Source organism: Petromyzon marinus, chromosome 1, assembly GCF_048934315.1.
Source record: "Petromyzon marinus isolate PM22_M1 ecotype Great Lakes invasive population chromosome 1, UKy_Petmar_22M1.pri1.0, whole genome shotgun sequence".
Lineage (NCBI taxonomy): Eukaryota > Metazoa > Chordata > Hyperoartia > Petromyzontiformes > Petromyzontidae > Petromyzon > Petromyzon marinus.
This window is the reverse complement of record NC_133667.1, coordinates 8,448,538-8,736,895: the sequence shown is the minus strand read 5'-3', so window position 1 is coordinate 8,736,895 and position 288,358 is coordinate 8,448,538. Positions and strand designations below refer to the sequence as shown.

The following is a 288,358-nucleotide window of genomic DNA, read 5'->3' as shown; positions in this document are numbered from 1 at the left end:
AAGGTGTCCCTGGTAAAAAAAAAAAACCCCGCGACAACCCCCAAACAAGTTCATTGTCCAGTGGGCAAGAGGCTAGTGGCTTGGGTGGTGCAAGGGAGTCCAGAAATCCATGGGGATATCGTAGAAATAACAAACGATAAAAAAGTAGATGTTCAAGTGTTTTAGTTGAAGCCGGCGTGGGTTATTAAAATTAAATATATATTTTTTGCAGATTAAAATAGGCTGCCAAATGTAGTTCGTCTGTAGGGAAATTGATGGATTTACAGAAGTCGGTCCGATACTCCGTTGGCTGCCAACATGAAGAAGCTATGGAGATATGGTCTCACGCCACCAGGGCAACCACAGCATTGCCGTTCCCGTTAAAATGATCGACCTCGTGCCACAATGATGCAGGTTCGTTGAAGATTTAATGAAAAAAAATTAAGTGGAATCGATCAAATGTCTGCAGATATTTCTCGCAGTGAAGGTACAGAGAGAAACACCAAGTTAACATGAACTAGTAACCAGGCGACTCACTTGAGGGCTACTTTTCTCAGGACACCTCTCTCTTGTGAAAAAAATATAGACATATCTCCATATATATAAAAGGCAAAGTTGTGAATATGTGTGTCTGTTCAAAATGTTTTGCGTACTTCCCGACATGCAACAAACTTGAAATTTGATTCCCGCTCACGGTCGGCTCAGCATCAAACGAGTACCTGGTGTGGTGTGTGAACATCGCCACTGGGGAGACAAAGGCGGCAGGCGTGGTGAATCCAAGTCCCGGGCGAAGCCGGGTAGTACGGCTCGTTTTTAATAAGATTGCTTTTTTTACCCCTAAATATTGTTTGCAGAACATAGAAAATGAGACGCTTCGACAAGTTTTCCTTGCTTAACCAGGCGACAATGCCAGAGAGCAGGATAGAGTCCCATTTGCACGAGTGACCCGGGGGCATTAGTCCGCTGCCAGTAGAGGGCGGTGATCGGTGCATATGATCTCGATTGAGTCATCTGCGGTGTCATTGTCGAATTTTTGGCAAATACGGACCCTGACGCGGGCACACAACGTCCTGCTCTTGCGATTGATGTCCAGGGGATCTTCGTCGTCCACCGTGAGTGAAGACAAGAGGGTGCATGGTATGTTTATGAGAGCTACAAAATAGAATCTCCGGCCTATCTTAACCTCTGTAGTGCTAAAAGATAAAAACAAAATGCAAAGGTGCATCTCTGAAATTTCTCGCTCGTGCCACTGCTGCCAGAAAGGCCTCCACTAGAGGGGGCTCTAGAGAGAGCCTCCTTGAGAGTGTATTTGGCCTACTCTTCCACACCGACCAGACATGGGAGTACTCACTTTTTACCCCACTACACGCGACCTATCGGTGGACTGCTGGATGGACATAGGAGGTGGGGGGGGGGGACGATTAAAATAAATTTCCCCCATTGCATAAATTGCCACGCTGGGAGAAATTAACTGAACTGGTGAGCCTATGGAATTCAAGTCAGCGTTCTGCTCACCGTTGCATCACGGCAGTGTCCCTCTTCAGTATGAGTGCAGTATTCCCTTGTTATTCGCGAGGGATACGTTCAGGAGGTGCTCATGAATAGCAAATTTCGCGGATAATGATATTGGCCTACGGGAAACCCTATCTTTTGAATGAATTGCCTTAAATACATACGTAAATAAGCTACTGGATACATGATAATTGTCATAACACAAATAAATTGGTTACAATAAACATGAAGTAAATAAAATGATAATATTAAAGTAATATATAATATAAAATTATTGTTTCCCTTCTACGTGACTTTACCGAAAGAACCAAGAATATGAATCACTGCAGTCGCGAAAGCTTTAAATCAAAATTTAATATATAATAGTTTATAAATGAACTTGCATTCAATTACGATGATGTCGCATCATATTGTCTCTCATCACTTTATCTCTCATCACTTTATCTCTCATCACTTTATCTCTCATCACTTTATCTCTCATCACTTTATCTCTCGTCACTTTATCTCTCATCACTTTATCTCTCATCACTTTATCTCTCATCACTTTATCTCTCGTCACTTTATCTCTCATCACATTATCTCTCATCACATTATCTCTCATCACTTTATCTCTCATCACTTTATCTCTCATCACTTTATCTCTCATCACATTCTCTCTCATCACTTTATCTCTCATCACTTTATCTCTCATCACTTTATCTCTCATCACTTTATCTCTCATCACTTTATCTCTCATCACTTTGTCTCTCATCACTTTATCTCTCATCACTTTATCTCTCATCACTTTATCTCTCATCACTTTATCTCTCATCACTTTATCTCTCATCACTTTATCTCTCACCACATTATCTCTCGTAACTTTATCTCTCATCACTTTATCTCTCACCACTTTATCTCTCGTCACTGTATCTCTCATCACTTTATCTCTCATCACTTTATCTCTCATCACTTTATCTCTCATCACTTTATCTCTCGTCACTGTATCTCTCACCACTTTATCTCTCGTCACTTTATCTCTCATCACTTTATCTCTCGTCACTTTATCTCTCGTCACTGTATCTCTCACCACTTTATCTCTCGTCACTTTATCTCTCATCACTTTATCTCTCGTCACTTTATTCCATTACGTTATCTCTCATCACATTCTCTCTCGTCACTTTATCCCATCAGTTTATCTCTCATCACATTCTCTCTCATCACTTGATCCCATCAGTTTATCTCTCATCACATTCTTTATTTCTCTCTCTCGTAGGCAGTCGTGCAGAGTTCCAGATGCGATTGGCGGATATACAAAATCGCGGATAGCAAGTTAGTGAATCGTGAGGGAATGCTGTAGTCGCAGACTATACACTGCAGTTCGATAGGACAGCTCGCCGGTGTTCAAACACAAAAGCTACGGGGTTAGATGGAAACGTACGGTGATCACAATGACAAATACCCCCCCCCCCCAAAAAAAAAAGCACCGCCAATTTATTAGGCAGCGTGGAGAAGATTCAGGCCTCTAATTCAACGAACTTTGTACCCCTCCCGGGAGAACTCTGTTTAATGTTGTTGTTTTTTTAAATGGCGACCTTCCAATTTGGCTACCAATTCAGTGAGGGCCATTATAGCTGGGGCAGGCCAAATTAAGTAAAATATGTGGCATTAACCACCGTATAATTAATACTGGGTGGAGCAGTCGTGCAGTGGGCTAACTCGGTGCACCTCTGACGTTGGGTGGCCCGAGTTCAATTCCTGACCATGGGTAACATCAGCGGCGAGTGAAAACCAAACCGGTCCCTGGGCTGCCCCGTCCTTCACCAATCCCACACTGGCCAGTGCGGTGAAGTATAGTCAAATAACCCCTGTGGCAGAAAGAGCTTGGAGGCCTTCATACAGAAATGGATTGGCAAAGGCACGTACATTGTTGACAGTAATTATTCATGCAACACATGTACGAGTTCATATTTAGTTCCGTTTAATCTGCATAAGGGGTTTGGTCATAAACTCTTCCTCATTGAATCGCAATGACCTTTTTCGTACGTGAAACTTGCATCCATGCTTTACACTGATTATAATCAGACTTGATTGCTGATTACCTCCATGGCTGTCATGATGTCGTGCCGCCTACTTGAGGACCTGGATCAAGAAGGTATTTTACGTGAGAGCCTGACGATGCCTGTAGTGTAAATGTTTATGGTTTCGACGAAACCATAAACATTTCGCTTGCCCTCTGCGACATTGCGGTCTGCTGAAAAAACACAAATCAAACGGTATATTCGCCCACGTGACAACTTTTGATACATTTGGCTCTCTCGGGTTGTGGAGGGTTACAGTTAAAACATTCACATACTTTCGCAAATCTCACCCAAGATAAACCAATTATGAATTACACTAAGTAAGATTTGGCCCTTAAAACTGCTCGTGAAACCCAGCCAATCCATCATCCATTGTATAGCCACTGCTTAATAAAGCCTCCACCCACACTATTGCCTATTCCTTACAATTCGGTGGTGGTGCTAGGCAATTGGGGTGGGGGCTGAAGCAGAAAAAACTTTTTTTTGGGGGGGGGGGTGGGGGGCAGGAGGGGGAGTATCCCATTCGATGTATACAATCCTCGTGAGATGACAGAATAGATGTACTCAAGAAGCAGAGACGTAGTGAGAGGCAACACGCTAACAAAACGTATCGAGATAGAGCGAGATGACAGATGAGAGATACGGGCAGGATAGGGATGACCGAGTAATTGGCATTTTGTGTTCGTTATCTTGTCATGTTTATTAGCATTAAATATGTGGGTTCATGTTCGAGGCACCTCTATTGTGTTCATTAATCCCATCGGTCTCCCAAGCTCTTGCTTGGTTTTGCTTAGGCCTCGCGGCTGCCGCTTGCTGACGCTTCCGAGAAGCCACAATCCATGCCGCTCGTCAATCAAGAGTCGCAAACACGGCGCCCATTTTTATTTTGTCATCTTCTCATGCCTCGTGTCGGTGGAGCGGTGTGAACTCAAACAAAGGTCCATGCTACGTCCTTCCGTGAAGGCTGCACCTTCTGAACTCTCCGCACTTTTCGTCTTGCCAAAAGTCACTCGATGTGAAATATACTGACACACCCGATGGCGCCATCACAGTGTGATCCACCAACCCCCCCCCCCCCCACTCGACTACAAAATCACTCGGTGCGAAAAAAACCAGCACAACGTTGGCAGCCAATGTCGCTACATTCAGTGTTGTTGGGTTAGGGTTACTCTTCGAGATTAAACGAAGAGCGGCAGGGCAGATACCGAAAGAACCAAAGAAGATGAATCCTTGCAGTCACGAAAGCTTTAAATCGAAATTTAACCGCCTCTACGGAGAGGGATTCCACACAACCTTAAGATCATTCAACAGACTCCGGGATAAGAAAGCTCAACTAATCGAGTCTCTCACCTTTCTGAAGAGATGCCGCGACTCTAAGGTAATACCAACCGCATGTACACTAACCTCTAAATTCTATGCTAATTGCTTTGCCAAGGCGCTTTGTTTCTTCTCACACAGCTTAAAGGTCGTGATCTGAGCGTGGCTTTTTTCACTCCAGAGCTGTCCTCCAGACAGTCTCGTCCCTTTACCTGATGAAGGCCGCTTGAGTTGTGGCCGAAACGTCGTGAGAATATTATTGTGTTATTTTATTTTATCAATTTATTATTTTATTCTCATTCTACGTGACTTTACCGAAATAACCAAAGAATACAGATGTGAAGTGGTTTAGGGCACTACACTCTGATCTCGATTCCCCTTGCCAAGGCTAACGGCTATTTTATTTTACCATTTATAGTTTTTTTTTCCAGGTAAGGCCCACTGAGCTATGTAGCTCTTTTTCAGAAGCGACCTGGCCACAAATAGCAGCTCAACGAATTGTCTTATCACGTGCGCATTTATAGCAGCTAAACACTCTAAAGGCATGTTTCTAAATGTATAGGGAAAACCGGAGGACCCAGAGAAAAATCCACCCGACCACGGGGAGAATATGCAAACTCCAAATATACAATTCTAGATTTGAAGTTTTCGTGACTGCAGGGATCCATACTCTTTGGTTCTTTCGGTAAAGTCACGTGGTAGGTATACAATAAAATAAATTAAATCACGTGACGTTTCGGGCGCAACACAAGCGGTCCGTCATCAGGTGGGACAACCACAGCAAGAAACAATTGCTGAAGTGGGCAAGAGGGCTGCTGTGACAAGAGGCTATATAGGTAAGAGAGGGGGGAGGAGCAAGGGAGGAGAGATAGAGAGGGGGGTGGGGTAGGGGGAGTGGGGCGCTGCTAGAGGGATTAAAAGGGTCAGGATCGAACCCACGACCTCCTGTATACCAGGCGAGGTAGTTAACATCTCTTAACCACCATGGTATCTCACTCCTCACGTCAGTGGCGAGTGAGACACTAAGACCGGTCCGGGGATGCTCTCCCCTTGAGCAACCACAACACTTTTCGATTTAAAGCTTTCGTGACTGCAGGAATTCATATTCTTGGTTCTTTCGGTAAAGTCACCACGTAGAAGGGAAATAATAAAATAATAAAAATTAAACGAGAAAATTCTCACGACGTTTCGATTGCAACACAAGCAATCATCATCAGGTGCAAGAAAATGTTCTTGCTGTGGTTTTCACACCCGATGATGACTGCTTTCGTTGCAATCGAAACGTCGTGAGAATGTTATTGTTTTATTATTTCATTATTTCCCTTCTACGTGACTTCACCGAAAGAACCAAGGATATAAACCCCAACACTGAGCAGCACCGTGAAGAATGGACACAAAACCTGCCCACGATCAGATCACCCAAAATGCTGACCCCCCCCACGCCACCCCCCCCCCCTGCCCCCACCGGCGATCAGGTCAGATCTCGGAAGCCAAGCGGGGTCGCATGGCCAGCCACCGCGTTTATAAAACGTCCGAGGCAGGTTCCCGCCAGGCTCGGTTCGTCAGCAGGGAGCATCGACGATTCGCGTTGTGCCGCGCCGCGCCTTTTCGTCCGCCCGCACTGACCCCAGCGTGATGATGAGGTGTGGCCAAATGAGCCCCCGTCCCGCCTAGGATGATGCCAACCGTGCGGGGAAGGCCCTTGCCCAACAGCGGATTGGACAACGGGGGCTGCCACAGGTGCGCACGTCCCCCGCGCTGGGCGAACGAAGAGTTGAGCCGTGCCGCAACACCTCGGGGTGAAACGCTTCTCAGTCGGCAGAGCGTCACGTGGCAGGGAATGGATTGTGGAACACGAAGGTCGCGGGAGGTGGGGTCACTGCAGCACACCGCTGCGTCCCTCCGCTGGTTACGCGCAGCTGTTGTATGCGCATGTTGAACTTTTTTTCGCACCGTACATAGCCGACCGTGCTAATCGGAAGTCTGGGGGGGGGGGGGAAGGACAACAAAAATAAAACACAAAGAGCAGTTGTACAATAATAATAATAATAAAAAAAATCCGTTTTTACATCTAGATTTAAAAGTGCGCAGCTCCAGTGGTTTCCTAATATCGGAAGGAAGAACGTTCCAGACGGCCGCAGAAGCGCGTGTGAAAGCGCGCGATGCGGCATCGCCAGTGATGATGATGGTTTTGCACCCATTAGTTAACCTCACATTCATGTCACTGTTTGAAATTCCATTGGTCCCACGCTGATTTTTTCTGTTGACTCTTCACTTTCCTGTTTGATGTTTGTTGGATCTCGCCGAGTGCTCAAGACATTTGTTTTGTAAACAGAGCACGCTGTGTGGAAATTAACAGATAAGGGCTTCGTTATTACGATGGGCATCTTCATAGCCAGTGTTTTGGCGTAACGCTTTTTGAGTTATTGTAATGACATTACAAGCGCTGGCAATTGTAATCCTCACGACTGTAAGCGCTGTTTTCAGCTTGCAATGAGATTGTCGTGTTTGGCACGAATAAGTGCCTTGTTTGCTCATCCTTGTAACAAGAGCTGACTGGCTCAATGGTACCTCACCATTTAAAACAAAGCCCGAGTCTTAGATGAATACGTGTATATACTGTGTACTTTAAAAAAAAATCACTTTACTTTCATTAACAAAACAAAATCCTCCCCCCCACCACCACCCCTCACCAACTTGGGCGAAGCAGCAGCAGCAACCAATGCACACCCATCACAACACACACGCCAATTTGCACCTCCGATTAGCACGGTTGGCTACGTACGGTGCGCAATAAGTTCAACATACTTACTTTTTTCGCACCGTACATAGCCGACCGTGCTAATCGCATCCATTATTTTCGCCCCCCCCCTCCTCTTTACCGAACATAGATGGACTCGTCCATCTGAACAAACTGTCAAATCGCTCTCCGTGGTGCTAACGTTAAAAATTGCCGCCACGTTTTGTCAAATTTCATTGCTGTGGTTTTCACACCTGACGATGATTGCTTGCGTTGCAGTCGAAACGTCGTGAGAATTTTATTGTTTTATATTTTTGTTTTCCTTCTACATGACTTTACCGAAAGAGCCAATAATACGAATACCTACAGAGCTGACTCCCAGGTGTCTTTTATACAGGTAACGAGCTGAGATTAGGAGCACTCCCTTTAAGAGTGAGATTAGGAGCACTCCCTTTAAGAGTGTGCTCCTAATCTCAGCTCGTTACCTGTATAAAAGACACCTGGGAGCCAGAAATCTTTCTGATTGAGAGGGGGTCAAATACTTATTTCCCTCGTTAAAATGCAAATCAATTTATAACATTTTTGACATGCGTTTTTCTGGATTTTCTTGTTGTTATTCTGTCTCTCACTGTTCAAACAAACCTACCATTAAAATTATAGACTGATAATTTCTTTGTCAGTGGGCAAACGTACAAAATCAGCATGGGATCAAATACGTTTTTTTTTCCCTCGCTGTACATCGCAAGGTCTGCTCTCGCTGTCACGTAAGAACCGCAATATCTTGCCGATTTCGTCAAGGAGCAGAAACACGTCACGCGAATTCCGGTCGCCCGTGCAAAGCGGCGTCTTGTGGCTATACACCGAACAAAGGCGGTCACTTCTGCGGCCGCCCGGAACGCGCACTTCCTTTCGATGTTAGAAAGCCACTGCAGCCATGCACCTTGAAACCTCGATTGAAAACCCCACTTCTTCAGAACTGTTTTGTTGTGTTTAGTTCTCTGTCCTTCCCCCACACCGCACAGTTGGCGCGGCTGTCGACGTACGGTGCGAAAGAAGTCATTACGTGCATACGTACATACATGCAGAGGTCATCGGTTCAACCTCCCGGCGCGGCAGTTGAAACAATGGGCGCGGGTTTTTAGTAAATGCCCCCCCCCCCCACCCCACCCACCACCACTGTCCACCCAGCAGCGTCAATGGGTTCACGACAGTTGACCCGCAGGTCGTGCGTGGTGGGATCAAGTGTGGGCTACTGCCGCCACCTCTTCCAAGATAGCTGGGCCAGCGTGGAAGAGCGGGAGGACAATAAGCCCTGGAGGAGGACGCCTCTCGAGATAACTCACTCTCGTGGGCCAATTGCGTGGACCGCGGCTGCGACCGTCACTTTTAAAGTTTGACATTTAGGATGACGCAACTGTACTTTCTACGCCGACGCCGCTAATTGGAGGCCCGTAGCGCTACATAAACTTGCGGAGCCTCTCCCGTGCCTTCGCTGCACGCGGTCCTTCCCGCGCCGTGCTTAGTGTCGTGACCTTAGCCATTTGACCTTAGCCATTGGCCAAGGGGCAATTGAGTTCAGAGTGCAGCGCGCTAAACCACTTTGCACCTGCCCCGCCACCCTCACAGGCTAATTTCCCGAACGAAGAATAACCCTAACCCAACAACACTTTGAGCGTAGCGAAATCGGGCTGCCCAATGTCGCGCTCGTCTGTTTCACAGCGAGTGAAATTTTGGCAAAAAAGGAGAGAAAGGCGCGGAGGTCAGGAGGCGCGATCCTCACGCAAGGACAACGCACACGATGGAACTGCGTTTTGAGTTCACACTGCCCCAACGACACAGGATGAGCGGCATGGATCGCGGCTTCTCGGGACACGTGAGCAAGCGGCAGTGCTCGGCGTTATCAAAAGCAAGCAAAAGGCTTAGGCACCCTAAGAGCTTCACGAAATTAACAGGGGTGCATGAAACATAATCCCAAATGCCGAGCCCAATAAACGTTACGAGATAATTAACAACACCGAATGGAGCGAAATTGGCTGTGTATTTTATATATATTTTTTTGTTTACATGGAGCGACTTTGTAATCGAGTGGGGTTGTTGGATCACATCGTGACGGCACCAATGCATGCGTGTCATACGACCGACCTTGTTGTACGGCAACGGGGTGTAGCAATGCCTGGAGGATGCAGTGCAGCAAGTGGCTCACTGATAAGAGTCTATTTTTAACGCTGCCCCATCTCGTGTCGGGGTCATTTTTTTTCCTGGCTTGACGGTTTCCACCCATGTCTAGTGAACACGCTGCGCTTCAACGGGGGAGAAATTGGTCATCCCAAAAATACGTAGGAACCCACGGCGCGATAATTATCGTTTGAGCTTGAGTCATGTTAATGATGATGTACATACCTTTGTCAAACCACTGCTCGATGAAGGCTCTCACATCTCCATATATATAAAAGGCAACGTTGTGATTGTGTGTGTCTGTTCAAAATGTTTAGCGTACTTCCCGACATGCAACAAACTGCAAATTTGCCATGTGGGTACTTTCCAGACTGTACACCATGCAAAAATGATAAAAAAATACTCTTTTGGTTAAGGGGGGTCAATAATGCATTTATTTTTTGCACGGCAAGTGAGCTGTGACGTCAAATCTGTCACGTGACCCGCGCATGTGGAAGCGTAACGCATTGTAGTGTAGTGGTTAGCGCACCTCGCTACGAACCCGGCGACACGGCGAGCCGAGTTCGATTCCCGCTCACAGCCACCACCAGTGACGATTATTTGAGCTGGTCCTGGGCCTCCCCTTGGTCGACTCAGCCTCAAACGAGTAACAGCTGTGGTGTGTGAACATTGCCACTTGGGAGACAAAGGCGGCCGGGCATGCTGCTGCCACCCACCCCCTCGTACAATGTATAAAATAATTGCAAGGCTTGAGTTAATTTTTAAATGTATAAAGCTTTACGCACTGAGCTTGTGTTTTTTTTTTTTTATCAAACATCTATTATAACTCACGTGTCAAAATGTATATAGCTTAAACCGGCAAGTATCAACTTAAATCAATCATACAAAACTCACAAAACACATTATTGCTCAAATCTAAAGATTACTTTTGTAAGTAAAACAATGATATAGTCATAAAACCGGAACACACAAGAGAGTACGATCGAAATCAAAGAGGCGAATTTCACAGGTCTACAATGTGCACGTGCAACAGTCATGTTCTCAATCCGCTGCTGGATGAGGGCACCCCCAACCAGCTGTGGTGTAGCTGTGGTGTAGCTGTGGTGTAGCTGTTCACGGTAGTAGTGACGCTGTGCTCGCGGTGGTGGTGATGTGGTGATGGTGGAGTTCATTGTGATGGTGATGTGGTGATGGTGGAGTTCATTGTGATGGTGATGTGGTGATGGTGGAGTTCATTGTGATGGTAATGTGGTGATGGTAAAGTTCATTGTGATGGTGATGTGGTGATGGTGGAGTTCATTGTGATGGTGATGTGGTGATGGTGGAGTTCATTGTGATGGTGATGTGGTGATGGTGGAGTTCATTGTGATGGTGATGTGGTGATGGTGGAGTTCATTGTGATGGTGATGTGGTGATGGTGGAGTTCATTGTGATGGTGATGTGGTGATGGTGGAGTTCATTGTGATGGTGATGTGGAGATGATTGCATTGGTGGAGTTGACGGCGTTGTGGTAAGTGTGGATTTGATGGTGCTGGTTATCTGGTAATGGCAGTCAGTGGTGGTGGAGTTGTTGGTGATCTGGTGATGGTGGAGTTCATGGTGACGTGGTGATGATAGTGGTAGTGGATTTGATGGGTGATGTGGTGATTGTGGAATGTACAGTGACGGTAGTAGTTCATAGTGGAGTTGATGGTGAAGTTGATGGAGTTGATAGTGATGGTGAAGTTAATGGTGATGGTGCATTTGTTGGTGATGGCAGAGTTGATGATGAAGTTGATGGTGACGTCGGAGTTCACAGTGATGGTGCAGTTGATCGTGATGGTAGAGTTAATGGTGATCGTGATGTGGTAATGTTGGAATTGATGGGTGGTGCAACTGGGGAGAACCCAGAGAAACCCCATCCAGAACAGAGGATGAACATAAATACTCCACACAAAAAGGCGCCTGGGTCGGGAATCGAACCTACGGACCCTTTTTTTGCTGTGAGAGGCAAGTTTCACCACTGCCCTGCGGCCACCCTGTCACCCGAGTAGTCACAGAATTGGCAAGCAGAAGTGTGTGAACGACATAACAACACACCGGTGTGCTGAACTAGTAACTAACTGGCATGTTTGTGTCTACGTGACAAAACTTTATTATTGGTTGCATCGGGTGGTGGAGGGTTTAACGGCACGTATATTTACGCAATCTAACACCCCCCCCCCCCAAAAAAAAATATTATGGACTACACGGAAAAAAAATTGCATCAAATATCACGCCTTACAAACTCTCGTGAAAAAAAAGTCTTATGGACTCTGCCAGACTTGCGTGGGTAAACAAAGTCAACATGTTGATGAAAGGGACCACTGCCTACCAGGAGTCACGGTGCCCAAAGACGTGGGTCTTGGGGGGGGGGTCTTTCTCCTTCGGTTGAAATGACGCAAAGCACTCACAACATTCCTCCCTACGGGTCCAGCACAAGGGACATTCCAGTGCTTTCACGGCTGGCAGTGAAAGAGAGACGCGGGCGAGCGGGCGGGCAGACGTGGCCTAACTTAGACATTGTTCCGGGGGCGTTTTTAGATCACGATGGCGATCTATTGTAGATCGCGGAAGCGGTGCCAACGGTGGCGATGTTGATGCACGTTCGTACGTAACCAACCGCGCTAATCGGAGGTGCGGGGGCGGCGGGGGGGGACAGCAAATGAAACATAAAAGAATGGTTCACAACGGTGGTCAGAGGCTGAATAAACTCAAGGTGGGGGTGGGGGGGGAAGAGGAGTGGGGGGGGGAAGAGGAGTGGGGGGGGCGTTTTCTTCCCTACCCACCGAAATGTTTTTAGATGCCCGTTGAATGCCCTCAACCAATTTTTTTTTTACATTGTAACGAAAATCTCTCCATATGTGCCCACGTGTCCTTTCTAAAGGCCCACGTGGCCAACTTCTTTTTAGCTCTGTCATTGACATTGCTCAAGAAACGTTACATTGGATGGTCCCCGTTGCATTAACTTGTTTCAATTGTTTATTTAACTCAATTCACCGTCGTCCCCGTGTTTTTAAAAAAAAAATCTATAACGTTCCCAGTCGAACATCAATATTTCAGTATCTTGTTTACGCACTACAATTCCCAGAAATCTATCACTTGCCTTTCTCTAATCATTCTCATCAACGTTCTGTTTGTACCTGCTGCTATCCATGATACACGCATTACTCATCTTGGCTGTTTGCTACATTCGATAAATAAACACCGACAAGCAGCCGTGGGTAACGGCAGTGCTGATTAAGGTGGTAAACAGTGGTGTTTCTCGTCGAGGTTAATTTGATGTGCGGTGGCTTTTGTGATGGGGAGCGACAGCCTAGCGGTTCACAAGCTGCGCTATGAATCCGGCCACCCAGGTTTCGACTCCCAACAACAACAACAACAGCAGTGACGAATATCTGAACCGCTCCTGGGCCTTCTCGAGGTCGACTTAAATGAGTCACCTGGTGCGGTGTGTAGGAAAACATCGCCACTAGAGAGACAAAGTCGGGTCGGGCATGGTGCTGGCCACCCACCCCCTCGTGTACCGTTCCATCCTTCATAGGTGCTCTCAGCTTAACAGCACTTGCCACGACAGTCTGTTGAAGGCTGTGTGGGGATCTTTGTCTTTGTGATTGTGGTTAAGAGTGGATGCATTAGTTATGGTAGTGGTGATAGTAGCGGGGTGGTGTGGTAGTGACGATGGTGATGATAATGGTAGAGGTGGTTTATAGTATTGATGATTGTGGTGTTGGTATTGCCGTATTTATGGTAGTTCTAGTGGTGATAGTGGTGGTAAGGGAAATTATGTAGGTGGTTGATTCCATTACGTAGGTGGCAATCGCCGTTATGGTTATAATTGTGGTGACATTGGTAATGTTAGTAAAGGTGGTGGCGATGGTGGGAGATGGCAGTGGTGGCGATGTGATGATAATGTGCTATTATTGGTTTATATTGATGGTGATAATGGTGGTAATGTGGTTATGGTGGCAGTGGTGGAGATGATTTTACCGGCACTGGTGGTGATAAATTCGGTGGTGCCGGCAGGGTAATGGTGATGAAACTGATTTCACTGGTAATAGTTTTGGTAATGTTTATATTACAGTTGTTAGTGGTAATGGTGGTGATGACATGAGTGGCAATGGTGGTTGTTATAATATTAACACTGGTGGTGGTGTTCGTGGTAGTTGTGGTGGAGTTTGTGGTTGCTGTGGTGAAGTTTGTGGTAACTGTGGTGGAGTTTGTGGTAACTGTGGTGGAGCTCTTGGTAACTGTGGTGAAGTTTGTAGTAACTGTGGTGGAGTTCGTGGTAACTGTGGTGGAGTTTGTGGTAACTGTGGTGGAGTTTGTGGTAACTGTGGTGGAGTTCTTGGTAACTGTGGTGGAGTTCGTATTGACTGTGGTGGAGTTCGTGGTAACTGTGGTGAAGTTTGTGGTAACTGTGGTGGAGTTCGTGGTAACTGTGGTGGAGTTTGTGGTAACTGCGGTGGAGTTCGTATTGACTGTGGTGGAGTTCGTGGTAACTGTGGTGAAGTTTGTGGTAACTGTGGTGAAGTTTGTAGTAACTGTGGTGGAGTTTGTGGTAACTGGTGGAGTTTGTAGTAACTGTGGTGGAGTTCGTGTTAGCTGTGGTGGAGTTCGTGGTAACTGTGGTGGAGTTTGTAGTAACTGTGGTGGAGTTTGTGGTAACTGTGGTGGAGTTTGTAGTAACTGTGGTGGCGTTCGTGGTAACTGTGGTGGAGTTTGTGGTAACTGTGGTGAAGTTTGTGGTAACTGTGGTGAAGTTTGTGGTAACTGTGGTGGAGTTCGTGGTAACTGTGGTGGAGTTCGTGGTAACTGTGGTGAAGTTTGTGGTAACTGTGGTGGAGTTTGTGGTAACTGTGGTGAAGTTTGTGGTAACTGTGGTGGAGTTCGTGGTAACTGTGGTGGAGTTCGTGGTAACTGTGGTGGAGTTCGTGGTAACTGTGGTGGAGTTTGTAGTAACTGTGGTGGAGTTTGTGGTAACTGTGGTGGAGTTTGTTGTAACTGTGGTGGAGTTCGTTGTAACTGTGGTGGAGTTCTTGGTAACTGTGGTGGAGTTCGTATTGACTGTGGTGGAGTTCGTGGTAACTGTGGTGAAGTTTGTGGTAACTGTGGTGGAGTTCGTGGTCACTGTGGTGGAGTTCGTATTGACTGTGGTGGAGTTCGTATTGACTGTGGTGGAGTTCGTGGTCACTGCGGTGGAGTTTGTGGTTGCTGTGATGGAATCGTTGTAACTGTGATGGAGTTCGTATTGACGGTGGTGGAGTTCGTGGTAACTGTGGTGGAGTTTGTGGTAACTGTGGTAGAGTTCGTATTGACTGTGGTGGAGTTCGTGGTAACTGTGGTGGAGTTCGGTGTAACTTGCGGTGGAGTTCGTGGTAACTGTGGTGAAGTTCGTGGTAACTGTGGTGGAGTTTGTGGTAACTGTGGTGGAGTTCGTGGTAACTGTGGTGGAGTTCGTGGTAACTGTGGTGGAGTTTGTGGTAACTGTGGTGGAGTTTGTGGTACCTGCGGTGGAGTTCGTATTGACTGTGGTGGAGTTCGTGGTAACTGTGGTGGAGTTCATGGTAACTGTGGTGGAGTTTGTGGTAACTGTGGTGAAGTTTGTAGTAACTGTGGTGGCGTTCGTGATAACTGTGGTGGAGTTCATGGTAACTGTGGTGGAGTTCGTGTTAGCTGTGGCGGAGTTCATTGTAACTGTGGTGGCTGTGTTCGTGGTAGCTGTGGTGGAAGCTCGTGGTAACGCTGCCTGTGTTTGTGGTAGCTCTGGTAGACTTTGTGGTTATGCTGATGCTGGCGTCACTAATCGAGTCAGCGGTGGCTGAATGGCTGACGATGCGGCTATTTTCGACCGCCGGTTATTTCCAACGCTGCAAGGATGGAAGCAGCCGCGTCTAAACGTGGCTCAACGTGGAATGCTGTCTCTAAAGGGGACACGTAGCGCCTCTCGACTGCTCACCACTACTGTGTCTCCTACTGGACTCTTACTGCTCATCGCCAAGTCTCCACATTGCCTCAAGGTAATCATGTCTAAGGACGTGACACAAGTACTCGTACTGTTCCCTACAGATCTTGACCCAATCATAGATCAGATGTTTGTCCGGTGCGCTTCCTGGGATTTCAGTGCATGAAATATTGACGCGAGGTCGCTTCTTTACTTACGGTACAGGGCTAAAGCATTCTGGTTTTGGTTTCGGGGTTGCAGTTAGAGAATTAGGGGCGGGGGTTTATAGTTATAGCTGAGGTTTGGGGTTAAGGTTTAGGGTTAAAGTTTAGGATTATGGCTGAGGTTTAGGATTAGGTTTATGGTTGTTAATCGGGTTCATGGCTTAGGTTTGCGGGTTATGGTTTTGGCTGTCCTTCACTCGCACCTACGATAAGCATGGTTGGCTACATACAGTGAAAAATAAGTTCAAAATACACCGAGGGTTAGGGTGTATAGTTATTAGTGAGGTTCATATGTATGTATGTACTGTATTTTGAACCTCTTTCGCACCGTACGTAGCCAACCGTGCTACTCGTAGGCTCATGGCTTAAGTTTGGGGGTTAGGGTTAGGATTCATGGTTAGCGTTTAGGGTTTAGAGTTATGGTTAGGCACGGTAATATGTGAGAGTGATTTTTTTAGCACAAATATGCAGGGAGAAGCAGGAGCAGTCTCGGCCAAGGTTAAATTAGTCTGTGGTGCTGTGACTTGTATGCCTTCTGGGATCAATACAACATGTACAACTTTTTCGCAAGTCACCAGTGATTGTCATTTGTTAACTATGTGTGGCGGAGAGTCTGTCCCTCATCATAGGAATGTGGAATTTTCAACGATAGCCCAAGGTCGCTGACAGAAATTGATCACTTACCCCATGCGCTCTTTTATGCATTGACACACTTTGACCTTGGTACGTTCAGCAGAGACTGTTGTGTTTGGTCTACAGACTGCCATCAGACAGTTATGTCAATCTATTGTCTAGAGATCCTATCAGAGACTGCTGTGTCAGTCTATTGTCTAGAGACCCTTTCAGAGACTGCTGCGTCAGTCTATTGTCCAGAGACCCTATCAGAGACTGATGTGCCAGTCTATTGTCTAGAGACCCTATCATAGACTGCTGTGCCAGTCTATTGTCTAGAGACCCTTTCAGAGACTGCAGTGTCAGTCTATTGTCTAGAGACCTTATCAGAGACTGCTGTGCCAGTCTATTGTCTAGAGACCCTATCAGAGACTGCAGTGTCAGTCTATTGTCTCGAGACCCTATCAGAGACTGCTGTGCCAGTCTATTGTCTAGAGAACCTATCATAGACTGTTGTGTCAGTCTATTGTCTAGAGACCCTACCAGAGACTGCTGTGTCAGTCTATTGTCTAGAGACCCTATCATAGACTGCTGTGCCAGTCGAATGTCTCGAGACCCTATCAAAGACTGCTGCGTCAGTCTATTGTCTAGAGATCCTATCAGAGACTGTTGTGTCAGTCTATTGTCTAAAGATCCTATCAGAGACTGCTGTGTCAGTCTATTGTCTAGAGACCCTATCAGAGACTGCTGTGCCAGTCTATTGTCTAGAGACCCTATCAGAGACTGCTGTGCCAGTCTATTGTCTAGGGACCCTATTAGAGACGGCTGCGTCAGTCTATTGTCTAGAGACCCTATCAGAGACTGCTGTGTCAGTCTATTGTCTAGAGACCCTATCAGAGACTGCTGTGCCAGTCTATTGTCTAGAGACCCTTTCAGAGACTGCAGTGTCAGTCTATTGTCTAGAGACCCTATCAGAGACTGCTGTGTCAGTCTATTGTCTAGAGACCCTATCAGAGACTGCAGTGTCAGTCTATTGTCTAGAGACCCTATCAGAGACTGCTGTGCCAGTCTATTGTCTAGAGAACCTATCATAGACTGTTGTGTCAGTCTATTGTCTAGAGACCCTACCAGAGACTGCTGTGTCAGTCTATTGTCTAGAGACCCTATCATAGACTGCTGTGCCAGTCGAATGTCTCGAGACCCTATCAAAGACTGCTGCGTCAGTCTATTGTCTAGAGATCCTATCAGAGACTGTTGTGTCAGTCTATTGTCTAAAGATCCTATCAGAGACTGCTGTGTCAGTCTATTGTCTAGAGACCCTATCAGAGACTGCTGTGCCAATCTATTATCTAGAGACCCTATCAGAGACTGCTGTGCCAGTCTATTATCTAGAGACCCTATCAGAGACTGTTGTGTCAGTCTATTGTCTAGAGACCCTATCAGAGACTGCTGTGTCAGTCTATTATCTAGAGACCCTATCAGAGACTGCTGTGTCAGTTTATTATCTAGAGACGCTATCAGAGACTGCTGTGCCAATATATTGTCTAGAGACCCTATCAAAGACTGTTCTGTTGGTTTGTTTTCTAAAACCTCCAATGAATGATATCCCGATAAGGGCAAATGATGAGAATCTTCAGCTATGGTTAATCCACTTCTGGATGAAGGCCTCCCAGAGTGTTCTCATTTATACTTTTGTTCAGTGAATTAGCCTAAAATATGTAATCTGCATATCATTTGTGCCCAAACTGCATAAACCGTGAATGCATTAAGTGTGCAATTTGATTAATGTATCGTGAACATTCACAGCTGTAGAATGTAATTCCCGGGTATGTGACTTTCTGCAACTTGTAATATACAGGAGATTTTAACAACAAATCATGGACCGTACATACAACTCACAGTCAGTGGTGCGTTGTTAAATTCACGGAATATTGTAAGTTGCAGAAAATCACACATACTCAGGGTTCGAACTTTATCGGCATGTAAAGAAAACCTAGATGTATGTGGGCATGGATTAAAAAAAAATATCACAATGAAGTTGAATAGACCTGAAATAAATTAATGGTGCATGAAAACCGTTCTTCCTTACCCCTGTGAGTTCATGAATTGTCACGACTCGAGCACGACCTGATTCAAGAGCATGCTCTTTTGCTGTCTAAGGTTTACCTTCTCATTTTATATCCCTGTCTCGTTTGTTTGGCTACGTTGACTGCGTTGTAACATTCCCACATAATGTGCATGGAACCTTCGTAAGTCATACATGATCGTTGCACATGCAATTCGATGCATGTGCGTTGAACTTCTTTCGTACCGTACATAGCCAACTGTGCTAATCGGAGGTGCGGGGGGAAGGACAACAAACTGAACACAACAAGCAGCTGTAAAGAAATGAGTTTGCAATCTACATTTTAAAGTGCATAGCTCCAGTGGCTGCCTAATATTTGAAGAGCGTTCCAGATGGCCGCAGAAGCACTTTTGAAAGCGCGCGATGCAGTGACCGTTCTTGTTCGATGACGAGCCAACGGCCGCTGCGAGGAATGACCGGGGTTTTGCGTGCGACGTTACGTGTCAGGAGAATAAGACGTTTCATTAGATTATTGATGCATCATTACGTTGATGTGATCCACAAAGGAAGAGGCGGTGGCACAGTGGATAGCACGCTGCGTTATGAACCTGGTGACGTGCATTGGAATTCTGCTCATGGCGAACTCCATTGGCGAATGAAATGCGCATCAGTCCTGCCCCCCCCTTCCCCAATCTGCCTTGACCAGTGTGGTGAAGTATGGATTAAACAAACCCCAGACGTGATGAGCTCAAGTTCGGATGGCATCATAGCAAGCAGGCATTTGACAATCGGAATCTCTCATAGAGAAGTGCAACCCTTTGTGTTTGAGAACAGTTTGCGGAAGGATATACTACAGAACTACTTCCGAGATGCCCTCAAGTGACCTCTGCCCCAGACAGCACTTTTCTACCCGCTCTGACAACGAGAATAACTTCGATTTGAAGCTTTCGTAACTGCAGGGATTCATATTCTTGGTTCTTTCGGTAAAGTCACCACGTAAGAAGGGAAACAATAAAATAATAAAAATATAAAACATAAAAATTCTCACGACGTTTCGACTGCAACACAAGCAATCATCATGAGGTGTGAAAACCAATCGCATGACAATCAAATTCGATATTATTAATTCTCAACACTGGACTTCCACCAAATTAGGTACAGAGCAAAATTTTACATGGTTGTATTTTCCCGTAGTCATTGGTGACAAGGCTGATACTATCAACTGACCACATTTGAGAACATTGGCTTCATTACAGCTGACATCGTGAATTTGGACCCAGGATCTCGGGGGGGCTGTCGGCTCAACGCTCTGACCTGATCCGTCTGGTCACCTCAATTTGGCACGCACTCAAGAGCTGCAAGCGGCTGTGTGAATCAAGTCGCTCGTAATCCCTGCGGCCAAGCGATGAGCTGGCACTGCTGAGGTTCTGGATTTGAATTATGGAAGCCGGTCGGCCAAGATTAAATCATATTTTCAGGTGAAAGTATTTGCTGATTGTCTTTTGCAACAACAACAACAACAACAAAAACAACCCCCGTGTAACAATCCATTGGAGGAAGATGAATGGGACAATCTGACTTCATTGAGTCAACTCATAGGGGTATTTTATAAACTTTCCCTGTGGAAAATGACATCGAGTGCTTTGCATCTGAGGATACATAGTCCCCACCACTGTCGCCATCCGAAGGTTGATTTAGCAGTAAACAGTGATCAGCAAACCTGGTTACTGTGGATATGGTTACTGTTAACCGTAAATAGCAATTTACCCCGTGGGAAGTCAGGGTCCATGCCTCTAAACTATGGAGGGGAGAGAGGTTGGTGGATCATGTAGATCTGTGAAACTCCAAAAAACCTTCTTCTTTGGTTCTTTCGGTAAAGTCACGTAGAATGAGAATAAAATTATAAATTTATAAAATAAAATAACACAATGAAATTCTCACGACGTTTCGGCCACAACACAAGTGGCCTTCATCAGGTGAAGGGACGTGACTGTCTGGAGGACAGCGCTGGAGCCACTTGTGTTGAAGGCCACTTGTGTTGTGGCCGAAACGTCGTGAGAATTTTATTGTGTTATTTTATTTTATTAATTTATTATTTTATTCTCATTCTACGTGACTTTACCGAAAGAACCAAAGAAGATGAATCCTTGCAGTCACGAAAGCTTTAAATCGAAATTTAACCGCCTCTACGGGGAGGGATTTCACACAACCTTAAGATCATTCAACAGACTCCGGGATAAGAAGGCTCAACTAATCGAGTCTCTCACCTTTCTGAAGAGATGCCGCGACTCTAAGCTGTCTCTCTCCCCCTCCTCTGTTCCGACCATGGATGAACTCGTCCGTCTGAACGGGGCCCGTAGCTATCCGTGTTGCTAAAGTTGAGGCTTAAAGGTCGCGTTCTGAGCGTGGCTTTTTCACTCCAGCGCTGTCCTACCAGACAGTCTCGTCCCTTCACCTGATGAAGGCCGCTTGTGTTGTGGACCGAAACGTCGTGAGAATTTTATTGTGTTATTTTATTTTATTAATTTATTATTTTATTCTCATTCTACGTGGTGACTTTACCGAAAGAACCAAAGAAGATGAATCCTTGCAGTCACGAAAGCTTCAAATCCCAAAAAACCCGCTGGGGTATGAAGTGGCCTGGATATCCGCCGTGGTGACGATATGTTAACTACCTGGCCTGGTATACAAGAGGTTTGTGGGTTCGATCCTGACCCTGACGCCTCCTGTATATTTAGTGCTTGCCTGTTCTCCCCCGCGGTCGCGTGGATTTTCCTGTATTATGTAATTAACGTGTGATTGTCATTGTACTGTGGGGAGGCTTCAGTCCTCGTGACATAATTAGCTAATGAAGTCACACGCGGTCAACAAGTATTAATAAGCCCACACGTGCATTCCGTCGCAATAATTTATCTGCAGGGCCGTGATTCATGAGACATTTTTTTGGCTCAGATTGCCACATCAGATGAAATGCCAATGTCTGTCTTTCTCAATCTCTCGTGGCGTGCAAGACCACGTTTCCTTTCAGTGACGTCGTTTCGATGTGTGTTGACGTCGCGAGTTTTCAGCAATGCATCCCCGACGCAAACCGGGGCACGTACGTACGGGTACCTTGGACTTCTTTCGCACCGTACCTAGCCAACCGGGCCCATCGCAGGTGCGCTGTTCCTTGCAGTTGGCTTGCTTCAGATGGACCAAGGCGTACGACACGCAATCTACTTAGGGGCCGTCCATAAATGACGTCACGCGATTTTGGACGATTTTGGACCCCCTCCCCACTTCGTCACACGGCGTCACAAAAAGTCAGACCCCTCCCCCCCTCAAATATGACGTCACAAAGCTCTGCCCCACCCCAAAAAAAATATATAAAACATGCTTCAAATCGATTTAAACTGTTGTCATTGTAGTGCGTATTTAATGTGGCGCTGCACTCTGATGTTGTAGGAGAAAACATTTATGAAAAAGTCTATTTAATTAAGTAGAACGTGTTGTCTATATTTATTTAAAGTTGCGCATTTTGATGTGACGTCACATTTCTCAAACCCCCCCGTCACACATCGTCACAAATGTCTGACCCCTCCCCCCCCCACCTAGGTGCGTGACGTCATTTATGGACGGCCCCTTACAAGATCAGACCCCCCCCCTAACAAAAATATATTATATTATATACTTCACCACCTGCCAGCTTTAATCAATGACACGATTATAGTACGGGTTAATAATAATAATAATACATTGTCCCTTGTGAACTCCAAATGGGCTCAATTTGTACTCCTAATAGGATCTCAAACTGTTGGTTATTCACAGCACCGGCTACCGCTGCTGCTTATTAGCCACCCTCTGCTGTGTGTTTTTTTTGTATCGCTTAGGGAGTTCAGAGCAGCTGTTGGGCTCCGGTACAGTGGCAGTGAATGTTGTCCATGTAAAGCTCGAGCAATAATGTGAACCCATCCGGCCTCGTCTGTGTGCGTGTCCGTGTGTCTGGTTATATTTATGTGTGTGTGTCTGTGTGTGTCTCTGTGCGCTGGTGCGGTAGTGTAGCGGTTAGCGCGCTGCACTATGAACCCAGGGGTTCGATTCCCGCTCACGGCCAATACCGGTGACGATTATCTGAACCGGTCCTGGACCTCCCCTAGGTCGACTCTGCCTCAAATGCGTAACTGGTGTGGTGTGTCAACATTGCCACTAGGAAGACAAAGGTGGTCGGGCGTGGTGCTGGCCTACCCACCCCCCTCGTGTACCGTTCCGGCCTTCGTAGGTGCTCGCTAACAGCACTTGCCCCTACAGTCTGTTAAGGCTACACGGGGGAGCTTTGTCTTTATCTCTGTATTAATGTAGGTGGCTCGCTGTTCAGGCTATACTGGGGGTATCTTTGTTTTTGTTGTCTTCGTGTTCATGCGAACGGGCGCAACACGAGAAGAGATGGGTTGGTGTGGTGGTACAAGAGGATCTGGAACTGAGTGTACTTGCCAATGATTCAAAATCGGACTCTGTGGAGGAGGCTCGTGAAGGACGCTACTGGAGAGTTGGAGACAGTCGCCCTCCAGCAACAATGGAGGGCGGAGAAGCGACGCTCACAACAACAATGAGTGGAGCGCCGGGTGGTTAAAACGCAGCAAAGTTGGCATGGTAGAGGGCACAGCTGGTGCCTCTGCAGTCATCTCAGTGAGTTAACCCATGGCATTTGGGTCTGTCCCCGTGACCTTTTGTCAGCGAGCCTTCGACACTTCACTTGGACTCAAAAGTGCAGCTAGCCTGGCACAGGCTCTGTGATAACGTCACTGCGACTGAGGAGGGGCGTACGGGTTCGATTCCTAGCCATTGTTAACGTCAGTAGCGAGTGATATCTGAACCTGGCACGGTGTGGCTGTGTCGTTGTTTCTCAGGGATTGTTAGTTTAAGTGTATTTAGAGCTAGCTGTGTGTGTGTGTGGGCAAACTCATTGCTTGAGAACTGCTCTTTGTGTTTAGTTTGATGTCCTTCCCACCTTCGATTAGCACAGTTGACTACGTACGGTGTGAAAGAAGTTCAACATATATATGGCGCATTAGTAATCCGTGAATACGTGCTCCTGTCACTGCGCTCAAATTCTAGAGCGTCGGGGTTTTGCGAAACGGTTCAACGAGTGACAAGAGTGACGTGTTCGATAGAAGTTTCAATGAAAACGTTTCAGATAACCAATCAGGCTCGTCCTAAAAACTGTTCGCTGGCTCACTCACCCACCAATCTCAACACGAGCCCTGTGAACATTGCCGATAAACTGCCCCACCAAATTGAAGGGTATATTCAACACCCAGCACGGTGCACTAAATTAATCTCTCCACTTTCTCCATCATAGTTGAACCGTGACAAACAATCGTCTCTCTTCTTAATTCACTCAGCCACTACTGCCGACTTCGCGGCTGTTGCTACAGCCTCGCTAAGCGGTGCCCACTGCCTTGGAATTCACTGCGATGTTGGGGAGGTTGATGGCGACACTGAATGGACTTTGACAATCAATCAGGGGCGGAGCCAGGATTTTGACTTGGGGGGGCTGACTTCAATATTCTGAGATATCCAGTGTAATGTTTTCCAATGGGCGCCACAAATGTATGAAACAAGTTTTATTGGATTTGAGCGCGGAGTTTATTAATAGGTCGGAGCCGCTCATGTGGCTAATAAATTCGATAAGTTCGAAAGGCTACCGCTCAAGCAGCCTGCAGGGCAGCACAAGGTGGTAGCCTGCAGGGCAGCACACAAGGTGGCAGCCTGCAGGGCAGCACAAGGTGGCAGCCTGCAGGGCAGCACACAAGGTGGCAGCCTGCAGCATTTTGCAGCAGCCGGATATCCGGTTATCCCGATTACCGACTTTCCCAAAATTTCAGGGGGGGCTGAGCCCCCCCCCCAGCCCCCTGTGGCTCCGCCCCTGCAATCAATTGAGCTATCTCGGCCAGTAAATGTTTTCTCAAAAACATTTTTTCAAATTCAGTATTTTTGATTTAAAGCTTTCGTGACTGCAGTAATTCATATCCTTAGCTCTTTCGGTAAAGTCGAAACGTCGTGAGAATTTTTTTATTGTTTAATATATATTTTATTATTTTATTGTTTCCCTTCAACGTGACTTTACCGAAAGAGCTAAGAATATAATATTCAGTATTTTTCTCAAATTACGCTATATTCTGGAATGGCTCGTGAATTCTCGGAATTGGATTGAGAGAGATAAGACATCGATGAGGGAATACATGCACAGCAGCGAAGTCATATTGAGCGTTGAAGGAAAGATAGATCAGAATTGGATCAGAATATACTGCAGGAATCCGATGAGCTATAAAGCTCTTTTTCACAGACGTCCACGAAGTGAGCTTTGGCAGGACAACATCGCTAGACGGGATGATGGCCACATTGACGGAATGGTGGGCGCCACGGTGGCGAGATGTTATCTAACTTGTTGTGGTATACAGGACGGTCGTGGGTTCGATCCCGGTCCTGACGCCTGCTGTATATTTGGAGTTTCCTTGCCCTCCCCGTGGTCGTGTGGATTTCTCTCCGGGTCCTCCCGTTTTTCTCTCCACATTTAAAATCAACATGCGATTAGACTATTTGGCTGGTATACATTTCCACATGACATGCTACTTCCTCACGCTATCATTTGTGGCCAGGTTGCTTCTGAAAAAGAGCCATATAGCTCAGCGGGCCTTACCTGGTAAAATAAAAAAATACTTTATAGTTAAGTTTTTTTTATTTTATTTTGGCTATAGAATGACAGCTAAAGAAGAGAACACACCCGGGAGGTTGACCGCCACGGTGATGGAGCCAATGAGAACCCTTCATGTATACGAGTGAGATGGATCATCACATTGAAGACACAATCCATTCCTGTCGAATTTTACCAGTCTTTTATTGTACTCGCGTACCTGGTGATAACTATGAAGGGCAACTGGGGCATTCGACCCTACAGTCTCGGAGATAGATGCCGGCTCACTGCCCTCCCTCAAGCTTTAGAATAAACATTGTTCCCATTTTGAACCTGAACGTTCAGTGTCTTGCTGTATGGAATTACCATAGTGGACCGCATTCTCTAAGAAATGCTTAGTCCGTGGGCTTCAACCTCGGACATCGTAAGTGCTGGCTCAGTGCTCCGTCACAGACATCAGGCCAGATGTCGCTTCCCTTGAGAGAGACATTCAGCCACCTCCACTGAAACTAAACATCCGGTGGTGGCCATGTGACCCCGTGGCGCGCTACTACAGAGTCAGAGCACCGTGTTTTCGATGTGGCCGGGTGACCCGGAGGTCAGAACGCGGAGCTGTCACCGCTCGCTGAGATCCAGGGTTTGAATTCGAGCTTTGGCCACCTGTGATTAGACTGTGTTTTCAAGTGCCATGAGTTGATGGTCTCAAATTGGTCACCAATGATGGTGCTCCCCCCCCCATCCTCGTCATTTTAAATTTGGGTTTCCACTTGGCTAAATTACAGCTCTGAGAATTAAAACAAAAAAATATTGGGTGAATTTCCATGTGAGGAACAAAGTAGTTCTGTTGTATGTCCTTCCGCAGACCAATTTCGAACGTGGATCGATGCACTGGTATTACTGTTCCCTCCTGAGATGTGTGCAAACCTGGTGGCCAACTACAAGAAACGTCTGACCTCTGTGATTGCCAACAAGGGTTTTGCCACCAAGTACTAAGTCATGTTTTGCAGAGGGGGTCAAATACTTATTTCCCTCATTAAAATGCAAATCAATTTATAACATTTTTGACATGCGTTTTTCTGGGATTTTCTTGTTGTTATTCTGTCTCTCACTGTTCAAATAAACGTACCATTAAAATTATAAGACCGATCGTTTCTTTGTCAGTGGGGCAAACGTACAAAATCAGCAGGGGATCAAATACTTTTTTCCCCCTCACTGTATTCGTTTAACACGTAGGCTTTCGCGACCAATATCATCCCTCTATTATGGAGGATATATTCGTGCCAACGTGAGGAGTTTCACCCCCGTCGACCATTGGTGCTGCCCTGGCTTTCCCCTGAGGACTCGTTGACGTTGTTGGTGCTGGGCTCCAATTGCCTGGTCCCGGTGAGCTGTGAGGCGGTGTTTCTGTCCCTCCTCTCTCTCATGCGTTCCCTGCCCTGACCCACCCCCCCAACCTCACCTCTACCCTATTGTTGATTTATATCGTTACCAATAATGGTTGAGATTTTACTTCATTGAGACATTGACATTGCCGTTTCTTTTCTTCTTTTGCTCGCGTTTTCGCGTCGCTGGCAAAACCAAAAAGAAAGCAATTAGAAATAATTCACACTCTTTGGTTCCATTCGGTAAAGTCACGTAGGCAAAAAGATAAAACAACACAAATCACGACGTTTCAGCCACGACACAAAGTGGCCTTCATCAGGTGACCGTGCTGTCACGAAGACAGCGTTGGAATTAAGAAAGTCAAGCCCGGGTCGCGTCCTTTAAGCGGTGTGGGAGGAAACCCAAACGCTTTTGACAAAAGGAATTAGCATAAAGTACTGACAAGAGCACCTAACACGGGGGAGAGCATCGCCTCGTTATATTTGTGACCGGCGTTTTAAAATAAAACATTAGGCTGGGCGTAAACAATTTTCCCTTCTCCGATGTCAGCGGCCCACCGCTCTTAATCCCTCTGTTACTTGTCCCCAAGCCGTGTGTGCCGTTTCACCTCCTCGCCTCCATGACGCAGGTGGGCCCCCTGCCGCACACACGCCGATGAACTTTGACTCAGGAGACGTCCCTTACAGGCGTGTTCTCTCCCTCGGCAGCCTGCTCCCATTTGTTTGTCTTGCCCCGCAACTCCCATTGACCTTTCAAGCGTTGGTCTTTATTTGGAGAATATAAATTAGGGGCTTTTGAATCAGAGTCGTGGAAAACCCCCCGAAAACAGCATCGGTTTGAAATATGGCTGAATAAATGAAACAGCTTGGAAAAATGTTAAGTATCCTGCCCAGGCAAATTTCACTTTCCTTAACGATCAATAACTAAGCAGCCCACACTGGACATTTGTGAAAAAGAGCTTCATAGCTAGTCGAATTCCTCTAATCTGGTATCTAATCAATTTTTCTCACTGTCACTCTGTAAAATTTCAAGGATCCACTTCTCTCTGTGTCCTTTGTCCATCTTTTGGATAAGTATTGTTCGATTTTCTCAGTGTTCAGCGGGTCACAAAAATGTTCTTATCTAAGCACAGAGAAATTGTGTTTCTCACTATTAAGTTCGGCTTTCAAGAACCATTACAACCTACTCTCTGTCATCAATTCAATGCCAGTCCAGCTCCAGTAACTGCTCAAGCTCGGTATACTGTTCACATTCTGTGTGTGTTTGCCCTTGTGAGTGAGCATGCCTGTATGAGAGTGAGTGATTTGAGTGTGTGTGCGCCCATGTGAGTGGGCACGTTATAAAGTGAACGAGTGAGCGTGTGAGTGAGCGTACTGTGCTTGGTGGTCCTGGAATGATCCGTGCCCCGACCACGCGCCTCTGTGGGTTCTCCAGGGACCCGTGCAGCGACCATAGCACTTGGAGTTTTGCGGACAATATCAGCGTACAATTGCGATTGTCACATTGCAACCTCTCCTGTAGTGACACGCAACAACACATGCTAGTCAGTGCACGTACGTTCCCGTACCCCCGCACGCTACGACACACTCAAACCACGCCATGAATCACGCAGAGTACATGTGCAGGCCTTCTGTCAGTCCACTGCTGGTTAAGGGCCTGGCCACAGTGAACAAGTTGTTTGACCGTACTTCACCATGCAGTCTTTCAGGTTGGTGAAGGCGTGGAGAGAAGAGCATGGTACAGTACAACATTTAGCGGTGCTGCCCACAATTTAGCCCTGCAGAAACCTGTAACAAACTTAATAAATTTTGATTTAAAGCTTTCGTGACTGCAGTGATTCATATTCTTGGTTCTTTCGGTAAAGTCACGAAAGAACCAAGAAACTTAATAAAGTTTTTTTGGGATAGATCGCATAAATATAAATGTGTCGTTAACCCACAACTACCCAACAGCCAATTAGTAAGGTTTGCGACGTAAACAAAATGTGCCAATTAGTACTTCAGCACACCGGTGTGTTGAGAGTAAACCCACAACATTTATAATTTGAGTATGACGTTCCACTGGCGATTACAGCCAGCTTTATCAGGCGATTTTCCAATGGGAAAACGATCGCTTAACGAGTTTTCGCTTACCGAGCAATTTGCTCAACACGCCTCGCTCATTAAGCGAGAAGCGCCTGTAATTTCCTCTTGTTTTACGTCGTTGGTGGTTTTCACACCTCCAGTGGCTACAGGAGTTATGTGAACCGATTGCAGTGCAATGCACGGAATGAATCGCACCTCCGATTAGCACGCCTGGCTACATATGGTGCGAAAGAAGTTCAACACACATGAATCAAACATTCTTACACGTGTAATGCGATGCACGTGTTGTCAACAACAATCCCTGTCAAGCAATGACTCAATGAATTTTCACGTGTCTTGTAGCAATCCTTTAGTTTCCATGTGTTTGCATGACTATATATTGGAGCTGTGTTTTATTGGTTAGTGCAGTGCCAGCATCACAGTGAACAGGGTTCAACTCCCAAATATATACATCATTAGTGGCATAAAAACAACGTCCCGTAGCCTCCCCTAGGTCAACTCGGCCTGCATTGCAGTGTTCCAACATCAGCAATGGAGAGACAAAGGTCACTGGACATGATGCTAGCCCACACAACAGCCAGCCTTAATAGTTGCTCGCGAACAACAATTGCTCCAACAGTCTCCATAGGTAAAAAGGGGGAACATTGTTTAGTGTCTGAGCTTACCAAATTATCCAAAATTTTGGCCAATCCCACGATGGGTACAGAGGGTGCCTCCCTTTTCAGATCCATCGCGTCTCCCCACTCTGTCAGGTTCTCCGGATAACTTTGGTTTCCAGTACCGAGCCATGCGTTCAACACACGGCGCTGTATTTCCATGCAGTTCGTTATATTGTCCAGCCTGCGCACAATGGCACATCAGCAACACACACGACCATATCAGCATTATATACGTAGAAGAGACACCCTACACCAGGGCATGAACCCACACATAAGAGACACTGGTGCAGTATACCTGCATGGGCATTATGAACCCCCAAGTGACAAGGGATTAAAATCAAGATCTTAGTGGTGGTGATGATTCAACGCTTTGGAAGCAACATGAGGGTTTGAACCCAAGTGTTCAGTGGTGATGGCTGTGCCCTGACCAGGCCACTATGAACCTCCTGAAAGAGATATGCTTATGATCAAATCACGGCAACACACCAAACCTCTTCAGATATTGGAAGTGAAGCGGCATTGACTCTGGACAGTGCTTGCAAGAGTGACCACTATACAGTAGTCAGGTTATTAGAGGCTGCGGGATTATGTGGTCAACAGCGGAGGGAAGTGCAGCCCAATACATTGTTGTACTGTGATTTTATTATCCAATAACTAAGCTCAATGTTTACACCGACCCATACTGACGAGTGAGGTGAAGTATAGTCAAATAACTCTTCACATACGCAAAAAGAGCTGTACACATGTACATGAAAGAGAGATACTCAGACCAAGGGGCTGGATCTGACCTCTGCCATTGTTGATTTCCGGTTGCCGAACGAATACATTATAAGGTCGCACTGAATACACACAAAGTGCTTGCCACAAATGAACCACAAAACCTTGCTAATCTCGTCAAAGAAGCATAGACCATCACAGGAACTCCGTTCATCTTCACAGCGGCTTTTGGCTAGCCATCGAACAAAGACGGTCACTACGTTGTGCTTTCAGATGCGTTTCTGTGGCCGTCTGGAATGCTCTTCCGATATTAGGAAGCCATTGGAGCTGTGCACTTTAAAATCGAGATAAACAACTCATTTCTTTAAAACTACTTTTGGTGTTTAGTTTGTTGTCCCTTCCCCCGCACGTCCGATTAGCATGGTTGGCTACGTATGGTGCGAAATGGAGAGTTACACAGTCCCAGGGCTTGAATTTAGGCACACAGAATTAGGTATTCTTGACTTGGTTACTATTAACCCGATGTGTCATTCCCTGGGGGCTGTGGGGTGAGGGACAAACTTGAGGTTGCATCCAGCTAAGGTTTGCACTCCAAAGAGAGCCGGCCGGCGCAGAAGACCACAGTCTGTTTCAGCCGGGAGTTGAACTTGAATTCGCGTAGTGAGGGGGTGGTCAAGGAAGCAGGGAATCGACACGTACACGAGAGGTAATGCACGTGTAGGAAGGAATGTCTTCAATTTATCAATATACTGCTTGTTGAAGGCCTCCCCGTAAGCCATTGCCACCTCTCGCCATCTTGAGAGGTAATAATCCACCTCGCACATGCTGCACACGAGCCAATTTCATCGCTACCAGGATGTGTTTACACAGGATTTATCAGAGTGGATGTTTGAGGATCGTGCCTAAGCAATTAACCTCTGAAACCTCTGGATGTGTGCCGATATTTGCACCGCCAAAGTCACGATCTTTTACAATTTTATGTTACATATATGTGGGCCAAATTATACGAAAGTGTGCTAGGCATGCAATGGTTGCATTGGCTAAAAGGTTGAAAAATTAAGGTACATTTATTTTAGCTAATTTTCTACACTCGCGATCGAAAAGTCACGCGTGAGAATCCACTAGCTTTAGTTTGTAAATGTTGACGCGCCGAAAAATCTGAATTTTTACAAACCTGGAACTCGTCCCTTACGTGTACGTATGCCTTCCCATTTGTATGTATGTACAATCCCTCGCCGCCAATCGCAGACTCGCCAACCGTGGAATTTACGTATACACGGACTTCTTTTTTTTTTGGCATACCAATTGACCAAACACGGCCTGGAAATTTTGAGTTTCCACAGTTAAGCCTGGGTCCGCAACCCGCATTTACTAATTTCGCCTAGGGAGCACTTAAGACGAGCAACGACCATGCACGTCAGATTGCTACAAGCTGCTGTGTGGCTATGCGAACAGTGCAGCAAAATCCATTGTGGTTCTGTACTTTCTATGGTCCCACTGACCACTGTGGCAAATTATGGTCAACTCTCCCCCATGACACGCAAGGAGTGGGGGAAGGCCCCCATCTAACAGTGGCTTCACAGAAGGGGCTATACACGTATGTGTGTGTGTAAGTGAGTGTCGGTGAAGGATATGAAGTGTTGGTGATGCCAAGCAGTGGATGATCCCAAAGGTATCCTGGGTTCCCACTCCGCTTGGTAGGTATATTAGTCTCATTCTGCGCCCAGACACATACACAGGCGCACACACACACACACGCGTGCAGACTCCAATGCATGCACAACTATTTACACACATTTATGCTTTTATACAAGCACCAATGGTTTCAAAGATCATTGTGGACAACACGCACCATTGCATTTAACTGCTCTCTACAAACACACGTGCATATTTTGAGATCACATGAAGTGTCGAATGCTTGCTGGCAAGAAGTCACGAGACATCTAGGTTTTATGGGTCAACTGAGATGACTGGTAGATGCACCCTCTGTACTCCTCACTGTGCCAAGTTGTGTGCTCAGTCAGCACACACCACACACATACACTTCGTAAACAACTAGAGTCTCAACAGGCAACCTTTCCTCAAAATGTTACCCTAAAATTATAATCACCGTGGGAAAGACTGCCACTAACGTATAGGTCTTCAAGCCGCAGTCACACATACAAGTCATGTAACCGTTGGCAGCATCACATGCAGGCACAAAGGGGCCGTCCATAAATGACGTCATGCGATTTTGGACGATTTTGGCCCCCCCCCCCCAGTCACACGGCGTCACAAAAAGTCAGACCCCCCCCCCCTCAAATATGACGTCACAAAGCTCTGCCCCCCCCCAAAAAAATATATAAAACATGCTTCAAATCGCTTTAAACTATTGTCATTGTAGTGCGTATTTAATGTGGCGCTGCACACTGATGTTGTAGGAGAAAACATTTATTAAAAAGTCTATTTAATTAAGCAGAACGTGTTGTCTATATTTATTTAAAGTTGCGCATTTTGATGTGACGTCACATTTCTCAAACCCGCCCCCCCCCCCTCGTCACACATCGTCACAAATGTCTGACCCCCCCCCTAGGTGCGTGACGTCATTTATGAACGGCCCCAAAGGACAACAACAGCTGCCATATGCCCCTAAGTGGCGGTGACGTAGCACAATGCTTGTCAGGCTAGGTGCACTTTGAGGCCATGTGAAGTGTCGAAGGCTTGCTAAAAGGTCACGGCGTGCCATGGGTTGACTGAGATTACTGACAAGAAATACAAGAAGATCGGCCGTAGCACTTTAAAAGACTTGAGGGGCAAGCGCTGTTAGTGAGCACCCATTAAGGCCGGCACGGCACATGAGAAGGTGCTGTAGCCAGCACCATTCCCGGCTGCTTTTGTCCCCCCGGTAGTGTTGTTTACACATCCGCACCAGGTGCACGTATGAGGCTGAGTCGACCTACAACAAAGACACGCGCGCACAGTACCTGCACATCATACGTACCGAAACGAAGGAGACGGTGAACGTCTGAAGGAGGTAGGAGTTGGTGAGTGTCAAGTTCTCCTGGTCTATTATTGCCTTCACGTGATCAATGTAGCCTGAGGTAGCATTATACTGCACGATGAACTGAGCCTGATCGCAGCAAAAACACAGTACACAGCACACTTGTACACACTACACCTGTACAAGCTACACCATTCATGCACATCTATACACAGCTAACAATTCATGGCACATCTGAGCACACTACAGGACACACTTGCTCGCCATATCTCACTCGCACACACCACACAGACAATACTCATACACACCGTGGCTGTACATAACACACATGTACAAGCAACACGTGACACCAGAACAACAGCTATGCTGCACCTATAAGAAACGTGTTTGTCCACACAATACATACATGTGCAAAACCAACGTCCAATATACACCCGAATCACAAATACCACATCTGCATACAATACACCACTCCTAAACACACTGCACACCACATTACACCTGCATGCATGCATATTATTACATGTGTCCCTGCATTGTTGCAAGTGCGTAACATTTATTGAATCATCCCTGGGATGAAATAACATTGCACTCTTAATGCATACATTAGCGATTGTGCAAGCACACATTTTGTGCGGAATGTGTGCATTCATGCATGAACGTTGTACGCGAATGTGTGGGTGAACATGTATAGGCATTTATTTGTTACGTCTATGTGCATGTATGTGCATATGTGTATCAGAGCCATTCCCTTTTCACTTTGGGGTGCGACAGGGATGTCCTCTGGCACCTACATTATTTGACATCTTTTTCAACCACGTACTTCGAGGAGCCATGCTGTACTGGAGGATTTTCCATCTGGTACACATGTAGTGGCATAGTGCTGGCTGCTGGCGAAAAATGGGAACTGCGGTGTAGAGCAGTACTGACGTCAGCAGGCTATGATAGACACGAGAGGGGGATATCTAGGGGAAGGGTCACAGAGGGGGGCCCATAGGGAGGCCCATCGGGAAGCCTCGGGAACCCCGTTAGTAGGTTCCAGACAGGGGGCGTGGCCGGGGCGGAGCGAGGTCATGCTGAGAGTGTCAGAGGGGCCCCTGTTAGGGAACTCGGGGCTGTTGCTGGAGTGGGATCCCTGTCGTGCTGTTCAAGATCGTCGCCATCATCGATGTCGTCTTTACTCGATATTGCGCTGCTAGATAGTTGTTGGCTGTCTCGGTTCAGCGCTGTGTTAGACGGTTAGTGTTTTGTATAGGCTAACAACCCACGTAGAGTTGTGTATAGGCGAGCGACTTTAGAGTGTGAATTATACACACCCATGTCGGGTGTGTATAATCCGATGGTGCTCGTTAAATGAAAGTGCCTCCAAGTCTTATCGTCTCCGAGTTATTCACTACACTTCTATATAATGAGAAGCAGATCAATGCTTGGGTGTGGTCGAGGCATGGCTCCCTATTGTCCAACCATGTTATTATGTTGATGATCTCGCGATTACTGCTCACTCTGCAGAGGAGTTGGAGGCACTGCTGGAGCGTGCTACTAAAAGATGGGGCATTAGCCTCCAAAACTAAGCACCTGCCTGGGTATTTTGTATCATTCAACACTCCACCCCCTCAACTCCCCATTGGTGGGGTAGTTGTGGAGAGTGGAGAGGTTTCCATATCTGGGCAGTACGCTTATGACCAGCTTTTGTTTGACAGCAGAGGTCTCACTCTGAATCAGTCGAGCGGCAATATATTTTAATCGGCTGCGTAACACTGTGTATCACTCCACTTGAAGCTTCGGATCTTCTCGGCCACAGACATGCCCTCCCTTCTCTAAGCTTGCGAAACGTGGACCCCCCCTTAAGGAACATCTTTGCCGGTTAGAAAAATTCTGGCTAGCCTGCCAACAATCCAGCCTGGGTTTAACCAGGGGTGGGGGGGGGGGGCTAAACGGGCGCAGCACGGGCTAGAGAAGAGATAGAATAATGTGGTTTGAGAGGATATGGAGCTGATTTGACTTGCCAATAACTGGTACCAGCGGTGTCCAGATCGGCCTCTGTAGAGGAGGCTCGTGAAGGATGCTACTTGGCAGTTGGAGGCAGACGCCCTTCAGCAATAACAGAGGGCAGAGGAGCGACGCTCACAACAATGAGCAGAGCGCCGGGCGGCTAAAACACATCAAGTTGACACAGTAGGGGGCACAGGTGGTACATTGGCCAGTCATCTCAGTCAGTCAACCCATGGCACCTGGGTCTGTCTCGTGACCTGCCAGCGGGCGATCAACACTTCACGTGGCCTTAAAGTGAAAATAGCTTGGCACAAGCGCCATGGTGATGTCACCGCCACTTTGTGGCGAATTGCAGTTTTTGTTATTGGTAGCGTGCATGCATACGTACGTATGTTTTATACCTTTATCAATGCATTTTCACAGTGGCTCGAGTTCCAAATAATATTTTTGGGTGTATCTTGCAGCACGACGCTGACCAAATCACCATCTTGATATGAAGTAATTTCATTCAGAACCTGGGAGCAGAATTAATACAAGAAGCACAAGGCTCATCAAATGCATCAGTGTTCACTTGGCTCAGAACCCACAATTGACATGTGTTGGCTCAAATGTCCAACATGACCATTATGAATCTCATGACACTAATGAAACCTTTCCCATTCCAATGACATATGGGTATGTATGTGTATATCATCAAATTACTTTATTGGCGAATCTTTAGGTCAGAAGACGTATCGAGGCCCCCACAAGGCCATGCGGGAGGGTGTGTGGCAAAGTTTGGCGCCAGCCATCATAGAGTGTGGTCGTGTCGCTACAGTTCTCTGCTGCGAGTACAATGTATTTAAAAACAATGGCGCTATGCCTCTCTAAATAGAATTAACACAAACCACTTGCACGTTCCGAGATTCAGCAGTGAACGGGACCACACCCTGCGACTTGCAGACGTCTCGGAACGGGAAAGGGGTCAAGAGACATCCAGTCCTGGAGATTGAACCACGTATTTCCTAAATTCTGGCGCCGTGACCTGACATAGACATGATTAATTCCCTACGGAAGACAGATAGCTCTGTTCCACTCTACAACTGACCCATGCTGAGCCAGCTCAGCGTAGCTCAGAAGGCTCCCATGTTGTTTTTTTCAAATGCAGAACACAAGCTGGGCACTGACATCACACACATCGATAACAATTGTTAACTCTGCCCCTGGCTCTGCTTGGCCTAAAGTCAGATTCAGATGTCTTGACAGCACCACGCAGATGTCAGAATTAGAATATTGATTTATGCTGGAGGAATCTGATGAGCTATAAAGCTCTTTTTCACAGGTGTCCAGTCGGGGCAGGTCAGAACTCAACAATCTGATGCGGCTCAGATATGCCAATGGAAAAGCAGTAATAGAGAGACACCTAAGCACTTGTGCTGTGTTTGCATGACTACTCGGAATCGGGCCAAGCCAGCCTTGTTTGGTTCCAGTTTTGGGGCGAACACCCTAGAGTGCATGTCCCTGTCCCAACAATGCTTGCATGGTCCACGAGGCCTTGTGGGCTCAGCCCCTACCACTCGACCCTCAAGAAACTCCCTATCCCTACTCTCCATAGCTGTGAGGTGGAGGTGAGGACGTAATCTTTAAGTTTGTTTTTAAACAAAGTTCTAACAAACATTAAGTTCAAGTTTATATGTATATGATTTTATTCAGGTGAAAATTAAAGAGACCAGCAGTCTGATTTGCAGGGTCAACAAACTTCAAGCAAGCTTGGGTCATGCTGTGTATTTTAACAGTTTAATTTTTTTAAGTTTTCTGTTGTAAATTTTTGTAAGTTGAACTACAGGGCATCACGGAGTATGCATCCCGTTTAAGTGGTGACTCTGTGACCAGTAACATAGTTATCAAGTGTGCAGGTGGTGGAAATGCGCCATGGCTCACAGGCGGGAGGGGCCCGGGGACCGGGGTACGAGCAGGGGTTAATTTTTACAGAGGGCCGGCCCAATGACAATCATTCTCTGCCACTGCTTCTCATATCTCTACTGGTTCTGACGTCAAACAAGGTAATATAGTCTTGCCCCAGAGATCACTTGTATCACAGAACTCGAGAATGTACTCCTGTTGCGCCGCCGTGGCGAGATGTTAACTCCCTCGCCTGGTATGCAGGAGATCGTGGGTTCGATTTAGACCCTGACATCTGTATATTTTTAATTTGCATGTTCTCCCCGTGGCCGCGTGCATTTTTCTCCAGGTCCTCCAAGTTTTTTCCCTCCACATTTAGAAATATATGCTGAGAGTATATGGCTGCTATTAATTAACACGTGATAAGCCATTTCGTTGAGCTATCATTTGTGATAGCCAGGTTGCTTCTGAAAAACAGCTATTATAGCTTCGTGGGACTTACCTAGGAAAATATATTTTTTTTAATAAAAAAATTGCGTCAAAAATGTTGTTTCTCCCCCAATACTGAGTTGCTTATCTTAAGGCATTTTCCTATGTGATGGGGTTTTCTCATAATTTGCAGAACATTTGGACTTGAAATATAGTTTGCCATCATGGATTGGCTTGCCAATTTTCAGGCTAAAGCTCAAATTGTCCACATAGAAAACCTCACCAAACGTGTTGCAATAAAAACATTTTGGAGGAAGCAGGAAAGTTTTATTTAACTTGCAGGATAAAATGTCAGCAACGCAATATTGACCTCATACTCGCAAGTATTTCTGGCCAAGTGTTATTCGGACGTACTTCTGGGAAAGGCCTGCCAAACTCACATGGTAACTCAGGCAACTCAGAAAACAATGGAAACACTTATTTTAACAAATCGAGTTGTCCTTCAACTTGAGTTCAAACCAGATCAAATACACTTGAGTCAATGAGAAATGGCTGTCCATGGAAACCAGATAATGGTGTCGGGTCAGCCTGGGTAGGTTACATTGGGAACACGGGCTCATTGGCCCAGGCTGTTGGACAAACCGAGCCAGCACACTTCCCAGGAGTCATAAAAATATGGCACCAGAGAGAGAACCAGCCCCAGTGCTTGAAACCTTTAAACGAAACTAACCTTGAGGAATTTGATGGTGGTGTAGATTTTCACGTCAAGGAAAGAGTTTTCTGTGCATGCCTTTTCGAGGTTACTAATCAAACGCAGGCATGATACTGAACTGTCCATTCGAAACCCTGCACGCAAACCAACAAACAGACGCGAAGACATATAGTGCAATCCGACACTTCTACATTCATTGTCGTGATTATAGGACATTTTTCAAATCAAGAGTCTAATTTTTACTGACCCATTGGTATTATATGCCTTGCTTGTGTTGTCTCATTCATTCAGTTTCAAGGTATTTTAGCATTTCATTTGCATTGTGGATAATGATCACGTTCTACGCAAGATTCAATGTATGCAATGTGGATATGAATATGAATATCAATTTCAATTAATAAATCGTTCTATGGCTAGCTGGAAGAGTTCCCATGAAGAATGGAACACGCACACAGATGCATTATATACAGTGAAGCGTATCCATTACCAGACTGTGGTGCTTTTAATGATGTTGTTTATTCTGGTAGTGTTGCCAATATTGATTGTGATGATGATGGCAGAGATGATCATGTTGATTATTGTGGTGGTGGTGTTGATGACAATGTTGATTCTGATAGTTGATTGTAAAATTGCTCTAAAAGTTGACAGTGGTGTTGATGATAATAGTGACACATTTTTCCGGTAATGTTGCTTATTGTGGTGGTGGTCGTATTAACAATCACATTGAAATTGAGATAGATGTAGTGATATTCGTGATGTTGGCCATGATGTTTAATTGTGATGTTGGTAATAGTGTTGGTAATAATGAAGATGGTGATGATGTTGATGGCAATGTTGATGATTATGTTAATTATATTGACGATATTAGTTCTGATGATGATGTTGATTGTAGTAATGTTGTTAATGTAATGTTATTCATCTCCAATTAGCATGGTTGGCTCCATACGGTGTGAAAGAAGTTCAAGTTGGAAATTCAACATAATAGTACTGGTAATGACGCAGTTGATGGTGATGAGGATGTTAATATACAAGCGGTCCCTGCATTTACGAAACAATGCGTTCCTGCAAACCTCGTCATAAATCAAATCTTCTTTCCCATAGACAGTAGAACCTTCACTTGCCGATGTGTTTTTCCTTTTATCAGCTATATTTAACAATATTTCAATAGGTAGAAATACACATAAACAGTTGAGAATAACAAAAAGCTCCACACCAAGTCACATCGCAAAGCAGACTGACTGTTCATATGCGTTCGGAGTCATGTTGGAAGTTGCGTTGTAAATCAAGTTTCTGCGTCGTAAATCGATCCATGGTGGCATTTTATAAACATCATAAATGTGGATCGTGGTCAGTCGAATAAAACCGTAGACCACCTGTATGTTGAAGACATAATTTGTGGGGATGTCAATTGCCATCGTGTTGTTGATGATAGTGGTGGTAATGATGATGCATATGATTATGATGATTATGGTGATGAAGTCAATGCTGTTGATGGTGTTGGTGTCCTCACCCACAGGGCCACCACCCCCACAGATTCCGGTTGGAGAGACGGGGACAGGGACAGAGAAACGAGTTTGTACATTCAACTCGGACACAACCTCAATAGGGTCACCCACCTGGATGACACAAAAACAACAAAGAAAGTCAGCAACAGAGACACAGAGACCAGCCACCACCCAACACAGCCAATTAACAAGGTTTGTCACGTAAACAAAATATGCCAATTCGTTACTAGTACAGCACACCGGTGTGTTGGAGAGTAAACCCACAACATTTACAATTTGTAGTACAACGTTTTGCCAGTAATTATAACTATCATAATCAGGCAACGGCGATATTTGTGGAGAAATCCTCCTGTTTCGTTCTTAAATAGAGGGATAAATGTGATGTCGTCACTTGTGAACCAATCAGGTGCGGGGGGGGGGGGGGGGGATGAATGCATATACATTACAATGGATATCAATTACTGGTTGGGTTAATAATCTGGTAATCAACATACATTATGCATGCACATTAAGCATGAATATTGTGCTTGTACATCCTGCCGTTTTTTGCGTGCACGGAAATGAAAGCTATCAATAGAAGGTGTGTACCGGATTAATCGCTCTTGTGGCATGCTGTGCTACGAACCCGGCTAACCGGGTTCGATTCCCGCTCATGGTCGACACTAGCGACGATTATCTAAACCGGTCCTGGGTCTCTCCTAGGTCGACTCAGCCTTAAACGAGTACCTGGTGCTGTGTGTAAACATCGCCACTGGGAAGACAAAGGCGGTCAGGCATGGTGTTGGCCACCCACCCCCTCGTGTGCCGTTTTGGGCGTCATACAGTGAGGGGAAAAAACGTATTTGATCCCCTGCTGATTTTGTACGTTTGCCCACTGACAAAGAAATGATCAGTCTATAATTTTAATGGTAGGTTTATTTGAAGTGAGAGACAGAATAACAACAATAAAATCCAGAAAAACGCATGTCAAAAATTTTATCAATTGATTTGCATTTTAATGAGGGAAATAAGTATTTGACCCCCTCTCAATCAGAAAGATTTCTGGCTCCCAGGTGTCTTTTATACAGGTAACGAGCTGAGATTAGGAGCACACTCTTAAACGGAGTGCTCCTAATCTCAGCTTGTTACCTGTATAAAAGACACCTGTCCACATAAGCAATCAATCAATCAGATTTCAAACTTTCCACCATGGCCAAGACCAAAGAGCTCTCCAAGGATGTCAGGGACAAGATTGTAGACCTACACAAGGCTGGAATGGGCTACAAGACCATTTCCAAGCAGCTTGGTGAGAAGGTAACAACAGTTGGTGCGATTATTCGCAAATGGAAGAAACACAAAATAACTATCTCCCTCGGCCTGGGGCTCCATGCAAGATCTCACCTCGTGGAGTTGCAATGATCATGAGAACAGTGAGGAATCAGCCCAGAACTACACAGGAGGATCTTGTCAATGATCTCAAGGCAGCTGGGACCATAGTCACCAAGAAAACAATTGGTAACACACTACGCCGTGAAGGACTGAAATCCTGCAGCGCCCGCGAGGTCCCCCTGCTCAAGAAAGCACATATAATGCCCGTCTGAAGTTTGCCAATGAACATCTGAATGATTCAGAGGACAACTGGGTGAAAGTGCTGTGGTCAGATCTTGGGTGAGAACCTCCTTCCCTCATCCAGGTCATTGAAAATGGGTCGTGGATGGGTCTTCCAGCATGACAATGACCCAAAACACACGGCCAAGGCAACAAAGGAGTGGCTCAAGAAGAAGCACATTGAGGTCCTGGAGTGGCCTAGCCAGTCTCCAGACCTTAATCCCATAGAAAATCTGTGGAGGGAGCTGAAGGTTCGAGTTGACAAACGTCAGCCTTGAAACCTTAATGACTTGGAGAAGATCTGCAAAGAGGAGTGGGACAAAATCCCTCTTGAGATGTGTGCAAACCTGGTGGCCAACTACAAGAAATGTCTGACCTCTGTGATTGCCAACAAGGGTTTTGCCACCAAGTACTAAGGCATGTTTTGCAGAGGGGTCAAATACTTATTTCCCTCACTGTAGATGGTCGCTAACAGAACTTGTACTCTGCTGTCAAGCGGCATTATATTTTAATTAGCTGCATAACACTGTATGGAAGCTACCTGGTCTATTACTCAATACGAAGCTCCGGATCTTCTCAGCCACAGTTATGCCCTCCCTTCTCTATGCTTGTGAAATGTGGAGACCTTTAAATGAACATTTGTGCTTGTTTGAACCATTCAGGCTGGCCTGCCTATGTTCCATTCTGGATTTAACCAGATTTGATTGTGTGAGGAGCTCACAGATCCATGAAAGATTTGGCCACAATCCCATCAGTGAGCCCCAGCAGATGAAGCTGTGTTGGGTGGGTAATGTACCATAGCCTGCATGCCCCGCCACCGCATGCCTGGCTAAACGACCGCATCAGAGGATAGAGAAGAGATGGACTGATGTAAAAAAAAAAGATGTGGAGCTGATTGGACTTGCAGATAACTGGTACTGGTGGTGTCAAGATTGGCCTCTGTGGAAGAGGCTCATATGGAGGACGCTACCGGGCAGATGGAGGCAGTCACCCTCCAATAACATTTGAGGGCAGAGGAGCGATGCTCACAACAATGAGCAAAACGTCTGGTGGCTATAACGCAACAAGGAGGCACAGTGAGGAGCGCAGATGGTGCATCTGGCAGTCGTCTCACTCGGTCAAGTGGTAACACCTGGGTTTGTCCCATGACCTCCTGCCAGAGAACCTTCGACACTTTACTTGGCCTCAAGGTGCACCTAGCTTAGCACAAGCGCTTTGGTGATGTCACCGTCACTTAGTGAAAAATGGCGGTTATTATACCCTATGTGTGTACTGACCCCGAATGTGTATATATTTGTCTACTGACCCTGGGGGGTAGCAGTGGTTAGCACGCTGCGCCATGAACCCGGCGACCCAAGTTAGATTCCTGTTAACAGCCAACATCGGTGACGATTATCTGAACTGGTCCTGGGCCTTCTCTCGGTCGACTGAGCCTCAAATGAATAACTAGTGCAATGTGTTAATATCGCCACGATGGAGACAAAGGCGACTAGGCGTGGTCCTGGCAACCCACCCCTGGTGTGGCGTGCTGGCTTTCATAGGTGCTAACAGCACTTGCCCTAACAGTCTGTTAAGACCAAATGGGGGATCTTTATCTTAATACTCTAGGTGTGTGCACTGACCCTGTATGTGTATACACTCTAGGTGCGAGTGCTCTAGGTGTATTTGTTTTTGTACTTTGCGTTTGCACTGACCCTGTATGTGCATATATGTTGTATATACTGTATTTGCACTGACCCTGTATGGTCTTCTTGCTCTAGCTTCTGTTGTCTTCTCCACCAATGTGAACGCCATTCCCACTCCGCTCTGCAAGACTTCTTTGTCGAATTCCGTGATGTTCCGCATAATCAGGTAGAAGTTTCGACACAAAACTGGAACCAAAAAAACGTGCGTGCACATGCGAGAGTGAAAACCTTGCGAGAGTGAAAACCGTGCTCAATTGATTAAGCCTGAAATACACGGAACATTGAGTTTCCATTGACGTTATGCATGTGTATCATAGCGCAGGCCGCTGCACAGGAAAACCTTGCCCAACGTGGCTTTAACGAACACGTATCTAGGCTCTACACGGTTTACCTAATGAGGTCTGTTTTACGGAACACGGGGGTCATGTTTCGGCTATATGCGGTTTCATGCTGCTAAGATTCTCATCTCCGCATAAAAAAAAAGTGGCGTTAATAATTCTACATCTGTTGGAAGGTGGGAATTAATCGACCATGTATATGCGCAACACAACACGCACAATGGTACAACGCAAATGTTCCCACATTGCCGCATGCGACTGTCCATTTGCTGAGGATGTTAGTCATACGGACGCCTAGATGGCGAATCATTAACATTCAAGTGACAGTGTTAGGGGCAAGCGTCAGGCGTGAGTGCCACGGTGAGGTGAAATAAAAAATAAATAGGAGTCCGCATTACACACAAGAGTTGTAGCGCGACTCAGCACCCTTTTGTACAATAACAAGGATGGAAATCACGTAGAATTATTTAAACAAAGAGGGAGGGGGTGATCATTTCGAACCCAATGCAACCCTATTTTTCCCATCAGGACTATTATTCGTCCAACACAATTTTGTATGTATGAATGTAGAACTTCTTTCGCACCGTACATAACCAACCATGCTAATCGGAGGTGTGGGGGAAGGACAGGAAACAAAGCATAACATGCACGTAAAAAAATACATATCACGTGTACAAGAAAGATGTATTGTTGTAAGAAACTTTAATCAGCTTACCTGAATGAGCAAGCCATATTTAAGCCTTTGAAGAAAATCACGAAATAACTAAGCCATTACAGTGAGTATTCTTTGGGTCTTTCGGAAGAGTCACGTAGACAGGTTCAAAGAAAATAACAAAATAACAAATAATTACGAAGTTTCGATCGCAACACAAGCGCTCGTCATCAGAAAAAAGGTTTGAAATGGGCGTAGCCCAAATGTCAGCAGCCAATGACAATGTAAGTGGTGGGCAGCGACTGTGTCGGTGGTGCGTTTTCCACCAAAGGGCTGCCGGGTAAAAATTTGCATGTTAATGTAAGATCGCCGAGCATCCTCCACGGCGAGCGTACCAAGGTGGCAATGTTAATATTGCGATCGAAACGTCGTAGTTATTTGTTATTTTCTTTGAACCTATCTGTGTGACTTTACCGAAAGACCCAAAGAATATTAATTCCTGCAGTCATGAAAGCGTTAAGTCGAGAATTACAGTGAGGTTAATATTAGTGATGTTAAGAGTTCTGGGGGGTTGTGTATGATGCAAGTTGTTGCTAGCTGCTAGACCACCATGCACTAGCTGCATCTGCATCGGCGCGTACATAGGCGACGCTCGCTGCAGCTGGCAGGGCAAATGGCTCGTGCGATCGTGTGCTCGGAGTGCTCAGTGCTCCCTGTGTTTAAAATGCTGATGTTTATTTATCTTGCAGTAAATACTTTTGATAAATACAGTAATTATGTTTACTCAGGACGCAACTCTGCGTGCATTTTCCTATTTGTTTTGCTTCTCAATAACGTGTTTATCATATTTCGATTTAAAGCTTTCGTGACTGCAAGGATTCATCTTCTTTGGCTCTTTCGGTAAAGTCACGTAGTGCCAGGACCACTACGTGACTTTACCGAAAGAACCAAAGAAGGTGTTTATCATATATATTAAAGACACGTGACCGGCACACTTCACCTTTCCCTGCTCTCCCATTGGTTAAGATTCTCAGGAAAAGGTAGGCATTTCATGCAGCTGCACAAACGTATACACGAAGGGAGGGGGGTTGGGAATTGTGCTTTGATGCATGCAATGTGTGCAAGATAATTAAACGCGGTTTGATATACTGAGATGTGATGCATGCATTACAGCGCAGGGAGATTTGAGGATTATACAAGACAGTTTTGGAAAAAGGGCAAGCGTTTCACTGCATATGCGGCACATCAAAAGAGCAGACACGATACTCTGCTGTGTATTTGGGCCGAACCATCACAGGACCGGAGACATGGCGATGGCTTGGAGAAACCATCCTGTAAATCAGTGCCGATGATGACAACGATGATGGGGTGCTGTTGGCGGAGGACTTGGCGAGTAACTCACAGTCGTTCTGGGTGATGCAGGCCAGGCTGGGACGGCTGTAGTCGAGGCTGTAGGGGGTGTTGTGTTTGAAGAATGTGGAGTTCGGCACACACACACGCGCCCATCTGCACACGGACATGCATAAACTACCATTATCACACACCCGGGCCGGTACGCAATCTGAGTATGTTGTGTGCTTCGCGTATTCTGTTATTATGAGTTCTAATGCCCTGTGGTACTCATATTTTTAGGTACTTTCATTTTGTGTATACTTAAACGCCCTCTTCGTCAATCCACTGCTGGAAGAGGGTCTCCCCACACTGTGCAGTTCATGGGGGTTATTTGGCAATAACTCAGTATGCTGTTCAGTATAAGTTGGCAAATGCGGGGACTCAAACACAGGAGCATAGAACACTACAACAATTGATTTTGTGCACCACACCCTACTCATAACTCATGGACAACTGAAACCCAGTTTGAAACCCAGGTTGAAACCCACGATCTCGGTGATAACAAATTGGTGTTCTAACACCTGAGCCACCCAATCACCTTACCATCCGGTAATGTTCGTCATCTTGTCTTCCATTGTGTCTGCTTATGTCAGGTTTGCCGCTGCTCAACTCCTGACCCGCACCCGTAAACGAGAGCACGTCATTCCAAACCCCCCGATCACCTCACTGGCTCCCAATCCGATCTACCTCTCCCCTCTAATCTCAATCTACTCCTCTGCACGGACTCTCCGCTGAAGCTCCCAGTCAGCTGGAGGTTGCTCGTCCTCCTCTGCTGCCACCATAGTCTGGAAATCCCATCTGCCCAGTCATCCATACTATTTACTCCCTGCCCCTGTTCCAGTCCAGGTTCAAGTCGTTTCGTATTTCTTCTATAACTGCCTCTCTCTGTAAAATAAATAAACATAACCATTATTTCCGAATAGCGTCTTGAGATGCAGTCACCTTTACACGCTACGTAAATCCACATTGTATTTGTACACGAGTCGTTGGATCTCTATGTAATAAGTCTATAGATCTCTACGTAAACCTGTGGCTCTAAATATAATTGCATAGGTCTCCGCCCCTATAAAGTAAACATGCTCACTGTTTCTCTACAGCACCTTCAGATGCAATCACATTTAGACGTTCTGTAAATCCACGTTGTTTTGTATTGTGTGGTGTGCTTTTTGTCGTGCCCATCTCGTGTCGTGCTGTTTGTGTCACCGGTCCTGTGGACTTGATGTGAACACTTTGCGTTCAAAGGCTGTGCAGTCGTTGTCACAGCCGCAGCCGACATCACAGCCATCCTGACTCAAGTCGCAGATGCAGGGAACCATGTCTGCTCATGTACACGCAAACACACACACGTTAGGATTGCTGTGATACATTTTTTGCTTGCAATATGAAATTAATTTTCACGATATGATGATTCCACTGCGTTTGTTTTCACAGCTGTGCTGTATAGCTCTCCGATGTGTTTTTGGGTTGCACCGGGCATACAACCCAAAAACACATGGAACGATACGCTTATTGCGATATCCAATTTCCACAACTTTGTAATTCACAATTTAATTGTATAGTTTTGCACGTTGCTGTATTTACAGATTACTAATACGTTCAACTGCAGCTCACAAAATATAACTGTTGGAGAAAGTGCTGTTATCGATAACCAATTAAGGCTGGCACAAGTGCCTGTGAGAATTGTATGGACGACACTGTGCCTGGCCGACTTTGTCTTCCCAGTGCTGTTGTTTGACGCATCACACCATGTATTAATTTAAACTGAGTTGAACAAGTGGACGCCCGGGACTGGTTCTAATACCATTCGCCACCGATGTTAGCATGGGAATAGAACTCGTGTCTCCGGGTTTTTAGCACAGTGTGCTCACCAGTACGACCCCCCCCCCCCCACCACTTACCATGCACATATATACAGACAGACCTCGCTTAGCATGACCCTGTAGAACGCTGATTCGTTATAGCACTTTGTCCATGGGAAGTTTTTATAAAAAGATTAAGAAATCTACAAAGTTGCTTATGAGTGAGAACACGCAGCAGCTCTGACCGAGAAAATGTACCCACCCACTCTCAGACAACCAGGCCCCAGCCCCAGCGATTCTATTATGACGATTCGTGGTCACGATTACATTTAACAAAAAAAAATAGATTTCTTTAACCAGGCGAGAACTCACGAGACCAGGATAGGATCTCAGGCTACATTTAAAATAAACCTCGTCACATAAATTTAGACTGAGGGCATCAAGAAGATCACGGAGTTCCTGGAGCTCTTTTCTAATAGTGACTCACATGGGGAACGTCAGAGCTCCAACCTCATCTCCCACCGTTGCCTTGTAGTACATTAGAATGTAGTTGTGGGCACAGTACATAATACTTACTGATATTATCATAATCTATTTTTTTTTATTTATGAAATGTTTACCGCCTGTGTGATTTGTGTCATTACCAATACCCAAATGAAGCCCTCATATATTGCTCACAGGAAAAACATTACTCCGTTAGGAACGCATCCCCATATATACAATGGTATCATGACCCCTTTTACCACTAATTTGAATGTGCTCACTTTTCCAGGGGCGCTAAGCGAGGTCTGCCTGTATATCAGGACTCCAGAAATCCCAGGTGATGTGGGGGAAAGTGTCGCACAGCGTGTTATCCGTGGTCCACCAGGATATTACACGAAAAAAATCTGCACTGAAAATCATGGTTTGTAGGATTTTTTACAATGTAACTCGAATAATCTGTGAAGAATAATTCACACGTAACTCATCAATCCATGAGAAAAAATAGCTTTTGGAAGCCCAAAAGGAGCAAATATGCCACAGGGGGTCTGTATTTTTGATTTAAAGCTTTCGTGACTGCAGTAATTCATATTCTTAGCTCTTTCGGTAAAGTCACGTTAAAGGGAAACAATAAAATAATAAAATATACATAAAACAATAAAAATTCTCACGACGTTTCGACCATAACAAACGGTCGTCATCAGGTCTGTAGTCAATGATTTTTGTTACTTAAAATCCTAAAACGTAAAAATCCTGTATGACTCAACATATCATGTAGGCCAGTCTATGCAATGTAAACCAAATATATATTACCATTTGGAAATAAATTGAGACATCATGAGGGGATTTCTTTTTTTACATTGAAGCATGGTAGGGGTCGGCAACCTTTCAAAGAAGAGACGTTTGTTTTTATCTTTGACCAAAATAGTTCTATAGCCGCAACACACGCAGAGCTACTTGTCCACAGCAGATGACAAAACACATTCTGACTTAAATAAACAAAATAGGTGATGGAACAAACTGCGTCTCTTCAGTATTTCCCCCTTTAGTTATTCTTTAACAGCACAGTTTGACTGTACATTTTGTTGTCACCAAGCCATTACATGGTTTAAGATTTAGGCTTAAAAAAACGGCGGCCCGCAAAACAGGGCAGCCAAATAGCCGCATGCGGCTCCGGTGCAGCGGGTGCCGATACCTGATCTAGGAGCAATTATTTCCAGCAAGGGTTAGGCTCAAACATAGTTAAATAAAGAGGCGAACGAGGGCAGGTTGGAATGCTTTTGTAGAGTAGAATTGAATACGACAAATACCAACATTCTAAAAAAAAAATTTTGATCAACAAAAATCAGTGCATATCGCCTTCTGTATGGCATTATTCTGTGATAAGGACAACGAATACAAGTTTCTGTATTTACAGATTGCTGAAACGTTCATAAGGCTGGAATCCTTACAAACATGCAGCCACCGCCCAGCGCAGGCTGATTGTTGCCACACGCATAGCTGCAGAAACCCTTACCTTCTTACAGACCTATTCAGACCTTATTGGTCAGCCCGTGCCCTTACACATCTCAACCTCACTCTTTGGTTCTTTCGGTAAAGTCACGTAGGTATAAAGAGAAAACACGACGTTTCGGGCGCACACACAAGCGTCCATCGTCATCATCGTCAGTGTGTGCGTTGCGCCCGAAACGTCGTGATTTATTTCATTTCTAACTACGTTACTTTTACCGAAAAGAACCAAAGAGTGTGGATTCCTGCGGTCGCGAAAGCTTCAAATCAACATTGATCGCAACCTTACCTCAAAGAACTGTCCCATCGCAAGGGAGAAAAACGCAGACACACAGCCAAAAAAAAAGTTGCCCGTCTTGAAACGGCTGTACGCCGTATGGACCTGACCACTCTTAATTCCCTGGACAAGGACACGGCTAAACCCCCACGGGTTGACAGGCATGCACAAGGTCCCGTTGAATAGATCACGATCGATGATCGCAGTCGGACGGTGCTGTTGAATTGTAGCGGTCGCCATGGCGACGCGCGTCGCCTCTCCGCAAACCACCCCGCTCAGCGCGCCTCGCCTCACCCCTGATGACCGTGGCCTGGCTTCCCGCAACCTCCGTGGTCGTCGGCGTGGCTTGGGTCGTGGGGGTCGAGGGCGTCGTGGTGGACTGCGCGAGACCGCCGCGCCGGCAGAGAGACAACAGAGACAGCAGAGACAGCAGCAGCAGCGGCGCGGAGGCAGCCATGACTGATCGTGCGGTGGCACGTGACCACGGAGCCGGATCTCAACATCCGGGTAACTGTGGGTCTATGTTGTAAGTCGATGTGACCCGAATCTCAACATCCGGGTAACTGGGGGTCTGTGTGTAAGTCTATGTCACCTGCATCTCAACATCCGGGTAACTGGGGGTCTGTGTGTAAGTCGATGTGACCAGAATCTCAACATCCGGGTAACTGGGGGTCTGTGTGTACGTCTATGGCACCTCCATCTCAACATCCGGGTAACTGGGGGTCTGTGTGTAAGTCGATGTGACCCGAATCTCAACATCCGGGTAACTGGGGGTCTGTGTGTAAGTCGATGTGACCAGAATCTCAAAATCCGGGTAACTGGGGGTCTGTGTGTAAGTCTACGGCACCCGAATCTCAACATCCGGGTAACTGGGGGTCTGTGTGTAAGTCTATGTCACCTGCATCTCAACATCCGGGTAACTGGGGCTCTGTGTGTAAGTCTACGGGACCCGGATCTCAACATCCGGGTAACTTGGAGGAGGCTCGGTGTCAGTCGACGGCTTCCCGGATCTCATTGCCGGTTGCGCGGGAACCGGTTCCGCGATGGCCGCCCCGATGGCTCGTGTCGCGTGTGCCCGCTTCGTGTCCCCGCGTCTCGCGTCCCACCGCTTCGTGTCCCAGCTTCTTCTCGCCGCGGGCCGCCTCGCCGCGATACCACGTGCGTGTCACAGTGCGCGTACAGTGCGTGTGCAGCGTATTGTTTTGCACGAGCGCGCAGTCCCGCGTGTGTGCACGTGTCTGTACAGTGCGCGTCAGAGTGGGGGAGCGGTCGTGCAGCTGCGCCGCAAACCCGGCCAACAACCAGCGACGATTATGTGAACCTGCACTGGGGCTCGCCTTGGTCGACTCGGCCTCAAATACGTACCTGGTGCCATGTTTTAAAACATCATGACCGGGCAGAGAGGCGGTCGAGCGTGGTGTTAACCACTCGCTAACAGCACTAGCCCCGACAGTCCATGACAATCTTTTTAGCTGTTGTGCGCGCGCGTGTGTGCGTGTGTGTGCCGTCAGGGTGTGCCTGCTATGCTGTGCGGGCCGGAGCCAGCCGGGATGAGGAGGACAAGGTGAAGCTCTCTGTACTCGGCAGCGCCTTCCACGTGCCAGCACAGGGCAGCAGCCCTCTGGCAAATCCGCTGAGCATCAGCGCTTTACCAGGTCCACACGTGCGCGTTATACACGGTGCATGCAGAATACGCAACACACCCACAGTGGACATATAGCGCACATAAAGTATATCCTGAGCAAACATGCAGTTTACAAATACAGCACATTGTAGTTACTGTACGTAGGGTATATATGCTCATCATACTGTGTATGCTGGGACAGGACGTAATTTGATGCATGATTCGGCAGCCTTGCCGGCATTCCTCCGTGAATGTTAATTTTTGGTGGGGTTGTAAGCCACGAACACCATTCCTCAACTGTTGACGGGAAGCCTAGCCCAGAATAGCCTGGGATTCGAGGCTTTCTACAACTCATCACTATGTTCCCACATCCCCCTCAATTATTTAATTCAGAAGAATCACTCCTAGTTATTGCCGTTATCTTGCCCCGTGTAGATTAATGTCAAGTTCAGGTTCATTTTTGTTAACCAGGTGACTTCTCAAGAGATTAGGATGAACTCATTTGCAAGTGACCTGGGTCTCCAAATTGACAAAAGCAAAAGAAAGTACAGCCATAAAGTCAAAAGAAATCAGAGTACAAATTACGTCCAATGAGAAATATAAAATATTGCACGAACATATATTAATGTTATATCATTAATTCCTGGTAAGGCAAGTCAGCGCGGGCAGATTATTCTTTGACTCATCATAGTACAATTGCAATTCAGTGAAAGAAACTTAAAAAAGATGTAGGGTGATTTGTACTGTACTACTATGTAAACATACGGATATGTCAAATGCAATTGCAAATGAAGTTATCCTAAAAATCGGCAGCTTAGCATACCCGTCTTTAACGTAGTAGATGTGAGCGTGCCATGAGGGTAACCAGATGACTAAAGTCATTCTTTCCCCCCCCCCCCATGGCATCGCTCACATCCGTCTTCTACCACAAGCAAGTGAGTGTGGTTGATGCACCCAACTTCTTCGGGTCTTTTCGGCCACAGTTTTTGCCCTCTCATCTCGACGTTTGCATGAACCCCTTTACACCAGCTCCAGCTTGGAACATTCAGGCTAGCCTGTCAACAATCCATCTTGGTTTTACTTTGCTGGATGGTGTGAATAGCTCACGGATCCAAGATATATCTGGACATGGTCCTATCCGTGAGCTCCTCTGGCTGGAGAGGCTCCATTGAGTGTGGTTTTGTTGCCCTCAAACCCAGCAACTGCATGCGCAAGCAGTTTCAGTTTGGCCAGATAGAGCGGGTTGAATAGGCACGGCACGGTCTACAGCAGAGATAGCCTGATGTAGTACAGGAGAATTTGAGCTGATTGTATTTGCCGTATGACTGGCTCTATCGATATCAAGATAAGCCTCTGTGGGGGAGGCTCGTGAAAGACGCTACTGAGCAGTTGGAGACAACAACAATGGAGGCTGGAGGAGTAACGTTTATAGCAACGATCGGAGTGCCGGATGTCAAAAACGAAGCAAGTTGGCACAGTGGGAATCACAGGTGGTGCATCTGCCAGCCATCTTTGTCAGGTCCGTTAACCCATGACACCTGGGTCTGGTCCCATAACCTTTCAGCAAGCCTTGGACACGTCGGTGGCCTAAAGTGCACCTAGCATGGCACAAGCATTGTGTGACATCTTCACTTAGTGGCACATGAAGACTGTTATCAGCTGTGGTGTGTTTATATGTGTCGTATATATTGTTTGTGTCTACATTTATGCTGTATGCTGTGTATGCGCACGTGATTGTAGATGCTCACGCAGCTCAGTTGGCGCTGACCCCGGATCAGCCAAGCTGCCCTCGTCTTCTCCGCGTCGCCATCATAGGCGCCCCCAATGCTGGCAAATCCACACTTGCCAACCAAATCCTGGGCAGGAAGGTACACATATGTGTGGGTACCTGCTACCTATGTGTGCATCTCCATATATATAAAAGGCAAAGTTGTGATTATGTGTGTCTGTTCAAAATGTTTAGCGTACTTCCCGACATGCAGCAAACTTGAAATTTGCCATGTGGGTACTTTCCAGACTGTACACCATGCAAAAATTATAAAAAATACACTTTTTTTGGGGGGGGGGGGGGAGCCCACAATGCTTATAATTTTTGCACGGCAAGTGAGCTGTGACGTCAAATCTGTCACGTGACCCATGCATGTGGAAGCGCAACGCATTGTAGTGTAGTGGTTAGCGCGCTGCGCTACGAACCCGGCGACCCGAGTTCGATTCCCGCTCACGGCCAACACCAGTGACGATCATCTGAACCGGTCCTGGGCCCCTCTTCCCTTAGGTCGACTCAGCCTCAAATTAGTTTCTAATGCAGTGTGTAAACACTACCACTAGGAGACAAATTCGGCTGGGCATGGCGCTAGTCACCCACCCACTCTTGTGCCATGACAGCCTTTATAGGTGCTCACTAACAGCACTTGCCCCAAGCGTCTATTAAAGGCTATATGGGGGATATTTGTCTTGGGGAGTGGTAGTGTAGTGGTGCGCGCACTGCACTGCGAACCCGGCGACCCAAGTTTCATTCCCCATTCCCGCTCATGACCAATAACCGTGGCGAATATCACCACTGGGGAGACGAAGGCGACTGGGCATGGTGTTCGCCACTCATCCCCTCGTGGGTCGTGCCGACCTTCATAAGTGATTGCTAACAACACTTTCCCCAACAGCCTGTTAAAGGCTATACAGGGAGGTTTTGTCTTTGGGGAGCGTTTATGATGTGGTTCGTGCACTTCGGTGTAGCCAGGAATGAAATTTGGGTCGCTGGGTTAATTGCGTAGAGCATGAATGACTACCACTGTTTTATTCTTTGAGTGTGTACGCCGACATATTAATGCGTGTGTATTTGCGCGCGTGTGTATTTTGTGTGTGGGCGAATGTGTAGGTGTTTGGCGTGTCCAGAAAAGTTCACACGACTCGCTGTACGTCTGCTGGAGTCCTCACGGAAGATGATGCTCAGATCGTAAGAGCCAATCATTCATGCATGCTCATATACACTCAGAACACTAATTCATATACACAATCTCATATGCGCACACATGCAAATACAAAGATCCCCCGTATAGCCTCAATGGACTGTTGGGGCAAGTGCTGTTAGCGAACACCTATGAAGGCCTGCACGGTACATGAGGGTATGGGTAGCCAGCACCATGCCTGGCCGCATTTGTCTCCCGAGTGACGATGTTTACACACCGCACCAGGTACTCATTTGAGGCTGAGTCGACGGAGGGGAGGTGCAGGACCGGTTTAAGATAATCACCGATTTTGGCCGTGAGCGGGATTTGAACTCAGTTGGCCGGGTTCGTAGTGCAGCATGCTTACCGCTATGCTGTTGCTACGCTCCAAATTGGGACATTACCCACGTACACACACTCATCGTGTCAGCAGACTCGTATAAACAGACTCGTGCATTTATACTCATAAACGCACACTCTTACATGACCTCTCATTCGTGCACACACTGGTATAAACACGAGTATCACGTGTCACGATCACTCACCTGGCATTGCTTGGAACAGATTAAGACTATTCACAGAATGGTGAGACTTGGAACTGCGGATTGCCCCGTATTTTTTTGGGAGAATTGTCAAAGCGTGCAATCGAGTGGAGATACCTTAAATGACCACTAGACTCCCATTCATACGAATTAATACTGGAATCTCCATATACTTTTATGGGATTCTTCTGACAGCTTAGGAATTGGCCATATAATACAGTACATATGTTTGCACACATCATCAATATACACGTACTAAAACATATGCATGCAAACCCTTTCACCCGTGTTCGATTCCCGCTCACGATCAATAACAGAGGCTAATATTTGAAAGGGTCCTGGGCCTCACCTAGGTCGACTCAGCCTTAAAGTAGTACCTGAGTTTTTGGGTAATGTATGATTTTTTTATAGAAAAAACTGGGTTGTAAAATGCAATATTACCTTATCAGAATATTTATCTTGGATAAATCCTATGAGCTATAAAGCTCTTTATTCACAGATGTAAAGTGGGGGTGGGTCAGAAAGCTAAAAGCACAAACAATACAAAAAACCCTCAGAGTCCAAAGTATAGCAAATAAACCTTAAAAGCAAAAACCATTCCAGTCACAAGTAATTTTGATTAAACTATTATGTATTTTATGCTAACTCAGAGCCTTACAGTTTAATAGCAATTTAACCTTGAACTACTGTAGAAATATTTGATAAAATTGTATGAAATCGTACAAAAGATTATTTTTTCATAAACATATTAACCGTAGCTCAGCAATTAAACATTACCAAAGGACCCGCTCAATGGACCCCAACGGTCACATGACCACTCCTTCATCCGCACACGCTTCAGTTTATTTATATAATGCAAATATACATTTTAATTTCTTCTGTTCACTTTCCCAATCCAACAGTAAACATACTTTCAGGGGACAATGAGCTCCTTATTTACAGAGCTCATTGTTGGGATGCTCCAGGGTTGGCTGAACACTTATTAAAATAAATACGTGAGGGGTGTGGGTAAAATGAGGGGGGGGGGGGGGGTACGTGAAGTGGTTAACATGTGGGGGGGGGGGGTAGGACCTACACATGGTTGCTTGTGGTGGGGGGGGGGGTTACTATGTGTGCGTTCTGCTGACACTGGTCTCCGAGGGTCTTAAGACGTGAGGTGAACTATCTTGTGAATATAACCCTTCCCCATTCCCGTGACGTACATTTACGTCATCGGTTTTTCTCCCGATTCTGTTCAATAATACATGACATGAATGTACGTTATCGGAACGAAAACTAAAATAAAATCAATTTATATTGGTACGTCTTCATGTCGTAAAATGTACTCGGGCTCCCGCTTGCGTGTTCTGAGATTCAACGGGACCTACCCTGTAACTTGAAGACTTCTTGGAGCGGGAAAGGGTTAAGCCGTGCAGCAAACTGATCTGAACAGGTCATTACACTGTTTAATAAATATCTTACGTGATAGATCTATTTTAACGCATAAAACGCCCAGTACGCTGCTTATTTGGGGTCCTGCGTACGGACATGTACTCCACTACTCACGAAGGCCGTATATCTCAATGTGTTGCCGTCTTGTGTTCTGTGTATTAAGGTGCTCTTGGACACGCCTGGTCTGACAAGTCCCTCTCGTTCCAAACGGTAAAGCACAGTACACAACACGCACACAATGTATGACAGCACGTGCAATACTGTACGTCCAACACACATTGCAAAGCACAGCGCGTGTGGGGAGCGTTGACACTGGTTAGTGGACTGCGCTACGAACCCAGCAACCTTTGTTTGATTCCTGCTTACGGCCAACACCAGTGAATCTATCTGAACCGGTCTTGGGCCTCCCCTAGGTCGACTCGTATTAACTTGAAGCTCTGGTGCGGTGTGTAAACATCGCCACTTGGGAGACAAAGGCAGTCAGGCGTGGTGCTGGCCACCCACTCCCTCGTGTGCCGTGCCGGCCTTCATATGTGCTTGCTAACAGCACTTGCCTCAACAATCTGGTAAAGGCTACATGGATGGTCTTTGTATGTGTGTATATATGTACAATACGTATGTACACATGCAATAACGTAAATGTCATTTATCATGAAAAGTATCAATGTATTTTTTTTCATGAATGTGTTTGGCCATTTTCTACATTGATGTTTTGCATGCATACAAAACATCAATGCATACGTGTTTGTGTATGTGGGGAGCAGTGGAGCAGTGGTTCGTGCACTGTGCTACGAACCCAGCTACTTTAGTCCGAATCTCGGCTATCGCTAACATTAGTAGCAAGTGACATCATCGAAACGGCTGTGCTTTCTCGGCCTTAAATGGGCAAGTACCTGGTGTAGCATTTGAACATCATCCCTGGGAAAACGAAGGCCCCACCACCCCGTCGTGTGCCATCGAGGCCTTGCTGTTGTGCTAACGAACAACACTTGTCCCAACAGTCTATTAAAGGCTTCACTGAGAATCCTTAACGTTTCGTCCTTATCTTTTTGCAGACATGGCCTGGCTCCATCTTTCACCAAGGATCCTCAAGCATCGCTTGAGCAAGCGGATGTGGGTACGGACCAATGTGTATGCGCCACCGTGCACTCGCCGCGGTGTCCGTGTGCCAGCGCTAGGTTATGTATTTGATTGGAGAAGGGGTCTTCATTGGATAAAATTAACCTGCTACAGATTTAATGAGGGTTCAGTATCAACTGAGACGAATCTTCTTTAATGAATGAGGCAATCGCTCGGTTTCATATGGTTACTGCTGTGGCTGTGAGTTGGCCACATCGCGAATAGAAGAAGTTACCGTGGCTGGTCTTGGTGCTCACTAACAGCATTTGCCTCGGCAGTCTGTATGGCCATACAGCGGGGGCTATACAGGGGGTGTTTGACTTTGTGTGTGTGTGTGTGTATGGGAGGGGAGATTGACATAGTGGTTCGTGGACTATATCGAACCCACAGAGCTGAGTTTAATTTCTGTCCGAGGACAACAAAAATGGTAAATTATATCTAAACATATATTTGGCTTTTGCTACTTGGACTCAGTTTAACACATAGGCTTCCGCAATCAATATAATATAGGTTTTTGAGTTAGGTCGCTGTAAGTATAAATGTGTTGTAACCCTCCGCCACCTGACACAACCGGTAAGGTTTGTCACGTAAACAAAACATGTCAATTAGTAACGACTTCAGCACACCGGTGTGTTGGAGAGTAAATCCACAACATTTGATTTCGTTACAAACACTAGCAATACTTAGACTCAGCCTGAAATTAACCGCTAGCACACCGTGGTGTGTGTAAACATCAGCACTGTGGAGATAAAGGCAGCCAGGTGTGGTATTTGACCACACCACTTGTTCCAACAGTCTTAAGGCTACACGGGGACACGTATTTGTGTTCTCTTAGTGTTGGTGTGCGTGGACGTGTCGGACCCATGGTTGAAAACGCGATGTCAACTCGACGCCCAGACCCTAAACTGCCTCCGCAAAAACCCAGAGCTTCCCAGCCTTCTGGTGCTGAACAAGGTGAGTGTGTGCAAGAAAACGGAGACACGGCACTCGTTTGTGACCAGGCCACACGTAGCTGTGAACACGCCACACTCCATGTCATGCGATTATACCACCAACACGCCGCACGCGTACGTTAACCCTTTCCCATTCCGAGACATCTGCAATTTGAATGGGTGGGGTCCGGTTCACCGCTGAATCTCGGAACGCGCGAGCGGTTCAGCATTAATTTTATTTGGAGAGCCCTAGCGCGACTCTTTTTAAAGACATTGTACTCACCGCAGAGAACTGTAGCGACACGTCCGCACTCTATAATAACTTGCGCCAAACTGCCACACGCCCCTCTGCATGGCCTCTGAAGAAAAACTGATTGTAACGTACACGTACATACACATACGTCATTGGAACCGTAAAATGTTAATATCACCATTCTACCGTTAGTCCTCATTACTGAGCTAATTCGAAGTTGAGATGCCGTGCCTGGCTTGAAAGGTGCTCGCAAAACAGCACTTGCCCCAGTAGTCTGTTAATAGCTATAAGGGCAACTCTTTCTACCACCAACAAACCGAACCACTGTTGATGGCATCGTAGTTGACACGCTGGTGGCATAATCCAAGTTACCTGGGTTTGATACCTGGTCATGGAATATATATTGGTGGAAAGTGGTATCTCCTGGGGATCTCCCAGATTGGCTCAGCCATCGGTGTGAGTGAATACCCGTGCTCGGTAGATGAGGTGGCCAGCTGTGATATCGGCAACACCTCCCCTCCTGCACCTTGCGCGCAATGATTCCCCACCATTAAATGAGTGCTTTGCAACGTATTTCAGAATTTGACGGAAATGGTTGTTATATAACTGTGTGTGTGTGTGTGTTACTAGACAGCGGTCCCCAACCTTTTTGGCACCAGGGACCGGTTTTGTGGAAGACAATTTATTCACGGACCGGGGGAGGGGGGGGGGGTTCATCATTGGGTCTTTCCCCCTTTTCAAAGAAGCTCTCCAGTGACATTTGTTTTTTACTCATTGTGGCTACTAGGGGTTAGAGCTTGTGGGCTTACCAACACCACGTGACTGAGACAAGTGCGCAGTACGGGAAAGAGGCGCGGACGGAAGTACCGGTCCACGGCCCGGGGGTTGGGGACCCCTGATATAAGTGATATAGATTGTGAAATTGGAATGATTTATGGCTGGCTGAAGTTGATTGACCTGCAGTAAAAATAATAAATTCAGTTCCAACAGGCAATTTGCCATAAGCACCTGTTGAATCGCATGAGGAGGCTGGTTGTAATCACTAGCGAAACGTCATACTCAAATTGTAAATGTTGTGGGTTTACTCTCCTGCTGAAGTAGTGGACTACTTGGCACTTTTTGTTACGTGACAAACCTTACTTATTGGCTGTCGGGTGGTGGTGAGGTAAGGACATATTTACGCGATCTAACCCAAAACAAATCCCCTGTGTTATGGATAATATTGGTTGCGAAACGCTACGCGTTCAACTGAAATTCAGTTACAAAGTTATAGAACACACGTCGATATTGCAATAAACATTGTATCATGAAAATTGCTATTGTATGATGAAAAAACTTCGTCTCGACAACGCCGTTGTGTAGGTGGACATCCTCAAGGGTAAGAGCGATCTGCTGGAGATCACGGAGGCGCTGAGCTATGACGTCACCGCTGCCCTCGCCAGGGATAAACGTGTGGCTGCGGAAGAGGCGGGGTCTGAACCGGATGGGGCGGGGCCTCTGCATGAAGGGGCGGAGCCTCCCAAGGAAGTGACGAGGCCTCGGCGCCATGGCAGGGCGCCTCGGTCATTCTTCCACGATGTGTTCATGGTATCGGCGCTCAACGGCGACGAAGTTGAAACACTGAGGGTGAGCACGCGCGTGCATATGTGTGTGAGAACGGGGCCGAATAGGTGCTCGATGTCGCAACGTTTTGCTCCATGTGCTTGAGCGTGGAACGAAACATCGGACATCGTGACGAACAAATGGGAAAACACATCGGAGAACGTTAGCAAGTTTGTGTTATCTGTACCTTTCCTGGGCCTCCCCTAGGCCGACTCGGCCTCAAATGAGTGCCTGGCGCGGTGTGTAAAACTTCGCCACTGGGGAGACAAAGGCAGTCGGGCGTGGTGGCGGCCACCCACCCCCTCGCCTGCCTTGCTGGCCTCCATAGGCGCTCGCTTAACAGCACTTGCCCCAAGAGTCTGTCACGGGCTATATGGGGGACCTTTGTCTTTGTGTGTGCGCATGAATAGGGCTATCTGCTGTCGCGGGCCCGCGCGTCGCCATGGCGGTTCCACAGCTCCGTGCTCACCGATCAGACGCCCATGCAGCTGAGCCTCGATGCCGTGCGAGCGCGGCTGCTCGAGGTGCTCCCACAGGAGGTGCCCTACCTCATCAAGCAGGTTAAGTACACACAACACATACACACAAAGGTCCCCCGCATAGCCTCAACAGACTGTAGGGGGAAGTGTGCTGAAGGCTGGCACGGCATTTGAGGGGGTGAGTGTGCCAGCACCACACGATAGCCTTTGTATCTCTAACGGCGATGCTTTACACATCGCACCAGTTACTCGAGTGTGACTGAGTCGACCTTGGAAGGCCCAGGACCGGTTCAGATAATCGTCACTGGTGTTGGTGGCCGTGAGCGGGAATCGAACTCGGATTGTTGGGTTCATAGCACAGCACGCTAATCGCTGCACGACTCTCCACATATGCATAATCAGAATCTTTATTTATCCTGGAGGAAACCGATGAGCTATTAAGCTCCTTTTCATGAATATCAAGTAATGACAAGTCAGAAGGTTACAACAACAAGCAATACAAAAACACGATAGGAGTGCAAAGGATAGGAAAGGTAAGTAAATCACAAAAAACTAAACTTATTTTTTATTTTACCAGGTAAAGCCCACTGAGCCACACTCATTGTTTTTTTTTTTGGTAAAGTTACGTATGTAGAAATAAATTTAAAATAAATTGCGACGTTTCAAACGCAACACAAGCGCTCATCCTCGGGTGAAAATGGCGTTAACCACACAGAGAGACATCACACACAGATGGACATCACACACAGAGAGAGACATCGCACACAGAGAGACATCGTACACAGAGGGACATCACACACAGAGAAACATCACACAGAGGGACATCGCACACAGAGAGACATCGCACACAGAGAGACATCGCACAAAGAGAGACATCGCACACAGAGGGACATCACACACAGAGAGACATCACACACAGAGGGACATCACACACAGAGGGACATCACACACAGAGGGACATCACACACAGAGGGACATCGCACACAGAGAGACATCGCACACAGAGGGACATCACACACAGAGGGACATCACACAGAGGGACATCACACACAGAGGGACATCGCACACAGAGAGACATCGCACACAGAGGGACATCGCACACAGAGAGACATCGCACACAGAGAGACATCACACACAGAGGGACATCGCACACAGTGGGACATCACACACAGAGGGACATCACACAGAGGGACATCACACAGAGGGACATCACACAGAGGGACATCACACAGAGGGACATCACACACAGAGAGACATCGCACACAGAGGGACATCGCACACAGAGGGACATCGCACACAGAGGGACATCGCACACAGAGACATCACACACAGAGGGACATCGCACACAGAGGGACATCACACACAGAGGGACATCGCACACAGAGGGACATCGCACACAGAGGGACATCACACACAGAGAGACATCACACACAGAGGGACATCGCACACAGCATACAGAGAACGGCAAACTGCACGGAGGCAAATACATCAAGAAGATGGGAGACGCGAACTCGGCAAACCTTAGAAACATAATGTGATGCAATCCCAGTCGGCCAACAACACAGTTAGACACTAAACCTGGTTGACCACGCATTTCAAAAGGCTGCTAAATCTTTTGTTCTCATCCTCTGGGCTGAACACACCAATGTAAACAGAGGACAAGGACTCGTGAACAGACACGAGGTACAAGGTAGCAGAGATACATACAGAGAAGACATGCAGGGGAAGGTGTTTAGGGCAGTACAGAGGGACACAACGAGCAACACCACACCAAGAGGCATTCACACATGGAGAAGCACAACACAGAACGACGCCCGGAGGGGTAACGTACAGGGACTTCTATAGGCCGTAGAGGTGGGGGAAGGGAAGGGTAACCGTGCATGGACATGCACATACCAATGCAGGCAATAAATCGGGGGAAACACATGGGAAATCGACAGCGTAGAAAGCACATGGGAAACAAACTAAAACGGAGACACCAACCACGGTAAACGAAAGCGAAACAAAATTACAACAAGTAGAGATACATACACAGAGAAGACAACACGGGGAAATATGTTTTGGACATAATTGTGAGGACAACCTCCCCGTAGAGGTGGATTAATCTAGGATTGAAGCTTTCGTGACTGCAGGAATTACTATGCTCATTGGTTCTTTTGGTAAGGTCACGTATGTAAAAATAAAATGAAATTAAAATAAATCACGACGTTTCGAACGCATCACAAGCGGTCGTCCTTATTTTTCAGAAGCAACCTTGCCACATACGATAGCTCAACGACGTAGATTATCAGGTGGAAAGTTAAAGCAGCCAAATAATCTGCAAATATATACACACACACACGCACGCAGATATACACAGCACCTTGGAGTGCTTGGATGCGAGCCCTGGTTCTGGGTTTTGTCTCGCACAGGTGATTCACAGTGGCCACATCGGGCCACTGAGAAGCTGACCCCACTAACGCTGTAACGTTTGTTCACACAGAGCGTGTTGCACTGGGAGGAGGGGCCAAGTGGGGAGCTGCATATCATCCAGCAGCTGACCGTCACCAAGAACTCGCACATGGTTGGCACCATCGCCGACATCACGGACATCGCCACATCACTGATATCAACACCATCACCAGCAACACAGACTTCACCAGAAATTACTGGCATCACCGATACCACCAATATCACTGACATCATCAGCATCATTTACATCACCACCTTCACTGATGCTAACACCATCACCAGCATCACAGACGTCGCTGACATTAACACCATCACCAGCATCGTCACGAACAGTGGCACCATCGGCGATGGCACCAGCATCACCGACGTCACCAGCGTAAACATCACCGGCCTCACCGACGGCATCACCACGCCATCGCCAGCATTTATCCCCACGTCGTCACCGACACGACCCACGTTAGTGCACCGTGTGTCGTATGGCGACTGTCTTAAGGCTATCATTGTGTCATCGTTATAGCACGTTCAATATTGTCGTGCTGGGCCATCGAAATATTTAAGTAATGGTTCACTCTTACAATTATCCAGTACAATACACGAACAATCAAATAACGCGAGAAAAAAAGTCTCGCTCACCTATTTGTTGTTCCCACGTGTGCCGCTGAACGGGAGGTGATGGGCAGGGCTTTATGACATCATTGGCATCATCATCGTCAGCCAGATCACAGTGCTGGTGGTGTTTTGGTCACCGCTGTTGTGATGGATTGTTTCTTGGGTCCTGTCGAGTACGTTATCCTATAATTGTTATCGTCGCTGTCGTGAATGCCTTAATGTGTGTTACGTGATTATTGGCCTTGTTGATGCTGTAAAAGATGCCGTGTTGCGCGTGATTGTTGTTGTCGTTGCTGCAGCGGATGCTGCTGGGGCGTGGAGGATCGTGCGTGGCGGCTGTGTCACGCTTGGCTCAGTGGGATCTGAGTTCCGTCTTCTTGCGCGACGTGCGGCTCAACCTCTCCGTCAAGCTCATCTCGTGACTACTACCGCCAGCAGCAGCCTCGTGGCTACTCAAGACTACACCTGCGCCATCCATGTTACTACCGAACAGCTGCATCGTGACGCGTTGTGACCTCCCGTGACTACCGACAGCAGCCTTTCGCGGTCACAGCCCCATGCCTGCATGACTACCAGCTTCGCCCCTGTGACTCATCATGCCTGCTTGTCGCTGGCCAACGCCAGCAGTGACCAACCACCATCGCAATGTGCAAGACACTTTTTCATGAGCATCCTATATTGGGATGTTTGACCAATTATATTTCAAGGAACCCCTTGACCACTGTGGTCATCATCGTCATCATCACCATCATCTCTGTGACCACCAACACCGTACGCTAGTGGTGGCCAATACACCAAGCACTGTGATCGATTTTGGTGGATCTCAACAGGCTGCGTGATCCACCAGAAAGCTGTCACCAAAAATTACCAATAGATTATAGACGCAAAGTACTAGCTTCATTTATTGGTAAAAGTTATCCTTTCATTCAACGGAGAAATTCTTAGTCAGGGATTTTTAATGTGCTCAGCCATAATGAAATTGTCTTATGCTTATGTAAGTGTCTGTTCTGATTTGTCCTGAGATCCTCAAAAAAACTTTTGTGATCCACCTGGGGACGCAGGATAAAACACACCGGCAGCACATGTGGGGGACGCGATGGCACACCATGCAATTTCCGTGAGAGGGGAGTTGCAAAGCGCAGTGTTGTATTGTTGCCGCTGTATAAGATAATGCAGAGCGGCAAGAAGAAGCGAATCCCACTTCACCTCGTCACCCACGTGACCGCCAGTAAATCGGCCCAGCGACTCTCAGCACCGCCCTCGCAGCTACCCGTGACTACCCGCGACTATCAATGACCACTAACACCCTAACCCCGTTAACATCCCTGACTACGGGGGAAGGTTTTCACCCACCCTCTCCCTAAGCCGGTCTGTGAATTGTCACAATTCACGCTTGCGATTCAATTGAAGGATCAAATGTTTGTCGTGTTTTTACCATCTTGTTTGTGCAAGTTCCTCGCTCGCCATGTGTTTCTCGTATAGTTTTGTTCGCTGAAAAAACCTAAATGTAACGGCATGCAATCTGCGTACGCCGTGAATTGTCAGTTCTCTACACAATCATTCGATGCGTAGCGTATTATTGCGGGTGCAACAATTGACTTTATTCGATCAGTCGTCACATCGTTACGTGGCCAATGACTGCCCTTGACAGCTGTGATTAGCAATACCAGTCCGCGTGACTGCCTGTGACAACCAACACCTGTCTTGTCTGTACCAACTCCGCTGTACTAGATTTGAAGCTTTCGTGACTGTCAAGGATCCATATTCGTTGGTTCTATTCGGTAAAGTCACGTAGGTAAAAAAATGAAAACAAAAAATCACGACGTTTCGGCCACAACACAAGTGGCCTTTATCAGGTGAAGGGGCCGGGACTGTTCCAGAGTACAGAGTTTGGTCCCTTCACCTGATGAAGGCCACTTGTGTTGTGGCCGAAACGTCGTGATTTTTTTTAACTACGTGACTTTACCGAATAGAAATCCGCTTTAATTTACTCTGAATACCCGTGACCATCACTGCAGACGTGCGTTTGATTGTTTTAAGTAATATACAATGTTAATTTTTACACTTGAGTAAAATGTATTTCCACAGGGGTGAGGATAGATGATTTATGTTTATCATATGCGAATGATATGCTCCTGTTACATTTAGGTAGTTTTCGTAAATTACTGTGCAATCTATAATGCTAACTTATGATATGCGCGTTAACTAGCCTTACATTTTAACTGCAATGTTACTTTGAACTAACTGTACAAAAACGTGGTCTTACAATAAAAAAATACATCTAAAAGAAGTTAAAAACCAAAAACATGGAAATGTTGTCATTGGGAATATAAAAAAAAATTATTCCCGCAAACTGCATACCGTAGTTTAAACTGCATACGGTAAAGTCATCGCTTCGCGTGCGTTCACACAGCACGTAGTCGCTGTCAAGCAGTTCTTCAATCGGGGAAACACTTTTCGCACAAAGCGGAACGCACACTTTATGTTTCCGAGCGGTCAACGACGAACTACTTTGGACGCGCGGCTGAGCGTTATGATCGAGTACGCGGAATGATACAGCGATGCAGCGGTGTCCATTGTTCATCGTAAAACTTTTTATTGTTACATGATGGGGAAATTGTTTTCGCTTAATGATTTTTTTTTTCCCGCTAAACGAGGCACTTTTCAGAACGCATCTTCCGCGTTAACCGAGGACTTGCTGTACTCGGGTTTAGTGGCATACATCACTGCCCTCCGTTGTCAACCAACATAGCCCCAGAACACCCAATACCAACTTATGTGCATGGTGGTGGCCCATCTCGAGCACTATCTAGGCTTAACCCTTCTTCGCTTTTGAGATCTGACCATATTGGGGTACTTTCTGTGTGATTTGGTCAAAGACGCAAGCCCTTTCGACTGTACTGTAAATAGCCATGCTGCCCACATAACTGCTGCATGATTAAGGCTCGTGACTGCCTATGCTAAATGTCTCAATTCCACGTTCCTGTGGTGGGGCCTTGTCCATCTTACAATACATAAACAGTACAACAGTCCGCGTTGACTAGTGTGCTTCGATCATTGTTAAATGCACGTTCCTGTTACGTGCCGCAGTCTGTCCATTCAACAGAATTGCAACAACCAGTACTGCTTTTCCTGTGCTAAGCATGATTACAGTTCCTAAAAGTCTGAATTTAACACAAACGTAACCACGAACAACTGCCCTGTACCGAACATGCTTTTGACGTTCTTGCACGAGGCCATGATGCTGCGATTCCACCGGCGTCGTGAGACGGGAAGAATCGATTCGGAACACTGTCGGAAATCCAAAACCATCTTTGTAAACGAGCCCATGGAAGAAGATGACTTAACTTCAAAGGGACACGGTTTTTTTTAGCTTTCCCATTTGTTGTTTTTAATTCTGGCAACTGGAACATAGCACAATTAAGTGCGACACCCAAATGTTAAAACGTAATGTGTTTGTGCCTCGGAGCGACCTGCCAGTCACACCTGTGCGTATGTGTATGGTGAACTTCTACCGCACCGTACGTAGCCAACCGTGCTAATCGGAGGTGCGGGAAAGCCGAGCTCGTGTGTGAGAAATGCTATATTGTGGTAAATTGAAGATGAGCTTGACGTGAGGTTTGTTGCCGAGTTGCCCGTGTAATGTTATTGAGATTAATGGTGCGATTGTCGCAAGCTCGAGCAAGACGAAAGAGAGGTCCCCTCCCATTCCCCACGTTAATTGTCAATGCAGGAGGCATGAGATCATGCTTTACAGAGGCGAGACCAGGAGTCGGGTATAACTGGTCTTGACTGATCCCCCCCGAGGCATACCTTTTTTGGTGAATGACAAATGTGAAGTCATTATTGGATCATACACGGCCAAGCGATGCATACACCACGGAAAAAGAAAAGTTTGGACCACACCCGGCGGAGGAGTATTTTTTAATTGTCCAACCTTGAAAATCCACCTCTTTAAATTGGCCTTATCATCCCAGTTAGTTCTGTATGATGCGCATGTATTAGATAATGAAAGCCGGCAAGAAGAGCCGAATCCCACTTCACCTCGTCGCGCACGTGACCGCCAGTAATCAGCCCAGTGGCTTGCAGCACCTTCCTCGCAGCAGGCAAAGATGATCCCGTGACCACCCGTGACTACCCGTGACCATTAACACCAGCCACAATGACATCCGTGACTACGGGGGAATCTTATACAGTGAGGGGAAAAAAAGTATTTGATCCCCTGCTGATTTCGTACGTTTGCCCACTGACAAAGAAACGATCAGTCTATAATTTTAATGGTAGGTTTATTTGAACAGTGAGAGACAATAACAACAACAAAAATCCAGAAAAACGCATGTCAAAAATGTTATAAATGGATTTGCATTTTAATGAGGGAAATAAGTATTTGACCCCCTCTGCAAAACATGACTTAGTACTTGGTGGCAAAACCCTTGTTGGCAATCACAGAGGTCAGACTTTTCTTGTAGTTGGCCACCAGGTTTGCACACATCTTAGGAGGGATTTTGTCCCACTTTTCTTTGCAGATCTTCTCCAAGTCATTAAGGTTTTGAGGCTGACGTTTGGCAACTCGAACCTTCAGCTCCCTCCACATTTTCTATGGGATTAAGGTCTGGAGACTAGCTAGGCCACTCCAGGACCTTAATGTGCTTCTTCTTGAGCCACTCCTTTGTTGCCTTGGCCGTGTGTTTTGGGTCATTGTCATACTGGAATACCCATCCACGACCCATTTTCAATGCCCTGGCTGAGGGAAGGAGGTTCTCACCCAAGATTTGACGGTACATGGCCTCGTCCATCGTCCCTTTGATGCGGTGAAGTTGTCCTGTCCCCTTAGAAGAAAAACACCGCCAAAGCATAATGTTTCCACCTCCATGTTTGACGGTGGGGATGGTGTTCTTGGGGTCATAGGCAGCATTCCTCCTTCAAACACGGCGAGTTGAGTTAATGCCAAAGAGCTCCATTTTGGTCTCATCTGACCACAACACTGTCACCCAGATGTCCTCTGAATCATTCAGATGTTCATTGGCAAACTTCAGACGGGCATGTATATGTGCTTTCTTGAGCAGGGGGACCTTGCGAGCGCTGCAGGATTTCAGTCCTTCACGGCGTAGTGTGTTACCAATTGTTTTCTTGGTGACTATGGTCCCAGCTGCCTTGAGATCATTGTCAAGATCCTCCCGTGTAGTTCTGGGCTGATTCCTCACCGTTCTCATGATCGTTGCAACTCCACGAGGTGAGGTCTTGCATGGAGCCCCAGACCGAGGGAGATTGACAGTTCGTTTGTGTTTCTTCCATTTTCGAATAATCGCACCAACTGTTGTCACCTTCTCACCAAGCTGCTTGGCAATGGTCTTTTAGCCCATTCCAGCTTTGTGTAGGTCTACAATCTTGTCCCTGACATCCTTGGGGAGCTCTTTGGTCTTGGTCATGGTGGAGAGTTTGGAATATGATTGATTGATTGCTTCTGTGGACAGGTGCCTTTTATACAGGTAACAAGCTGAGATTAGGAGCACTCCCTTTAAGACTGTGCTCCTAATCTCAGCTCGTTACCTGTATAAAAGACACCTGGGAGCCAGAAATCTTTCTGATTGCGAGGGCGTCAAATACTTATTTCCCTCATTAAAATGCAAATCAATTTATAACATTTTTGACGTGCGTTTTTCTGGATTTTGTTGTTGTTATTCTGTCTCTCACTGTTCAAATGAACCTACCATTAAAATTATTGACTGATAATTTTTTTGTCAGTGGGCAAACGTACAAAATCAGCAGGGGATCAAATACTTTTTTCCCTCACTGTAGCTACCTAGGAGGAAATCTTCTGATGAGTGCCCTTGGAGAGCCTCGCATTAATTGGAGACCACCTCCGCAACATCTCTTCTCGAAGACGGCAGAATCTTCTGCCCCAAAAAAAATCGAGACTGCGCTTCGAAGAAGGGTTTTCTCAAAGAGAGCACGACCAGGTGATGGCGTCTTGAGCAGCAGCAGCAGCATCAACGTTTGAATAGAGCCGGCTAACTCCTTTACGCTTGAAATGCTTGGGAGCTACCTGCAGCTAACCCTGAGCGCACTGCCTTCGCCTCTCCCTACAGATGCCTGGAGAAGACTCTGAAGTGCGCAAAGCCTCAACCCTCGCCTCGAGATCCCCCCCCCCCCCCTGGAATATTGGAGAGCTCCGCCTCATCGTGGTCTGCAAGCAATTCGGCACTGGAATCCCACGTGCTTCACCGCATCACTGGAATCCCGAGAGTTTAATCTTGTCATTGTTACGTGTTCTTGATAGCACAATTGATGATCTGGCCACTGAGTTCAATGACGTACAGTTTTCTAAACAGCGTTGTGTTTTGGTTTGGCAGAACTATTGCAAGTTTATATTTTGATTGAAAGCTTTCGTGACTGCAGGGATTCATATTCTTGGTTATTTCGGTAAAGTCACCACCACGTAGAAGGGAAGCAATAAAATAATAAAAATATAAAACAATAAAATTCTCACGACGTTTCGACTGCAACACGAGCAATCATCATCAGGTGTGAAAACCACAACAAGAAACTAAAAAATAACCCGCCACTTTTTTCAAATTTTCTTGCTGTGGTTTTTACACCTGATGATGATTGCTTGTGTTGCAGTCTAAACGTCGTGAGAATTGTATTGTTTTATATTTTTATTATTTTATTGTTTCCCTTCTACGTGGTGGTGACTTTACCGAAAGACCCAAGAATATTGCAAGTTTGCTGTCCCCCCCCCCGCACCTCTGATTAGCACGGTTGGCTACGTACATTTACATGTTTCGTGGTCAAAAGACAATATACTAATCTGGTCTCCTTGAGTGCGATTGGTGACCAACTCATTTGTGTGCGCGGGTGGTCTCTTAGTGGTGTTTTTTTTACCATCGGTCGAGACGTCGGTTCTTTTGGGGTTTTTTTTCTAGCGAATGGCAAGCACAGGAATACCCAGATTCACGTCTCCCGCTTGTACGTCGCTTTTGCAAATACGTCGTCACTTTATGAGCACCGCGACCCGGTTCGCGTCGCCTCAACTGCCACACTTAACGGTCCCGGCAACAGCAGCAGCAGCAGCGTCAGCATCAGCATCATCCGTCTTTGATCTTATCCGTCGCCTCAGCCTTCGCCTTCCACCTAACTCCGTACATCGCTTTGATTTTACTTCGCTTCGATGTCCGTCGCACCATTCATAAATGACGTCACGCGATTTTGGAAAATTTTTGACCCCCCCCTTTCGTCACACGGCGTCACAAAAAGTCAGACCCCCCCTCAAATATGACGTCACAAAGCTCTGCCCCCCCCCCAAAAAAATATATATCAAACATGATTCAAATCGCTTTAAACTATTGTCACTGTAGTGCGTGTTTAATGTGGCGCTGCACTCTGATGTTGTAGGAGTAAAACATTTATTAAAAAGTCTATTTAATTAAGTAGAACGTGTTGTCTATATTTATTGAAAGTTGCGCATTTTCATGTGACGTCACATTTCTCAACCCCCCCCCCCCCCCATCGTCACAAATGTCTGACCACCCCCCCCCCCCTAGGCGCGTGACGTCATTTATGGACGGCCCCTTACCCGTATTCTTGTACAGGGAAATAGTTTTTTTCAGGTCCATATGGCGTGAAGCCGTTTCAATGATTTCAATGTTTTTGTCTATTTTTTTTGTGTTTCTCCCTTGTGAAGGGACTTTGTAGGATGAACGTTGAGATTTATCAGGGGCACGGGGTGACCAATAAGGTCTGAGTTGGTCTGTAATACGCTAGGGCACTGATAAGGGGTTGACAGGTTGCAGGTAGAGTAGCCAAAATCAAGGTCGAGAACCACTGCTTCAGACCGCGCCAGCGAGCTGTTGATAAATGAGAGCGATTCGGAGAATGCGGGTTGGAGTTGGTTGGTGCATTGTCACACACTCCGTCATGGCGGGGGGGGGGGTGTGTAAGTTTGTGAGCCACGGTATGTATAGCTTGGGGGAAATGAGTGCGACGAACACTGTCCAGCCCGCCGGTGCGCCGGTGTCGTGGAACGATGCCGTTGTTTGCGATGTGCTCCGCTCTTTGTTTCTGGTGGCCGCAGTCACTACTCCACTGTGGGCGTGGGGGAGACGTCATTTTTTTACTACGCGCTTTTATTTAACTCACTCTGTCTGTTGTCATTGGTTCTCTCGGTAAAGTCGCGTAGAAGGGAAATAAAAAAATAATACAACTTTTTTTTTTACAACGTAATAAAATTCTCCCGACGTTTCGGGCACCTCACCTGTGGACGGCTGCTTGCGTTATTAAAATGAAACAAAAATGTTTTTTTTTCTAGATTTGAAGCTTTCGTGACTGCAAGGATCCGTACTCTTTGGTTCTATTCGGTAAAGTCACGTAAAAAAAACAACAAAAAAATAAAAATGTTTTTTTTGTTGTAGTTGTTTTCATTTTTGTTTTCTTTTATTTGTACCTACGTGACTTTACCGAAAGAACCACAAAATATAAAAATGAAGATGATGGAAACTTAAAATTGACCAGGAGGGAAGGGGGGTTTGAGCCGAGGACCTGCAGTTGCACTTGTGACCAGTCTATTTCCTTAATAACAACAATGTTGGCGTTGCGGCTATATTCGAAATAAAAAAAATACATTCCTACGCAGAAAAATGTCAGGCAGACTGGTCTGATGGCATTTCTGTATTTCATGAAAACCTTTAAAGACTCTCGTGTGTGTTTTCCCCCCATGCCTGTATCTCTCACTGTGCTGTCGCGATCTGTCATCTCAAGGAAGACAAAGATCACCCGTATAGTCTGAACAGAATGTTGGGGCAAGTGCTGTTAGCGAGCACCTATGAAGGCCGGCACGGCACACGAGGGGGTGGGTGGGTGGCCAGCACCACGTCCGGCGGCTTCTGTCTCCCTAGTGGCGATGTTTACTACACACCGCACCGGGTACTCATTTGAAGCTGAATCGACCTAGGGGAGGCCCATGATCGGTTTAGATAATCGTCACAGGTGTTGGCCTTGAGTGTGAATTTAACTTGGGTCGCTGGGTTCGTAGCGCAGCGCACTCACCGACCATACGCACACCACGTACTGCACTGACCAGCGTGGTGAAGTATGGTCAAGCAATTCCCATGACCGACACGGCACGAGAAGGCCTTCATTTACTGATTCATAGATTGACAACTTCAACTAATAGTTGAACACATGACGAGTGATATATTTCCTTCACGTGTTATATGCAATTAGAAAACAAATGCGTTTTACTTTGTCTCAATACTCTTCTTTCAGGAGGGTTCTGCTACATACAGAGGGATGTTTGGCCAATAATAATAATGATTTAAACTTGTAACGCGTCGTGGGGCCTTGTGAACTCACTCTGGTAGAGAGAGAGATCGACTAAGAGGCGAGAGGAACCACATACAAGCAGGACGGTAGCCTGGCAGTTAAGCCGGCGCGCCAACAACTTGCCCAAGCTCTGCCGTCCTCTATATACTGCGGTGTTATCAGCCAATTAATTAAAATTTTAACATGTGGGAGGAGGAAGCCGGAACTCTCAGAGGAAACCCACGTGTGCGAGGGGCGAGGGGGAAACACTCGATCCCGTACAGACAAAACAGATGGGCCATCTGTATATGAAGGTGTTATTTGCCAATTATTGAGCGTTTACACGTGGGAATGAGCCGGAGCTCCCGTAGTGCGAGGGGGAAACGCTATATCCCGTGTTTAGTCTGTTGTCCTTCTCCCGCACCTCTGATTAGCACGGTTGGCTACGTACGGTGCGATTGAAGTTCAACATACAGCAGGTGGAGTCCACATTTTGATGTACTGCCTTTTTGCAAGCGAGGGTTTATGGCTCCTAGACTTACACTGGAGGAGAGTTTTTGCAACATTCATGCAATCCACCAACCCTCGCTGCCTCTGCAGGATGCAACAAACTTAACATTTTGAAAGTAAGGTTTATTTAAAACATTAATAAATATGCGTCGCTAATGAGAGGTTTGGGTGCTTGTCAGAATATGAGTGTGTATTTATTCCGTAGGAATCCGATGAGCTATAAAGATGTTTTCACAGACGTCCAGTAGCTTGTGGGAAGGAAACACGTTTATTTATTTATTTTTCAATTATTAGGTATAGCCCTGTGAGCCATGCGGCTCTTAAGTCGGGTGCAACCGCAACAAACTAAATATGAATCTACATTGCAGAAAACTATTACACCACAACCAGACCAAAATAAAGCTACAAAAACAATGTAACAACAGTAATCATAGGAAACGGGGGGGGGGGGGGGGTGGAGGGCGGAGATCGAACTTGGGAGGGAAAAAAAACCCCACCAGGAGAAGGGGGGGGGGTGACACTTAAAGTTCCGGAGCAAAGAGAAATTCAAGAATCCATCACGTCTCTTGGCCACCTGGACCTCAGCCAGCCTCACCCACCGAACCCAACAAGCACCCCGCTGCCAAGTATACGAACCAGGTTGTACCTCTGCTGGCAATTGCCAATTCGGAGGAGGTTGTATTTACATTTACCTCCCCCCGGGGAGATGCTATCTACGAGGGAGATGATATTACGTCGATGCATCGACTCCACCGTCATCCATCACTGACAATGCACCAACCAACTCCAACCCGCATTCTCCGAATCGCTCACATTTATCAACAGCTCGCTGGCGCGGTCTGAAGCAGTGGTTCTCGACCTTGATTTTGGCTACTCTACCTGCAACCTGTCAACCCCTTATCAGTGCCCTAGCGTATTACAGACCAATTCAGACCATATTGGTCACCCCGTGCCCCTGATAAATGTCAAAGTTCATCCTACAAAGTCCCATCACAAGGGAGAAACACAAAAAAAATAGACAAAAACATTGAAATCATTGAAACGGCTTCACGCCATATGGACCTGAAAAAACTATTTCCCTGTACAAGAATACGGGTAAGGGGCCGTCCATAAATGACGTCACGCGCCTAGGGGGGGGGGGGTCAGACATTTGTGACGATGTGTGACGAGGGGGGGAGGGGGGTGGTTGAGAAATGTGACGTCACATCAAAATGCGCAACTTTGAATAAATATAGACAACACGTTCTACTTTATTAAATAGACTTTTTAAAATAAATGTTTTCTCCTACAACATCAGAGTGCAGCGCCACATTAAATACGCACTACAATCACAATAGTTTAAAGCTATTTGAAAGCAAGTTTTATATATTTTTTTGGGGGGGAGGCAGAGCTTTGTCACGTCATATTTGAGGGGGGGTGGGGGTCTGACTTTTTGTGACGCCGTGTGAAATCGCGTGACGTCATTTATGGACGGCCCCTAAACCGTATGGGTTGACAGGTATGAATGATATTCATATTCTTGGTTCTTTCGGTAAAGTCACGTTGAAGGGAAAAAAAGTAATAAAATATTATTTTATTATTTTGTTGTTTCCCTTCAACGTGACTTTACCGAAAGAACCAAGAACATGAATCACTGCAGTCACGGAAGCTTTAAATCAAAAGGTATGAATGATTGAAAAAATAAATGAGCCAGGAGAAATGTCCCCCAACAAATTCCACGCCTTGGTGTGTGTGTGTGCGCGCGTGTGCACACACACACACAACAAGGCGTTCTCTATTGTGCGTGCAAATGACATTGAGACGCCTAAGGGACATTATTTCCGCATATCCATCCTTAAGCAAATTTGCCGCCGAGATAGCAGGAGGGGAACGGGGGTGGAAGGGGGCGTTCGATTTTGGTGGTCACGAAGGAGGAACGAGGAAACTGCGTCGTTCCTCAAAGCGGTGCGACAGAGCCAACTCGCTCGCTGTCTGCAAGGTTCACGCGCGCGTGGTGGTGGTGGTGAACTATTGGGGTTGTTCGATAGGCTAGACGACAGAGTGAGGGAGAGATCGATTTGATCGCAAGGGGTTACAGAGGTGGGAAACAGACGCTCGGAGATAGCGCAGCGATTGAGAAGAATAAATACCATGCGCACGGTTGGCCACGTACGGTGCGAAAGAAGTTCAACGGGCACACTGGCGTAGTACAGAGAGAAACGGGGGGGTAATAATAGAGAGAGATAGAGCGACGCAGATAGGAGGGCACCTTTTGTTGTCGACTCAAACTTAATAAGAACACAGAGAGAAAAAAACACGAAATGATGAACTTAGCAAAGTGCCGACAACACCGAGCATCTTCTTGTTTCCTCTAATCGTTAAAAAAAGAGAGACAGAGAGAGAGACAGAGATCCGCGGGGAGAGACAGGAAACGGGGGTAGTGGGGGGTCTGAACGAAGCGGCAAAGTGAAAGAGGCAATTGTAAAGCAAGAGACAGAAGAACATCAAGGAACAGACACGGGGAGAGCCACAGAGAGAGAGAGAGCGAGAGACAGGGGACAGGATAGATAGAGAGAGACACACGGAAAGCGAGAGAGAAAAACAAAAACAAAAATTTAAAAGATAGAAAAGCGACAGAGAGAGAGAGACAGGATTGGAGAGAGACGTAGGGCACACGGTTCCGAGCAAGCGAGACTTGCAGAGAGACACAGGAGCAGAAGAACCCAGAGAGACAGAGGCCGAGAGAGAGAGAGAGACACGGTCCGGTCGGAAGCAATGGAAGGAACTGTCCCGTGCGATTACTGCCTTGGAGGATCTACAGCTGCCGTGAAAACTTGCCTCACCTGCTTGACGTCGTTTTGCGAGGAGCACCTGAGACCACACAAGGTAGGGGAGGACATGCGAAGTAACTCAACTTGAGGATGAGTCGACCTCGACGAGGATCGGTGTTGGGGCGTGAGCGGGAATCGCTGCACCACCGCTCCCCACTCACGGATAGACGCACACACACAATCACCACCTTTGGTTCGTCGTCATCATCATCGGTAAGTCAAGTATTCAGTATTTCTACTACTATTCATTGTCTAGGAATGTTTTTTTACACATATATAGTGGTTTTTCACGCGACTATTTCAATTGTTTTATTTGTAGTTTATTTGGCATCGATTCAAGTTCTGATTTCAATTGCGATGAAGCTAGTTGTAAATGACTGGGGAAACGTCGTACTCAGATTGTAAATGTTTGTGGATTTGCTCTCCAACACACCGGTGTGCTGTACTGGTGACAAATTGACACGTTTTTATTTTACGTGACAAAGCTTACTGTGTCGGGTGGTAGCGGGCTTAACGACATAATTACATATTTACACGAACTAACCCGCCAGAAAAAACCCTGTGTTGTGGATTCAATTGCGATGTTGTCTATTTCGATTTAAAGCTTTCGTGACTGCAAGGATTCATCTTTTTTGGTTCTTTCGGTAAAGTCACGTAATATATATTATTTTATTCTCATTCTCCGTGACTTCACCGAAAGAACCAAAGAAGATATTGTCTATTCTTACTCTTTGGTTCTTTTGTTTAATTTTTCGACCTATGTGACTTTACCGAAATAAACCAAACAATTGAAATAGTCGCGTGAAAAAACCCGATATACATGTTTAAAAAAAAAAACATTCCTAGACAATACAACAAAAATATATATCTGTTTCCTTTTATTTTTCGACCTACGTGACTTTACCGAAATAAACCAAAGAGTATGGATTCCTGCAGTCACGAAAGCCTCGAATCAAGATTGTCTATTCTTGTTTGCCGGGCGACCTGACCCCATGATTTATAGACAACTTAAGGAGGCTCTACGGCCACAGTCCGGGCAAATACGCAGTGATCGGGTCTGCGTCAGCAAATTGCAAATGTAATCAAAGGAATACAAATAAATGTTTAAATTAAGTATTGTATTAGGGGCTGTCCGTAAATGACGTCACGCAGCTAGGGGGTGGGGGGGGGGGTCAGACATTTGTGACGATGTGTGACGAGGGAGGGGGTTTGAGAGATGTGACGTCACATCAAAATTAGCAACTTTAAATATAGACAACACGTTCTACTTAATTAAATAGACTTTTTAATAAATGTTTTTCACTTACAACATCAGTGTGCAGCGGCACATTAAATACGCACTACAGTGACAATAGTTTAAAGCGATTTGAAGCATGGTTTATAATTTTTGGGGGGGCGGGGGGGGGCAGAGCTTTGTGACGTCATATTGGAGGAGGGGGGGTGTCTGACTTTTTGTGACGCCGTGTGACGAATGGGTGGGGGGGGTCAAAAATCGTCCATAATCGCGTGACGTCATTTATGGACGACCCCTTACTTCTAATATGTCCGCCTCATTGCTTAATAAAGCTCTCAGTTTCCATTAAGTCCCAAATAGTCTTCCTCACCAGCCCCGTGTATTTGTTTTGGACCCATGAGAGATCGCACGGCATTTTGGGCCACTGTGTGTGTGTGTCTGTTTCACAAATGCCTGGGCTATTTATCGCGTTTGTAGCTTTTGGGGCACCTTCCAAGAACGTATTAACAACCCCCGCGATATTCAAGGATCCCTTGCATCGTCATCATCATCATCACCAGCAGCAGCAGCAGCGCCGTCATACATTCCGTCGATGCACCAAATTCCACCAGCATCCATCACTGACAATGCATCAACCAACTCTCCCCGCATTCTCCAAATCGCTCTCTTTTATCAACAAGCAGTTTTCAGTTTTTTTCAGTTTATATTTATTTTGGTATAGCCCTGTGAGCCATTCGGCTCTTGAATCGGGTGCAACCGCAACAAACAAAAAACAAAAACACGAACAAGAGAATCATCTTAAAGTGACTTTGTGTGACTGTGCAAACAGAAAATCCATGAAAAAAAACAGCAAAATATTCCTGAAAAAGCACCGTACACAAACGCTGTGTGCAAAAAATCCCAGTGGGATGCAAGTCAAACAACAACAACAACCACAAGAAAACTTAGATTAAGGCCGTCAGTCTAACTCCGTACTACAACAAAACTTACACGTCCAAACCAAAAAAACTCTTCGAAATTACCCAAAAATAAAGCCATAATTGCAACGTAACAATGATCACAGGGACTGTGACCGAATTTTTTACAATAAACTACATAAATAACATGTAACACCAAATCCTAGAGCCATAGCTGGCTGCATGAGTTAAAGCACGCCGCCGTGGTCTAAAGCAGTGGTTCTCAACCTTGATTTTGGCTACAATACTGCAACCTGTCAACCCCTTATCAGTGCCCTACCGTATTACAGACCAACTTATTGGTCACCCCGTGCCACTGATAAATCTCAACGTTCATCCTACAAAGTCCCTTCACAAGGGAGAAACACAAAAAAAATAGACAAAAACATTGAAATCATTGAAACGGCTTCACGCCATATGGAGCTGAAAAAAACTATTTCCCTGTACAATAATACGGGTAAGGGGCCGTCCATAAATGACGTCACGCGCCTAGGGGGGGGGGGGTGGGGGGGGTCAGACATTTGTGACGATGTGTGACGAGGGGGGGAAGGGGGGGTGTTTGAGAAATGTGACGTCACATTAAAATACGCAACTTTAAATAAATATAGACAACACGTTCTACTTAATTAAATAGACTTTTTATAAAATAAATGTTTTCTCCTACAACATCAGAGTGCAGCGCCACATTAAATACGCACTACAATCACAATAGTTTAAAGCGATTTGAAAGTATGTTTTATATATTTTTTGGGGGGGGCAGAGCTTTGTGACGTCATATTTGAGGGGGGGGGGTCTGACTTTTTGTGACGCCGTGTGAAATCGCGTGACGTCATTTATGGACGGCCCCTAAACCGTATGGGTTGACAGGTATGAATGATATTCATATTCTTGGTTCTTTCGGTAAAGTCACGTTGAAGGGAAAAAAAGTAATAAAATATTATTTTATTATTTTGTTGTTTCCCTTCAACGTGACTTTACCGAAAGAACCAAGAACATGAATCACTGCAGTCACGGAAGCTTTAAATCAAAAGGTATGAATGATTTAAAAAATAAATGAGCCAGGAGAAATGTCCCCCAACAAATTCCACGCCTTGGTGTGTGTGTGTGCGCGCGTGTGCACACACACACAACAAGGCGTTCTCTATTGTGCGTGCAAATGACATTGAGACGCCTAAGGGACATTATTTCCGCATATCCATCCTTAAGCAAATTTGCCGCCGAGAAAGCAGGAGGGGAACGGGGGTGGAAGGGGGCGTTCGATTTTGGTGGTCACGAAGGAGGAACGAGGAAACTGCGTCGTTCCTCAAAGCGGTGCGACAGAGCCAACTCGCTCGCTGTCTGCAAGGTTCACGCGCGCGTGGTGGTGGTGGTGAACAATTGGGGTTGTTCGATAGGCTAGACGATAGAGTGAGGGAGGGATCGATTTGATCGCAAGGGGTTACAGAGGTGGGAAACAGACGCTCGGAGATAGCTCAGCGATTGAGAAGAATAAATATCATGCGCACGGTTGGCCACGTACGGTGCGAAAGAAGTTCAACGGGCACACTGGCGTAGTACAGAGAGACACGGAGGGGGGTAATAATAGAGAGAGAGAGATAGAGCGACGCAGATAGGAGGGCACCTTTTGTTGTCGACTCAAACTTAATAAGAAAACAGAGAGAAAAAAACACGAAATGATGAACTTAGCAAAGTGCCGACTACACCGAGCATCTTCTTGTTTCCTCTGATCGTTAAAAAGAAAGACAGAGAACCGAGGGGAGAGACAGGAAACGGGGGTAGTTGGGGGTGGGAACGAAGCGGCAAAGTGAGCCAGAAAGAGGCAATTGTAAAGCAAGAGACAGAAGAACATCAAGGAAGAGACACGGGGAGAGCCACAGACACAGAGAGAGAGAGGGGACAGGATAGACAGAGAGAGAGACACACGGAAAGCGAGAGCGAAAAATAAAAACAAAATTTTTAAAGAAAGAAAAGCGACAGAGAGAGAGAGACAGGATTGGAGAGAGACGTAGGGCACACGGTTCCGAGCAAGCGAGACTTGCAGAGAGACACAGGAGCAGAAGAACCCAGAGAGACAGAGAGAGAGAGACACGGTCCGGTCGGAAGCAATGGAAGGAACTGTCCCGTGCGATTACTGCCTTGGAGGATCTACAGCTGCCGTGAAAACTTGCCTCACCTGCTTGACGTCGTTTTGCGAGGAGCACCTGAGACCACACAAGGTAGGGGAGGACATGCGAAGTAACTCAACTTGAGGATGAGTCGACCTCGACGAGGATCGGTGTTGGGGCGTGAGCGGGAATCGCTGCACCACCGCTCCCCACTCACGGATAGACGCACACACACAATCACCACCTTTGGTTCGTCGTCATCATCATCGGTAAGTCAAGTATTCAGTATTTCTACTACTATTCATTGTCTAGGAATGTTTTTTTACACATATATAGTGGTTTTTCACGCGACTATTTCAATTGTTTTATTTGTAGTTTATTTGGCATCGATTCAAGTTCTGATTTCAATTGCGATGAAGCTAGTTGTAAATGACTGGGGAAACGTCGTACTCAGATTGTAAATGTTTGTGGATTTGCTCTCCAACACACCGGTGTGCTGTACTGGTGACAAATTGACACGTTTTTATTTTACGTGACAAAGCTTACTGTGTCGGGTGGTAGCGGGCTTAACGACATAATTACATATTTACACGAACTAACCCGCCAGAAAAAACCCTGTGTTGTGGATTCAATTGCGATGTTGTCTATTTCGATTTAAAGCTTTCGTGACTGCAAGGATTCATCTTTTTTGGTTCTTTCGGTAAAGTCACGTAATATATATTATTTTATTCTCATTCTCCGTGACTTCACCGAAAGAACCAAAGAAGATATTGTCTATTCTTACTCTTTGGTTCTTTTGTTTAATTTTTCGACCTATGTGACTTTACCGAAATAAACCAAACAATTGAAATAGTCGCGTGAAAAACCCGATATACATGTTTTAAAAAAACATTCCTAGACAATACAACAAAAATATATATCTGTTTCCTTTTATTTTTCGACCTACGTGACTTTACCGAAATAAACCAAAGAGTATGGATTCCTGCAGTCACGAAAGCCTCGAATCAAGATTGTCTATTCTTGTTTGCCGGGCGACCTGACCCCATGATTTATAGACAACTTAAGGAGGCTCTACGGCCACAGTCCGGGCAAATACGCAGTGATCGGGTCTGCGTCAGCAAATTGCAAATGTAATCAAAGGAATACAAATAAATGTTTAAATTAAGTATTGTATTAGGGGCTGTCCGTAAATGACGTCACGCAGCTAGGGGGTGGGGGGGGGTCAGACATTTGTGACGATGTGTGACGAGGGAGGGGGTTTGAGAGATGTGACGTCACATCAAAATTAGCAACTTTAAATATAGACAACACGTTCTACTTAATTAAATAGACTTTTTAATAAATGTTTTTCACTTACAACATCAGTGTGCAGCGGCACATTAAATACGCACTACAGTGACAATAGTTTAAAGCGATTTGAAGCATGGTTTATAATTTTTGGGGGGGCGGGGGGGGGCAGAGCTTTGTGACGTCATATTGGAGGAGGGGGGGTGTCTGACTTTTTGTGACGCCGTGTGACGAATGGGTGGGGGGGGTCAAAAATCGTCCATAATCGCGTGACGTCATTTATGGACGACCCCTTACTTCTAATATGTCCGCCTCATTGCTTATTAAAGCTCTCAGTTGCCATTAAGTCCCAAATAGTCTTCTTCACCAGCCCCGTGCATTTGTTTTGGACCCATGAGAGATCGCACGGCATTTTGGGCCACTGTGTGTGTGTGTCTGTTTCACAAATGCCTGGGCTATTTATCGCGTTTGTAGCTTTTGGGGCACCTTCCAAGAACGTATTAACAACCCCCGCGATATTCAAGGATCCCTTGCATCGTCATCATCATCATCACCACCAGCAGCAGCAGCAGCGCCGTCATACATTCCGTCGATGCACCAAATTCCACCAGCATCCATCACTGACAATGCATCAACCAACTCTCCCCGCATTCTCCAAATCGCTCTCTTTTATCAACAAGCAGTTTTCAGTTTTTTTCAGGTTATATTTATTTTGGTATAGCCCTGTGAGCCATTCGGCTCTTGAATCGGGTGCAACCGCAACAAACAAAAACACGAACAAGAAAAACATCTTAAAGTGACTATGTGTGACTGTGCAAACAGAAAAATCCAAGGAAAAAACGGCAAAGTCTTCCAGAAAAAGCACCGTACACCAACGCTGTTTGCAAAACATCCCAGTGGGATGCAAATCAAACAACAACAACTACAACCACAAGAAAACTTAGATTAAGGCCGTCAGTCTAACTCCCTACTACAACAAAACAAACACGTCCAAACCAAAAAAAACGTTCTCGAAATCACCAAAAAATAAAGCCATAATTGCTACGTAACAGTGATCACAGGGACTGTGACCGAATTTTTTTTACAATAAACTACATAAATAACATGTAACACCAAATCCTAGAGCCATAGCTGGCCGCATGACTTAAAGCACGCCGCCGTGGTCTAAAGCAGTGGTTCTCAACCTTGATTTTGGCTACTCTACCGCAACCTGTCAACCCCGAATCAGTGCCCTGACTTATTACAGACCAATTCAGACCTTATTGGTCACCCCGTGCCCCTTATAAATCTCAACGCTCATCCTACAAAGTCCCTTCACAAGGGAGAAACACAAACAAATAGACACCAATCTTGATTTGAAGCTTCCGTGATTGCAGGAATCCACCATTCTCTTTGCTTTTTTCGGTAAAGTCACGTAGGTAGGAAAATAAAATAGACACCACTAGTACACTCATCACCACTACACTCACCACTAGTACACTCATCACTAGTACACTCACCACCAGTACACTCATCACTAGTACACTCATCACCACTACACTCGCCACTAGTACACTCACCACTAGTACACTCATCACCACTAGTACACTCACCACTAGTACACTCATCACCACTACACTCATCACTAGTTCACTCATCACCACTACACTCACCACTAGTACACTCACCACTAGTACACTCATCACCACTACACTCACCACTAGTACACTCACCACTAGTACACTCAACACTAGTACACTCATCACCAATGCACTCATCACCACTACACTCACCACTAGTACTACACACACTCACCACTAGTACACTCATCACTAGTACACTCATCACCACTACACTCACCACTAGTACACTCACCACTAGTACACTCATCACCACTACACTCATCACTAGTACACTCACCACTAGTACACTCACCACTAGTACACTCATCACCACTACACTCACCACTAGTACACTCACCACAAGTACACTCACCACTAGTGCACTCATCACCACTTCACTCACCACTAGTACACTCACCACTAGTACACTCATCACCACTACACTCATCACCACTACACTCACCACTAGTACACTCATCACTAGTACACTTACCACTAATACACTCACCACTAGTACACTCATCACCACTAGTACACTCATCACCACTACACTCACCACTAGTACACTCACCACTACTACACTCACCACCACTACACTCACCACTAGTACACTCACCACTACAGGCGCCGTACGGACCTGACATACTCAATATTTCCCCGCACAAGAACAGGGGGTTAACACCGATGGGTTGACAGCTATTACACGCGAGCCAGAGGGCTCGTGGCAAACCGGTTCGATTCCCCGTCGCGGCAGTTAAAATAATATACAGGTGTCCCACTGAAATCGCCCCATCCCCTCCCTCCCTCCCCCATCTCCGTCCACCCAGCAGTACCTCCGATTAGCACGCTCGGCGACGTACGGCGCGAAAGAAGTTCGACATACGGTCCATACATGGATGTGGACAGCACACCCCGGTTTTGCGTGTGGGTGTCTGCGGGGTCAAGTGTGGGTCGCCGCACCCCGCCTCCCCACGTGCCAAGGGTCGACCAGAATACCCTCCGAGAGGGCACTCTTGGCAGCTCCGGCCAGCGGCGGTTAATTACCGCCGGGAGAGCGGCGTAAGAACAAAGCCGTTGCATGGACTGGGCCTTTACCATAGCGGCATCGTATTCAACGGCATCATCTGAACAGCGTCCTGCTAGAAATCATCGCAGCAACGCTCATGACTGCTGCACCACCATCGTCGTCATCATCATCATCGTCGTCGTAGTCGTCATTAACGTTATTGTCAACATCGTCGTCGTTTCTCATCACAGGGGCCGTACGTGAATGACGTCACGCGCCTAGGGGGTGGGGGGGGGGTCAGACATTTGTGACGATGTGTGACGAGGGGGGGAGGGAGGGGGGGTTGAGAAATGTGACGTCACATCAAAATGCGCAACTTTAAATAAATATAGACAACACGTTCTACTTAATTAAATAGACTTTTTAAAATAAATATTTCTCCTACAACATCAGAGTGCAGCGCCACATTAAATACGCGCTACAGTGACAATAGTTTAAAGCGATTTGAAGCATGTTTTATATATTTTTTTTGGGGGGGGGCAGAGCTTTGTGACGTCATATTTGAGGGGGGGGGGTCTGACTTTTTGTGACGCTGTGTGACGAGGGGGGAGGAGGAGGGGGAGGGGTCAAAAATCGTCCAAAATCGCCCCACAGGCGCTCGCTAACTTCCCGTAGCACGGTCGGCTACGTACGGTGCTAAAGAAGTTCAACGTGCACACGTGGGTAACAACACTTGTCCACCTTCCCTCCATCAGACCCAATGCTAAGACTACACAGGGGATCTTTGTTGTGTTGTTGTTGTTGATTGCTGTGCAACATTGAATTGGCTGCGCCGGGTGGTGGAGGGCGCACGACACACGTTTTTACTTTGACTTAGGGGCCGTGCATACATGACGTCACGCGATTTTGGACGATTTTTTACTTTTTGACCCCCCCCCTCCTCGTCACACGGCGTCACAAAAAGTCAGACCCCCCCCTCAAATATGACGTCACAAAGCTCTGCCCCCCCCCCCCGCCCAAAAAAAATATAAAGCATGCTTCAAATCGCTTTAAACTATTGTCATTGTAGTGCGTATTTAATGTGGCGCTGCACTCTGACGTTGCAGGAGAAAACATTTATTAAAAAGTCTATTTAATTAAGTAGAACGTGTTGTCTATATTTATTTAAAGTTGCGCATTTTGATGTGACGTCACATTTCTCAAACTCCCCCCCCTCCCCCCCTCGTCACACATCGTCACAAATGTCTGACCACACCCCCCCCCCCCCCTCCTAGGTGCGTGACGTCATTTATGGACGGCCCCTAATACAATACTTAACCACAGACACGTGGCAAAGCAGCCACGTGGTGGGTCGGCGTCAGACAATTGCCCGAGGTGTTGTCGGCCAATTATATTTTGGCGTTCAACGTGTGGGAGAAAGCCGGAGCTCCGACAAGTGGAACAGACGGAGTCAATATTTCGATTTGAAGCTTTCGTGACTGCAAGGATTAATCTTCTTTGGTTCTTTCGGTAAAGTCACGTAAAATGAGAATAAAACAATAAAATAACACAATAAAATTCTCACGACCTTTCGGCTTCAATGAAGCTCTGTCGTCCTGACACTTCTGTACCTTTCACCTGAAGACGGCCGCTTGCGTTGTGGCCGAAACGTCGTGAGAATTTTATTGTGTTATTTTATTATTTTATTCTCACTCTACGTGGTGACTTTACCGAGAGAACCAAAGAAGAGGGAGTCAATATTGTTGCTGAGCACGTCGCTCAGAGGCGGCGGCACCACGGAGCACCGGGGCTGTATCTCTGGCCATTGTTATTACAACGCTTTCTTTTGTAGAGGCGTTAACTACGCGCTGTTGCGTAACCTGCATTGCCACCAGGGCAGTGCAGCATTACCCCTGGGTACAACGGTTGGGGTCAGTCGAGGTGAAACGGATCGTGGCCAGGGGTTTGGTGCGAACCAATCAGACGGTTCCACGTGGGAATGTGTGATTGGTTCTGCCTGGCCACGAAGGGGTATAAGACAGGTGACCCAACGGACCTCGTGGGAGTTCTCTCCCTGCACGAAGACAGAAGACTGGGCTGAAGCCTAGCTAGGACCCTGGACCCAGCCTTTCAGCCCTTCTAAGGGCTAAGGCTCGGCATACCCAGTGGTCAGGACCCACCGGGCCAGCGGTGGGTCAGATAGCCTTCCCTAGGTCCTAGCCGGAGGACTAGGATAGCGGTAGACGTGTGAGTCCCGCCAGGTCCGGAGGTTGTACCTCCTTAGGTATCAAGGAGGTTAGCGGTAGACGTGTGAGTCCCGTCAGGTCCGGAGGCTGTGTACCTCCTTAGGTATCAAGGAGGTTAGGGGTAGACGTGTGAGTCCCGCCTGGTCCGGAGGCTGTACCTCCTTAGGTATCAAGGAGGTTAGCGGTAGACGTGTGAGTCCCGCCAAGTCCGGAGGCTGTGTACCTCCTTAGGTATCAAGGAGGTTAACGGTAGACGTGTGAGTCCCGCCAGGTCCGGAGGCTGTACCTCCCTAGGGTATCGGGTGAGGGTACCGAATATCCCTCTGTGTGTGTTAAGCGTTGTATAAGGAAATAATACAATAAACAGTGTGCCTCCTAAGGAAGTCTGCTCGTCCTTACAATACTACACTTTTAACTCACTCTGTCTGTTGTTGTTGTCGTTGTTGTCGTTGTATTCTCAAATCTTGTAACGCGATTTTAACCCACTTCCCAATGTGGTATCGACTGCAAACTTGGGTATACTTATGCCATGCTGGTGACAATACTATATTCTATCATAAAAATTAAAAAAGAAGTATTTTTAAACCATCTTTTTTTTACATGTTATGTTTCGGCTTGGGTCTAATTGTCCACTGCTTCCCTGACGTTGGCTGTAAATCACCACGGTCCCTTACGTCGTGCCAAGCTTCGGGGCCACTTCCTGGAGTCGTGGAATTCTGCCATTGCGAGTTCGGTACATTTAATTAAAGCGTGTTTTTTATTAAGTATTTTTTAAATATTACTTTTCATGTCATGTTCATGCTTGTGTCTCAGCTCATGTTCGTGTCTTTGGTCATGTTCATGTCTCAGCTCATGTTCATGTCTCTGGTCATGTTCGTGTCTCTGGTCATGTCTCTGGTCATGTTCGTGTCTTTGGTCATGTTCGTGTCTCTGGTCATGTTCGTGTCTCTGGTCATGTTCGTGTCTTTGGTCATGTCTCTGGTCATGTTCGTGTCTTTGGTCATGTCTCTGGTCATGTTCGTGTCTCTGGTCATGTCTCTGGTCATGTTCGTGTCTTTGGTCGTGTCTTTGGTCATGTTCGTGTCTTTGGTCATGTTCGTGTCTTTGGTCATGTTCGTGTCTTTGGTCATGTTCGTGTCTCTGGTCATGTCTCTGGTCATGTTCGTGTCTCTGGTCATGTTCGTGTCTTTGGTCGTGTCTTTGGTCATGTTCGTGTCTTTGGTCATGTTCGTGTCTTTGGTCATGTTCGTGTCTCTGGTCATGTCTCTGGTCATGTTCGTGTCTCTGGTCATGTCTCTGGTCATGTTCGTGTCTTTGGTCATGTTCGTGTCTTTGGTCATGTTCGTGTCTCTGGTCATGTTCGTGTCTCTGGTCATGTCTCTGGTCATGTTCGTGTCTCTGGTCATGTTCGTGTCTCTGGTCATGTTCGTGTCTTTGGTCGTGTCTCTGGTCATGTCTCTGGTCATGTTCGTGTCTTTGGTCATGTTCGTGTCTTTGGTCATGTTCGTGTCTCTGGTCATGTTCGTGTCTTTGGTCGTGTCTCTGGTCATGTCTCTGGTCATGTTCGTGTCTTTGGTCATGTCTCTGGTCATGTTCGTGTCTCTGGTCATGTTCGTGTCTTTGGTCATGTCTCTGGTCATGTTCGTGTCTTTGGTCGTGTCTCTGGTCATGTCTCTGGTCATGTTCGTGTCTCTGGTCATGTCTCTGGTCATGTTCGTGTCTCTGGTCATGTTCGTGTCTCTGGTCATGTTCGTGTCTTTGGTCGTGTCTCTGGTCATGTCTCTGGTCATGTTCGTGTCTTTGGTCATGTTCGTGTCTTTGGTCATGTTCGTGTCTTTGGTCATGTTCGTGTCTCTGGTCATGTTCGTGTCTTTGGTCGTGTCTCTGGTCATGTCTCTGGTCATGTTCGTGTCTTTGGTCATGTCTCTGGTCATGTTCGTGTCTCTGGTCATGTTCGTGTCTTTGGTCATGTCTCTGGTCATGTTCGTGTCTTTGGTCATGTCTCTGGTCATGTTCGTGTCCCTGATCACGTTCACGCTCCCGTCTCCGGCCACGTCCCCCTCCACGTCCCTATCACCTGCCCGCGTGTCTGCCCCCTCTGCCCTCGACAGGAGTTAGCTCTGCTCCGCGCGCACCAGCTGATAGAGGCGACGCGCAACGTGGCGGAGAAGCTGTGCCCGGCTCACTCTCGAGTCCTCGACTTCTTCTGCGAGCGCGAGCAGCGGCCCCTGTGTCACGAGTGCTCCCTGAGCACCGAGCACCGGATGCACCGGCACACGGCGCTGGAGGAGGCGTGCAGGGCCAAGCGGGTGAGCGGGCATCCACCGGCTCACTGACTCTGAAACGCTCGACGTATACACTCACCGACCGTGACACGCTCACCCAAAAACTCCGATATGCTCACCGTACGCTCACCGACTCTGACGGACTCACCCGCTCTGATGCACTCACCAATCCGGTACACGCACCGACTCTGATTCAATCACCATACACTCATCAGCTCCGAGAGGCTCACCGGCTCCGATACGCTCATCGTTGGTTCACCGACTCCGGTACGCTCACCAACTCCGATGCACTCAGCAACTCCGAGAGGCTCACCGAGCGCCCACCAGCTTCTATACGCTTACTACACTACTAACTGCTATACACTCACCAAATCCTTTGCACTCATACGCACGTGATGGCAGCAGTATGTTGTGGAGCTGAATTCTGAATTCTAATGTCGAAGGCTTTTAGCTACGGGGAGAGGGCTTCAGGAGTTAGAGTTCGTGCACTATTTCTGTTCCTCTTCCATTGAAGGAGCACAGGCTGCAGTGATAATACATGTTTTTTAAAAATTAGAAATCGCATAGATATAAATGCGTCATTAAACCCACCACCACCCGACACAGCCGATTTGTAAGGTTTGTCACGTGAACAGAACATGCCAATTCGTTACTAGTACAGCACACTGCTGTGTTGGAGAGTAAATCCGCAACATTTGCAATCTGAGTACGATGTTCCGCCAGTAATTACAACCGGCATCATCAGGCGACAGCCAAATCTGTCTGTCGCCTGATGCTAATTAATACTCAAATTGTAAATGTTGTGGGTTAACTCTCCAACACACAGATGTGCTGTACTAGTGTAGTGGCATAGAATCAGTAATGTAGCAGCATAGCGCTGGCTGCTGGCGGGGAAGGGGATCTGCGGCTTTCAGCAGCCCTGACGTCAGCAGGCCACGTGATACACCAGAGGGCGATCTAGGGGAAAGGTCACAGAAGGGGCACACCAAAAACCCGCTGGTAGGTTCTAGAAAGGGGGCGTGGCCGGGGGCGGAGCCAGGCCACGCTGACAGTATAAGAAGGGCCCCTGTAGGGGACCTCGGGGCTGTCGACTGTAAGTGGGGATCCCCGTCGTGCCGCTCAAGTCCATCGTCGTCATCGTCATCATTCTTCTCTTGGTCGCTTGATATTGCGCTGTTATATAGTCATTGGCTGTATCGGTCAGCGCCATTGGTGTTAAGACGGCTACTGTTGCGTATTTAGGCTAGGGTGTGTGTAGCCTAGGCGACTGTAGGGGTATGTGAAGCGAGATTGTGAGTATAATAAAATAAGTACCTCCAAGAATTACTGCCTCCGAGTTGAACCACTACACTAGTAACGAATTGGCACTTTTTGTGTACGTGACAAGCCTTACTATTTGGCTGTGGCGGGTTTAACGACACGTTTATATTCACATGATCTAACCCCCCCCCCCCCAAAAAAAAAACGAAAGAACCAAAGAGTATTATGAATGATATTGGTCGCGAAAGCCTACGTGGTAAACAGGCTGCAGTGGGCTTACAATGCAGTCCTTAGTTTGGGTTGCATGGCCACACTCGCACGACTGTGGCTTGTCTTTAATATTCCATTCATGAAGGAGATGTGTGCATTGGCCTGTTGATGGCGTTCTGATGCGGTTGACGGTTATGTTGTGACATCGCGGGATGTCACCGTGTAATGCCGGACCTAGCGAGGCACGGCGTGCGGTGTAGCGACATCGCGGACACCACGTGGATGTGGGTCCAGTACCGGCCCTAGAGGGGCTCGGTGAGCGCTGACTGACAGCGCCGAGTGGCACCCACGCTCGGCGTGCAGTGCCGGCCCCTACAGGATAGGGTGCGGGAGTGCCGGCCATGGAAACAGGGTTACTAAAGGCCGTGGCACTCTGGTTGACAGTCATAGGCAGAGAGGAATTGCGCAGATGGAGGGATGACACCCCGCACCGTTCACACATGTTGGGAGAGAACGAGAACTGTGAACCCAAGTCCAAGTTTGAGCACACTCTTTGCCAGTGTAATGTCAGAGTGTTTTGAGGCGCACACTCAACCCCGTGTCTTTTCTAAGAGTGGACTGCTCGCTCGTTCAACTTACACCGACGACCCGTCCAATATGTCCACCCGTGTACAACTTGGAGTAGCCCGCACGAAACCCAGATTTGAACGCAAAATCTCAGTGGTGGCAGCAGCTCACTGCTCTGCACCCAGAACCAACCAGGCACCTAAACCCTTCAGGCTTTAAACATCACGCCGCTCATTGAGCGTCTCGGCTCCCAAGTTTCAGGCTCGTAGGTTCGAGTTCGTGTCCTGTGCGCCGTGTGGATTCAGGTGCTCGTGGAGGCAAGGGTGAGACTGGTGGACAATACGTCTGGTCTCCTGCAGCAGGAGACAGCCACGCTGAGCGAGGACCACACAAACATTGTGGTATGGAAGCCCTCCAAGCTTGCGACTCGTGGGCCTGTCTGTCTCCTCACCATGGCCCCAGTGCCATGCCATCTCTCAATACGGTTTCATCCTTTGGGACGAGAATGATGGAGGTGATGATGATGATTTTGGTTGTGTGAATGTTGGTAGTGTGGGGGATCGTGATTGTGATGGTGTAGATCAGTGGTTCTTAAAGTGTGGTCCCCTGGATCACCAGTGATCCGTGACGGACCTCCAGGCTGTCCACGACGCTGCGATGCAAATGCAGGTTGACACGGCAATAGTGACAATTCCTGTACCTCTTTATTCAGACATTAATCTTTTACTTTGGATATTTTATTAAAAAAAAATCGAGTTTTGTAAACTACCCTGATTAAACTACCCCGACCCTAAGATCTAACCCCCCCCTAAATAAAAACCTTATAGCTGGTTTAAAAAAAGAAAAGGGGGTGTGTTTCAGTTATATGAATAACTTAGTTTGACCGGTACTTTAAGAGGGAAATTGAATGTGTTTTGTCAGCAGGGGTGGGGGGCGGGGGGCTGGGTGGTCCACGGGGCAAAGAAGTTTGAGAAACAGCGGTGTAAAGTAAGATGGTTTTCGGTAATGTAGTTGATGTCGATTTGGAATGCAGATCTTCTCTGCGTTCCCAGGTTTGAGTCTTTTTTCGGTCGATGGGCGACCGAGCTTTTTCATACATAGCCCCCCAGACTCTGGCACTCTCTCACACGAGATGCCCAGTTTATTCAACTTTTATCTCGTTCAAATAAATGGCTTTAGCACTCATTTATATTATTTCATGAGTGTCTGCTGCTGTGTCTTGTGCAGTGCTTTGGATTTCTTGACGAAAGCCACTTTAAAGCCACTATTATTATTATTAGCTTGTGGTCTGGCGCAGCCACATTTCACGAAACGTTTTCAAATGTTTTTTTGCGTGCGTTTAGTTTTGCTGTAACCACCCCCCCCTCTCCCCCCGGCACCTCCAATTTAGCACAGCTGGCTACGTACGGTGCGAAAGAAGTTCAACGTGCATACAAACGCCCAGATGCACTTTAACCCAGTGAAACCTACGAGCAGCCGACGCACTGTTTCCCCGCCGTGACCTCTTCACGTAGAACCTCTCGGAGCGTTGCTCATCTCAGCTGTCGAGGGCGTTTGAGGAGGCTCGGGCGAAGCTGTCTCGGCGAGAGGAGGAGGTGATGGAGGAGCTACGGAACGAGGCGCAGCGAGCGCTCTCCCCCATCGAGGTGTCCATGGAGGAGCACGTGTCGGGCATTGCGCGCCTCTCCAGCGTCAAGGACAGCCTCCAGGCCCTGCTCGCCTCGGAGGTGGACCCAGTCTCGTTCCTCAAGGCGAGTCGAGGGGCGTGCGCATGAGGTCGCGTTGGGCTACAGGGCGGGCGCTCTGTGTTTATGTCACTGACGCAGGGGATTTAGGAAGTGGGGTTTTTTTTGTTTTGGGGGGGGGTGGGGGGTGGTATTGTTGTTGTTATTGTTGTTGTGTCTATGAATAGAGTACACAATGGCGTTCACGTTATACTTCTTGTATATACAAAGGGAGGGCCGTTAATTCCACACAAAAAAGCGACACGGTGAACGAAGCAAAGTGCTGATTCATCTCGTATTGTTTGTGCGATGTCCCCCTGTGTGTGATGTCCCTCTGTGTGTGATGTCTCTCTGTGTGTGATGTCTTTCTGTGTGTGTGATGTCTCTGTGTGTATGATGTCTCTCTGTGTGTGTGATGTCTCTCTGTGTGTGTGATGTCTCTCTGTGTGTGATGTCTCTCTCTGTGTGTGATGTCTCTCTGTGTGTGATGTCTCTCTGTGTGTGATGTCCCCCTGTGTGTGATGTCTCTCTGTGTGTGATGTCTCTCTGTGTGTGATGTCTCTCTGTGTGTGATGTCTCTCTGTGTGTGTGATGTCTCTCTGTGTGTGATGTCTCTCTCTGTGTGTGATGTCTCTCTGTGTGTGATGTCTCTCTGTGTGTGATGTCTCTCTGTGTGTGATGTCTCTCTGTGTGTGATGTCTCTCTGTGTGCGATGTCTCTCTGTGTGCGATGTCCCTCTGTGTGTGATGTCTCTCTGTGTGTGATGTCTCTCTGTGTGTGATGTCTCTCTGTGTGCGATGTCCCTCTGTGTGTGATGTCTCTCTCTGTGTGATGTCCCTCTGTGTGTGATGTCTCTCTGTGTGTGATGTCTCTCTGTGTGTGATGTCTCTCTGTGTGTGATGTCTCTCTGTGTGTGATGTCTCTCTGTGTGTGTGATGTCTCTCTGTGTGTGATGTCTCTCTCTGTGTGTGATGTCTCTCTGTGTGTGATGTCTCTCTGTGTGTGATGTCCCCCTGTGTGTGATGTCTCTCTGTGTGTGATGTCTCTCTGTGTGTGATGTCTCTCTGTGTGCGATGTCTCTCTGTGTGCGATGTCCCTCTGTGTGTGATGTCTCTCTGTGTGTGATGTCTCTCTGTGTGTGATGTCTCTCTGTGTGCGATGTCCCTCTGTGTGTGATGTCTCTCTCTGTGTGATGTCCCTCTGTGTGTGATGTCTCTCTGTGTGTGATGTCTCTCTGTGTGTGATGTCTCTCTGTGTGTGATGTCTCTCTGTGTGTGATGTCTCTCTGTGTGCGATGTCCCTCTGTGTGATGTCTCTCTGTGTGTGATGTCCCTCTGTGTGTGATGTCTCTCTGTGTGTGATGTCTCTCTGTGTGTGATGTCCCTCTGTGTGCGATGTCTCACTGTGTGTGATGTCTCTGTGTGTGTGTGATGTCTCTCTGTGTGTGATGTCTCTCTCTGTGTGTGATGTCTCTGTGTGTGTGATGTCTCTCTGTGTGCGATGTCCCTCTGTGTGTGATGTCTCTCTGTGTGTGATGTCTCTCTGTGTGTGTGATATCTCACTGTGTGTGATGTCTCTCTGTGTGCGATGTCCCTCTGTGTGCGATGTCACTCTGTGTGTGATGTCCCTCTGTGTGCGATGTCCCTCTGTGTGTGATGTCCCTCTGTGTGCGATGTCCCTCTGTGTGTGATGTCTCTCTGTGTGTGATGTCCCTCTGTGTGCGATGTCTCTCTGTTTTGTCCCATTTTCACCTGTGTTGCGTTCGAAACGTCGTGATTTAAATTTTATTTTACATGTGATTTATTTAAATTTCATTTTATTTCTACGTACGTGACTTTGACCGAAAGAACCAATGAGTATGTTACAGACTAGTTGAGTGTATCGCTGTGATGTCTACTTCGTATTTGTGGATCAGGCATTACGTCGTCATATGTTGTATGATTTGTTCTGGATATCCACAGTCGCACACTGGAGTTTATTTTTTTTATTTTTCATATATGCCAATTGATTTGGTTACTCTGCAAACACCAGAGGAATGTTGAACAGCAAGCATATATTTCACAATGTTGTACGACGTTTCGCAAATAGATTACATCCAGCATCATCATCATCATCAGGTGCTAACAAGGCTCAGATCTCGAGAGCTGCTTTGCTGAAACGCCAAATCAATTGGCGCGTTTGCTCCCACGTGACACATTTATTTCAGTGGCTCTCTTGGGCGGTGGGGAGTTATAGTAAAAAAAAAATGACACTGTACCTAAACGATATAACCCAATAGAAAAAAACGTTATTCACGGGAACAAAATACAGAATTAAACGAATAGCCTCTCTGTACAGGGAATTAATGCACAAATTCGCCGAGAATTTATTAAATAAAAATTTCATGCATGGGTCTCCCTGTGCAACCTTTCATATTTCCCCTTCGTTAAGCCTGGTTCCCAGTCGCACTTTGATCTCTCTCCCCGTTACAAAGTCTCACCCTGGCTAGCTGGGACATGTTTTCACCAACTCAGTTAAATTGGCGCCTTCGCATCACACGATCTCCCCTGTTGAGGGCCAGATCAGGCCTGGCTTGCAACCCATGTTAGCCATAGCCATGGGGTCTATAGCGAAATGTGCTAACAACTGCTGTGCCACCACACTGAAAAATTCTGCAAGCAGACAATTGTGCCACGTGAATAGTGAGCGAGTGAACAAGAAGGGAGACACATCCCTGGAAGTACGGTGGGAGTCAGAAAGAGGAACAGATGAATTAGAGATCATGCTGCAGTTAATGACCTCATTCTAACTCATGGGCTTTCACAGGACACGTCGCTCAAAGAGGTTCACGGCCGGAGATCTAGAATAATGCGTGGAGATCTAGACTACTCTACGGGACGTCTGGCAAAAAAAAAAACATTACCAAGCTGTAGCGTGTACAAAATATTTTGGCTACGTGTCGTGGCGGGTACTGCAAGATCCGACCGTGTCCGGCCAGTGCTTGCCGAGCTGCCTTGGCTTCCGATTGGCGAGTGAATACATTACAGGGTCGCACTCATTACACACAAAGTGCTCGCAAACAAATGAACCACAATATCTTGCTCATCTCGTCGAGGAACGTAAACCATCACGTGAACTTCAGTCACCCTCGCAGCAGCTTCTGGCCGGCCATCGAACAAAGATGGTCACCGCATCGCTCGCGCTTTCAGACGCGCTTCCCCAGCCGTCTGAAACGCTCTTCCTTCCGATTTTCGGAGCTACGCACTTTTAAATCTGTGATTGAAAACTCATTTCTTTGGACTGCTTTTTGTGTTTCGTTTGTTGTCCTTTCGCCGCACCTCCGTATGGTGCCAACAGAAGTTCAACATACAGGCATACAATAACGATGGCGTGGCAGCCAAATGGAGGGAATATGTCCTGGAAGGCTGACGAGGGAGAGCAATGGAATTGGTTTGTTAGCAGGTGCCAGGGGGATCATTGCATTGCAGGACTTTGAGAGATGGTGATGACTTGGAGATACCTTAATCTAGCAGTAAATTGTATGCTTGGTTCTTTCGGTAAAGGCACGTTAAAGGGAAACAATAAAATATATATAAAAATATTGTTTTATAATTTTTTATTATTTTATTGTTTCCCTTCAACGTGACTTTACCGAAAGAACCAAGAATGTGAATCACTGCAGTCGCGAAAGCTTTAAATCAAAATTTAGCAGTAAATTGTTCATGGCTGATGAAGGTGATAGTGACGATGATTACCACGGGAATCGACAACACAGTTATCAAAATGTTGAAATGAATCAATAACGAACGATTGAGTGCCCTTTATTAATTGTAGATGCTGAAAGATCAAGATTTGAATGAGAACCTGCAGACCGGCAGTGCTTTCAGGAGGAGTGAAAACATTGACAACGCCTTGAGGCGGATTGTGGAAAGGGCACTTGCATCGCTGAACTCAGTGGCAGAAGGTGAGACGAGCCGGCTCGGCGCACAGGCACGGTCATTATGAACCTTCTAAGATTCATCCGGTCCCAGTGTGACAACACAGGACCTCATAAGTACAGCCCCCAGGACTCTGACATGACCATTATGAATCTTCTAAGATTCATCCGGTCCCAGTGCTACAACACAGGACCTCATAAGTACAGCCCCCAGGACTCTGACATGGCCATTATGAACCTTATAAGATTCATCCGGTCCCAGTGCTACAACACAGGACCTCATAAGTACAGCCCCCAGGACTCTGACATGGCCATTATGAACCTTCTAAGATTCATCCGGTCCCAGTGCTACAACACAGGACCTCATAAGTACAGCCCCCAGGACTCTGACATGGCCATTATGAACCTTCTAAGATTCATCCGGTCCCAGTGCTACAACACAGGACCTCATAAGTACAGCCCCCAGGACTCTGACATGGCCATTATGAACCTTCCAAGATTCATCCGGTCCCAGTGCTTCAACACAGGGCCTCAGAGGTACAGCACCTAGGACTCTGACACGACCAGAACCTCAGAGTTACAGCCCCCCAGGACTCTGACACGACCAGAACCTCAGAGGTACAGCACCTACGACTCTGACACGACCAGAACCTCAGAGGTACAGCACCGAGGACTCTGACACGACCAGAACCTCAGAGGTACAGCCACCAGGACTCTGACACGACGATGATGAACCTCATAAGATGCATCCGGTCTCAGTGCTACAACACAGAACCTCAGAGGTACAGCACACAGGATTCGTGGCCAATATGAACCTCATGAGAGATATTATATGGTTCTTTCGGTACTACATCATGGGACCTTCTCTGCCAGTACCAAAATATGATAATCGGTTTTTCCCCTATTTTTTCTGGCAACGAAACAGCTGTGTTAAGATGTTAAAACACCAATCTGAAAACCTCCACAAGGAATCATGTCACTGCATTGACCACAATGCTTGTGGTCAGAATGCAAACAAAAAAACATTCTCTGATAACATATGCATTGTCCTTGTGGACCAATCAGTTTCAGATAAGGCCCACTGAGCTATATAGCTCCTTTTTTTTAAAGTGACCTGGCCTAACGAAGTGGCTCAGCAGGTATACATTGATAGCAGCCCAATACTCTAAACGCGTGTTTCTAAATGCGGAGGAAAACACTGGAGGATCCGGAGAAAAATCCACGAGACTAAAGGGAGAACATGCAAACTCCAAATAGACAGGCGTGAGGGTTGGGATCAAACCCACGACCTCTTGCATACCAGGCAAAGGAAGTAAACATCTCGCCACGGCGCCCCAGGAGTAATTGTCTCAGTGCCCGGACCATTATCAATCCTCTGAGTAAGAGTCCCAGTCCCAGTGCATGAAGCCAGGTTTTTCTCCCCGTTTGCGGTTCACCTTGCCTACAGACAGGACCATTTCGACTCCACCCTCATCGACCAGCGACGTTACTCCTGCACTGATCCCGATGGTCCCCCAGACATCTCTCACCGTGCAGGACCTCGTCAAAATAGGAGCCTTCACCGACATCCACAGAGGTCAGTAGAAGGTTCACCCCCCTGCCCTTGTAGTCTGGAGGTCTCTCCCCAGCAATTCATGCTTTGGACTTAACATCCATGCGTGGATTTTTAATAGGGCTTTTTTTCGCCTGTTTTTCTGGCAACAAAATTGAAACCTTTTACAAGGACTCGTGTGTGCATTAAGCACAACACTTGTGGTCAAAATGCAAACAAAGAGGGTAAAACCCTATTATTATTATTATATTTTGGTACTGGAAAAGGAGGTCCAATGATGTAGATGCTCACCCCGAGCCCTCATTGTCTTTGAGCTGTACGCCTTTTGGCGTTCTCTGGTCTAGCACCAATTGAGACGAGGCTCAATAGAAAGCCATCTCTGGTGTGGACCAATCAGTTTCAAGGACAATGCAAATATTATCAGTGTGTTTTTTTGTTTGCATTTTGACCACAAGTATTGTGGTTAATGCACACATGATTCCGTGTAAAAGGTTTCAGTTTTGTTGCCAGAAAAAAGGGGAAAAACCCTATTATTATATTTTGGTACTGGCAAAGGAAGTGTAATGAAATGATTGATGTGATCACTTATCAACTGACACGTTCATCCATCCATCCACTTACTGACTCATTCACCCACTCTGTCTGGTCGAACCCCACCCCCGCAGGACTGTACGAAAACCGCCAAGTGGCCATCAAGATTCGCAAAGACGGTATCACCAACGAGCAGCTGCTTGAGGAGGGGCGAATGATGGGCGCCTTGCGGCACGACCGGCTGCTTGCCCTGCTTGCCATGGTCTCCGAGTCTCCTGCCACCCTCATCATGGAGTTCATGAGCAACGGTGAATGAGCAGAGCTGAAAAACGTGGTAGGGGTGGGGGGGGATCTCAGTGAGAGACTGCAATCAAATGCACATAAAGACACAGATCTCCCACAAAGCCTTTTCTGGCTGTTGAATTTCTCTCCCCTCTGCTGATATTTAAATACCGCACCAACCTAGGAGAGGCACTGGACTGCTTTGGATCTTCGCCACTGGTGTTAGACGTAAGCGGGATTCGAACTCGCTGGGTTTCCTAGCTCGGTGCACGAACGACTATGCTACCGGTAATGGGAGCAGTGCAGTGCGCTACCGCTGCCCTAATAAAAAAAAAAGATCCCCCTGTATAGCTTTTTACCAGACTGTAGGGGTAAGTGATGTTAGCGAGCACCTATGAAGGCCCCCAACATACAAACACACACAAAAACTACATTCCCACGACCAAACTGAGAAAATGGTATCGGCCTTTGATTCTGAGCAAAGTTAGCACCGACCGGACTGTGTGGTTCGCTGGTAGTGGGCTGTGTGGTGTACTTTGCGAAGGGAGCTGTATGCTTGTTTACATGCCCGACAAATGAATTGTGACATCGTGGGGGTCAACGTCAAAATGAGATGCGCATTGTGAGTGGCATCTCGCTCAGCTTGACACGAGGGCCATGCTTTTTCTTAAGACTAGAATTTCGGCGGCATATTGCTGTCGCCCCCACTGATGTCCTCTTTACCCCCCTCCCCCCCAATGTGTGCAGATACTACTTACTTACTTACTTTATTGTATGTAGGGTGTGTACGGGGGGGGGGGGGTCCACTTTCTATAACTTTTTGATTCAGGCCTTTTGAAAGGCTCTTATAATTTAGTTGACAGACAAACGGAACGCCGGGCTTTTATAATAAATTGCACCACGGAAATTTTACAAAAAATGATCGAATTTGGCTTGGGATATTCCACACTACCCTGCTACCCCTAGGCATTGATTAATTGTTGTTGAGAATTGGAGGTGGTTAGGTGGTGCATCGAGGCAAAAAAAAAACTAGTCAAGCCCTGTCACTGTGCTCCAGTGATGTTACAGAGCCGACGTATTCAAATTTATGGAAGTGATCTAGCAGTGACATCACTGGACAGCTATCTTGCTCTTAATCTTATACTTTAAAGTCTTGATTCTCATAAATGAAGTATCAAACTCGTGCTGGAAAGCCCAGGACACATGGTTTGTATTCTTGGTTTCATCCTGGATTTTAAACCGGGTTCTCAAGTGTTAGCGAGTTGATGGTCTCAGCCCGGTTGCCAATGTCTGTACAAAAAATAATCCTCAAATCATCACGTTTAATTTAGTTTAGGGCTTTTTCTGGAGGTTGAAATTACCAGTTGTGAGATTTACATTTTAGTTTTAACTTGCAAAGTGGCAAACATTGTTTCTGTAGCAAGACGTTTTGTTGAAATGTGCAGTAACTCGCACGTGTAGATAATAGGTCACTTGAAGGGATTTCAGAAGTACAGTAAAACCTTGGATTGCGAGCATAATTCGTTCCTGAAACTTGTTTGTAATCCAAAGCACTCGTATATCCTAAGCACTCGTATCACGTGACGCTCGGCAGACAAAGCGTACACGTACTACTCGTATTGCAAGACCCTCGCTCGTTTATCAAATTAATATTTATTTAAAAATTTTGCTCGTCTTGCAAAACACTCGCAGACCAAGTTACTCGCAATCCAAGGTTTTGCTGTAGTTCTATAACATCTCCGTCCACGGGTCGTTCTCTATATACACACAGCGTAAGCCACATCCAAATGGATGCTTAACCTCACGACGTGACGCTACAAGCACAGTCGAGGCACATGATGGTTCATCACTGCTGGCTATGAATATTAAAAAAGTTTTTTTTTTACCTACATGACTTTACCAAAAAAAACCAAAGCGTATGGATCTTTGCAGTCACGAAAAGTAAATAAAAATTATACTCCTTGGTTCTTTCGGTAAAGTCACGTAGGTATAAAATAAAATAAATCACGACATTCCCACCTGATGATGGACGCTTGTGTTGCGCCCAAAAAGTCGTGATTAATTTTTTTTACCTACGTGGCTTTACTGAAAAAAAACAAAGAGTATGGATCTTTGCAGTCACGAAAACTTCAAATCTAGAATTTTAAAAGTTAACATTTTTATCTCTCTTGACGGCAATACCGATAGTGCTATTGATGTGTAGTTGGTGCAACGGGAAGGGTTCATAATTAGTTGATCAGCATGTGCTCATGTCACGTGATTTGTGTATCCATGTATTTATTCATGTCTTTCTGTTCTCACGTCTCATTCTGTGTATTCGCATTTCTGTCTTCATATACATACACGTGTTCATTTCTCTGTGACTTTCATTTTTCTCCGTACTGTATTGATGTCTCTGTGCGCCCATGTCCCTCAATACTCATCTCCCTGTGTACTCATCTCCCTGTGTACTCATCTCCCTACATGCAACAGGAAATCTTCTGGCCTTCCTCGAGAAGAAATCTTCCTCCAACCGTGACCGTTACTACCTCAAAATGGCTGCCGAGGTACCCTTCGTTTTTTGTTTGTTACGGCTGAGTGGACGTAGTGGCAGGACAGGTGCGATGGCCCACGCAGCACGAGACGACACTCACATCCATAGTCGGTGGTCCCAAGCCATTGGTGGAAATTCCATATTCCCATGACGGGATACAGTGGCATTGGCGCACGTCCCCCACGTGGTAGACGTTGGGAAGCCCTCCTCAAATAACACAGAGGGGTTTTATCAGATGATACGTAAGAAGAAATGTGCGCATGTATGTATGTATGTTGAACTTATTTCGCACCGCACATAGCCAACCGTGCTAATTGGAGGTGCGGGGGAAGGACAACGAACTAAACACAAAAAGCAGTTCTAATAAAATCAGTTTTCCATCTAGATTTAAAAGTGCATAGCTCCAATGGCTTCCTAACATCGGAAGGAAGAGTCTTCCAGGTGGCCGCAGAAAAGCATCTGAATGCGCGCAATGCAGTGACCGTCTTTGTTTGATGGTTGCGTGATGGTTTATGCTCCTTGGTGAGATCAGCGAGGTGTTGCGGTTCATTTGTGGCAAGCACTTGGTGTGCCATGAGTGCGACCTAAATCTGTTCTTCAGCACCCGGAATTCCATGCAGCTTCGGCAAGCACTAGAGGGACATGGTTGTGAATCGACTGTACGTAGGAGAAGGGAAACTCTGATATCACATTGGAGCGGACAAATCTCGCACAATCTTTTTGCAGGCAATGTCTTGTCTGGAAGTGAATCTACAATTACCAATCTGATGCCTGGCTGCCGTATCCTGACCACCTCGTATCCCAGCCCTTCAACGCCTCGTGTTCCCAGGAGAATCCCAACCACCGGGCGTTAACCAGGCTCAGCTCTGCTGACGAGATCGAGCATGTTCACGGTGATTTGGTGGCGGCGGTGGTAGTTGGTGAAGTGATATTTTTTTTTATGCCCTTCGAGGTGGCCGAGGGGATGCGCTTCCTGGAGGAAGAGGGCTGCGTGCACCTTGATCTTCGTGCGGCCAACATTCTTCTCGACGACGGCTTCGGCTGCAAGATCGCGGGATTCCAGCTCGTCCGCAAGCTCGCGGGCGAGGTGTATCAAATCAGTGAAGGTGACGACTCAGTCCTTGTGATCGTCATCATCATCATCATCGGTAGCAGCATTGTGTCGTTGCTCTGTAGACCAGGAGATTGATGATCGGTTGTCGCGTTGCCATTATTACCAAAATTCCCACCGTTACCGGCACTACAATCAGCATCAGCGGCACGATCATTTGTATCTTCACAAAAACCACCGGCGCCATCATCATCGTCACCATCAGCAGCAGCAGCTGCATTAAAGGTGAATGAGTCTTTTGTTATTCACGGTCGCAATTTGATTCAAGGATTGTCAAAACTGTGGGGGACGTAGCGGCTTCTATTGGCTGCAGGGGTCACGTGGCACGATTTCATACAACAAACGAATTGGAAAAATATACACAGAAACAACCAACGAGTAATTCCTGCAGTCAGGAAAGCTCCAAATCAAGTTTGGAAAAATATAGCTTTTTACAAGTGCGATGTGTTAATCTTTAGATGAAATAATCGATAGTAATTGACTAATATATGCGTCTTTACACCTATTATGAATCACCAGCGTCATCATCATCAGCAGCAGTAGCAAGCAGGATCACTGGCATCGTCTCAAACATCGCCACCACGATCATCATCATTGGTCTCTGTGTGCAAGAACTTAGCATGTAACGAAGCATCAGTCAATCGATACGGTTCTTCAGTTAATTCCTGTAGTTACTTTCCATTCATCATCATCAGCCATGGTCAATCCACTGCTGGGTGAAGACCTGCCCAAGCCATCACTACCCTCTCTCAAATCCGCGATGAACAGTATCCCCTTGTTTTTCGCGAGGGGATACGTTCCACAGATGCCCGCGAATAGCAATAAAAACATAAATAAGCTACTAAACACATGAACATTATCTAAAGAACACAATAACATTAAAAACGTAAAGTAAATAAGAATTTTACTCTTTGGTTCTTATAAATCACGACTTTCCCACCTGATGATGGACGCTTGTGTTGTGCCTGAAACGTCGTGATCAATTTTATTTTATATCTACGTGACTTTACCGAAAGAACCAAAGAGGATGGATTTCTGTAGTCACGAAAGCTTCAAATCAAGATTAAATAAAAATATATTATTAAAGTGTTAATAATACTTTCAAAATGAACTCACTTTAAATTATGATGTTGCATCACATTCTCTCTCATCACTTTATCTCTTATCACTTTATCTCTCATCACATTATCTCTCATCACTTTATCTCTCATCGCTTTATCTCTCATCACTTTATCTCTCATCACTTTATCTCTCATCACTTTATCTCTCATCACTTTATCTCTTATCGCTTTATCTCTCATCACTTGATCTCTCATCACTTTATCTCTCATCACTTTATCTCTCATCACATTATCTCTCATCACTTTATTTCACCACTTTCTTTCTCTCTCTCGATATAATCGTGTAGAGTTCCAGATGCGATTCGTGGGTAGCCAAAAATCGCGGAATAGCAAGTCGGTGAAAAACTATAGAATAATATAATCCGCCTAGAACTTGCGCAAAAGCTGTTCCATCGCTCCATCTCCACACGGTAGAGGCCCTCTCAGGCGCGTACCCTCATTTGGTTGCCAGAGTCGGTGTACGAGGAGGGATATCATCCAAAGATCTATGCGGTTGGATTGCAAATCTACACGCTGCACTGCCTTACCTGTGGGTGTGCAGGAGATATGCTGCCCGCACGCTGGTGTGCCGTCGAGGCGTTCACTACCAAAGTCTGGACGTCCAAGTGTGACTCCTGGTCTTTCGGGGTGCTGCTCTTCGAGATTTACACGGACGGCACCCTCCCTTACAAAGGTTCAAATGGCCCGCGCCAATTCACGGCACCCCACAGTCATTTGAATAATCGCCGCGTTTTAGAAGAATGATTTACTGCTGCAATTAATTACGTCATCTGAAAATTTCATCGCATCATTTGCCGTTTCACGTTTTTGTTTTTTTACGCCTCATCTCTACTCTGTTGCTTACTCCGTCATGTTGAAGGTACGATTAGCGTATAACGTGCATAATTATTGACGTATACGTAATGAATATATCACGAGCGTACAAATCGATTTCGCTACTTGCCTAACTGTTTGTTTGGCTAACCGTGCGGTGTTGTTGTCCTGCCCCCAGACCTCCGATGAGCACGGTTGACTGTGTATGGTGCCCACCTCTTGACCGCGATCTTTTTTTTAATAACCGTGCTATCCGACGGGTATAAAACTGTGACGGCGTCTGCTCCGTGTCCTCCATTGTTTACCCCCCCCCACCCGATCTCCTGCCCCCCCCGCCCCCCCCCCGACCCCACCACCCCTGTAGGGAAGACGCACAGGGAGGTGGTTGAGCTGCTGAAGCAGGGAACCCGCCTACCCCGTCCAAGCGTCTGCCCTGATGCCGTGCACCGCGTCATGTCCTCCTGCTGGCATGAGGACCCACTGACGCGTCCCGACTTTGGCGAGATGTACACCTCCCTGAGCTCACTCATCCGGGCCTAAGCTCCACTTTCGGGTTGACACCTTTTTCACTGTAATCCAAGCCTGGTACAGAGGATGTCGTGTGTTTAATCCCGACCCTGATGGCCGTATATTTGAAGTTTGCATGTTCTCTCTCGCTCCCCGCACTCGCGTTAATTTTACTCTGGGTCCTCCGGTTTTTCCCTCCGCATTTAAAACCACGCGTTTAGAGTACTTACCTGTTTCAAGACCGAGAGCAAGCGAGGGCTTTACCATTCTGGCGAATTGGCCGATGATGCTGGATGAAATTACCAGCGAAACGTCGTACTCAAACTGTAAATGTTGTGGATTCACTCTTCAACACACCGGTGGGCTAAAGTAGCGAAAGATTTGTCTTTTGTCAACGTGACACTTTTTTTTGCTGATTGGCCGTGTCGGGTGGTGGAGGGTTACGACACATTTATAAATAACGCGATCTAACCCAAAAACTTTTATTATGAATAATATTGGTCACGAAAGCCTATGTGTTAAACTACTTACCTGCTATGAATTTCCACGCAATAAGCCACTTCGTTGAACCGTCAAATGTGGCCAGGTTACTTCTGGGGGAAAAAAAAGAGCTTTATAGCTCAGTGGGCCCTACCTGATCAAAATTAAAAAAATATAGTTTTTAATAGATGTTGGGTTTCATTCCGGGTTTCAGCCGCTTATGATTAAATCAGGGTCTCAAGTCCTCTTCTTGCATTTGTCATCAGAGGTCAATATCCAAATCGCTTGACTGCTTTATTTTTGTACAGGAGCGAGTTTAGGTGATTTCTCTGAGCATGCATGTTGAGATAGCAGATACGTTAAGGTGGCATACATGGTTAACAAGGGATAGAATAAGTGGTGCGTTTTCAAAACACCGTTACTGATGCAGGTGCATTCTACTGCAGAAGGAGGGGGCATTCTCCGTGGATAATTTAGATTTCATCACGTTACTTAAGTCGGGTGATTGTGGAGTGCTCCTCCTCTTCGAATTTTGAGCTGTGTAACCCTTCCCAGACTGGCATCCTTGCTCGCAAGCTTCACGAATCATAATTGAAAAAGGAATTGAGAGGGACAGATTCACGTTGATTATAATGCACAACAAATAAGTCGTACTGCAGCTGCAGTGTCCACACTAGTCCTTTGTGTAGACATTAACGAATTAGCTGTCGGACATCGCATTAATTATTTTTAATGTTAATATAACTAAACTATATATTTAGTTATATTATGCAACTTGCATCCCGATTAGCTACAAAGTGGATGACGTTGAAATATATATATTCGGCGTTGATCCATAGTCTGCTCCGAACTCATAGTTGTATAGTTGTTCGTAAAGTGAGGAATGATTTGAGAGTTGAAAGTTCGTGTTAAGCCCGATGTGTGAGTGACTTTAATAGTGTGCTTCAAGAGATATGTTGCCTTGTGAAATGAGACGCCCTGTTCTTTATTCACCTCTGCGTGTTATTCCATTCGTCTTGGGAATTGGCTCGTATATTAATGAATGCTCCCTCCCATTTCGAGTTGAGTCTGTATCATTATTCGATGCTGCATCCCAAAGTGCAAGGGTGACTTTTTTTTTCACGGAATAATAATTTCGCGCTCGTTGCAAATTGCTCGCCGAAAATGACCCACAATGCCTTTCTGATCTCGTCATGGAGCATAAACTATCGCGCGAACTCCGGTCAACCTCGCAGCAGCGGCTTGTGGCTCGCCATCAAACAAATGCGGTCACCGAATCACGCACTTTCAGATGCTGCTTCTGCGGCCGTCGAAACGTAGTGAGAATTTTATTGTTTTATATATATTTTATTATTTTGTTGTTTCCCTTCAACGTGACTTTACCGAAAGAACCAAGAATATGAATCACTGCAGTCACGAAAGCTTTAAATCAAAACTCTTCCTTTGATAAGTGCATTTTGTTTTTAGTTTGTTGCCCTTCTCCCGCACCTCCGATTAGTGCGGTTGGCTATGTACGGTGTGAAAGAAGTTCAACATACGTACGATTAACAATGTGTGTCTCCTGGTGACACTGAGCCCGAGGGTCTATCAAGGTTTTTTTTTTAAAGAATGAATCCCACATTGTTGTAAAGGATGTATCCTTTTGACAGAGCAATTGTAAAGTGCATGCCTTATACTCAACAAGTCGAATCTGAACTGATGTGCTAAAACACTCCCCCGTTAGTTGCGATGGATACGTTCCGGAGATGCGCGTGAATAGTTACTTTCCCGCATAATGATTTTGGGCTACGGAAACCCATATCTTGAAATAATTTCCTTAAGTAAATGCATAAATAAGCTGTTTCATACGTGAAAATTATGCACCTCTCATCTCCTTATCTCATCACTTCATGTCTTAATTTTATCTCACCACTCATCACTTTCTCGCATTAAATTATCTCCAAACACTTAATCTCATCACTTAAATTCTCTCCAATCACTTATTCTCATCACTTAAATTCTCTCCAATCACTTAATCTCATCACTTAAATTCTCTCCAATCACTTAATCTCATCACTTAAATTTTCTCCAATCACTTAATCCCATCACTTAAATTCTCTCCAATCACTTAATCTCATCACTTAAATTCTCTCCAATCACTTAATCTCATCACTTAAATGCTCTCCAATCACTTAATCTCATCACTTAAATGATCTCCAATCACTTAATCTCATCACTTAAATTCTCTCCAATCACTTAATCTCATCACTTAAATGATCTCCAATCACTTAATATCATCACTTAAATTCTCTCCAAACACCTAATCTCATCACTTAAATTCTCTCCAATCACTTAATCTCATCACTTAAATTCTCTCCAATCACTTAATCTCATCACTTAAATGATCTCCAATCACTTAATCTCATTACTTAAATTCTCTCCAATCACTTAATCTCATCACTTAAATGATCTCCACTCACTTAATCTCATCACTTAAATTCTCTCCAAACACTTAATCTCATCACTTAAATGCTCTCCAATCACTTAATCTCATCACTTAAATTCTCTCCAATCACTTAATCTCATCACTTAAATTCTCTCCAAACACTTAATCTCATCACTTTCCTTCTCTCTCTCCTTAGTGGAGTGACGTAGAGTTCCAGATGCGATTCTCGGATACCCAAAATCGTGAATAGCAATTTCGTGAATAAAAAGGGAATACTGTACTGCAGAATAAATGAAGCTATTCAATATGAGAAGAGGTTTTCCCCTTTTTTCTGGCAACGAAACAGCTGTGTTGAGACGTTAAAACACCAAACTGAAACCTTTTACAAGGAATCATGTCACTGCATTAACCACAATGCTTGTGGTCAGAATGCAAACAAAAAAACACACTCTGATCATATATGCATTGTTTTGAAACTGATTGGTCCACACCAGAGACAGCTTTCTTTTGAGTCTTGTCTCAAAACGATGTTAGACCAGAGGACGCCAAACGGCTCCAAAGAAAGCTGTCTCTGGTGTGGACCATCAGTTTCAAGGACGATGCATATATCATCAGAGAATGTTTATGTTTGCATTCTGACCACAAGTATTGTGGTTAATGCAGTGACATGATTCCTTGTAAAAGGTTTCAGTTTGGTGTTTTAACATCTCAACACAGCTGTTTTGTTGCCAGAAAAAAAGAGGAAAAAACCTATTCTCATAGTTTGGTACTGGCAAAGGAGGTCCCATGATTTAAGCTATTAGACTAAACAATTTTTTTTCATTTCATCAGGCAAGGCACACTGAGCTATATAGCTATTTTTCAAAAGCAATCGGTCACAAATTACAGCTGAAAGAATTGGCTTACTACGTGGGACTTTATCGTGGTCAAATACTCTCTGCGCGCGTTTTTTTTTACGTGGAGGGAAGAAACCGGAGGACCTGGAGAAAAACATACGCAACCACGGGGAGAACATGAAGACGTTTACTTTTAAGAACATTTCCAGATGAGGGGTCTTAAACTGCAATATGGCAAATTGGAATATGCCAATTTAACACCGCATAAAATATTTAATTTACTATGGATGCATGGTGAATCGTTCAGTATCCAACTATTACTCACTGCTTTGGAGGGCCTTTGTCTTTTAAAACATTTCTTATTATACATATTTTCGTCTTCGGACCATGTTACTGCAAAATGTGATTTTTTTTTCCTTGTGCAACACTGCTGATGCAGTATCGCATAAGAAAGTTTCATTTCATTTATTAAGAAAGGTTTCTCATCCAGATCTGGCAGAACGGTGGTGAACAGTGGAATGAGAACCTCTAAAATGAACACCTAATTCGCAACCCAATCATCGCACATCCTGGCTTTGACATTCCTCTAAGACACCTGGTGGCGTAACCATCAATCGCACCAGAATCGCATCTACAGGCAGATGCACACATCTCCTTCAACACATTCCTGCGGAGGGAGCTGGTAGGAACGTTGGTCTGCTCGGTCAATGGCCAGGGTCAACGGCGGCGTGGTGTATTCCGCAAATATGCCCGGCTGTGAGGGCGGGCACAAGCCGGAGTGAGTAGGTTAAACGTTGAGTTTTATAAGGGCACCACGGGGTGACCAGCCCCTCCCCACCCAGCCCCACCCTCCCCACCCAGCCCCTCCCCACCCAGCCCCTCCCCACCCTCCACTCTCCACCCAGCCCCTCCCCACCCTCCCCTCTCCACCCAGCCCCACCCCTCCCATTTTTGGATGCACGACGGATGGAAAGAATAATCCCTTGTGGGCTGGTGTAACCAGGAGGTTCCTACCCGTGTAGTGGAGTAGGAAGGTGCGTGGTGGAGGTGGCGTGATTACATGATCACACAAACAGTACGGGTTTTCTTGGGTCAGCCTGTAGTGAAGGCGAATACAGTGCAGGTTATGTTAGGGCAATTAAGCTGGGAGAGCCGTGGACGGCTGTGATTTGAGCTGTTGCCAAGGCTAGAGCGGCGCCTAAAGGTCTGGAGGAGAAACAGGTGTACGGTCACGCAGAGTGCCGTTGGGACGCGGACTAATTAATTGGGGGCGTAATGAGAGCGGGGATAAATTGGGGGGTCGGCAATTGGAGAGGGAGAGTTGGAGCTTGGAGAGCTTGGAGAAGGTTGTTGAAGTTGAGGAGTTGGAGTTAAGAGTTGAAGGGTGAAGTCGCTGTGTGCGAAGACGCTGTGTGCGAAGACGCTGTGTGCGAAGAAGAGAATAGCCAGCAGTGGAGAGAGCGTAGCGATAGCGGAGCTGAAGAAGAGAATAGCCAGCAGTGGAGAGAGCGTAGTGACGGTGATAGCGTTGAACAGAGACGAAGCACTTAGCAGTGGAGTGAGCATAGTGACGGTGATAGCGGTGAACAGAGACGAAGAAGTTAGCGGCGGAGTAAGTGAAGTAATCGTGGGGGAGTGGAGAGACAAAGGCGGCGAGCGAGTCGAGTGAAGCACGGCGAGCGAGCCGTGGCGACCAGGATACTGTGGAATGTGGAGGACATGCTGAGAGTTGTAAATAAAGCGGTGTTCGAAGAAAGACAGAAGTTGTCCGAGTGAAATCGAACACTACACCAGTATAAATGGAAATGAAAGACAAGACACAGTCGTATGAATGCAGAAATCCAACCCAAACTATACATCACGTGGTAATCAACTGTATTATGTGCTCCTTCCATGGAGAGGAATAGCAAAACTACAACAAACTCTCTGCTGAAGCCCTCATGTTAAGTTAGCAGACCACGTCTTTGACATCTAGCACCTTAACATAATGCCATATGCAATAAGAACCTGTACATTTCATTAAAAAAAGAAGAAACGATCGCGATTTTTCATCCTGACAATCCAGTGTTAAAATCAGAGTGCCTGGAGAAACCCATTAATGCCTGCAAAGGACTAACACCCAAAACTCTGCGTAGATACATCAGCCTGCCTGATGCCCTGCATTCGACAGATAACAATATCATGAAGTAGAATGCAGCTCAGAATCGTGAGAGAGACCACACCCTTGGCGAGGACTTCGTCCAACATGGCTGATGCTGCTGCTCATTCGTATGGCTGATGTAAATGACAGAGCAACAACTACAATTTCACATTCAGGTGGTCAAGCGCAGATAACCGCGTCAGGAGTAGCAGAGTGTATTGCTGTGATATCTTCTGAGTTCGTGGAGATGGCATTGCATCTTTAAATGTTGTATGGTCTGTTTTAATGACCACAGTCGCACACTAGAGAGTTTTAAATTTGTGCATCAGGTATCCGCATCTGCCATAGTTTGTGATGATACGGTTTAGGGTGGATCGTGAGCTTCGGAGAAGATCAAACCCAGGGATATTCTGTGTTTAGTCTTTAACAAGGTGTTCGTTTATGAGTTCTTTTTAACTCCATTCAGCTCTCCAAGCTTCATCGGGGTTGAACTCGCATTGCTGAAGGTTAAGCGCGTGGGTCCAAAATAGCTTTCGTGACTTCGAGCAACGTTTATTGATTTCCTGACGAATGGGAAGGCGACTGTAATCCCTCGATTTGCAGGACTTCCCGGAGGGTTTGCAGCATCGTGGCGTGTGGGTGGGGGAGATATTTGTGACAGCGCAGGCAGCCCAGGCTGTTGGGGGTCGACTTAAGGCTCCCAGTGATACACTAGATTGCTGTGTTCAGTTGGACATCAACAAGTCGATTGTGACTACTTATCGTCTATGCTGGTGCACAGTATTACGTGAAGCTGGACCATATGGTTAGCTTATGGTCCAGCTTCACTCTGAGATTCCGTTGCAATGGGGTCGTGTCGCACCGTGTTCCCAAAGAAAGTCACTTTCAGAGTGTGCTGCGCGCTTCTGTTATCAAGATGGCATAGTGACTTATTACTTTACCGAAAGAACCAAGAATATGAATTCCTGCAGGAACGAAAGTTTTAAGTCAAAATGTAGTGACCAGTTTTGTGGGGAATTTGGCTTTTGCCTCCATATCCAGAAATATTCCCCCATGGAATATTTACTTTATGATAGTTGAGTTGTTGCAGCCCCTTTGGCGTCCATGTACGAGGTGCCTCTGTGGATGTGTAGGCTTTGACTTTAACATAGCTATTTCTGTGACCAGTCACAAGCTAATCCCTCAACTGTTTCAATGCTAAATTCTCCTGTTTGATATGTAAACCCCTTTGTCAAGGTGCCTCACTTCTCTCAACCAGCTTAAAAGACGCACAAATATTAACAACGTTCATTGAAGCTCTGTCGTCCCGACAGGTCTGTTCCTTACACCTGAAGAAGGCCACTTTTATTATTTTATTCTCATTCTACGTGATTTTACCGAAAGAACCAAAGAAGATTCCCCCATGGTGTTCAGCTCTTTGTTCAGACTGGATTCGATGTTGCTAAAATTGACTGGTTGCATTGCTAGGGCAGGGTCATCCACGCATACAAATTTGTGTGACCCGGTGGGTTTTCCATGTCGCTCATGTAGACGTTGAAGTGCATTTGCGCGAGTACTGAACCTTGTGGAAATCCATTGTTGGGGATCCGAGGTGACCTGGATTTGTTGCCCATATAGAGACACGGTCGCCTATTTCTTGTCATAGTTCTCATTAGGCATATTGTTTCGAGGTCGGAAATGGTCCTTGCGAGCTTTAACATGAAGCCGTTAATTCAGACGGTGTCATAAAGCTGATGACAAGTTCACAAAGGCCTGCGCTGATTTCTTCTGGGATGCGGCCTCGATGCGTGTCGCAAAGGCCAAAAGCTTGGTCACAGCAACTGCATCCCAGGCCGAATCACTGACTCTCCAGTGGATGATACGTTCCAGGAGGTTATAGGTCATGCACAGAAGTGATATTCGCCTCTAGCTTCCTGGGTCGTTGATTGGCTTGCCTGGTTTGGTGATGGCAATGGCTATTGCCTCCTGCCATGTTTTTAGGATGCATCATGTTTTCGTGGTTTTTGCTAATGATATAACAACTCTTTCAGGACGTACACCTGTGAGTTTACATTAGATAATTAAAATCTGGCAAATCACTTTATGGAACAGAAATGACTGTCGTCTACTGAATGGAATGTGGCTGAGAGAGTACGTCCACCGAGAAGATGGAGTGATGAAAGCAATGCAAGTTGCAGACATCGAATGTATTAGCTGCATTAAAGAGGAACTGTAAAACGGCCTTCACACATTACGGTTCACCACACCACTTGCTCTAAGGGCCACATACCACGTGCTCCCAGCCTCCTGTACCTCTGCTCCGCCACAAGATCCACGGTGAGGTTGAAGAGTTTTCCTCACCAGCCGTGCCGGCGACTTAATGCCAGGGGAAATTAACGCAGCGAATGGCCTCTGCCTGCCATGGTTATGTCCACTGTAGCGTACACCTCCCCAAGCGACTCGCCACGCACACAATGTCAAACACCGCACTCGGATAACATTTTAACGTTTTTTATTGTCGTAATCGTCGAACTCACGCCCATGTTTTATCACGGGGCCCGGGGGCTTCCATCTAACAACCAACTTTGCCAATTCTCTCTCTCGCATAGGAAACCCGTGGCCAGGTCACGCGATAGGTTTCCGGGATGAAAACCCAGGCGGAGAGGTTCGGTCTGTGAGTTCCAGTTGACCTAAGGGCTAGCCGAGGTGTCTGTGTGTGTGTGTGCAGGTGGTGTGTGAGTGTAGTGTGTGTGGGTGAGGTGGGTGTGTGGTGTGTGTGTGGGGTGTGTGCAGGTGGTTTGTTGTTGTATATGAGCCTTTTCTAAAATGTATATTAATAATAATATTTTCCGTTATATATATCAATTTTTTTTTAACAAACGAAAAAAAGAATCAATAAAACCCGTAAGCCAGGCACACGAAAAACCAGATGTCGATCATAAACAGGCCATTAATAAATAATGAAATAATGAAACTCTCGAGGCGAGGATGTTAGGAGCTATCTGCGAAGATCTCCAGATGAACAAGAGTTTGATGTGCCCTAAGGGAGGTCACGCAGAGGGAAGCCCTCCGCAATCCAGAAACGAGAACGCCCACGGGTTAAACCATATATTTTTTTCCTTTGTCATTAAAACAACGGTTAAAATTTAAAATGCAATAACAAGAATAAGCTAAAGTTAGCGTCCTCGCGCTCACTCCAATTAAGAACAGGCCACCAGACACATCAGTGAATCCTTATCCAATAATTAATTCGCAGTTCAAATGATTTTCACCTTTAATACTTTTACTGTTGAAACAAAGCTTGGAGACAAAATACAGAGCCGCATCAAACGTTTTCAAGAAGGAATTAGACAACGGGCAAACTTGCGAAAGAGTTTAAACAATATCCCAAGCAACCCCGACCACCTATGTCTCTCTCGCAGCGCGGAGAAGCAGGAACCACACCTTATCACAAGGGGCCATCTGGAGCTAGCCAGACGGTTTAATGAGAAAACACACACAACAGCCAGCGAACACGTTTTTAAGTTAAAGAAGTGGCTACACATCAGTCACACATAAAATTAAGAATAATGTGTTGACCTTACACGACATTCCATGATAGAACCTTACAGAACCAAGGCATATGGATTCCAACAATCAAGAAACGGACCTCTTAAAACTCAGGATGAAAATTATTTTTCTTTTTAATAATTCCATCATAACAATGCGAACCTCGGTAAACCGAGAGGGGTGTCGGGAGGACGTAGTTACAAACACGAGTCTTGGCGAACATGGGACCAAATGGTATTTGAGAAATATAAAGTCGAAAGTATAAAGAGATAGGTACTCCCGACCACCTTTGTCTCTCCCGCAGAGCGCGAGAGAGGAATTTCACGCCAGGGCAAACAGATCGTTATCGCAGGAACCATTTGCCACACACGGGACTTAATAGTGGCCCCACCCTACCCTGCACACGGGCAGCAAAAGAGCGAGCGAGCTTTAAGTTAAATAAACCGCCACACATTTATATATGATAAGACACACAGAGTGACGAAAATTAATAAACTAAGTAAGAGCCAAGGTAACGGGGTGGATTAGGCTGGTAGAATGTGGAGTCGAAATGATATTTGAGCGATGTCAACTCAAAGTATAGAGAGATAGAAACCCCGACCACCTTTGTCTCTCCCCGCAGCACGTGATAAGAATATATACTCGAGAGAACATCTTCACTTGGAAATAAATCAAATACTATGAATCGCAAGTAGGATCATAACTGCGTATGATAAGATACCAACTGTGATGTGAAATGTTAAACTTGAAAAATCTTAACCATTTCTTTGTGCGTCAGAAACGTGTACGAAAAATGGGGGGGGGGGGGGGAACACGCCCCTCTCTCTGGATGAACAGCGTCGACAGACAGACGCCTTCGAGATGAATCGAAGCGTCTGTTTCCTTGATGGTTTATGGCTTGAGGAAGACCCGAACAGAACCATGTCATAATTGCCAAACACACGCACAGACCACTCCCCCCCCCCCCCCTTCACTGCACAGAGAGAAGAATGTCTTTGAATATAACGGTCAGCGCATTTTCAAAAAGTTCAGTTAAGTCAGTCAAGACAGATCAGCGATTCAAGACGTCCACAGGACGAGCAGTCGCATGGAGCGGCTGGCTCCGAGCCTCGCTGAGTAGCGAGGATCGCTGAGTCGCGATGTATCAACAAAAGTGAGTCATACAGCAGTGGAGGAAACCTGCTGTCAGCGAACCAGCACGGGCGCGTTCGCGCATCTTCAAGGAGAAAGAGCGCGGCCAGCAACGCCAAGCAAGAGCGTGCAGCAGCTCAGCCAGCAGTGGAGAGAAACTGCTGTAGGCGAACCAGCACGGGCGCGTTCGCGCATCTTCAAGGAGAGGGAGCGCGCGCCAACAGCGTGCCATCAGCACCAGCATCAGAACCAGCGCGTGCCAACAGCGTGCCACCAGCGTGCCACAGCGCGCAACTTCGCGTCACCAGCGCTGAGAGGGCAGCGGCCCCGCACTCAACACCCATCGGCGCGACGACGGCGAGCGTCGTGCTGACTCATCCAGCCAGCGGTGGACAGAAACTGTGACAAGCTGTTCGTATGCAACCCCTCCCCCACACTCTCCCCCTCACTCCCCCATCGCGCCGCAACACACAGGAAACACATTTTGGACACCAGAGATGCTAACCTCAGCGTCTGCTTTACGCAAAGAATTGAACCAGTGATAAAGAAGACACACGATACGCATATCGGGATAATCAAGAAGGGTTGCCACTCCAAGGTGGTGCATTAAAAATCTATTCATAATGAAAAATACTGCTATCATTGAGTTGCATAATAACGAATCGTCCTTCTGTTAACAACGTGATAAGAATTGACTTGAAGGTCTATGAATGGATGTGGTACTGTGTGGGCAATGTTTAAACACGAATTTACATATTATAAGGTTAAGGTTTTGATAGAATAGTTGCATGTTTTAATCTCTCTCAACAACCGATCGATTGCGTTACGCGTCGGGAATTAACCACAGGTGCCGTTATCAAAGTGAAACAACGCAATCGTGATGGTATCATATTAACGCTGTGTTGAAATTCCAAAATCCCGAGATTGAGTTTTCATATTATCCAAAAATTAAAGTTAGCTAGAAAATAAAATTGATTAAAGCAGAAGGTTTGTGTGTGATTCTTCCTGAAATTCTGCGTAATATTGTTCTGCGTATGAGATCTGAATCCTGGGGACCTATCATAAGCACACTATCACCACACATAATCCACTGCATACGATTAATTGCGTTGTTCCAATTAATAACCAACCTTCGTCACCGAGGCTCGACCTGATATTCCATATCGACCTACATTATCATAACCACGCCCACTCGCATAAATTAATACGATTATCTCTCGAATCAGCATAATTTATGTGCATATTACACTAATTAACATAATTTCGGATAAATTATGAAGATTTAAAATTTCATTCAATTTTCATTATTTTAATCAATTTTCATAACACCTATATATATACAACAGTGTGAGTGTAGTGTGTGTGGGTGAGGTGGGTGTGTGGTGTGTGTGTGGGGTGTGTGCGCGGGGCGTGTGGGGCGTGCGCATGGGGCGTGTGGGGTGTGTGGAGTGTGTGAGGTGTGTGCGTGGGGCGTGTGCGCGGGGCGTGTGCGCGGGGCGTGTGCATGGAGTTTGTGCGCGGGGTGTGTGGGGTGTGTGGGGCGTGTGGGGCGTGTTCGTGTGGGGTGTGGGGCGTGCATGGGGTGTGTGCGTGCGTGGTGTGCGCAGGGTGTGTGCGTGTGGGGCGTGCATGGGGTGTGTGCGCAGGGTGTGCGTGGGGCGTGCGGGACGTGTGTGGGTGTGGGGTGTGTGTGCGTGGTGTGTGTGTGCGTGGTGTGTGTGTGCGTGGTGTGTGTAGAGGTGGTCTGGTAGGCGGTTCCAGGATGGCCACGTCTTGGGGTCCAGGGTCAGGTGTCCGCCTCCTCCACTCCGGTTGACGTCATCCCCCAGTGACGTCACCTGTATTGGGCACAAACCCAGGCGAGGCAAGGTTTATCAAGGGCCAGAGCACCCGAGACGAAGCAAGGTGTGTCGCTCGTGTGCCCTGTGCTTTGACCCCACTGACCCGAGCTTGATTCCCGCTCACGGCCAACACTGGTGACGATTATATGAACTGGTCGTGGGCCTCCCCTAGATCAACTCAGCCTTATACAAGCACCCGATGAAATGTATGATAATTGTGGTGGCGGCCACCCACCTTGTGACGTGCCGTGCCAGCCTTCATAGGTGCTCTCTCACAGCACTTGCCCCCATCAATCTGTTAATTCTAATATGGGAGATCTTTGTCTAGGTGCGAACCGGTTCTGTGATGGAGTCTTCATTCGTCCACACCGCAGCTGCAGCCGCAGCAGCAGCAGTTGCGGATGAAGCTGAAAAATGCCCGGAATATCTTTCGCACGCCGGCAAATCCCCGCACACGTCTCCTTCCTGACATCCTTCTTGAAATGCCGGTGACTTCTTTCTCCTTCTCATCATTGCCGTCATCTTTCTTGCTGGGAGAGAGTGTGGGAGCCAGCCTGGAAGAGAGACACGCGTTTGATCGTCATGCCTCGTCCGCCTGTCACACATTCCTAGGTGTGCTTGCCTACTGCAGGGCGATCCAGATGTCTCGTGACCCCCCATTTAATCACCAAAGATTCATCGTTTTGCCATACCAATGGGTGTGAAGACATAAATGAATAATTACTGCTCAACTAATTGGGGTTCACAAGACACCTGGGCCACCGTGTGCAATGCAACTCGACGGTCAAAGCATTTCCACGCTGAAAACGAGCAGCAGGGCCAGTGGTGAAAACTGAACATTCGCAGGACAGGGGCCAATCTATGTTGGAGGACCAATGTCGCAGTTTACAATTTGGAATCACGTCAGCAGAAAATTGCGGTCGTGTCTCAAGATGCCGCATGAAACGGAGGGACCAGGGAGTGGAGTACTTACGAGAGAACCAACGGGCTGGATGGAGCACATTCAAAATTTGGGATTTATATTTTTCCACGATAGAAAACAAAAGGCTGATAGGAGATTAGATATTGGCCATTTGAGATGTATTGCTACATGAGGAATACTGGCACCCAAAGTGGACTAAAAAGAGTGACCAACGTCGAAGTAACGAAAAAAAGGTTGCACGTGGAAGGAGTCCTCGTGAAGCAGGCATTGGTGAGAAGGAAGCTGGCACGATTTGGACACGTTTAGCATAGGCAACAGGCAAATCAAAAGCGTGTTGCTTGGGAAAATGGAAGGAACTGAAAAGAGACCTAACAGAGAATGGCTTTGGTGCCAGAAAGAGATGCGCTGCTTGAGCATATTGGCACGAGACAGAGGAAAGTTGAAACAAGTGGTGAAATGTGAAGTGGACACCTACAGGCTATCTACCCATGGTTCGTGCTGATGATAATAAATAAAATGGATGATGGGGGTGATGAAATATTTACCGAAATATCCTCTGGATAATTGTGTAGGTAACATTTTTGTTAATTTTCATAAAAATGTTAGCTTATACCAATATAGGACCCCTAAAATACAGAATCCTAATGTTTATCATTTCCAAAACAGATATTTTGTCTTTTCGGATACAGAATGTTTATCTTGGTGGTGGTAGTTTGACTGAAAGATGTATGTGTATTACCCATACATCATGGACTGTATTATCACTTCGTGGGAAATCAGCAGTGGATGTTTTAAGGAGATATAGGTACAGTAAAACCTTGGATTGCGAGCATAATTCGTTCCAGAGACGTGCTTGTAATCCAAAGCACTCGTATATCAAAGCACTCGTATATCAGTTGTGATCACGTGACGCTCGGCAGACAAAGCGTATACGTACTACTACTCGTATTGCAAGACCTCGCTCGTTTATCAAATTAATATTCACTTTAAAATTTTTGCTCGTCTTGTAATACACTCGCAGACCAAGTCACTCGCAATCCAAGGTTTTACTGTACGTGGAATTTCCACCAGTGGGTTAGGCTTAATGACGGAGGTGAAAATTGCCTAATGCTCATTTAAACAGGTACACACTTGGTTGTGGCTTAACGATAGCACAACCAACAAAAACATCCTTAATCATGCGCTTGCATGGGGAGACTCACTGTTGGCTCCTGACTGTCACAAATTCTTCAACACTGCATCCCTCGGGAGGCACGGATTCCGGGATCCCATGGGACTGAGAGTTGTCGTCCGACAGTTGTGACTCTGCTGGGGCTGGGTCCGCGTTGAGTGCCTGTGGGTCCGCGTTGAGTGCCTGTGGGTCTGCGTTGAGTGCCTGTGGGTCCGCGTTGAGTGCCTGTGGGTCCGCGTTGAGTGCCTGTGGGTCTGCGTTGAGTGCCTGTGGGTCTGCGTTGAGTGCCTGTGGGTCCGCGTTGAGTGCCTGTGGGCCCGCGTTGAGTGCCTGTGGGTCCGCGTTGAGTGCCTGTGGGGCCGCTGCCTGGCCAAGGGGAACGTCGACGCTTGGCACTGCAGCGCTGCCCTGCGCCTTCTCGCTGCCCCTCACCCAGTCGTGCTCCAAGGCCTGCTCCGGTGTGAGCCGGAGTGCGGGGTCCCACCTGCCAACATGCACGCGGGGGATCGTCAGGGCCCCGTTGTCCACATTTATTCTGCTCATGAGGAGGGGGTTGAGGCACACCCAATGAATTGCCAACCGTATCCTCCGTAGCATGCGTGTACAGTGTGTTCTCCAATAATGCGGCAGCTGCGTTCCTGAAGAACACCGTATTATGGAAACAAATCGCGCTGCTATAAATAATGTAGGTGAAAGCAAAGTCCGCGATAACGCATTAGATGCGTACGCAGGCTGAACAACGACCGAGGCATGTGGGCAGCATTTAGAAGCATCCAGCAGCATCCCGCCTTTCGTGACGCTACGCCGAGGCAGCCGTACAACCACTGATTCCTATTAGCGTGACGTATCTCGGTTCACTCAGTCGCGTTATATCCGATTCGCATCGGCGTTGTAAAAATAAAGCGTTCCCAAATACATCCGTCACGTAATATCCAATTCGCGTTGCGAAAACACGTGTTATAGGAGAACAAACTTCATGTCGGACTTCTTTAGAACCGTACGCAGCCAACCGCGCTAATCGGGAGGTGTGGGGGACGGACAACAATCTAAACACGAAGGCAATTCTAAAGAAATGGGTTTTAAATCAACATTTCAAAGTGCACAGCTCCAATGGCTTCACGATAATTGGGCTAATTAATTTTAAGAAATGTACAAAAGCGAGAAACGTTGCTCTGATATGACAAAGTGCGCAACAGGTGATAGTAAAGTTTCATGGAGTCGGGGCTCTTACTCAAGGCAGCCGCGAAGGAAGTTGAGTAACTCCTTGTCATAAGTATCCAGCAGCGACTCCAGGGGTAAACTGCTCGGGACAATGACCTTGCCGTTGACAATTGGGCACCCATTCTTGTCTGTGTTTGTGAGGGAGAGAGGAAAAAAAAGAAGCAAGCGTTGGACGTCAACTGTTGTGGACGATTTACGAGAGTGCAAAGACTGACGGAGGTCAGATATTGTACGCTCGAAATGTATTGCTCCAGGATTACTGCTGCATCGAAGCTTGACCCAAAGAGTGACCAACGTCAGGGGCAGAGTCACAGGGGGGGCTGGGGGGGGCTCAGCCCCCCCTGAAATTTTGGGAAAGTCAATAATAGGGATAACCGGATATCCGGCTGCTGCAAAATGCTGCAGGCTGCCCCCTTGTGCTGCCCTGCAGGCTGCCACCTTGTGCTGCCCTGCAGGCTGCTTAAGCGGCAGCCTTTTGAACTTATCGAACTTATTAGCCACATCAACGGCTCCCACCTATTAATAAACTCCGCGTTCAAATCCAATAAAATTAGTTGTATAAATTTGTGGCGCCCATTGGAAAACATAAACGCTGGATATCTCAGAATACTGAAGTGAGCCCCCCTCAAAGTCAAAATCCTGGCTCCGCCCCTGACCAACGTAGAAGCAAAGACAGAAGGTTGCACGTAAAACAATTAACGTGATGATGCAGGCAGTGATGAGAATGAAATGGCACTATTTGTCCACACACACGCGTGTAGTAGTAGGATGGAGACACAAATAAGTAACAAAAAATAAAAGTGTTTTTTTCGGGAAAAATTAACGGAACTGGAAAAAATGAAGAAGACCTGCCCAAGAATGGCTTGACGATGGCATCAGTGATTGGTGTCAAAAAGATGTAGCCACTATATTCTTTTGGTTCTTTCTCTCTCCCCATTCGCCCCCTCCCCTTTCCCCCCTCCCCCTCTCTGAGTTATTTAACTGCCCTAACTCTGGCTTCTCTCCCACTTCAGTAAAAATATATTTATTGCTGTGGTTGTCACGCCTGATGACGATTGCTTGTGTTGCAATTTAAACGTCGTGATTTAATCAATTAATTAATATTTTTGTAATTGCTTTTTTCCACACCTACGTGACTTTACCGAAAGAACCAAAAGCATGCGTCCCTGCAGTCGCGAAAACTTCAAATCTAGATTGATGTGGCCACTGCTTGAGAATATTGGCACGAGACAGAGGAAAGTGGAGACATGCCAAAACATGCAGTGGACACCTACGGGATATGTACCCGTGGATCGTGGTGATGATGGTGATGACGATTACATTACAGGGACGCTCGTCTGACAAATGTGACGTCAAAAAATAGCAACCAGCGTTCACTCGACTCACCCATGGTAATGGTCCAGTTGAAATCTGTCAAGATCATTGACATTGGTGGGAGACCCAAGATCTGCGAACATTTGAGATTGCATTCATGAGCTAATTTGACTGCGAGCACAGTTTACATGCAGTATAACTTTTAACATCTACAGTATGAATTGAATGTATTTTGCACAATTACTGCACGTGCTTTTGCTTATCTTAATATGTAAATATGAATTATATGAAAATCAACAAATATCGCCTTCATAACATGGGTCTGTCACAGTGGCAGTCTGTCTGGCATGGTCAGTAAACCCCCAATGTAAACCCCCAATGGTAGCTATTCACATGAAGACGTCCATTCTACATATGTATATTCTACATATATGTATTGGCATCCGGGCACCGTTTTTTTTAAACCAAGGCATGAGTCCAGAGGATGAAGACAGCTCCATGGAATTCCATGAATCGTACATTTAAGTCCGTAACATTCTGTATGCCATTATTAACGAATTCGAGGATATAAGCTATGCCCTGCATTGCAACTAATTCATAACGAATGCGCTTAGAATTTCCTGTTTCAGGCACCTTGATGGCTCGGCCAAGGAAATCCTTGTAGTTGCCGATGAAGAGTCTGCAGCCGAGGAGAATCTCTACAATCACGCAGCCCAGGGACCACATGTCTGCTGCGCATGTCACGAAAGGCAGCAGGAGCGTCTCAGGCGCCATGTATGGCCATGTTCCACAGGGTCCGGTAACTGCTCACCACACGCACATATCGGCGCATTTAAGCACAGGGCATGGCTGGCTATGTGGGCCATGAAAGACGTTCCACATACAAAGTGCAATACGAGAGTACACCCCGACGGTCGCCCATCGGTGGGATAGGCTCCGCCGCTTCAGCCATTAGCCAATCAGGTGGATGGGATCATCTGGGCCATAGTTCATAGGCGGAGCTCAAGGGTGCTCGTGGGGAACCATCTGGAGGGTTCGTAAGGTGGGGGGGGGGAGGGGGGCGTGGCTAGAGGTGGGGCTTGGTGACGCGGAAGAGGGGTTATAAGGCGGAAGCAGGAAGAGGCTCGGGGTCAGTGTGGGCAGTCTGGAAGCAGGGCGACGTCTCGCGCCTCCGGAACGTCGGCGGTCCCGAGGCGGTCCCGGGGCCGCCTCTTCGCGCGCCGTCTGCCAGCGGGGAGCGGGGAGCGAGCCGTGCGCGGGACAGCAACAACTCACACCGCGTGATAGGCGGAGCGAGCGGCGCTTACGTGGGAAGGAACGCGGAGCTGTCCTAGCCGTCAAAGAAATAAATAATAATAATAAAGAAGAAGACACAAGTCCAGTGTCGTCGTCGAAGTGTTTCAGTGCACACACGTTCATTTCATTCTATTTACCGGTCAAGTGGTGCCGCGATAGAGCGCTCGACTCACAGATTGCAAAGTTGTAAATTGAAATCCTGATTAAGAGGCGATAAAGTTAAACACTGAATAAGTGGTTTAAAGTGGTTGCACCATGGGGAAGTGGAATTTCCCCCATTGTCTCAGAGCCACCAATACATGAATGCCACTCTTTGAGATGCTTTGTCTCGCTAGGTTAAGTGAGGACCTACAAATGCACGCGTGACAGCTACATTTGCACCCACTTATGCTCTTTTAGGCTACGTTTCGATGCGGCAGACCCTGGCCCTGTTCAAATACCAACTGCCAGTGCAAAATAGGCTTTTTTGGGGTTACATCGCGTAAGTATAAATGTGTCGTTAAACCCGCCACCTCCAAACACAGCCAATTCGTAAGGTTTGTGAAATAAACAAAACATGCCAATTCAGTGTTTTCCACGGTTGGGAATTGAAAACGTGTTACAGGGAGTGTAGTGTAGTAGAGTCCTAATCACTATTCCACTACTCCAAAGACAAATATTCCCCGTATAGCCTTAACAGGCTGTCGGGGCAAGTGCTGCTAACGAGCACTTATTCAGGCCGGCACGGCAACACAGGAGAGAGGGTGGCCAGCATCATGTCCAGCCGCCTTTGTCTACCCAGTGGCGATGTTTACAAACTGCAAGAGGTACTAATTTGAGGCTGAGTCGACCTAGAGGACGCCCAGGACCGGATCAGGCAATCGTCACTGGTGTTGGTCGTGAGCGAGAATCGAACCCCGTATGCCGAGTTTGAAGCACAGCACGCTAGCCACTACCCTTCCACTCCGCACAAAGACAAAGATCCCCCATATAGCCTGTAACAGACTGTTGGGGCAAGTGCTGTCAGCGAGCACCAATGAAGGCTGGAATGGCACGAAAAGGACGGGTGGCCAGCACCACGGGAATCGAACTCCGTACGTCAGGTTCATAGCGCAGCGATCTAACCACGACACGACCTCTCCCTACACTATTAACTCCACAGACACACCCAGACACAGGGGAAATCACTTACATGACCTTGTAACTTTGGCACTGACGCCAAAATCAGTGATTCTGATGTTGCCGGTTTTATGGTTTTTGACAAGGATGTTTTCCTGGAAAGAAAAGAAGTTGTGGCTCTTGTCAGAGGTGCTTGATGTGTACAACTTTGAAGCATACAGGACGCAAGGTAACACCACAATTTGCATATCGGTTGAAGGTCGTTCACTCATTCATTTATACCTTAAAAATGTGTCGTTAACGTTGACATTTGTAATTATAGCTGCATCAGTGTTGTCACAATTATTATGAATGTGAATTCGAATATTTAGCAAATAATATGCGGTTCGCTCTCAAGAAAGCAGAGATACGCAATGCCCTGCGTTTAAGCAAGCCTCAGCCAAATATTTAGTGCATTTCTGAATTAGAAAATAGCATGCATTTTAAGAGTAGCACAACAAAGAGTCGCGTGGTCTTTGACTTCTATTTTATGAGTCGCGAGAGTTCGTCCTGACAACCAGTTGGCTCAATGCAATAATAGAGAAGGACTGAATGAATGATGCATTTCGGATATTTTGCGTTCACTCACCGGCTTCAGGTCCCCGTGCAAGATGGACTCCTGCTTGAGCTTGACAAGAGCCTTCAGCATGGCCTGAGTGTAGAGCCTGACTCTTGAAAGGGGAAAGTGCTTGGCAATCCTGAGCTGCTTTCTCAGGTCTTGACTACAACAAAAAAAACAGGACATCGTGAATGGTCACTGTAGGTATTTTCCACGTGATCAATGCTTTGGATTGCTTCAATGCGGTTAAGGCTTCTGCTCACGTAAAAAAAAGGCAATTCTCAACTCTGCCAGGGGAATGATGATTAAACATGACCTGCTCATTGGGTTCAGATAAATATAATGGAGCCCCTTGCGACGGTTTGCTGTTCCACATGGTGCATGAATCCTGCTGACGGGCGGGATAGGGCCTTGTGGTAGCTATCAGCTTCATGTGCAGCTTATGTCAGTTCGCAGTTTATTTTATTTCCAATCATTATGCAAACATCTCATGTTAATTGGCTGGGGTTTTTTGCACAATTGTGCCACTCAGCTCAAATGTATCCAGTAAGGCCCAGGGAGCAATTGTAAACAGTTGTGTATAATATTTATATTTGGAGTTTGAAAGTTTGTCTCCCCTCGTGGTCGCGTGGACATTTTCTTCTGGCTCCTCTCGTTTTTCCCCTCCACATTTAGAAACATGAATTGAGATTAAATGTTGATTTAAAGCTTTCGTGACTGCAGGGATTAATATTCTTGGTTATTTCGGTAAAGTCACCACGTAGAAGGGAAACAATAAAATAATAAAAACACATTTATAAAGAATATATTTTTATTATTTTATTGTTTCTTGGTTCTTTTGGTAAAGTCACGTAGAAGGGCAACAATAAAATAATAAAAATATATTTTATATTTTTTGTTTATAAAAATATATTTTTATTATTTTATTGTTTCCCTTCTACGTGACTTTACCGAAAGAACCAAGAATATTAATTGAGATTATTTATATTATTTTGCTGTGATAAATTCCCAAATGATAAGCCACTTTGTTGTGTGATAATTTGTGGCCAGGTTGCTTCTGAAAAAAAAAGTTAATACTTCAGTAGGCTTTGCCTGGTAGAATGGGGATGGTTTCGTTTTATTTGTATGTGTTTGGGTGATTTTTTATTACATTCATGGCACTTTGCAATACTAGCATGTTTTTGTATTGTTTGTTGTTGTAACGTTCTTACCCGCCCCTACTGGATATATCAGTGACAAAGAACGTTATAGCTCATCGCATTCCTCCAGCGTAAATGCATAATGTAATTCTAATGTGCGTATTTAAAAAGCCATGAGTGTATTTTTTTTTACATGTTAAAAAAGTACCGATATAGCCTTAAAATAAATTGTTAATGCATGCTAACATTTTGATGTAAAGCTTTCGTGACTGCAGTAATTCATATTCTTAGCTCTTTCGGTAAAGTCACGTTGAAGGGAAACAATAAAATAATAAAATATATAAAACAATATTGTTTCCCTTCAACGTGACTCTACCGAAAGAGCTAAGAATATATGCATGCCAACATCTCAATAACCTTGTACGCCACATAAAAAAACAGAGAATCCTGTGCGAATAGACTAATGTGATGGCGTTGCAGAGATGCGATTTCTTCTCACCCGACAAACTCCAAGACCATCGTAAAATGTCCCCTGAACATGAAGGATTCGTGGAGTCTGATGATGTGGTTGTTTTCTAGATCCGTGGAATCCAGGGCCAGAATTATTTCCGGCTCTTTTTCCACGTCCGTTTGCCAGGTGCTGTGGGAGAAAAAAAAATAATCAACAAGAATAAAATGTGATACTGCATTGGCAGTAGCGCACAAGGTAAAAAAAAACAACTCAACAAATTCATTAGTAACACTGACGGAACCTTTTTTGGCAATGGTCCGCCTTTTTCTGACCTCTTCTTTGTTATGGAGAGAAACCGTGAACCCATCTCGCCACACTCTTGTTATTGCACGCTTAAGAGGCATGAGGATGTACAAAAACTAGGATGACACCACCAGCAGAGCCCCCGAAGACAAGGCTATATGCTCTAATCCCGATTTGTTCTGCTTTCATGGAAAGTAACACTTGTTAATCATCTCAAAAGTTTTTGTTTGATCTTCGAGACAGTCTGGTCCCTTCACCTGATGAAGGCCGCTTGTACTGTGGCCGAAACGTCGTGATTTTTGTTGTTTTTTTGTTGTTTTATTTTTTACCTACGTGACTTTACCCAATAGAACCAAAGAGTATGGATCCTTGCAGTCACGCAAGCTTCAAATCTAGAATCAAATCTAGAATCTCACAAGTTGTGTTCTAGGCACATATCCAGATATAAATGTGGCTATTTCCATCGTGCAATCTCACCGTATGCAGTGCTGCAGCATTTTCAAGGCCACTTTTTCTTTGGTCTTGTGGTCCAAGCAAAGCAGCACCTGGCCAAAACGCCCTCTGCCAAGTACCTTTAGTATCTGGTAACGGTACGCCAGGTGGTCGTTCTTTTTCTGCGACAAAATAACAGAAGATTTCATTATTCAATGCGCCCTTATTCAGTCATCAATCATTACTCAGTCTTAAAGCGTCGCTCAATCAGTGCCCATTTAGTTATTGTTTTTTAAAATGTTTTGTATCCAAACCGATAGAACAATGTCTGTGATGCTTGTGATGTATTTGCCAGATGCCTCATAGCCCACACTGGACACCACTTGATCATGCTATGTAAAATGTGTCATAGACGGTCTCTCATCTCATGTGCGTATAAGTATTCGCTCAGAGATTGGCAGAACGACATTAATTGTGTGTGTTCATCGGTATCCAGCTGAAGCCAACAACTCCATACGAACAATTGTTATCAAGTATGCACATTAATGAGAATCTTTTTACAAATTTAACACATAGGCTTTGAACCATTATGATTCATGATTGAATTTTGGGTTATATCGACACGTGTGTAAAATGCCAATGTGTGTCACACTCCTAATACCCTAATACAGCCAAATTGATGCTTCAGTGCACTAGCATGTTTTCGAAAGCAATCCACAACATTGAACAACTTGGTACAATGTTTATATTCTTGGTTCTTTCGGTAAAGTCACCACGTAGAAGGGAAACAATAAAATAATAAAAATATAAAACAATAAAATTCTCACGACGTTTCGACTGCAACACAAGCAATCATCATCAGGTGTGAAAACCACAGCAAGAAATTTTGAAAAAAGTGGCGGTTTTTTTTAACGTTAGCACTTTTTTCAAATTTTCTTGCTGTGGGTTTCACACCTGATGATGATTGCTTGTGTTGCAGTCGAAACGTCCTGAGAATTTTATTGTTCTTCTATTTTTATTATTTTATTGTTTCCCTTCTACGTGGTGGCTTTACCGAAAGAACCAAGAATATGGATCCCTGCAGTCACGAAAGCTTTAAAAAAATGTTAACTTGATACGATGTTTCACTGCTAATTACAAACAACACCATCAGACCACACAGAGGATCCCTGAGTTAAATCTTCCACGAAGCTCATAGTCCACCCTAAATTGCATCCGCACAAACCATGGCAGACGCGGATACCTGATGCGCAAATGGAAAATTAAAAACTCTCCAGTAGTGTGCGCTTGTGGTCATCCAGAACAAACTGCACAACATATAACGATGCAATGCCCGATCCACAAATACAAAAGGAGACATCACAGCGATATACTCCGCTACTCCTGATGCTGTTAACTGGCGTGACTGCCACCTGAATGTAAAATGGTATTTGTTTCTCTGCGAATACAATAGCCATGCGAAAGACAATTGCCTGGGTTGTTTGGGTTTGCAGTGGGATGTGGACTTGTTGGAATGAACATGGACCATATTGGAGACTCACCGGAATGTAGTCGTTATTTTCGTCGTCGTAGCCATTATTTTTACGGCCATTTCTTACACCGCTAGTCTTAAAATAAAAAATATTTTCGAACGCCTGGATTTCTATGCGTTCAAAAGAAGTCATTTTCTTTCGGAATCTATCCAAGATTTCTGCACCCACACACATACACACATGCGTTAATCAATGAACACATTCATATATGTAACAGAATCGTAATATTTATTTTTACTGAAGGAATCTGATGAGCTATAAAGCTCTTTTTAACAGATGTCCCGGAGGACAACACAAAAGCATGATAGGAGGGCAAAGTATAGGAAAGCTATGCACATCACTTAAAAACATATACAAATCAATTTAACACGTAGGCTTTCGCGACCAATATTATTCATAATAAAGGTTTTTGGGTTAGATCGCGTTTATTTATAAATGTGTCGTAACCCTCCACCACCCGACACGGCCAATCAGCAAAGAAAAGTGTCACGTTGACAAAAGACAAATAATTCACTACTTCAGCCCACCGGTGTGTTGAAGGGTTAATCCACATTTACAGTTTGAGTACGACGTTTCGCTGGTAAATACTTCCAGCATCATCGGGCTGGAAGTATTTACCAGCGAAACGTCGTACTCAAACTGTAAATGTGGATTAACCCTTCAACACACCGGTGGGCTGAAGTAGTGAATTATTTGTCTTTTGTCAACGTGACACTTTTCTTTGCTGATTGGCCGTGTCGGGTGGTGGAGGGTTACGACACATTTATAAATAAACGCGATCTAACCCAAAAACCTTTATTATGAATATACAAATCAAGTTTAAACTATTTTCTTTAACTTACCAGCTAAAGCCCATTGAGCTATTAACATTTTTCAGTATCTGGCCAAAAATTACAACTCTACAAAGTGGCTTATCATGTGGACATTCATAGAATCACAAAGCAACTAAGGACTTATGCATGACTTCAAATGTGCGTGGTCTATTTAAACGCGTAGGACCGTTCAGGGTTTGACTCTGGCCACGTGCACTCTGCTCGAGTGAGTGTGCCATTGTCTTATTAAAGAGCCTGGCGGTATATCACGTGGCTCAAAGATGCACAATCGAGTGGTGTGGAACCTTGTGGTGTGAAGCTTTTCCCTGCCTTCGATGAGATGACTCCAGGCGCCATGATCGCCTGCCAATCACGAAACATTACAGAGACACATTTTTGTTGTTGTTTTTATTTTACAACGTAAGACCCGCTGAGCTACAGAGCCCTTTTTCAGAAGCGACCTGGTCACGAATGATAGCTCAGCGAAGTAGCGCATCACGTGCAAATTTACGGCAGCCAAATTCTCGAAACGCACGTTTCTAAATGTGGAGGCAAAAAATAATCGGAGACATGCGTCCGGGTTGGGATCAAACTCACCAACCTCCTATACACCAAGCGAGGTTGTGAACATCTCCTAGCCACCGTGTCGGTGTTTGTGCACGTCGTCATTAGTGGTGGCCGTGGGCAGAAATTGAACTCGCGTCGCTGGGTTGTTATTGCTCAGCGTGTCAAGGCGCTGCACTAAACCAACTCCCCATGTATATGTAAACACACCCAAAAACACGCAGATACATGGACAGAGAGATACAAACACGGATTCATAGACATGCAGAAGACCCTTGAATGTCGTTGGGTTCATCGTTTGCGGTTTCGACGCTATCGACCGTGTAACGTCTTAGTATACCAATTTAGCTATCGCGGGAGTGAGTTTTTGCCTTTTGCGGGTATACTGTACGAGTCAGTACAGTTGGCTGATACCATGGTGTGGAGCGGGCGAGGGACACCAGACAGTCAATGGCACCTTAACCTTTGAAGTGCAATCATCTCGCGGACATAGACAAAGACCCCAATGGAGCCTTTAGGGGCCGTCCATTAATGACGTCACGCGATTTTGGACGATTTTTGACCGCTCCCCCCAACTTCGTCACGCAAAGTCAGACCCCCCCCCCTCAAATATGACGTCACAAAGCTCTGCCCCCCCCCAAAAAAAACGTGCTTCAAATCGCTTTAAACTATTGTCATTGTAGTGCGTATTGAATGTGGCGCTGCACTCTGATGTTGTAGGAGAAAACGTTTATTTAAAAAAGTCTAATTAATTAAGTAGAACGTGTTGTCTATATTTATTTAAAGTTGCGCATTTTGATGTGACGTCACATTTCTCAACCACCCACCACCCCCCATCGTCACAAATGTCTGACCCCTTCCACCCCCCTTCGTCACACATCGTCACAGATGTCTGACCCCCCCCCGCCCCCTCTAGGTGCGTGACGTCATTTATGGACGGCCCCTTAACAGACTGTTATAGTAAGTGGCATTTGCGAGCATCTATTAAGGGCAGCACGCCACGTGAGGGGTTGGATGGTCAGCACCACGCCCGCCCTCCTTTGTCCCATTGATATAACTGCTGAACCCAAGCTATTGATACTTTGAAAATTATTCTTGGTTCTTTTGGTAAAGTCACGTAGAAGGGAAATAATAAAATAATGAAAATACTACATAATACAATTAATGCAAACCGACACACCTGATGACGACCGTTTGTGTTATGGTCGAAACGTGACTTTACCGAAAGAGCTAAGAATATGAATTACTGTAGTCACGAAAGCTTTAAATCAAAACATAATACAATCTTATGTTTTTTAAATACTTTTTTTATTCTTACTTTATTATTTACCCTCTACCTGGTGGTGACTTTACAGAAAGAACCAAGAATATGAATCCCTGCAGTCACGAAAGCTTTAAATCGAAACTTTGATACTTGCATTGGCTTTGTACTGTTCGCCTTTTTGGTGTTCTCTGGTGTGACACTTGTGAGACAAGGCCATAAAGAAGGCTCTCGCTGGTTGTAGGCCAAACAGTTTCAAACAAGGCCGTAATTATAATATATATTGGGGGGGGGACACACATTCCCCCCCAATATTCAAATATGTTCAAAATGTCCCCCCCCCCCAATATATTGCTACAAACAATATATATTTTTTATTTTTTTCATTTAAAGCTTTCGTGACTGCAGTGATTCATATTATTGGTTCTTTCGGTAAAGTCCCGTTGAAGGGAAATAATAAAATAATAAAGTATATATAAAACAATACAATTATCACGACGTTTCGACTGCAACACAAGCAGTCATCATCACACCTGATGATATATTTTATTAGTTTGTTTCCCTTGAACGTGACTTTACCGAAAGAACCAAGAATATAATATTTTTTATGCTTTGTAAATAAAAATTTGCTAAACCTTGGCCGCAATATGGGAACTTGTCATAGATGTATGTTTATATGATTGTGGTTATGGTTGTACTTTATAAATCCCTAATCTCTGTCATTACATACAATGAAACAAGAAATGGTAAAAATTTGAAAAAACAGAGCAATACAATAATACACTCTTAGACATTATTGTACAAATCAAAATCCATCCCACGTGTTAGTGAATTTTTTAATATTTTAGGCAGGAAATGGCAGAAAATTTGTTTTCAAATTTAGATTTTTTTCTGGGGGGGGGGGGGGGCCCTAGACCCCCTAGAAGATTTGGTCCCCCCCAATGTTGACTCCATGGCTACGGCCTTGGTTTCAAAGACAATGCAGAAATTATCAGAGCATACTTGCTTGCATGTTTTTGTACAAGCGTGTGTGGTTAATGCAGACTTGATGCCTTGCAATATAATTATATTTTGTATTTTAACATCTTAGCCAGAGAAGATAAAGCTTTTTTTTATTACATCATTTTCATACTGGCACAAAAGTTCCAGAGATACGCCTTGGTCTCTCTCTTGGGGACGTTCATACATTGCACCAGGTACTAATTTAAGGTTGAATCGACCTAGGGGAGGGCCATGACCGGTTCAGATAATCGTCAATGGTGTTTGTCGTGAGTAGGAATCGAACTCGGGGGGCCGGGTTTGTAGTGTGGTACACAAATCGTTGCACTACGAGTTCCCACTCAATGACAAACACAATCACCCAGTTTGGATCATCAACATTCGTAGGTCCAGTTTTCAGTATTTATACTATTATTTATTGTCTATGGATGTTTGGGTTATAGGGGTTTTACATGTTTGTTTAAAATTATTTTTGTTTTTACTTGGCATATAGTACAGTACTTCTTTTTTTGTGTGATGTCTATTTTGATTGCCGTGTACCTAGGAGCCGTCCATAAATGACGTCACGCGATTTTGGACGACTTTTGACCCCCCCCCCCCATCGTCACACGCCGTCACAAAAAGTCAGGCCCCCCCCCAAATATAACGTCACAAAGCTCTGCCCCCCCCCAAAATAAAACATGCTTCAAATCGCTTTAAACTATTGTCACTGTAGTGCGTATTTAATGTGACGCTGCATTCTGATGTTGTAGGAGACATTTATGAGGCTATCCACATATACAAGCACAGAGACAATTTCAAACGAGAAGATGGATTCTGGCTTAGCAATCATTGGAAGGATTTGATAAGCCATTTCAGGTCTTAGTTGATTGTTCACGCTTACAGTGGCTTTCAGACAGCATACATTAATTTTTCGTCTCCCCCCTCCTCTTTTCAGAACATAGATGGACTCGTCCTAAATAAACTGCCAAATCACTGCCCGTGGTGCTATCGGTTTTCATAAATAAATACAAACACCGTTTTAAAAATAAATAAATGCAAACCATCACTTCCTTCAAATGTTTCTTGCCGTTGGTTTTTCACATCTGATGATGACCGTTTGCGTTATGGTCGAAACGTCGTGAGAATTTTATATATATTTTATTATTTTATTGTTTCCCTTCAACGTGACTTTACCGAAAGAGCTAAGAATAGAACGTGCTGTCTATATTTATTTAAAGTTACGCATTTTGATGTGACGTCACATTTCTCAAACCCCCCCCCTTCACACATCGTCACAAATGTCTGACCCCCCCCCCCCCCCTAGGTGTGTGACGTCATTTATGGACAGCCCCAAACGCTATTATTTAGGTCAGGCTTCGTTATTTAATATCGCGGTTTTGGCTTTCAGGGCACTTTTCAAGACCATAACCCCCGCAATATTCAAGGATCTCCTGTATTTCATCACTGTCACCACCAACACTACCACCATCACAAGCGTTATCACTATCACAACCTCCAAAAGCAATTAAACCATCACCTCTGCCACCAACAACAACACTCATAATTAACTTCACATTACCATCACTTACAACACTCGACACGATTATAGAACAGCTTCCACACCACCATCAACATTGCGATCAATACGGATCAAGACAAACAGAATTGTACCATCTTCAACATCATCATCATCACTTACCTTGGATAAATCCCTCGTCGAGAAACTCCCGCACACACACAGTCGATGGGACAGCGCCTCTCAACAGTCACAAGTGGCAGAGCAAGTTTCTTGGGGGGGCGCTGTACCGCGAGCCGCGTGCTGCCTCCACGTTGTCAAGCGAAGAATGGCGCCGCCAGGCTAGTGACGTCAGTGACAACGTCACGGCATCCGGTTTTTTTTATCAGCGTGGAGAGTAGTCACGTGGGCTTCTGGCCTCGGGACGCGGAGGTCTCGCGGGTTTAAGTGAATCTTAATCCACCCATTTGATAATTACATCGCAGTACAATGAATGTACGCGTGTGTGATATCTATATGATGTAGTTGTGCCTATTATACGTGCTTGCATGTGTATATAATATAAATGCGAGTACATATTATGATGATGCGTGTGTGTCTATTACACGTATTAAAATAAACACAATGATGCATACATGTGTTAAATTATATTAATATGCCTATACATTCACCCCCCCACACCACAATCATATGTATACTGAAATTACATTGTAGTACGTTCACCTGAAATATTTTTGAGTGTATTAAGTATGATTAATGTGCATGTGTATTACATATAATGTATTTTGTGCATATATAGTCACTACCTGTACTACCACGATTACTATCACTGTCATCGCTATGATCTCCATTGCCATTAGTAAACAGCACTACTGTCATCACGACTATCATCAGCAGTATCGCCACTGCCGTTGACCTGTCCATCATTTCCTACACGATCATCTATGTTACAACCAACACTATCACTGTAATCACCATCACCAACAGCATCTAACAATTCTAACAACACCACAAGTTCCATTGCCATCGCTAACACAATCACGAATATCGCCATCACCACCTCCACAAATAATTCAACCGTCACCTCCACCACGAACACCACACTCATAATTACCATATTCACATTACCGCCACTTACAACACTCGGCATAGAGCCGTTTCAACACCACCATCACCACTACAATCAACAGTATCAAGACAAACAACGTCATCGCTTACCTTGGATAAATCCCTCGTCGAGAAACTCCCAGAAAAAACGATGGGACAGAGCCAAGACCTAGGGGGCGCTGGAGCGCGAGCCGCGTGCTCCCTCCGCCAAAGTTCAACGAAGAATGACGCGCCAGACTAATGACGTCAGACGTGACGTCACGGCATCCGTTTCCTCTCTCGTGGAGTCACGTGGCCTTCTGGTAATAATCATCGGCTTCTTGAGATGTCACTGAATGCCTCGTGTCCATTCACATGGGGACTCGTGGGTTCCCACCTTGGTTTAAGTAAATCTTAATCCACCCATTAGATCGCTAGATAACAGTACAATGAATGTACACGTGTATGATATCTATATGATCTGTCTATTATACGTGCTTGCATGTGTATATAATACAAATGCGGTTACATATTATGATGATGCGTGTGTATATTACACGTATTAAAATAAACACACGGATAAATACGTGCTAAATTATTTTAATATGCCTATACCCCCCCACACACACCACCATCGTATGTATACTGTAATTACATTGTTGTACGTGCACCTGCAATTGTTTTTGAGTGTATTAAATATGATTAATGTGCATGTGTATTACATGTAATATATTGCGTGCATAGTCACTACCTCTACTAACACGACCACTATTATTATCATTCCACTGCAATCATCTATGTTTTTACCGTCACTATCACTGCTATAACCGTCACCACCATCACCACTACAATCAACACTTTCAAGACAAACAGCATTGTACCATCTTCAAAATCAACATCACTTACCTTATTCTTAGTTTTTTCGGTAAAGTCACGTTGAAGAGAAACAACAAAATAATAAAATATATATACAACAATAAAAATTACAAAAAATAAACAATTTTATTGTTTTATATATTTTTTTATTATTTTGTTGTTTCTCTTCAACGTGACTTTACCGAAAAAACTAAGAATCTGAATAACTGCAGTCACGAAAGCTTTAAATCAAAATCACTTACCTTGTGAGTCCCATAGATTGAGATCAAACATAATAGTATGTGTATATAGTATCATTTAATATTATGTACATGATGTAGTGTATATAAATTATGTACTTCCACGTGCACATAACACATATGCGGGCACATGCTATATATGATAGGAATACACATTTTGGAACGAACGTGTTTCATTACGATTTAAAGCTTTCGTGACTGCAGGGATTCATATTCTTGGTTCTTTCGGTAAAGTCACGTAGAAGGGAAATAATAAAATAATAAAAATACAACATATAATACAATTATCACGACGTTTCGGCCACAACGCAAGCAGCCGTCCTCAGGTGAAGAAACAGAGCTGTCGGAAAGACAGCGTCCTAATGAACACTGCTAAGCTTGGCAGCGTATTTTAAGCTGGGTGGAAGGAGCAGAGCACCTTGACAAAGGAGTTTACATATCAACAGAGGAATTTAGCATATTGATGGCAAATGCCGATATGGGGTTAGTCACTCCTTGTGGAATGTGTAGGCGGTGGGGGGTCTCAAAGTCATATTATGCTAGTGGATTATGTAGGATTAGCAGTAATAAAGAGAGAGATTTTAATAATAAAGAATTGCAACAGCCCAAACCACCGCGTATAAAGCTCGTGCATTATGTGGAAAATTAAACGGGGAGTTTCTAAAGAACTACACATACCCTACTCCCATACAATAAACCGATGTGAAAAAAAATATAAACTACATCAATATATTCAATATACTCAATATACTCTCCAATAAGCTGATCTGTTAACATTAAGTAACTGGGTATACGCTACACTATATAATGACTAATGCCTACCATAGAGTAAACTGATAAAAAAGAATAACTAAAATATAAACTACATCAATAAATTTTGATTTAAAGCTTTCGTGACTGCAGGAATTCATATTCTTGTTTTTTTTTGGTAAAGTCACCACGTAGAAGGGAAACCATAAAATAATACAAATATAAAACAATACAATTATCACGTTTCGTCTGTAACACAAGCAATCATCATCAGGTGTGAAAACCACAGCAAGAAAATTTGAAAAAAATGGCGTTTTTTTAACGTTAGCACCACGGAGAGCGATTTGGCAGTTATTCAGATGGACGAGTCCATCTATGTTAATATACTCTCCATAAAGCTGAGCTACGAACAAAAGTTATTATACATTACAATTCTATGTCGAAAAAAGTGTCGGTTTTTTTTAACGTTATCACCACGGAAAGCGGCGAGCTTTGTTAAGATGGACGAGTCCATCTATGCTCGGAACGGAGGAGGGGGGAGATAGAGAGAAACAAGCACAACTTTCCAATAAGCTGAGCTATTCACATTAAGTAACTGGGTATACACTACACTATATAATGACTACCATATAGTGAACCGATAAAAAAAACTTTAATATAAACTGCAACTACCCTACTACTAACAATAAATTATTATACATTACAATTTTACGTTTCTTAACGTCAATATGCTAAAGTCCTCTGCTGATATGCAAACTCAGCTTATTGTAGAGTATATTGATTATATTGATGTAGTTTATATTTTAGTTTTTTTTTATATATATATGGTAGTCGTTATATAGTGTAGTGTATATCCAGTTACTTAATGTGAATAGCTCAGCTTATTGGAAAGTTGTGGTTGTTTCTCTCTATCTCCCCCCTCCTCCATTCCGAGCATAGATAGACTCGTCCATCTTAACAAAGCTCGCCGCTTTCCGTGGTGCTAACGTTAAAAAACCCGACGCTTTTTTCGACATAGAAGTGTAATGTATAATGACTTATTGTTATTAGCTCAGCTTATTGGAAAGTATATTGAGTTTATTGATTATATTGATGTAGTTTATATTTTAGTTCTTTTTATTAGTTTACTATATGGTAGTCATTATATAGTGTAGTGTATTCCCAGTTACTTAATGTTAACAGCTCAGCTAATTGGAGAGTATATTGAGTACACTGATTATATTGATGTAGTTTATATTTAGTTTTTTTTCACATCGGTTTATTGTATGGTAGTAGGGTATGTGTAGTTCTTTAGAAACTCCCCTTTTTTATTTTCCACATAATGCACTAGCTTGATACGCGGTGGATTGGGCTGTTGCAATTCTTTATTATTAAAATGTATCTCCCTTTATTACTGCTAATCCTACATAATACACTAGCATAATGAGTTTGAGACCCCCCCCCCACTGCCTAGACATTCCACAAGGAGTGACTAACCCCACATCTGCATGTCATCAATATGCTAAATTCCTCTGTTGATATGTAAACTCCTTTGTTAAGGCTCTCTCCTGCTCCCACCCAGCTTAAAATAGGCTGCCAAGCTTAACAGTGTTCATTAGGACGCTGTCTTTCCGACAGTTCGGTTCCTTCACCTGAGGACGGCTGCTTGCCTTGTGGCCGAAACTTAATGAGAATTTTATTATATTATGTTTTATTTTTATTATTTCCCTTCTACGTGACTTTACTGAAAGAACCAAGAATATGTGTTTCATTCCCTTAACATTGTCAATCTTCCTTCAAAAAATATCCTGCAGCAGATGATTAGTAATCCTCAGCCATGTATCGATAGTTAAAATTTAATGTGCAATTCAATTGGGTTGTCTTAGTGTGTTCTGGGACAGTTTTGTTATTTTCCTGTCTTGCCAAAGCTTGCATTTGGTACTCTTTGGTTCTATTCGGTAAAGTCACGTAAAAGTATAAAACAACAAAAATAAAAATTCACGACGTTTCGGCCACAACACAAGTGACCTTCATCAGGTGAAGGGACCAGACTGTCTTGAGGAATGTATGTACTTATGCCGGGTGTTCAGGGAGGACGCCCAGCTGTCGGTTTCTGGTGGTGGAGTCGGTCTGATCGAAGACACACGTGGCCAATTACACACATCTACACCATACATGGATCTCTTTATACAAATCCACACAAAAATACAACGTTACAAAATACACATACATACACTTGGGTCCATTATGCACACATCCACGTATCCAGCACAGGAGAAACGCAAACGAATATACACGCGTGCACACACATTGAGGCTCATGACACACAGACCCATTACACACGCACACAAATATAAACAGAAAGGTCAATGACAAACAACACGCACCCATGTTGTAATGGACATACATCGACGCAGTCAAAATCACAACATTTATCCGTACTGGATGAGTCCGATGAGCATCGGCGTCCCACGAGAACCACCACCAATCGACACCAATCATTTATTTTCTTAATAAATGTTCCCTCTTCAACGAGATGAACAAACGGCCCAATGCACTTGACGGTGGCCACCTGAAGCAGCTTGAGAGCAGATCCAAAACCAAGCGTCCCTCAAGAACGAGCAGGTGGGCGAGGCCTAACTCCTAACACCAGCCTCCAAATTCAAAGCCTAGTATCGGAGGGAACATAGTGAGGGTGTGGTTAGAGTACCGAGGGTCTCCCTGTCTCTCACCTATCACTGCCCCCCCGGCCCACAGGTGGCTTTTCAGATGGAGCGGACATTCAAACGAAACATACTTAGTGGCCAATAGTGGCCCACTCCGGTACCCTGTAAAACCACTCAGCAATAACGTATTCCCATATTTTAATTATATTTACTTCATACCATATTGCTTTTATATATGTATGTATGTTGAACTTCTTTAGAATTCTAGATTTGATGACGGCATCCCTTCATTTCCCACCTGAAGATGAGTGCTTGCGTTTGCCCCCCGAAACATCGTGATTTATCCTTATTTTTCTACCTACGTGAATTTATCGAAAGAACCAAAGAGTATTCCTTCGCATTGTACGTAGCCATCCGTGCCAATCGTAAGTGCGGAGGAAGGACAACAAACTAACACAAACGTCTGTTCTAAAACGAGTTTGCATACTAGAATTAAATGTGCACAGCTTCAGTGGCATCACTAATATCGGAGAGAAGAGTGTTCCAGACGGCCGCAGAAGCTCATCTGAAAGTGCACGATGCAGTAGCCGTCTTTGTTCGATGGCCAGCCAAAAGTCGCTACGAGGATGACCGGAGTTTTTGTGATGGTTTGACGAAATCAGCAAGATATTGCCGTTCATTTGTGGGGTAAGCACTTTGTGTATAATGAATGCGACCTCGCAATGTATTTCTTCAGCAACCGGAAGCCAACGCATGCCATCAAGCACTGTTACTGACAAGTTTGAAAGTTGCAGTTTTCTTAACGATACATGCCAAATAACTTTTGTACAGGCTGCAGCTTGTTAATGTTAGGGTAGCGAGTTGTAATAGTTGATCATTGTTGATACTATACCACACGCCACCGTCTTGGCGATGCCATGACTCAATAGCGCTCGAATGTGTCATAGAGCCCTGATACGTGTCGTAGAGCCCCGAGTATATTTTGTATTTTCCTTGGTGCAAGGTCAATAACGTGTTTTCAAGACTACTCATAAGAGTCTCATCATCAACATCTGGTCTTCCTCTTGCTCGCTGAATTATGAATACCACTCCAATGCCTATCTCCCTTGCCTGCCCTCCTCAGTCCTGCAGACAATTTCCCACCCATCGCAACCTCCTATTCCCAATTACACCCACAACACTCTCTTACCCTGTATCATACTGAACCTGCTAAGTTGCCTATACTATGATGTCATGGGATGTTGCACCAATATTAACGTGGCAGATGCTTTTATTGTGCCTATGAATGTATTTATATTGAACTTCTTCCACACCGTACGTCGCCAACCATGGCCATCATCGTTCTCTTCAAGATCTCTTGGCATGTATAGTAACTGACATTAAAAGTTCAGCACTCTACTCTTTACAATCGGTTTGCATAGTGTATCAAGAACCCACCTTGCTAACACACCACATCTCAACTTCCTTCTGACGAATCCCGGGATAATATGCACACTGCTGCCCAGACCCACAGGGTTCTTCACTGCCTGGCTCTGTAACCTGCTCTCCCGTATGTATGCCGATCTTCTTGCGCATTGTACCTAGCCAACTGTGCTAGTCGGAGGTGCCGGGGAAGGACAACAAACGAAAACACAAAAAGCATTTCTGTCTTCATATATACACGTGTTCATTTCTCTGTGACTTTCATTTTTCTCCGTACTGTATTGATGTCTCTGTGCGCCCATGTCCCTCAATCTCCCTGTGTACTCATCTCCCTGTGTACTCATCTCCCTACATGCAACAGGAAATCTTCTGGCCTTCCTCGAGAAGAAATCTTCCTCCAACCGTGACCGTTACTACCTCAAAATGGCTGCCGAGGTACCCTTCGTTTTTTGTTTGTTACGGCCGAGTGGACGTAGTGGCAGGACAGGTGCGATGGCCCACGCAGCACGAGACGACACTCACATCCATAGTCGGTGGTCCCAAGCCATTGGTGGAAATTCCATATTCCCATGACGGGATACACTGGCATTGGTGCACGTCCCCAACGTGATAGACGTTGGGAAGCCCTCCTCAAATAACCCAGAGGGGTTTTATCAGATGATACGTAAGAAGAAATGTGCGCATGTATGTATGTATGTTGAACTTATTTCGCACCGTACATAGCCAACCGTGCTAATTGGAGGTGCGGGGGAAGGACAACGAACTAAACACAAAAAGCAGTTCTAATAAAATCAGTTTTCCATCTAGATTTAAAAGTGCATAGCTCCAATGGCTTCCTAACATCGGAAGAAAGAGTCGTCCAGGTGGCCGCAGAAAAGCATCTGAATGCACGCAATGCAGTGACCGTCTTTGCTTGATGGTTCGCCAAAAGCCGCTGCGAGGATGACCGGAGCTTTGCGTGATGGTTTATGCTCCTTGATGAGATCAGCGAGGTGTTGCGGTTCATTTGTGGCAAGCACTTGGTGTGCCATGAGTGCGACCTCAATCTATTCTTCAGCACCCGGAATTCCATGCAGCTTCGGCAAGCACTAGAGGGACATGGTTGTGAATCAACTGTACGAAGGAGAAGAGAAACTCTGATATCACATTGGAGCGGACTAATCTCGCACAGTCTTTTTGCAGGCAATGTCTTGTCTGGAAGTGAATCTACAATTACCAATCTGATGCCTCGCTGCCGTATCCTCACCACCTCGTATCCCAGCCCTTCAACGCCTCGTGTTCCCAGGAGAATCCCAACCACTGGGCGTTAACCAGGCTCAGCTCTGCTGACGAGATCGAGCGTGTTCACGGTGATTTGGTGGCGGCGGTGGTAGTTGGTGAAGTGATATTTTTTTTATGCCCTTCGAGGTGGCCGAGGGGATGCGCTTCCTGGAGGAAGAGGGCTGCGTGCACCTTGATCTTCGTGCGGCCAACATTCTTCTCGACGACGGCTTCGGCTGCAAGATCGCGGGATTCCAGCTCGTCCGCAAGCTCGCGGGCGAGGTGTATCAAATCAGTGAAGGTGACGACTCAGTCCTTGTGATCGTCATCATCATCATCATCGGTAGCAGCATTGTGTCGTTGCTCTGTAGACCAGGAGATTGATGATCGGTTGTCGCGTTGCCATTATTACCAAAATTCCCACCGTTACCGGCACTACAATCAGCATCAGCGGCACGATCATTTGTATCTTCACAAAAACCACCGGCGCCATCATCATCGTCACCATCAGCAGCAGCTGCATTAAAGGTGAATGAGTCTTTTGTTATTCACGGTCGCAATTTGATTCAAGGATTGTCAAAACTGTGGGGGACGTAGCGGCTTCTATTGGCTGCAGGGGTCACGTGGCACGATTTCATACAACAAACGAATTGGAAAAATATACACAGAAACAACCAACGAGTAATTCCTGCAGTCAGGAAAGCTCCAAATCAAGTTTGGAAAAATATAGCTTTTTACAAGTGCGATGTGTTAATCTTTAGATGAAATAATCGATAGTAATTGACTAATATATGCGTCTTTACACCTATTATGAATCACCAGCGTCATCATCATCAGCAGCAGTAGCAAGCAGGATCACTGGCATCGTCTCAAACATCGCCACCACGATCATCATCATTGGTCTCTGTGTGCAAGAACTTAGCATGTAACGAAGCATCAGTCAATCGATACGGTTCTTCAGTTAATTCCTGTAGTTACTTTCCATTCATCATCATCAGCCATGGTCAATCCACTGCTGGGTGAAGACCTGCCCAAGCCATCACTACCCTCTCTCAAATCCGCGATGAACAGTATCCCCTTGTTTTTCGCGAGGGGATACGTTCCACAGATGCCCGCGAATAGCAATAAAAACATAAATAAGCTATTAAACACATGAACATTATCTAAAGAACACAATAACATTAAAAACGTAAAGTAAATAAGAATTTTACTCTTTGGTTCTTATAAATCACGACTTTCCCACCTGATGATGGACGCTTGTGTTGTGCCTGAAACGTCGTGATCAATTTTATTTTATATCTACGTGACTTTACCGAAAGAACCAAAGAGGATGGATTTCTGTAGTCACGAAAGCTTCAAATCAAGATAAAATATAAATATATTATTAAAGTGTTAATAATACTTTCAAAATGAACTCACTTTAAATTATGATGTTGCATCACATTCTCTCTCATCACTTTATCTCTTATCACTTTATCTCTCATCACATTATCTCTCATCACTTTATCTCTCATCGCTTTATCTCTCATCACTTTATCTCTCATCACTTTATCTCTCATCACTTTATCTCTCATCACTTTATCTCTTATCGCTTTATCTCTCATCACTTGATCTCTCATCACTTTATCTCTCATCACTTTATCTCTCATCACATTATCTCTCATCACTTTATTTCACCACTTTCTTTCTCTCTCTCGATATAATCGTGTAGAGTTCCAGATGCGATTCGTGGGTAGCCAAAAATCGCGGAATAGCAAGTCGGTGAAAAACTATAGAATAATATAATCCGCCTAGAACTTGCGCAAAAGCTGTTCCATCGCTCCATCTCCACACGGTAGAGGCCCTCTCAGGCGCGTACCCTCATTTGGTTGCCAGAGTCGGTGTACGAGGAGGGATATCATCCAAAGATCTATGCGGTTGGATTGCAAATCTACACGCTGCACTGCCTTACCTGTGGGTGTGCAGGAGATATGCTGCCCGCACGCTGGTGTGCCGTCGAGGCGTTCACTACCAAAGTCTGGACGTCCAAGTGTGACTCCTGGTCTTTCGGGGTGCTGCTCTTCGAGATTTACACGGACGGCACCCTCCCTTACAAAGGTTCAAATGGCCCGCGCCAATTCACGGCACCCCACAGTCATTTGAATAATCGCCGCGTTTTAGAAGAATGATTTACTGCTGCAATTAATTACGTCATCTGAAAATTTCATCGCATCATTTGCCGTTTCACGTTTTTGTTTTTTTACGCCTCATCTCTACTCTGTTGCTTACTCCGTCATGTTGAAGGTACGATTAGCGTATAACGTGCATAATTATTGACGTATACGTAATGAATATATCACGAGCGTACAAATCGATTTCGCTACTTGCCTAACTGTTTGTTTGGCTAACCGTGCGGTGTTGTTGTCCTGCCCCCAGACCTCCGATGAGCACGGTTGACTGTGTATGGTGCCCACCTCTTGACCGCGATCTTTTTTTTTAATAACCGTGCTATCTGACGGGTATAAAACTGTGACGGCGTCTGCTCCGTGTCCTCCATTGTTTACCCCCCCACCGGATCTCCTGCCCCCCCCGCCCCCCCCGCCCCCCCCCGACCCCACCACCCCTGTAGGGAAGACGCACAGGGAGGTGGTTGAGCTGCTGAAGCAGGGAACCCGCCTACCCCGTCCAAGCGTCTGCCCTGATGCCGTGCACCGCGTCATGTCCTCCTGCTGGCATGAGGACCCACTGACGCGTCCCGACTTTGGCGAGATGTACACCTCCCTGAGCTCACTCATCCGAGCCTAAGCTCCACTTTCGGGTTGACACCTTTTTCACTGTAATCCAAGCCTGGTACAGAGGATGTCGTGTGTTTAATCCCGACCCTGATGGCCGTATATTTGAAGTTTGCATGTTCTCTCTCGCTCCCCGCACTCGCGTTAATTTTTCTCTGGGTCCTCCGGTTTTTCCCTCCGCATTTAAAACCACGCGTTTAGAGTACTTACCTGCTTCAAGACCGAGAGCAAGCGAGGGCTTTACCATTCTGGCGAATTGCCTGATGATGCTGGATGGAATTACCAGCGAAACGTCGTACTCAAACTGTAAATGTTGTGGATTCACTCTTCAACACACCGGTGGGCTAAAGTAGCGAAATATTTGTCTTTTGTCAACGTGACACTTTTTTTTGCTGATTGGCCGTGTCGGGTGGTGGAGGGTTACGACACATTTATAAATAACGCGATCTAACCCAAAAACTTTTATTATGAATAATATTGGTCGCGAAAGCCTATGTGTTAAACTACTTACCTGCTATGAATTTCCACGCAATAAGCCACTTCGTTGAACCGTCAAATGTGGCCAGGTTACTTCTGGGGGAAAAAAAAGAGCTTTATAGCTCAGTGGGCCCTACCTGATCAAAATTAAAAAATATAGTTTTTAATAGATGTTGGGTTTCATTCCGGGTTTCAGCCGCTTATGATTAAATCAGGGTCTCAAGTCCTCTTCTTGCATTTGTCATCAGAGGTCAATATCCAAATCGCTTGACTGCTTTATTTTTGTACAGGAGCGAGTTTAGGTGATTTCTCTGAGCATGCATGTTGAGATAGCAGATACGTTAAGGTGGCATACATGGTTAACAAGGGATAGAATAAGTGGTGCGTTTTCAAAACACCGTTACTGATGCAGGTGCATTCTACTGCAGAAGGAGGGGGCATTCTCCGTGGATAATTTAGATTTCATCACGTTACTTAAGTCGGGTGATTGTGGAGTGCTCCTCCTCTTCGAATTTTGAGCTGTGTAACCCTTCCCAGACTGGCATCCTTGCTCGCAAGCTTCACGAATCATAATTGAAAAAGGAATTGAGAGGGACAGATTCACGTTGATTATAATGCACAACAAATAAGTCGTACTGCAGCTGCAGTGTCCACACTAGTCCTTTGTGTAGACATTAACGAATTAGCTGTCGGACATCGCATTAATTATCTTTAATGTTAATATAACTAAACTATATATTTAGTTATATTATGCAACTTGCATCCCGATTAGCTACAAAGTGGATGACGTTGGAATATATATATTCGGCGTTGATCCATAGTCTGCTCCGAACTCATAGTTGTATAGTTGTTCGTAAAGTGAGGAATGATTCGAGAGTTGAAAGTTCGTGTTAAGCCCGATGTGTGAGTGACTTTAATAGTGTGCTTCAAGAGATATGTTGCCTTGTGAAATGAGACGCCCTGTTCTTTATTCACCTCTGCGTGTTATTCCATTCGTCTTGGGAATTGGCTCGTATATTAATGAATGCTCCCTCCCATTTCGAGTTGAGTCTGTATCATTATTCGATGCTGCATCCCAAAGTGCAAGGGTGACTTTTTTTTTCACGGAATAATAATTTCGCGCTCGTTGCAAATTGCTCGCCGAAAATGACCCACAATGCCTTTCTGATCTCGTCATGGAGCATAAACTATCGCGCAAACTCCGGTCAACCTCGCAGCAGCGGCTTGTGGCTCGCCATCAAACAAATGCGGTCACCGAATCACGCACTTTCAGATGCTGCTTCTGCGGCCGTCGAAACGTAGTGAGAATTTTATTGTTTTATATATATTTTATTATTTTGTTGTTTCCCTTCAACGTGACTTTACCGAAAGAACCAAGAATATGAATCACTGCAGTCACGAAAGCTTTAAATCAAAACTCTTCCTTTGATAAGTGCATTTTGTTTTTAGTTTGTTGCCCTTCTCCCGCACCTCCGATTAGCGCGGTTGGCTATGTACGGTGTGAAAGAAGTTCAACATACGTACGATTAACAATGTGTGTCTCCTGGTGACACTGAGCCCGAGGGTCTATCAAGGTTTTTTTTTAAAAGAATGAATCCCACATTGTTGTAAAGGATGTATCCTTTTGACAGAGCAATTGTAAAGTGCATGCCTTATACTCAACAAGTCGAATCTGAACTGATGTGCTAAAACACTCCCCCGTTAGTTGCGATGGATACGTTCCGGAGATGCGCGTGAATAGTTACTTTCCCGCATAATGATTTTGGGCTACGGAAACCCATATCTTGAAATAATTTCCTTAAGTAAATGCATAAATAAGCTGTTTCATACGTGAAAATTATGCACCTCTCATCTCCTTATCTCATCACTTCATGTCTTAATTTTATCTCACCACTCATCACTTTCTCGCATTAAATTATCTCCAAACACTTAATCTCATCACTTAAATTCTCTCCAATCACTTATTCTCATCACTTAAATTCTCTCCAATCACTTAATCTCATCACTTAAATTCTCTCCAATCACTTAATCTCATCACTTAAATTTTCTCCAATCACTTAATCCCATCACTTAAATTCTCTCCAATCACTTAATCTCATCACTTAAATTCTCTCCAATCACTTAATCTCATCACTTAAATTCTCTCCAATCACTTAATCTCATCACTTAAATGATCTCCAATCACTTAATCTCATCACTTAAATTCTCTCCAATCACTTAATCTCATCACTTAAATGATCTCCAATCACTTAATATCATCACTTAAATTCTCTCCAAACACCTAATCTCATCACTTAAATTCTCTCCAATCACTTAATCTCATCACTTAAATTCTCTCCAATCACTTAATCTCATCACTTAAATTCTCTCCAATCACTTAATCTCATCACTTAAATGATCTCCAATCACTTAATCTCATTACTTAAATTCTCTCCAATCACTTAATCTCATCACTTAAATGATCTCCACTCACTTAATCTCATCACTTAAATTCTCTCCAAACACTTAATCTCATCACTTAAATTATCTCCAATCACTTAATCTCATCACTTAAATGCTCTCCAATCACTTAATCTCATCACTTAAATTCTCTCCAATCACTTAATCTCATCACTTAAATTCTCTCCAAACACTTAATCTCATCACTTTCCTTCTCTCTCTCCTTAGTGGAGTGACGTAGAGTTCCAGATGCGATTCTCGGATACCCAAAATCGTGAATAGCAATTTCGTGAATAAAAAGGGAATACTGTACTGCAGAATAAATGAAGCTATTCAATATGAGAAGAGGTTTTCCCCTTTTTTCTGGCAACGAAACAGCTGTGTTGAGACGTTAAAACACCAAACTGAAACCTTTTACAAGGAATCATGTCACTGCATTAACCACAATGCTTGTGGTCAGAATGCAAACAAAAAAACACACTCTGATCATATATGCATTGTTTTGAAACTGATTGGTCCACACCAGAGACAGCTTTCTTTTGAGTCTTGTCTCAAAACGATGTTAGACCAGAGGACGCCAAACGGCTCCAAAGAAAGCTGTCTCTGGTGTGGACCATCAGTTTCAAGGACGATGCATATATCATCAGAGAATGTTTATGTTTGCATTCTGACCACAAGTATTGTGGTTAATGCAGTGACATGATTCCTTGTAAAAGGTTTCAGTTTGGTGTTTTAACATCTCAACACAGCTGTTTTGTTGCCAGAAAAAAAGAGGAAAAAACCTATTCTCATAGTTTGGTACTGGCAAAGGAGGTCCCATGATTTAAGCTATTAGACTAAACAATTTTTTTTCATTTCATCAGGCAAGGCACACTGAGCTATATAGCTATTTTTCAAAAGCAATCGGTCACAAATTACAGCTGAAAGAATTGGCTTACCACGTGGGACTTTATCGTGGTCAAATACTCTCTCCGCGCGTTTTTTTTTACGTGGAGGGAAGAAACCGGAGGACCTGGAGAAAAACATACGCAACCACGGGGAGAACATGAAGACGTTTACTTTTAAGAACATTTCCAGATGAGGGGTCTTAAATTGCAATATGGCAAATTGGAATATGCCAATTTAACACCGCATAAAATATTTAATTTACTATGGATGCATGGTGAATCGTTCAGTATCCAACTATTACTCACTGCTTTGGAGGGCCTTTGTCTTTTAAAACATTTCTTATTATACATATTTTCGTCTTCGGACCATGTTACTGCAAAATGTGATTTTTTTTTCCTTGTGCAACACTGCTGATGCAGTATCGCATAAGAAAGTTTCATTTCATTTATTAAGAAAGGTTTCTCATCCAGATCTGGCAGAACGGTGGTGAACAGTGGAATGAGAACCTCTAAAATGAACACCTAATTCGCAACCCAATCATCGCACATCCTGGCTTTGACATTCCTCTAAGACACCTGGTGGCATAACCATCAATCGCACCAGAATCGCATCAACAGGCAGATGCACACATCTCCTTCAACACATTCCTGCGGAGGGAGCTGGTAGGAACGTTGGTCTGCTCGGTCAATGGCCAGGGTCAACGGCGGCGTGGTGTATTCCGCAAATATGCACGGCTGTGAGGGCGGGCACAAGCCGGAGTGAGTAGGTTAAACGTTGAGTTTTATAAGGGCACCACGGGGTGACCAGCCCCTAAACCACCCAGCCCCACCCTCCCCACCCAGCCCCTCCCCACCCAGCCCCTCCCCACCCTCCACTCTCCACCCAGCCCCTCCCCACCCTCCCCTCTCCACCCAGCCCCACCCCTCCCATTTTTGGATGCACGACGGATGGAAAGAATAATCCCTTGTGGGCTGGTGTAACCAGGAGGTTCCTACCCGTGTAGTGGAGTAGGAAGGTGCGTGGTGGAGGTGGCGTGATTACATGATCACACAAACAGTACGGGTTTTCTTGGGTCAGCCTGTAGTGAAGGCGAATACAGTGCAGGTTATGTTAGGGCAATTAAGCTGGGAGAGCCGTGGACGGCTGTGATTTGAGCTGTTGCCAAGGCTAGAGCGGCGCCTAAAGGTCTGGAGGAGAAACAGGTGTACGGTCACGCAGAGTGCCGTTGGGACGCGGACTAATTAATTGGGGGCGTAATGAGAGCGGGGATAAATTGGGGGGTCGGCAATTGGAGAGGGAGAGTTGGAGCTTGGAGAGCTTGGAGAAGGTTGTTGAAGTTGAGGAGTTGGAGTTAAGAGTTGAAGGGTGAAGTCGCTGTGTGCGAAGACGCTGTGTGCGAAGACGCTGTGTGCGAAGAAGAGAATAGCCAGCAGTGGAGAGAGCGTAGCGATAGCGGAGCTGAAGAAGAGAATAGCCAGCAGTGGAGAGAGCGTAGTGACGGTGATAGCGTTGAACAGAGATGAAGCACTTAGCAGTGGAGTGAGCATAGTGACGGTGATAGCGGTGAACAGAGACGAAGAAGTTAGCGGCGGAGTAAGTGAAGTAATCGTGGGGGAGTGGAGAGACAAAGGCGGCGAGCGAGTCGAGTGAAGCACGGCGAGCGAGCTGTGGCGACCAGGATACTGTGGAATGTGGAGGACATGCTGAGAGTTGTAAATAAAGCGGTGTTCGAAGAAAGACAGAAGTTGTCCGAGTGAAATCGAACACTACACCAGTATAAATGGAAATGAAAGACAAGACACAGTCGTATGAATGCAGAAATCCAACCCAAACTATACATTACGTGATAATCAACTGTATTATGTGCTCCTTCCATGGAGAGGAATAGCAAAACTACAACAAACTCTCTGCTGAAGCCCTCATGTTAAGTTAGCAGACCACGTCTTTGACATCTAGCACCTTAACATAATGCCATATGCAATAAGAACCTGTACATTTCATTAAAAAAAGAAGAAACAATCGCGATTTTTCATCCTGACAATCCAGTGTTAAAATCAGAGTGCCTGGAGAAACCCATTAATGCCTGCAAAGGACTAACACCCAAAACTCTGCGTAGATACATCAGCCTGCCTGATGCCCTGCATTCGACAGATAACAATATAATGAAGTAGAATGCAGCTCAGAATCGTGAGAGAGACCACACCCTTGGCGAGGACTTCGTCCAACATGGCTGATGCTGCTGCTCATTCGTATGGCTGATGTAAATGACAGAGCAACAACTACAATTTCACATTCAGGTGGTCAAGCGCAGATAACCGCGTCAGGAGTAGCAGAGTGTATTGCTGTGATATCTTCTGAGTTCGTGGAGATGGCATTGCATCTTTAAATGTTGTATGGTCTGTTTTAATGACCACAGTCGCACACTAGAGAGTTTTAAATTTGTGCATCAGGTATCCGCATCTGCCATAGTTTGTGATGATACGGTTTAGGGTGGATCGTGAGCTTCGGAGAAGATCAAACCCAGGGATATTCTGTGTTTAGTCTTTAAAAAGGTGTTCGTTTATGAGTTCTTTTTAACTCCATTCAGCTCTCCAAGCTTCATCGGGGTTGAACTCGCATTGCTGAAGGTTAAGCGCGTGGGTCCAAAATAGCTTTTGTGACTTCGAGCGACGTTTATTGATTTCCTGACGAATGGGAAGGCGACTGTAATCCCTCGATTTGCAGGACTTCCCGGAGGGTTTGCAGCATCGTGGCGTGTGGGTGGGGGAGATATTTGTGACAGCGCAGGCAGCCCAGGCTGTTGGGGGTCGACTTGAGGCTCCCAGTGATACACTAGATTGCTGTGTTCAGTTGGACATCAACAAGTCGATTGTGACTACTTATCGTCTATGCTGGTGCACAGTATTACGTGAAGCTGGACCATATGGTTAGCTTATGGTCCAGCTTCACTCTGAGATTCCGTTGCAATGGGGTCGTGTCGCACCGTGTTCCCAAAGAAAGTCACTTTCAGAGTGTGCTGCGCGCTTCTGTTATCAAGATGGCATAGTGACTTATTACTTTACCGAAAGAACCAAGAATATGAATTCCTGCAGGAACGAAAGTTTTAAGTCAAAATGTAGTGACCAGTTTTGTGGGGAATTTGGCTTTTGCCTCCATATCCAGAAATATTCCCCCATGGAATATTTACTTTATGATAGTTGAGTTGTTGCAGCCCCTTTGGCGTCCATGTACGAGGTGCCTCTGTGGATGTGTAGGCTTTGACTTTAACATAGCTATTTCTGTGACTGGTCACAAGCTAATCCCTCAACTGTTTCAATGCTAAATTCTCCTGTTTGATATGTAAACCCCTTTGTCAAGGTGCCTCACTTCTCTCAACCAGCTTAAAAGACGCACAAATATTAACAACGTTCATTGAAGCTCTGTCGTCCCGACAGGTCTGTTCCTTACACCTGAAGAAGGCCACTTGTGTTGTGGCCGAAAGGTCGTGATAATTTTATTGTTTTATTTTATTATTTTATTCTCATTCTACGTGACTTTACCGAAAGAACCAAAGAAGATTCCCCCATGGTGTTCAGCTCTTTGTTCAGACTGGATTCGATGTTGCTAAAATTGACTGGTTGCATTGCTAGGGCAGGGTCATCCACGCATACAAATTTGTGTGACCCGGTGGGTTTTCCATGTCGCTCATGTAGACGTTGAAGTGCATTTGCGCGAGTACTGAACCTTGTGGAAATCCATTGTTGGGGATCCGAGGTGACCTGGATTTGTTGCCCATATAGAGACACGGTCGCCTATTTCTTGTCATAGTTCTCATTAGGCATATTGTTTCGAGGTCGGAAATGGTCCTTGCGAGCTTTAACATGAAGCCGTTAATTCAGACGGTGTCATAAAGCTGATGACAAGTTCACAAAGGCCTGCGCTGATTTCTTCTGGGATGCGGCCTCGATGCGTGTCGCAAAGGCCAAAAGCTTGGTCACAGCAACTGCATCCCAGGCCGAATCACTGACTCTCCAGTGGATGATACGTTCCAGGAGGTTATAGGTCATGCACAGAAGTGATATTGGCCTCTAGCTTCCTGGGTCGTTGATTGGCTTGCCTGGTTTGGTGATGGCAATGGCTATTGCCCCCTGCCATGTTTTTAGGATGCATCATGTTTTCGTGGTGTTTGCTAATGATATAACAACTCTTTCAGGACGTACACCTGTGAGTTTACATTAGATAATTAAAATCTGGCAAATCACTTTATGGAACAGAAATGACTGTCGTCTACTGAATGGAATGTGGCTGAGAGAGTACGTCCACCGAGAAGATGGAGTGATGAAAGCAATGCAAGTTGCAGACATCGAATGTATTAGCTGCATTAAAGAGGAACTGTAAAACGGCCTTCACACATTACGGTTCACCACACCACTTGCTCTAAGGGCCACATACCACGTGCTCCCAGCCTCCTGTACCTCTGCTCCGCCACAAGATCCACGGCGAGGTTGAAGAGTTTTCCTCACCAGCCGTGCCGGCGACTTAATGCCAGGGGAAATTAACGCAGCGAATGGCCTCTGCCTGCCATGGTTATGTCCACTGTAGCGTACACCTCCCCAAGCGACTCGCCACGCACACAATGTCAAACACCGCACTCGGATAACATTTTAACGGTTTTTATTGTCGTAATCGTCGAACTCACGCCCATGTTTTATCATGGGGCCCGGGGGCTTCCATCTAACAACCAACTTTGCCAATTCTCTCTCTCGCATAGGAAACCCGTGGCCAGGTCACGCGATAGGTTTCCGGGATGAAAACCCAGGCGGAGAGGTTCGGTCTGTGAGTTCCAGTTGACCTAAGGGCTAGCCGAGGTGTCTGTGTGTGTGTGCAGGTGGTGTGTGAGTGTAGTGTGTGTGGGTGAGGTGGGTGTGTGGTGTGTGTGTGGGGTGTGTGCAGGTGGTTTGTTGTTGTATATGAGCTTTTTCTAAAATGTATATTAATAATAATATTTTCCGTTATATATATCAATTTTTTTTTTAACAAACGAAAAAAAAAAATCAATAAAACCCGTAAGCCAGGCACACGAAAAACCAGATGTCGATCATAAACAGGCCATTAATAAATAATGAAATAATGAAACTCTCGAGGCGAGGATGTTAGGAGCTATCTGCGAAGATCTCCAGATGAACAAGAGTTTGATGTGCCCTAAGGGAGGTCACGCAGAGGGAAGCCCTCCGCAATCCAGAAACGAGAACGCCCACGGGTTAAACCATATATTTTTTTCCTTTGTCATTAAAACAACGGTTAAAATTTAAAATGCAATAACAAGAATAAGCTAAAGTTAGCGTCCTCGCGCTCACTCCAATTAAGAACAGGCCACCAGACACATCAGTGAATCCTTATCCAATAATTAATTCGCAGTTCAAATGATTTTCACCTTTAATACTTTTACTGTTGAAACAAAGCTTGGAGACAAAATACAGAGCCGCATCAAACGTTTTCAAGAAGGAATTAGACAACGGGCAAACTTGCGAAAGAGTTTAAACAATATACCAAGCAACCCCGACCACCTATGTCTCTCTCGCAGCGCGGAGAAGCAGGAACCACACCTTATCACAAGGGGCCATCTGGAGCTAGCCAGACGGTTTAATGAGAAAACACACACAACAGCCAGCGAACACGTTTTTAAGTTAAAGAAGTGGCTACACATCAGTCACACATAAAATTAAGAATAATGTGTTGACCTTACACGACATTCCATGATAGAACCTTACAGAACCAAGGCATATGGATTCCAACAATCAAGAAACGGACCTCTTAAAACTCAGGATGAAAATTAGTTTTCTTCTTAATAATTCCATCATAACAATGCAAACCTCGGTAAACCGAGAGGGGTGTCGGGAGGACGTAGTTACAAACACGAGTCTTGGCGAACATGGGACCAAATGGTATTTGAGAAATATAAAGTCGAAAGTATAAAGAGATAGGTACTCCCAACCACCTTTGTCTCTCCCGCAGAGCGCGAGAGAGGAATTTCACGCCAGGGCAAACAGATCGTTATCGCAGGAACCATTTGCCACACACGGGACTTAATAGTGGCCCCACCCCACCCTGCACACGGGCAGCAAAAGAGCGAGCGAACTTTAAGTTAAATAAACCGCCACACATTTATATATGATAAGACACACAGAGTGACGAAAATTAATAAACTAAGTAAGAGCCAAGGTAACGGGGTGGATTAGGCTGGTAGAATGTGGAGTCGAAATGATATTTGAGCGATGTCAACTCAAAGTATAGAGAGATAGAAACCCCGACCACCTTTGTCTCTCCCCGCAACACATGATAAGAATATATACTCGAGAGAACATCTTCACTTGGAAATAAATCAAATACTATGAATCACAAGTAGGATCATAACTGCGTATGATAAGATACCAACTGTGATGTGAAATGTTAAACTTTAAAAATCTTAACCATTTCTTTGTGCGTCGGAAACGTGTACGAAAAAGGGGGGGGGGGAACACGCCCCTCTCTCTGGATGAACAGCGTCGACAGACAGACGCCTTCGAGATGAATCGAAGCGTCTGTTTCCTTGATGGTTTATGGCTTGAGGAAGACCCGAACAGAACCATGTCATAATTGCCACACACACGCACACACACAGACCACGCCCCCCCCCCCCCCTTCACTGCACAGAGAGAAGAATGTCTTTGAACATAACGGTCAGCGCATTTTCAAAAAGTACAGTTAAGTCAGTCAAGACAGATCAGCGATTCAAGATGTCCACAGGACGAGCAGTTGCATGGAGCGGCTGGCTCCGATCCTCGCTGAGTAGCGAGGATCGCTGAGTCGCGATGTATCAACAAAAGTGAGTCATACAGCAGTGGACGAAACCTGCTGTCACCGAACCAGCACGGGCGCGTCCGCGCATCTTCAAGGAGAAAGAGCGCGGCCAGCAACTCCAAGCAAGAGCGTGCAGCAGCTCAGCCAGCAGTGGAGAGAAACTGCTGTCAGCGAACCAGCACGGGCGCGTTCGCGCATCTTCAAGGAGAGGAAGCGCGCGCCAACAGCGTGCCATCAGCACCAGCATCAGCACCAGCGCGTGCCAACAGCGTGCCACCAGCGTGCCACAACGCGCAACTTCGCGTCACCAGGGCCGAGAGGGCAGCGGCCCCGCACTCAACACCCATCGGCGCGACGACGGCGAGCATCGTGCTGACTCATCCAGCCAGCGGTGGACAGAAACTGTGACAAGCCGTTCGTATGCAACCCCTCCCCCACACTCTCCCCCTCACTCCCCCATCGCGCCGCAACACACAGGAAACACATTTTGGACACCAGAGATGCTAACCTCGGCGTCTGCTTTACGCAAAGAATTGAACCAGTGATAAAGAAGACACACGATACGCATATCGGGATAATCAAGAAGGGTTTCCACTCCAAGGTGGTGCATTAAAAATCAATTCATAACGAAAAATACTGCTGTCATTGAGTTGCATAATAACGAATCGTCCTACTGTTAACAACGTGATAAGAATTGACTTGAAGGTCGATGAATGGATGTGGTACTGTGTGGGCAATGTTGAAATACGAATTTACATATTATAAGGTTAAGGTTTTGATAGAATAGTTGCATGTTTTAATCTCTCTCTCAACAACCGATCGATTGCGTTACGCGTCGGGAATTAACCACAGGTGCCGTTATCAAAGTGAAACAACGCAATCGTGATGGTATCATGTTAACGCTGTGTTGAAATTCCAAAATCCCGAGATTGAGTTTTCATATTATCCAAAAATTAAAGTTAGCTAGAAAATAAAATTGATTAAAGCAGAAGTTTGCGTGTGATTCTTCCTGAAATTCTGCATAATATTGTTCTGCGTATGAGATCTGAATCCTGGGGACCTATCATAAGCACACTATCACCACACATAATCCATAACGCATAATTCATCATGTTCAATCGAGAGTAATCGTATCCTTATCGATAATACGGAATTAAAGAGCAGAGTCGAATCGCCTCTCTCATTTACGCTCACAACGCCTGCGTCACTGCATACGATTAATTGCGTTGTTCCAATTAATAACCAACCTTCGTCACCGAGGCTCGACCTGATAATCCATAACGACCTACATTATCATAACCACGCCCACTCGCATAAATTAATACGATTATCTCTCGAATCAGCATAATTTATGCGCATATTACACTAATTAACATAATTTCGGATACACATAATTTCAAATTTCTAATTTCATTTAATTTTCATTATTTTCATCAATTTTCATAAGACCTATATATATATACAACAGTGTGAGTGTAGTGTGTGTGGGTGAGGTGGGTGTGTGGTGTGTGTGTGGGGTGTGTGCGTGGGGTGTGTGCGCGGGGCGTGTGGGGCGTGCGCATGGGGCGTGTGGGGTGTGTGGAGTGTGTGAGGTGTGTGGGGCGTGTTCGTGTGGGGTGTGGGGCGTGCATGGGGTGTGTGCGTGCGTGGTGTGCGCAGGGTGTGTGCGTGTGGGGCGTGCATGGGGTGTGTGCGCAGGGTGTGCGTGGGGCGTGCGGGACGTGTGTGCGTGGTGTGTGTGTGCGTGGTGTGTGTAGAGGTGGTCTGGTAGGCGGTTCCAGGATGGCCACGTCTTGGGGTCCAGGGTCAGGTGTCCGCCTCCTCCACTCCGGTTGACGTCATCCCCCAGTGACGTCACCTGTATTGGGCACAAACCCAGGCGAGGCAAGGTTTATCAAGGGCCAGAGCACCCGAGACGAAGCAGGGTGTGTCGCTCGTGTGCCCTGTGCTTTGACCCCACTGACCCGAGCTTGATTCCCGCTCACGGCCAACACTGGTGACGATTATGTGAACTGGTCGTGGGCCTCCCCTAGATCAACTCAGCCTTAAACAAGCACCCGGTGTAATGTATGATAATTGTGGCGGCGGCCACCCACCTTGTGACGTGCCGTGCCAGCCTTCATAGGCGCTCTCTCACAGCACTTGCCCCCATCAATCTGTTAATTCTAATATGGGAGATCTTTGTCTAGGTGCGAACCGGTTCTGTGATGGAGTCTTCATTCGTCCACACCGCAGCTGCAGCCGCAGCAGCAGCAGTTGCGGATGAAGCTGAAAAATGCCCGGAATATCTTTCGCACGCCGGCAAATCCCCGCACACGTCTCCTTCCTGACATCCTTCTTGAAATGCCGGTGACTTCTTTCTCCTTCTCATCATTGCCGTGATCTTTCTTGCTGGGAGAGAGTGTGGGAGCCAGCCTGGAAGAGAGACACGCGTTTGATCGTCATGCCTCGTCCGCCTTTCACACATTCCTAGGTGTGCTTGCCTACTGCAGGGCGATCCAGATGTCTCGTGACCCCCCATTTAATCACCAAAGATTCATCGTTTTGCCATACCAATGGGTGTGAAGACATAAATGAATAATTACTGCTCAACTAATTGTGGTTCACAAGACACCTGGGCCACCCTGTGCAATGCAACTCGACGGTCAAAGCATTTCCACGCTGAAAACGAGCAGCAGGGCCAGTGGTGAAACGGAACATTGTAAACTGCGACTGAATGTCGCAGTTTACAATTTGGAATCACGTCAGCAGAAAATTGCGGTCGTGTCTCAAGATGCCGCATGAAACGGAGGGACCAGGGAGTGGAGCACTTACGAGAGAACCAACGGGCTGGATGGAGCACATTCAAAATTTGGGATTTATATTTTTCCACGATAGAAAACAAAAGGCTGATAGGAGATTAGATATTGGCCATTTGAGATGTATTGCTACATGAGGAATACTGGCACCCAAAGTGGACTAAAAAGAGTGACCAACGTCGAAGTAACGAAAAAAAGGTTGCACGTGGAAGAAGTCCTCGTGAAGCAGGCATTGGTGAGAAGGAAGCTGGCGCGATTTGGACACGTTTAGCATAGGCAACAGGCAAATCAAAAGCGTGTTGCTTGGGAAAATGGAAGGAACTGAAAAGAGACCTAACAGAGAATGGCTTTGGTGCCAGAAAGAGATGCGCTGCTTGAGCATATTGGCACGAGACAGAAGAAAGTTGAAACAAGTGGTGAAATGTGAAGTGGACACCTACAGGCTATCTACCCATGGTTCGTGCTGATGATAATAAATAAAATGGATGATGGGGGTGATGAAATATTTACCGAAATATCCTCTGGATAATTGTGTACGTAACATTTTTGTTAATTTTCATAAAAATGTTAGCTTATACCAATATAGGACCCCTAAAAAACAGAATCCTCATGTTTATCATTTCCAAAACAGATATTTTGTCTTTTCGGATACAGAATGTTTCTCTTGGTGGTGGTAGTTTGACTGAAAGATGTACGTGTATTACCCATACATAATGGACTGTATTATCACTTCGTGGGAAATCAGCAGTGGATGTTTTAAGGAGATATAGGTACATTAAAACCTTGGATTGCGAGCATAATTCGATCCAGAGACGTGCTTGTAATCCAAAGCACTCGTATATCAAAGCGCTCGTATATCAGTTGTGATCACGTGACGCTCGGCAGTACAAAGCGTATACGTACTACTACTCGTATTGCTAAAACCTCGCTCGTTTATCAAATTAATATTCACTTAAAACATTTTGCTCGTCTTGCAAAACACTCGCAGGCCAAGTTACTCGCAATCCAAGGTTTTACTATAGGTGGAATTTCCACCAGTGGGTTAGGCTTAATGACGGAGGTGAAAATTGCCTAATGCTCATTTAAACAGGTACACACTTGGTTGTGGCTTAACGATAGCACAACCAACAAAAACATCCTTAATTATGCGCTTGCATGCGGAGACTCACTGTTGGCTCCTGACTGTCACAAATTCTTCAACACTGCATCCCACAGGAGTCACGGATTCCGGGATCCCATGGGACTGAGGGTTGTCGTCCGACAGTTGTGACTCTGCTGGAGCTGGGTCCGCGTTGAGTGCCTGTGGGTCCGCGTTGAGAGCCTGTGGGTCCGCGTTGAGTGCCTGTGGGTCCGCGTTGAGTGCCTGTGGGTCCGCGTTGAGTGCCTGTGGGTCCGTGTTGAGTGCCTGTGGGGCCGAGTTGAGTGCCTGTGGGTCCGCGTTGAGTGCCTGTGGGTCCGCGTTGAGTGCCTGTGGGTCCGCGTTGAGTGCCTGTGGGGCCGCTGCCTGGCCAAGTGGAACGTCGACGCTTGGCACTGCAGCGCTGCCCTGCGCCTTCTCGCTGCCCCTCACCCAGTCATGCTCCAAGGCCTGCTCCGGTGTGAGCCGGAGTGCGGGGTCCCACCTGCCAACATGCACGCGGGGGATCGTCAGGGCCCCGTTGTCCACATTTATTCTGCTCATGAGGAGGGGGTTGAGGCACACCCAATGAATTGCCAACCGTATCCTCCGTAGCATGCGTGTACAGTGTGTTCTCCAATAACGCGGCAGCTGTAAATAATGTAGGTGAAAGCACAGTCCGCGATAACGCGTTAGATACGTACGCAGGCTGAACAAGGACCGAGGCGTGTGGGCAGCATTTAGAAGCATCCAGCAGCATCCCGCCTTTCGTGACGCTACGCCGAGGCAGCCGTACAGCCGCTGATTCCTATTAGCGTGACGTATCTCGGTTCACTCAGTCGCGTTATATCCGATTCGCATCGGCGTTGTAAAAATAAAGCGTTCCCAAATACATCCCTCACGTCATATCCAATTCGCGTTGTGAAAACACGTGTTATAGGAGAACAAACTTTCATGTCGGACTTCTTTAGCACCGTACGCAGCCAACCGCGCTAATCGGGAGGTGTGGGGGACGGACAACAATCTAAACACGAAGGCAATTCTAAAGAAATGGGTTTTAAATCAACATTTCAAAGTGCACAGCTTCAATGGCTTCACGATAATTGGGCTAATTAATTTTAAGAACGCACAAAAGCGAGAAACGTTGCTCTGATATGACAAAGTGCGCAACAAGTGATAGTAAAGTTTCATGGAGTTGGGGCTCTTACTCAAGGCAGCCGCGAAGGAAGTTGAGTAGCTCCTTGTCATAAGTATCCAGCAGCGACTCCAGGGGTAAACTGCTCGGGACAATGACCTTGCCGTTGACAATTGGGCACCCATTCTTGTCTGTGTTTGTGAGGGAGAGAGGAAAAAAAAGAAGCAAGCGTTGGACGTAAACTGTTGTGGACGATTTACGAGAGTGCAAAGACTGACGGAGGTCAGATATTGTACGCTCGAAATGTATTGCTCCAGGATTACTGCTGCATCGAAGCTTGACCCAAAGAGTGACCAACGTCAGGGGCAGAGCCACAGGGGGGGCTGGGGGGGGGGCTCAGCCCCCCCTGAAATTTTGGGAAAGTCGGTAATCGGGATAACCGGAAATCCGGCTGCTGCAAAATGCTGCAGGCTACCACCTTGTGCTGCCCTGCAGGCTGCTTAAGCGGCAGCCTTTTGAACTTATCGAACTTATTAGCCACATAAACGGCTCCGACCTATTAATAAACTCCGCGTTCAAATCCAATAAAATTAGTTGTATAAATTTGTGGCGCCCATTGGAAAACATAAACGCTGGATATCTCAGAATACTAAAGTGAGCCCCCCTCAAAGTCAAAATCCTGGCTCCGTCCCTGACTAACGTAGAAGCAAAGACAGAAGTTTGCACGTAAAACAATTAACGTGATGATGCAGGCAGTGATGAGAATGAAACTGGCACTATTTGTCCACACACACACGTGTAGTAGTAGGATGGGGACACAAATAAGTAACAAAAAATAAAAGTGTGCTTTTTTCGGGAAAATTAACGGAACTGGAAAAAATGAAGAAGACCTGCCCAAGAATGGCTTGACGATGGCATCAGTGATTGGTGTCAAAAAGATGTAGCCACTATATTCTTTTGATTCTTTCTCTCTCCCCATTCGCCCCCTCCCCTTTCCCCCCTCCCCCTCTCTGAGTTATTTAACTGCCCTAACTCTGGCTTCTCTCCCACTTCAGTAAAAACATATTTATTGCTGTGGTTGTCACGCCTGATGACGATTGCTTGTGTTGCAATCTAAACGTCGCGATTTAATTAATTTATTTATATATATTTTTATTGCTTTTTTCCCCACCTACGTGACTTTACCGAAAGAACCAAAGAGCATGCGTCCCTGCAGTCGCGAAAACTTCAAATCTATATTGATGTGGCCACTGCTTGAGAATATTGGCACGAGACAGAGGAAAGTGGAGACATGCCAAAACATGCAGTGGACACGTACGGGCTATGTACCCGTGGATCGTGGTGATGATGGTGATGACGAGTACATTACAGGGACGCTCGTCTGACAAATGTGACGTCAAAAAATAGCAACCAGCGTTCACTCGACTCACCCATGGTAATGGTCCAGTTGAAATCTGTCAAGATCATTGACATTGGTGGGAGACCCAAGATCTGCGAACATTTGAGGTTGCATTCATGAGCTAATTTGACTGCGAGCACAGTTTACATGCAGTATAACTTTTAACATCTACAGTATGAATTGAAGGTGTTTTGCACAATTACTGCACGTGCTTTTGCTTATCTTAATATTTATATATGAATTATTTGAAAATCAACAAATATCGCCTTCATAACATGGGTCTGTCACAGTGGCAGTCTGTCTGGCATGGTCAGTAAACCCCCAATGTAAACCCCCAATGGTAGCTATTCACATGAAGACATCCATTCTACATATGTATATTCTACATATATGTATTGGCATCTGGGCACCGTTTTTTTTTAACCAAGGCATGAGTCCAGAGGATGAAGACAGCTCCATGTAATTCCATGAATCGTACATTTAAGTCCGTAACATTCTGTATGCCATTATTAACGAATTCGAGGATATAAGCTATGCCCTGCATTGCAACTAATTCATAACGAATGCGCTTAGAATTTCCTGTTTCAGGCACCTTGATGGCTCGGCCAAGGAAATCCTTGTAGTTGCCGATGAAGAGTCTGCAGCCGAGGAGAATCTCTACAATCACGCAGCCCAGGGACCACATGTCTGCTGCGCATGTCACGAAAGGCAGCAGGAGCGTCTCAGGCGCCATGTATGGCCATGTTCCACAGGGTCCGGTAACTGCTCACCACACGCACATATCGGCGCATTTAAGCACAGGGCATGGCTGGCTATGTGGGCCATGAAAGACGTTCCACATACAAAGTGCAATACGAGAGTACACCCCGACGGTCGCCCATCGGTGGGATAGGCTCCGCCGCTTCAGCCATTAGCCAATCAGGTGGATGGGATCATCTGGGCCATAGTTCATAGGCGGAGCTCAAGGGTGCTCGTGGGGAACCATCTGGAGGGTTCGTAAGGTAGGGGGGGGAGGGGGGCGTGGCTAGAGGTGGGGCTTGGTGACGCGGGAGAGGGGTTATAAGGGGGAAGCAGGAAGAGGCTCGGGGTCAGTGTGGGCAGTCTGGAAGCGGGGCGACGTCTCGCGCCTCCGGAACGTCGGCGGTCCCGAGGCGGTCCCGGGGCCGCCTCTTCGCGCGCCGTCTGCCAGCGGGGAGCGGGGAGCGAGCCGTGCGCGGGACAGCAACAACTCACACCGCGTAAAAGGCGGAGCGTGCGGCGCTTACGTGGGAAGGAATGCGGAGCTGTCCTAGCCGTCAAAGAAATAAATAATAATAATAAAGAAGAAGACACAAGTCCAGTGTCGTCGTCGAAGTGTTTTAATGCACACACGTTCATTTCATTCTATTTGCCGGTCAAGTGGTGCCGCGATAGAGCGCTCGACACAGATTGCAAAGTTGTAAATTGAAATCCTGATTAGGAGGCGATAAAGTTAAACACCTGAATAAGTGGTATAAAGTGGTTGCACCATGGGGAAGTGGAATTTCCCCCATTGTCTCAGAGCCGCCAATACATGAATGCCACTCTTTGAGATGCTTTGTCTCGCTAGGTTAAGTGAGGACCTACAAATGCACGCGTGACAGCTACATTTGCACCCACTTCTGCTCTGTTAGGCTACGTTTCGATGCGGCAGACCCTGGCCCTGTTTAAATACCAACTGCCAGTGCATAATAGGCTTTTTTGGGGTTACATCGCGTAAATATAAATGTGTCGTTAAACCCGCCACCTCCAAACACAGCCAATTCGTAAGGTTTGTCAAATAAACAAAACATGCCAATTCAGTGTTTTGCACGGTTGGGAATTGAAAATGTGTTACAGGGAGTGTAGTGTAGTAGAGTCCTAATCACTATTCCACTACTCCAAAGACAAATATTCCCCGTATAGCCTTAACAGGCTGTCGGGGCAAGTACTGCTAACGAGCACTTATTCAGGCCGGCACGGCAACACAGGAGAGAGGGTGGCCAGCATCATGTCCAGCCGCCTTTGTCTACCCAGTGGCGATGTTTACAAACTGCAAGAGGTACTAATTTGAGGCTGAGTCGACCTAGAGGACGCCCAGGACCGGATCCGGCAATCGTCACTGGTGTTGGTCGTGAGCGAAAATCGAACCCCGTATGGCGGGTTTGAAGCACAGCACGCTAGCCACTACCCTTCCACTCCCCACAAAGACAAAGATCCCCCGTATAGCCTGTAACAGACTGTTGGGGCAAGTGCTGTCAGCGAGTACCAATGAAGGCCGGAATGGCACGAAAAGGACGGGTGGCCAGCACCACGGGAATCGAACTCCATACGTCAGGTTCATAGCGCAGCGATCTAACCACGACACGACCTCTCCCTACACTATTAACTCCACAGACACACCCAGACACAGGGGAAATCACTTACATGACCTTGTAACTTTGGCACTGACGCCAAAATCAGTGATTCTGATGTTGCCGGTTTTATGGTTTTTGACAAGGATGTTTTCCTGGAAGGAAAAGAAGTTGTGGCTCTTGTCAGAGGTGCTTGATGTGTACAACTTTGAAGCATACAGGACGCAAGGTAACACTACAATTTGCATATCGGTTGAAGGTCGTTCACTCATTCATTTATTCCTTAAAATGTGTCGTTAACGTTGACATTTGTAATTATAGCTGCATGAGTGTTGTCACTATTATTATGAATGTGAATTCGAATATTTAGCAAATAATATGCGGTTCGCTCTCAAGAAAGCAGAGATACGCAATGCCCTGCGTTTAAGCAAGCCTCAGCTAAATATTTAGTGCATTTCTGAATTAGTAAATAGCATGCATTTCAAGAGTAGCACAACAAAGAGTCGCGTGGTCTTTGACTTCCATTTTGTGAGTCGCGAGAGTTCGTCCTGACAACCAGTTGGCTCAATGCAATAACACAGAAGGACTGAATGAATGATGCATTTCGGATATTTTGCGTTCACTCACCGGCTTCAGGTCCCCGTGCAAGATGGACTCCTGCTTGAGCTTGACAAGAGCCTTCAGCATGGCCTGAGTGTAGAGCCTGACTCTTGAAAGGGGAAAGTGCTTGGCAATCCTGAGCTGCTTTCTCAGGTCTTGACTACAACAAAAAAAACAGGACATCGTGAATGGTCACTGTAGGTATTTTCCTCGTGATCAATGCTTAGGATTGCTTCAATGCGGTTAAGGCTTCTGCTCACGTAAAAAAAAGGCAATTCTCAACTCTGCCAGGGGAATGATGATTAAACATGACCTGCTCATTGGGTTCAGATAAATATAATGGAGCCCCTTGCGACGGTTTGCTGTTCCACATGGTGCATGAATCCTGCTGACGGGCGGGATAGGGCCTTGTGGCAGCTATCAGCTTCATGTGCATCTTATGTCAGTTCGCAGTTTCTTTTATTTCCAATTATTATGCAAACATCTCATGTTAATTGGCTGGGGTTTTTTTTGCACAATTGTGCCACTCAGCTCAAATGTATCCAGCAAGGCCCAGGGAGCAATTGTAAACAGTTGTGTATATTATTTATATTTGGAGTTTGAAAGTTTGTCTCCCCCCGTGGTCGCGTGGACATTTTCTTCTGGCTCTTCTGGTTTTTACCCCCCACATTGAGAAACATGAATTGAGATTAAATGTTGATTTAAAGCTTTCGTGACTGCAGGGATTAATATTCTTGGTTCTTTCGGTAAAGTCACCACGTAGAAGGGAAACAATAAAATAATAAAACACATTTTTATAAAAAAAAATTTTTACATTTTTGGTTTATAAAAATATATTTTTATTATTTTATTGTTTCTTGGTTCTTTTGGTAAAGTCACGTAGAAGGGCAACAATAAAATAATAAAAAATATATTTTATATTCTTAGCTCTTTCGGTAAAGTCACGTTGAAGGGAAATAATAAAATATATAAAACAATATTGTTTCCCTTCAACGTGACTTTACCGAAAGAGCTAAGAATATGCATGCCAACATCTCAATAACCTTGTACGCCACGTAAAAAAACAGAGAATCCTGTGCGAATAGACTAATGTGATGGCGTTACAGAGATGCGATTTCTTCTCACCCGACAAACTCCAAGACCATCGTAAAATGTCCCCTGAACATGAAGGATTCGTGGAGTCTGATGATGTGGTTGTTTTCTAGATCCGTGGAATCCAGGGCCAGAATTATTTCCGGCTCTTTTTCCACGTCCGTTTGCCAGGTGCTGTGGGAGAAAAAAAAAGAATCAACAAGAATAAAATGTGATACTGCATTGGCAGTAGCGCACAAGGTAAAAAAAAAACAACTCAACAAATTCATTAGTAACACTGACGGAACCTTTTTTGGCAATGGTCCGCCTTTGCTGACCTCTTCTTTGTTATGGAGAGAAACCGTGAACCCATCTCGCCACACTCTTGTTATTGCACGCTTAAGAGGCATGAGGATGTACAAAAACTAGGATGACACCACCAACAGAGCCCCCGAAGACAAGGCTATATGCTCTAATCCCGATTTGTTCTGCTTTCATGGAAAGTAACACTTGTTAATCATCTCACAAGTTTTTGTTTGATCTTCGAGACAGTCTGGTCCCTTCACCTGATGAAGGCCGCTTGTGCTGTGGCCGAAACGTCGTGATTTTTGTTGTTTTTTTGTTGTTTTATTTTTCACCTACGTGACTTTACCGAATAGAACCAAAGAGTATGGATCCTTGCAGTCACGAAAGCTTCAAATCTAGAATCAAATCTAGAATCTCACAAGTTGTGTTCTAGGCACATATCCAGATATAAATGTGGCTATTTCCATCGTGAAATCTCACCGTATGCAGTGCTGCAGCATTTTCAAGGCCACTTTTTCTTTGGTCTTGTGGTCCATGCAAAGCAGCACCTGGCCAAAACGCCCTCTGCCAAGTACCTTTAGTATCTGGTAACGGTACGCCAGGTGGTCGTTCTTTTTCTGCGACAAAATAACAGAAGATTTCATTATTCAATGCGCCCTTATTCAGTCATCAATCATTACTCAGTCTTAAAGCGTCGCTCAATCAGTGCCCATTTAGTTATTGTTTTTTTTTTAATTTTGTATCCAAACCGATAGAACAATGTCTGTGATGCTTGTGATGTATTTGCCAGATGCCTCATACTGGACACCACTTGATCATGCTATGTAAAATGTGTCATAGACGGTCTCTCATCTCATGTGCGTATAAGTATTCGCTCAGAGATTGGCAGAACGACATTAATTGTGTGTGTTCATCGGTATCCAGCTGAAGCCAACAACTCCATACGAACAATTGTTATCAAGTATGCACATTAATGAGGATCTTTTTACAAATTTAACACATAGGCTTTGAACCATTATGATTCATGATTGAATTTTGGGTTATATCGACACGTGTGTAAAATGCCAATGTGTGTCACACTCCTAATACCCTAATACAGCCAAATTGATGCTTCAGTGCACTAGCATGTTTTTGAAAGCAATCCACAACATTGAACAACTTGGTACGATGTTTATATTCTTGGTTCTTTCGGTAAAGTCACCACGTAGAAGGGAAACAATAAAATAATAAAAATATAAAACAATAAAATGCTCACGACGTTTCGACTGCAACACAAGCAATCATCATCAGGTGTGAAAACCACAGCAAGAAATTTTGAAAAAAGTGGCGGGTTTTTTTAACGTTAGCACTTTTTTCAAAATTTTCTTGCTGTGGTTTTCACACCTGATGATGATTGCTTGTGTTGCAGTCGAAACGTCGTGAGAATTTTATTGTTTTATATTTTTATTATTTTATTGTTTCCCTTCTACGTGGTGACTTTACCGAAAGAACCAAGAATATGGATCCCTGCAGTCACGAAAGCTTTAAATAAAAATTTAACTTGATACGATGTTTCACTGCTAATTACAAACAACACCATCAGACCACACAGAGGATCCCTGAGTTAAATCTTCCACGAAGCTCATAGTCCACCCTAAATTGCATCCGCACAAACCATGGCAGACGCGGATACCTGATGCACAAATGGAAAATTAAAAACTCTCCAGTAGTGTGCGCTTGTGGTCATCCAGAACAAACTGCACAACATATAACGATGCAATGCCCGATCCACAAATACAAAAGGAGACATCACAGCGATATACTCCGCTACTCCTGATGCTGTTAACTGGCGTGACTGCCACCTGAATGTAAAATGGTATTTGTTTCTCTGCAAATACAATAGCCATGCGAAAGACAATTGCCTGGGTTGTTTGGGTTTGCAGTGGGATGTGGACTTGTTGGAATGAACATGGACCATATTGGAGACTCACCGGAATGTAGTCGTTATTTTCGTCGTCGTAGCCATTATTTTTACGGCCATTTCTTACACCGCTAGTCTTAAAATAAAAAATATTTTCGAACGCCTGGATTTCTATGCGTTCAAAAGAAGTCATTTTCTTTCGGAATCTATCCAAGATTTCTGCACCCACACACATACACACATGCGTTAATCAATGAACACATTCATATATGTAACAGAATCGTAATATTTATTTTTACTGAAGGAATCTGATGAGCTATAAAGGTATTTTTTAACAGATGTCCCGGAGGACAACACAAAAGCATGATAGGAGGGCAAAGTATAGGAAAGCTATGCACATCACTTAAAAAATATACAAATCAAGTTTAAACTATTTTCTTTAACTTACCAGCTAAAGCCCATTGAGCTATTAACATTTTTCAGTATTTGGCTAAAAATTACAACTCTACAAAGTGGCTTATCATGTGGACATTCATAGAATCACAAAGCAACTAAGGACTTATGCATGACTTCAAATGTGCGTGGTCTATTTAAACGCGTAGGACCGTTCAGGGTTTGACTCTGGCCACGTGCACTCTGCTCGAGTGAGTGTGCCATTGTCTTATTAAAGAGCCTGGCGGTATATCACGTGGCTCAAAGATGCAGAATCGAGTGGTTTGGAACCTTGTGGTGTGAAGCTTTTCCCTGCCTTCGATGAGATGACTCCAGGCGCCATGATCGCCTGCCAATCACGAAACATTACAGAGACACATTTTTGTTGTTGTTTTTATTTTACAACGTAAGACCCGCTGAGCTACAGAGCCCTTTTTCAGAAGCGACCTGGTCACGAATGATAGCTCAGCGAAGCAGCGCATCACGTGCAAATTTACGGCAGCCAAATTCTCGAAACGCACGTTTCTAAATGTGGAGGCAAAAAATAATCGGAGACATGCGTCCGGGTTGGGATCAAACCCACCAACCTCCTGTATACCAGGCGAGGTTGTGAACATCTCCTAGCCACCGTGTCGGTGTTTGTGCACGTCGTCATTAGTGGTGGCCGTGGGCAGAAATTGAACTCGCGTCGCTGGGTTTATTGTGCCAAGGCGCTACCCTAAACCAACTCCCCATGTATATGTAAACACACCCAAAGACACGCAGATACATGGACAGAGAGATGCAAACATGGATTCACAGACATGCGGAAGACCCTTGAATATCGTTGGGTTTATCGTTCGCGGTTTCGACGCTATCGAGCGTGTAACGTCTTAGTATACCAATTTAGCTATCGCGGGAGTGAGTTTTTGTCCTTTGCGGGTATACTGTACGAGTCAGTACTGTTGGCTGATACCATGGTGTGGAGCGGGCGAGGGACACCGGACAGTCAATGGCACCTTAACCTTTGAAGTGCAATCATCTCGCGAACATAGACAAAGACCCCAATGGAGCCTTAAGGGGCCGTCCATAAATGACGTCACGCGATTTTGGACGAATTTTGACCCCCCCCAACTTCGTCACACAAAGTCAGACCCCCCCTCAAATATGACGTCACAAAGCTCTGCCCCCCCCCCAAAAAAAACGTGCTTCAAATCGCTTTAAACTATTGTCAATGTAGTGCATATTTAATGTGACGCTGCATTCTGATGTTGTAGGAGACATTTATGAGGCTATCTACATAAGCACAGAGATAATTTCAACCGAGAAGATGGATTCTGGCTTAGAAATCATTGGAAGGATTTGATAAAACCATTTCAGGTCTTAATTGATTGTTAACGCTTACGGTGGCTTTCAGACAGCATACATTAATTTTTCGTCTCCCCCCTCCTCTTTTCAGAACATAGATGGACTCGTCCTTCTAAATAAACTGCCAAATCGCTGCCCGTGGTGCTAACGGTTTTAATAAATAAATACAAACACCACATTTTTTGCTCTTTCGGTAAATTCACGTTGAAGGGAAACAATAAAATAATTAAATATATACAAAACAATATAAATTCTCACGACGTTTCGACCATAACACAAACGGTCGTCATAACTTGTTTTATATATTTTATTATTTTATTGTTTCCCTTCAACGTGACTTTACGGAAAGAGCTAAGAATATGAATTACTACAGTCACGAAAGCTTTAAATCAAAATACAAACACCGTTTTAAAATAAATAAATAAATAGATGCGAACCACCACTTCTTTCAAATATTTCTTGCCGTTGGTTTTTCACACCTGATGATGACTGTTCGCGTTATGGTCGACACGTCGTGAGAATTTTTAATGTTATATATATTTTATTATTTTATTGTTTCCCTTCAAAGTGACTTTACCGAAAGAGCTAAGAATAGAACGTGTTAAATTTTGATTTAAAGCTTTCGTGACTGCAGTAATTCATATTCTTAGCTCTTTCGGTAAAGTCACGTTTGTGTTATGGTCGAAACGTCTTGAGAATTTTTATTGTTTTATATATATTTTATTATTTTATTGTTTCCCTTCAACGTGACTTTACCGAAAGAGCTAAGAATAGAACGTTTGGCTATATTTATTTAAAGTTACGCATTTTGATGTGACGTCACATTTCTCAACCCCCCCCCCTCGTCACACATCGTCACAAATGTCTAACCCCCCCCCCCCCAGGTGCGTGACGTCATTTATGAACAGCCCCAAACGCTATTATTTAGGTCAGGCTTCGTTATTTAATATCGCGGTTTTGGCTTTCAGGGCACTTTTCAAGACCATAACCCCCGCAATATTCAAGGGTCTCCTGTATTTCATCACTGTCACCACCAACACTACCACCATCACAAGCGTTATCACTATCACGACCTCCACAAGCAATTAAACCATCACCTCTGCCACCAACACTCATAATTAACTTCACATTACCATCACTTACAACACTCGACACGATCATAGAGCAGCTTCCACACCACCATCACCATTACGATCAATACGGATCAAGACAAACAGAATTGTACCATCTTCAACATCATCATCATCACTTACCTTGGATAAATCCCTCGTCGAGAAACTCCCGCACACACACAGTCGATGGGACAGCGCCTCTCAAGATTCACAAGTGGCAGAGCAAGTTTCTTGGGAGGGCGCTGTACCGCGAGCCGCGTGCTGCCTCCACGTTGTCAAGCGAAGAATGGCGCCGCCAGGCTAGTGACGTCAGTGACAACGTCACGGCATCCGTTTTTTTTTTATCAGCGTGGAGAGTAGTCACGTGGGCTTCTGGCCTCGGGACGCGGAGGTCTCGCGGGTTTAAGTGAATCTTAATCCACCCATTTGATAATTACATCGCAGTACAATGAATGTACGCGTGTGTGATATCTATATGATGTAGTTGTGCCTATTATACGTGCTTGCATGTGTATATAATATAAATGCGAGTACATATTATGATGATGCGTGTGTGTCTATAACACGTATTAAAATAAACACAATGATGCATACATGTGTTAAATTATATTAATATGCCTATACATTCACCCCCCCCCCACACCACAATCATATGTATACTGTAATTACATTGTAGTACGTTCACCTGAAATATTTTTGAGTGTATTAAGTATGATTAATGTGCATGTGTATTACATATAATGTATTTTGTGCATATATAGTCACTACCTGTACTACCACGATTACTATCACTGTCAACGCTATGATCTCCATTGCCATTAGTAAACAGCACTACTATCATCACGACTATCATCAGCAGTATCGCCACTGCCGTTGACCTGTCCATAATTTCCTACACGATCATCTATGTCACAACCAAAACTATCACTGTAATCACCATCACCAACAGCATCTAACAACACCACAAGTTCCATTGCCATCACTAACACAATCACGAATATCGCCATCACCACCTCCACAAATAATTAAACCGTCACCTCCACCACGAACACCACACTTATAATTTACCATATTCACATTACCGCCACTTACAACACTCGGCATAGAGCCGTTTCAACACCACCATCACCACTACAATCAACAGGGTCGAGACAAACAACGTCATCGCTTACCTTGGATAAATCCCTCGTCGAGAAACTCCCAGAAAAAACGATGGGACAGAGCCAAGACCTAGGGGGCGCTGGAGCGCGAGCCGCGTGCTCCCTCCGCCAAAGTTCAACGAAGAATGACGCGCCAGGCTAATGACGTCAGAGGTGACGTCACGGCATCCGTTTCCTCTCTCGTGGAGTCACGTGGCCTTCTGGTAATAATCATCGGCTTCTTGAGACGTCACTGAATGCCTCGTGTCCATTCACATGGGGACTCGTGGGTTCCCACCTTGGTTTAAGTAAATCTTAATCCACCCATTAGATCGCTAGATAACAGTACAATGAATGTACACGTGTATGATATCTATATGATCTGTGTCTATTATATGTGCTTGCATGTGTATATAATACAAATGCGGTTACATATTATGATGATGCGTGTGTGTATATTACACCTATTAAAATAAACACACGGATAAATACGTGCTAAATTATTGTAATATGCCTATACATTCAACCCCCCCCCCACACACACCACCATCGTATGTATACTGTAATTACATTGTTGTACGTGCACCTGCAATTGTTTTTGAGTGTATTAAATATGATAAATGTGCATGTGTATTACATGTAATATATTGCGTGCATAGTCACTACCTCTACTAACGCGACCACTATTATTATCATTCCACTGCAATCATCTATGTTTTTCACATCACTATCACTGCAATAACCGTCACCACCATCACCACTACAATCAACACGCTCAAGACAAACAGCATTGTACCATCTTCAGCATCATCATCACTTACCTTGTGAGTCCCATGGATTGAGATCAAACATAACAGTGTGTGTATACAGTATCATTTAATGTGCATCTATATTATGTACATGATGTAGTGTATATATAAATTATGTACTTCCACGTGCACATAACACATGCGGGTACATGTTATATATTATAGGAATACACATTTTGGAACAAACGTGTTTCATTCCGATGTAAAGCTTTCGTGACTGCAGGGATTCATATTCTTGGTTCTTTCGGTAAAGTCACGTAGAAGGGAAATAATAATATAATAAAAATCAAACAATATAAAATAAATTTCTCACGACGTTTCGGCCATAACGCAAGCAGCCGTCCTCAGGTGAAGAAACAGAGCTGTCGGAAAGACAGCTCTCCAATGAACACTGGCAAGCTTGGCAGCGTATTTTAAGCTGGGTGAGAGGAGCAGAGCGCCTTGACAAAGGAGTTTACATATCAACAGAAGAATTTAGCATATTGATGGAAAATGCAGATATGGGGTTAGTCACTCCTTGTGGAATGTCTAGGCGGTGGGGGGTCTCAAAGTCATATTATGCTAGTGTATTATGTAGGATTAGCAGTAATAAAGAGAGAGAGATTTAATAATAAAGAATTGCAACAGCCCAAACCACCGCGTATCAAGCTAGTGTATTATGTGGAAAATAAAAAAGGGGCGTTACTAAAGAACTACACATACCCTACTCCCATACAATAAACCGATGTGAAAAAAACTAAATATAAACTACATCAATATAATCAATGTACTCAATATACTCTCCAATAAGCTGAGCTGTTAACATTAAGTAACTGGGTATATGCTACACTATATAATGACTAATCCCTACAACTTTAAATTATGATGTTGCATCACATTCTCTCTCATCACTTTATCTCTCATCACTTTATTTCTCATCACTTTGTCTCTCATCACTTTATCTCTCATCACTTTATCTCTCATCACATTCTCTCTCATCACTTTATCTCTCGTCACTTTATCTCTCATCACTTTATCTCTCATCACTTTATCTCTCATCACTTTATCTCTCATCACTTTATCTCTCATCACTTTATCTCTCACCACTTTATCTCTCATCACTTTATCTCTCATCACTTTACCTCTCATCACTTTATCTCTCACCACTTTATCTCTCATCACTTTATCTCTCATCACTTTATCTCTCATCACTTTATCTCTCATCACTTTATCTCTCACCACTTTATCTCTCGTCACTTTATCTCTCATCACTTTACCTCTCATCACTTTATCTCTCACCACTTTATCTCTCATCACTTTATCTCTTATCACATTATCTCTTGTCACTTTATCTCTCATCACTTTGTCTCTCATCACATTATCTCTCATCACTTTATCTCTCACCACTTTATCTCTCATTACTTTATCTCTCATCACATTATCTCTCATCCCTTTATCTCTCATCACTTTATCTCTCATCACATTATCTCTCATCACTTTATCTCTCATCACATTGTCTCTCATCACTTTATCTCTCATCACTTATCTCTCACTACATTATCTCTCTTTACTTTGTCTCTCATCACTTTATTTCACCACTTTCTTTCTCTCTCTCTCGATATAATCGTGTAGAGTTCCAGATGCGATTCGTGGGTAGCCAAAAATGGCGGAATGGCAAGTCGGTGAATAACTATAGAATAATATAATCCGCCTAGAACTTGCGCAAAAGCTGTTCCATCGCTCCATCTCCACACGGTAGGGGCCCTGTCAGGCGCGTACCCTCATTTGGTTGCCAGAGTAGGTGTACGAGGAGGGATATCATCCAAAGATCTATGTGGTTGGATTGCAAATCTACACGCTGCACTGCCTTACCTGTGGGTGTGCAGGAGATATGCTGCCCGCACGCTGGTGTGCCGTCGAGGCGTTCACTACCAAAGTCTGGACGTCCAAGTGTGACTCCTGGTCTTTCGGGGTGCTGCTCTTTGAGATTTACACGGACGGCACCCTCCCTTACAAAGGTTCAAATGGCCCGCACCAATTCACGGCACCCCACAGTCATTTGAATAATCGCCGCGTGTTAGAAGAATGATTTACTGCTGCAATTAATTACGTCATCTGAAAATTTCATCGCATCATTTGCCGTTTCACGTTTTTGTTTTTTTACGCCTCATCTCTACTCTGTTACTTACTCCTTCATGTTGAAGGTACGATTAGCGTATAACGTGCATAATTATTGATGTATACGTAATGAATATATCACGAGCATACAAATCGATTTCGCTACTTGCCTAACTGTTTGTTTGGCTAACCGTGCAGTGTTGTTGTCCTGCCCCCAGACCTCCGATGAGCACGGTTGACTGTGTATGGTGCCCACCTCTTGACCGCGATCTTTTTTTTAATAACCGTGATATCCGACGGGTGTAAAACTGTGACGGCGTCTGCTCCGTGTCCTCCATTGTTTACCCCCCCCCACCCGATCTCCTGCCCCCCCGACCCCACCACCCCTGTAGGGAAGACGCACAGGGAGGTGGTTGAGCTGCTGAAGCAGGGAATCCGCCTACCCCGTCCAAGCGTCTGCCCTGATGCCGTGCACCGCGTCATGTCCTCCTGCTGGCATGAGGACCCACTGACGCGTCCCGACTTTGGCGAGATGTACACCTCCCTGAGCTCACTCATCCGGGCCTAAGCTCCACTTTCGGGTTGACACCTTTTTCACTGTAATCCAAGCCTGGTACAGAGGATGTCGTGTGTTTAATCCCGACCCTGATGGCCGTATATTTGAAGTTTGCATGTTCTCTCTCGCTCCCCGCACTCGCGTTAATTTTTCTCTGGGTCCTCCGGTTTTTCCCTCCGCATTTAAAACCACGCGTTTAGAGTACTTACCTGCTTCAAGACCGAGAGCAAGCGAGGGCTTTACCATTCTGGCGAATTGCCCGATGATGCTGGATGAAATTACCAGCGAAACGTCGTACTCAAACTGTAAATGTTGTGGATTCACTCTTCAACACACCGGTGGGCTAAAGTAGCGAAATATTTGTCTTTTGTCAACGTGACACTTTTTTTTGCTGATTGGCCGTGTCGGGTGGTGGAGGGTTACGACACATTCATAAATAACGTGATCTAACCCAAAAACTTTTATTATGAATAATATTGGTCGCGAAAGCATATTTGTTAAACTACTTACCTGCTATGAATTTCCACGCAATAAGCCACTTCGTTGAACCGTCAAATGTGGCCAGGTTACTTCTGGGAAAAAAATAGCTTTATAGCTCAGTGGGCCCTACCTGATCAAAATAAATAAAAAAATTAGTTTTTAATAGATGTTGGGTTTCATTCCGGGTTTCAGCCGCTTATGATTAAATCAGGGTCTCAAGTCCTCTTCTTGCATTCGTCATCAGAGGTCAATATCCAAATTGCTTGACTGCTTTATTTTTGTACAGGAGCGAGTTTAAGTGATTTCTCTGAGCATGCATGTTGAAATAGCAGATACGTTAAGGTGGCGTACATGGTTAACAAGGGATAGAATAAGTTGTGCGTTTTCAAAACAACGTTACTGATGCAGGTGCATGCTACCGCAGAAGGAGGGGGCATTCTCCGTGGATAATTTAGATTTCATCACGTTACTTAAGTCGGGTGATTGTGGAGTGCTCCTCCTCTTCGAATTATAAGCTGTGTAATCTTTCCTAGACTGGCATCCTTGCTCGCAAGCTTCACGAATCATAATTGAAAAATGAATTGAGAGGGACAGATTCACGTTGATTATAATGCACAACAAATAAATCGTACTGCAGCTGCAGTGTCCACACTAGTCCTTTGTGTAGACACATTAACGAATTAGCTGTCGGACATCACATTCATTATTTTTTATGTTAATATAACTAAACCATATATTTAGTTATATTATGCAACTTGCATCCCGATTAGCTATAAAGTGGATGACGTTGGAATATATATTCGGCGTTGATCCATAGTCTGCTCCGAACTCATAGTTGTATAGTTGTTCGTAAAGTGAGGAATGATTCGAGAGTTGAAAGTTCGTGTTAAGCCCGATGTGTGAGTGACTTTAATAGTGTGCTTCAAGAGATATGTTGCCTTGTGAAATGAGATACGCAACCACGGGGAGAACATGAAGGCGTTTACTTTTAAGAACATTTCCAGATGAGGGGTCTTAAATTGCAATATGGCAAATTGGAATATGCCAATTTAACACTGCATAAAATATTGAATTTACTATGGATGCATGGTGAATCGTTCAGTATCCAACTATTACTCACTGCTTTGGAGGGCCTTTGTCTTTTAAAACATTTCTTATTATACATATTTTCGTCTTCGGACCATGTTACTGCAAAATGTGATTATTTTTTTTCCTTGTGCAACACTGCTGATGCAGTATCGCGTAAGAAAGTTTCATTTCATTTATTAAGAAAGGTTTCTCATCCAGATCTGGCAGAACGGTGGTGAACAGTGGAATGAGAACCTCTAAAATAAACACCTAATTCGCAACCCAATCATCGCACATCCTGGCTTTGACATTTCTCTAAGACACCTGGTGGCGTAACCATCAATCACACCAGAATCGCATCAACAGGCAGATGCACACATCTCCTTCAACACATTCCTGCGGAGGGAGCTGGTAGGAACGTTGGTCTGCTCGGTCAATGGCCAGGGTCAACGGCGGCACCACGTGGTGTATTCCGCAAATATGCCCGGCTGTGAGGGCGGGCACAAGCCGGCGTGAGTAGGTTAAATGTTGAGTTTTATAAGGGCACCACGGGTTGACCAGCCCCACCCTCCCCACCCAGCCCCTCCCCACCCTCCCCACCCAGCCCCTCCCCCACCCTCCCCTCTCCACCCAGCCCCACCCCTCCCATTTTTGGATGCACGACGGATGGACACAATAATCCCTTGTGGGCTGGTGTAACCAGGAGGTTCCTACCCGTGTAGTGGAGTAGGAAGGTGCGTGGTGGAGGGGGCGTGATTACATGATCACACAGACAGTACGGGTTATCTTGGGTCAGCCTGTAGTGAAGGCGAATACAGTGCAGGTTATGTTAGGGCAATTAAGCTGGGAAAGCCCTGGACGGCTGTGATTGGTTGGAGCTGTTGCCAAGGCTAGAGCGGCACCTAAAGGTCTGGAGGAGAAACAGGTGTACGGTCACGCGGAGTGCCGTTGGGAAGCGGACTAATTAATTGGGGGCGTAATGAGAGCGGGGATAAATTGGGGGGTCGGCAATTGGAGAGGGAGAGTTGGAGCTTGGAGAGCTTGGAGAAGGTTGTTGAAGTTGAGGAGTTGGAGTTAAGAGTTGAAGGGTGAAGTCGCTGTGTGCGAAGACGCTGTGTGCGAAGACGCTGTGTGCGAAGAATAGAATAGCCAGCAGTGGAGAGAGCATAGAGAATAGCCAGCAGTGGAGAGAGCGTAGTGATGGTGATAGCGGTGAACAGAGACGAAGCACTTAGCAGTGGAGAGTGCATAGTGACGGTGATAGCGGTGAACAGAGACGAAGCACTTAGCAGTGGAGAGAGCATAGTGACGGTGATAGCGGTGAACAGAGACGAAGAAGTTAGCGGCGGAGTAAGCGAAGTAATCGTGGGGGAGTGGAGAGACAAAGGTGGCGAGCGAGTCGAGTGAAGCACGGTGAGCGAGCCGTGGCGACCAGGATACTGTGGAATGTGGAGGACATGCTGAGAGTTGTAAATAAAGCGGTGTTCGAAGAAAGACAGAAGTTATCCGAGTGAAATCGAACACTACACCAGTATAAATGGAAATGAAAGACAAGACACAGTCGTATGAATGCAGAAATCCAACCCAAACTATACATCACGTGATAATCAACTGTATTATGTGCTCCTTCCATGGAGAGGAATAGCAAAACTACAACAAACTCTCGGCTGAAGCCCTCATGTTAAGTTAGCAGACCACGTCATTGACATCTAGCACCTTAACATAATGCCATACGCAATAAGAACCTGTACCTTTCATTAAAAAAGAAGAAACGTTCTCGATTTTTCATCCTGACAATCCAGTGTTAAAATGAGAGTGCCTGGAGAAACCCATTAATGCCTGCAAAGGACTAACACCCAAAACTCTGCGTAGATACATCAGCCTGCCTGATGCCCTGCATTCGACAGATAACAATATAATGAAGTAGAATGCAGCTGAGGATCGTGAGAGAGACCACACCCTTGGCGAGGACTTTGTCCAACATGGCTGATGCTGCTGCTCTTTCGTATGGCTGATGTAGATGACAGAGCAACAACTACAATTTCACATTCAGGTGGTCAAGTGCAGATAACCACGTCAGGAGTTCGTGGAGATGGCATTGCATCTTTAAATGTTGTATGGTCTGTTTTAATGACCACAGTCGCACACTAGATAGTTTTAAATTTGTGCATCAGGTATCCGCATCTGCCATAGTTTGTGATGATACGGTTTAGGGTAGATCCGTGAGCTTCGGAGAAGATCAAACCCAGAGATATTTGGCGTTTAGTCTTTAACAAGGTGTTCGTTTATGAGATCTTTTTAACTCCATTCAGCTCTCCAAGCTTCATCGGGGTTGAACTCGCATTGCTGAAGGTTAAGCGCATGGGTCCAAAATAGCTTTCGTGACTTCAAGCGACGTTTATTGATTTCCTGACGAATGGGAAGGCGACTGTAATCCCTCGATTTGCAGGACTTCCCGGAGGGTTTGCAGCATCGTGGCGGGTGGGTGGGGGAGATATTTGTGACAGCGCAGTCAGCCCAGGGTGTTGGGGGTCGACTTGAGGCTCCCAGTGATACACTACATTGATGTGTTCAGTTGGACATCAACAAGTCGATTGTGACTACTTCTCGTCTATGCTGGTGCACAGTATTACGTGAAGCTGGACCATATGGTTAGCTTATGGTCCAGCTTCACTCTGAGATTCCGTTGCAATGGGGTCGTGTCGCACGGTGTTCCCGAAGAAAGTCACTTTCAGAGTGTGCTGCGCGCTTCTGTTATCAAGATGGCATAGTGACTAATTACTTTACCGAAAGAACCAAGAATATGAATTCCTGCAGGAACGAAAGTTTTAAGTCAAAATGTAGTGACCAGTTTTGTGGGGAATTTGGCTTGAGCCTCCATATCCAGAAATATTCCCCCATGGAATATTTACTTTATGATAGTTGAGTTATTGCAGCCCCTTTGGCGTCCATGTACGAGGTGCCTCTGTGGATGTGTAGGCTTTGACTTTAACACAGCTATTTCTGTGACCAGTCACAAGCTAATCCATCAACTGTTTCAATGCTAAATCCTCCTGTTTGATATGTAAACCCCTTTGTCAAGGTGCCTCACTTCTCTCAACCAGCTTAAAAGACGCACAAATATTAACAACGTTCATTGAAGCTCTGTCGTCCCGACAGGTTTGTTCCTTTCACCTGAAGAAGGCCACTTGTGTTGTGGCCGAAAGGTCGTGATAATTTTATTGTTTTATTTTATTATTTTATTCTCATTCTACGTGACTTTACCGAAAGAACCAAAGAAGATTCCCCCATGGTGTTCAGCTCTTTGTTCAGACTGGATTCGATGTTGCTAAAATTGACTGGTTGCATTGCTAGGGCAGGGTCATCCACGCATACAAATTTGTGTGACCCGGTGGGTTTTCCATGTCGCTCATGTAGACGTTGAAGTGCATTTGCGCGAGTACTGAACCTTGTGGAAATCCATTGTTGGGGATCCGAGGTGACCTGGATTTGTTGCCCATATAAAGACATGGTCGCCTATTTCTTGTCATAGTTCTCATTAGGCATATTGTTTCGAGGTCGGGAATGGTCCTTGCGAGCTTTAACATGAAGCCGTTAATTCAGACGGTGTCATAAAGCTGATGACAAGTTCACAAAGGCCTGCGCTGATTTCTTCTGGGATGCGGCCTCGATGTGTGTCGCAAAGGCCAAAAGCTTGGTCACAGCAACTGCATCCCAGGCCGAATCACTGACTCTCCAGTGGATGATGCGTTCCAGGAGGTTATAGGTCATGCACAGGAGTGATATTGGTCTCTAGCTTCCTGGGTCGTTGATTGGCTTGCCTGGTTTGGTGATGGCAATGGCTATTGCCTCCTGCCATGTTTTTAGAATGCATCATGTTTTCGTGGTTTTTGCTAATGATATAACAACTCTTTCAGGACGTACACCTGTGAGTTTACATTAGGTAATTAAAATCTGGCAAATCACTTTATGGAACAGAAATGACTGTCGTCTACTGAATGGAATGTGGCTGAGAGAGTACATCCACCGAGAAGATGGAGTGATGAAAGCAATTCATGTTGCAGACATCGAATGTATTAGCTTCATTAAAGAGGAACTGTAAAACGGCCTTCACACATTACGGTTCACCACACCACTTGCTCTAAGGGCCACATACCACGTGCTCCCAGCCTCCTGTCCCTCTGCTCCGCCACAAGATCCACGGCGAGGTTGAAGAGTTTTCCTCACCAGCCGTGCCGGCGACTTAATGCCAGGGGAAATTAACGCAGCGCATGGCCTCTGCCTGCCATGGTTATGTCCACTGTAGCGTACACCTCCCCAAGCGACTCGCCACGCACACAATGTCAAACACCGCACTCGGATAACATTTTAACGGTTTTTATTGTCGTAATCGTCGAACTCAGGCCCATGCTTTATCACGGGGCCCGGGGGCTTCCATCTAACAACCAACGTTGCCAATTCTCTCTCTCGCATAGGAAACCCGTGGCCAGGTCACGCGATAGGTTGCCGGGATGAAAACCCAGGCGGAGAGGTTCGGTTTGTGAGTTCCAGTTGACCTAAGGGCTAGCCGAGGTGTCTGTGTGTGTGTGTGCAGGTGGTGTGTGAGTGTAGTGTGTGTGGGTGAGGTGGTTGTGTGGTGTGTGTGTGGGGTGTGTGCAGGTGGTGTGTTGTTGTATATGAGCCTTTTCCAAAATGTATATTAATAATAATATTTTCCGTTATATATCAATTTTTTTTTTAACAAACGAAAACCCGTAAGCCAGGCACACGAAAAACCAGATGTCGATCATAAACAGGCCATTAATAAATAAAGAAATAATAAAACTCTCGAGGCGAGGATGTTAGGAGCTATCTGCGAAGATCTCCAGATGAACAAGAGTTTGATGTGCCCTAAGGGAGGTCACGCAGAGGGAAGCCCTCCGCAATCCAGAAACGAGAACGCCCACGGGTTAAACCATATATTTTTTTCCTTTGTCATTAAAACAACGGTTAAAATTTAAAATGCAATAACAAGAATAAGTTAAGTTAGCGTCCTCGCGCTCACTCCAATTAAGAACAGGCCACGAGACACATCAGTGAATCCTTATCCAATAATTAATTCGCGATCAAATGATTTTCACCTTTAATACTTTTACTGTTAAAACAAAGCTTGGAGACAAAATACAGAGCCGCATCAAACTTTTTCAACAAGGAATGAGACAACGGGCAAACTTGCGAAAGAGTTTAAACAATATCCCAAGCAACCCCGACCACCTATGTCTCTCTCGCAGCGCGGAGAAGCAGGAACCACACCTTATCACAAGGGGCCATCTGGAGCTAGCCAGACGGATTAATGAGAAAACACACACAACAGCCAGCGAACACGTTTTTAAGTTAAAGAAGTGGCTACACATCAGTCACACATAAAATTAAGAATAATGTGTTGACCTTACACGACATTCCATGATAGAACCTTACAGAACCAAGGCATATGGATTCCAACAATCAAGAAACGGACCTCTTAAAACTCAGGATGAAAATTATTTTTCTTCTTAATAATTCCATCATAACAATGCAAACCTCGGTAAACCGAGAGGGGTGTCGGGAGGACGTAGTTACAAACACGAGTCTTGGCGAACATGGGACCAAATGGTATTTGAGAAATATAAAGTCGAAAGTATAAAGAGATAGGTACTCCCAACCACCTTTGTCTCTCCCGCAGAGCGCGAGAGAGGAATTTCACGCCAGGGCAAACAGATCGTTATCGCAGGAACCATTTGCCACACACGGGACTTAATAGTGGCCCCACCCCACCCTGCACACGGGCAGCAAAAGAGCGAGCGAACTTTAAGTTAAATAAACCGCCACACATTTATATATGATAAGACACACAGAGTGACGAAAATTAATAAACTAAGTAAGAGCCAAGGTAACGGGGTGGATTAGGCTGGTAGAATGTGGAGTCGAAATGATATTTGAGCGATGTCAACTCAAAGTATAGAGAGATAGAAACCCCGACCACCTTTGTCTCTCCCCGCAACACATGATAAGAATATATACTCGAGAGAACATCTTCACTTGGAAATAAATCAAATACTATGAATCACAAGTAGGATCATAACTGCGTATGATAAGATACCAACTGTGATGTGAAATGTTAAACTTTAAAAATCTTAACCATTTCTTTGTGCGTCGGAAACGTGTACGAAAAAGGGGGGGGGGGGGGGAACACGCCCCTCTCTCTGGATGAACAGCGTCGACAGACAGACGCCTTCGAGATGAATCGAAGCGTCTGTTTCCTTGATGGTTTATGGCTTGAGGAAGACCCGAACAGAACCATGTCATAATTGCCACACACACGCACACACACAGACCACGCCCCCCCCCCCCCCCCCCCTTCACTGCACAGAAAGAAGAATGTCTTTGAACATAACGGTCAGCGCATTTTCAAAAAGTACAGTTAAGTCAGTCAAGACAGATCAGCGATTCAAGATGTCCACAGGACGAGCAGTTGCATGGAGCGGCTGGCTCCGATCCTCGCTGAGTAGCGAGGATCGCTGAGTCGCGATGTATCAACAAAAGTGAGTCATACAGCAGTGGACGAAACCTGCTGTCACCGAACCAGCACGGGCGCGTTCGCGCACTTCAACAGAGAGAGCACGTGCGAATCAACTCACTCAACAGAAGAAAAAGCTTGGCCAGCCGCCAACAAAGTATCAGCGAATCAGCGCTGAGAGCACTCGAGCATCTCCACAGAGAAAGCACGTGCAACGTGGCAACCAGCAGCAGAAAAGCTTGGACAGCCGCCAACAACCTCAACAAAGAGAGCGCGTGCGACTCGGCTCACTCAGCAGAAGAAAAACTTGACCTGTCGCCCGCGAGCGCAGCGTCAGATACTACAGCAGCGGAAAGAGCGCGCGCCGGCGCAGCTCATCCAGCAGTGGAGAGAAACTGCTGTCAGCGAACCAGCACGGGCGCGTTCGCGCATCTTCAAGGAGAAATAGCGCGGCCAGCAACTCCAAGCAAGAGCGTGCAGCAGCTCAGCCAGCAGTGGAGAGAAACTGCTGTCAGCGAACCAGCACGGGCGCGTTCGCGCATCTTCAAGGAGAGGAAGCGTGCGCCAACAGCGTGCCATCAGCACCAGCATCAGCACCAGCGCGTGCCAACAGCGTGCCACCAGCGTGCCACAACGCGCAACTTCGCGTCACCAGGGCCGAGAGGGCAGCGGCCCCGCACTCAACACCCATCGGCGCGACGACGGCGAGCATCGTGCTGACTCATCCAGCCAGCGGTGGACAGAAACTGTGACAAGCCGTTCGTATGCAACCCCTCCCCCACACTCTCCCCCTCACTCCCCCATCGCGCCGCAACACACAGGAAACACATTTTGGACACCAGAGATGCTAACCTCGGCGTCTGCTTTACGCAAAGAATTGAACCAGTGATAAAGAAGACACACGATACGCATATCGGGATAATCAAGAAGGGTTTCCACTCCAAGGTGGTGCATTAAAAATCAATTCATAACGAAAAATACTGCTGTCATTGAGTTGCATAATAACGAATCGTCCTACTGTTAACAACGTGATAAGAATTGACTTGAAGGTCTATGAATGGATGTGGTACTGTGTGGGCAATGTTGAAATACGAATTTACATATTATAAGGTTAAGGTTTTGATAGAATAGTTGCATGTTTTAATCTCTCTCTCAACAACCGATCGATTGCGTTACGCGTCGGGAATTAACCACAGGTGCCGTTATCAAAGTGAAACAACGCAATCGTGATGGTATCATGTTAACGCTGTGTTGAAATTCCAAAATCCCGAGATTGAGTTTTCATATTATCCAAAAATTAAAGTTAGCTAGAAAATAAAATTGATTAAAGCAGAAGTTTGCGTGTGATTCTTCCTGAAATTCTGCATAATATTGTTCTGCGTATGAGATCTGAATCCTGGGGACCTATCATAAGCACACTATCACCACACATAATCCATAACGCATAATTCATCATGTTCAATCGAGAGTAATCGTATCCTTATCGATAATACGGAATTAAAGAGCAGAGTCGAATCGCCTCTCTCTCATTTACGCTCACAACGCCTGCGTCACTGCATACGATTAATTGCGTTGTTCCAATTAATAACCAACCTTCGTCACCGAGGCTCGACCTGATAATCCATAACGACCTACATTATCATAACCACGCCCACTCGCATAAATTAATACGATTATCTCTCGAATCAGCATAATTTATGCGCATATTACACTAATTAACATAATTTCGGATACACATAATTTCAAATTTCTAATTTCATTTAATTTTCATTATTTTCATCAATTTTCATAAGACCTATATATATATACAACAGTGTGAGTGCAGTGTGTGTGGGTGAGGTGGGTGTGTGGTGTGTGTGTGGGGTGTGTGCGTGGGGTGTGTGCGCGGGGCGTGTGGGGCGTGCGCATGGGGCGTGTGGGGTGTGGGGCGTGCATGGGGTGTGTGCGTGCGTGGTGTGCGCAGGGTGTGTGAGGTGTGTGTGTGGGGCGTGTGCGCGGGGCGTGTGCATGGGGTTTGTGCGCGGGGTGTGTGGGGTGTGTGGGGCGTGTGGGGCGTGTTCGTGTGGGGTGTGGGGCGTGCATGGGGTGTGTGCGTGCGTGGTGTGCGCAGGGTGTGTGCGTGTGGGGCGTGCATGGGGTGTGTGCGCAGGGTGTGCGTGGGGCGTGCGGGACGTGTGTGCGTGGTGTGTGTGTGCGTGGTGTGTGTAGAGGTGGTCTGGTAGGCGGTTCCAGGATGGCCACGTCTTGGGGTCCAGGGTCAGGTGTCCGCCTCCTCCACTCCGGTTGACGTCATCCCCCAGTGACGTCACCTGTATTGGGCACAAACCCAGGCGAGGCAAGGTTTATCAAGGGCCAGAGCACCCGAGACGAAGCAAGGTGTGTCGCTCGTGTGCCCTGTGCTTTGACCCCACTGACCCGAGCTTGATTCCCGCTCACGGCCAACACTGGTGACGATTATGTGAACTGGTCGTGGGCCACCCCTAGATCAACTCAGCCTTATACAAGCACCCGATGAAATGTATGATAATTGTGGTGGCGGCCACCCACCTTGTGACGTGCCGTGCCAGCCTTCATAGGTGCTCTCTCACAGCACTTGCCCCCATCAATCTGTTAATTCTAATATGGGAGATCTTTGTCTAGGTGCGAACCGGTTCTGTGATGGAGTCTTCATTCGTCCACACCACAGCTGCAGCCGCAGCAGCAGCAGTTGCGGATGAAGCTGAAAAATGCCCGGAATATCTTTCGCACGCCGGCAAATCCCCGCACACGTCTCCTTCCTGACATCCTTCTTGAAATGCCGGTGACTTCTTTCTCCTTCTCATCATTGCCGTGATCTTTCTTGCTGGGAGAGAGAGTGGGAACCAGCCTGGAAGAGAGACACGCGTTTGATCGTCATGCCTCGTCCGCCTTTCACACATTGCTAGGTGTGCTTGCCTACTGCAGGGCGATCCAGGTGTCTCGTGACCCCCCATTTAATCACCAAAGATTCATCGTTTTGCCATACCAATGGGTGTGAAGACATAAATGAATAATTACTGCTCAACTAATTGGGGTTCACAAGACACCTGGGCCACCCTGTGCAATGCAACTCGATGGTCAAAGCATTTCCACGCTGAAAACGAGCAGCAGGGCCAGTGGTGAAAACTGAACATTCGCAGGACAGGGGCCAATCTATGTTGGAGGACCAATGTCGCAGTTTACAATTTGGAATCACGTCAGCAGAAAATTGCGGTCGTGTCTCAAGATGCCGCATGAAACGGAGGGACCAGGGAGTGGAGCACTTACGAGAGAACCAACGGGCTGGATGGAGCACATTCAAAATTTGGGATTTATATTTTTCCACAATATAAAACAAAAGGCTGATAGGGATTAGATATTGGCCATTTGAGATGTATTGCTACATGAGGAATACTGGCACCCAAAGTGGACTAAAAAGAGTGACCAACGTCGAAGTAACGAAAAAAAGGTTGCACGTGGAAGAAGTCCTCGTGAAGCAGGCATTGGTGAGAAGGAAGCTGGCACGATTTGGACACGTTTAGCATAGGCAACAGGCAAATCAAAAGCGTGTTGTTTGGGAAAATGGAAGGAACTGAAAAGAGACCTAACAGAGAATGGCTTTGGTGCCAGAAAGAGATGCGCTGCTTGAGCATATTGGCACGAGACAGAGGAAAGTTGAAACAAGTGGTGAAATGTGAAGTGGACACCTACAGGCTATCTGCCCATGGTTCGTGCTGATGATAATAAATAAAATGGATGGGGGTGATGAAATATTTACCGAAATATCCTCTGGATAATTGTGTAGGTAACATTGTTGTTAATTTTCATAAAAATGTTAGCTTATACCAATATAGGACCCCTAAAAAACAGAATCCTCATGTTTATCATTTCGAAAACAGATATTTTGTCTTTTCTGATACAGAATGTTAATCTTGGTGGTGGTAGTTTGACTGAAAGATGTACGTGTATTACCCATACATCATGGACTGTATTATCACTTCGTGGGAAATCAGCAGTGGATGTTTTAAGGAGATATAGGTACTGTAAAACCTTGGATTGCGAGCATAATTCGTTCCAGAGACGTGCTTGTAATCCAAAGCACTCGTATATCAAAGCGCTCGTATATCAGTTGTGATCACGTGACGCTTGGCAGACAAAGCGTATATGTACTACTGCTCGTATTGCAAGACCTCGCTCGTTTATCAAATTAATATTCACTTAAAAAGTTTTGCTCGTCTTGCAAAACACTCGCAGACCAAGTTACTCGCAATCCAAGGTTTTACTGTACGTGGAATTTCCACCAGTGGGTTAGGCTTAATGACGGAGGTGAAAATTGCCTAATGCTCATTTAAACAGGTACACACTTGGTTGTGGCTTAACGATAGCACAACCAACAAAAACATCCTTAATCATGCGCTTGCATGCGGAGACTCACTGTTGGCTCCTGACAGTCACAAATTCTTCAACACTGCATCCCCCGGGAGGCACGGATTCCGGGATCCCATGGGACTGAGAGTTGTCGTCCGACAGTTGTGACTCTGCTGGGGCTGGGTCCGCGTTGAGTGCCTGTGGGTCCGCGTTGAGTGTCTGTGGGTCCGTGTTGAGTGCTTGTGGGGCCGCGTTGAGTGCCTGTGGGTCCGCATTGAGTGCCTGTGGGTCCACGTTGAGTGCCTGTGGGTCCGCGTTGAGTGCCTGTGGGTCCGCGTTGAGTGCCTGTGGGTCCGCGTTGAGTGCCTGTGGGTCCGCGTTGAGTGCCTGTGGGTCCGCGTTGAGTGCCTGTGGGTCCGCGTTGAGTGCCTGTGGGGCCGCTGCCTGGCCAAGTGGAACGTCGACGCTTGGCACTGCAGCGCTGCCCTGCGCCTTTTCACCGCCCCTCACCCAGTCGTGCTCCAAGGCCTGCTCAGGTGTGAGCCGGAGTGCGGGGTCCCACCTGCCAACATGCACGCGGGGGATCGTCAGGGCCCCGTTGTCCACATTTATTCTGCTCATGAGGAGGGGGTTGAGGCACACCCAATAAATTGCCAACCGTATCCTCCGTAGCATGCGTGTACAGTGTGTTCTCCAATAACGCGGCAGCTGCGTTCCTGAAGAACACCGTATTATGGAAACAAATCGCGCTGCTGTAAATAATGTAGGTGAAAGCACAGTCCGCGATAACGCGTTAGATGCGTACGCAGGCTGAACAACGACCGAGGCGTGTGGGCAGCATTTAGAAGCATCCAGCAGCATCCCGCCTTTCGTGACGCTACGCCGAGGCAGCCGTACAACCGCTGATTCCTATTAGCGTGACGTATCTCGGTTCACTCAGTCGCGTTATATCCGATTCGCATCGGCGTTGTAAAAATAAAGCGTTCCCAAATACATCCGTCACGTCATATCCAATTCGCGTTGCGAAAACACGTGTTATAGGAGAACAAACTTTCATGTCGGACTTCTTTAGCACCGTACGCAGCCAACCGCGCTAATCGGGAGGTGTGGGGGATGGACAACAATCTAAATACGAAGGCAATTCTAAAGAAATGGGTTTTAAATCAACATTTCAAAGTGCACAGCTTCAATGGCTTCACGATAATTGGGCTAATTAATTTTAAGAACGCACAAAAGCGAGAAACGTTGCTCTGATATGACAAAGTGCGCAACAAGTGATAGTAAAGTTTCATGGAGTTGGGGCTCTTACTCAAGGCAGCCGAGAAGGAAGTTGAGTAGCTCCTTGTCATAAGTATCCAGCAGCGACTCCAGGGGTAAACAGCTCGGGACAATGACCTTGCCGTTGACAATTGGGCACCCATTCTTGTCTGTGTTTGTGAGGGAGAGAGGAAAAAAAAGAAGCAAGCGTTGGACGTAAACTGTTGTGGACGATTTACGAGAGTGCAAAGACTGACGGAGGTCAGATATTGTACGCTCGAAATGTATTGCTCCAGGATTACTGCTGCATCGAAGCTTGACCCAAAGAGTGACCAACGTCAGGGGCAGAGCCACAGGGGGGGCTGGGGGGGGGCTCAGCCCCCCCTGAAATTTTGGGAAAGTCGGTAATCGGGATAACCGGAAATCCGGCTGCTGCAAAATGCTGCAGGCTACCACCTTGTGCTGCCCTGCAGGCTGCTTAAGCGGCAGCCTTTTGAACATATCGAACTTATTAGCCACATAAACGGCTCCGACCTATTAATAAACTCCGCGTTCAAATCCAATAAAATTAGTTGTATAAATTTGTGGCGCCCATTGGAAAACATAAACGCTGGACATCTCAGAATACTAAAGTGAGCCCCCCTCAAAGTCAAAATCCTGGCTCCGCCCCTGACTAACGTAGAAGCAAAGACAGAAGTTTGCACGTAAAACAATTAACGTGATGATGCAGGCAGTGATGAGAATGAAACTGGTACTATTTGTCCACACACACGCGTGTAGTAGTAGGATGGGGACACAAATAAGTAACAAAAAATAAAAGTGTGTTTTTTTCGGGAAAAATTAACGGAACTGGAAAAAATGAAGAAGACCTGCCCAAGAATGGCTTGACGATGGCATCAGTGATTGGTGTCAAAAAGATATAGCCACTATATTCTTTTGATTCTTTCTCTCTCCCCATTCGCCCCCTCCCCTTTCCCCCCTCCCCCTCTCTGAGTTATTTAACTGCCCTAACTCTGGCTTCTCTCCCACTTCAGTAAAAACATATTTATTGCTGTGGTTGTCACGCCTGATGACGATTGCTTGTGTTGCAATCTAAACGTCGTGATTTAATTAATTAATTTATATATATTTTTATTGCTTTTTTCCCCACCTACGTGGCTTTACCGAAAGAACCAAAGAGCATGCGTCCCTGCAGTCGCGAAAACTTCAAATCTAGATTGATGTGGCCACTGCTTGAGAATATTGGCACGAGACAGAGGAAAGTGGAGACATGCCAAAACATGCAGTGGACACCTACGGGCTATGTACCCGTGGATCGTGGTGATGATGGTGATGACGAGTACATTACAGAGACGCTCGTCTGACAAATGTGACGTCAAAAAATAGCAACCAACGTTCACTCGACTCACCCATGGTAATGGTCCAGTTGAAATCTGTCAAGATCATTGACATTGGTGGGAGACCCAAGATCTGCGAACATTTGAGGTTGCATTCATGAGCTAATTTGACTGCGAGCACAGTTTACATGCAGTATAACTTTTAACATCTACAGTATGAATTGAAGGTGTTTTGCACAATTACTGCACGTGCTTTTGCTTATCTTAATATTTATATATGAATTATATGAAAATCAACAAATATCGCCTTCATAACATGGGTCTGTCACAGTGGCAGTCTGTCTGGCATGGTCAGTAAACCCCCAATGTAAACCCCCAATGGTAGCTATTCACATGAAGACATCCATTCTACATATGTATATTCTACATATATGTATTGGCATCCGGGCACCGTTTTTTTTTTAACCAAGGCATGAGTCCAGAGGATGAAGACAGCTCCATGGAATTCCATGAATCGTACATTTAAGTCCGTAACATTCTGTATGCCATTATTAACGAATTCGAGGATATAAGCTATGCCCTGCATTGCAACTAATTCATAACGAATGCGCTTAGAATTTCCTGTTTCAGGCACCTTGATGGCTCGGCCAAGGAAATCCTTGTAGTTGCCGATGAAGAGTCTGCAGCCGAGGAGAATCTCTACAATCACGCAGCCCAGGGACCACATGTCTGCTGCGCATGTCACGAAAGGCAGCAGGAGCGTCTCAGGCGCCATGTATGGCCATGTTCCACAGGGTCCGGTAACTGCTCACCACACGCACATATCGGCGCATTTAAGCACAGGGCATGGCTGGCTATGTGGGCCATGAAAGACGTTCCACATACAAAGTGCAATACGAGAGTACACCCCGACGGTCGCCCATCGGTGGGATAGGCTCCGCCGCTTCAGCCATTAGCCAATCAGGTGGATGGGATCATCTGGGCCATAGTTCATAGGCGGAGCTCAAGGGTGCTCGTGGGGAACCATCTGGAGGGTTCGTAAGGTGGGGGGGGGGAGGGGGGCGTGGCTAGAGGTGGGGCTTGGTGACGCGGGAGAGGGGTTATAAGGCGGAAGCAGGAAGAGGCTCGGGGTCAGTGTGGGCAGTCTGAAAGCTGGGCCACGTCTCGCGCCTCCGGAACGTCGGCGGTCCCGAGGCGGTCCCGGGGCCGCCTCTTTGCGCGCCGTCTGCCGTCGGGGAGCGGGGAGCGAGCCGTGCGCGGGACAGCAACAACTCACACCGCGTAAAAGGCGGAGCGAGCGGCGCTTACGTGGGAAGGAATGCGGAGCTGTCCTAGCCGTCAAAGAAATAAATAATAATAATAATAAAGAAGAAGACACAAGTCCAGTGTCGTCGTCGAAGTGTTTTAATGCACACACGTTCATTTCATTCTATTTGCCGGTCAAGTGGTGCCGCGATAGAGCGCTCGACTCACAGATTGCAAAGTTGTAAATTGAAATCCTGATTAGGAGGCGATAAAGGTAAACACCTGAATAAGTGGTATAAAGTGGTTGCACCATGGGGAAGTGGAATTTCCCCCATTGTCTCAGAGCCGCCAATACATGAATGCCACTCTTTGAGATGCTTTGTCTCGCTAGGTTAAGTGAGGACCTACAAATGCACGCGTGACAGCTACATTTGCACCCACTTCTGCTCTTTTAGGCTACGTTTCGATGCGGCAGACCCTGGCCCTGTTTAAATACCAACTGCCAGTGCATAATAGGCTTTTTTGGGGTTACATCGTGTAAATATAAATGTGTCGTTAAACCCGCCACCTCCAAACACAGCCAATTCGTAAGGTTTGTCAAATGAACAAAACATGCCAATTCAGTGTTTTGCACGGTTGGGAATTGAAAACGTGTTACAGGGAGTGTAGTGTAGTAGAGTCCTAATCACTATTCCACTACTCCAAAGACAAATATTCCCCATATAGCCTTAACAGGCTGTCGGGGCAAGTGCAGCTAACGAGCACTTATTCAGGCCGGCACGGCAACACAGGAAAGAGGGTGGCCAGCATCATGTCCAGCCGCCTTTGTCTACCCAGTGGCGATGTTTACAAACTGCAAGAGGTACTAATTTGAGGCTGAGTCGACCTAGAGGACGTCCAGGACCGGATCAGGCAATCGTCACTGGTGTTGGTCGTGAGCGAGAATCGAACCCCGTGTGCCGGGTTTGAAGCACAGCACGCTAGCCACTACCCTTCCACTCCCCACAAAGACAAAGATCCCCCGTATAGCCTGTAACAGACTGTTGGGGCAAGTGCTGTCAGCGAGCACCAATGAAGGCCGGAATGGCACGAAAAGGACGGGTGGCCAGCACCACGGGAATCGAACTCCGTACGTCAGGTTCATAGCGCAGCGATCTAACCACGACACGACCACTCCCTGCACTATTAACTCCACAGACACACCCAGACACAGGGGAAATCACTTACATGACCTTGTAACTTTGGCACTGACGCCAAAATCAGTGATTCTGATGTTGCCGGTTTTATGGTTTTTGACAAGGATGTTTTCCTGGAAGGAAAAGAAGTTGTGGCTCTTGTCAGAGGTGCTTGATGTGTACAGCTTTGAAGCATACAGCACGCAAGGTAACACTACAATTTGCATATCGGTTGAAGGTCGTTCACTCATTCATTTATTCCTTAAAAATGTGTCGTTAACGTTGACATTTGTAATTATAGCTGCATGAGTGTTGTCACTATTATTATGAATGTGAATTCGAATATTTATCAAATAATATGCTGTTCGCTCTCAAGAAAGCAGAGATACGCAATGCCCTGCGTTTAAGCAAGCCTCAGCCAAATATTTAGTGCATTTCTGAATTAGTAAATAGCATGCATTTCAAGAGTAGCACAACAAAGAGTCGCGTGGTCTTTGACTTCTATTTTGTGAGTCGCGAGAGTTCGTCCTGACAACCAGTTGGCTCAATGCAATAATACAGAAGGACTGAATGAATGATGCATTTCGGATATTTTGCGTTCACTCACTGGCTTCAGGTCTCCGTGCAAGATGGACTCCTGCTTGAGCTTGACAAGAGCCTTCAGCATGGCCTGAGTGTAGAGCCTGACTCTTGAAAGGGGAAAGTGCTTTGCAATCCTGAGCTGCTTTCTCAGGTCTTGACTACAACAAAAAAACAGGACATCGTGAATGGTCACTGTAGGTATTTTCCTCGTGATCAATGCTTTGGATTGCTTCAATGCGGTTAAGGCTTCTGCTCACGTAAAAAAAGGCAATTCTCAACTCTGCCAGGGGAATGATGATTAAACATGACCTGCTCATTGGGTTCAGATAAATATAATGGAGCCCCTTGCGACGGTTTGCTGTTCCACATGGTGCATGAATCCTGCTGACGGGCGGGATAGGGCCTTGTGGCAGCTATCAGCTTCATGTGCAGCTTATGTCAGTTCGCAGTTTCTTTTATTTCCAATTATTATGCAAACATCTCATGTTAATTGGCTGGGGTTTTTTTTTGCACAATTGTGCCACTCAGCTCAAATGTATCCAGCAAGGCCCAGGGAGCAATTGTAAACAGTTGTGTATATTATTTATATTTGGAGTTTGAAAGTTTGTCTCCCCCCGTGGTCGCGTGGACATTCTCTTCTGGCTCTTCTGGTTTTTACCCCCCACATTGAGAAACATGAATTGAGATTAAATGTTGATTTAAAGCTTTCGTGACTGCAGGGATTAATATTCTTGGTTCTTTCGGTAAAGTCACCACGTAGAAGGGAAACAATAAAATAATAAAAACACATTTTTATAAAAAATAATTTTTATATTTTTTGTTTATAAAAATATATTTTTATTATTTTATTGTTTCTTGGTTCTTTTGGTAAAGTCACGTAGAAGGGCAACAATAAAATAATAAAAAATATATTTTATATTCTTAGCTCTTTCGGTAAAGTCACGTTGAAGGGAAACAATAAAATAATAAAATATATAAAACAATATTGTTTCCCTTCAACGTGACTTTACCGAAAGAGCTAAGAATATATGCATGCCAACATCTCAATAACCTTGTACGCCACGTAAAAAAACAGAGAATCCTGTGCGAATAGACTAATGTGATGGCGTTGCAGAGATGCGATTTCTTCTCACCCGACAAACTCCAAGACCATCGTAAAATGTCCCCTGAACATGAAGGATTCGTGGAGTCTGATGATGTGGTTGTTTTCTAGATCCGTGGAATCCAGGGCCAGAATTATTTCCGGCTCTTTTTCCACGTCCGTTTGCCAGGTGCTGTGGGAGAAAAAAAAATAATCAACAAGAATAAAATGTGATACTGCATTGGCAGTAGCGCACAAGGTAAAAAAAACAACTCAACAAATTCATTAGTAACACTGACGAAACCTTTTTTGGCAATGGTCCACCTTTTTCTGACCTCTTCTTTGTTATGGAGAGAAACCGTGAACCCATCTCGCCACACTCTTGTTATTGCACGCTTAAGAGGCATGAGGATGTACAAAAACTAGGATGACACCACCAGCAGAGCCCCCGAAGACAAGGCTATATGCTCTAATCCCGATTTGTTCTGCTTTCATGGAAAGTAACACTTGTTAATCATCTCAAAAGTTTTTGTTTGATCTTCGAGACAGTCTGGTCCCTTCACCTGATGAAGGCCGCTTGTACTGTGGCCGAAACGTCGTGATTTTTGTTGTTTTTTTGTTGTTTTATTTTTTACCTACGTGACTTTACCCAATAGAACCAAAGAGTATGGATCCTTGCAGTCACGCAAGCTTCAAATCTAGAATCAAATCTAGAATCTCACAAGTTGTGTTCTAGGCACATATCCAGATATAAATGTGGCTATTTCCATCGTGCAATCTCACCGTATGCAGTGCTGCAGCATTTTCAAGGCCACTTTTTCTTTGGTCTTGTGGTCCAAGCAAAGCAGCACCTGGCCAAAACGCCCTCTGCCAAGTACCTTTAGTATCTGGTAACGGTACGCCAGGTGGTCGTTCTTTTTCTGCGACAAAATAACAGAAGATTTCATTATTCAATGCGCCCTTATTCAGTCATCAATCATTACTCAGTCTTAAAGCGTCGCTCAATCAGTGCCCATTTAGTTATTGTTTTTTAAAATGTTTTGTATCCAAACCGATAGAACAATGTCTGTGATGCTTGTGATGTATTTGCCAGATGCCTCATAGCCCACACTGGACACCACTTGATCATGCTATGTAAAATGTGTCATAGACGGTCTCTCATCTCATGTGCGTATAAGTATTCGCTCAGAGATTGGCAGAACGACATTAATTGTGTGTGTTCATCGGTATCCAGCTGAAGCCAACAACTCCATACGAACAATTGTTATCAAGTATGCACATTAATGAGGATCTTTTTACAAATTTAACACATAGGCTTTGAACCATTATGATTCATGATTGAATTTTGGGTTATATCGACACGTGTGTAAAATGCCAATGTGTGTCACACTCCCAATACCCTAATACAGCCAAATTGATGCTTCAGTGCACTAGCATGTTTTCGAAAGCAATCCACAACATTGAACAACTTGGTACGATGTTTATATTCTTGGTTCTTTCGGTAAAGTCACCACGTAGAAGGGAAACAATAAAATAATAAAAATATAAAACAATAAAATTCTCACGACGTTTCGACTGCAACACAAGCAATCATCATCAGGTGTGAAAACCACAGCAAGAAAATTTTAAAAAGTGGCGGGTTTTTTTTTACGTTAGCACTTTTTTCAAATTTTCTTGCTGTGGTTTTCACACCTGATGATGATTGCTTGTGTTGCAGTCGAAACGTCGTGAGAATTTTATTGTTTTATATTTTTATTATTTTATTGTTTCTCTTCTACGTTTTGACTTTACCGAAAGAACCAAGAATATGGATCCCTGCAGTCACGAAAGCTTTAAATAAAAATTTAACTTGATACGATGTTTCACTGCTAATTACAAACAACACCATCAGACCACACAGAGGATCCCTGAGTTAAATCTTCCATGAAGCTCATAGTCCACCCTAAATTGCATCCGCACAAACCATGGCAGACGCGGATACCTGATGCACAAATGGAAAATTAAAAACTCTCCAGTAGTGTGCGCTTGTGGTCATCCAGAACAAACTGCACAACATATAACGATGCAATGCCCGATCCACAAATACAAAAGGAGACATCACAGCGATATACTCCGCTACTCCTGATGCTGTTAACTGGCTTGACTGCCACCTGAATGTAAAATGGTATTTGTTTCTCTGCAAATACAATAGCCATGCGAAAGACAATTGCCTGGGTTGTTTGGGTTTGCAGTGGGATGTGGACTTGTTGGAATGAACATGGACCATATTGGAGACTCACCGGAATGTAGTCGTTATTTTCGTCGTCGTAGCCATTATTTTTACGGCCATTTCTTACACCGCTAGTCTTAAAATAAAAAATATTTTGGAACGCCTGGATTTCTATGCGTTCAAAAGAAGTCATCTTCTTTCTGAATCTATCCAAGATTTCTGCACCCACACACATACACACATGCGTTAATGAATGAACACATTCATATATGTAACAGAATCGTAATATTTATTTTTTCTGAAGGAATCTGATGAGCTATAAAGCTCTTTTTAACAGATGTCCCGGAGGACAACACAAAAGCATGATAGGAGGGCAAAGTATAGGAAAGCTATGCACATTACTTAAAAAAATATACAAATCAAGTTTAAACTATTTTCTTTAACTTACCAGCTAAAACCCATTGAGCTATTAACATTTTTCAGTATCTGGCCAAAAATTACAACTCTACAAAGTGGCTTATCATGTGGACATTCATAGAATCACAAAGCAACTAAGGACTTATGCATGACTTCAAATGTGCGTGGTCTATTTAAACGCGTAGGACCGTTCAGGGTTTGACTCTGGCCACGTGCACTCTGCTCGAGTGAGTGTGCCATTGTCTTATTAAAGAGCCTGGCGGTATATCACGTGGCTCAAAGATGCAGAATCGAGTGGTGTGGAACCTTGTGGTGTGAAGCTTTTCCCTGCCTTCGATGAGATGACTCCAGGCGCCATGATCGCCTGCCAATCACGAAACATTACAGAGACACATTTTTGTTGTTTTTATTTTACAACGTAAGACCCGCTGAGCTACAGAGCCCTTTTTCAGAAGCGACCTGGTCACGAATGATAGCTCAGCGAAGTAGCTCATCACGTGCAAATTTACAGTAGCCAAATTCTCGAAACGCACGTTTCTAAATGTGGAGGCAAAAAATAATCGGAGACATGCGTCCGGGTTGGGATCAAACCCACCAACCTCCTGTATACCAGGCGAGGTTGTGAACATCTCCTAGCCACCGTGTCGGTGTATGTGCACGTCGTCATTAGTGGTGGCCGTGGGCAGAAATTGAACTCGCGTCGCTGGGTTTATTGTGCCAAGGCGCTACCCTAAACCAACTCCCCATGTATATGTAAACACACCCAAAGACACGCAGATACGTGGACAGAGAGATACAAACACGGATTCACAGACATGCGGAAGACCCTTGAATATCGTTGGGTTTATCGTTCGCGGTTTCGACGCTATCGAGCGTGTAACGTCTTAGTATACCAATTTAGCTATCGCGGGAGTGAGTTTTTGCCCTTTGCGGGTATACTGTACGAGTCAGTACTGTTGGCTGATACCATGGTGTGGAGCGGGCGAGGGACACCGGACAGTCAATGGCACCTTAACCTTTGAAGTGCAATCATCTCGCGGACATAGACAAAGACCCCAATGGAGCCTTAAGGGGCCGTCCATAAATGACGTCACGCGATTTTGGACGATTTTTGACCCCCCCCCCCCAACTTCGTCACACAAAGTCAGACCCCCCCCTCAAATATGACGTCACAAAGCTCTGCCCCCCCCCCCAAAAAAAAACGTGCTTCAAATCGCTTTAAACTATTGTCAATGTAGTGCGTATTTAATGTGACGCTGCATTCTGATGTTGTAGGAGACATTTATGAGGCTATCTACATAAGCACAGAGATAATTTCAACCGAGAAGATGGATTCTGGCTTAGAAATCATTGGAAGGATTTGATAAAACCATTTCAGGTCTTAATTGATTGTTAACGCTTACGGTGGCTTTCAGACAGCATACATTAATTTTTCGTCTCCCCCCTCCTCTTTTCAGAACATAGATGGACTCGTCCTTCTAAATAAACTGCCAAATCGCTGCCCGTGGTGCTAACGGTTTTAATAAATAAATACAAACACCACATTTTTTGCTCTTTCGGTAAATTCACGTTGAAGGGAAACAATAAAATAATAAAATATATACAAAACAATATAAATTCTCACGACGTTTCGACCATAACACAAACGGTCGTCATAACTTGTTTTATATATTTTATTGTTTCCCTTCAACGTGACTTTACGGAAAGAGCTAAGAATATGAATTACTACAGTCACGAAAGCTTTAAATCAAAATACAAACACCGTTTTAAAATAAATAAATGCGAACCACCACTTCTTTCAAATGTTTCTTGCCGTTGGTTTTTCACACCTGATGATGACTGTTCGCGTTATGGTCGACACGTCGTGAGAATTTTTAATGTTATATATATTTTATTATTTTATTGTTTCCCTTCAAAGTGACTTTACCGAAAGAGCTAAGAATAGAACGTGTTAAATTTTGATTTAAAGCTTTCGTGACTGCAGTAATTCATATTCTTAGCTCTTTCGGTAAAGTCACGTTTGTGTTATGGTCGAAACGTCGTGAGAATTTTTATTGTTTTATATATTTTTTATTATTTTATTGTTTCCCTTCAACGTGACTTTACCGAAAGAGCTAAGAATAGAACGTTTGGCTATATTTATTTAAAGTTACGCATTTTGATGTGACGTCACATTTCTCAACCCCCCCCCCCTCGTCACACATCGTCACAAATGTCTGACCCCCCCCCCCCCCAGGTGCGTGACGTCATTTATGAACAGCCCCAAACGCTATTATTTAGGTCAGGCTTCGTTATTTAATATCGCGGTTTTGGCTTTCACGGCACTTTTCAAGACCATAACCCCCGCAATATTCAAGGGTCTCCTGTATTTCATCACTGTCACCACCAACACTACCACCATCACAAGCGTTATCACTATCACGACCTCCACAAGCAATTAAACCATCACCTCTGCCACCAACACCAACACTCATAATTAACTTCACATTACCATCACTTACAACACTCGACACGATCATAGAGCAGCTTCCACACCACCATCACCATTACGATCAATACGGATCAAGACAAACAGAATTGTACCATCTTCAACAACATCATCATCACTTACGTTGGATAAATCCCTCGTCGAGAAACTCCCGCACACACACAGTCGATGGGACAGCGCCTCTCAACAGTCACAAGTGGCAGAGCAAGTTTCTTGGGGGGGCGCTGTACCGCGAGCCGCGTGCTGCCTCCACGTTGTCAAGCGAAGAATGGCGCCGCCAGGCTAGTGACGTCAGTGACAACGTCACGGCATCCGGTTTTTTTTATCAGCGTGGAGAGTAGTCACGTGGGCTTCTGGCCTCGGGACGCGGAGGTCTCGCGAGTTTAAGTGAATCTTAATCCACCCATTTGATAATTACATCGCAGTACAATGAATGTACGCGTGTGTGATATCTATATGATGTAGTTGTGCCTATTATACGTGCTTGCATGTGTATATAATATAAATGCGAGTACATATTATGATGATGCATGTGTGTCTATTACACGTATTAAAATAAACACAATGATGCATAATGTGTTAAATTATATTAATATGCCTATACATTCAACCCCCCCCACACCACAATCATATGTATACTGTAATTACATTGTAGTACGTTCACCTGAAATATTTTTGAGTGTATTAAGTATGATTAATGTGCATGTGTATTACATATAATGTATTTTGTGCATATATAGTCACTACCTGTACTACCACGATTACTATTACTGTCATCGCTATGATCTCCATTGCCATTCGTAAACAGCACTACTGTCATCACGACTATCATCAGCAGTATCGCCACTGCCGTTGACCTGTCCATCATTTCCTACACGATCATCTATGTTACAACCAACACTATCACTGTAATCACCAACAGCATCTAACAATTCTAACAACACCACAAGTTCCATTGCCATCGCTAACACAATCACGAATATCGCCATCACCACCTCCACAAATAATTAAACCGTCACCTCCACCACGAACACCACACTCATAATTACCATATTCACATTACCGCCACTTACAACACTCGGCATAGAGCCGTTTCAACACCACCATCACCACTACAATCAAAGGATCAAAACAAACAACGTCATCGCTTACCTTGGATAAATCCCTCGTCGCGAAACTCCCAGAAAAAACGATGGGACAGAGCCAAGACCTAGGGGGCGCTGGAGCGCGAGCCGCGTGCTCCCTCCGCCAAAGTTCAACGAAGAATGACGCGCCAGGCTAATGACGTCAGAGGTGACGTCACGGCATCCGTTTCCTCTCTCGTGGAGTCACGTGGCCTTCTGGTAATAATCATCGGCTTCTTGAGACGTCACTGAATGCCTCGTGTCCATTCACATGGGGACTCGTGGGTTCCCACCTTGGTTTAAGTAAATCTTAATCCACCCATTAGATCGCTAGATAACAGTACAATGAATGTACACGTGTATGATATCTATATGATCTGTGTCTATTATACGTGCTTGCATGTGTATATAATACAAATGTGGTTACATATTATGATGATGCGTGTGTGTATATTACACATTAAAATAAACACACGGATGAATACGTGTTAAATTATATTAATATGCCTATACATTCAACCCCCCCACCCTACCCAAACCACCATCGTATGTATACTGTAATAACATTATAGTACGCGCACCTGCAATTGCTTTTGAGTGTATTAAATATGATTAATGTGCATGTGTATTACATGTAATATATTGTGTGCATAGTCACTACCTCTACTAACACGACCACTATTATTATCATTCCACTTCAATCATCTATGTTTTTCACATCACTATCACTGCAATAACCGTCACCACCATCACCACTACAATAAACACGTTCAAGACAAACAGCATTGTACCATCTTCAAAATCAACATCACTTACCTTGTGAGTCCCATGGATTGAGATCAAACATAACAGTATGTGTATACAGTATCGTTTAATGTGCATCTATATTATGTACATGATGTAGTGTATATATAAATTATGTACTTCCACGTGCACATAACACATGCGAGTACATGTTATATATTATAGGAATACACATTTTGGAACAAACGTGTTTCATTCTGATTTAAAGCTTTCGTGACTGCAGGGATTCATATTCTTGGTTCTTTCGGTAAAGTCACGTAGAAGGGAAATAATAATATAATAAAAATCAAACAATATAAAATAAATTTCTCACGACGTTTCGGCCATAACGCAAGCAGCCGTCCTCAGGTGAAGAAACAGAGCTGTCGGAAAGACAGCTCTCCAATGAACACTGGCAAGCTTGGCAGCGTATTTTAAGCTGGGTGGGAGGAGCAGAGCGCCTTGACAAAGGAGTTTACATATCAACAGAGGAATTTAGCATATTGATGGAAAATGCAGATATGGGGTTAGTCACTCCTTGTGGAATGTCTAGGCGGTGGGGGGTCTCAAAGTCATATTATGCTAGTGTATTATGTAGGATTAGCAGTAATAAAGAGAGAGATTTAATAATAAAGAATTGCAACAGCGCAAACCACCGCGTATCAAGCTAGTGTATTATGTGGAAAATATAAAAGGGGCGTTTCTAAAGAACTACACATACCCTACTCCCATACAATAAACCGAAGTGAAAAAAACTAAATGTAAACTACATCAATATAATCAATGTACTCAATATACTCTCCAATAAGCTGAGCTGTTAACATTAAGTAACTGGGTATATGCTACACTATATAATGACTAATGCCTACCACTTTAAATTATGATGTTGCATCACATTCTCTCTCATCACTTTATCTCTCATCACTTTATTTCACATCACTTTGTCTCTCATCACTTTATCTCTCATCACTTTATCTCTCATCACATTCTCTCTCATCACTTTATCTCTCATCACTTTATCTCTCATCACTTAATCTCTCATCACATTCTCTCTCATCAATTTGTCTCTCATCACTTTGTCTCTCATGACTTTATCTCTCATCACTTTATCTCTAATCACTTAATCTCTCATCACTTTATCTCTCATCACTTTATCTCTCACCACTTTATCTCTAATCACTTTATCTCTCATCACTTTATCTCTCATCACTTTATCTCTCGTCACTTTATCTCTCATCACTTTATCTCTCGTCACTTTATCTCTCATCACTTTATCTCTCATCACTTTATCTCTCATCACTTTATCTCTCGTCACTTTATCTCTCATCACTTTATCTCTCATCAATTTATCTCTCATCACTTTATCTCTCATTACTTTATCTCTCATCACTTTATCTCTCATCACTTTATCTCTAGTCACTTTATCTCTCGTCACTTTATCTCTCATCACTTTATCTCTCATCACTTTATCTCTCATCACTTTATCTCTCACCACTTTATCTCTCGTCACTTTATCTCTCGTCACTTTATCTCTCGTCACTTTATCACTCGTCACTTTATCTCTCGTCACTTTATCTCTCGTCACTTTATCTCTCATCACTTTATCTCTCATCACTTTATCTCTCGTCACTTTATCTCTCATCACTTTATCTCTCATCACTTTATCTCTCATCACTTTATCTCTCGTCACTTTATCTCTCATCACTTTATCTCTCATCAATTTATCTCTCATCACTTTATCTCTCATCACTTTATCTCTCATCACTTTATCTCTCATCACTTTATCTCTAGTCACTTTATCTCTCGTCACTTTATCTCTCATCACTTTATCTCTCATCACTTTATCTCTCATCACTTTATCTCTCACCACTTTATCTCTCGTCACTTTATCTCTCGTCACTTTATCTCTCGTCACTTTATCACTCGTCACTTTATCTCTCGTCACTTTATCTCTCGTCACTTTATCTCTCATCACTTTATCTCTCATCACTTTATCTCTCGTCACTTTATCTCTCATCACTTTATCTCTCATCACTTTATCTCTCATCACTTTATCTCTCATCACTTTATCTCTCGTCACTTTATCTCTCATCATTTTATCTCTCATCACTTTATCTCTCATCACATTATCTCTCATCACTTTATCTCTCATCACTTTGTCTCTCATCAATTTATCTCTCATCACTTTATCTCTCGTCACTGTATCTCTCATCACTTTATCTCTCATCACTTTACCTCTCATCACTTTATCTCTCACCACTTTATCTCTCATCACTTTATCTCTTATCACATTATCTCTCCTTACTTTATCTCTCATCACTTTGTGTCTCATCACATTATCTCTCATCACTTTATCTCTCACCACTTTATCTCTCATCACTTTATCTCTCATCACATTATCTCTCATCACTTTATCTCTCATCACTTTATCTCTCTTCACTTTATCTCTCATCACTTTATCTCTCATCACTTTATCTCTCATCACTTTATCTCTCATCACATTATCTCTCATCACTTTATCTCTCATCACATTGTCTCTCATCACTTTATCTCTCATCACTTATCTCTCACTACAGTATCTCTCTTTACTTTGTCTCTCATCACTTTATTTCACCACTTTCTTTCTCTCTCTCTCTCGATATAATCGTGTAGAGTTCCAGATGCGATTCGTGGGTAGCCAAAAATCGCGGAATAGTAAGTCGGTGAATAACTATGGAATAATGTAATCCGCCTAGAACTTGCGCAAAAGCTGTTCCATCGCTCTATCTCCACACGGTAGAGGCCCTCTCAGGCGCGTACCCTCATTTGGTTGCCAGAGTCGGTGTACGAGGAGGGATATCATCCAAAGATCTATGCGGTTGGATTGCAAATCTACACGCTGCACTGCCTTACCTGTGGGTGTGCAGGAGATATGCTACCCGCACGCTGGTGTGCCGTCGAGGCGTTCACTACCAAAGTCTGGACGTCCAAGTGTGACTCCTGGTCTTTCGGGGTGCTGCTCTTCGAGATTTACACGGACGGCACCCTCCCTTACAAAGGTTCAAATGGCCCGCGCCAATTCACGGCACCCCACAGTCAATTGAATAATCGCCGCGTTTTAGAACAATGATTTACTGCTGCAATTAATTACGTCATCTGAAAATTTCATCGCATCATTTGCCGTTTCACGTTTTTTGTTTTTTTACGCCTCATCTCTACTCTGTTACTTACTCCGTCATGTTGAAGGTACGATTAGCGTATAACGTGCATAATTATTTATGTATACGTAATGAATATATCACGAGCGTACAAATCGATTTCGCTACTTGCCTAACTGTTTGTTTGCCTAACCGTGCAGTGTTGTTGTCCTGCCCCCAGACCTCCGATGAGCACGGTTGACTGTGTATGGTGCCCACCTCTTGACCGCGATCTTTTTTTTAATAACCGTGCTCTCCGACGGGTATAAAACTGTGACGGCGTCTGCTCCGTGTCCTCCATTGTTTACCCCCCCCCACCCGATCTCCTGCCCCCCCGACCCCACCACCCCTGTAGGGAAGACGCACAGGGAGGTGGTGCAGCTGCTGAAGCAGGGAACCCGCCTACCCCGTCCAAGCGTCTGCCCTGATGCCGTGCACCGCGTCATGTCCTCCTGCTGGCATGAGGACCCACTGACGCGTCCCGACTTTGGCGAGATGTACACCTCCCTGAGCTCACTCATCCGGGCCTAAGCTCCACTTTCGGGTTGACACCTTTTTCACTGTAATCCAAGCCTGGTACAGAGGATGTCGTGTGTTTAATCCCGACCCTGATGGCCGTATAGTTGAAGTTTGCATGTTCTCTCTCGCTCCCCGCATTCGCGTTAATTTTTCTCTGGGTCCTCCGGTTTTTCCCTCCGCATTTAAAACCACGCGTTTAGAGTACTTACCTGCTTTAAGACCGGGAGCAAGCGAGGGATTTACCATTCTGGCGAATTGCCCGATGATGCTGGATGTAATTACCAGCGAAACGTCGTACTCAAACTGTAAATGTTGTGGATTCACTCTTCAACACACTGATGGGCTAAAGTAGTGAATTATTTGTCTTTTGTCAACGTGACACTTTTTTTTGCTGATTGGCCGTGTCGGGTGGTGGAGGGTTACGACACATTTATAAATAACGCGATCTAACCCAAAACCCTTTATTATGAATAATATTGGTCGCGAAAGCCTATGTGTTAAACTACTTACCTGCTATGAATTTCCACGCGATAAGCCACTTCGTTGAACCGTCAAATGTGGCCAGGTTACTTCTGGGGAAAAAAAGAGCTTTATAGCTCAGTGAGCCCTACCTGATCAAAATTAAAAAAAATATAGTTTTTAATAGATGTTGGGTTTCATTCCGGGTTTCAGCCGCTTATGATTAAATCAGGGTCTCAAGTCCTCTTCTTGCATGCGTCATCAGAGGTCAATATCCCAATCGCTTGACTGCTTTATTTTTGTACACGAGCGAGTTTAAGTGATTTCTCTGAGCATGCATGGTTAACAAGGGATAGAATAAGTGGTGCGTTTTCAAAACAACGTTACTGATGCAGGTGCATGCTACCACAGAAGGAGGGGGTATTCTCCGTGGATAATTTAGATTTCATCACGTTACTTAAGTCGGGTGATCGTGGAGTGCTCCTCCTCTTCGAATTATGAGCTGTGTAACCTTTCCCAGGCTGGCATCCTTGCTCGCAAGCTTCACGAATCATAATTGGAAAATGAATTGAGAGGGACAGATTCACGTTGATTATAATGCACAACAAATAAGTCGTACTGCAGCTGCAGTGTGCACACTAGTCCTTTGTGTAGACACATTAACAAATTAGCTGCCGGACATCACATTAATTATTTTTTATGTTAATATAACTAAACTATATATAGTTACATTAAGCAACTTGCATTTCGATTAGCTATAAAGTGGATGACGTTGGAATATATATTCGGCGTTGATCCATAGTCTGCTACGAACTCATAGTTGTATAGTTGTTCGTAAAGTGAGGAATGATTCGAGAGTTGAAAGTTCGTGTTAAGCCCGATGTGCGAGTGACTTCAATAGTGTGCTTCAAGAGATATGTTGCCTTGTGAAATGAGACGCCCCGTTCTTTATTCACCTCTGCGTGTTATTCCATTCGTCTTGGGAACTGGCTCGCATATTAATGAATGCTCCCTCCCATTTCGAATGGAGTCTGTATCATTATTCGATGCTGCATCGAAAAAGTACAAGGGTGACTTTTTTTTCACGGAATAATAAGGTCGCGCTCGTTGCCAATTGCTCGCCGAAAATGACCCACAATGCCTTTCTTATCTCGTCATGGAGCATAAACTACCGCGCAAACGCCGGTCAACCTCGCAGCAGCGGCTTGTGGCTCGCCGTCAAACAAATGCGGTCACCGAATCACGCACTTTCAGATGCTGCTTCTGCGGCCGTCGAAACGTAGTGAGAATTTTATTGTTTTATGTATATTTTATTATTTTGTTGCTTACCTTCAACGTGACTTTACCGAAAGAACCAAGAATATGAATCACTGCAGTCACGAAAGCTTTAAATCAAAACTCTTCTTTTGATAAGTGCATTTTGTTTTTAGTTTGTTGCCCTTCTCCCGCACCTCCGATTAGCGCGGTTGGCTACGTACGGTGTGAAAGAAGTTCAACATACGTACGATTAACAATGTGTGTCTCCTGGTGACACTGAGCCCGAGGGTCTATCAAGGCTTTTTTTTTTAAAGAATGAATCCCACATTGTTGTAAAGGATGTATCCTTTTGACAGAGCAATTGTAAAGTGCATGCCTTATACTCAACAAGTCGAATCTGAACTGATGTGCTAAAACACTCCCCCGTTAGTTGCGATGGATACATTCCGGAGATGCTCGTGAATAGTTACTTTTCCGCATAATGATTTTGGGCTACGGAAACCCATAACTTGAAAAAAATTCCTTAAGTAAATGCATAAATAAGCTGTTTAATACGTGAAAATTATGCACCTCTCATCTCCTTATCTCATCACTTCATGTCATCATTTTATCTCACCACTCATCACTTTCTCACCAAACTGAAACCTTTAACAAGGAATCATGTCACTGCGTTAATCACAATACTTGTGGTCAGTATGCAAGCAAAAAAGCGTACTCTGATAATATGATGCATTGTCTTTGAAACTGATTGGTCCACACCAGAGGCAGATTTCTTTGAGCCTCGTCTCAAAACGATGTTAGACCAGAGGACGCCAATTTTTTCATCAGGTAAGGCACACTGAGCTATATAGCTATTTTTCAAAAGCAACCGGTCACAAATTACAGCTGAAAGAATTGGCTTACCACATGCGACTTTATCGTGGCCAAATACTCTCTGCGCGTGCTTTTTTTTACGTGGAGGGAAAAAACCGGAGGACCTGGAGAAAAACATACGCAACCACGGGGAGAACATGAAGACGTTTACTTTTAAGAACATTTCTAGATGAGGGGTCTTAAATTGCAATATGGCAAATTGGAATATGCCAATTTAACACTGCATAAAATATTTAATTTACTATGGCTGCATGGTGAATCGTGCAGTATCCAACTATTACTCACTGCTTTGGAGGGCCTTTGTCTTTTAAAACATTTCTTATTATAAATATTTTCGTCTTCGGACCATGTTACTGCAAAATGTGATTTTCTTTTTTCCTTGTGCAACACTGCTGATGCAGTATCGCGTAAGAAAGTTTCATTTCATTTATTAAGAAAGGTTTCTCATCCAGATCTGGCAGAACGGTGGTGAACAGTGGAATGAGAACCTCTAAAATAAATACCTAATTCGCAACCCAATCATCGCACATCCTGGCTTTGACATTCCTCTAAGACACCTGGTGGCGTAACCATCAATCGCACCAGAATCGCATCAACAGGCAGATGCACACATCTCCTTCAACACATTCCTGCGGAGGGAGCTGGTAGGAACGTTGGTCTGCTCGGTCAATGGCCAGGGTCAACGGCGGCGTGGTGTATTCTGCAAATATGCCCGACTGTGAGGGCGGGCACAAGCCGGCGTGAGTAGGTTAAATGTTGAGTTTTATAAGGGCACCACGGGGTGACCAGCGCCTCCCCACCCAGCCCCACCCTCCCCACCCAGCCCCTCCCCACCCTCCCCACCCAGCCCCTCCCCACCCTCCCCTCTCCACCCAGCCCCACCCCTCCCATTTTTGGATGCACGACGGATGGAAAGAATAATCCCTTGTGGGCTGGTGTAACCAGGAGGTTCCTACCCGTGTAGTGGAGTAGGAAGGTGCGTGGTGGAGGCGGCGTGATTACATGATCACACAGACAGTACGGGTTATCTTGCGTCAGCCTGTAGCGAAGGCGAATACAGTGCAGGTTATGTTAGGGCAATTAAGCTGGGAGAGCCGTGGACGGCTGTGATTGGTTGGAGCTGTTGCCAAGGCTAGAGCGGCGCCTAAAGGTCTGGAGGAGAAACAGGTGTACGGTCACGCGGAGTGCCGTTGGGACGCGGACTAATTAATTGGGGGCGTAATGAGAGCGGGGATAAATTGGGGGGTCGGCAATTGGAGAGGGAGAGTTGGAGCTTGGAGAGCTTGGAGAAGGTTGTTGAAGTTGAGGATTTGGAGTTAAGAGTTGAAGGGTGAAGTCGCCGTGTGCAAAGACGCTGTGTGCGAAGACGCTGTGTGCGAAGAAGAGAATAGCCAGCAGTGGAGAGAGCGTAGAGAATAGCCAGCAGTGGAGAGAGCGTAGCGATAGTGGAGCTGAAGAAGAGAATAGCCAGCAGCGGAGAGTGCATAGTGACGGTGATAGCGGTGAACAGAGACGAAGAAGTTAGCGGCGGAGTAAGCGAAGTAATCGTGGGGGAGTGGAGAGACAAAGGCGGCAAGCGAGTCGAGTGAAGCACGGCGAGCGAGCCGTGGCGACCAGGATACTGTGGAATGTGGAGGACATGCTGAGAGTTGTAAATAAAGCGGTGTTCGGAGAAAGACAGAAGTTGTCCGAGTGAAATCGAACACTACACCAGTATAAATGGAAATGAAAGACAAGACACAGTCGTATGAATGCAGAAATGCAACCCAAACTATACATCACATGGTAATCAACTGTATTATGTGCTCCTTCCATGGAGAGGAATAGCAAAACTACAACAAACTCTCTGCTGAAGCCCTCATGTTAAGTTAGCAGACCACGTCATTGACATCTAGCACCTTAACATAATGCCATACGCAATAAGAACCTGTACATTTCATTAAAAAAGAAGAAACGTTCTCGATTTTTCATCCTGACAATCCAGTGTTAAAATCAGAGTGCCTGGAGAAACCCATTAATGCCTGCAAAGGACTAACACCCAAAACTCTGCGTAGATACATCAGCCTGCCTGATGCCCTGCATTCGACAGATAACAATATAATGAAGTAGAATGCAGCTCAGGATCGTGAGAGAGACCACACCCTTGGCGAGGACTTCGTCCAACATGGCTGATGCTGCTGCTCTTTCGTATGGCTGATGTAAATGACAGCAACAACTACAATTTCACATTCAGGTGGTCAAGCGCAGATAACCGCGTCAGGAGTAGCAGAGTGTATTGCTGTGATATCTTCTGAGTTCGTGGAGATGGCATTGCATCTTTAAATGTTGCATGGTCTGTTTTAATGACCACAGTCGCACACTAGAGAGTTTTAAATTTGTGCATCAGGTATCCGCATCTGCCATAGTTTGTGATGATACGGTTTAGGGTGGATCGTGAGCTTCGGAGAAGATCAAACCCAGGGATATTCTGTGTTTAGTCTTTAACAAGGTGTTCGTTTATGAGTTCTTTTTAACTCCATTCAGCTCTCCAAGCTTCATCGGGGTTGAACTCGCATTGCTGAAGGTTAAGCGCGTGGGTCCAAAATAGCTTTCGTGACTTCGAGCGACGTTTATTGATTTCCTGACGAATGGGAAGGCGACTGTAATCCCTCGATTTGCAGGACTTCCCGGAGGGTTTGCAGCATCGTGGCGGGTGGGTGGGGGAGATATTTTTGACAGCGCAGGCAGCCCAGGGTGTTGGGGGTCGACTTGAGGCTCCCAGTGATACACTACATTGCTGTGTTCAGTTGGACATCAACAAGTCGATTGTGACTACTTCTCGTCTATGCTGGTGCACAGTATTATGTGAAGCTGGACCATGTGGTTAGCTTATGGTCCAGCTTCACTCTGAGATTCCGTTGCAATGGGGTCGTGTCGCACAGTGTTCTCTAAGGTCACTTTCAGAGTGTGCTGGGTGCTTCTGTTATCAAGATGGCATAGTGACTTATTACTTTACCGAAAGAACCAAGAATATGAATTGCTGCAGGAACGAAAGTTTTAAGTCAAAATGTAGTGACTTGTTTTGTGGGGAATTTGGCTTGAGCCTCCATATCCAGAAATATTCCCCCATGGAATATTTACTTTATGATAGTTGAGTTGTTGCAGCCCCTTTGGCGTCCATGTACGAGGTGCCTCTGTGGATGTGTAGGCTTTGACTTTAACATAGCTATTTCTACGACCAGTCACAAGCTAATCACTCAGCTATTTCAATGCTAAATTCTCCTGTTTGATATGTAAACCCCTTTGTCAAGGTGCCTCACTTCTCTCAACCAGCTTAAAAGACGCTGCGAATCTTAGCAGCGTTCATTGTAGCTCTGTCGTCCCGACAGGTTTGTTCCTTTCACCTGAAGAAGGCCACTTGTGTTGTGGCCGAAACGTCGTGAGAATTTATTGTTTTATTTTATTATTTTATTCTCATTCTATGTGACTTTACCGAAAGAATCAAAGAAGATTCCCCCATGGTGTTCAACTCTTTGTTCAGACTGGATTCGATTGACTGATTGCATTGCTAGGGCAGGGTCATCCACGCATACAAATTTGTGTGACCCGGTTGGTTTTCCATGTCGCTCATGTAGACGTTGAAGTGCATTTGCGCGAGTACTGAACCTTGTGGCAATCCATTGTTGGGGATCCGAGGTGACCTGGATTTGTTGCCCATATAGACACACGGTCGCCTATTTCTTGTCATAGTTCTCATTAGGCATATTGTTTCGAGGTCGGGAATGGTCCTTGCGAGCTTTAACATGAAGCCGTTAATTCAGACGGTGTCATAAAGCTGATGATAAGTTCACAAAGGCCTGCGCTGATTTCTTCTGGGATGCGGCCTCGATGCGTGTCGCAAAGGCCAAAAGCTTGGTCACAGCAACTGCATCCCAGGCCGAATCACTGACTCTCCAGTGGATGATACGTTCCAGGAGGTTATAGGTCATGCACAGGAGTGATATTGGCCTCTAGCTTCCTGGGTCGTTGATTTGCTTGCCTGGTTTGGTGATGGCAATGGCTATTGCCTCCTGCCATGTTTTTAGGATGCATCATGTTTTCGTGTTTTTTGCTAATGATATAACAACTCTTTCAGGACGTACACCTGTGAGTGAACATTAGATAATTAAAATCTGGCAAATTACTTTATGGAACAGAAATGACTGTCGTCTACTGAATGGAATGTGGCTGAGAGAGTACGTCCACCGAGAAGATGGAGTGATGAAAGCAATGCATGTTACAGACATCGAATGTATTAGCTGCATTAAAGAGGAATTGTAAAACGGCCTTCACACATTACGGTTCACCACACCACTTGCTCTAAGGGCCACATACCACGTGCTCCCAGCCTCATGTACCTCTGCTCCGCCACAAGATCCACGGCGAGGTTGAAGAGTTTTCCTTACCAGCCGTGCCGGCGACTTAATGCCAGGGGAAATTAACGCAGCGCATGGCCTCTGCCTGCCATGGTTATGTCCACTGTAGCGTACACCTCCTCAAGCGACCCGCCACGCACACAATGTCAAACACCGCACTCGGATAACATTTTAACTGTTTTTATTGTCATAATCGTCGAACTCACGCCCATGTTTTATCACGGGGCCCGGGGGCGTCCATCTAACACCCAGCTTTGCCAATTCTCTCTCACGCATGGGAAACCCGTGGCCAGGTCACGCGATAGGTTGCCGGGATGAATACCCAGGCAGAGAGGTTCGGTTTGTGAGTTCCAGTTGACCTAAGGGCTAGCCGAGGTGTGTGTGTGTGTGTGCAGGTGGTGTGTGAGTGTAGTGTGTGTGGGTGAGGTGGGTGTGTGTGTGGGGTGTGTGCAAGTGGTGTGTTGTTGTATATGAGCCTTTTCCAAAATTTATATTAACAATAATATTTTCCGTTATATATCAAATTTTTTTTAACAAACGAAAAAAAAATAATCACAAAACCCCATAAGCCAGGCACACGAAAAACCAGATGTCGATCATAAACAGGCCATTAAGAATAAGCTAAAGTTAGCGGTCCTCGCGCTCACTCCAATTAAGAACAGGCCACCAGACACATCAGTGAATCCTTATCCAATAATTAATTCGCGATCAAATGATTTTCACCTTTAATACTTTTACTGTTAAAACAAAGCTTGGAGACAAAATACAGAGCCGCATCAAAGGTTTTCGAGAAGGAATGAGACAACGTGCAAACTTGCGAAAGAGTTTAAACAATATCCCAAGCAACCCCGACCACCTTTGTCTCTCTCGCAGCGCGGAGAAGCAGGAACCACACCTTATCACAAGGGGCCATCTGGAGCTAGCCAGGCGGGTTAATGAGAAAGCACACACAACAGCCAGCGAACACGTTTTTAAGTTAAAGAAGTGGCTACACATCAGCCACACATAAAATTACGAATAACGTGTTGACCTTACACGACATTCCATTATAGAACCTTACAGAACCAAGGGATATGGATTCCAACAATCAAGAAACGGACCTCTTAAAACTCAGGTTGAAAATTATTTTTGTTTTTAATAATTCCATCATAACAATGCGAACCTCGGTAAACCGAGAGGGGTGTCGGGAGGACGTAGTTACAAACACGAGTCTTGGCGAACATGGGACCAAATGGTATTTGAGAAATATAAAGTCGAAAGTATAAAGAGATAGGTACTCCCGACCACCTTTGTCTCTCCCGCAGAGCGCGAGAGAGGAATTTCACGCCAGGGCAAACAGATCGTTATCGCAGGAACCATTTTCCACACACGTGACTTAATAGTGGCCCCACCCCACCCTGCACACGGGCAGCAAAAGAGCGAGCGAGCTTTAAGTTAAATAAACCGCCACACATTTATATATGATAAGACACACAGAGTGACTAATATTAATAAACTAAGTAAGAGCCAAGGTAACGGGGTGGATTAGGCTGTTAGAATGTGGAGTCGAAATGATATTTGAGCGATGTCAACTCAAAGTATAGAGAGATAGAAACCCCGACCACCTTTGTCTCTCCCCGCAGCACGGGATAAGAATATATACTCGAGAGAACATCTTCACTTGGAAATAAATCAAATACTATGAATCACAAGCAGGATCATAACTGTGTATGATAAGATACCAACTGTAATGTGAAATGTCAAACTTTAAAAATCTTAACCATTTCTTTGTGCGTCGGAAACGTGTACGAAAAGGGGGGGGGGGGAACCCGCCCCTCTCTCTGGATGAACAGCGTCGATAGACAGACGCCTTCGAGATGAATCGAAGCGTCTGTTTCCTTGATGGTTTATGGCTTGAGGAAGACCCGAACAGAACCATGTCATAATTGCCACACAGACGCACACACACAGACCACGCCCCCCCCCCCTTCACTGCACAGAGAGAAGAATGTCTTTGAATATAACGGTCAGCGCATTTTCAAAAAGTATAGTTAAGTCAGTCAAGACAGATCAGCGATTCAAGACGTCCACAGGACGAGCAGTCGCATGGAGCGGCTGGCTCCAAGCCTCGCTGAGTAGCGAGGATCGCTGAGTCGCGATGTATCAACAAAAGTGAGTCATACAGCAGTGGAGGAAACCTGCTGTCAGCGAACCAGCACGGGCGCGTTCGCGCATCTTTAAGGAGAAAGAGCGCGGCCAGCAACGCCAAGCAAGAGCGTGCAGCAGCTCAGCCAGCAGTGGAGAGAAACTGCTGTCAGCGAACCAGTACTGGCGCGTTCGCACATCTTCAAGGAGAGGGAGCGCGCGCCAACAGCGTGCCATCAGCACCAGCATCAGCACCAGCGCGTGCCAACAGCGTGCCACCAGCGTGCCACAGCGTGCAACTTCGCGTCACCAGGGCTGAGAGGGCAGCGGCCCCGCACTCAACACCCATCGGCGCGACGACGGCGAGCGTCGTGCTGACTCATCCAGCCAGCGGTGGACAGAAACTGACAAGCCGTTCGTATGCAACCCCTCCCCCACACTCTCCCCCTCACTCCCCCATCACGCCGCAACACACAGGAAACACATTTTGGACACCAGAGATGCTAACCTCGGCGTCTGCTTTACGCAAAGAATTGAACCAGTGATAAAGAAGACACACGATACGCATATCGAGATAATCAAGAAGGGTTGCCACTCCAAGGTGGTGCATTAAAAATCTATTCATAATGAAAAATACTGCTATCATTGAGTTGCATAATAACGAATCGTCCTTCTGTTAACGTGATAAGAATTGACTTTAAGGTCTATGAATGGATGTGGTACTGTGTGGGCAATGTTTAAACACGAATTTACATATTATAAGGTTAAGGTTTTTATAGAATAGTTGCATGTTTTAATTTCTCTCAACAACCAATCGATTGCGTTACGCGTCGGGAATTAACCACAGGTGCCGTTATCAAAGTGAAACAACGCAATCGTGATGGTATCATATTAACGCTGTGTTGAAATTCAAAAATCCCGAGATTGAGTTTTCATGTTATCCAAAAATTAAAGTTAGCTAGAAAATAAAATTGATTAAAGCAGAAGTTTGTGTGATTCTTCCTGAAATTCTGCGTAATATTGTTCTGCGTATGAGATCTGAATCCTGGGGACCTATCATAAGCACACTATCACCACACATAATCCACTGCATACGATTAATTGCGTTGTTCCAATTAATAACCAACCTTCGTCACCGAGGCTCGACCTGATATTCCATATCGACCTACATTATCATAACCACGCCCACTCGCATAAATTAATACGATTATCTCTCGAATCAGCATAATTTATGTGCATTTTACACTAATTAACATAATTTCGGATAAATTATGAAGATTTAAAATTTCATAAAATTTTCATTATTTTAATCAATTTTAATAACACCTATATATATACAACAGTGTGAGTGTAGTGTGTGTGGGTGAGGTGGGTGTGTGGTGTGTGTGTGGGGTGTGTGCGCGGGGCGTGTGCGCGGGGCGTGTGGGGCGTGCGCATGGGGCGTGTGGGGTGTGTGGAGTGTGTGAGGCGTGTGCGCGGGGCGTGTGCATGGAGTTTGTGCGCGGGGTGTGTGGGGTGTGTGGGGCGTGTGGGGCGTGTGGGGCGTGGGGCGTGCATGGGGTATGTGCGTGCGTGGTGTACGCAGGGTGTGTGCGTGTGGGGCGTGCATGGGGTGTGTGCGCAGGGTGTGCGTGGGGCGTGCGGGACGTGTGTGGGTGTGGGGTGTGTGTGCGTGGTGTGTGTGTGCGTGTGGGGTGTGTGTGTGTGGGGTGTGTGTGCGTGGTGTGTGTGTGCGTGGTGTGTGTAGAGGTGGTCTGGTAGGCGGTTCCAGGATGGCCACGTCTTGGGGTCCAGGGTCAGGTGTCCGCCTCCTCCACTCCGGTTGACGTCATCCCCCAGTGACGTCACCTGTATTGGGCACAAACCCAGGCGAGGCAAGGTTTATCAAGGGCCAGAGCACCCGAGACGAAGCAAGGTGTGTCGCTCGTGTGCCCTGTGCTTTGACCCCACTGACCCGAGCTTGATTCCCGCTCACGGCCAACACTGGTGACGATTATATGAACTGGTCGTGGGCCTCCCCTAGATCAACTCAGCCTTATACAAGCACCCGATGAAATGTATGATAATTGTGGTGGCGGCCACCCACCTTGTGACGTGCCGTGCCAGCCTTCATAGGTGCTCTCTCACAGCACTTGCCCCCATCAATCTGTTAATTCTAATATGGGAGATCTTTGTCTAGGTGCGAACCGGTTCTGTGATGGAGTCTTCATTCGTCCACACCGCAGCTGCAGCCGCAGCAGCAGCAGTTGCGGATGAAGCTGAAAAATGCCCGGAATATCTTTCGCACGCCGGCAAATCCCCGCACACGTCTCCTTCCTGACATCCTTCTTGAAATGCCGGTGACTTCTTTCTCCTTCTCATCATTGCCGTGATCTTTCTTGCTGGGAGAGAGTGTGGGAGCCAGCCTGGAAGAGAGACACGCGTTTGATCGTCATGCCTCGTCCGCCTGTCACACATTCCTAGGTGTGCTTGCCTACTGCAGGGCGATCCAGATGTCTCGTGACCCCCCATTTAATCACCAAAGATTCATCGTTTTGCCATACCAATGGGTGTGAAGACATAAATGAATAATTACTGCTCAACTAATTGGGGTTCACAAGACACCTGGGCCACCGTGTGCAATGCAACTCGACGGTCAAAGCATTTCCACGCTGAAAACGAGCAGCAGGGCCAGTGGTGAAAACTGAACATTCGCAGGACAGGGGCCAATCTATGTTGGAGGACCAATGTCGCAGTTTACAATTTGGAATCACGTCAGCAGAAAATTGCGGTCGTGTCTCAAGATGCCGCATGAAACGGAGGGACCAGGGAGTGGAGCACTTACGAGAGAACCAACGGGCTGGATGGAGCACATTCAAAATTTGGGATTTATATTTTTCCACGATAGAAAACAAAAGGCTGATAGGAGATTAGATATTGGCCATTTGAGATGTATTGCTACATGAGGAATACTGGCACCCAAAGTGGACTAAAAAGAGTGACCAACGTCGAAGTAACGAAAAAAAGGTTGCACGTGGAAGGAGTCCTCGTGAAGCAGGCATTGGTGAGAAGGAAGCTGGCACGATTTGGACACGTTTAGCATAGGCAACAGGCAAATCAAAAGCGTGTTGCTTGGGAAAATGGAAGGAACTGAAAAGAGACCTAACAGAGAATGGCTTTGGTGCCAGAAAGAGATGCGCTGCTTGAGCATATTGGCACGAGACAGAGGAAAGTTGAAACAAGTGGTGAAATGTGAAGTGGACACCTACAGGCTATCTACCCATGGTTCGTGCTGATGATAATAAATAAAATGGATGATGGGGGTGATGAAATATTTACCGAAATATCCTCTGGATAATTGTGTAGGTAACATTTTTGTTAATTTTCATAAAAATGTTAGCTTATACCAATATAGGACCCCTAAAATACAGAATCCTAATGTTTATCATTTCCAAAACAGATATTTTGTCTTTTCGGATACAGAATGTTTATCTTGGTGGTGGTAGTTTGACTGAAAGATGTATGTGTATTACCCATACATCATGGACTGTATTATCACTTCGTGGGAAATCAGCAGTGGATGTTTTAAGGAGATATAGGTACAGTAAAACCTTGGATTGCGAGCATAATTCGTTCCAGAGACGTGCTTGTAATCCAAAGCACTCGTATATCAAAGCACTCGTATATCAGTTGTGATCACGTGACGCTCGGCAGACAAAGCGTATACGTACTACTACTCGTATTGCAAGACCTCGCTCGTTTATCAAATTAATATTCACTTTAAAATTTTTGCTCGTCTTGTAATACACTCGCAGACCAAGTCACTCGCAATCCAAGGTTTTACTGTACGTGGAATTTCCACCAGTGGGTTAGGCTTAATGACGGAGGTGAAAATTGCCTAATGCTCATTTAAACAGGTACACACTTGGTTGTGGCTTAACGATAGCACAACCAACAAAAACATCCTTAATCATGCGCTTGCATGGGGAGACTCACTGTTGGCTCCTGACTGTCACAAATTCTTCAACACTGCATCCCTCGGGAGGCACGGATTCCGGGATCCCATGGGACTGAGAGTTGTCGTCCGACAGTTGTGACTCTGCTGGGGCTGGGTCCGCGTTGAGTGCCTGTGGGTCCGCGTTGAGTGCCTGTGGGTCTGCGTTGAGTGCCTGTGGGTCCGCGTTGAGTGCCTGTGGGTCCGCGTTGAGTGCCTGTGGGTCTGCGTTGAGTGCCTGTGGGTCTGCGTTGAGTGCCTGTGGGTCCGCGTTGAGTGCCTGTGGGCCCGCGTTGAGTGCCTGTGGGTCCGCGTTGAGTGCCTGTGGGGCCGCTGCCTGGCCAAGGGGAACGTCGACGCTTGGCACTGCAGCGCTGCCCTGCGCCTTCTCGCTGCCCCTCACCCAGTCGTGCTCCAAGGCCTGCTCCGGTGTGAGCCGGAGTGCGGGGTCCCACCTGCCAACATGCACGCGGGGGATCGTCAGGGCCCCATTGTCCACATTTATTCTGCTCATGAGGAGGGGGTTGAGGCACACCCAATGAATTGCCAACCGTATCCTCCGTAGCATGCGTGTACAGTGTGTTCTCCAATAATGCGGCAGCTGCGTTCCTGAAGAACACCGTATTATGGAAACAAATCGCGCTGCTATAAATAATGTAGGTGAAAGCAAAGTCCGCGATAACGCATTAGATGCGTACGCAGGCTGAACAACGACCGAGGCATGTGGGCAGCATTTAGAAGCATCCAGCAGCATCCCGCCTTTCGTGACGCTACGCCGAGGCAGCCGTACAACCACTGATTCCTATTAGCGTGACGTATCTCGGTTCACTCAGTCGCGTTATATCCGATTCGCATCGGCGTTGTAAAAATAAAGCGTTCCCAAATACATCCGTCACGTAATATCCAATTCGCGTTGCGAAAACACGTGTTATAGGAGAACAAACTTCATGTCGGACTTCTTTAGAACCGTACGCAGCCAACCGCGCTAATCGGGAGGTGTGGGGGACGGACAACAATCTAAACACGAAGGCAATTCTAAAGAAATGGGTTTTAAATCAACATTTCAAAGTGCACAGCTCCAATGGCTTCACGATAATTGGGCTAATTAATTTTAAGAAATGTACAAAAGCGAGAAACGTTGCTCTGATATGACAAAGTGCGCAACAGGTGATAGTAAAGTTTCATGGAGTCGGGGCTCTTACTCAAGGCAGCCGCGAAGGAAGTTGAGTAACTCCTTGTCATAAGTATCCAGCAGCGACTCCAGGGGTAAACTGCTCGGGACAATGACCTTGCCGTTGACAATTGGGCACCCATTCTTGTCTGTGTTTGTGAGGGAGAGAGGAAAAAAAAGAAGCAAGCGTTGGACGTCAACTATTGTGGACGATTTACGAGAGTGCAAAGACTGACGGAGGTCAGATATTGTACGCTCGAAATGTATTGCTCCAGGATTACTGCTGCATCGAAGCTTGACCCAAAGAGTGACCAACGTCAGGGGCAGAGTCACAGGGGGGGCTGGGGGGGGCTTAGCCCCCCCTGAAATTTTGGGAAAGTCAATAATAGGGATAACCGGATATCCGGCTGCTGCAAAATGCTGCAGGCTGCCCCCTTGTGCTGCCCTGCAGGCTGCCACCTTGTGCTGCCCTGCAGGCTGCTTAAGCGGCAGCCTTTTGAACTTATCGAACTTATTAGCCACATCAACGGCTCCCACCTATTAATAAACTCCACGTTCAAATCCAATAAAATTAGTTGTATAAATTTGTGGCGCCCATTGGAAAACATAAACGCTGGATATCTCAGAATACTGAAGTGAGCCCCCCTCAAAGTCAAAATCCTGGCTCCGCCCCTGACCAACGTAGAAGCAAAGACAGAAGGTTGCACGTAAAACAATTAACGTGATGATGCAGGCAGTGATGAGAATGAAATGGCACTATTTGTCCACACACACGCGTGTAGTAGTAGGATGGAGACACAAATAAGTAACAAAAAATAAAAGTGTTTTTTTCGGGAAAAATTAACGGAACTGGAAAAAATGAAGAAGACCTGCCCAAGAATGGCTTGACGATGGCATCAGTGATTGGTGTCAAAAAGATGTAGCCACTATATTCTTTTGGTTCTTTCTCTCTCCCCATTCGCCCCCTCCCCTTTCCCCCCTCCCCCTCTCTGAGTTATTTAACTGCCCTAACTCTGGCTTCTCTCCCACTTCAGTAAAAATATATTTATTGCTGTGGTTGTCACGCCTGATGACGATTGCTTGTGTTGCAATCTAAACGTCGTGATTTAATCAATTAATTAATATTTTTGTAATTGCTTTTTTCCACACCTACGTGACTTTACCGAAAGAACCAAAAGCATGCGTCCCTGCAGTCGCGAAAACTTCAAATCTAGATTGATGTGGCCACTGCTTGAGAATATTGGCACGAGACAGAGGAAAGTGGAGACATGCCAAAACATGCAGTGGACACCTACGGGATATGTACCCGTGGATCGTGGTGATGATGGTGATGACGATTACATTACAGGGACGCTCGTCTGACAAATGTGACGTCAAAAAATAGCAACCAGCGTTCACTCGACTCACCCATGGTAATGGTCCAGTTGAAATCTGTCAAGATCATTGACATTGGTGGGAGACCCAAGATCTGCGAACATTTGAGATTGCATTCATGAGCTAATTTGACTGCGAGCACAGTTTACATGCAGTATAACTTTTAACATCTACAGTATGAATTGAATGTATTTTGCACAATTACTGCACGTGCTTTTGCTTATCTTAATATGTAAATATGAATTATATGAAAATCAACAAATATCGCCTTCATAACATGGGTCTGTCACAGTGGCAGTCTGTCTGGCATGGTCAGTAAACCCCCAATGTAAACCCCCAATGGTAGCTATTCACATGAAGACGTCCATTCTACATATGTATATTCTACATATATGTATTGGCATCCGGGCACCGTTTTTTTTAAACCAAGGCATGAGTCCAGAGGATGAAGACAGCTCCATGGAATTCCATGAATCGTACATTTAAGTCCGTAACATTCTGTATGCCATTATTAACGAATTCGAGGATATAAGCTATGCCCTGCATTGCAACTAATTCATAACGAATGCGCTTAGAATTTCCTGTTTCAGGCACCTTGATGGCTCGGCCAAGGAAATCCTTGTAGTTGCCGATGAAGAGTCTGCAGCCGAGGAGAATCTCTACAATCACGCAGCCCAGGGACCACATGTCTGCTGCGCATGTCACGAAAGGCAGCAGGAGCGTCTCAGGCGCCATGTATGGCCATGTTCCACAGGGTCCGGTAACTGCTCACCACACGCACATATCGGCGCATTTAAGCACAGGGCATGGCTGGCTATGTGGGCCATGAAAGACGTTCCACATACAAAGTGCAATACGAGAGTACACCCCGACGGTCGCCCATCGGTGGGATAGGCTCCGCCGCTTCAGCCATTAGCCAATCAGGTGGATGGGATCATCTGGGCCATAGTTCATAGGCGGAGCTCAAGGGTGCTCGTGGGGAACCATCTGGAGGGTTCGTAAGGTGGGGGGGGGGAGGGGGGCGTGGCTAGAGGTGGGGCTTGGTGACGCGGAAGAGGGGTTATAAGGCGGAAGCAGGAAGAGGCTCGGGGTCAGTGTGGGCAGTCTGGAAGCAGGGCGACGTCTCGCGCCTCCGGAACGTCGGCGGTCCCGAGGCGGTCCCGGGGCCGCCTCTTCGCGCGCCGTCTGCCAGCGGGGAGCGGGGAGCGAGCCGTGCGCGGGACAGCAACAACTCACACCGCGTGATAGGCGGAGCGAGCGGCGCTTACGTGGGAAGGAACGCGGAGCTGTCCTAGCCGTCAAAGAAATAAATAATAATAATAAAGAAGAAGACACAAGTCCAGTGTCGTCGTCGAAGTGTTTCAGTGCACACACGTTCATTTCATTCTATTTACCGGTCAAGTGGTGCCGCGATAGAGCGCTCGACTCACAGATTGCAAAGTTGTAAATTGAAATCCTGATTAAGAGGCGATAAAGTTAAACACTGAATAAGTGGTTTAAAGTGGTTGCACCATGGGGAAGTGGAATTTCCCCCATTGTCTCAGAGCCACCAATACATGAATGCCACTCTTTGAGATGCTTTGTCTCGCTAGGTTAAGTGAGGACCTACAAATGCACGCGTGACAGCTACATTTGCACCCACTTATGCTCTTTTAGGCTACGTTTCGATGCGGCAGACCCTGGCCCTGTTTAAATACCAACTGCCAGTGCAAAATAGGCTTTTTTGGGGTTACATCGCGTAAGTATAAATGTGTCGTTAAACCCGCCACCTCCAAACACAGCCAATTCGTAAGGTTTGTGAAATAAACAAAACATGCCAATTCAGTGTTTTCCACGGTTGGGAATTGAAAACGTGTTACAGGGAGTGTAGTGTAGTAGAGTCCTAATCACTATTCCACTACTCCAAAGACAAATATTCCCCGTATAGCCTTAACAGGCTGTCGGGGCAAGTGCTGCTAACGAGCACTTATTCAGGCCGGCACGGCAACACAGGAGAGAGGGTGGCCAGCATCATGTCCAGCCGCCTTTGTCTACCCAGTGGCGATGTTTACAAACTGCAAGAGGTACTAATTTGAGGCTGAGTCGACCTAGAGGACGCCCAGGACCGGATCAGGCAATCGTCACTGGTGTTGGTCGTGAGCGAGAATCGAACCCCGTATGCCGAGTTTGAAGCACAGCACGCTAGCCACTACCCTTCCACTCCGCACAAAGACAAAGATCCCCCGTATAGCCTGTAACAGACTGTTGGGGCAAGTGCTGTCAGCGAGCACCAATGAAGGCTGGAATGGCACGAAAAGGACGGGTGGCCAGCACCACGGGAATCGAACTCCGTACGTCAGGTTCATAGCGCAGCGATCTAACCACGACACGACCTCTCCCTACACTATTAACTCCACAGACACACCCAGACACAGGGGAAATCACTTACATGACCTTGTAACTTTGGCACTGACGCCAAAATCAGTGATTCTGATGTTGCCGGTTTTATGGTTTTTGACAAGGATGTTTTCCTGGAAAGAAAAGAAGTTGTGGCTCTTGTCAGAGGTGCTTGATGTGTACAACTTTGAAGCATACAGGACGCAAGGTAACACCACAATTTGCATATCGGTTGAAGGTCGTTCACTCATTCATTTATACCTTAAAAATGTGTCGTTAACGTTGACATTTGTAATTATAGCTGCATCAGTGTTGTCACAATTATTATGAATGTGAATTCGAATATTTAGCAAATAATATGCGGTTCGCTCTCAAGAAAGCAGAGATACGCAATGCCCTGCATTTAAGCAAGCCTCAGCCAAATATTTAGTGCATTTCTGAATTAGAAAATAGCATGCATTTTAAGAGTAGCACAACAAAGAGTCGCGTGGTCTTTGACTTCTATTTTGTGAGTCGCGAGAGTTCGTCCTGACAACCAGTTGGCTCAATGCAATAATACAGAAGGACTGAATGAATGATGCATTTCGGATATTTTGCGTTCACTCACCGGCTTCAGGTCCCCGTGCAAGATGGACTCCTGCTTGAGCTTGACAAGAGCCTTCAGCATGGCCTGAGTGTAGAGCCTGACTCTTGAAAGGGGAAAGTGCTTGGCAATCCTGAGCTGCTTTCTCAGGTCTTGACTACAACAAAAAAAACAGGACATCGTGAATGGTCACTGTAGGTATTTTCCACGTGATCAATGCTTTGGATTGCTTCAATGCGGTTAAGGCTTCTGCTCACGTAAAAAAAAGGCAATTCTCAACTCTGCCAGGGGAATGATGATTAAACATGACCTGCTCATTGGGTTCAGATAAATATAATGGAGCCCCTTGCGACGGTTTGCTGTTCCACATGGTGCATGAATCCTGCTGACGGGCGGGATAGGGCCTTGTGGTAGCTATCAGCTTCATGTGCAGCTTATGTCAGTTCGCAGTTTATTTTATTTCCAATCATTATGCAAACATCTCATGTTAATTGGCTGGGGTTTTTTGCACAATTGTGCCACTCAGCTCAAATGTATCCAGTAAGGCCCAGGGAGCAATTGTAAACAGTTGTGTATAATATTTCTATTTGGAGTTTGAAAGTTTGTCTCCCCTCGTGGTCGCGTGGACATTTTCTTCTGGCTCTTCTGGTTTTTCCCCTCCACATTTAGAAACATGAATTGAGATTAAATGTTGATTTAAAGCTTTCGTGACTGCAGGGATTAATATTCTTGGTTATTTCGGTAAAGTCACCACGTAGAAGGGAAACAATAAAATAATAAAAACACATTTATAAAGAATATATTTTTATTATTTTATTGTTTCTTGGTTCTTTTGGTAAAGTCACGTAGAAGGGCAACAATAAAATAATAAAAATATATTTTATATTTTTTGTTTATAAAAATATATTTTTATTATTTTATTGTTTCCCTTCTACGTGACTTTACCGAAAGAACCAAGAATATTAATTGAGATTATTTATATTATTTTGCTGTGATAAATTCCCAAATGATAAGCCACTTTGTTGTGTGATAATTTGTGGCCAGGTTGCTTCTGAAAAAAAAAGTTAATACTTCAGTAGGCTTTGCCTGGTAGAATGGGGATGGTTTCGTTTTATTTGTATGTGTTTGGGTGATTTTTTATTACATTCATGGCACTTTGCAATACTAGCATGTTTTTGTATTGTTTGTTGTTGTAACGTTCTTACCCGCCCCTACTGGATATATCAGTGACAAAGAACGTTATAGCTCATCGCATTCCTCCAGCGTAAATGCATAATGTAATTCTAATGTGCGTATTTAAAAAGCCACGAGTGTATTTTTTTTTACATGTTAAAAAAGTACCGATATAGCCTTAAAATAAATTGTTAATGCATGCTAACATTTTGATGTAAAGCTTTCGTGACTGCAGTAATTCATATTCTTAGCTCTTTCGGTAAAGTCACGTTGAAGGGAAACAATAAAATAATAAAATATATAAAACAATATTGTTTCCCTTCAACGTGACTTTACCGAAAGAGCTAAGAATATATGCATGCCAACATCTCAATAACCTTGTACGCCACGTAAAAAAACAGAGAATCCTGTGCGAATAGACTAATGTGATGGCGTTGCAGAGATGCGATTTCTTCTCACCCGACAAACTCCAAGACCATCGTAAAATGTCCCCTGAACATGAAGGATTCGTGGAGTCTGATGATGTGGTTGTTTTCTAGATCCGTGGAATCCAGGGCCAGAATTATTTCCGGCTCTTTTTCCACGTCCGTTTGCCAGGTGCTGTGGGAGAAAAAAAAATAATCAACAAGAATAAAATGTGATACTGCATTGGCAGTAGCGCACAAGGTAAAAAAAACAACTCAACAAATTCATTAGTAACACTGACGAAACCTTTTTTGGCAATGGTCCACCTTTTTCTGACCTCTTCTTTGTTATGGAGAGAAACCGTGAACCCATCTCGCCACACTCTTGTTATTGCACGCTTAAGAGGCATGAGGATGTACAAAAACTAGGATGACACCACCAGCAGAGCCCCCGAAGACAAGGCTATATGCTCTAATCCCGATTTGTTCTGCTTTCATGGAAAGTAACACTTGTTAATCATCTCAAAAGTTTTTGTTTGATCTTCGAGACAGTCTGGTCCCTTCACCTGATGAAGGCCGCTTGTACTGTGGCCGAAACGTCGTGATTTTTGTTGTTTTTTTGTTGTTTTATTTTTTACCTACGTGACTTTACCCAATAGAACCAAAGAGTATGGATCCTTGCAGTCACGCAAGCTTCAAATCTAGAATCAAATCTAGAATCTCACAAGTTGTGTTCTAGGCACATATCCAGATATAAATGTGGCTATTTCCATCGTGCAATCTCACCGTATGCAGTGCTGCAGCATTTTCAAGGCCACTTTTTCTTTGGTCTTGTGGTCCAAGCAAAGCAGCACCTGGCCAAAACGCCCTCTGCCAAGTACCTTTAGTATCTGGTAACGGTACGCCAGGTGGTCGTTCTTTTTCTGCGACAAAATAACAGAAGATTTCATTATTCAATGCGCCCTTATTCAGTCATCAATCATTACTCAGTCTTAAAGCGTCGCTCAATCAGTGCCCATTTAGTTATTGTTTTTTAAAATGTTTTGTATCCAAACCGATAGAACAATGTCTGTGATGCTTGTGATGTATTTGCCAGATGCCTCATAGCCCACACTGGACACCACTTGATCATGCTATGTAAAATGTGTCATAGACGGTCTCTCATCTCATGTGCGTATAAGTATTCGCTCATAGATTGGCAGAACGACATTAATTGTGTGTGTTCATCGGTATCCAGCTGAAGCCAACAACTCCATACGAACAATTGTTATCACGTATGCACATTAATGAGGATCTTTTTACAAATTTAACACATAGGCTTTGAACCATTATGATTCATGATTGAATTTTGGGTTATATCGACACGTGTGTAAAATGCCAATGTGTGTCACACTCCTAATACCCTAATACAGCCAAATTGATGCTTCAGTGCACTAGCATGTTTTCGAAAGCAATCCACAACATTGAACAACTTGGTACGATGTTTATATTCTTGGTTCTTTCGGTAAAGTCACCACGTAGAAGGGAAACAATAAAATAATAAAAATATAAAACAATAAAATGCTCACGACGTTTCGACTGCAACACAAGCAATCATCATCAGGTGTGAAAACCACAGCAAGAAATTTTGAAAAAAGTGGCGGGTTTTTTTAACGTTAGCACTTTTTTCAAAATTTTCTTGCTGTGGTTTTCACACCTGATGATGATTGCTTGTGTTGCAGTCGAAACGTCGTGAGAATTTTATTGTTTTATATTTTTATTATTTTATTGTTTCCCTTCTACGTGGTGACTTTACCGAAAGAACCAAGAATATGGATCCCTGCAGTCACGAAAGCTTTAAATAAAAATTTAACTTGATACGATGTTTCACTGCTAATTACAAACAACACCATCAGACCACACAGAGGATCCCTGAGTTAAATCTTCCACGAAGCTCATAGTCCACCCTAAATTGCATCCGCACAAACCATGGCAGACGCGGATACCTGATGCACAAATGGAAAATTAAAAACTCTCCAGTAGTGTGCGCTTGTGGTCATCCAGAACAAACTGCACAACATATAACGATGCAATGCCCGATCCACAAATACAAAAGGAGACATCACAGCGATATACTCCGCTACTCCTGATGCTGTTAACTGGCGTGACTGCCACCTGAATGTAAAATGGTATTTGTTTCTCTGCAAATACAATAGCCATGCGAAAGACAATTGCCTGGGTTGTTTGGGTTTGCAGTGGGATGTGGACTTGTTGGAATGAACATGGACCATATTGGAGACTCACCGGAATGTAGTCGTTATTTTCGTCGTCGTAGCCATTATTTTTACGGCCATTTCTTACACCGCTAGTCTTAAAATAAAAAATATTTTGGAACGCCTGGATTTCTATGCGTTCAAAAGAAGTCATTTTCTTTCGGAATCTATCCAAGATTTCTGCACCCACACACATACACACATGCGTTAATCAATGAACACATTCATATATGTAACAGAATCGTAATATTTATTTTTACTGAAGGAATCTGATGAGCTATAAAGGTATTTTTTAACAGATGTCCCGGAGGACAACACAAAAGCATGATAGGAGGGCAAAGTATAGGAAAGCTATGCACATCACTTAAAAAATATACAAATCAAGTTTAAACTATTTTCTTTAACTTACCAGCTAAAGCCCATTGAGCTATTAACATTTTTCAGTATTTGGCTAAAAATTACAACTCTACAAAGTGGCTTATCATGTGGACATTCATAGAATCACAAAGCAACTAAGGAATTATGCATGACTTCAAATGTGCGTGGTCTATTTAAACGCGTAGGACCGTTCAGGGTTTGACTCTGGCCACGTGCACTCTGCTCGAGTGAGTGTGCCATTGTCTTATTAAAGAGCCTGGCGGTATATCACGTGGCTCAAAGATGCAGAATCGAGTGGTTTGGAACCTTGTGGTGTGAAGCTTTTCCCTGCCTTCGATGAGATGACTCCAGGCGCCATGATCGCCTGCCAATCACGAAACATTACAGAGACACATTTTTGTTGTTGTTTTTATTTTACAACGTAAGACCCGCTGAGCTACAGAGCCCTTTTTCAGAAGCGACCTGGTCACGAATGATGGCTCAGCGAAGTAGCGCATCACGTGCAAATTTACGGCAGCCAAATTCTCGAAACGCACGTTTCTAAATGTGGAGGCAAAAAATAATCGGAGACATGCGTCCGGGTTGGGATCAAACCCACCAACCTCCTGTACACCAGGCGAGGTTGTGAACATCTCCTAGCCACCGTGTCGGTGTTTGTGCACGTCGTCATTAGTGGTGGCCGTGGGCAGAAATTGAACTCGCGTCGCTGGGTTTATTGTGCCAAGGCGCTACCCTAAACCAACTCCCCATGTATATGTAAACACACCCAAAGACACGCAGATACATGGACAGAGAGATGCAAACATGGATTCACAGACATGCGGAAGACCCTTGAATATCGTTGGGTTTATCGTTCGCGGTTTCGACGCTATCGAGCGTGTAACGTCTTAGTATACCAATTTAGCTATCGCGGGAGTGAGTTTTTGTCCTTTGCGGGTATACTGTACGAGTCAGTACTGTTGGCTGATACCATGGTGTGGAGCGGGCGAGGGACACCGGACAGTCAATGGCACCTTAACCTTTGAAGTGCAATCATCTCGCGGACATAGACAAAGACCCCAATGGAGCCTTAAGGGGCCGTCCATAAATGACGTCACGCGATTTTGGACGATTTTTGACCCCCCCCAACTTCGTCACACAAAGTCAGACCCCCCCTCAAATATGACGTCACAAAGCTCTGCCACCCCCCCAAAAAAACGTGCTTCAAATCGCTTTAAACTATTGTCAATGTAGTGCATATTTAATGTGACGCTGCATTCTGATGTTGTAGGAGACATTTATGAGGCTATCTACATAAGCACAGAGATAATTTCAACCGAGAAGATGGATTCTGGCTTAGAAATCATTGGAAGGATTTGATAAAACCATTTCAGGTCTTAATTGATTGTTAACGCTTACGGTGGCTTTCAGACAGCATACATTAATTTTTCGTCTCCCCCCTCCTCTTTTCAGAACATAGATGGACTCGTCCTTCTAAATAAACTGCCAAATCGCTGCCCGTGGTGCTAACGGTTTTAATAAATAAATACAAACACCACATTTTTTGCTCTTTCGGTAAATTCACGTTGAAGGGAAACAATAAAATAATGAAATATATACAAAACAATATAAATTCTCACGACGTTTCGACCATAACACAAACGGTCGTCATAACTTGTTTTATATATTTTATTATTTTATTGTTTCCCTTCAACGTGACTTTACGGAAAGAGCTAAGAATATGAATTACTACAGTCACGAAAGCTTTAAATCAAAATACAAACACCGTTTTAAAATAAATAAATGCGAACCACCACTTCTTTCAAATGTTTCTTGCCGTTGGTTTTTCACACCTGATGATGACTGTTCGCGTTATGGTCGACACGTCGTGAGAATTTTTAATGTTATATATATTTTATTATTTTATTGTTTCCCTTCAAAGTGACTTTACCGAAAGAGCTAAGAATAGAACGTGTTAAATTTTGATTTAAAGCTTTCGTGACTGCAGTAATTCATATTCTTAGCTCTTTCGGTAAAGTCACGTTTGTGTTATGGTCGAAACGTCTTGAGAATTTTTATTGTTTTATATATTTTTTATTATTTTATTGTTTCCCTTCAACGTGACTTTACCGAAAGAGCTAAGAATAGAACGTTTGGCTATATTTATTTAAAGTTACGCATTTTGATGTGACGTCACATTTCTCAACCCCCCCCTCCTCGTCACACATCGTCACAAATGTCTGACCCCCCCCCCCCCCCAGGTGCGTGACGTCATTTATGAACAGCCCCAAACGCTATTATTTAGGTCAGGCTTCGTTATTTAATATCGCGGTTTTGGCTTTCAGGGCACTTTTCAAGACCATAACCCCCGCAATATTCAAGGGTCTCCTGTATTTCATCACTGTCACCACCAACACTACCACCATCACAAGCGTTATCACTATCACGACCTCCACAAGCAATTAAACCATCACCTCTGCCACCAACACTCATAATTAACTTCACATTACCATCACTTACAACACTCGACACGATCATAGAGCAGCTTCCACACCACCATCACCATTACGATCAATACGGATCAAGACAAACAGAATTGTACCATCTTCAACATCATCATCATCACTTACCTTGGATAAATCCCTCGTCGAGAAACTCCCGCACACACACAGTCGATGGGACAGCGCCTCTCAAGATTCACAAGTGGCAGAGCAAGTTTCTTGGGAGGGCGCTGTACCGCGAGCCGCGTGCTGCCTCCACGTTGTCAAGCGAAGAATGGCGCCGCCAGGCTAGTGACGTCAGTGACAACGTCACGGCATCCGGTTTTTTTTTATCAGCGTGGAGAGTAGTCACGTGGGCTTCTGGCCTCGGGACGCGTGGGTCTCGCGGGTTTAAGTGAATCTTAATCCACCCATTTGATAATTACATCGCAGTACAATGAATGTACGCGTGTGTGATATCTATATGATGTAGTTGTGCCTATTATACGTGCTTGCATGTGTATATAATATAAATGCGAGTACATATTATGATGATGCATGTGTGTCTATTACACGTATTAAAATAAACACAATGATGCATGTGTTAAATTATATTAATATGCCTATACATTCAACCCCCCCCCCACACCACAATCATATGTATACTGAAATTACATTGTAGTACGTTCACCTGAAATATTTTTGAGTGTATTAAGTATGATTAATGTGCATGTGTATTACATATAATGTATTTTGTGCATATATAGTCACTACCTGTACTACCACGATTACTATCACTGTCATCGCTATGATCTCCATTGCCATTCGTAAACAGCACTACTGTCATCACGACTATCATCAGCAGTATCGCCACTGCCGTTGACCTGTCCATCATTTCCTACACGATCATCTATGTTACAACCAACACTATCACTGTAATCACCAACAGCATCTAACAATTCTAACAACACAAGTTCCATTGCCATCGCTAACACAATCACGAATATCGCCATCACCACCTCCACAAATAATTCAACCGTCACCTCCACCACGAACACCACACTCATAATTACCATATTCACATTACCGCCACTTACAACACTCGGCATAGAGCCGTTTCAACACCACCATCACCACTACAATCAACAGGATCAAGACAAACAACGTCATCGCTTACCTTGGATAAATCCCTCGTCGAGAAACTCCCAGAAAAAACGATGGGACAGAGCCAAGACCTAGGGGGCGCTGGAGCGCGAGCCGCGTGCTCCCTCCGCCAAAGTTCAACGAAGAATGACGCGCCAGGCTAATGACGTCAGAGGTGACGTCACGGCATCCGTTTCCTCTCTCGTGGAGTCACGTGGCCTTCTGGTAATAATCATCGGCTTCTTGAGACGTCACTGAATGCCTCGTGTCCATTCACATGGGGACTCGTGGGTTCCCACCTTGGTTTAAGTAAATCTTAATCCACCCATTAGATCGCTAGATAACAGTACAATGAATGTACACGTGTATGATATCTATATGATGTGTGTCTATTATACGTGCTTGCATGTGTATATAATACAAATGCGGTTACATATTATGATGATGCGTGTGTGTATATTACACGTATTAAAATAAACACAAGGATAAATACGTGCTAAATTATTTTAATATGCCTATACACCCCCCACACACACCACCATCGTATGTATACTGTAATTACATTGTTGTACGTGCACCTGCAATTGTTTTTGAGTGTATTAAATATTATTAATGTGCATGTGTATTACATGTAATATATTGCGTGCATAGTCACTACCTCTACTAACACGACCACTATTATTATCATTCCACTGCAATCATCTATGTTTTTACCGTCACTATCACTGCTATAACCGTCACCACCATCACCACTACAATCAACACTTTCAAGACAAACAGCATTGTACCATCTTCAAAATCAACATCACTTACCTTTTTCTTAGTTTTTTCGGTAAAGTCACGTTGAAGAGAAACAACAAAATAATAAAAGATATATAAAACAATAAAAAATTACAAAAAATAAACAATTTTATTGTTTATATATATTTTATTATTTTGTTGTTTCTCTTCAACGTGACTTTACCGAAAAAACTAAGAATATGAATAACTGCAGTCACGAAAGCTTTAAGTCAAAATCACTTACCTTGTGAGTCCCATGGATTGAGATCAAACATAATAGTATGTGTATATAGTATCGTTTAATATTATGTACATGATGTAGTGTATATAAATTATGTACTTCCACGTGCACATAACACATATGCGGGCACATGCTATATATGATAGGAATACACATTTTGGAACGAACGTGTTTCATTACGATTTAAAGCTTTCGTGACTGCAGGGATTCATATTCTTGGTTCTTTCGGTAAAGTCACGTAGAAGGGAAATAATAAAATAATAAAAATACAACATATAATACAATTATCACGACGTTTCGGCCACAACGCAAGCAGCCGTCCTCAGGTGAAGAAACAGAGCTGTCGGAAAGACAGCGTCCTAATGAACACTGCTAAGCTTGGCAGCGTATTTTAAGCTGGGTGGAAGGAGCAGAGCACGTTGACAAAGGAGTTTACATATCAACAGAGGAATTTAGCATATTGATGGCAAATGCCGATATGGGGTTAGTCACTCCTTGTGGAATGTGTAGGCGGTGGGGGGTCTCAAAGTCATATTATGCTAGTGGATTATGTAGGATTAGCAGTAATAAAGAGAGAGATTTTAATAATAAAGAATTGCAACAGCCCAAACCACCGCGTATAAAGCTCGTGCATTATGTGGAAAATTAAACGGGGAGTTTCTAAAGAACTACACATACCCTACTCCCATACAATAAACCGATGTGAAAAAAAATATATAAACTACATCAATATATTCAATATACTCAATATACTCTCCAATAAGCTGATCTGTTAACATTAAGTAACTGGGTATACGCTACACTATATAATGACTAATGCCTACCATAGAGTAAACTGATAAAAAAGAATAACTAAAATATAAACTACATCAATAAATTTTGATTTAAAGCTTTCGTGACTGCAGGAATTCATATTCTTGTTTTTTTTCGATAAAGTCACCGCGTAGAAGGGAAACAATAAAATAATACAAATATAAAACAATACAATTATCACGTTTCGTCTGTAACACAAGCAATCATCATCAGGTGTGAAAACCACAGCAAGAAAATTTGAAAAAAAATGGCGTTTTTTTAACGTTAGCACCACGGAGAGCGATTTGGCAGTTATTCAGATGGACGAGTCCATCTATGTTAATATACTCTCCATAAAGCTGAGCTACGAACAAAAGTTATTATACATTACAATTCTACGTCGAAAAAAGTGTCGGGTTTTTTTTAATGTTATCACCACGGAAAGCAGCGAGCTTTGTTAAGATGGACGAGTCCATCTATGCTCGGAACGGAGGAGGGGGGAGATAGAGAAAAACAAGCACAACTTTCCAATAAGCTGAGCTATTCACATTAAGTAACTGGGTATACACTACACTATATAATGACTACCATATAGTGAACCGATAAAAAAAAACTTTAATATAAACTGCAACTACCCTACTACTAACAATAAATTATTATACATTACAATTTTACGTTTCTTAACGTCAATATGCTAAAGTCCTCTGCTGATATGCAAACTCAGCTTATTGTAGAGTATATTGATTATATTGATGTAGTTTATATTTTAGGTTTTTTTGTATATATATGGTAGTCGTTATATAGTGTAGTGTATATCCAGTTACTTAATGTGAATAGCTCAGCTTATTGGAAAGTTGTGGTTGTTTCTCTCTATCTCCCCCCTCCTCAATTCCGAGCATAGATAGACTCGTCCATCTTAACAAAGCTCGCCGCTTTCCGTGGTGCTAACGTTAAAAACCCGACGCTTTTTTCGACATAGAAGTGTAATGTATAATGACTTATTGTTAGTAGCTCAGCTTATTGGAAAGTATATTGAGTTTATTGATTATATTGATGTAGTTTATATTTTAGTTCTTTTTATTAGTTTACTATATGGTAGTCATTATATAGTGTAGTGTATTCCCAGTTACTTAATGTTAACAGCTCAGCTAATTGGAGAGTATATTGAGTACACTGATTATATTGATGTAGTTTATATTTAGTTTTTTTTCACATCGGTTTATTGTATGGTAGTAGGGTATGTGTAGTTCTTTAGAAACTCCCCTTTTTTATTTTCCACATAATGCACTAGCTTGATACGCGGTGGATTGGGCTGTTGCAATTCTTTATTATTAAAATGTATCTCCCTTTATTACTGCTAATCCTACATAATACACTAGCATAATGAGTTTGAGACCCCCCCCCACCGCCTAGACATTCCACAAGGAGTGACTAACCCCACATCTGCATGTCATCAATATGCTAAATTCCTCTGTTGATATGTAAACTCCTTTGTTAAGGCTCTCTCCTGCTCCCACCCAGCTTAAAATAGGCTGCCAAGCTTAACAGTGTTCATTAGGACGCTGTCTTTCCGACAGTTCTGTTCCTTCACCTGAGGACGGCTGCTTGCCTTGTGGCCGGAACTTAATGAGAATTTTATTATATTATGTTTTATTTTTATTATTTCCCTTCTACGTGACTTTACCGAAAGAACCAAGAATATGTGTTTCATTCCCTTAACATTGTCAATCTTCCTTCAAAAAATATCCTGCAGCAGATGATTAGTAATCCTCAGCCATGTATCGATAGTTAAAATTTAATGTGCAATTCAATTGGGTTGTCTTAGTGTGTTCTGGGACAGTTTTTTTATTTTCCTGTCTTGCCAAAGCTTGCATTTGGTACTCTTTGGTTCTATTCGGTAAAGTCACGTAAAAGTATAAAACAACAAAAATAAAAATTCACGACGTTTCGGCCACAACACAAGTGACCTTCATCAGGTGAAGGGACCAGACTGTCTCGAGGAATGTATGTACTTATGCCGGGTGTTCAGGGAGGACGCCCAGCTGTCGGTTTCTGGTGGTGGAGTCGGTCTGATCGAAGACACACGTGGCCAATTACACACATCTACACCATACATGGATCTCTTTATACAAATCCACACAAAAATACAACGTTACAAAATACACATACATACACTTGGGTCCATTATGCACACATCCACGTATCCAGCACAGGAGAAACGCAAACGAATATACACGCGTGCACACACATTGAGGCTCATGACACACAGACCCATTACACACGCACACAAATATAAACAGAAAGGTCAATGACAAACAACACGCACCCATGTTGTAATGGACATACATCGACGCAGTCAAAATCACAACATTTATCCGTACTGGATGAGTCCGATGAGCTATAAAGCTCTTTTTTCAGACGTCCGGAATAATGTAGACATGCATACATGTGCAGTCACAAGGCTAAACCGAACTTGGTTGGCCCAGGCTAAGTTCTGATAGCAAGCATCACTGCGGGGAGGGTCAGGAATCTAACTCGGTTTGCAAAAAATTACAGCACAGTCCAACAAAAACCGCTGCACCTCCACTGTCCCCCATAGCAATGCACGAACACACACACACACGATGGCTCTACTCTGAATTAAACAGTTAAAATATAATCATATTCGGATAAACATGTGTACACATACTCTTTGTTTTTTTCGGTAAAGTCACGTAGGTAAAATAAAAAGAAAACAGCTGAATTAAATCACGACGGTACGGAGGCAACACAAGCTTCCTTCTTCAGGTGGAACAGTCACAGCAAGATGGCTGCATGTTTTAACATCTTAACACCTTTTTTTGTATTGCCAGAAAGGGTCAAACCTATTCTCTTTGGTTCTTTCGGTAAAGTCACGTAGGTATAAACGAAAATAAAGCACGACGTTTTGATCGCAACACAAGCGGAAAACAATCGAATCCAGCAGTGAACTTCTGGAAACGTCGTGATTTATTTTATTTTCTACCCACGTGACTTTACCGAAAAAAACTAAGAGTATGAATCCTTGCAGTCACGAAAGCTTCAAATCTATGTGTACACATGTTTTTACCTTTAAACTGACATGGCCATCTTAAGACACTCGGACTCCAATCCTGAAATGCAAGCCCTCAAAAAGGTGCTGGCACTGCGTCTTTCAATCAGCCCCCTCACAAGCGAAAGTCCCACACCACAGCAGGTCTTGAATGTCAGCGGGTTCTGGTCGAAGGATTTAAACTGGGTCACCTGTTTTCGTACCCCACCACCGCGCTGCCCCATATTTTTTGTTACCCAAAAAATTGGGCTCCTCGCGCAGTTGCGCTGCCTAGTTCATTCGCTCCACTGCTACCGCAACTGACATTCTTATTGCTGGTGTAGTGCTCTGACACAGGTATACAGCATCGGCGTCCCACGAGAACCACCACCAATCGACACCAATCATTTATTTTCTTAATAAATGTTCCCTCTTCAACGAGATGAACAAACGGCCCAAGGCACTTGACGGTGGCCACCTGAAGCAGCTTGAGAGCAGATCCAAAACCAAGCGTCCCTCAAGAACGAGCAGGTGGGCGAGGCCTAACTCCTAACACCATCCTCCAAATTCAAAGCCTAGTATCGGAGGGAACATAGTGAGGGTGTGGTTAGAGTACCGAGGGTCTCCCTGTCTCTCACCTATCACTGCCCCCCCCCCGGCCCACAGGTGGCTTTTCAGATGGAGCGGACATTCAAACGAAACATACTTAGTGGCCAATAGTGGCCCACTCCGGTACCCTGTAAAACCACTCAGCAATAACGTATTCCCATATTTTAATTATATTTACTTCATACCATATTGCTTTTATATATGTATGTATGTTGAACTTCTTTAGAATTCTAGATTTGATGACGGCATCCCTTCATTTCCCACCTGAAGATGAGTGCTTGCGTTTGCCCCCCGAAACATCGTGATTTATTCTTATTTTTCTACCTACGTGAATTTATCGAAAGAACCAAAGAGTATTCCTTCGCATTGTACGTAGCCATCCGTGCCAATCGTAAGTGCGGAGGAAGGACAACAAACTAACACAAACGTCTGTTCTAAAACGAGTTTGCATACTAGAATTAAATGTGCACAGCTTCAGTGGCATCACTAATATCGGAGGGAAGAGCGTTCCAGACGGCCGCAGAAGCTCATCTGAAAGTGCGCGATGCAGTAGCCGTCTTTGTTCGATGGCCAGCCAAAAGTCGCTACGAGGATGACCGGAGTTTTTGTGATGGTTTGACGAAATCAGCAAGATATTGCCGTTCATTTGTGGGGTAAGCACTTTGTGTATAATGAATGCGACCTCGCAATGTATTTCTTCAGCAACCGGAAGCCAACGCATGCCATCAAGCACTGTTACTGACAAGTTTGAAAGTTGCAGTTTTCTTAACGATACATGCCAAATAACTTTTGTACAGGCTGCAGCTTGTTAATGTTAGGGTAGCGAGTTGTAATAGTTGATCATTGTTGATACTATACCACACGCCACCGTCTTGGCGATGCCATGACTCAATAGCGCTCGAATGTGTCATAGAGCCCTGATACGTGTCGTAGAGCCCCGAGTATATTTTTGTATTTTCCTTGGTGCAAGGTCAATAACGTGTTTTCAAGACTACTCATAAGAGTCTCATCATCAACATCTGGTCTTCCTCTTGCTCGCTGAATTCTGAATACTACTCCAATGCCTATCTCACTTGCCTGCCCTCCTCAGTCCTGCAGACATTTCCCACCCATCACAACCTCCTATTTTCAATTACACCCACAACACTCTCTTACCCTGTTTCATACTGAACCTGTTCAGTTGCCTATACTATGATGTCATGGGATGTTGCACCAATATTAACGTGACAGATGCTTTTATTGTGCCTATGAATGTATTTACATTGAACTTCTTCCGCACCGTACGTCGCCAACCATGCCCATCATCGTTCCCTTCAAGATATCTTGGCATGTACAGTAACTGACATCACCCCTCCCTCAAACACTCACCTCTCAACATTAAAATCGGTTTGCATAGTGTATCAAGGATTCATCTTCTTTGGTTCTTTCGGTAAAGTCACGTAGAATGAGAATAAAATAATAAGTTAATTAAATACAATAACACGTCGTGAGAATTTTATTGCGTTATTTCATTTTATTATTTTATTATTTTATTCTCATTCTACGTGACTTTACCGAAAGAACCAAAGAAGATGAATCCCGGGATAATATGCACACTGCTGCCCAGACCCACAGGGTTCTTCACTGCCTGGCTCTGTGACCTGCTCTCCCGTATGTATGCCGATCTTCTCGCGCATTGTACCCAGCCAACCAACTGTGCTAGTCGGAGGTGCGGGGGAAGGACAACAAACGAAAACACAAAAAGCGGTTCTAAACAAATGAGTTTTCAATCTAGATTTCAAGGTGCATAGCTTCAGTGGCTTGCTCCCCTTCATCCTGCACACGAGACCCACTCATAGCATTCCGCATCTCTTCCCGGTTGCATTTGAGGACGCCGCTGGAGCAATGCCTTATGGTCACTTCGTTGAGACAGAGAGCCGCTGCTTCAGGACCACGGCGCCGTTCGCGACCTGCAGCGGATGACAAGCAAAAAAACAAAAATACAGACACCTGCATTAGATCGTGCGTCGTGCAGAAACTTGTATCGCCGTACTGCGTGTCCACGCAACCCCCCCCCCACAACAACCCCCAACGTGAATCCTCCCCAACCTTGACCAACCAACCCAGCCTGACGAGCGTGGAAAAAAAAATGAATGTCAAGGCACCACCTCGACCCGAAAGAAGGCACGTGGGAGGGCAGTCATCCAGCGGCGGACAGACAAACGCGCCGCACGTTATCGTGAGATAATAGTTGCACGCAGAAGTGATGTCGGAGGACTGCGTGGGATGGGCGATGGCACGGGAGAGGCCTTCATTCAGAAGCCGGACAAAATAAATAAACGATGCACGCAGTCCTCGACTTATGCACACCCGACTCACGAACACCGCACTTACGAACCAGCTTCGTTCGATGAGATTTTTTTCAACATTTACTTAAAAAGGGCGAACTCCCAATGTGCAAACTGAACCACTGAGCTGTTTTGTTAAGCGGAGCGATGCCCCCCCCAACCACCGCAAGATGTAATGAGTCAGCTTCCCGCTGGGAGTGTGTGCGCGTGTACACGTGTGTGTGTGTGAAAGTATGTGTGAAATTGAGTGTACCCCTGTGTTCGTGTTAGTGGGGAGCGGGAATGCAATGGGTAGCACGCTGCGAGACCCACGTTTGATTCGCGCTCACGGCCAACACCAACAGTGACGATTTTATCTGGACCGGTCCTGGGCCTCCCCTAGGTCGACTCAGCCTCAAATGAGTACCTGGTGCGATGTGTGAATATCGCCACTGGGGAGACAAAGGCGGTCGGGCGTGGTGCTGGCCACCCACCTCCTCGCGTACCGTGCCAGCCTTCATAGGGTGCTCGCTAACAGCACTTGCCCCTACGGTCTGTTAAGGCTATACGAGGGATCTTTGTCTTTGTGTGTGTGTGTGCGCGTGTTCCCCCGTGTGTGTATGTGCAATTGTGGGGACTCATTACTTTATGTTTTATTTGCCGTGCAATATATATGACATTGTTACATGCAAATGTGCAATATTCATTTGTGTTTCTGAGTTTAACGATAATTCCCTTTATTGTTCAACGGTAACGCATTTTATAACACTGACCGTATGTGCATTTTAATACAGTACATTACTGTGAACCGACTTGTGAATGGAACCAATTCGTAAGTCAAGGACTGTCGGTAAATCATTACAATATTTACTACTGGTTTATTGTATAAAACTAGCTCACAATGGCCTATTGTTCCAATGATGTCATGAAACTTTTTAATAACCATTTAAAGATGGCAAACTGTATTTTAATAAATTTAACACGTAGGCTTTCGCAACCAATATTTCTAGTAAAAGTTAGCGTGTCGTTAACCCACCACCACCCGACACAGCCAATTATTAAGGTTTGTCACGTAAACAAAACGTGCCAATTTGTTACTCCTTCACACACCGAGAGGCACACCCACGCACAGAGAGAGACACACACAGAGACACAGAGAGAGACATATAGAGACACATACAGACAGAGAGACACACACAGAGAGACACAGAGAGAGAGACACACACAGAGGGACACACCCAGAGAGAGAGACACACACAGAGACAGAGAGACACATAGACAGAGACACACCTAGAGAGACACAGAGAGAGACACAGAGAGAGACACAGACCTAGAGAGACACAGAGAGAGAGACAAAGAGAGAGAGACACACAGAGACACACAGAGACACACACAGAGGGGCACACCCAGAGAGAGATACACACACAGAGAGAGACACACCTAGAGAGACACAGAGAGAGACACACCTAGAGAGACACAGAGAGAGAGACAGAGAGAGACACACACAGAGACACACACAGAGGGACACACCCAGAGAGAGACACACACACAGAGAGACAGAGAGAGAGTCACACCTAGACAGACACACAGAGAGAGACAGAGAGAGAGAGACACACAGAGACACACACAGAGGGACACACCCAGAGAGAGAGACACACACAGAGACAGAGAGACACAGAGACAGAGACACACCTAGAGAGACACAGAGAGAGACACACACCTAGAGAGACACAGAGAGAGCGATACACAGAGACACACAGAGACACACACAGAGGGACACACCCAGAGAGAGACACACACACAGAGAGACACAGAGAGAGACACACACCTAAAGAGACATAGAGAGAGAGACAGAGAGAGAGACACATAGAGACACACACAGAGGGACACACCCAGAGAGAGACACACACAGAGACAGAGAGAGAGACACACAGAGAGAGAGACACAGAGAGAGAGACACACACAGAAAGACACACCCACACACAGAGAGACATACACACAAAGTGACGCAGAGAGACACACATACACACACAAAGTGACACAGAGACAGACATATAGGGAGACAAACAGAGAGACACAAAGAGACACACACAGCAACATCACACCTGTTTTATTGCTGAAAGGATAAAGCCTATTATATATTTTTTCGTAATTTTGATACTGCCAAAAATATACAACAGAGTTATGAAGAAACTGGACCTCAACATACAAACCCCATAATAACAAGGCGTCTCGGTGGCGACATATAAACTACCTCGTCTGGTATGCAGGATCACGTGGGTTAGATCCCGACCCTGACGCCTGCATGTTCTCCCCGTGGCTGCGTGGATTTTGCTCAGAGCCCTCCACATTTAGAAACAACGTGCGTTCTATTTGGCCACAAAAGAGCTGTGAAAAAGAGCTATATAGTTCGGTGGGTCTCATCTGCAACAATAAATAAATGTCATGGGACCTCCCATGCCAGTGTCGAAATACAAGAATAGGTTTGACCCTTTCTGGCAATAAAACAGTTGTGCTAAGATGTTAAAATAATCAAATAGAAACCCTTTGAAAGGGAATCGTGTCCGCATGAACCACGTGTACTTGTGGTGAACATGCAAACAATAAAAGACATGCTCTGGTAGTGTACGATGATGGCATTGTCTTTGAAAGTGATTGGTCCACACCAGAGACAGCTTTCTTTAGAGCCTAGTCTGAAACGTTGTTCGACCAGAGGACGCCAAAAGGCACGAAGACAACGCCGTTATCAGGACATTGAGAGCTCGGGGTGAGCAGCCGCATGTTCACCACAAGTGCATTGTGGTTAATGCTAGACACGATTCCTTGTTAAGGGTTCCTGTTTGGTGTTTTAACATCTGAACACCTTTTTTTTGTATTGCCAGAAAGGGTCAAACCTATTCTCTTTGGTTCTTTCGGTAAAGTCACGTGGATATAAACGAAAATAAAGCACGACGTTTCGATCGCAACACAAGCGGAAAACAATCGAATCCAGCAGTGAACTTCTGGAAACGTCGTGATTTGTTTTTATTTTCTACCCGCGTGACTTTACCGAAAGAACCAAAGAGTATGGATTCCTGCAGTCACGAAAGCTTCAAATCAAGTTTAATACAAATACATACAATAGTAGTGAAAAGCATAGGAAAGTTAAGCAGATCACTAAAAAAATACAAATTAAACTATGTTTTATTTTACCAGGTAAAGTCCACTGAGCTATGAACTTATTTTTCAGAAGCGACCTGGCCAGAAGTAATAACTCCAAGATGGGGGTTAATTATCACCTGGAAATGTATAGCAGCCAAATAATGTAAATACTATACTTGGTTCTTTCGGTAAAGTCACGTAGAAGGGAAACAATAAAATAATAAAAATATAAAACATTATTTTATTGTTTCCCTTCTACGTGACTTTACCGAAAGAACCAAGAATATGAATCCCTGCAGTCACGAAAGCTTTAAATCAAAATGTAAATACTATACTTATTGGTTATTTCGGTAAAGTCTCCTGCTGAGGCAGACCACGCTTTCTCACCTGATGACGGACGCTTGTGTTGCGCCCGAAACGTCGTGATTTATTTTATTTTCTACCCGCGTGACTTTACCGAAAGAACCAAAGAGTATGGATTCCTGCAGTCACGAAAGTTTCAAATCAAGGTAAACCTATTCTTATAATAAACAAATACGGGTCAGTCCTCTACCTACGATGGAGATGCGTTACGACGACCCCAATCGTAAGTCAAAAATATCGTAAGTCGAAGATGGCCCTAGCCTACCCAGGAGTCTTAAAGAATGGTGATAATTTAGCAAAACAGAGGCAATTTACACAACTGTACTGTATAAACTATATACTGTATGCATTTATTAATTACAATACTGTATTGCACAGTAAAATGTAAAGTAAAAAAACAAGGTAAATACTTAGCCTACCTATATGAACCGCAATTTAATACTGTAGAAAGTGTTTTTTTCAGGAAACAATCCTATCTGCTATATATATTTTTTAAAAACTTTTAACATGCATTGAACGTATGTATCGTATCGTGATAACCCTAAAATGAAATCGCTAAAGCTACGTATCACACGCGCACTGAACGTATCGTTGCGTATCATATTGTAACTGTACTCACCAAGATTATGTCCTATCGCTATCGCCATCGTAAGATCGAAAGATCGAAATATCGTAAGTCGGGGACTATCTGTAGTTTTAATTGATCAGCCCTGTAACCTAAGAATGTGACCATTGCCCCTTTAAGTGACCCAAGCAGCCTCGCAGTTGACCCCGGCGGCTCTTGACCAATTACGTGCCGAGCCTAGGGCCCCCCCCCCCCGCCGCTACACCCCCCTCCCCACCATTCAACGCTTCACCACGTGTATCGCCACTCCACGTGGAAACACGCGGCGTGTTAATTCGCGCTCGCAATATAGCTTTCGACTTTTAACACAAAACACGAGCAGCAGCAAGCCACGATGGGGGGACAGCCGAAGAAAAAGGTACGCTATGAGCGAAATTCACCTCGCAGCAAACCGTTCGTTGTGAAGCGTTAAGCGTGCCGTGTTTAGGCCCCAACGGGCGCTACCGGTCTGAACTATAGGCGGCCGCCCGCTCCCCAAGCGCATTGCGCGGTCGGGTTTCTTGGCGAGGCCGAGGCTTAGGCCTTTTGCGGCCTTGGTGCCGTTTAAAGTTGCGCCACGCTCTGAACGGCCGCTGTTTTCAGCGATGTTTAGCTACTTGTGCGAAAGCAATTTACCGAACTTCTTACATGTAACTGATAACTGAAGGCATTCCCCATCTCGTCTCGGCTACGTGTGTTTGACTATACTTCACCACGCTGGTTTTAGTGCGCTTTGGTGAAGGAGGTTCCGGAGACGGTTCAGATATCACTCAAACGAAACTTTTTATTTTACCAGGTAAGGGGCCCACCGAGCTGTATAGTTGCGATCGAAACGTCGTGATTTATTTGATTTCACTTCAACATACGTGACTTTACCGACAGAACCAAAGAGTACTATATAGTTATTTTAAAGAATCGACCAGTCCACACATTCTAGATTTGAAGCTTTCGTGACTGCAAGAATCCATACTCTTTGGTTCTATTCTATACCTACGTGACTTCACCGAATAGAACCGAAGAGTACAGTCCACACATGATAGCTCAACGAAGTGCCATATGTGCAAATTTATAGCAGACAAATACTCTTAATCATTTTAGCCGCAGATGGGAATTTTTTTTTATTTTGCCTGCATTCTGAACATTTGCCCAATGCCATTGCATTAATTAAAAGCTTTCCATCTGGGAGGAAACCCGGAGTACGCAGAATAAAACTCAAGACTCTACACGTAATAGATTCAATAATCCCAGCCTTGGCATGTCCTGGCCATCTCGCAGTCCACGAGGTTCCAGATATTTCGCTCCACTGATCCGTCGCCAGGAATGGAACTCTGGTCCGCCTGGTTTAGCGCGAACTCGCGTGCACACGCGATAAGAAAGAACCGTTAGGATTTATAAAGCGACTAAATGCAGTCGTTTGTGAAGACGCTGCAAGCTCAGGGGAAACACAACCGTCTAAAGAGTTTAAAAGGTTTAGAGCGGGGAAGGAAGGGGGGTGGTGTGTACTTTGTAGGCCCTAGAGACGACAATGGAAGAAGTGCTGCAGAATAAAACTCGTAAAAGAACGCGTGAGGATACTGTATCTGCAGTTATCCGCATGGCCATAGGCAGAGAAGGTTCACTGAGCATTTTTACAGTGCTTTGTTTTATGGATGATGAAAAGAGAGACTATCAGAATCTTTATACTGCAGAAATCCGATGAATTGTAAAGCTCTTTTTCACACATGTCCAGCAGGGGTGAGTTAGAAAGTTACAATCGAATGAAACCGGAATAGAGCACTTGGAAATCTGATATTGTTTATGAAATATAGTCTGGCAGTGGGCCTAAAGATATGGATCGCAAACTTCAACGAAAAGAAAATGGGAACAGAGCTTAAGAAATGTGCAAACCGTAGTGAAGTGCATGCTTGGAATTACATTGAGGCACAGCAAGAGGACCATATTGAACAGGGGAGCAAAAACAAACAAGTTACAGTCCATCGTTGATTGTTACGGAAAGTACGATACGTGGGTTTTCGTGGGAGAAATCACTGGAAGGGACGGCCACCAGTGAAAGAGACTTGGTGATTGGACAAAAGAACAGTGGGAAAATGGCCAAAAGAATGACCACCGCGGAGATGAATCGATGAGATCAGCTCCTATGCAAGATTTAGGTGGAGTGTGGCATCACTGGTCAGTGAGGCGTGGGTGATGGCATGGGGAGGCCGTCAACCAGCAGTGGATACGACATGGCTCTTAATGAGATGTGTTTTAAGTCGTTTATATTGGTGCAGTTCGTCCTGCCGAAGGAAAGAACAAATTGCACGACTGGCTCGGCACTAACAATTTGAGTTTATTTTGTAGCGAGAGCAATGACACATTCAGATGCTGGGGGCCAGTCTCAATATGACTACTGTTGACTTATTACAATGTGGTACTGTCCTCATTTTAGCTACTTTGATGGAATGATAGGCTGATTAGACTCCCGACTTTGTAGTCCAGTATTAATATCCATCCACATGGTGCTATCACTCGTGACGTTTTAAGCGTGTTCTAGTTTGGCTCAGGTTGCTAGCGTGGTTCTTTGTCATTTAGATGTTTTACTGTGGTGTATTGCAACCCAGAGTGAGTTGGTGGTGGTGTTGACCTTAGCACATGATGCTCTGAGAATGGCTACCACCAGTGGTGAGTGATTACTGAACCCGCCGCGCTGGGTCTCTCATCCACCCTGCATAGACATTCTCTGAGCTATATGGTAAGTTCAGTGAAACAACCTCCATGGCTGACACAGCATGTCCTGCACCCAGGGCGCAACGATGCCGAGATGTTAACTACATCGCCTGGTATGCAGGAGGTCGTGGGTTCGATCCCGACCTTGACACCTGCTGTATATTTAGGGTTTGCGGTGTCTCCCCATGGTTGCATGTATTTTTTTTGCGGGTCCTTTGGTTTTTCCCTCCGCATTTAGAAACATGTGTTGAGAGTATTTCGCTGCTATAAATTTCCACATGATCGACCACGTTGAGCTATCATTTGTGCCGGTTGCTTCTAAAAGAAAGCTATATAGCTCAGTGGGCCTTAGCTGGTAAAAAAAATATTAACAAAGGGTTCACAGTTAATATTGTAATGAGCTGTTGTACTGTAATGTGCTGTGATGTGACCCATTGTACTGTTGTGTTTTGGTGTAGTCTTGGATGTGGATGGTAGAATGGTGTTGTGCGGTCGTGTATGGATGGAGGTGAGGTTGTGTTGTGAACGGCGCTGTGCTCTGTGCAGTACACAAGCGGCGAGGCCACGAGTTACATCACCCGCAACAAAGCTCGCAAGAAGCTCCAACTCAGCCTGCCCGACTTCCGGTGAGTGAGGTGGAGGAGTGGCGCTCTCAACAAGGGTCAGAGTTGATTCGTCAGTCATTTAACCTGCAACATCTGGGTGGTGTTTCACTGCTGAGCTATCTGATGGGTTGCGCAGAGAAATTCAGAAAATTCTGTTGTTGTACCGTACTTTTGTGCTTCCACATTTATGCTCCCAGTCTTCAACCCACACTGACCAGCTTGGTTAAGTGTGCTCAAATAACCCCACAACTAACATGGTGTAGGGGGGCCCTCATCCAGCATAGGATAGGCATAAAGGGCTGTGGGTTTACCTGATGACCTCCAGCCCTGAAAGCCTTTGCGACTTATGTGGGCCCCAAGCTGTAACTTAGCTTGCAGTGTGTCCCAGTGTGTTCCAGGCATTCCTGTATACTCAATGGCATGTACCCTGACCTCGTATGTCCCTGTGTCCACCAGGCGTCTCTGCATACTCAAGGGCGTGTACCCCCACGAGCCACGTCACAAGAAGAAGGCGAACAAGGGCTCGACGGCGCCGCGCACCTTCTACCTCGCCAAGGACGTGCGCTTCCTCCTGCATGAGCCGATCGTCGCCAAGTTCCGCGAATACAGGGTGAGGGAGAGCATCGGGAGAAGTGAGTGAGTGTACGATAGACGGGGGACGAGAGAGGTGGAGCATGTGTGGGAGACGGGGAATGTGTGTTTGTGAGAGAGTGGGAGGATTGAAACTGGGGAGACAAAGGCGGCCGGGGCGTGATGTTGGCCAACCACCTACCTCATTTGCCATGCCGGACTTTAGAGATGCTCGCTAACAGCACTTGCCCCAACAGTCTGTTAAGGCTGTTTGCAGGACCTTTTTATTTGTTGTGTATGAGAGTGGTAGAGTAGCGGTTATGTTGCGGCACTGCGAACCTGGCGATTATCTGAACCGGTCTTGGGCCTCCCCTAGGTCGACTTAGCCTCAAATGAGTGCCACTGGGGAGACAAAGGCGGCTGGGCCTGGTGCTGGCCACCCACCCCCTCATGTACTGTGCTAGCCTTCATGGGTGCTCGCTAACAGCACTTGCTCCAACAGTCTGTTAAGGCTATACAGGGGACCTTTGCGTTTGTGGGCGGGAGACAGGGGAGAGAGGTGGAGTATGTGTGGGAGACGATGAGTGTGTGTTTGTGAGAGAGTGGGAGTGTGTGAGAGAGGGCGGGGAGGGAGTGTGTGTTTGTGACACAGGGGAGAGGGGCAGAGTGTGTGAGAGATTGGTAGTGTTTGTGAGAAAGACATGGGGAGTGTGCGCGACAGACGGAGTGGGAGTGCGCATGTGTGTGTTGAGAAAGGGAGTGTGTCATCTCTAATTGACGTTCGTGTCTCTAATCTCTGTGTCTTTGCGTCTGCATATCTCCCCATCTCTTCGTTATTTCTGTCCGTCAGGTGTTTGTGCGGAAGCTGCGCAAGGCGTACGCCAAGACACAGTGGGGCCGAGTCGACCACCTCAAGTCCAACAAACCCACCTACAAGCTCGACCACATCATCAAGGAGAGGTGACCTGCCCTCCCTTGCCATGTGTCCTCCCTTGCCTTGCCCATGAATTGTAACAATGTATCCATGTCTATGTGCCATCCTATGTTAATTTGTGTGCGTGTTCCTGTATGTCTCCCTGTGTGCCTACATGTCTTCATGTCCTTGTGTGTCTCCGAGTGCCCTGTGTCCTCGCCATGTGTCACCAAGTGCCCCGTCTCCATGTTGCCTCTGTGTCTTCTTGTGTCCCTGGTGCCCAACGTTTGTGGACATGCCGCATGACGTATCTGCACTTTCCTTGGGCCCTCTGTGTCTGCGTGCATTGCCAATGTTGTCCCCCCTTTGCATCGCTGTGTGCTTCACTCTGCCTCCACCTGTTTCTCTGCCCACGTGTGTCCCTCTTGTGTCCACGTATCTCCCGTTGTGTCCGCGCATCCCTCTGCGTGTTGATACGTTTCTTTCCATTTCGCGCTTGTCCCAGGTACTCTGGTTGTGGACGGGCTGTGGGACGCGGTCTAAACGCTGTCCGCATGATGATGTCTCTTCTGCGTTTCTCCGTGAATCTCTGCATCGGCGTTTTTATATCCCGTGTACGACTTGTGCCCCCCCCCCCCTGCGTGTGTGTGTGCATCCCAGGTACCCGACCTTTGTGGATGCCCTGCGGGACGTGGACGATGGGCTTTCCATGTGCTGCCTCTTCTCGTCGTTCCCACGCTCGGGGCGCTGCCACGTGGACTCGGTGCAGCTCTGCCGTCGCCTGTCGCTCGAATTCCATGGATACGTGGTGCAGGCACGCGCCCTGCGCAAGGTTCAAGCCGGCCCCACAATCACAACAATACATCATTGCACACTCACAATAACATGCCAATACAGTACACTGTAACACAGGCAGGCTGTTGTGGCAAATGCTGTGGGCTAACATCTATTAATGCCAGCACGCCACTCGAAGGAGTGGTGTGGCCACCACTACACCCAGCCAACTCGTCTCCACCGCAGCATGTACTAATTTATGGCCGAGTTAACCTTGGGGAGGCCGAAGACTGACTGGTTTATATATGCTAACTGTGTAACGTTTCTGCGTGCATGGTTCAATGTGCTTAACACTACATCACCACTCCCCCATAGAGGAACAAACAAAGACAAATATCCCCCTTGTATAGCCATAACAGACTTTTGAAGCCAGTGCTGTTAGCGAGCACCTTTTAAGGTCAGCACACAAGGGGATGGGTGGCTCACACCACGTCCGGCCACATTTGTCTCTCCAGTGCTGATGTTTTCACACCACCATCAGGTACTTGTTTAAGGCTTAATCAACCTCGGGGAGGCCCAGGTGGTGTATGTATCAGTGGTCTCGGTTAAGCCATAAGACCTAGGCCTGTCCCGTGATCACCTGCTCAGGAGCCTTTCACACCTCACTTGGTCTCAAAGTGCGCATAGCCTGGTATAAGCACTGTGGTGACATCACCGCCACTTCGTGGTGAATGGTAGCTGTTGGTGTGTTTATGTGCCTGTGTTTTATGTGCGTGTGTTTGTGCATTTGCAGGTGTTCTTGTCGATAAAGGGAATTTACTTTCAGGCTGAGGTTCAGGGCCAGACGGTGACGTGGGTCATGCCTTATCCATACTCGCACAACGTGAGGACACACACACACACCTACACCACGTTTTGTGTGTGTGAGATCGTGTTTGTGAGTGTGCAAATGTGTCTGTGAGTGTTATCATGCGAGTAAGCGCAAGTGAATGTTACTGCGTGCGTGAGAATTCAGTGTCTGAGTTTGTTTGCAAGTGTGGGTGTTGGCGTTTTTTGCAGTGTATCTGGCTGTAACTGTATTGGTTTTTGGTATTTGTGTAGTGCAACGGATAGCGCGCTGCGAGCCCGGATTCGATTCCCACTCGTCAACACCAGTGACGCTTTTCTGAAATGGTTCTGGGTCTCCCATTGGTCGACTCGGCCTCAAATTAGTACCTAGTGCGATGTGTAAACATCGCCACGAGTGAGACAGAGGCAGTTGGGTCTGGTGCTGGCCACCCACTCCCTTGTGTGCTGTGCCGGCCTTCATAGGTGCTTACTAACAGCATTTGTCCCAATAGACTGTTACAGGCTTCATGGGATATCTCTTTGTCTTTGAGAGTGTGTGTGCATTTTCACATTGGCTGCTATACATGCTAAGCCACTTGATTGGGCTATGATTTGTGGCCAGGTCACTTCTGAAAAAGAGCTATATAGCTCATTGTGCCTTACCTGGTAAAATAAAAAAAAATATTTTAGCTTTAGGGTTGAGCGGGGTTTTAAAAGCTCTTAAAAAGGATGCATGAGGAAAACTCTGTGCGTCAATTGGTAGATGTTCCATGATGGGTAATGCTGTTGGGCTTTGCATGTACTTGATTTGTGTCTTGTGTGCGAGTGTGCAGCATCCCACGGATGTTGACTACCGCGTCATGTCCACATTCACCGAGTTCTACACCTCCCTGCTCGGCTTCATCAACTACCGCCTCTACCAGAGCCTCAACCTCGCCTACCCGCCACGGGTACAGCCACCCCCTCATTGGACATCATCGGTGCACTGCATGACCTTCCACGAAACTCGTGGTCCACCCTAAACTGCATCCGCAAAAAACCATGGCAGATGCGGGATACCTGATGCACAACTGGAAAATGTAAAACGCTGCAATGTGCGACTGTGGTCATTCAGAATAGACCGTAAAACGTATAACGACACAATGCCCGCAAATACGAAGGAGGCATCGCTGCAATGGACTCCGCTGCTCTTGATGTGGTTGTCTCGCTTGACCACCTGAATTTTGGAAATTACAGTTGTTGCTCTGCATCTACATCAGCCATACGAAAGAAAAAGAGAAGTGCACTGCAGCCCCGGTGCCCAAATCCCGGCCAACGTTACATTATCGCCATTCATCCTGCGTGCTTATATTGGCGTGTGGCGTGCGCGCGTACAGGCGGGGCTATAACAGGTATCCGTTGTGTTTGTTGGGGTGCAGGTGGAGGGCTCTGCTGAGGAAACTGCAGGCGGTGTGTATGCCATGGACTCGGAAGCACACCTTGAGGTGACCGCACCACGCACCACGCGCACGCATACATGCACACAGTGATCCCACCCGTCCAGCCAGAAACGAGTTGCTGCGTGGCAAGTGCTGTTAGCGAGCAGCTGTGAAGGCCCGTGGTGTGTGGTCAGCACCTAACTTTGTCTCCCCCGGTGGGTGGCGCTGTATGTTTACGCACGGCTCTTATAGGTACTGCACAGTAAAACCTTGTATTGCGAGTAACTCGGTCGGCGAGTGTTTTGTTAAGACGAGCAAACATTTTAAATAAATATTACTTTGATAAACGAGCGAGGGTCTTGCAATGCGAGTAGTAGTACGTATAGACGCTTTGTACTGCCGAGCGTCACGTGATCACAACTGATATACGAGTGGTTTGGATATACGAGTGCTTTGGATTACAAACACGTTTCCGGAACGAATTATGCTCGCGATCCAAGGTTTTACTGTACGTTGTTTTAAGGTTGCGTTGACCCCAGATCAGCTAAAATGGTCATGCCAGCAGAGTAATCGATCCACTACTGATAAGATCAGCATTGTTACGTGATCAGATGAAACCGTGGTATGGACAGCTTCACGTGATGACATTATTTGGTGATGCTGCTGCATTGGAAGCGGTGCACAAGCACACTTAACAAATACACATCTCAACACACTCGTCAATAGCACTGTTGCCTTCAAAGAAAAAAATATATATCATCGCTGTTGTTTTAGGCAATGTCCCTTAATGTGATTCGGTTTATGTGTTGCGAAGAAAGACCATTGCCCAAAACGTTGCCGATTTTTTTAGATACACTTTTTTTAAGGCTTCAGTTTTGTAGAAGACTGTATGTGAGTTTTTACGTGAAACCAGCGTCAACTGGGTTGTGAGTTGAAACAAACCAGGTAGGGGTTAGACGTTAGGAAGTGACCGTGGTGTGTAAGCACCACGGCCAGCTCACCATCCACAACTGCGCTCTTGTCATTTGAATGAAGAGTGTTGTGTTTGATGTCAGAACGACGTGTGTAGGTGTTAATGCTGTGATGCTGCGTGGATGTAGCGGTTGTGATGCGGTGTTGATGCTCTGATGCTGTGTGGATGTCGAGGTTGTGATGCGGTGTTGACTGTGATGCCGCGTGGATGTAGAGGTTGTGATGCGGTGTTGATGCTGTAATGTGGTGTGGATGTAGAGGTTGTGATGCGGTGTTGACTGTGATGCCGCGTGGATGTAGAGGTTGTGATGCGGTGTTGATGCTGTAATGTGGTGTGGATGTAGAGGTTGTGATGCGGTGTTGATACTCGGATGCTCTGTGGATGTAGAGGTTGGCCGCACTGTCTCAGTCGCTGGCCCGGATTCCCGGTTCCAGCAGTAACAGTGAGGAGGTGGCCGAAGAGGAGCGTCCAGATGAGTTCCTCGTTGAAGAAGTATGCACGTACACACACTCGTACACACGCACACACACACACACACTTGCACACACGCACACACACTCGCACACACTTGCACGCACTCGCACGCACTCACATGCACACACACACTCATACATATATGTACACACATCAAAGATCCCCCATATAGCCTTAACTGACTGTAGGGGCAAGTACACGAGGGGGTGGGTGGCCAGCACCATGCCCGACCGCCTTTGTCTCCCTAGTAGCAATGTTTACACACCGCACCAGGTACTCATTTAAGGCTGAGTCGACCTAGGGGAGGCCCAGTTCAGATAATCGTCACTGGTGTTGGCCGTGAGCGGGAATCGAACCCGGGTTGCCAGGTTCATAGTGCAGCGCACTAACCGCTACACTATCGCTCCCCACTCACACACTCGTACATATATGCATGCACACATGCACACACTCATACATATATGCACGCACACGCACATATACACTCACACATGCACACACTCATACATATATGCACGCACTCGCACACTCACACATGCACACACACACACACTCATACATATATGCACGCACACACACGCTCACACATGCACACACTCGTACACTCGTACATATATGCACACACACTCACACATGCACACACTCATACATATATGCACGCACACACACACTAACATGCACACACTCACACACTCATATATATGCACGCACACACACACTCATACATGCACACACTCACACACTCATATATGCACGTGCACACACACACATGCACACACTCACACTCATACATATATGCACACACACACTCACACATGCACACACTCACACACTCGTACATATATGGACGCACGCACTCAAAAACACTAAGTGCCCCTGTATAGGTTTAAAACAGATTGTTAGGGAAAGTGATGTTTGCAAGCACATATTAAAGCCAGAAAAAAGGGGGTGGTTGGCCACGCCCGATCGCCTTTGGCTCGACAGTGTTAACCCTTTACAGACCGCACCAGGTACTAATTTAGTGCCGAGTTAACCTAGGGGAGGTACAGGACCGGTTCAGATATTCGCCACTGTTGTTGGTCGTGAGCGGGAATCTTAATCCCACGGGGGGCCTGATGAAAATTTTTAATTTATAAACTTTTCTGCTGACCAGTTATTAAATTGTCAATGCATAGCGACCTGATCACAGTTATTGAGTAACAGACACCGTTCGGTAGTAAAACAACAAAGTATTACTCAATAAACTCGTTTATGTTAAAAGTTAATTAAAAAAATGTTGCTGGCACAGTACATTTGCCGCACCTCCGATTGGTGTGGTTGGCTATGTACTATGCAAAAGAAGTTCAACATACATACAAGGGATTTTTCCTATCGGCACAAGTGGATTCCAAATGGATTCAAGAATCCATTACTATGCTGTCATCTCCTGGCTGCCTTGCATCTCGAGTGTACAACACTTGGTGGTCCTGGAAGGTTTCCCAAATGCTCATCAGGCCCAGTATTATATTCTTGGTTCTTCCGGTAAAGTCACGTAGAAGGGAAACAATAAAATAATAAAAATATAAAACAATAAAATTCCCACGACGTTTCGACTGCAACACAAGCAATCATCATCAGGTGACTTTTTCCAAAAGAACCAAGAATATGAATCCCTGCAGTCACGAAAGCTTTAAATCAAAATTTAGGCCCAATATTGCTAAGCTTCGGAGCTCCAGCAGGTTTGAGTGGAATCAAGGTGAATCGTCTTTTCGAATCTGAATTGAGAACTGCGATTTCCCCAGCGCTGCTTCACCTCTTTGCCTAAACGTGTCACTGTTGTGTCTCCGCTTGTCCCCGTCTGCCCCTGTGTGTGTCTGTGCAGGAAGACCGTGAGTTGTCCGAGCGACGGAAGGCAGACGCGGCTAAACAGGCAGCACTGTGTTCTCTGTTCGAGGGCACTAAGTTTTTCCTGAACAGAGAGATCCTGCGTGAGATGTTCACATTCATCATCAGGTGTGTGATTGTGTGTGAGCGTGCGTGACTGGGGAGCGATAGTGCAGCGGTTAGCGTGCTGCACTACGAACACGGCGACCAGAGTTCAATTCCCGCTCATGGCCACCAATATAAGTGACGATAATCTGAACCGAGCCTGGGCCTCCACTAGGTCGACCCAGCTTCAAATGAGTACCTGGTTGCGGTGTCGGTTAAATGTCTTTACATTAACGGGCTAAATGTCTCACTAACAAAGCTCTCGTTTTTTAGCAGACTAACTGGCTGTAATTTTGTGGTGTGTGTCTCTGTGTGCGTGTCTCTCGGTTAGTGTGTCTCTCGGTTTGTGTGTGGCTCTCTCTGTGTGTCTCCCTATATGTCTCTCTCTCTCTCGTGTCTCTTTGTGTGTGTGTCTCTGTGTGTGGGTGTGTCTTTCTGTGTGTGTCTCTCTCTGGGTGTGTCCCTTTGTGTGTCTCTGTGTGTCTCTCTCTGTGTTTCTCTAGGTGTGTCTCTCTCTATATGTATCTCTCTCGGTGTGTCTCTGTCTTTGTGTGTGTCTCTCTATATGTGTCTCTCTGTGTGTGCGTCTCCCTCTCTGTGTGTGTGTGTCGCTCTGTGTGTGTGGGTGTGTGTGTCGCTCTGTGTGTGTGGGTGTGTGTTTCGCTCTGTGTGTGTGGGTGTGCCTCTAGGTGTGCGTCTCTCTCTCTCCTTCCCTCGATGTGGTGTTGTCCCCCGTTTGTTTCCCCCGTCTTTCTAACGAGCTGGACGTCTCGCTAGCACATCCACCGTTGCAGTTGGTTCGTTTACATTGACATGCTAGTCTCTCACGATACAAAGGCCACCTCCCCAGCTCTCGCATCAACCACAACCCCCCCTTCCCCCCCATCTCGGTTCCCATCTTTGGATTTCCCACTCGCTTAGGCACAATCTCTAGCCCCCACACTCTTGTCCGATGCGGCAACCCCCCCCCCCTCCTGGCTCTATATATAAATAAGGACTTGTTTCAGCAGCCTGTTTCTCTCTCCCACCTGAAGACGATTGCTTGTGCGGCGATAGAAACGTCGTCATCTAATTATTTTTTCCACCTACTTGACTTTACCGAAAGAACCAAAGGAGTATGGTTGCGGTGTGTAAGCATCGCTACTAGGTATATAAAGGTGGTCGAGCGCGGTGCTAGGCCACCAACCCCCTCGTGTGCGCCATGCCGGCCTTCATGAAGTGCTCTCAAAGCAGCACTTGCCCGAAAAGTCTGTTAGAGGCTATACGGGGGATCCGTGTCTTGTGAGTGACTCTGAATGTGACGAACACGGCAACCCGAGTTCAATTCCAGGCTTCGTTTACCGTCAGTGCTGTGTGATATCTACACCGGTCTTGAGCCTTCCCTGGGTCAACCCGGCCTTAAATAAGTATCCGATGCGATTTGTAAGCATCAACAGTGGGAAGACAAAGGCAGCTGGGAGTGGTGCTGGATACACCGTCCTCTTGAGCGTCTCGTGCCAGCCTAAATAGTATCTCTATTAAAAAAAAACATCACTTTGCCCCAGAAGTCCAAAAGGCTGCGTGTGGGGGGATTTTTGTCTTTTTTGTTCCTAGGAGCTTTGGGGGTCAGGTGTCGTGGCACTCGTCCGTGTGCATCGGGGCAACGTACCCCGAGACGGACGAGACTATCACCCACCAGCTGGTGGATCGGCCCAATCCCCCGCAGACGTTCATCAACCGGTGAGTTCGCTCAACGCACACAATATACACGCTTGCACACGAAAACATACCAAGACTCGTGTTACAATACAGCCAACACGCTGCTACGCACGTTATACATGACCATAACCCCCGCAAACCTACATCAACCGGTGAGCTCGCTCAATGCACACAATATACACGCTTGCACACGAAAACATACCAAAACTCGTGTTACAATACAGCCAACACGCTGCTACGCACGTTATACATGACCATAACCCCCGCAAACCTACATCAACCGGTGAGCTCGCTCAATGCACACAATATACACGCTTGCACACGAAAACATACCAAAACTCGTGTTACAATACAGCCAACACGCTGCTACGCACGTTGTACATGACCATAACAAACACAAACCTACATAATATATACTAGACTAGCTTTACTACCCGGCTTCGCTCGGGACTTGGATTCACCACGCCCGGCCGCCTTTGTCTCCCCAGTGGTGATGTTCACACCACACCAGTTACTCGTTTGAGGCTGAGTCGACCTAGGGGAGGCCCAGGACCGGTTAAAATTATCGTCACCGGTGGTGGCCGTGAGCGGGAATCGAACTCGGGTCGCCGGGTTCGTAGCGCGGCGCGCTAACCACTACACTACAATGCGTTACGCTTCCACATGCGAGGGTCACGTGACAGATTTGACGTCACAGCTCACTTGCCGTGCAAAAAATAAAAGCATTATTGAGCTCCCCACCTCCCCCCCCCCCCCCCCAAAAAAAAGTATTTTTATAATGTTTGCATGGTGTACAGTCTGGAAAGTACCCACATGGCAAATTTCAAGTTTGTTGCATGTCGGGAAGTACGCTAAACATTTTGAACAGACACACATATTCACAACTTTGCCTTTTTATATATATGGAGATATATATAATGCATACTATTCACTGCACACAGTAAACTACTTGATCAGCCCATGGGCTCACACAATGCATAATAGTACAACAATACATAATGCACAAAATACACTCAACACATACAGTACACAATACATACATTGCCTGTACAATACACATGACGCAATATACAGTAAAACCTTGGCTTGCGAGCATAATTCGTTCCGGAAACGTGTTTGTAATCCAAAACACTCGTATATCAAAGCACTCGTATATCAGTTGTGATCACGTGACGCTCGGCAGACAAAGCGTCTATACGTACTACTACTCGTATTGCAAGACCCTCGCTCGTTTATCAAATTAATATTTATTTTAAAAATTTTGCTCGTTTTGCAAAACACTCGCAGACCAAGTTACTCGCAATCCAAGGTTTTACTGTACACACCAACACCCCCGTGTGCCTTGCTGACCTCCCATCGGTGCATCTCACGAACAGCGCTTGCCTCGACAGTTGTTTTTAAAGGCTCCACGGGGGATCTTTGTCACCGTCGTCGTGTGCGTTTGTGCTCGTAGGTGCTACGTGCAGCCGCAGTGGGTGTGCGACTGCGTGAACGCGGGGGTGCTGCTGCCCGTGCAGGATTACTTCCCGGGAGTCCTTCTGCCCCCCCATCTCTCCCCCTTCGTCGAGGAGAAGGAGGGCGACTACATTCCCCCGGAGAAGCTCAAGCTGCTCGCGCTGCAGAGGGGAGGTGAGGGGGGGGCGCCCGCCCGTGCACGCTTGGGGTCGCGTCGAGTCGCACGGGAACGCAGGCGCCACACGGGGACGTGCCGGTTCGCGTCGCGGTACACATGCGGTTGCACGGGGGTTACACAGGAAGACGGGGGGGGGATACAGGCTCACACGGGACACACGGACATGGGGGACACGTGGGGATTCACAGGGTCATACGGGACACACGGGGTCACACAGAAGGCGTAGGAATACACAGGGTCACACGGGACACACGGACATAGAGAAGGCGTGGGGATACACGGTCACACAGGACACACGGGCTCACACAACCAACAGACAGGGTTGCATAGGGACACACGAGAGTGACACAGGAACAAGAAAGATCATTGAGGGACGTGTGGAGACGCACACGCGGACACATGAGGCATGCAGGGTTACACGGGGACACGTGGGGGCGCACGGGGTTTCACGTGGGTCACAGAGGGTCACACTTGGTCATAGAGGGTCACACGGAGATACGTGAGGAATATGGGGTCAAAGAGTTTCTTCATCTCTCTCTGCCTCGAATGGCCTTCCAGATACAGGCGCCGAGGATGACGAGGAAGAGGAGGAAGTCGATGATGATGGCGGCGATGACGACGACGAGGACGACGAGGAGGTTGACGCTGTGGAAAAGAAACAGGAGAAGAGTTTAAAGAAGGCGGAGCGCAAGAGGATCGAGAAGAAGGTGCTGTCTCGCTTGTGTGTGCGTGCGTCTGTGGGGAGCGGTGGAGCGCTGCGCTACGAACCTGGCACCGCGAGTTTCATTCCCCACTCACGGCCAATGAATGCTATACAGTGGTGAATATATAAACGAGTTTTTGGACTCTGGATCGTCTTAGCCTTAAACAAGTACTTGGTGTGATGTGTCAGCATCTTTACTTGGGAGACAAAGGCAGCCGGGCATGGTGTTGGCCACCCACCACCTCGGATGTTGTCTTGGCCTTTATAGGTGCTCGTTAATAGTACTTGCCCCAACAGTCTGTTAAAGGTTATACGTGGGTATTTTGTATGAAAAACAATAGATTTTACCCTTTCTGGCAATAAAACAGGTGTTAAGACTTCGATTTAAAGCTTTCGTGACTGCAAGGATTCATCTTCTTTGGTTCTTTCGGTAAAGTCACGTAGAATGAGAATAAAATAATAAATTGATACAATAAAATAACACAATAAAATTCTCACGACGTTTCGGCCACAACACAAGCGGCCTTCATCAGGTGAAGGGACGAGACTGTCTGGAGGACAGCGCTGGAGCGAAAAAGCCACGCTCAGATCGCGACCTTTAAGTTGTGTGAGAAGAAACAAAGCGCCTTGACAAAGGAATTAGCATATAATTTAGCATTGAAATAGCTGAGTGATTAGCTTGTGACTGGTCACAGAAATGGCTATGTTAAAGTCAGAGCATACACATTCACAGGTGCCTCTGTGAATGTGTATGCTCTGACTTTAACATAGCTATTCACGGGTGCCTCTGTGAATGTGTATGCTCTGACTTTAACATAGCTATTTCTGTGACCAGTCACAAGCTAATCACTCAGCTATTTCAATGCTAAATTCTATGCTAATTCCTTTGTCAAGGGGTGCCTCTGCGGATGTGTATGCTTTAACTTTAACATAGCCATTTCTGTGACCAGTCACAAGCTAATCACTCAGATATTTCAATGCTAAATTCTATGCTAATTCCTTTGTCAAGGCGCTTTGTTTCTTCTCACACAGCTTAAAGGTCGCGATCTGAGCGTGGCTTTTTCGCTCCAGTGCTGTCCTCCAGACAGTCTCGTCCCTTCACCTGATGAAGGCCGCTTGTGTTGTGGCCGTAACGTCGTGAGAATTTTGTGTTATTTTATTTTATCAATTTATTATTTTATTCTCATTCTACGTGACTTTTCCGAAAGAACCAAAGAAGAGATGTTAAGATGTTCAAACACCAAATTGAAACCTTTTGCAAGCAATCAACTCTGCATTAACCACACGTAGTACTTATGGTGAACATGCAGATCCCATAAAAAAAGGATCCCATGCTATAGCTGCCTCCACCCCAAGCTAGAAATGCCTTTTGGCATTCTGTGGTCTGACACTGGTGAGACTAGGCCAGGGGTGGGCAAATGTTTTGACTCGTGGGCCACAATGGGTCCTAAAATTTTACAGAGGGGCCGGGCCAGGAACAGATGGATGGAGTGTTTGTGTGAACTAATATAAATGACATGTAAAAATAATTACATGAAAGGATTTGGCCTTTAACAGGTAGCAGAGCATTTAGTTGCAAGGCAATTTAACAAATTGCACGAACAATACAAAAACATGTCGTAACGTGACTGATAAAACATCATGAAAACATCTAAGGCCTGCACCCAAACCAATGACCTCACTTGAACTTCTTTATTATCTACATTAACAGGTTAGAGCAGCCACGCAGGCTGTGTGTCGGAGATTTGGCTCCAACCTCGCTGCAGCAACACATCATCACTTTCACTCCCGGTCAAAGTGCGCCATTTAATGGGGAAATGGGGGCATTACAGGAGAAAGGTAAAATTTAATTTAATAATAATATTTGGACAAGTTCGGCAGGCCGGATTAAAAAGACCAACGGGCCGTACTTTGCCTATGTCTGGACTAGGCCAATAAAGAAGGCTGTCACTGGTGTAGGCCAATCAGTTTCAAACACGATGCATATTGTAGGAAAATCAGCTCGTTATGTTCGCACGTTCAACACATGTACTGTGTGTGGTTAATGCAGACTTGATTCCTTGCAAAAGGTTTCTGTTTGGTGTTTGAAAATCCTAACAACTGTTTTATTTCCAGAAAGGGTCAAACCTATTTATATGTTCCATGGCTATTTTGTCTTTGTGTCCATACTCGGGTTGTCTTTTGCGCATGGGTGTGTGTGTGTGTATATATATACACGTAGTTATCTACATGTGGTCAATCCAGCTTCATCAATGGTAACTTAAAAACTATGGAAAGAAGTCCACTTTCGGTTTACCATTCTACACTAACCCGCACTGACTAGCGTGGTCAGCAACGCTCAAACGTGTCCCACGAATGGCACGGTGAAGCCTTCATCCAGCCGTGGGCTGACAGAGAAGGGTACGATATCTGCGTATAAACTTTGAACCAATTACGTTTTCACACAACCACTGATCTGTGAACATTTGCGCCTGCCAATCTGTTCGATCGCTATTAAAGTTGAACTAGATTCGAATTATCAATGACTCAGAATCTATAATCGATTTCATAAACAATTATCTATAAGAGCTCTTCACAACCACAGTGCCTTGGCTCGCTAATGTGTTAGCGGGTTGTGTCCTGCATCGTTTGGTATGATTACTGACGTTTTGATCCACGTATTGGCACCATCTTCAGGAAGTGAAAAGCGCGTGGAGAAACTTATGAAACTTCAATAAACTATTTGTATTTTTCCAGGTAAGGCCCACTGAGATATATAGCTCCTTTTCAGAAGCAACCTGGCCACAAATGATAGCTCAACAAAGTGGCTTATCATTTGGAAATGTATAGCGGTCAAATACTCTTAAACGCATGTTTCTAAATGTGGAGGTGAAAAACCGGAGGACCCGTGGAAAAATCCACACGACCACGGGGAGAGAGATGTGTGAACTCTAAATATACAAACAGGTGTTGGGGTCGGGATCGAACCCACAACATCCTGTATACTCGACGGCACAACCATGCAAACCTACGCCGCCGTGCTCTCTAGTCCTGACGTGCGTGCTTGTGCCCGTGTGTTTGTCCATGCCAATGTCTCCTCGCGTGTGCGCGTGCGTACAGGAGGATGTGCGCGTGACGGACGGGCGCTTGCGCGTGACGGACGAGGTGCGCGTGGGCGCCGAGCAGGAAGCAGAAGAGAAGCGCCTGGCGCTCATGATGATGAAGAAACGCGACAAGCACCTCTACGACAAGATCATGAAGACGCGCAAACGCAAGCGCAAGGAGGTAGGAGATGCACGGCACACACACACACACATGTATTGCACGCTCATACACCCGCACACACCTATATACGCACGGACATGCTACACTCATACTCGCGCACACAACACTCATACAAAGACCCCCCCGTATAGCCTGAACAGACTGTTGGGGCAAGTGCTGTTAGCGAGCACCTATGAAGCCCAGCACGGTACACGAGGGGTTGGGTGGCCAACACCACGTGCAACTGCATGCATCTATATATACACACACACACAAACACACACTATATTCTCATACACACACATGCACAAATTACATTCATACACCCGCGTGCACACATACACACCCACGCGCACATACTACACTATCCAAACATACTAGGGATGTAAGATCGCATCGGTTAACCTGTGAACATGGATTGGTATTCTTACTATTCATGTATCGATTTGTGCAGGAGGTGATATGTTATTGTGGGAGTACAGGGTCACCGATCCATGTTAATCCTCTGTCTTACAGTGTAATTCCGAGCATGCACCTAACCATGCCTCTTTTACACACCTTTAAGCTCTTGCTGTATGTATATTGTATGCATATAAATGTCTGGCCAGATGATTCTGCGGTTCGAGTTGTCTACTTACAATCTGAAGTTTATAAGTTTAAATTCCAGTTGGGAGTTGACTTGACCCATCCATCATCACCCCTTCCTCTGTCATGGCAACTAACTGTCGGTTTTTAACAAGCGAATTTCAATAGTTTTTCATGCCCGCAAAGTTGTTTAAAAATCAAATATTTGAGATTCGTTTTTGCATTTTGCATATGGTCATATCACCCGTATTGCACCCGATTGGATGGGTAACCAGCATGCAGATGGCAGTGCACCAAAATACTGTACTTCTATGCTGCCACGTCTGTGTTCCCCATGCCTTCGCTTAACCCGCATTGAGACCAGCATGGTGAAATATGGTTAGATAACCCTAATGACCCACGTAGTGTTGTGAGGTCGGCCCCTCGCACAGCGGGAAATTGACAAAAATCACATTTGCACGATAAAATCAGCCTGCAGTCCATCCCATTGCGAGACAAGGAACTGAGATGAGTGTACGCCTACCGCGTACTGTATCAATCCGCTCAGCCGTGTAGCTCGGAAAGTAGTCTGTCGTCGACCGCTCTGAAATTGCGTTATAACGGTGCGCATTCAGCATTATAACGTGCGCGTTCTGCGTTGTGAGAAAAGTGTTCCCGAATGGAAGGACCGTTGTTGTCGCAAAAGCACATTGTGCGAATACGCGTTAAGCGAAGAGTTGCCGTACATGTAACGTATGTGTTGCTGTACGATGGCTTCAGGGCAACCTTTGTGGCATCGTCGTATCTTTGCTCTGACGGACTGAGAGGCTCACTGTGGATGTCTGATTGCGTGTGCATTCTCTCTTGCCTGTGTGTGTTTGCGCACAGGCGAACAAACTGGTGGCCAAGCGGAAAGCCATTGACGCATCGGCCAAGGTGGCCAAAAAGCAGAAAACTAAGCAACGCTAAATGGCTCTTTTAGAGCTTTTGCTCAGTGCCAGGACAACAGTGGAACTTAACTCTCCAGCCATTTTATCATCTTCAACATCCAACTGTGCTGAAGTGCGAAGTCTTGGCTCTGTGTAACATCATTATTAATATTTCCTTTGCTGTGCGAGTTGGCCACTGTGAGCCATCTTCTTTAAAGAGCAGCCACACTTTAAAAAAAAATAAAAGCATAAGACTTCTCGGCCCTTTGTCAATCTACTGTTCCTCTTTGTTTAAGTCATGGTGGGGGGGGGTCCTTTACCCATACTTCGTTGTAGATTGAAGTGGGGCCAGGACTCTTTCGAACATCACTTCCACACCCAAGTTAGCTTGTGTTGGGAAATCGCGAACCCACATCGCTGGGTTCATAACAATACCTTAACCACAGCACAACTGCTCCATGGAAGGGAAAAAAAAAACATAACAGCAATTCTGTTGCATATTCTACCAGGTTGAACTGGTGGGATTGACATGACAGCCCATCACTATCTCCTCTGGGTTCAGTAAATCAAAGCTATGTGGGAAGTTTGCAGCAGATGTATGTTCTGAAGACAGAGACTGGCTCCTACCATGAGAATGTGGAAATTAAACAACTGCCTTGTGGCTATCAACAAATATTCACCGTCTGACTTGTTTGAGACATGCTTGTTTGAGCAGACACATTGGCATACACAACAATTTGAGACGCGTGACGTTTATTGGTTTGCATGAATACGAGGATTGATAAAAGAGTTTTGAGATTTAAATTAGTTTGAAAAGTTTCCGACTGCTCCCCTCAATTGTTGGAAGCACCTGTGGTGGAGCTCGTGGTTTCAATAATCATTGGAATGTCACAAAACCTTCCTTTTTCGAGCAGTGTTTGGCTCTGGGAGCGGAAGAAAAAAGTCGGATCAGGAGAAGATTGTGAGAGGCCAAGGATGGAAACGGCACTGCTTTGTAAAAAAATATATACTGGTGCACAGAAGAGCTTGTCCACTGGTGCATTATTGTGCTTCAAGTTGCACAATGAACCTTCATTTGAACATCGCTTATGAGTTGCATCTCCCAGGTGCTGAAAAAGAGTGATAGAATTCCTGGTTCACTTTACCACTTGGTGAAATGCACCAATGCGTCATATTCAAATAAAATAATTTGCAGAGCCATTTTTCTCAGCTTTGCAGAGATGTATCGCATACATTCAGGCTTTACATCGCTTGTGGTGACCGGCATGATACCGTTGTTTTGCTCGGCTGTCAGAAAGTTACTGCGTGGGAACATCATGGTAGACGGTGGTGACTTGTGGACACCTTTATCCAACATTGGATTGACTGGCTGGTAGTGCGACCCATACAGTGTCTACTGCCTCCTCGGATAGGTTCATAAAACTTAGCAATCATTTGTAACATGTTTCAAAACTGTTGCTTTTCTCTTCTCTCATTGGAAATGGAGATGCTGATATGGTCCTACTGTGCAGACTGCCACCTCTAATGAGTCAGAGTCCTGCTTTGGGCATTGTGTGAGCACATCCCATCGTAATCTGGTTCAACTTCACATCTACATTCCCATAAAATCAGTTATGAACGTTCTGCATAAACTGCATACAATAGCTCATCCACACTCCTGTGTGTGTGCCGGTTTAAATATGGAGAAACGATTTTAAGAATTTTTTAAAAAATGTTGAATGACCGAGAATCCTGCACGGTTTGTATGTAAACTGTAATGATGCATTCGTTAAATAAATAAAATCTATTATTTCCCTTATGCATTGAGTCATGCATGTGTAGTGACATAGCCCTGACTGTTGGACAGCAGCAGCAACTGCAGGTGGGCGCTTGGCGCACACGCGGGTGTGCCGGCAGGGCGGATGAACTGGGGCAAGGGTCATGATAGACCTCGTGTGGAAGCCCCTGGAACCCTCGAGGGTTTGAGAAGGGAGGTGCGGCTAGGGCGGAGCGAAGTTGTGTCGAGGGGAATATGAAGCAGCGGAGAGCGAGAGCTCTGGGCTGCCAGTCGTCGCTGTCACCTTCGCCCGATCATTGCGTGGCCGGACAGTGGTTGGCTGTCCCGGTCGACGCCGTCGTTGCAACGCGGACAGGGTCGTGTCTGGGACGGGGCGCGCGGCAGCGGGGTCGTGTGTGTGAGAGAGAGAGGGGGCCCGAGTGGTGGCGTGAGCTCGGCAACAACGAATAAAGAGGGCAGAGCGGTGCCTCCTGCGACCACCTCGTCTCCGGCTGACTGACGCACGCACAGGCGACACTACACATGTTCGAAACCATTTTGATTTATATGCGGTGGGTTAGAATCAACGCTACAGCCACTAGGGGCGCGAAATTTACAATATTTTATTGACATTAAACTGCGACCCTCAACAGGGGCAAGCCATTATGTACCTGTATAAAACAATAATTTGGTGGTGGTGCTGCTGCGTTGATATTAGTGCACAACTACAATTGAGAAAATTCGTCACACTGCCTTAAAACATTGGTGATTCTGGAAACGGCCCTTCTAGATAGCACAGAGGCCAGAGAGATAGAGTTCATAATTATCATACTAATCTTTGGTTCTTTCGGTAAAGTCACGTAAGTATAAAATAAAATAAATCGCGACGTTTCGGGCGCAACACCCAAGTGTCCGTCATCAGGTGGGAAAGCGATGGTCTGCTGCTGAGGCAGACCGTTTTAAAAGGTTTGAAATGGGTGTAGCCCAAGGGTCATAAAGAAGTGGGCGGGGCTAGTGATGTTATAAATAAGTGGACGGGGCTAGTGATGTTAATGTGAGAAATTAGCATGTAACTGTAAGATAGGAGAGCGGCCTCCTAAACAAGGGCACGGAAGTGGCTATGTTAATGTGAGAGATTGGCATGATGTTAATGTGAGATCGGAGAGCGGCCTCCACGAGGCGAGAGCGTCAACGCAAGAGAACCACTGCAACAGTGGCCATACCAGTGAGAGACACAGCCCCATAATGCAGTAAGAACCAAAGATACATCGAGGCTAAGGGGGCAGAAGTGGCCATGTTAGTGAGACCCCAGCCCGTTAATGCAAAGGCATCCCACAGGGCAATGCAACTCAGAGTCAGCAGGAAGGATGGAAGCATCAAAGCGAGTCATGACTTTACCTGGTTAAGTCCTGCATTTGGTTTTCATTTTAAGACGTTTTCAGCCAGTTAATTTGATTTACTGATGAGTATTCTTGGTTCTTTCGGTAAAGTCACGTAGAAGGGAAACAATAAAATAATGAAAATATAAAACAATAAAATTATCACGACGTTTCCACTGCAACACAAGCAATCATCATCAGGTGTGAAAACCACACCAAATGTTCTTGCTGTGGTTTTGACACCTGATGATGATTGCTTGTGTTGCAGCCGGAAACGGCGTGAAAATTTTATTGTTTTATATTTTTATTATTTCATTGTTTCCCTTCTACGTGACTTTACCGAAAGAACCAAGAATATGAATCCCTGCCGTCACAAAAGCTTTAAATCAAAATTTTACTGATGAGTGTTTATTATACGTGTGGGAAGTAAGCTGTAGCACCCAGAGAAACCATGTGTGCTTGGTGGTGGGGGTTTGAGGGGGCAACGCTCTATCCCCGTACAGATGGAAACAGATGGCGATGTGTCCACTTGCTGTGCACCGCCTTCTCCCGGTGAGCCTAGGGTATGGCTCCTCGACATCCACAGAAAAGGGATGTTCACTATATTTGTGTGACCCACCAACGACCTCCATGGATTACGGGAGTTCCGAACCACCACCGCGAAGCTTCACCATCTCATCCCCGTCTCAAAGAGGCTCTGGAAACCGGCCACCTGAGTTTGATTCCCGCTCACGGCCACCAACACCAGTGACGATTGTACCGGTCCTGGGCCTCCCCTAGGTCGACTCGGCCTCAATCAGCATTCCGGTCGGGCCGATAAAATAAGTAATAAAAAAAACCGTTTTAAACTTTTATTTTATTTTACAAGGTAAGGCCCACTGAGCTGTATAGCAGGAGGCAAATACTCTAAACCCGTGGAGGACCAGAAGAGAATCCACACCGAGTAAAACACACTTTACATACTCTTTGGTTCTTTCGGTAAAGTCACGCAGTTAGAAATCAAATAAAAATATAAAAAAATATTTCTACCTACGTGACTTTACCGAAAGAACCAAAGAGTATGGTGGATTCCTGCAGTCACCAACGCTTCAAATCAAGACTGACTCTTTATATAACCAGGCTGCAACAGAATCGCTCCACCCTGAACCTGCACCATCACTTCTGCACCTGGAATCGGTGCGAGGGGGTTCTTCACGCCGATTCGCTTTGCACCGGAATCGGTGCGAGGGGGTTCTTCACGCCGATTAACTTCTGCACCTGGAATCGGTGCGAGGGGGTTCTTCACGCCGATTCGCTTCTGCACCGGAATCGGTGCGAGGGGGTTTCTTCACGCCGATTCACTTCTGCACCGGAATCTGCGCTGCCTGCTGTGGCGCTCCCACAATGCACCGCGGCGCGTCGCGAGTCCAGGGCGAAGCGAAAGGTGAGAAGGATGGCGGCGTCGGTGGTGTCCGCGCCCGCCGGGGGGGTCAACATCATTCATGGGGTGACGGTGGTGGGTAGTGGGTGGAGGTTTAAATGTCTCGCGCAAGATATTGCAGGTGGGCGATCCAGAGGGGGTTACTTAGCAGCGTCACGGTGTCGTTTCTCAAAAAAGCCGCCGCCCCCCAAAAAAATTAAGGACGCGAGGCCTAACTCCGGCGAGCTAGGCCTCACGCGACACCTCAGGTGTTTCCTGAAAGCTTTGGCCGCCCGAGGCGCGAGGCGACCACGGGAACTTGGTCTCGGGACAGGCAGGCGGGCGGGCGCGGGTGGGCGGTAGCGCTAAAACTTTTAAGTGCGCGGTGGCTTAAGCTGACCTCTTAAATGATGTGTTCTGCGCCTTCAGTGTAACGAGGCATGAGCGGAGCGGCGATTGAAACGCGTTGGGTTCTTCTGCTCCCCGTGTTTGGTCGAAGTCGCTGGGTTCAAGGGCAGCGACGTTTTGCCCCCCCCCCCCTACTGCCCGTGAAGCGGAAAGTCACTGAACTACAACCTCAAGAGAGTCGCCAGATGTCGCTGGAACTGTTAAAGTCAATTCTAGATTTGAAGCTTTCGTGACTGCAAGGATCCACAACACACTCTTTGGTTCTTCTTCTTTGGTTCTTTCGGTAAAGTCACGTAGAATGAGAATAAAATAATAAATTGACAAAATAAAATAACACAATAATGTCCTCCAGACAGTCTCGTCCCCTTCACCTGATATAGGCCGCTTGTGTTGTGGCCGAAACGTCGTGAGAATATTATTGTGTTATTTTATTAATTTATTATTTTATTCTCATTCTACGTGACTTTACCGAAAGAACCAAAGAAGATGAATCCTTGCAGTCACGAAAGCTTTCAATCGAAACTCTTTGGTTCTATTCGGTAAAGTCACGTAGGTAAAAGATAAAACAACAAGAATCACGACGTTTCGGCCGCAAGGCCGCTTGTGTTGTGGCCGAAACGTCGTGATTTTCGTTGTTTTATTTTTTTTACCTACGTGACTTTACCGAATAGAACCAAACTGTTAAGTCGTTGAAATGTTACTACGGTAGCCAGTCTTGGACAATTATTTACCAATTATATTGATTAAACATGGTAAAACCGTATTCTTGGTTCTTTCGGTAAAGTCACGTTGAAGGGAAACAATAAAATAACGTGACTTTACCGAAAGAACCAAGAATATGAATCACTGCAGTCACGAAAGCTTTAAATGAAAATGGTAAAAACCGATGCAGCATCCGAAGTACATAACTGGAATCGTCCCCTAAAATTGCATAATGTGAGACGAATTTTTCGGTTTGTTGCTTTGAAAGCATGTTGAAAGGGAGAATCCAAATAAATCGCCACATTCAGCAACAATCGCCAAATTTACAACACTTAGCGGCAGCGGATGGGAGAAGTCGCGAGACTCATCGGACTTAATTGTCATTTGCTGCGAGAGGGAGACATGACTTTATTTAGAAAAGGGTGGTAGATGTATATTCTTGGTTCTTTCGGTAAAGTCACCACCACGTAGAAGGGAAACAAAATAATAAAAAAAATATAAAACAATAAAATTCTCACGACGTTTCGACTGCAACACAAGCAATCATCATCAGGTGTCAAAACCACAGCAAGAAAAGTTGAAAAAAGTGGCGGTTTTTTAAACGTCATTTTCAGTACTGTCATCTCCTGGTGATGGCAGTACTTCTTAACCACAGTACACCCCAGTCGTGTATTAAAACTTGCAATGGATGCGCGTTTGTCAGAAGTGTACAGGCATGGCTGCACTGCGTCTGGTGTGTGCCATCTCCAAGGCTGGTAGGTTCCACGCGAGTGTAACCAAAGCGCAATCCACCTAGGATTTAAAGAAGTACTTAATTTATTGGTATCTCACAATGCTGGATTGTCATTCTACCATCTTGAAACCCTATCATAGACCTGTCTGTGAGTGTCGTCAAGAAACCTCATCGGAGGCAACTCTGTCAGTCTATTTTCAAGAAACCTCGTCATAGGCTTTCAGGCAAATATGTGAATATCGCTTCAGAGACCAGTCTACCAGTTGATTATTGAGACATGTTAGAGGCCAATATGTCAAGTATTGTCTATAGACCATATAAAATTATGCATCAATCTTTTTTCTGTAGATCCCATATTAAAACCAGTGTATCAGTACAGTCTGTTCTGCTATAACGCGTGTTTTCATAATGTTAATTTAATATAACATGATAAATGGATGCGAATTGGATATAACGACATTGAGTGAACAGAACTATGTTGCGTGAGTTAGGAATAAGCGGTTGTACGGCTGCCTCGGCGTAGCATCACACAAGGCGGACTGCTGTTGGATGCTTCTAGATGCTACTCACGCACCTCAGATTTTGTTCAGCCTGCATACGCATCTCACGTGTTATGGCGGACTGTGCTTTACCCTATATTATTTATTATAACGCGATTTTTCCACAATGCGGTGTTCTTCAGGAACGCAACTACCGCATTATAAAAGAACAGACTTTATTTCGAAGACCCCATCCGGTTACAGTTACTTAACATGTACAAGTTGATTACTTTTCAATTGTTTTATTTTGGGGAAGGCTTTAGACTCCAGTCTACATGGGGGATTTGAAAATCGTAATTGGTGTACACTGCTGAAACAGAAGTCTGGGATTTGAGAAGTGAATTGGCAGGTTTCTTTTTTATGTACACGAGCAGATTGAAAAAGTCTCATTGCCCTGAATTGGAATTGTTTTGATAATGGTATGAAATTCGACTTGTTTACTCTAAAGATGGTCTTCAATTCCATTGTCTTCCCCTCTATTATTTAAGGAACGAAACAGGATTTCTCCACAAATGTGGCTGTCGCCTGACGAAGCTAATTGTAATTACTTGTGAAACGTCGTACTCAGATTTGAAATGTTGTGGATTTGCTCTTCACACCGGTGCGCTGTACTAGTAACGAATTGGCATGTTCTGTTTACATGACAAACCTTACTAATTATCTGTGTCGGGTGGTGGAGGGTTTAACGACACATATATTTACGCGATCTAACCCAAAAAAACCTGTATTATGGTTCCATTGTCTTGTTAACTAATGTGAGTGGTCCTACATTCATTTAGTAAAGAGTGATGGTGGTTGGTTCCTCTTATTGCAGCAAGGCCCCTCCCTGGATTCCTCGTCAGACCTCTAAGCCTGTCGGCAACAGCACACTCCTACAGTAAGTGTGTGAGCATGTGAGTGTGTGTGTTTTTGCATTTAGGGTGTGGGGAGAGGTGGTGCAGTGGTTTGCACACTCAGTTATGAACCCAGCGACTTGAGAATGATTCCTGGCTGCAGCTAACATCAGTAGTGAGTTATATCTAAACTAGTGCTGGGCATCACGTATGTAGATTCAGCCTTAAATAAGTACCTCACACATTTGATAAGTGAACCTCACACGATTTGATCTTGTACATCTGCGTTACCTGCCAGTGTTATTTGAATGGTGTATGACTTGAAATTTAGATTGCCTCAAATCTATTTTCTACTCAGTGTCGGCAATGTTATGATTCATATTCTATGAATGCCTTTTATTTTACCAAGGTCTTCCCTGGATCATTCTTGTAAAAAACACCTTAATGCTTATAAATCAATCAAATCAACCAAGTAATTTGAATGATGTGTAAACATCAGGATTTTCAGTTTTACGTGCTGTGCGTACAGCACGGTATTTCACCGCAAAATAGTCCACGTTCACCACATGCATTCCTAGTTAAAAAATAACAACGAATATGTGAAACATTACACCGATAAGGAAATGTTCCCCAATACATCGGCAGCGTACATGCGAAATGACGCATAATGCTGCATTTCATAGCGGGGGGGGGGGATTCCTGTACTCGCTATGTATGTTCAACTTCTTTCTCACCGTACTTTGCCAACCGTGATAATCGAAGGACAACAAACTAAACACAAAAAGCAGCTCTAACAGCACTTGCTCCAGCAGTCTATGTAGGTTATACAGCGGAGCCTTGCACTTGCCCCAACACACATATGTATGTTGTATAGGAGATATTTGATATTTGTGTGCGAGTGTGTATGCGAATGCATGTGGTACACTGCGAGACAATTCGGTAACTTGGGTTACGTTATTGGTGGTCATCGACCTAAGTGGCACATGATATCGTAACCTGTACTGGCATTCCCCTCGGTCACCCTTAGGTTGACTCGGCCCGAAATAAAAATATGGGAGCAGCGTGTAAACTTTTTCATACTGGGAAATGAACGCTGCCTGGTGTGGCGCTCATTAACACTTGCACCATATGGTTGATGACGCTGAATGGGAAGTCTTTGTATACAATGTGTATGTGTTCATGCTTTTTCGTATGTTCTTGTGCGCATGTGTGTGCAGAATATGTGAACGCCCTTGATGAGAACATGGACTTGAAGGCTGTGACTGACAGGGCAGCACAGACGCTGATGTGGACAGAGCTGTTCCGAGGTTTATACCCCATGTACACACACACACACACGCGTGCACACACGCATCCGCATATACATCTACACATTATGTACAGCCACGTATGTACACACGTGTCTCCATGCACAGCTCTTTGTCAAATCACTTGGTGAGTTGAGAGTCTCCCCACAGCATACTGGCCGTAGCAGTTATTTAACCATACTTCACCACGCTGGTCAGTGTGTATGTGCATACATGTGTGTTTTTACACTTGTGTATGTGGTTGTGTGTTCTCGTGCGTATGTGCATATTTATCTAATATGGTTCCCGTATACGCTGGGTAGATTGGTAAACAGTCTGGAATCTTCTCAGCATGGCAGTCAGCACTCAGTGACACAATCATGATAAATTTGACCACTGTGGACTACACCACTGCGTCCTGTTGTTTTTGTCACGTTTTTGCGATCGTGCGCAATGTGCCGTTTTTTTTGGGTCGACTTATCATTACTCAATGTTTTCTCTGTTTTCAGCACCTTTCTCAATAGGTATCCCAGTGCATGCTCTCATTGCGTTACTGTTACACTTTTTAAAAATGGTTGTTTACTTAAATCTGCTGGAAAGTGCTTGAAGAAGCATGCAAAGGTGCATGTTCAGGGTTGCACTCTGATACAGAAAGAGGAATGCATGGATATACCCAAGTTAGGGACATGGCATATTGGCTGTTAGGTAAATGGGCTTGGGCAGGAAACTTTGCGCAAATGGACGAGCGCCCGGACTGATGACGGAGTAGCAGCCACAATAGGTAACGCGTCCGAGAGAGGACGTTCACCGCCTTCACGGAGCGATGAGATCAGCTCAGGTGCAGGAGCTGATGACGGAGTAGCAGCCACAATAGGTAACGCGTCCGAGAGAGAGACGTCCACCGCCTTCACGGAGCGATGAGATCAGCTCAGGTGCAGGAGCTGATGACGGAGTAGCAGCCACAATAGGTAACGCGTCCGAGAGAGAGACGTCCACCGCCTTCACGGAGCGATGAGATCAGCTCAGGTGCAGGAGCTGATGACGGAGTAGCAGCCACAATAGGTAACGCGTCCGAGAGAGAGACGTCCACCGCCTTCACGGAGCGATGAGATCAGCTCAGGTGCAGGAGCTGATGACGGAGTAGCAGCCACAATAGGTAACGCGTCCGAGAGAGAGACGTCCACTGCCTTCACGGAGCGATGAGATCAGCTCAGGTGCAGGAGCCGGATGGATTGTTGCATTGTCCAGGGATGGATAGCCCACAGCTGATAATGATGATCCCATTGTTTTCCAATAACCCTTTGTCATTCAGTGCATTTTTCATGGTATGTTGGTGATTCAAATCAAATAATATAATTCCTAACGCGTTTTAGGCAAATTTTATCCACATAGTTTGCATACCTCTATGTTTGTGTGTGTGTTTGTGTACAAACATACAGGGCTGGCCATGACCCTAAGCTACCTGTTCCGCGAACCGGCCACCATCAACTACCCGTTTGAGAAGGGCCCCCTGAGCCCACGCTTCCGAGGGGAACACGCGCTTCGACGATACCCGTCTGGCGAGGAGCGGTGCATCGCGTGCAAGCTCTGTGAGGCCGTGTGCCCCGCGCAGGTGCCCCCCAGCGCAACGATGGCAATGCATACGGAGTGACTGTGACCGGTGCATGGTACTGGGCTTCGTGTTGAGTGGCACAAAAAACAACACGGTGATGGTAGCGATTATATATATAAAAAAATATAGGGTTTACCCTTAAAAGACAATGTTTATATTATCGAAGCTTGTTTGCTTGCATGTTCACCGCAAGTACTGTGTGTGGTTAATGCGAACTTGATTCTTTGCATAAGGTTTCTGTTTGGTGTTCGAACATCTTAACACACGCTGTTTTATTGCCAGAAAGGGTAAACACCTATTCTCATTTTTTCATACTTTAAAAATGGCAAAGAGGTCCCAGTTTGTAGCAGCTCACCCTGAGCTATAATGCTCTGTTAGTGCATTATCATTGTACTTTTCGCTTTTTGGCATTCTCTGGTTTGACACTAGTGAGACTAGGCCCTAAAGAAGGCTGTCTCTGGTGTAGGCCAGTCAGTTTCTAAGAAAATGCCATATATCAGAGCACGTTTTTTTTTCCATGTTCACCACAAGTACGTGTGGTTAATGCGAACTTGGTTCCTTGACCCTGACGCCTCTATATTTGGAGTTTGCATGTTCTCCCTGTGGTCGCGTGGATTTTTCTCCTGGTCCTCCGGTTTTCCCCCGCCACGTTTAGAATCTCAACACGCGTTGCGAATGTGTGGATTCTACGAATTTCCACGTGATAAGTTACTTCATTGAGCTATCATTTGTGGCCAGGTCTGTTCTTAAAAGCTGGAAAAGCACAGTGGGCCTTACCTGATATAATACAAAAAATTGTTTAAATAAAAATAATTTGTGGTTTATAGTATATAACTAGCCTATAGTCCGTCCAAGGACGGGTGTATTGCAGTAAATCTGAAACTTGCAAGCGAAAATCAGACCGCGACGTGACATTCATTGCATCCATGCGTGTGCAGTTTGTAAGGGCGCGGTGACACGGACCTATTTCATTTTAAGGTTATAATCCCTTGTTCATCATGACGTCCTTTTTACTTCGATGTCTCAACAGCGTCACGGAGATCACGTGACGTGAGGGTTCTGCCTTTGTAGTGAGGGTTGTCAGTTGACGCTGAGGAGTCGGCGCCCCCCCCACCCCCCCCCCCTGTGGAGTGACGTCACCAGCTCATGATTATTAAAGAGGGGGGGTGCTCCATGTGGAGTGACGTCACCCGCTCATTATGAATGGGGGGGGGGTGCTTAATGCGGAGGGACGCCGCCCGTTCATGATTATTAATGTCGGGGTGGGGGGTCCATGTGGAGGACCCCACCTGTTCATGATTATTAATGAGGGGCTGGTCGACGTGGAGTGTCGTCACGCGCGTTACACACAGACATTCTTGGCTCATTAGTGATGTGTGTGTGTGTGTTTGTCAGGCGATCACCATTGAGGCGGAGGCACGCGCGGATGGGAGCCGCCGAACTACTCGTTATGACATCGACATGACCAAGTGTATCTATTGCGGCTTCTGCCAAGAGGCGTGCCCCGTCGACGCCATTGTGGAGGTGTCACACACAAACACACGTGTACAAAGATAAAGATCCCCCCGTATAAGCTTAACACACTGTTGGGGCACGAGGCGGTGGGTGGCCAGCACCCCACACCTGTCATTCTTTGTCTCCCGAGTGGCGATGTTTTACACATCGCATCATTCGCTCCGGAAACGTGTTTGTAATCCAAAGCACTCGTATATCAAGCTTAACACACTGTTGGGGCACGAGGCGGTGGGTGGCCAGCACCCCACACCTGTCATTCTTTGTCTCCCGAGTGGCGATGTTTTACACATCGCATCATTCGCTCCGGAAACGTGTTTGTAATCCAAAGCACTCGTATATCAAAGCACTCGTATATCAGTTGTGATCACGTGATGCTCGGCAGACAACGCGTAGACACGTACTGCTGCTCGTATTGCAAGACCCTCGCTCGTTTATCAAATTAATATTTATTTTAAATTTTTTGCTCGTCTTGCAAAACACTCGCAGACCAAGTTACTCGCAATCCAAGGTTTTACTGTAAAGACAAACAGCCCCCCCCCCCCACCGCCGTCCCTATCGCCGTACAGATGTTTGGGGTAAGTTTTGGTAGTGAGCACCGATGAAGGCCAACACAGCGTTCAACAGGGTGGTGTGGCCCTGTGTGGCCGTCTTGCATTCCCAGTGCTGGTGTTGACACAATTGCACCAGGTCCTCATTTAAGTTGAGCCACCATAAGGGAAGCTCAAAATCGGTGAGATATTTTCCGCTGATATCCACGGCTGGGAATCAAGCTCGGATCATGTAGCGCAGTGTGTGACGTGCTTTGCCACCACTCCCCACAATATGCATAGGCAAAAGCATGTACAATGATGACAAAGATCCCCCGTATAGTATTAACTGTAATCAAGCCACCTACGTAGACCGGCACTGCACACCGTGCTATGCCGCCTTTGTCTCCGCATTGCTGATGTTTCCACACCACACCAGGTACTCGTTTAAGGCTGCCTAAGTGATGGCTAGGATAGGTTCAGATATTTGGCACTGATGTTGACCGCGAGTGGGGATCGAGCACACGTTGCTAGGTTCAGTGCGCCATGCATTAATCCACTAATCTACCACTCCCACACCTAGGCGTGCTGGCACATGCACATATGTATGTCGCATAGTCTCATAAACGCACGCAAATATACACCTGCACGTGAACACGCAAGTACACTTAAATGCGTGTAACGCGTGTATATTTGCCCTTGTGTGTGCATGCACAACTGTGCGTATTTGTAGTTTGCGTGTGTCCTGGAATGTTTGTTCAGGCACACGTGCTTGTGTTTGTGTGCGGTACTTCTGCGCACGATTTGATCATTTATAGCATCGCATGAGGGGCAAATTATAGGCATGCCTACTGTTTGTGTGTGTGTGTATATACTTTGTGTGTTTTTAAATCAAGGAGCGTAAACTGCCACACAAACTGATCATCCTTCCAGCGGCTTTTGGCGAACCATCGAACAAAAACGGTTACTGCATCGCACGCTTTTTAATTCGCTTTTGAGGCCGTCTGGAACGCTCTTCCGATATTAGGAAGCAACTGGAGCTGTGCAATCTTGATTTGAAGCTTTGGTGACTGCAGGAATCCATACTGTTGGGTTCTTTCGGTAAAGTCACGTGGGTGTAAAATAAAATAACTCACGACGTTTCGGGTGCAACACAAGCGTCCATCATCTGATGAAGAGTATGGAGCTGTGCACTTTTAAAATCTAGATTAAAACTAATAAAGGGGTGCTTTTTTAATTCTTGGTTCTTTCGGTCAAGTCACGTGACTTTACCGAAAGAACCAAGAATATGAATCGCTGAAGTCACGAAAGCTTCGAATCAAAATTTAGGTGCTTTTTTTGTTCTTTTCCCGCACCTGATTAGTACGCTCGTCTATGTACGGTGCGAAAGAGGTTGAACATGCATACATCCATACATACGTGTGCGAGTGTCCCGGTGTCTCTGTAAATGCTTCTGTGTGCTTGTTCGTGCGCACGTAACAACGCAAGTGTACTTGGCTGCGCGTGCGCATAACCACGCTCGCGCTCCTTTCTGTCCCTTCAGGGCCCCAACTTCGAATACTCGACGGAGACGCACGAGGAGCTCCTGTACAACAAGGAGAAGCTGCTGAACAACGGCGACAAATGGGAAGCGGAGATCGCAAGCAACTTGCAGGCGGACTTCCTCTACCGCTGACGCGACGATGAAGCCGTGCGCGACGGCAACGCAGCACGCGATGCATGACGACACGACACAATTCACCGCTGAGCACGGCAAAGCCAGGTTAGCAGAGGTCACGGCGCTCGTGCCGACAATCAGAAGGTGGCGAGGTCATTCTGGTCAGGGGGGGAGCAACGCTGCTTCCCTGTTCTCATTGCGCGAACTAAGGGGGGGGGAGGCTTGTCAATTGGTCATGAACACGGCACTGTGTAATTTACATCATCGGTCATGGCCGCCGACAACCCGATGAGGGGTGACCCAGAGCGCATTTGATCGGTAAGAGGGTTTAAAATTGGAGTTTTATGCAAATACAATAAGACACCTATCTGCATTGCCTTCCTGATGACCTGTCGGGGTGGCTACATAAAGTTAATTTACTCGGCGATAGACACGTACGCACATTGCACACGGCACGGCACAGTTGACACGGCGCGTAACTTGGAGATGAACTCAATATATCAACACCGCATGACACAGGTTGCTTGTGCTTGAGGTGATGAGATTACCAAAAGCTTGTTCGAACGCAATTATTATTTACAACTGAAATGTACAGTGATGATGAATATGTCGGAGTGATAATGTTGCTTTCGCATTGTCAACCGTACTAGGATGAACATGCAGCCTTTGTTCACTGAACCCTCATTTGTGTCCTGTTGTCATTTGTGCGTGAATTTTCTTAACTTTTTGCACAATTACATTCCAGCTGTGCACTTTGGGTCATGGAGATCTTCAAAGAGTGTAGGAGAGGGATGGTGGATCGTGTAGATTTGTACAGACTCGAGGCAATCGTTAAGTGGCTTGTGTACAAGCGTAGATATTCTAAAGGGTATGGGTCTGTGGAACATGTCGATGTGTACAGATTAAAGGCAAGGATTGGTGGATCGTGGAGATTTGTGAAACTCCCAGACCTACTTGGCTGCGAGGTGGTAGTACAGAAAGTGGGTACATGCGTCCGTCTGTCCATCTTTGGGCATGATCCCGTTGTATGTACAGTGGGAATTCTCCGAGTGCTTTGGACTCTTCCCGTAGACCAAATACTCAGTGATGCCAGGTCATCTTTAGAAAAAAAACATCGTTCCTGCATAAAGGCATACAGGTGAGTGGGAACGGGAAAGGTAACTTGACGTACAACTTGACGTCCCTTGGATAAACCCGAGAAGCGTACGAATGTTCCCATCCTTGGAAAATGTGAAGCTACATTCACGTGGGTGGTGAGGAAGTGCCATACCCTGGCTTGCAACGAGAAGGCACTACAGCAATGTTGGACTCTACCTGACCCGTCTGGGATAGAGTGTTGCCCCTTCGCACGTATTGGTGTCCTCCGGTTTCTTCCCGCAACACCTGAATATAGAGAGAGCTGCAGTGTTGGGGGAAATTTGGCGGTGTCTGCATGGTTGCCTTCCCCCACTTGTGGTTCCGCTCGCCTCCGAATGGTTCTCTCCGACAGAGCGTGTACTGCGCGTGCTGCAAGTTGAAATAAAATTTGTTTTCAGCGGCAGTTACACTTCCGACATTGTGAAAGCGCGGACAGTTTGCGTGAATCTGACATTGGCAGAATTATGACATGGAATCCAGCCACTGTAAACGATGTAATAAGCATGTTAGGGTCCATCCATTTAGTACGTATGCATGGAGGGGGGTTAACCCAAATGCGTACGCTTGAGTATGGGGGGTCTTTTCGATTTAAAGCTTTCGTGACTGCAAGAATTTATCTTCTTTGGTTCTTTCGGTAAAGTCACGTAGAATGAGAATAAAATAATAAAATAAAACAATCTAATTCTCACGACGTTTCGGCCACAACACAAGTGGCCTTCAGGTGAAAGGAACAAACCTGTCGGGACGACAGCTTTCACCTGAAGATGGCCGCTTGTGTTGTGGCTGAAACGTGAGAATTTAATTGTTTTATTTTATTCTCATTCTACGTGACTTTACCGAAAGAACCAAAGAATATGGGGGGTCTACTGACAATCTAAGTATGCATAGGAAACGGGAGGGGTGGGGGGGGGATGAAGCCTCGATAATAATTTGTCTACATTGGCCTTCAAATGAGCCACATTTCAGTTTCTTCAGCTGTCAGACAACAAGTACTACCGGGAGAAGTGGCACTGTGGGAGAGGTGTCACTTGTATGCCACCGTACCCCCCCCTGACTGCTCGCTATCACGCAGCTCAGCAGTGAGTCTGACATCGTCTGGCGGCCTGACCCACCATGGATTACCACATATCCTTCAATCTGGCCTCACTGCGGACTGCCGCTGGCTCAAGATGTCAGCTGCTCTGTTCGTGCTACTGCTGCTGCTGCCCGGACTGACACCGGTCTGAACATCGGTCTACTGTTAAAGCAGATGTTCAGTCGACGAACTTTATATAGGAAATAGAGACTGGTTCACCGAGTTTTAATTGTGTGTTTTAAGATCACAATAGACGTGTTTTTGAATAACCAGTCAGGATGGATAACACGGTAAAGTATAACTGTAGAAAGCTGTGTGTAAAGCCAGGCAGATATTGAATCTGCGTGGATTAAATATCGGCCGTTCTTTAGGATGGGGGGTGGGTGGGGAGAGGTGTAAAAAGTCCGCGTGCGTACAGGGAAAGGGTGGGGGGGGTTAAAGTTTTTGACAGATTTTTGCGTACCTACTCAATGGATGGCCCCTGAACGAACCGCTTGCGGAACGAATGTTGCACAATACCGTTCCCAGGACGGGTGCTGCAATGCATGTGCCGAAGTGGAGCTGGTCTTTGCGTTTCCTGCTAAGTTTCCAAAAACCTTTGTATCAATTTGGTTGGTTTTATATGTGGGTGGGGCGGGGGGGTGGTCTCTCATAGCAACACAACTTTACACTTTGCAGGTGCGCTTCTGCGGCCGTCTGGAACGCTCGTGCGACGTTACTTTTGAACTTTTAAAATCCAGATTGCGAACTCATTCCTTCAGAGCTGCTTTTTTTTTGTTCTGTTCAGTTGCTTGTCCTTCCTCCGATTGGTACGGTTGGCAACGTACGGTTCCGCTTGAAGGTCAACGTGCTCTTAACGTTTCGTTCACATTGGGTCCTCTTTATTCGATTGAGGCTGCGCGTCCCCACACCCCGCGCCCCCAACCCCCTCTCCATCCCTTATTTTTTTGACAATATGGGTTAAGGCTTTCTGCATTCAAGATGCAGTTTTCCGTCGCTGCGGCCGTTATGGAGAGAGAGAGAGAGCGAGAGTTGCCCGCAAGCTTGCGAGAAGAAATGCACCACGCGCAGGCCGACGTCGAGGAAAACGCAAGTTGCTGACGTTGCAGCAACTTGCGCGGTTCAGCTCTTTCTCAATCGCAGCTGGAACGCGCTTAGAAGGGGAGGAACAGCGTCCAGGTTAGGGGCCGTCCATAAATGACGTCACGCGATTTTGGACGATTTTTGCCCCCCCCCCGTTCGTCACACGGCGCCACGAAAAGTCAGACCCCCCCCCCCGTCAAATATGACGTCACAAAGCTCTGCCCCCCCCCCCCAAAAAAAAATTAAACATGCTACAAATCGCTTTAAACTATTGTCATTGTAGCGCGTATTTAATGTGGCGCTGCACTCTGCTGTTGTTGGAGAAAACATTTATAAAAAAAGTCTATTGAATTAAGTAGAACGTGTTGTCTATATTTATTTAAAGTTGCGCAATTTGATGTGACGTCACATTTCTCAACCCCCCCCCCCCCCCTTGTCACATCGTCACAAATGTCTGACCCCCCCCCCCCACTAGGTGCATGACATCATTTATGTACGGCCCCTTAGGTGAAAATGTTGACAGTATTCAAGGGCCAAATATGGTCTGTCGGCTGTACGTTCCCCACCACGGTATGTATGTTGAACTTCTTTTGCACCGTACGTAGCCAACCGTGCTAAATCGGAGGTGCGGGGGAAGGTCCGCAAACAAAATCTATAACCGTAAGATCTGATCTATACCGTTAAGAACGTCAGCACTTCATCCCCCTCGCCCCACTCCACTCGCTAAAGAAAATGTCTTGGTTGGTTGCAGTCCCCAATGCCTTCACAAGTCAACGTTCAGTGGGTTTACAACATAAAGTGTATATTATAATGCAATAAACGTTGGCATTCGTCGTAAATTTTGTGTTGGGCAAGAGATGGAAAAACCATCAGTTACACCTGTGACTGCCAAATAGTATTGATAGCAACCAAGCCGCATTGATGCATCATGTTGTGAAACAGGTTGTATATTCCAAGGGTAGCGCGATGAAGAGTCATGGGGCCATTCAAATCGGCATTTGGCCTCTTTCATTACATGTCTAAGCGTGTAGGGATGCTTCACAGTGATTTAGACACTTGTCATGTATGCCAATCGGTGCAATGACATCAATTGTGTACGAAGTTAGGTCAGCAATTCAAGACTTAAGGTGTTGGGGCTGATTTCTCAGAATACGAAGGAGATCAGAAGATCTCAAGGACCTCATTGGTGTTTATATACACGCGGGTCATTTACTGTAAGTAATATGGGGTTAATGTGGCACATTAGGAATAGACCACTCTTGTAATGAGTCATTACGTGCTGTGCAGTACATCAATGCACGTGTGTACACCAGCATGTGATGACTGAGTTGGGCCTGTGGGTGGTTAATGGCGACTCGGTTGAAGATTGCTGTGTGTGACACACGTGCTGTTGCATTTTACAGATTGAACACAATAAATGTGTTTGCCCTCGATTTGGAGCACCTGCCCACGTCCTTAATTTCGAGTGTACAACATGAACCCATTCACAAAAGCAATCTAGAAGCAGCATTCAGAATGAGCTGAAGTCTACCAAGCACCTTGTTCGGAATCCCAATCAGTATTGCTTTGCAATAATCAAGTTGGGAGACCACAAATGCGTGGACCAGTCTCTGTAAATCATTGGGCGACAGGAATCGACGCAGCCGGGCAATATTTCTTGAGTGGAAAAATTACGCTCTGACCACTCTAGATACATATGACTCACAGGACAAAGACTGATACAATTGGACACCAAGATTTCTGACCTGTGATGGACAGACATCATGACCATCTATAGACAAACATAGTTTACTCATTTTAGATAAGTGTAAGGGGAAACCAATGAATATGAATCCAGTGTTGTCGGCATTTAATAAGCGGACATTCTTCTGAAGCCAAGATCTCATTAAGAGATAATGATGCAGACAACGAAGAGACTGCCCTCGCACAATCGGAACCTATCCGGACATGAATTTGCGTGTCATCAGCATAGCTGTGATTTGACAAACCCAGATGTCGTAGCAGCATTCCCAGAAGTGCCATATAGGCATTGAATAGAGGGGGGCCAAGTACTAATCCTTGTGGAACACCGCATTGAACCAATGTAATTCGACATTTGTAACCATCAATTGTAACAATGCACGCGATTCTGCAAATAGGAGTGAAACCACTGTAACACAAGACCAGAAGTCCCCACTGAGTATTCCATTCGCTCAAGAAGGACCCCATGGTCAATGGTGTCAATCTCAGCACTTAGGTCTATCAGGACAAGAACGCTTGCCCCCTGTCCTCTTGAAGCAATAAATCGTTGGTCACCCTTCACGAGAGCTATCTCAGTGCTGTGTGCAGCCATGAAACCTGATGGAAAGGGGTCGATAAGTTGTACACGGCTAGATGCTGACGGAATCGAGAGGCCACAGCACATTCTAGGATCTTAGACAAGTATGGAAGTTGGGAGATTGGACGTACATTTGTTTTGTAAGCTTGGGGTCAAGATCTACCTTATTTTTTTTAAGTGGGGTGACTGCCACCATTTTAAAAGTGCCAGTGCTATAGACGAGTCTCAAATGACTTGTTGAAAAGGCCAAGCACCAATGGGTGCCAATGTGGTCCCGTAGCAGTCTGGAAGGAAGGGATCCAGTGGACAACAGGTTGGTCGAGAACTAACAATCAAAGAGGTGAATTCGGCAGTTGTAATAGTGGGGAGTGCCATTGAACTGGGATGGGGGTAAATCATGGAAGGAGAATGTGGGGGCAGATAATAATTGGGAACAGATAAGTAGATTTTTTTTTTTTTTACCTCAAAGCACTGCTGAATAGAAGTCTGTGGAAGAAAGAAATTTCAATTTTTGTTTTTATGCAGAAGATGATTGATAGTCAAGAATGAGGTTTGAGCATTATTCATGCTTACTGCAATGTGACTGGCAATATAGGATGCTTTGGCAATTTAAATGTTGACCAAATAGGCACGTAGATGTGCTTTAACAAGCTGGCGATGTATGGTAAGACCAGACTTGCTCCATGTACGTTCAGCACGACGAACAATGGCTTTTTGTGCCCTCAGATCAGCATTGCATCATGGGGAATGTTTCCTCGAAAAGGTCCAACGAGTTTGGAGGGGGTGCCAAATGGTCAAGAATAAGTGACAGTACAGAGTTATATAATTGAGCAGACCTGTCGACAGGGAGATGACATTGCTGAGCTGTAAGAGAAGTTGGGGAAATGGATGTAATTTGATGGAATGAAATTCTGTGTCTAGTGGATGACCAGAAGGGGGGCAGATAGACATTAAAGGGGATTATTTAATTATATTATTTAAAAAATCCTGGATCCATATCAGTTACTTCAGTTATTAAAAGCCCAAGAGGACGCACGAGGTTAAGGTTCATCCACCAGAGTGAGAGGACATTTCAATATTCTGGGTGTTGTATATATTGTCTTGAAGAACTATAGAAATTAAATGAAAATGAAAAATATGTATATTCTTTGGGTCTTTCGGTAACGTCACATAGATGGTTCAAAGAAAATAACAAAAAAAACTACGACGTTTCGATCACAACACAAGAGATCGTCATCAGGAGGAAAGAGGAGGAAAGCTGCTGCATGCAGACTCTTTTTATAGGGTGTAGTCCTAGGGTCATAAACGAAGTGGGCGGGGCTAGTGATGTTAATGTGAGAAATTAGCATGTTAATGTAAGATCGGAGAGCGGTGTCCGCGACGAGTGTGCGGGTGGCTATGTTAATGTGAGAGATTAGCATGATGTTAATGTGAGAGATTAGCATGTTAATGTGATAGATTAGCATGCTGTTAATGTGAGAGATTAGCATGATGTTAATGTGAGAGATTAGCATGATGTTAATGTGAGACATTAGCATGATGTTAATGTGAGAGATTAGCGTGTTAATGTGAGAGATTAGCGTGTTAAAGTGAGAGATTAGCATGATGTTAATGTGAGAGATTAGCATGATGTTAATGTGGGAGATTAGCGTGTTAATGTGAGACATTAGCGTGTTAATGTGAGACATTAGCGTGTTAAAGTGAGAGATTAGATCGCAGAGCCACCGCGACATAGTGGTCGGCGTCCGGAGGGGGCCACGTTGGCGCGGGAAATTCAACCTGTTAATGTGAAATCAGAGAGCCAAAGCCACGGGGAAAAAATAAAAATTAACATCGGAAGGTTGCAGGAAGAGAACATCACAGCCAGTTATGACTTAAACTGGTTGATAACGTCCTTCCAATGATTGCTAAGTTTGTACCCATCTTCTCGGTTGAAATTTTGTCTGTGTTTATATATATGGATGGCTTCATGAACGAATGTTTGTTGATAGCCAGTGGGTTTGCAAAGTATCTTCCTCTTAGAGAAATACATTTCGTGTGAGCCCACCGCATTAAAACCATGATCAGCCACTGCCAAAGTGTTGGTCCTACAGTGTTTCAGATCTGCCTTGTGCTCATGGACACAGTCCAAGACATGTCTCTTAGTTTCCCCAATGTAACTACTGCTGCAGACACAGCTTAGTTTGTAGATGCCGGGGTATTGCATGTCAGGGATCACATCTTTCACAGATGGGATCAGATCACGAATTTTATGTACTGTGTTAAATCGCACCTGGATCTTGTTTGTTCATGATTTTGGAAAAAAAATTGGTGACCCCTGCCATGTATGGCAAGGTGATGGTTTTGATTGGGTCCTGAGATGGTTCTTTCCCAACGGTTGGGGTGATAGCTTTACGGATTGTGTAGTCTGAATATCCATTCTTCTTGAGGGCTTGGTGTACGTGCTCCAGTTCACTGGCTAGGTGATGATGGTCGGAAATGCATCGAGCTCTATGGTGTAGAGTTTTGATGATGGAATTCTTCTGGGATGGATGGTGGTGGGAGTCAGGTTTTTGGTAGGCATCCGTATGGGTGGCTTTCCTGCAGAGAGTGTCCCATTGAGCCATCTGGTCTCTTTTCGATTACAACATCCAAGAACGGTAGCTTGCCATCCTTTTCCACTTCCATGGTGAATTTGATGGCTGGGTGTATGGAATTGATGTGGTTGAGGAATTGGTTCAGAGCTGGTCGGCCATGTGGCCAGATGACGAACGTGACGTAGAGTGGATGCCTGGATGGCATCTGTCTCAAATTTTTCCATTAAAACATTGGCTACAACTGGAGATAAGGGAGAACCCATTGGGGGTACCTTCAACTTGTTTGTCGAATGTTCCATTCCAGGTAAAGTAAGTGTTGGTGAGGCAGTGTCTCACCAGGACAGGTACATCAGCATTCAGTCCTTGTTTGACCAAATATTCAATGATTGCAATGGTGTCAGGCACAGGAACTTTGGTAAACAAAAGAGACTACATCGAAACTAACGAGCAATTTACCTGGTGATTGTGAAAAATATGTAACTTATGAAATGATGCTAATGTATGCAATTATGATCATTAGGCTCGGCTTCGTTGTCTGGGGGTGTATTACCAATAGTGATAATACAAGTGTAGTGGATTAACACGCGCATACAGGGGCGAATGGTAAAGACGCGCGAGTTATGGACAGTGGGGTTATGTTGGGCCAACCAGGTGTGGCGGCAGGAAACTGTGCGGTAATGACGGGCCAATTAAGCCGGGGAGCGATGTACGGCTGTGATTGGTTGGGGTTGTTGTCAAGGGCGAGGTGGCGCCGAAATGTCTGGGAATAGAGGGGGGCAGGTAACAGGTGCGGGGGGGACGCGGGGCGTCGGTGGCACGCGGACTAATTAATTGGTGGGTAATGAGAACGGGGATATATTCGGGAGACGGGAGGAACGAGGGGAGTTGTGGTTGGGACTGGAACGACGGAGGTGTGAGAGAAACGGGGAGAAGACATAGGAGACAGAACAACTAGCAGTGGAGCAGAGACAAGCAGAGACAAGGAGCGACTGAGAGAAGCAGAGACAAGCAGAGACAAGAAGCGACTGAGAGTGATAGAGACAAGCAGAAACAGAGTGAGACAAAGGGAGACAGAGAGAGACATAGATACGGAGAGGGAACGGAGAGAGACAGGGAGAGATAAACAGAGTGAGTTACAGAGAGACAGAGTGAGACAGGGAGACAGAGAGAGACATCGATATGGAGAGGGTACAGAGAAAGACAAGGAGAGATAACCCGAGTGAGTCATAGAGAGACGGAGGGAGACAGAGAGAGAGAGACATAGACACAAAGGGAGTACAGAGAGAGACAGGGAGAGATAGCTGGAGTGAGACAGAGGGAGAGACGGAGAGAGACAGAGATGCAGAGTGGGAGAGAGACCGAGACAGCGAGTGACAGAGAGAGACAGAGACAGCGAGTGACGGAGAGAGAGACAGGGACAGCGAGTGACGGGGAGAGAGACAGAGACAGCGAGAGACGGAGAGAGAGACAGAGACGGCGAGTGACGGAGAGAGACAGGGACAGCGAGTGACGGAGAGAGAGACAGAGACAGCGAGTGACGGAGAGAGAGACAGAGACAGCGAGTGACGGAGAGAGAGACAGAGACGGCGAGTGACGGAGAGAGACAGGGACAGCGAGTGACGGAGAGAGAGACAGCGAGTGACGGAGAGAGACAGGGACAGCGAGTGACGGAGAGAGAGACAGAGACAGCGAGAGACGGAGAGAGACAGAGACAGCGAGAGACGGAGAGAGAGACAGAGACAGCGAGTGACGGAGAGAGAGACAGAGACAGCGAGAGACGGAGATAGAGGGACAGAGACAGCGAGAGATGGAGAGAGAGGGACAGAGACAGCGAGTGATGGAGAGAGAGACAGAGACAGCGAGAGACGGAGAGAGAGACAGGGACAGCGAGTGACGGAGAGAGAGAGGGACAGAGACAGCGAGTGACGGAGAGAGAGACAGAGACAGCGAGAGACGGAGAGAGAGACAGGGACAGCGAGTGACGGAGAGAGAGAGGGACAGAGACAGCGAGTGACGGAGAGACAGGGACAGCGAGTGACGGAGAGAGAGACAGAGACAGCGAG

At 45.6% G+C, this 288,358-nt stretch overlaps 10 protein-coding genes and 2 long non-coding RNA genes across 23 annotated transcripts; 5 read left to right on the top strand and 7 right to left on the bottom strand.

Moving 5' to 3' along the window:
- Positions 1-6,342: 6,342 nt before the first annotated feature.
- LOC142910932 (tectonic-3-like) lies at positions 6,343-49,889 on the bottom strand. 5 transcript variants are annotated; one of them, XM_076060227.1, is made up of 13 exons: positions 49,672-49,887; positions 46,516-46,630; positions 45,323-45,426; positions 42,983-43,116; positions 39,664-39,769; positions 38,172-38,287; positions 35,533-35,646; positions 33,140-33,268; positions 31,795-31,876; positions 30,721-30,820; positions 29,449-29,623; positions 28,074-28,214; positions 6,343-6,848 (listed from the first exon to the last, which is right to left on the bottom strand). In XM_076060227.1, exons 1-13 carry the CDS (start codon positions 49,832-49,834, stop codon positions 6,837-6,839), a joined length of 1,491 nt encoding a protein of 496 aa, XP_075916342.1. In that variant the 5' UTR covers positions 49,835-49,887; the 3' UTR covers positions 6,343-6,836. The 5 variants fall into 5 exon arrangements, with proteins under 5 accessions (XP_075916342.1, XP_075916289.1, XP_075916428.1 ...); XM_076060174.1 differs by lacking the exon at positions 6,343-6,848 and adding an exon at positions 25,502-26,884; XM_076060291.1 differs by lacking the exons at positions 6,343-6,848; positions 49,672-49,887 and adding an exon at positions 49,390-49,657 and having other exon boundaries at positions 26,925-28,214.
- Positions 49,890-50,265: 376 nt separating this feature from the next.
- On the top strand, positions 50,266-66,396 carry LOC116943863 (GTPase Era, mitochondrial). 3 transcript variants are annotated; one of them, XM_032957245.2, is made up of 11 exons: positions 50,266-50,344; positions 50,889-51,056; positions 52,742-52,869; positions 53,877-53,954; positions 56,083-56,129; positions 56,975-57,036; positions 57,874-57,992; positions 59,586-59,849; positions 60,236-60,385; positions 62,787-62,867; positions 63,664-66,396. In XM_032957245.2, the coding sequence occupies exons 1-11, from the start codon at positions 50,269-50,271 to the stop codon at positions 63,784-63,786; spliced, it is 1,296 nt and encodes a 431-aa protein (XP_032813136.1). In that variant the 5' UTR covers positions 50,266-50,268; the 3' UTR covers positions 63,787-66,396. The 3 variants fall into 3 exon arrangements, with proteins under 3 accessions (XP_032813136.1, XP_032813069.1, XP_032813215.1); XM_032957178.2 differs by lacking the exon at positions 50,266-50,344 and adding an exon at positions 50,355-50,535; XM_032957324.2 differs by lacking the exons at positions 50,266-50,344; positions 50,889-51,056 and adding an exon at positions 51,069-51,936.
- A 13,574-nt stretch (positions 66,397-79,970) lies between these two features.
- Positions 79,971-106,345, top strand: LOC116943421 (uncharacterized). Its single transcript, XM_076060161.1, has 11 exons — positions 79,971-80,390; positions 88,510-88,707; positions 91,026-91,121; positions 92,235-92,471; positions 96,258-96,387; positions 97,808-97,936; positions 98,578-98,751; positions 101,198-101,271; positions 102,211-102,364; positions 104,032-104,163; positions 104,668-106,345. The coding sequence occupies exons 1-11, from the start codon at positions 80,280-80,282 to the stop codon at positions 104,841-104,843; spliced, it is 1,611 nt and encodes a 536-aa protein (XP_075916276.1). The 5' UTR covers positions 79,971-80,279; the 3' UTR covers positions 104,844-106,345.
- Positions 106,346-115,795: 9,450 nt separating this feature from the next.
- Positions 115,796-129,247, bottom strand: LOC142910643 (dual specificity tyrosine-phosphorylation-regulated kinase 4-like). 3 transcript variants are annotated; one of them, XR_012933070.1, is made up of 11 exons: positions 128,678-129,247; positions 127,182-127,318; positions 126,450-126,590; positions 124,842-124,974; positions 124,287-124,368; positions 122,453-122,622; positions 121,892-121,952; positions 120,516-120,633; positions 119,316-119,768; positions 117,427-117,745; positions 115,796-117,188 (listed from the first exon to the last, which is right to left on the bottom strand). XR_012933070.1 is itself a non-coding variant. In XM_076060130.1 (11 exons), the coding sequence occupies exons 1-10, from the start codon at positions 128,840-128,842 to the stop codon at positions 117,547-117,549; spliced, it is 1,659 nt and encodes a 552-aa protein (XP_075916245.1). In that variant the 5' UTR covers positions 128,843-129,247; the 3' UTR covers positions 115,796-117,188; positions 117,528-117,546. The 3 variants fall into 3 exon arrangements, 2 of the variants coding, with proteins under 2 accessions (XP_075916245.1, XP_075916155.1); XM_076060130.1 differs by having other exon boundaries at positions 117,528-117,745; XM_076060040.1 differs by having other exon boundaries at positions 115,796-117,745.
- An 11,770-nt stretch (positions 129,248-141,017) lies between these two features.
- LOC116943882 (tyrosine-protein kinase Srms-like) lies at positions 141,018-146,365 on the top strand. The gene is made up of 4 exons (XM_076060010.1): positions 141,018-141,255; positions 142,228-142,381; positions 144,046-144,177; positions 144,689-146,365. The coding sequence occupies exons 1-4, from the start codon at positions 141,121-141,123 to the stop codon at positions 144,862-144,864; spliced, it is 597 nt and encodes a 198-aa protein (XP_075916125.1). The 5' UTR covers positions 141,018-141,120; the 3' UTR covers positions 144,865-146,365.
- A 10,503-nt stretch (positions 146,366-156,868) lies between these two features.
- LOC142910265 (dual specificity tyrosine-phosphorylation-regulated kinase 4-like) lies at positions 156,869-168,374 on the bottom strand. Of its 2 annotated transcripts, XM_076059998.1 has the most exons (10): positions 168,222-168,374; positions 166,732-166,868; positions 166,000-166,140; positions 164,902-165,034; positions 164,348-164,429; positions 162,516-162,685; positions 161,955-162,015; positions 159,442-160,715; positions 157,672-157,889; positions 156,869-157,332 (listed from the first exon to the last, which is right to left on the bottom strand). In XM_076059998.1, exons 1-8 carry the CDS (start codon positions 168,342-168,344, stop codon positions 160,594-160,596), a joined length of 969 nt encoding a protein of 322 aa, XP_075916113.1. In that variant the 5' UTR covers positions 168,345-168,374; the 3' UTR covers positions 156,869-157,332; positions 157,672-157,889; positions 159,442-160,593. The 2 variants fall into 2 exon arrangements, with proteins under 2 accessions (XP_075916113.1, XP_075916093.1); XM_076059978.1 differs by having other exon boundaries at positions 156,869-157,889.
- A 15,180-nt stretch (positions 168,375-183,554) lies between these two features.
- LOC142909978 (dual specificity tyrosine-phosphorylation-regulated kinase 4-like) lies at positions 183,555-197,200 on the bottom strand. Of its 3 annotated transcripts, none has more exons than XR_012932753.1 (11): positions 197,048-197,200; positions 195,552-195,688; positions 194,821-194,961; positions 193,713-193,845; positions 193,158-193,239; positions 191,320-191,489; positions 190,758-190,818; positions 189,401-189,518; positions 188,159-188,653; positions 186,274-186,592; positions 183,555-186,035 (listed from the first exon to the last, which is right to left on the bottom strand). XR_012932753.1 is itself a non-coding variant. In XM_076059850.1 (11 exons), the coding sequence occupies exons 1-10, from the start codon at positions 197,168-197,170 to the stop codon at positions 186,394-186,396; spliced, it is 1,659 nt and encodes a 552-aa protein (XP_075915965.1). In that variant the 5' UTR covers positions 197,171-197,200; the 3' UTR covers positions 183,555-186,035; positions 186,375-186,393. The 3 variants fall into 3 exon arrangements, 2 of the variants coding, with proteins under 2 accessions (XP_075915965.1, XP_075915951.1); XM_076059850.1 differs by having other exon boundaries at positions 186,375-186,592; XM_076059836.1 differs by having other exon boundaries at positions 183,555-186,592.
- A 49-nt stretch (positions 197,201-197,249) lies between these two features.
- LOC142910213 (uncharacterized) lies at positions 197,250-201,341 on the bottom strand. Its single transcript, XR_012932808.1, has 2 exons — positions 201,035-201,341; positions 197,250-197,758 (listed from the first exon to the last, which is right to left on the bottom strand). It is a non-coding gene; the product is annotated as an uncharacterized LOC142910213 (long non-coding RNA).
- A 12,241-nt stretch (positions 201,342-213,582) lies between these two features.
- Positions 213,583-226,595, bottom strand: LOC116943332 (dual specificity tyrosine-phosphorylation-regulated kinase 4-like). Its single transcript, XM_032956184.2, has 9 exons — positions 226,432-226,595; positions 225,701-225,841; positions 224,093-224,225; positions 223,538-223,619; positions 221,704-221,873; positions 221,143-221,203; positions 219,767-219,884; positions 218,567-219,019; positions 213,583-216,996 (listed from the first exon to the last, which is right to left on the bottom strand). Exons 1-9 carry the CDS (start codon positions 226,593-226,595, stop codon positions 216,798-216,800), a joined length of 1,521 nt encoding a protein of 506 aa, XP_032812075.2. The 3' UTR covers positions 213,583-216,797.
- Positions 226,596-227,928: 1,333 nt separating this feature from the next.
- LOC142909876 (uncharacterized) lies at positions 227,929-232,624 on the bottom strand. The gene is made up of 2 exons (XR_012932625.1): positions 231,912-232,624; positions 227,929-228,639 (listed from the first exon to the last, which is right to left on the bottom strand). It is a non-coding gene; the product is annotated as an uncharacterized LOC142909876 (long non-coding RNA).
- Positions 232,625-243,981: 11,357 nt separating this feature from the next.
- Positions 243,982-264,024, top strand: LOC142909613 (pescadillo homolog). The gene is made up of 15 exons (XM_076059780.1): positions 243,982-244,141; positions 247,015-247,094; positions 247,530-247,683; positions 248,494-248,603; positions 249,217-249,388; positions 250,124-250,213; positions 250,992-251,108; positions 251,577-251,642; positions 252,937-253,041; positions 254,885-255,015; positions 256,585-256,710; positions 258,143-258,318; positions 258,881-259,029; positions 262,125-262,289; positions 263,721-264,024. Exons 1-15 carry the CDS (start codon positions 244,118-244,120, stop codon positions 263,799-263,801), a joined length of 1,746 nt encoding a protein of 581 aa, XP_075915895.1. The 5' UTR covers positions 243,982-244,117; the 3' UTR covers positions 263,802-264,024.
- A 4,205-nt stretch (positions 264,025-268,229) lies between these two features.
- LOC142909724 (NADH dehydrogenase [ubiquinone] iron-sulfur protein 8, mitochondrial-like) lies at positions 268,230-278,791 on the top strand. Its single transcript, XM_076059826.1, has 7 exons — positions 268,230-268,319; positions 270,109-270,160; positions 271,492-271,554; positions 272,728-272,817; positions 274,236-274,408; positions 275,804-275,932; positions 277,994-278,791. Exons 2-7 carry the CDS (start codon positions 270,121-270,123, stop codon positions 278,123-278,125), a joined length of 627 nt encoding a protein of 208 aa, XP_075915941.1. The 5' UTR covers positions 268,230-268,319; positions 270,109-270,120; the 3' UTR covers positions 278,126-278,791.
- The last annotated feature ends 9,567 nt before the right edge of the window (positions 278,792-288,358 follow it).

Bases quoted from the DNA above. Each gene is read 5' to 3' on its own strand.
- LOC142910932 (XM_076060172.1), bottom strand. From the start codon at position 49,834: ATGGCTGCCTCCGCGCCGCTGCTGCTGCTGTCTCTGCTGTCTCTGTTG. The intron at 45,427-46,515 runs GTGACACAAACA...GTCCGTGTGCAG, and splicing joins ACATCAAGTCCACAGGACCG to ATGGGCGCGTGTGTGTGTGC. The intron at 38,288-39,663 runs GTGAGGACACCA...GTTTGCGTGCAG, and splicing joins TGGGGGTGGTGGCCCTGTGG to GGTTTCGAATGGACAGTTCA.
- LOC116943863 (XM_032957178.2), top strand. From the start codon at position 50,421: ATGGCCGCCCCGATGGCTCGTGTCGCGTGTGCCCGCTTCGTGTCCCCG. The intron at 56,130-56,974 runs GTAAAGCACAGT...ATCTTTTTGCAG, and splicing joins AGTCCCTCTCGTTCCAAACG to ACATGGCCTGGCTCCATCTT. The intron at 59,850-60,235 runs GTGAGCACGCGC...GCGCATGAATAG, and splicing joins ACGAAGTTGAAACACTGAGG to GGCTATCTGCTGTCGCGGGC.
- LOC116943421 (XM_076060161.1), top strand. From the start codon at position 80,280: ATGGAAGGAACTGTCCCGTGCGATTACTGCCTTGGAGGATCTACAGCT. The intron at 101,272-102,210 runs GTACCCTTCGTT...ATGCCCTTCGAG, and splicing joins ACCTCAAAATGGCTGCCGAG to GTGGCCGAGGGGATGCGCTT. The intron at 102,365-104,031 runs GTGACGACTCAG...GTGGGTGTGCAG, and splicing joins GGTGTATCAAATCAGTGAAG to GAGATATGCTGCCCGCACGC.
- LOC142910643 (XM_076060040.1), bottom strand. From the start codon at position 128,842: ATGTGTGTGGGTGCAGAAATCTTGGATAGATTCCGAAAGAAAATGACT. The intron at 122,623-124,286 runs GTAAGTGATTTC...TGTGGTGAGCAG, and splicing joins TGCCAAAGTTACAAGGTCAT to TTACCGGACCCTGTGGAACA. The intron at 117,746-119,315 runs GTGAGTCTCCCC...TCTCTCTTCCAG, and splicing joins GTGACAGTCAGGAGCCAACA to GCTGGCTCCCACACTCTCTC.
- LOC116943882 (XM_076060010.1), top strand. From the start codon at position 141,121: ATGTCCCTCAATCTCCCTGTGTACTCATCTCCCTGTGTACTCATCTCC. The intron at 141,256-142,227 runs GTACCCTTCGTT...ATGCCCTTCGAG, and splicing joins ACCTCAAAATGGCTGCCGAG to GTGGCCGAGGGGATGCGCTT. The intron at 142,382-144,045 runs GTGACGACTCAG...GTGGGTGTGCAG, and splicing joins GGTGTATCAAATCAGTGAAG to GAGATATGCTGCCCGCACGC.
- LOC142910265 (XM_076059978.1), bottom strand. From the start codon at position 168,344: ATGACTTCTTTTGAACGCATAGAAATCCAGGCGTTCGAAAATATTTTT. The intron at 165,035-165,999 runs GTGAGAAGAAAT...TTTTTGTTGTAG, and splicing joins ATGGTCTTGGAGTTTGTCGG to TCAAGACCTGAGAAAGCAGC. The intron at 160,716-161,954 runs GTGAGTCGAGTG...TCACAAACACAG, and splicing joins CAACTGGACCATTACCATGG to ACAAGAATGGGTGCCCAATT.
- LOC142909978 (XM_076059836.1), bottom strand. From the start codon at position 197,170: ATGACTTCTTTTGAACGCATAGAAATCCAGGCGTTCCAAAATATTTTT. The intron at 194,962-195,551 runs GTGAGATTGCAC...TTTCTCCCACAG, and splicing joins ATGCTGCAGCACTGCATACG to CACCTGGCAAACGGACGTGG. The intron at 186,593-188,158 runs GTGAGTCTCCGC...TCTCTCTTCCAG, and splicing joins GTGACTGTCAGGAGCCAACA to GCTGGTTCCCACTCTCTCTC.
- LOC116943332 (XM_032956184.2), bottom strand. From the start codon at position 226,595: ATGAAATCTTCTGTTATTTTGTCGCAGAAAAAGAACGACCACCTGGCG. The intron at 225,842-226,431 runs GTGAGATTGCAC...TTTCTCCCACAG, and splicing joins ATGCTGCAGCACTGCATACG to CACCTGGCAAACGGACGTGG. The intron at 221,874-223,537 runs GTAAGTGATTTC...TGTGGTGAGCAG, and splicing joins TGCCAAAGTTACAAGGTCAT to TTACCGGACCCTGTGGAACA.
- LOC142909613 (XM_076059780.1), top strand. From the start codon at position 244,118: ATGGGGGGACAGCCGAAGAAAAAG. The intron at 248,604-249,216 runs GTGACCTGCCCT...TGTGCATCCCAG, and splicing joins GACCACATCATCAAGGAGAG to GTACCCGACCTTTGTGGATG. The intron at 251,643-252,936 runs GTGACCGCACCA...CTGTGGATGTAG, and splicing joins ACTCGGAAGCACACCTTGAG to AGGTTGGCCGCACTGTCTCA.
- LOC142909724 (XM_076059826.1), top strand. From the start codon at position 270,121: ATGGCTGCACTGCGTCTGGTGTGTGCCATCTCCAAGGCTG. The intron at 270,161-271,491 runs GTAGGTTCCACG...CTCTTATTGCAG, and splicing joins GTGTGCCATCTCCAAGGCTG to CAAGGCCCCTCCCTGGATTC. The intron at 271,555-272,727 runs GTAAGTGTGTGA...ATGTGTGTGCAG, and splicing joins GGCAACAGCACACTCCTACA to AATATGTGAACGCCCTTGAT.